At 39.7% G+C, this 286,623-nt stretch overlaps 3 protein-coding genes and 1 long non-coding RNA gene across 8 annotated transcripts; 1 reads left to right on the forward strand and 3 right to left on the reverse strand.

Annotated features, from left to right (window-relative positions):
* The first annotated feature begins 12,381 nt into the window (after positions 1 to 12,381).
* ROCK2 (Rho associated coiled-coil containing protein kinase 2) lies at positions 12,382 to 115,737 on the forward strand. 3 transcript variants are annotated; one of them, XM_064411939.1, is made up of 33 exons: positions 12,382 to 13,028; positions 52,776 to 52,857; positions 63,317 to 63,417; positions 69,644 to 69,781; positions 72,350 to 72,610; positions 77,405 to 77,549; positions 79,893 to 80,031; positions 81,687 to 81,778; positions 82,412 to 82,571; positions 83,157 to 83,220; positions 84,605 to 84,670; positions 84,972 to 85,051; positions 85,450 to 85,498; positions 86,234 to 86,369; positions 86,498 to 86,589; positions 86,841 to 87,087; positions 87,407 to 87,513; positions 88,213 to 88,372; positions 89,047 to 89,207; positions 89,604 to 89,788; positions 90,983 to 91,052; positions 92,381 to 92,484; positions 92,601 to 92,787; positions 93,125 to 93,218; positions 93,332 to 93,426; positions 94,089 to 94,268; positions 94,486 to 94,654; positions 97,647 to 97,717; positions 98,693 to 98,781; positions 99,514 to 99,592; positions 99,794 to 100,055; positions 100,688 to 100,901; positions 104,186 to 105,462. In XM_064411939.1, the coding sequence occupies exons 1-33, from the start codon at positions 12,879 to 12,881 to the stop codon at positions 104,277 to 104,279; spliced, it is 4,323 nt and encodes a 1,440-aa protein (XP_064268009.1). In that variant the 5' UTR covers positions 12,382 to 12,878; the 3' UTR covers positions 104,280 to 105,462. The 3 variants fall into 3 exon arrangements, with proteins under 3 accessions (XP_064268009.1, XP_064268007.1, XP_064268008.1); XM_064411937.1 differs by lacking the exon at positions 104,186 to 105,462 and adding an exon at positions 105,489 to 115,737 and having other exon boundaries at positions 12,383 to 13,028; XM_064411938.1 differs by lacking the exons at positions 84,605 to 84,670; positions 104,186 to 105,462 and adding an exon at positions 105,489 to 115,737 and having other exon boundaries at positions 12,383 to 13,028.
* On the reverse strand, positions 114,275 to 124,206 carry SLC66A3 (solute carrier family 66 member 3). Of its 3 annotated transcripts, none has more exons than XM_064411940.1 (7): positions 123,685 to 123,960; positions 121,512 to 121,594; positions 120,996 to 121,065; positions 120,302 to 120,359; positions 119,034 to 119,154; positions 117,871 to 117,912; positions 114,275 to 116,024 (listed from the first exon to the last, which is right to left on the reverse strand). In XM_064411940.1, the coding sequence occupies exons 1-7, from the start codon at positions 123,825 to 123,827 to the stop codon at positions 115,936 to 115,938; spliced, it is 606 nt and encodes a 201-aa protein (XP_064268010.1). In that variant the 5' UTR covers positions 123,828 to 123,960; the 3' UTR covers positions 114,275 to 115,935. The 3 variants fall into 3 exon arrangements, 2 of the variants coding, with proteins under 2 accessions (XP_064268010.1, XP_064268011.1); XM_064411941.1 differs by lacking the exon at positions 123,685 to 123,960 and adding an exon at positions 122,101 to 122,525; XR_010358087.1 differs by lacking the exon at positions 114,275 to 116,024 and having other exon boundaries at positions 117,865 to 117,912; positions 123,685 to 124,206.
* Positions 124,207 to 134,169: 9,963 nt separating this feature from the next.
* Positions 134,170 to 137,739, reverse strand: C3H2orf50 (chromosome 3 C2orf50 homolog). Its single transcript, XM_064415819.1, is given in 7 exon segments — positions 134,170 to 134,356; positions 134,359 to 134,488; position 134,781; positions 135,116 to 135,154; positions 137,445 to 137,483; positions 137,485 to 137,582; positions 137,585 to 137,739. Coding segments are annotated over 7 exon segments (486 nt in total). The 5' UTR covers positions 137,708 to 137,739; the 3' UTR covers positions 134,170 to 134,300.
* Positions 137,740 to 265,320: 127,581 nt separating this feature from the next.
* On the reverse strand, positions 265,321 to 267,027 carry LOC135296036 (uncharacterized). The gene is made up of 3 exons (XR_010358088.1): positions 266,706 to 267,027; positions 265,951 to 266,066; positions 265,321 to 265,823 (listed from the first exon to the last, which is right to left on the reverse strand). It is a non-coding gene; the product is annotated as an uncharacterized LOC135296036 (long non-coding RNA).
* Positions 267,028 to 286,623: the final 19,596 nt, after the last annotated feature.

Genomic DNA, 286,623 nt, shown 5'->3' on the forward strand with positions numbered 1-286,623 from the left:
TCTGAGGGCCTGGAGCTGCGCTCTCCAGACACCCACCATGTGGACGTGGGCTGATGGAAGCTCCTCACCATGTGATCCATGAGTGAGGTGGTGTTTCCAATTGACCCTAGATTACGGGATGGGGTTATAGAAAAAATCCTAGAAGCTGTAACAGCAAATTTAAAGATGCAAGCTCAGCACATCACAACTCTTTTATTGACTTCTCTTAGGCCACTGGGGGTGCATTCCCCCCACCTCAGCCACAGTGTGATCTCAGAAATGCTTATTAGGCCTCAGCCTTGACAAACAGCAGCTGGTTGAGCTTCTCGAGCATACCAGAAACACTTCTCCCAGGAACTTTTGCTGTCGAATTTTGGTGTTTTAATGAACAGCCTTTGAAACTTATTTTTGTTGCCTGGACAACAACCTAAGTGGAATAAAATTTTTGTTATCAAATTTTCAAAGAATGTTACTGACCTGAATTGTGGTAAGGATGGAAAATTACTGTGACTAAAGCCATCTCTCTTGTGACCCTATAAACACCAGCCCATAATGAGACCCTTGTAGCTCTCCTGGACCACAGTGGCCAATACCAGACACTGTGCTGCTAGCTAGGTATTCAAGGATCGAATCTAGCTTCCCAGAAGTTAGTTGTGATCTTTTCACAATCCCTAAAACACCTACAGAAACAGGACAATATCCACACAGTGCCTCCATCCAACACACTAAAGCAGTTGCACAGAATTCAGTCAAGAGCAAGAACTGCGATTTACTTGATAATGCTGCTCCCCACAGATCGTCAAAGAACCTTTTTACCAAGTAACATTCTCACCATCAATGCCAGTAACACTGTGTAAGAAACAACTGCTCATGAAAAAAATCTCCCTGGTTTTCGAAACAACTTCAACTTTAACTGCCCAGCAATGTGTGCGACGTTGTCTTCAGGCTGACAAGCTATTGGAGGTGATTTCTGTATTTTTTCAGCTGAAGAGAAAACAAACACATTTGAAATTATGCAATATTATCCTATCCTGGGAGAATATTAATGAGGGAAATATAGAGATATAAGATTGATTCTTCCTGTGATTGGAGGTTAAAACAAAGCAAAGTAAAAGCAAAATACTGTGAAAACATTAGCATTGCCTTTCTTTTGAGATAAAAAATATTTAATTGAAGTTTTATCTTAAAAAACTGAATAAAGGGATAGAAACAAATGCTAGTCTTTCAAATTGCCAAAATTGACACATTGGCTGTCAGTCTCCATGCAGAGATTAATAGTTTGGACTCAAAAAACATTGACAACCCTCAGCCACTGAGCAGCAGAAGAGGATTAATGTGTATTTATTGATTAATTATGTGTTTCTCCTGGTCTGAAATATTGTAGACTGTATTAAAAATTTACTGCAGGTTGAAGCTCAGGAATCTTACTTTTTTCAAAAAGGCTTAAATTTGTGATGGTTAGACTCTTCAAAACAAGTATCTTCCAATCAAGATATATTTTATTCCCAATCTGTAAAATACTGTTCCTTTATACATGGTGAAAGTGTAAACTGCTTGAAAAGAAGGGATTGGAAGGTTGTCCAGATATTGTTGTCTGTATTCTATGTATGTGTCTCTGAGGATCAGTTGCCTGGAAATGAAAACAAGACAACAGCAATCGTTTACATAGATGTCGCCTAAAAACTTCTCAGGCATTTATGCTCTCTCTGCTGACTTTATGCCAATTGTCCATCTCTTAAATTGACACATGGAGCTATTTTTGGGCCGTAAGGAGGGAGTCTGCAAAGCAGGGTTTATAATTTAGACGTAAAATTATACAGAGTTAAAGGGGAAAAAAAAATCTCCCTAATGCAACTTAAAAAGTTTTTTACCACCTTTGAAATCAAAACCTGATCAGGATGGTGGTGTGTGTTCAGTCAATTGCTTCCAATCAGTTTAACAAAATCGAGGTTAAACTAGAAACAACTCATTCAGCCATGGCTTTATTGACAGCAAATGATGGCTTTGAAATGGGCCTGAGTTCAGCTCTAAGTATAATTTACTTAATTGTTGCACTATGGTATTTTCGTATAGGTAATTCTTATTTAAAATAATGGATTCACAATGGTAATACGGTAGCACAGGTGAATTACTGAGATACAGAATTACCATTATCAGAAGGATGAGATCTGTAGTTTCTGTTTCCATGCAGAGAAACTCTCAGTGTGGGCTGTCCTTTAAGGACAGTTTTACATACGTATAAACCTGTATCTCCTTTCAGCACCACATCCTGCTGCTGTCAGGCAGCTGGCTGCCTCTGGAACAAATCATTCCTCTGTGCCCATTTGCAAAAAGGGGGGACTGTCTTGATCTCTTTACAACCTCTGATCAGTTCTGCTCTTTAGTGACTCCTCAGAGTGTGCCAGCTTCCCCGGGACTCTCCACAGGATGCTTGTCCAGCACCAGCAAGGGCAACCCCCAGACTTGCTGTGCTCCATGAAGTAACCACAGTGAGTGCCCTGGGACAGCATCCTTTCCAAAGGCAGTACTGGAGGCCTCTTCACTATCTTTAAAGATGCTATCCCAGGGCTCTCATTTCTGCTGCACATCCTTTAACAAATTAAAAAGCAAAATGAATTCAATGTTCCAAACACATAAACATAATTAGCATCTTATTGACAATTTCAGTTGAGAAGCCGAAGAGCATAGATGTACAAATCAGTGTTCCTTATGTTTATTTTACATATACTTCAGGGGTTTTTTGTTTGGTTGGGTTTTTTTTCCCTGTGGTATTCTATCAGTCTTGTATTAAAGAGACAAGATTTAATTAATCTTCAAGTACAACTTGCCTTTTTGTTCAATGATGACAGTTTTTCCTCACTCTGGGTTAAATAAACTGACATTTTAAAAAACTTAGAGACAGGATTACCCTTTTCTCATACCACCTCCCAGTACATGTAATTTTTACAGCAGCCAGTGAAATGGGTTCAGCCTTCAAGTATCAAGGCTTGTGTGAAACAAACACTCTAAACACCCTGAACTGGAGCAGAGTTTCCACAGAAACTTTGGTGAAATGGAAAAGGGAAGACATTATCTGCCAGTTCCCCAGCCCCGCAGAGGAGCACATCTGCCCCTGCTGAGCCCGGGGATGCCGGAGCTGCTCCCGGCGCTGCGGGGCCACTAGAGGGATGTCTACAACCATCCTTCCCCGGCCGCTGAAGCAAACCACCACTTCACATTCCCCACCGCCTGCAAATCGCACACGGCTACCAACAGCCCTTAGAGATGCTGCAAAGGATGTCAGCGGGCTGCTCGCCGCGGCCCAGGGAGGGCATTTGGGCACTGCCAGTTGGAATGATGAGATACCATGCTTGGACTGCTACAAGGTGCGAGAGAGCACATCAGAAATCACAGAGTCATGGATTCACAGAATGGTTTAGGTTACAAAGGACCTTGATGATAACCTAATTCCAACCCCTCTGGATCTGGTTGAATACTTTTAACACTATTAAAAACTACACCCAGTTATATCCTTTTATTTGATTTGTTTCCAATAGTTTAGCTTGTATCTAGTGGAATGGCATAATCTATTTAAAGTATCAACAAGTTAGCATGAGGCTCACTGCAAAAAGTGTTTTATTTTTCTGTTAGTTTAAATTACTTGACTAGAAAAGCATGAAAGTGTAATAGAGAAGAGTTCCCTCTCCTACAGTGATCAACTGTTGGAACTGATAGAATGAAAGGGACTGCAAAAAAAGGAAAATATGAGTAAACTGAAGAAATAAGCATTAGTTGTAAGTGCTATAAAACAGCTTGTGTACTCCAGAACAGCATAAGTAAGGAGTCCCAATTTACTACCCTGGCTGGGTAGATGGGTCAAACTGTTACATTTAATTACATATACTAATATAAAAAAAAGTTTCAATTTATGTGGAAAAGAAGCATCATGGATTTTAAAAGAGGCAATAGTTAGAGTTGGGTGATTTATTTATTTATTTTAATAGTTAATTCCCTGGAAAATGTGGTTTCAGTCACGTCTAAACTATTTGCTGAATAGTTTTGGCTGGAAAAAAAAACAAAGGAGGGGATAAATTGTGTTGGAGGAAAGTCCCCAATTACCCAACAGCTCAATGATCAGAGCATTTACTTAGGTAGCAGAGACCCCTTAACAGAGGCTCTGTTGAGGTGGACTAGGCTCAATCTTTCCTGTGACACCACTTTGATTTTGTCCCAGTTGTGAGGGACACACCTCCCAAAGGAGCAGGCTGGTTCCCAGAGTAGGAAGCTGTGATTGTCATGCTCCTCCTCACTGACCCAACAAACTTGGTGCCTTTGTGCAGGTCAACAGCTTCATTGTGAGGAAGAATTTCCCCTTTGTCCTGCTTCATGGATACCAAGTCCTTGGACAGCTTTCTAAGAAGTAGAATTCTGCTTCAAGTTCCCTTGGACAAAAGTAGAATTTCCTCATCATAAGTATATCCATGCTATGACATTCTTTCAAGCATCCAAAACAAATATTCTACATCAGATTAAAACATAACATTTAATGGTTCACACAAAGAAATAACCTTCAAGTTATTTTCTTTCAGCAAAGAAAAGCAGCCAGTTCAGTTATGTCCACACTGTGCTGATTTTTATGACATTCACTGCAATTCCTGAACAAAATGCAACTTCCACCAAGCCTTTAAATGATCATGAAATAGTTTGATAACCTTTATCCAGACTACCCTATGCTTCTTACAAACCCTTATGTCTGCAGCCACATAAAGAACTGAAAATGACATTGAGAGCTCCTCATTCCAGTCCCTTTGGTGCCAGACACCATATCTTATGGCCCTTTCAAAGTGCACTGATACACTGCAGGTAGGTGTTTTCTGGCTGCCTTTACTTGGAGGAAGGTTGTACTAACCCCATATTGTGAATAACTAGAAACAGTCTTATTTCCCATCTGTGCTTATCTGTGGCCAGTTTTCTCACATGTGCTCTTCTGCCAGCATTGTTCTGTAATGTACAGCTCTCAAACTCCTTGGCTGCTGTCTTTCGTGTATCTTTAGTCACCACCATATTCTCATTCACCTCTCTGCTGGATCTAGAAAATTGAATTGTTCAAGCTACCTCACACAAAACAGGCTGCTTTGTTCCCTTATCTCCGCCAAATTCCCATTTTCAGTTCCCCTTCTCCAGTCAGAGGAATGAAACTATTTATGTCCCAGTGTTCTCACTGAATCTTGCCCTACCTATCTCACTTGAGTATCTTTGTTAAATTTTACAATACCATTTATACTTTTTAATTCCACATTTTCATTAGCTAACATAAGCCTGAAGTAATTCTCCTCAGCTATTTCCAAGTGGTAAATTCCCACATTACATCAGAATTTCTTACTAGTCCCCAAGGGCACTCCCTCTATAGACTGTACCATTTAATAATGTCCTGTTTCTATCATTCCCATCTTGAGCTGATCCAGATCTTCTGAGCAATATCCCAACCCTCAATTCTCTACTGATGTTGTCTGATGCAAACAGCATCAGCAGCACAGTCATGGATTTCATGCTGGTAAACAAAAAGGTTCCAATTTCAAAAAGTCAAGCAAGAGGGACCAGGACTGGTCCTTGTAGTTCCTACCAATCCAAATCTTCAAGGATTCAACTAATACCTACCTCCCCATTTCACCCCATAAGGCATTGCTATCCTTATGGATATGCTATGAAGTGAGTTCTTTTTAGTTTGGGAATAGCATATATCCTTCAGAATGTTTTATTCTCCTATAAAGATTGTACATGAAAACATCTCCTAATAATTCCCACTAACTTCATCTTCACCACAGCAAAGTGTTCCAAGTTTTCTTCCAATTTGGTTGCAATTACCTCCTGTAATACCTTAATTTTTCTTATCCATAAACATGGAAAATTAAAGTATTACAAGATATGTTTTTCCTATCCATGTGTAGTGTTTAATTTTAATATTGTCCCCCATCACCAAAGACTGGGGCAAAACTGAGATCATCTCTATGTCAGCCTCTTCACACAGTAATCCCATTTATTATTTGACAGCCAAGTCTAGAAATAACAGTAGTTAAACATACTGTCCATGTTGGACAAAAGGACAGATAGAAAAGTCATATTTTTTCCAAGCAGTAACCTTCCTTCCTTCCTTCCTTCCTTCCTTCCTTCCTTCCTTCCTTCCTTCCTTCCTTCCTTCCTTCCTTCCTTCCTTCCTTCCTTCCTTCCTTCCTTCCTTCCTTCCTTCCTTCCTTCCTTCCTTCCTTCCTTCCTTCCTTCCTTCCTTCCTTCCTTCCTTCCTTCCTTCCTTCCTTCCTTCCTTCCTTCCTTCCTTCCTTCCTTCCTTCCTTCCTTCCTTCCTTCCTTCCTTCCTTCCTTCCTTCCCTCCCTCCCTCCCTCCCTCCCTCCCTCCCTCCCTCCCTCTGATGCTGTTTAACTACAAAGTGATGTCATTTCTTGAAGATGGTAAACCCTTATACGCAAAGCTGTGTTTTCACTTGTGCACTCACAACTGTTCTTACTCATATCTAACAGCTCCTGCAAGTTCCCTGAGAGCAGGCACAGCAGCTGTAGTTGTTTACACCCCTGCTATCAGTGGACTGGCTTGGTTTCCTCACGATTAACAGTAGCTAAGTCTTGATGAAAAGCAGATCACAGGAATGACAGTGCTAATGCAGAGACACATAATGTGGGTATTCAGAGACGCACACAGAACCTCCACACTAATCATCTTTTTTTAGCTTGCTCTCTCCAAGTCATCTTCTACTGGCATTTCCCCTAATTGCAGGGAGCATTCAGTGCCTAGGGTTTTACTGTCATTTTCCAAGCCAGTTCCTGCATACTTACGGCAAACAGCCAGATCAAAAGAAGGATTGATTAGGTGCCTCCAGTGGTTCTTATACCAAAATCCAATATGACAATTAAAAAAAAAACTCAATAGCTGTATAACTGTGAAGGTCACTAAGTTTGCCACCTAGCTCTCTGCCTCCATCCTGCTGAGTGTTCTCATTGAAAGGCTACAAAGCCTTTTCTTCCTGGCATCCCATTTCTTATTAATGCAATTTTCTGCAAAATCACACACCAGCATGCAAGACAGTGTCTAGGAACTTTATTTGGAGGTGTACTGTGCAACATGAATTTCCACAGGATGCAGAAAGGACAATGCGTACATGGGTTCTTGTTCTTCTAAAGAATTCTGGATCAGATCAGGATGAACATGCTGGTTCAGATTATGTCTCGTCTAGGAAAACATGGGACTTTGCTCACATTTCTCATAATTCCTATTCAGTATCTAATGTTTACATGTTTGACCTTATATACAGAATAAACTATCAGAAATGCTTTTGTTCTCACAGGTATGTGTTCACTGGAAGAGACTATTACAGGCATAAAAATGACAGGTCTGAATCAATCTCTAGTCTCCTTGTCAAATTAAAAAGAGGCAGAGACAGCTTTGAGAAGCTGTGGCCAGGACTTCCAAAGAAACAGCAGCATTGTACTCCTGCATATTTCCAATATTTCAACCTTTACAATGTGTCATGTAAAGGAAGTGCTGGAGATTATACTCACAGCAGAAAGAAGAGCGGCAGAAACTATCCTCTGCTCCAAGGTACTGTGAGGTATAAACAGCCTACCTGACAGCATAACAGCAAGGATTTCATAAATCACAGCAGTCTCAAGCTGCTGTGATTTACACCTATGGGCCACAGAGCCCCAAGCTTCACCTAAATGCACAAGGCAGCAAAGGAAAACTCGAGGTCACTTTGTCCTTCCTCTCCAAGCTACACTTAGTGCAAGTTTCCTCCTGAGACTTACAGCAGAGAATCTGGCACATCACCATCACATAAGCATTTCAATTAACCTAGATTCACAGCTTCACTTCTGTCTTCCCAATGCATCCAAGAAACAATGAAACTACCTTATTAACAAAAGCAATGTTATTTAGCTGGGGAGAATTATGTAAGCAATTAAAAGCTAGGCAGAGACCAAGTCCCACGTTATCAGACACACCCAGGCATTACACAGCCACTTTTGATTCACACCTCTTTTCTTGATTCTCTGGTATTTGTGCTTAAGGTACTGACTTTAACACAGCAACAGACAGTACCAGCTAATAATTCTGTGTTTATCAGCTATATATGCTGTTTGAAAAAATGGGAAGCAGCTACCACACACACCTTCAGAGGCAAAGGTACATGCCTTTCCAAGCAGAACAGTAGATATAGGCCTTTACCTACAAAGCTTACCAGATGAAGACATTTTCTTTAGCATTTGCTTCATTACTTTGGTTTGCATTTAATTATACAGATGGCTGAGTGGTTTTGTAATTTCATAGCTAGCCTGTGCTAGTAATTGATGTGGTAGTGGCAGTCTTATGAGGCTGGTTTGTAAATGCATGGGGTTTGAAAAGCTGTTTGCATTTAAAGCCTCTCGTGACAATGCAAGAGATGAATTAAATGAAAGAATGTTAAACAATGTTGTTTTTTTTTTTTTCTGTGGACTTTACATAACTGTACTATTTGTCCCAAGACAACACTGGAATCAGTATATCAACGATGAAGATTGTGGCTGACTTTGCAAGTCCTTCAAAAATGTAACTCCCATAGATACAAGTTGTGTACCTGTCTTCCTGTGTTTTCATTAATCTAAAATGAATAAGTTTATTTTTAATCCAGAAAAAACAATTTATTAACCCTTAGGCTGACTGAACACTAGCATGTGAGAAAGGAAAATTAAAACAAACAAACAAAACTCACAATAAACTTATATTCCTTTTCACTCCTTGTTTGTATTTATAAATATAAAAGTAAAGAAACCCCTGTACTAATGACATAAATCTACATTATTTTCTGGAGGAAGAATGATGATCTTTAGCTACACCCTCCAAAGTCTCAAGACCTCATTATCTAAAATCTGACTTGTCCTATTTCCATCACAACAACACTGATCCACGTCAGTGCAGCATTCTGAGCGAGTGACGATAGTAATGCACCTTTGCCTGTAGCAGTCTGACATGGTTTACTTTTGGCAGCTTTCAAAGACTGTATTTACTGCGACTACTGACAGGTGTTTTGTCCTTTTTACTCTGTTGTCACGATTTGCTTCTCATTTGGGATAGAGCTGATTCATGTCACTGGATAGTCCATGATATCTCTGGCAACTCACTTAGATCCTCTATCTGTTCTCCCACATGCAAAACACAAACATGGACTAGATCCATGAGATGCCAAACCTAAAATTTAGAGAACCTAGCTATTAGGAGAATCAACTCCCCTGTCAGTAGTGCTCTCATGTTCTTCAAATATTTTCTGAGTGGGAGCCTGAAAAGAGGATTTGCAAAAGCCTTACTTAGCCAGCAGCAAGTGCTAAAAGCACAGCCTCTTCTCTTAAATCAGATGCACACATGGGTGTCTCCTTTTGCTTCTTTTGCAATAGTGGTGAAAGCATGCCTGAGGTCCAAAGCCAAATCCCTCTTCTCCCTGAATGGACTTGGGGACTATGGAAGACCCTAAAGGAACAACCTGAAGCTAATGGCTTTTAACCAATAAGCCCCACATACCAACTTCTTACAAATCTGTACCTATAAATGTAGCCAGTTATGAAAATGGTCAACAGTGAATTCCCTACTGCCTTGGGACACCTAAAACATATTTGTACTGTAGATATCTAAAGAGTTCAGCAGCATTTCAGGGAGCAGACAGAGAGATGAAGGATCCAACTGTGGAGTCCCAGGCTTAAACCTACAGCAGACACACTGGAAGGCTTGGACTTTGCCTTACAAAACATAGTAAACAGCATTTGATAATTCACTGCATGGAACTTCAAAACTAGCATACACAGAGTGAGTAGGAAGAGTTCTTCCTTAGATGGTCATTGTAGGAATAGGTGATACCCTGAGAGATTTACACCACTGAAGGCAGAAAAGGTAGAACTGTAAAAAGACCACAGAAGATGGTGTTATTTTTCCTCCAGGGCATGTTAAAACAGTGGTTTTAGCAAACACTGAGAGAAGGATCTGACTTTCTGAGTACTATTTTTGTTACTTAGTCACTTATAACCAGCAATAAATCTTCTGATGATTTTGTTGAGGATTTTGTTGTACAAAGGAATTCAGCTGACTACCGTTGTCAATGTGTCCCTGTAACAAAGTAAAACTTGTTTAGCTAGTAAACAGATATGTCCTGAAGGGTGGAAGAACAGATCTATTGGGCAAGAATTTCAAGAAGGTACTATTTCTACACACTTGCTTTTGAAGTCACAATCACACTTTTTTTCCTATGTAAAAAGGGTTGTTATGCTTATTTAAGATTTTCTTTGTTACCTTTGTTTAGATAGCACCCTGAACAACGCCATTAAATCACATAAGCTAAAGATCAGTTTTTACAAAGCTTATAGATAAGAAAAACTGAAGAAAAAAGAAGCACCTTGCCAAGAGGAAACTAAGAGCTTAGATCATCAGATCACCTGGTGCCCAACTCTGAGTTCATTGAAATCACCCCCAAAGTTGTTGTTCACAGTAACAGAACTTAGCACAAGGTCTTATTGATTACTAAAGACATGCTCATAATGTTTGGTCTGTTGTTCAATCCTATTTTAAATCCTTTAAAAAAGCCAAAACATTTTTGTTGTGCCACTTATAAAAATTATCCAGTGAATAGGCTGTAAGTGAAGAAATCACGTTTATTTTAGGTAATTTGGAGTTTTGAACTGCTCTTTTGCAAGGCTGTGTAACTTCATGATCCAGTTAGTTCCCACATATAATCCTAGTAGCAACCCAACTCATTCTCACACTTCTTTTATCTCCTAGCAAAGTAAACTGTTCAAGGAGACTGTGATTTTTTTTGGTGGTGCTGCAGTTAAGCAGATCCTAATCTGGTTTGAAGATGAAGTAGTTCTAAGATATAAATAACCAGCACCTCTCCCAAACAGATTTCACCAGTTCCTTCAGCAAACTCACAAACTCAATGTGGTTCACTGTAAAGCGAGAGTGATAACGCCCATATTGACTTTTCAAAATGTTCTTGTGTGTGCGTGTTTCTGTGAGGCTTGAGGATTTTGACTCAGTGGACTGTAAAAGCAGAATCCAGTTATAGAGTTTGAGTGGATATTCAGAGCAGACCTTCCCTCACGTTGGGAGTTGTTTAGCACCAGGGCCCTGACTCAGAATATCACTGAGTGTGATCTCGCTCAAAGCCATGCAAGTGACTCACATATTTACTTCTCTGACGCTCTCTCCTCTTCCTTTAAAGTTAAAATATTGAGCCACTTTTCTGACATCAGCTCACTGCCAGCCAGCTATCAGCTGAAAGTCAACACAGTAAAATGTTAACCTTTCCTCCCTGAGGTCCCTCCACCTTAGTGAATGACACTTCCAGAGTCTCTGTTCTTCTGCCCTAGAACATCTGCCCAGCAGCCACATCTCAGGCCTGCTGAAACCATGGTTTGTCCACATCCTCAATGTCATTCCATGGAGCATCCCTACCATCCAATTGCCCACCTCCATCCCTGCGGTCACAGCTCAGGCAGCAATGACACCCTCCTTGCTGTGGCCTCTCTTGCCTGGCTCTGATAAACAGCACCAAAGTGCCCACCGAGTGTGGCAAGGTGGCTGTACCCATCTCCAGCAGTGTGGAGGCTCATCTTCCTCGGGGGGCATGAGGGTGGCCTGCACCTTCCCCAGCACAGCTCCTCTCTGCCTAGTTCTTCATCCTCCCCCTCATACATGTAGGACATACACACAGGAGAGGGATGGAGTACCTCTCCTACGAGAGAATTTGGACTGTTCAGCCTGGAAAAGAGAAGGCTTTGGGGTAACCTTATTGTGGCCTTTCAATACCTGAAGAGAATTATAGAAAAGACAGGGCAAGACTGTTGACAAGACCATGTAGCAACAAAACAAGGGGGAATGGTTTCAGTTCAAGGACTGTAGGCTTAGATTAGGTATGGGGGGAAAAAAATCTTTACCGTGAGGGTGGTGAGGCACTGGAATACGTTGCCCAGGGAAACTATGGATGCACCATCCCTGACATGGTAGGGCCAGGCTGGATGGAGCCCTGAGCAACCTGGCCGAGGGAAAGGTGCCACTGCCCATGGCAGGGGCTTGGAATTCGACAATATTTAAGGTCCTTTCCAACTTAAACCATTCCACGAATCTCTGATTCATGCTGTGAGCACTGGTGCTGTATCGAAAACACTGCTCTCCCACCTTCTCAAATATTTTTCGCTTTTTTTCCTGTGTGCTTGACGCCATGCGGGCAGGCTGAGGTCCATGTGCCAAAACGCACACAGCCCTGTCTCTGATCGGCTGCCTTGCCCCGGCCCGGCCCGGCCCGGCCCCGCCGAGCCAGGGCAGCCGCCGGGAGCCGAGCGAGCGCCGAACAATGCGCCGCTCGCAGCGGGGCCTTGTGGGTAGGGGAGGCGGCCTGCGCGGGCCGGGGAGCGGGAGGCCGCGCCGGGCCGGGCGGAACGCCGAGAGCGGCGAGGGCAAGCGGGGCTGCCGGGGATCGCGGCTCCCGCCCCGGCAACCGGCGAGCGCTGCAGAGGGAGCCGCACTCTGAGCCCGACGCCGCGGCAGCCGCTCCCCCTTCGCTGCCCGCCTCCCCCCGCCCTCGGAGCGATGTCCCGGCGGAGCGGGCAGTGAGGCGGCGGCCGCCAAGGGACGCCCCGAGCGGGGAGAGGCGGGGGCACGGCGGGAAGCGCTCCGTCCCTCCCTTCCAGCTCTCTCCCCTCCCTCTCCCCGCGCCCGGGCGGAGCAGCGGCCGTTTTCCCTCGCCCTTCATGCCCGGGCGGCGGCCACCGGCGGCGCTGCCCTCCGCTCCCGCCTCGCCACCCCCGCCCTTCCCGGGCTCGCCGCCGCGCTAGGCCCGCCGGGCGGCCCCGCGCAGTGCCCTCCGCGGGCCCGGCACTAGGCGGGCCGGAGGATGAGCCAGCAGCCGGCGGGGAAGATGTCGGCGGCTCCCCTGGCGGCCGAGGCGCTGGAGCCGGCGGCGGGGATGCTCGAGGGCCGGCAGAGGAAGCTGGAGTCCATGATCCGCGACCCGCGCTCCCCGGTCAACGTGGAGAGCCTGCTGGTGAGGGGCGGCCGCGCCTGGGGGGAGCGCTCGGCGGGGGAACAAAGGGAGCGCTGCCCTCGCTTCAGGCGGGCGGGAGGGAACGGGAAGGAAGGAAAGGGCTCCCGCGTCCTGAAAGTGCTTTCCTGGGGGAGGACGAGGGATCGTCTCCACGCCCCCGGCCGGGCCACCGGCAGCGGGGAGGTGGCGGGAGCGGCCCTCGCCCCCAGGGCTGTTGAGCGAGGGGACGGGCACGGCGCTGTGAGGGGAAAGCGAGCGCTCCCCGATTAGCTACATCTTATTTGGGGGAAAGCGAGAAACGTCCCTGACGAGGTCTGATCCAGGGAGAGGAAAGCGCCCTGTTTTCCCTCCCAGCATCGTTCGCACCGTTCGCTTTCGCGCCTGGGAATCACAGCGTGTCCGTCCCCAAAGTACCTGCCTTTGTGTGCGCTGCCGGGCACCCATCGCTCACCCCCTGGGGAACGTCCCCTGGTGAAGCCGAGGTTGCTGTGTGATGTGGAAATAATTCAGGAAAGGGGGACACGCCTAAGGGAGAAATGTAACTGGGGGGTCCAGTGACCCTTCACGTTTATTTTTCATTGGGGCAAATTGATTAGTCTGTGTCCTGTTTCAAATAGCATTTTTCCGTATGAGTGTATGAAATACAATTTACTTTAGTGAGAAATCTGTGCCCTTGTGAAGAAGTGTGAAAGGGGTTAGATTTTCTCATTTAACCATCTGAACTCTAGAAAGGCAGCCAAGAGACAGATTATTGTCATGATTGTTATCACTGTTGTTATCAATATTAACATTATTAGTTTTATAATTTTTAGTATTTTAACTGAACTTTAGGGTCTTCAAATCTTATATTTTCAGTCTGCCTCAAGATTTCTAGTGTGTCCCAGTTATGAGGAGCAGAAAAAGGGGGACTAAATCCCAGTCCTTCCAACAGTTGCTCAAGGCACTTACACTGTGGGTTTTTTTGTGCTTTCAAATGACTCAGTTCTGTTTGGCCAAAAATACAGGAACTGACTGAACAGAATGTATGCCTGTGCTGTGTGGAGAATATAGGAATTTCCTATAACATCTGAAAAATGTTCTTCCCGAGGCTGTGGTGCTGTGTTACTCCTCTCATACATGTTCAGAGGCATAATGACAGCCATAGTCAATAGAGGGGGGTGGGAAACATACATATCTGACTGGATTCAGATAAGTTTTTGCCTAGGCCAAAGCAGAGAGAGCTGCCTCTGGGCTTCACTCCCAGCATTTTCACTTTGGTATTTTGCTTGGAAAACTTTGACCTGTGGCCAAAAAAGAGCAGTTAAAAATAGTACAGTCGTTCTGAAAAATGCATCAGGTTAATACTTAACCCCAGTAGACTTTTTCACACTCTGCTTTTATACTTTTATATGTATGATTCTTTTATTCTCTCACCTCCCATGCCTTGAACATAGATTGAATACACTAAAATATGTTTATGTTTCTGAAGAGAAATCCTGGCTAAAAAATTGAGACTGGGCTGCTTAGAATTGGATTTTTTTTTGTTTTATATGCTAACAATGTAGACTGCTTAATGTAATACATTGAGAAAAAAACCATGGGAGAATGTTAGCTGGATTGTAAATGCATTTTTTTTACAGTAAAGGTCATCACTGTTCTCTACACCCTGTCAGTAGTATTATTTAAAAAACTGGCAGCAAGTGAAATATAATGCTAATCAATCAAATTTCCTAGCTTGTGCAGTCTACATATCTGTGTATGAAATAATGGACTATTCATTATTCTTATTTAGGAAATTTGCAACAGATTTCCTGTAAAATCACTTTCTTTTGGTCTCTGGTATTGTTGCTTTATGCAATTTGACATTAACTTTGCATTGGTGTGCTGCTAAATAGTCTGAGTATGAAAGCATATTCATATTGAAAAATATACTTGTTTACTAAACAGCTGCCTTGCAGTGTAAATTATCAAAAGTGGAAATGTGTTTTCAGTTAAAAGTAGCAATACGGCAACATGAACTGAGAGTCAGGGAAAGCATCTTAAAAAGACTGGCTGGAATGCCACTATTCCATCCTCCAAAAATAACATAACCAAAACTAAAAATGTGGAATGGAATTCAAAATGGAATTCATTTCCTTACAGTGTAAAAAGTCATAAACAGCTGCTATTCTGTATTTTGTGTGCATGCTTTATTTGTGGGAAGCCGTAAAAAGCGAAAAAGTAGCTGTTGATCTATAACACATGGTGTAAATTTGAAAGGCGTGAGGAGCTGAGGTAATAAGCCGTCTTTCTCTAGATAGCAATTCCACTGTCATCAAGAGATGTTTTATTCAGTGGCTCTAAATGAAGAGACTTTCTTTGCGTACCTTCCTGACCACAGGATGGCTGACCACATCCATCTGTTTCTTCAGCAGGAGAATCTATGAAGCCAAATGCATTGATTGATTGTGTGCCTCCCATCCCCCCTCAGGGCTCAAGAGAGACTGTTAGATATTCTAATGGGATTTTTGCTATCTTTTGTGCCTTAGCAGTTATTAATGCCTGTGTTGAGCGTAATTATTTGTGTTTGATTAAAGCATGTCTTCAAAAAAGACCTATGCATTCTCAATTCATAGGCATTATGAGATGCAGAACTCTGCATTTAGTTTGTTCTCACAGGCAGTTATGAAGGCAAAATAAAACGTCCCAGGAAACAGCCAACCAGCCAAAATGTGTGGCTTGGTTATTACCACCCTTTTTCTGCTAAATAATAATATAAAAAAAAATGGAGGATTTTCTTCTCATTGGCATAGATGAGATGCATAGCCAGCACTTGGTGGGTTCTTCTGGTTTTGGTCTGATAAAGAGATGGAAAGAGGAATGCTAGAACTGTGTGCTTGGTGCCCTGATAGGTGTCAGCAAGGACATCCACAAAGGGGAGTGGTTATTGCAACTTCACTGAGGCGTTGGCTGAGTGCTTATTCTCTCATTGTGTCTTGTTGAAAGCTTGTTGTTAGGTTGCCTATGCTAAGATAAATAATTTTGATATTGTCACAGCTTTCTATGGTACGGTCTTACTCTTTTTGGGCATGTAACAGTGGTTATGAAAGCCTGTTTTCTGTATTACATTTAGATCATGCAGATTACTTGGTAAAGCTACCATATTTTTATTATTTGTTTTTCTGCCATTTGTGTCACCCACTAATTTAATGAAGTGTCATTTTTATGTGTACTACATGTACACATGGATGATAGCACTTAATGGCATTTGACCTTGGCTGATCCATAAGAAGCCCTTCTATAAATACATTCCTACCGAATAGTTCTGAGTTGACAGCTAAATTTAAGGAGAGCTTAACAGTGCTCAAATACATTTGAGCATTTATGATTTTGCATATAAGCTCTATCTACTCACTATGAACTGAGTTATTTTTGATAGTATTTTGTAGACATTATCTGGGGGTGCGTTGGCAAGCATTATCTTCTCTAGAACAAGAGCAGATAGGTCACTGTAGGCTGTGTAAAACTAATCCAAACCTCCGTTTCCTTGCCATGTGTAATTGTATCACTTCAGCACATACTGAACTCAACTTTGGAGTGTGGTGGTGATGAACAGCTCTGGTAAATCTTACCATGCTCTTTCTGCAGTGCTTTGCCTGGGCTGGAGCTGCTGGAGTGCAGTTGTCCAGAGAAAAGCACTGGTGTTTGCCCTTGGACTCACTCATTCAGTGCAAGCCTCAGGATTTTAGTGTTAAGCTTGAAGTTTGACATTACACTGGAGGTGTAAAATGATGAGTATATTCTTGCTGCTCTGCTATGGTTGTGTCAGCTTTTGAAAGAAGGAGCTCTTAAAGCTCTTAATTAGGCAGTGCAGCAGTGAAATTGTGAGCACAGTGCTGGGCTGTGCTGGAATGCAAGCATGGTGGACTGAGAAATGGAGAGATGATTACCAGGAGAGTGCTCAAGTGTCTCAGAATATACATGCCTTAGAACCCAAACTCACAAACCAAAACTGAACTAATTTATTTCGTTTTTAAATAAAGCTGACAGGTAAACTGTGTGTTTACACTAGTTCAGACATGAATAGATGTTCATCTACATGGATCATTGCCATCAAGACCCTGCAATTTTATTCTTAATGAAAAGTGGATTGGAGCTACAGCTGTGACTCCTGTTCTTTCAATAGGTGCATCTGTCCATAAAGATCTCATCAATTGAGTAGATGCCAACCTTGCACCAAGAGTGTTAATTGAGCAGATCACCAGGCTGAGCTCTGTTAATTCAGGGTCTCCAGGTCACCATGGCTGATAGAACGTATTCTTTTGCAGAATTTTAGCTTTATGAACTTTCTGAGTATTTCATAATTAATATGAAAGTTGTTTCACTTTCCTGAATTTATTGCCATGCATAATTTTGAATCAGCAAGAACAATCTGTTGTGTTAATTTGAGCCAGTAAGTACAGGGAAGAGATGCAAATGTAGCAGTTAGGAGGATCTGATCTAAAATTCATTGCCCACTAAGTAATTTGAAGGCCAGATGATTCTCTGTTCTTGAAGAAATAACCTTTTATTGCTTGTTATATTTCCTGTGCTGTTATTTCTCTCTTAGTTTCTAACTCTTTCTATAAATGTCCTATTTTTGATCTGTAATTTTAGAACATCTATTGCAGAGTTAAAAATTATGATCCTTAAGGAAACTGAATTGTCTTTTGTTCATTGTTCCCCTCTGATAGATTTATATATAGCAGTATAGTTAGCTGGAAAAAGATAGTTCTACTTTTCTGACAGCTTTATATATTTTTATATTCTGACTTACTCTACTTTAGTATTAAAATGTTTCACTTCAGGTTTGAGAAAGCCAAAAGAACATTTTGCTGAGCTTCAGGTCTTTTTACTGCCACACGAGATGCATGCAGATTTTGTGTGTGTGTGTATTCAAAATAGGCATGTTCACTCCCAGTATTTCATCTCTGTTGATCAGATTGCAGTGTGTCATTAGTATCCTTTAATTGTTCAATCTTTACCAACTTAAGAGAAACATAAATACACCTACATTAACAAATTAGCAGAGTTTTCTTCTGCTTTGTATGTGCAGGAATAAAAATTCAGGAACTCTTCACTTTCCCAAATGTTAGTAGTCTCAGTTTCAGTTGAAATGTGTGCAAATGCTCATTAGAACCTGTTTTTTAAAGTACATTTTCAGTTCTAACTAATGGCAGAGCAGTGCCAAAGCATTTGGCTCTTTGTCTAGTAATGCAATCGATAACAAAAGCTGTCTAATTTAAAAAGAAAGGAAAGTGCTACCTCAGTAGCCAGTCTCCACAGCAATCAGCTGATGATTTCTTGCCAGTGTTTGATCTACAAAATATGAGTGGAATTGTATCAGTGTCACAGAGGAGGTGTCTTTGGATTTTAAAGATGAAAGTGATTAAAATTGGGTAGTAGAGTTTTACATAGTGAAAAATATAAAAAAATTAACCCTGTGTATTTTTATAACTCATAATGGGGGGTTTTGGGGGAAAGAATGCTATCTTGTGTCCAAGATTTCTTCGAAACTGTTACGCTGTAGAGCAGCGATTGTATCTGGTAACAAATTCATTTAAAATACATTTTTTCTTGGTGCATCCCATTGCTTAAGAACAAGAATACAGTGTTTATATTGGCAGACCTGGCTAGTAATAAACTAATTTTAATGAGCTGTTCGCAATGTAAACACGAGGTTGCCCGGCCGTGCCTGCCGTGCGCGGGGCTCCTGCAGCAGCGCAGTGTCCGCAGGGCCCGCCTGGCTCCGAGCGCCGCTGGGGCATCGCCCGCATCCCTCATCGGCGACATTGTGTTCGTCACCTGCTGACTGAGTGCTAAGACTGTATGCTTCAATCAGTGATTGGGCCCCTAATGTGCTGACGGCTTCGAATATTTAGAACATTGTGATTTTGTGGATTTTGTCCGGATTCCACTATGGTGGATAGTCGCAGTCTGTAACAGGTGCTTTATGTGGTATGGACTTAGCTTTTTCTCTGTGTTTGTCTGCTACTGTTACAGCTATTGAGAGAGGGGCCCTTTTTTGTCTGTGAAGTATCATGGAGTTTTGTTTTTGGATGGACACAGATTTCTTCATTGTCATGTGAAGCATGCCTCCTGTTCAGTCTCTGCTTCATTTATTGTATAGTGCAGAAGGTGATAGGCATGAGAAGAAAAACAACCTGGGTGTGACATACAGTGGGGTTTTGATTATGCTTGTCTTCCATTCATTTTGTTTCATGTAGAATGACTTACCTAAGTCAAATCTTTTGCAAAAAATAACCAAACACATGCTTTGTGTTTTGTGTGCCCAGATGGAGACTAATGTGTTATGATGTTAGTGTTCAGCATTGTTACTTTTATTCCACAGTCATTTCATCATTCATTTTTTTTAGGATAGTGTTGTTCAGATGGTACAGAGAATAAAAAATGTGTGCAGGAAGGTCTGAATCCTAATCTACTGCTATCACTTTATGGTTTCAGACAAATCCTTCTTCATTTCCAACTATATGAAATGGAGATGATGAAGCTTTATTTTTAAGATGTACTGGAAAATAATTTAATTAGAATAGACTTATGTGATTAAACAAGATGATCACAAGTAAGCTATGCCCAAGTGTTTAATTCCAAACCTTGAGGATTCAGGTAATCAAGTAATTGCTCTGTTGCTTTTTGACTGTTCTAAATCATGGGTACTGATTTTATTAGTCTGTATTTAAAGTACAGAATTACAGGATCCTACATAAAGCAAGATAAAGTTTGGGTGACTCATCCAAACTTTTCTTCAGGAGGAAGTGAAGAGGAGGCCACATACAGGCATGAAAGTAGGCTTTAACAACTGTGAAAGAAGAAAAGTTAAACTTCAGCCAATACTCTTGTTTTTTTTAAATCTCAAAATACATAATATTGACTGTTACTGTCACCAAATAAATAAATAACTAGAAGAAAAATGCCTGAGTTCCACACTTTCTTCCAAATGCTATTTAAAGTTTAACTAAAATCTTGATTGCTATTTAAAGGCTGTAACGCATCATTGTTCTTTGTCCATGTCACTGCTGTTATAGGTAGCCGTCCAAAGTCTATAGCTTAATTGTTGATTAAATATCAAACATAGTTCTGTCAACAGCATAGATTTACCCTAGTATGGAATATATAAAGAGAAGGATCTTTAGCTCCGTTTTATTGAATGAGCTCTGAACTTGGAAATCTTGTGTTTCTTGCTACTGTACAACTTGATTGACCCTCTTTATTTTTCTTTTGTCTTACATTAAGAGTCCTGTATTGATAAATTCACAGTACTGTGTATGTGCATACTTTCAAAGAGCTTATGCTCTAGAAACAGTAATAGCCCAGGTTTTGGTTGAGGCGTATACAAACGTTTGCCTTGCCTGTGCTATAAAAATGTTCTATTTCATACAGAAAATAGCCTTAAACTGGTTTTCCTTGTGGTTTCTGAAACTATTTGTTCTTGTCTCTGTTTTCAGTTTAGTGCTGATTATTTTAAGTACAAGATTAGGGAGACAAGCCTTGTCATTTGTTGCAGGTTTAGGATATAGATTTTTATTTGTAAATAACTTTTAGCACCATCTGCTATATAGGGAAGGCTGTATTATGATAGGCATCTACAATGTGCAGCTAAAGTCATTGGAAACAAGCTGCAGTAAATAGACAGAAGATCTTATGAGGTTACTTAATGTTGGTTGCACCCTTTCTTAGACAATTTTATAGCTATGCTTGACTTCTGAATTATGGGTTTTTTGGTGGGATTTTAAACTTTTGTGATAAAATAACCATGAAGTCTCTCAATTTAGGAATAGAATTATTCCTACCAATAGTTTAGGGAAATGGAGAAGAGCAGGGAATAATACCATGTTGGAAGCTGTTGGTTTAGTGAGTGAGTAATGAAAATCTTTCCAGTGCCAGGGGTATGCATGCATGATCTGTTTCCTTTAGGGAACATCTCTGGACCTCCTCCTCCAACAGTAAAAGTTAGACCACTTAGGCGTTAAGCCATAGTTTTTATTTATTGGCCTGTTCAATTTAATGGCCTCTTTAGGGTGTATAAACCTGGATTATAAAATATCCCCCCTTTTATTTTATGTTCTTTTATATGAAAAGTGACTGAGAACAACTGCTTGAATTACTCATCTGGCAAGGAGGTACTGACAGTTTATTATTGTATTGCAGCTGCTGCTATTAATTTAAACATTATTCTGTGTTAATTTTTCTTCTCTGTGAGTACAAAATAATAATTCTGTTAAACTTAAGACTTGTATCCATGCTGGTATTACAAGCACCTGAACTATAGCTCTGATAGGGAAAGCTGAAAATAGCTGCACTTTCAAAAAAAAAATCCTGTTACTAAATTGTTAAGTTTTATAAAGCTGGTTTTTAAATTGCTTTCAAATTAATTTTTCAGTATTAGTTTAATTATATGTGCTTATTTTTTATTGTATTTTAAGTTATTTTCCTTATTCCCCTCTTGTCATCTTCCCAGAACTGGAGGATTAGTCTTGACTCTGCAAATGTGGCATTATTGACAGTGAGGGTGGGAAGCAGCAGAACTCTGTTGTCCGAATTCTGCTGGTAAAACCTGACTGTAACAGCAAACGAGGCAGCCTGAACATTGTTTTGTATGCATGTAATGTTCTTTGTCAGAAATATTTTAAGCTTGTATTAAAAGATAAAAACTAAATACACTAATATAAGCTGCATCTCCTGAAAAAAAATTATGTTGGCAATTCCTTTAAATCTTAGATATCTAGCTAGTTCTCTGGTTTAGAAATGATTTCTGCTCTGATTATGAAGACAATCTCTAAATGTGGACACTGTGATGAAGAATAGTTTATGTGCGTAGAAGCCTGAAAAAGTAGCACCATGAGGTGTGAATCATTTCATCTATTTTAATGGTTGGCTGCCTCTGAAGAAAGGCAATTTAAGTGTCAAAATAAACTATTTCAGTGCTCTCATTTTTCTAGAAGGAATACCAGTATTTGTTCCCACATGAGTCTTGCAGTGTTTCTCAAGTGCCAGAAGTCCAAAATGTCCCCTCTCTACCTGTGAAAACATCTTTGGCAAATTTTGACAGATAAAAAGTGGAAAATCTAACTTTAAAAATTTTGTAAGATATTAAGTTCTTCCTTATTTAAAAAGCTCCTGGCTTTATTTTATATGACTCTGCTGCAGGACTTTATTGAATCAGAAAATCAGAGACAGCACTGAGGCCAGCTTAGATTTTCTATATGGAATGGACTGTTCTGCTTATGCCATATTACTGAAATAATGTTTGCTATAGGTTGGGTAAAAGTACATATGGTGATATTGTACTTGTGTTTTGAAATCACACTGTCTAAATTTATGAGGGAAGATGTGCAGTATGTCTTACTGACAGATGGGAATTAATGAAATTGCCGTATACTTGTGATACAAATTCTTTTTTATTAAGTCAAAACCAAGTGAATGTACACTGACGTTATTTCTATTTATCAGTGTTTTACCTCAAATGGATGCTGAATGTCACAGGGGAGAGGAATGGCTGTTTTGCCTTTTTGGAGTATGCAGGAAGCATGACTGAAAAAATGTCTTAGACACATTTTATTCCAAGGTAGAACTTTTTAGTTCTATTTTGATTTCAAGCTTATTTTCTAGAGTTTATCAGAAGAGGCTACCATGTAATTGGACTCCTATCTTGGCACATGGGAATTGTTCTTGGGTTTACACACAGACTAAATTTCTGAATTGTGGAATTTGTTTTGGTTTTACTGCCATCATGCCTTGATTTTTTTTTTTCCTTGTGTGAACTCTTAGAGCTTGGGTCAGTTGTCCTCTAAAATGGAAGTGGGGGACAAACAAATGTGCTTGAAGCTGTAGTATCAGTGTCACTGATGCTGAAAGCACATATAATTGTGAGAGACAGTAAGTTTGTATCTAATAACAGCAGCTCAGACTGCATCAGGGTTCTCCCCTGTAGCTGGCGTGGTATTGCCCTGTCCCAGCTGGGAAGTTCCTGGCCCAAGGTTGTCCAGAAGCATCGCTGTGGATACAGCAGGGGACTGGAGGCTTCACACAGAGGTTGAGGTGCTGCTGTTATTTCACAAAAGGATTCACCAGAATACCCTTTCAACTCAGAATATTCTGTATATCCTTCTATGAATCTGTGATTTAAGTCAAAAGCAGCAGAATGATCAGCAATTTAGGCTTAAAATGAACCTTGCTAGTTCTCAGAGTGAATGATGGTTTCCAAGGCCACATCTGTAGCAGCAAGTGAAACGAGAGCAGCACCAATTATCTCATATTATTCCTGAGTTATTTCTGAAAATGCTGGTCTTTGAGTAAGTGAACATATCCAATAATCAATTCTTTTGTATGTCTGAACTCCCTTTGATGATGAGGTGTATGTAGCTAGTCATATGCACATTTCCCATGAAGGGTAGTAAGATTTAGGGATCCAATTATGTCTAGAATGGCCTGAAACACCAGGGTCATGCTCTTACCTACTCAATGTGCAGTGAAGCTGTTAAACTGTTTTTTGTTGATACAAGGGCTTTGTATCCCCAGATTTAAATTCTGCTTTAGTAGAGAGTAGTGATTTCTGCTTGCTGTGGGTAGTGCCAACAGCCCAACTACTGTTGTGGCTGTCCTGTTTCTGGTTAGGTCAAGGTTGTGTGCTCTCCACCTGTGCATATTCATATAGGATGTGTGCAGAAATACTCTTACAAGAGACCTATGTAAGTTTTTTTTTTCTTCCCCACAATCTTAAGCCAAGTGCATACACTTCTTCTGACCTTAATGGTCTTTATGCATGAATTTTTTTTTTCAAATGTAAAAATTGTGATTCCTTGAGAAAGCAGCTGATGCAGATGGCTCTTGTGGGGATTAACCTGCTCAGATCTTAGGCAGATATTTTCTTGACTTTCCATATAAGAACCACTTGTTGCCAAAGTTAAAGGAGAATTTAGCAAGCATTGAGTTATTGTTTGTGGGAAAACTGTTTTCCACTTATAAAACCATGAGGAATATGAAATCTACTTTCTGTTTTGCTTTGATTTCCCAAGTAATCCAGGATATTCACTTAGCCCTGAATTTCTTGCCATATTTTTATTTAACAGTTGTGGGGTTTTTAATTCTTTATACTCCATCTATTTGCGTAAAAAAAGGAAAGTGATTATGGTGGAATAAGCACAAACTAAATAAACTGGAAAATATTATTCTATTTTAAAATTTCTTTTTTGCTACCATAATCTCAACTGATATTTTTCATATCAATTTGTAAACAAATTCTGATAGAGTTTTAATTTAAATGAAATTATGAAATGAAATTAAAGTCTCAATGAAAACAGTCCTGTGTATCTTCTGACAAGGTGAAAAGGCAGGATTTCATTGGCTGCATATATGAAGATAACACCATTACCTTGCAGAGGTTATAATTGGAAAGAATATTTTATATCTGGTTCAAATTTTACAGTGCCCAGGAGCCTTTGGTTTACCTTGAAAAGGCTGTGAAATTGTCCTACCATTCTGAAGATACAGATACAAGGTACTTCATTGTCAGATTGAGACCAAACTTCCTGAGGATGTGGGTTCCTTTGTCAAGATTTCTATCAGCCATAGACAAAGATGTTAGAATGTCCTTGGGGGATGAGGGAAGCCTAAAAATGCTGTAGGATGCTGTCTCTGTTTCTGAATTACTTCTAGAAGCAGAAAGAGATGAGATTTTACAGACACAAACTTAGTAAATAGTTGAGCATTGTGCTTGGGTCAGATAACTCTGTAATGTGGATGTAAATGCAGCATTAATTAAGACAAGCTTAAATATTCTCAAGTAGTCTGCAATGCTCTGAAGGAAGATACAACAGTGGGGGTGGTGATTTTATTTTGGAAAAGGTGGGCACAGCAGAGGACAGATGTGTTCTCAGATACATATGCAATAATTATTATTAATGGCAACAACTTAACTTTTCTGCCTTAGGACTAGCACATTTAGAAGAGGAACAGACATGGTCTATTCTTCTGGTGGTCTTGATAACTGGAATAAGGTTTTCTGGGTTATTCTTTAATAGTCTGGATTTTGATTTTTAAAAATTTTTATTTTTGTGTTTGTTTAAGTGCTTCCATCATTAAGGGTAGTACCAATCAAATTTTATGTATTTAACAAGAATACATCTGTCTTGGAAGAATTTGTAAATGAACCAAAAGATTGTACAGTGTTAGATAAAGATACCAAGCAGCTTTTAAAATAAGAACAAGAAATCTGAAGAACAAAGAAGTTTTTCAGTATGAGAAACTAAGCCTCAGTGATCTCAGAAACTTTTTAACTCCTGTCTTTCTCCTTTATGTGAATCTGTTAAAAAACAAATGGCTAACACAAATAGTTTTCCTATCACTTAAAGCAGTAGCTCCACCTCCTTCCCTGGGGCACCACCTTGGTGGTGACACAATATTTGTGCTGGTGTATTGAGAATTACTTTGAGTACCTAAACTGGATTAAAACTAGCCTGAATAATTTTCTCAGCTAATCCTGGCAGATTTGCAGAATGATCACCAACCATATTAAGTTTAACGAGGACAAATGCTGGATTCTGTGTCTGGGATGGGGAAACCCCAGTGGTGTGCATAGACTGGGGAATGAGATGCTGGAGGGCAGTGCCATGGAAAGGGATTTGGGGTCCTAGTCAGCAGAAAGTTGGACATGAGCCAGCAGTGCCCTGGCAGCCAGGAGGGCCAACCCTGTCCTGGGGGCATCAGGGACAGCGTGGCCAGCTGGACAAGGGAGGGGATTGAGGGGATTGTCCTGCTCTGCTCTGCTCTGGGGCGGCCTTGCCTCCAGTGCTGGGGGCAGCTCTGGGTGCCACAATGTAAGAAGGACATGAAACTATTGCAGAGTGTCCAAAGGAGGGCAACAAAGATGATGAAGGGCCCTGAGGGGAAGCGTGTGAGGAGTGACTGAGGTCACTTGGTCTATTTAGCATGGAGAGGAGGAGATTGAGGGCAGACCTCACTGCAGTTACAGCTTCCTGGTGAGGGGAAGAGGAAGGACAGACGCTGATCTTTTCACTCTTAAGGCCAGTGAAAGGACTTGAGGAAACAGCATGAAGCTGAGTCAGAGAAGGTTTAGGTTGGATATCAGGAAGAAGTTTTTCATCCAGAGGGTGGCTGGGCACTGGAACAGGCTCCCCAGGGAAGTGGTCGCAGCACTGGCCTGACAGAGCTCAAGAAGCATTTGAGCAATCATCTCAGGCACATGGTGGGTTTCTTGGGGCGTCCTGTTCAGGGCCTGAAGTTGGACTCAATGATCCTTTTGGGTCACTTACAACTCAACATATTCTATGAGTCGATGAACTTTCACAATAACATAACCAAACAATCCACAATCCTGAACCTTTCCAAAGCAAACTATAAAATCCACAGCATATCTCCTTTCTCCAAAGAGATAGGTTCCAAGTGAATGGTGTGTTTATTGATTAAAATATGCAGCCTACTTTTTCTGATTGCAGGCCATCATCTGCATGTCCTATCACAGTGTTAGTAATGAAACTTCGAGGAGAGCATGGATGCAAGAAAAGAATTTGTGCACTGCTCTGCAAATACTGTAGCTTCTTTTGGATTACAGAGAACACTTCAGCTAGAATATGCTAATATAAACTTAGGAAAAAAGAGAATGAGAATAAAAGGATGAAATAAATTATGCTATCACATTCAGGGGTAACATCACACTGTCTTACTAGTCTGTGTACAGAGAAAATTGTAGAAACTAGAAAGGATTTCTTTTTAAAAAATAGTAAAAAGTCAATTCCCATTAGTACTTGCCTGTGTTTGAATTTAGGTAATTTAAACAGATTTTTTGTGCTTTATTTTATTGATTTAATCTGTTCTTTTAGGAAAAAGCAGGAATCTGTGAGTAAACATGCTTGTTTTAAAGATAAATACTGGCTCATATTTTCTTCTGGAAGTAGTGGAATCCATCAACATAAGAAATGCCAAATGACTAATTTCAGTTGTTAGCTGCCAGTGATTAGCTAAAAGTTGTGCTTGGTGCCCTGTTATTATTGCTCCATCTCCAGTATGTGGCTTCTGTTAGACGGCACAAAGCGGACTGATACCACTGCAGCCTGCTTTGATACCTGACTGAAATTAATTACATCAATATTAATTTGACCTTACACTTATGCAGTTTTCTGATTTTATATTCTTACATCAGGGCAACATCAACTACATAAGTAGTGTTAGCATTGAAACAAGGTTGCTTAAAGAACAAAGGTTTTACTTCTAGGTTTTTGATGGAGAGGTAGATATATTTATAATAGACAAAATTGTTCTGAAGGTTCCATAGAAAATAAATGTTTAATGTTGTAGTTTATAAAAGAAAGAAGTATTTTTAATGATGGGTGCCATGTACAAATTAAGGAAGTAGCTGATTATTGATGTATCATTTTCAGTACTGATTACAAAATTCTTTCCGAATTACAGAACAGTTTGGCTTGAAAGGGACTTTTAAAATCATGTAGTTCCAACCCCCATGCCATGGGCAGGGACATTGTTCACTAAACTAGATTGATCAAAGCCCCATCCAAACTGAGCTGGAACTTTTCCAGAGTTGGGGCATCCACAACCTCTCTGGACAACCAGTGTCTCAACATCCTCGCTGTAAAGATTTTTCTCCTTATATCCGTTATAAATCTACCATCTTTGAATTTAAAAAGGTTACCCCTGTCTTTTTAAAGACCCTTTAAAAAGGTCTCCTGTCATTACAGGTGCTGCTAAAAGGTCTCTTAACTTTCCAATTAGCACCCTTTAAGTATTAAAAGGTCGAAGTAAGGTCTCCCTGAAGCCTCTTCTCCAGGCTGAGCAAAACCGAGTCTCTCAGTCTTTCCTCACAGAAGTGCTCCAGCCCTCTGAGCATCTTGGTGCCCTTCCTGTGGACTCACTCCAACAGGTCCGTGTTCTTCTTGTGCAGGGACCCCAGGCTGGGTGCAGCACTGCAGGTGGGGTCTCACCAGGGCAGAGCAGAGGGGCAGAATCCCCTCCCTTCCCTGCTGCCCACAATGTTTGGATGCAGGCCAGGACACATTTGGCTTTCTGAGCTGCTATGGCACATGGCTGGGTCATGTCCAGCCTCTCCAGCGCCCCAAAGTTCTTCTGCACTCAATCCCTTCATTCTCCAGCCTATCTGGATTGCCCAAGCCCATGTCCTTGACTTGCCATTTGGCCCTGTTGAACTTCATAAGGTTCACATGAAGAAGCAGGCAGTCGTTTACTGCAGTAACTGGAATTGGTATTCTTGATTTTTTGCCTGAAAATGTTAGAAAACTATGTCAAATACAATTTATGGAGAGAATAGCCACTTGTGGTGTCGCCACAGTTAGTTTTACATTCAGTTTGTTTCTGATTTGTAGCCTGATGCTAAGTAATTCAGAGCTCTGTTTTGTTAACAGAATGAGGAACCATGGCAAGATGAATTTCTGTAGATACTGGATCTCCTGGTCTGATAAGCTAAAGGCAGTTTTCTTTCAGAGAAGTTGAGGTCCCAGGGAATAGTTACTTTCATACAGTTTCCTTTTTTTGACAACACTAATGTCAAGATCTTTAGTGTTTGACAACACTAAAGATCAAATACAGCTAATCAAAAATCTGTATTGTTGCACTTGTTCAGATGTTGTCAAAACATGAATATATCATCCCTTCACAAAAAAAAGGTACAAATTTCTCTGTCATAGTGGGAAGGTTCTTTGGCTGTTTGAATTCTTTCTCCCTAGGTAAAGGGAATAGATAGTCAGACATGGATTTTTAAAATTATTACTTACAAATCATGAAGGTGAAATGGATCCTAGAGGTACAGATTCCTGGAAGTCTTTTGAAAGACACTTTGGGGCAGGGGCAGTGTTTTTCAGAAATATTGTTAGAGTGCAGTTTTGCAAGCCCTTACATGTGTGTTTAGCTTAAAACGTTTTAGTAAATACAATTACATAGGTAGGACTACTTCTAGGCCAGAATTAGGCATAAGGTTGTTTCAGTCCACAGGGCTGTGGATTGGGTGGTTGTTGCCAGGACTGTGTAATTTTTCCTTGTCATCTCTTTGATATGTAAGATACTTGTTGTACCCACTTCATTCTAATCTCTCTTCTCATCTTAGAGCAACATGGAGCCATTTCAGTTGAGGCTAACAGATGAAGTCTATTTCCTAATAAAAATATGCTCTGTTTAAGTGGATTCCTGACATCTAAGAGCTAATGTTTGAATGTGTGTTCTGTTAACATGTAGTTCTGTGAGCTTAGTCATTACTGCTTTGAAGCCAAAGAGTTTACTGTATGTGAAATTTAGTCATGCATTCAGTAACACATTCAACTCATTTCCGTGGAATTTTGCCCCTTCTTTCTCAGGTATTTCATTGTGTTTTTGGAGTGAGTTTTGTATGCTTTACGGAGGAATAATTGGAGGAAGAGGAAAGGGCAGATGTCCTGGCTCCAGTGATGATTTTATGTTATTTTTTTCAGACTCCAGATGTTTTTTTTTCTATTGCTAGAATATCCAGGTGAAACTTGGAGCATAACTGGAATATTTGCAACTGTGCCACTGCGATGAAAATCACAGAATTAAAATTATTGATTCGTCACATCATTAAATATGAACAGGTTGATAGAACCTTTTTATTATTTTTCTAAAAGACAGTGTCTGAAAAACATTGACTTTTTTTCCATGATGCTGTCAGCTTTTCTTTGATATCATTGGTCAGAGTCTACAACATTTCTTGTTGCATGTGTATATACATTTATATATATTTATATATATGTATGTGTGTGTGTGTCTGTAGTTGGGAGACTATTTTTTTACTGAAGTGAGTTTTGGCCAGGAATTTCTTTCATGTGCCTTACTTGAGTAGTTACAAAAATATGTTACTCTTCATTTCTGCTGTGGTTATCTAAGTGTTTATTTTCTGAGCTTTCAACCTTTTTGGCAAACATGACTATGTAACACTATAACACAAAATAATAGTAAGTATTTTTCAATATTTTTAGTGAGGAAATATATATACTACCTGTCTTTTCTCTCCCCTGAATGTTTCAGTAAGTTCAGTCAGGTGATATTGGTTGACAGATGTTTTCTCATGTTTATCTCATTTTGCCAAGTGTTTAGTGACATTTAGTTTGCTTTTATACACACTTTGCTCATTTTGGTACAAACTGCACTATCTTTACTAAGCTAGTCTTTGAAAAGCAGTTTCAACCCAAACTGTCAAAAAATAACCAGCTATCAACTTTTTCTCCCATTTTTCTCTAAATGCACACAGGTCATCTTAAAAAGAATAAATATATCAAAATTTTGGGATAAATTGTAGTATTTCCTAAGCACTAATTTTGTACGTGATTGTGGTAACTGCAAACCTCTTTACTGTTTGTAGGAGAAACTTTCTGCAACAAACTTCAAATGTTCTTGAAAGAACATACTTCACTGTCATGAAATGCATTTAAAAAATGAGTTTGACATAAGTGAAGAAAACTGCAGTCTGTCTCAGACCTGGGGCACTGGCTGCCCCCAGAGCTGCAAGCTCCCTTTGTGTTTGGAGTTTGGGGAATTACATTCACTTTTCCCTGTGTTGTTATGCTGGCTTCCTCAGCTTGTGCTGGAAAAGATGGTGAGCTTTTCTGTGATCCTTTATTCTGTGGAATTTCATTGCCTAATTTTGGACCAGTCTCTCAAAATCTTAGGCTTCCAAATAGAGATGATAAAACTCATCTCTATTTTGCAGATCTTCTTTGCTCAAGAGGAACGTAATTATATACCACAGTTTTCAGGTGAGAGATTTCACTGGTGTAGTGACACTGTAAGGGCTATTGATGAACTCTGTGTTCCTCAAGGAATGCTGAGATCGATTTGCAGAGTCTAAATCTAATACAGGAACCAAAGGCAAAAGCTTTGAGACAGCTGGTCTGGCTCTGGAGTAACACTGCAGTGTTTGGTACAACAGGACTAGGCTCCAGAAATCTTAGCGTCTTTAAAATTGTATGGCAGAACTCCAGCAAGATTTAAGATAAGTTGAATAAGTAAGGCTTATCTGCAGTATGGGATAGGAAGTTGAGGAGGAAAAACGTTCAGATTTTTGTAGGGTGGGTTTTTTTTAAGGTTAGGGAGGAAAGAGATTTTAAATTTGACAGTGTGGATACATGAAACTCAAGATAAACATTCTTTCAAACTACTTGATATAAATCCAAACAACACTTTTATGAGCAAGGTCATGACCATTGTCTTAAATAGAATGAAAAAGGAAAATTACATGAAGAGGTGAAGTGATGTTACTGTTTCTCTGTAGAGGATAATAGTTTACAATTAATCTTTTCCCAAAATATGTCCTTACTAAAACAGCTCTGTGTGTTTACAGCTGAAGGGGACCCTTGTGCAGTATGTCAATATGATTTTTCTTTAAAATTATCTTCCACTTTTTCAGTCTCTCGAAATTTACAGATCTATTTCCTAAGTAAAAGAAAGTACTATTTGCATGTGTGAAGAGTTTTTTTATATAGTTTTATAAATATTCACTGTTTTGACATTTTGACTTTTTATGTTTGGCAGGAAGTGAAAAATGAACTTACTGGATTACTCTAAAATATGTAGGGAGTGTTTTGTTCTGGAGAGGTCTGTCTGTCCATTTGGGTGTGAACTATAATTTAGTGAAATTAGTTTATTCTGTAGATAAACTAATTGCTATTGATAGTATGCTTAGTATATTTTTTCTTATAGAATTATGGAAGTATTTTTTATTCTGATTAGACTGATTAGTATGCCAAGAAATAGTCAGTTCTAAAGATATACAGCTTCATTTTAAGTGAAATTGTATTGGTAGAATAAAAGGAAGAAGTTCTTTACGGCTTTTTGTTGTTTTGTTATTGCTTTCCCCCCGTCTCTGTGTTTCAGGTTTGAATGAAATGACATTTTCCCAGGAGTAATTACCCGTGTGTGGGACTGATCTGCCTTGGTTGCTATATTCTTTCTGCTGCCTTTTCACTGATTATTTTACTTCTTTGACCCTGCAGTGAGCAGGTTGAAGGGGATAAATGGCTAAAAATGAAAACAGCAGAAGACCTGTCCAGTTTAGCTCCCTAAACTGGCTTGCTCAGGGTGAGAAAGACACAACTGCTGAGGCAAAGGAGGGGTGGGGATTTTTGTTTAGGGGATAAGGAGACTGGTTTAGACTGTCCTGGAACTTCATCCTCAGACCTTGAATAGATCACTTCTGTATGCAAACATATGCTGCTTGACTGGTTACTCTGCAGCTCTGAAAATTACTGTGGGTTGCTGTAATTTATTTACTCATTGTTAGGTGCCTGCAACACACAGCTTTGGAAGCAAATGTTAGTGTTAACCTGCTTCCGAAGTTTGTTTTGGGAAGAGTTGGGTGGAGTAAGTTCTTGAGACATCCATCCTGACTGCTGTGGATATCACCAATAGCACAGGCTCGAGCTTCCCATTTCTCTGTGGTTTTTATTAAAATGCTTCTTAATCGGGTGAACAACATAATGGCAGTCTTTTGCAGTCTGGGGCAAATGAAGAGAAACAAGCTTCAAAAGGTTATTTCACACTTGTCCTTGATACAGCATGTATATTTGAATGCCATATATTAGTAATTATTTCATATTAAAATTGTAAGTATTGGTCACTCTTAATGAAAAGTATGAGCTGTTCAGTAATTCCATCTCAAAACCCCTCCCACAGAGCTATTTTTGAGCGCTTTTCTTCAGTGAATTGAAATAGAGCAATTACCAACATGTTTTACAGTTTTAGCATTTCAACACTTGTTATTTGTGGAAGTCGTTCAGGCTTTGTGAGCAAATGTAGCAAAAGATGGAGCAAATAACTACTTCATCATGTATTCCAAGGGTCATTTACTACAACTAGGCTTTTTCTCATTTTACCTTTAAGACAATCCTGTTTAAATGATTTTAATTGACTCTGATATGTTTAGGCATGAGTTTCAGACTTATTATCTTTATTTTTTTTCAAAGTGTCATTATAAAATACCGTTCTGTATAGTTAGTGTTTGCAATACCTATGAAATTTTGTTTCGTGTAAGCCAGATATTTTGAGATGTTGAGACGTGGAGGTAGGTGATGTAGGAGGCAGAGTGTGACAGAGTTTATTTATAAATCTAGTAGGTGCATTATTGTTAATGTCATGGAAGGAATACATTAATGCTCTCATTTACATAACCTTTTTAAGAAGGACTTAATTGTCTGAAAGTTGAATAAATAAATGAAATGACATCACAGAGCTAAAACTAAAAGATTGGACAGATTTCTGTGTTAAGCTCTAAACTGCATTCCAAGAAATTACATAAAATAAATACAATGAATGTAACGCTCCAACTTCACATGGCCACCCAGGCGCTCTGTTGATGAAACCCCAGCGGTTTATGCAGCGGCGTGTGCCTTCTTAGGAGATGGTGCCAGGCTAGATCCTCTTCTGCTCCCCTGTGAAGTTTTTGAAGTGCTGTTAAATAATATTTCTATCAAACATTTGATAATTTACTGACAACATTTTTCAGTTACCTTGGCTACTTCTGTCAAATTCCACTATGCAGTCATCCTCACTAAAAACTTTGCAGCATATGGAAGTTAAATGTTTATAACAGTTACAACTGAAATTGTGCAGTAAATGTAATACTTTCACAGAAGATGCTGAGATAGTATCATTTCATACAACAGATATGCAGAACTTTATTCTAAATAATTATTGGTAGTAGTTATTTGGAATTTTTCTGCTTTTGTGAAGTTGGTGGAGTGCCATTGTTTAGCTGTGAAGTAGAACTGGAGTATTATTTTTTGCCATTGAGTAGACTGAAAACAAACAAACTTTCAGAGAGGAATGTAAAGAAGGCACTAAAGTCAGAGAAAAAATCCTGGTGTCCTCCCAAGGACTGTAGGTGCATCTGGAGGAAAAATGAACAGCTGAACTGTTGTAGTCTAAAGAGAAGGATTCTGAAAAGTATTATTTAAAGCTTGACTTTGCTGGAAAAAGTCCATATATTGAAAAGTTTGTGGTATTTTCAATCTAAAGGTTTGAAAATATTTTTTACTGTGTCATCTGATGAGAAGAACAGCAAGCATTGTTGCAGATCTCTCCACATGTAATGAAGAAAAATATATTAATTGTATGAAAAAATGGCATGGCAAACTGGCCTGTGTAGATAAGACATTGCAACTCTGAAGAAGAGCTACAACTGTGGTCAAATATCTCATATTGAGAGCAGTTAATGACAAATCATAAAAATTTGCAAAATCAGTTTTGAAAAAATGAAATTTTCTCTGGGAATCCAGCTAATAAGGAGCTATAGCAAGGAAAGAAACCCAAAGAAGAAAAGATCAGGAGGTAAGAGGAACACAGGAGCATGGCTTTGTTAGAAATATACTTCTGACATTGTATTACTAGCTCAGCTAAAGCACCACTTTTTAAAAAGCCTTAAAATTAAAATGAGGCGGTTCTGCTGACTTCAGTAGAAACAAAATTGCTCTTGACTGAAGTGCTGTATTGCAGCACAAAGAAGTAAGAAGCTTTTAGCTTTCCTCCTTATTTCTGTAGCATAAAGCGTTGGTGCAGCTTGCTTTGCAAGTGGAAGTTGTGAAAGCACTTACCTCGTTTTCCTGCCTGCTGTACAGAATGGTTTACCTCTGCATTTACAAGGACAGTACTTCATGTTCCTCTGAGCTGCCCAAAAAATCCCAGCATAAATTTCCATTGATATTGGGTCTTCTGTCATGCTTTAAATTATCCATTCAGTCCATATCTGTTCAGGAAGGGACCCAGATCTTTTAGTGAAACATGACATGTCAGCAGGAAGGTTGTGCAGCTGGAAGGCAGCTGTGTCATAGGGCTTTTGGAGGGGTTGATGAAGGTCTCTGAGTGCATCCTCCTTTTTGACTTGGTGAGAAAATTTAAAAGGAGAGAGTTGGTTTACTAAGATTGTGCCTGTGTGGAAGAACATGCATAACTGCAGTGTGCCATAGTTATGCTGTAAGTCAGAAAGTGAGTTTTCATAGAGCATCATGATTTACTTTGTCACAGCTACACTGAGTGTTGCTTTAGTGTTTTCTATTGTAAATGTCAGTTTAGCACGGTATGGTATCACACTTGGAGTTTAAAGTTTGACATATGCATTGTTTGGATAAATTGCAAGTTTTAATGTTGTTAAAAATTCATGCTTTTCGCAGAAGCATTCACATGGTAGCTCATGCAGATGGTTCTGTGTTACGTACCACCTTAAATTTGAGGCTGATCAGGAAATTAAATAACTTCCCATTTAATCATGTACTTACTAGAGGATAGTATTTGAGCAGCTGTTCCTAGGAGTGGGCAGGTGCCCTATTCTGCTTTCGTTCTCCTACTTCCTGTGATGAGTGGAAGATTTTTAAAATGAAGTAAAGTATGATGATAGTTTCTTAAACATTTCAGAGGATGAAAATGTCATACTGTAAACTTTACACATACAATCTTAATTGAGGTACTGAGGGAGTTGAAATCATTATATAGCAAAGCATGGTTGCAGTTTATAGGTGACTTCAGAACTTGGAAGACTTTTGGAAATATCAGCTCAGAATGATTTCTACTTACTTACTAGATTTTTTCCTAGCACATTTTTTAAATGCAAAAAATCTAAAATTGGGCTAGTAAGAGGTTTCATATTTAAAATATTTCTGCTTGACAAAGGGAGTGAGTTAATATTTTCCTCAACATTCTTGTGAATTGAATATCACAACTGTAAATGTAAAATCAATCTGCAAAACAGTACATCCTAGCAAATAACCCTGAATTCTGGTCAACTACATTTTGGTAAAGAAGGGTAATGTTTGTACAGTTAGAATGGAATTCCATGTCTGAGATAAGATAAGGCTCTTGCTCTGAGGGCAGCATTGGCTTTTGTATGGAGCTGAAGAACAATCTCCTGGTTTTGAAAATGTCTGTGGTGCTGTCTTGGGGATGTGGGTTTTTTATTCCCCTTTATAATTTTGAGGCAAGGAGAAGTTGCCATGATGTAGTAGGGAAGAGTCACCAAATACTGGTGGGGAAGCAGCTCTGAAGGTTTCTTGGCGTAGGGAGGGAATTCTGGATCTTACTCCTGAATGTGTAATGAATGTGCTCTGCTGTCAGCAGTGCATCCTGGGCTGCAGGACACAGGGTGCCTAGCAAAGGGATGGTAAAGGCAACATTTTGTGTTAAACTGATCCTATTTCCCAATGCTAGTTGCTTGGCTGAGTGTTGTGTTTGCAGAATGGATGAGATATGAGCTGTGACACTGGTATAGAGTGAAAATTCATAAGCAGGAGGAGGGAGGAATTGCACATTAATCCGGTGTCGTGGTGCACCAGCAGTCTCTGCCTAGAAGTGTCTGCGTTTCGAGTTGCAGTGGGACGTGCAAGTAACAGTTGTTGAGATCATCCACCTTTTGCTTTGCAGTACAGGGTTATAGTTGAGCTGGACTCTGGGCACGGTCTTCACTGCTGGTATTGCTCAGAAACAGCCATAACTATAAAATACAGCTCTGTAGTCTGCATGAGGCTCAGCCACTGCTTTGGGTATCTGCACAGGGAAGACCTCATTGGCTTGTTATAGAATGTCTTTCTCTGGGAACTCAGGGCACCTGTGATTTTGAAATCAGGGCTGTCCTCTTGGCAGAAGACTGTACTCTTAGAGTTGACTTTTTTTTTTCTTTCACCTGGACCCTACTCAGCCTGTGCTGTCTGCCTGAAAGGCTTCCCATTTGTCTGTGCTGTCACATGGGAGGTGCTGGCATCCCCTACTCTTGCTTTGTAAGCCTACTGGATTGCTTTTCATGGAATTATTAAGGCTGGAAAAGACCCTTAAAACCATCAAGTCCAACCAATAACCTAACATTAAAAAACAATAAACTTCCATTTTCAGTTTGTTTCCCCCCACATTATTCACATGGATGTAATGTGGGGAATTCTGGAAACAAATTACAAATAATGAATCATATTCTGTGTTGATGTACATGTACTGGTGAATGACCTGAAAGTCATCTATTTTGCTGGCTCAACAAACAACTTCAAGGCACATGGTTCTTCCACTTGTTGATACTGGGAAGAACTCAGATAAGAGGTTGTCAAATCTGGTTCAGTTTATGATGCTTTATGGACTGTTTTTTCACATATGCATGTAGGAGTACCTGCAAAGAGAACCAACACAGTCCTTTTACTAAAGAAATTTTTGTACAAACATTGTAAAAGTCTAGAACTAGTTCCAGAATTTTGACACTAGTTCTAGAATTCTAGCACTAGTTGGTGTTAGTAGGATTTTAGACTTTCACAGGAAAGATAATTTTTGAAATAAATGGCTTCAGTTTCTCCAACATTATCAATCAATGGTGTAGCTAGGGAGTTACATTTCCATTTGATTAATTTGATTTCTTTTTAAAAGAATTTAGTACCTAATTTACCATGTATTTTAGTAGTTATGGGAATTAAAGTCAGTGCAGAAACATTGGTTTATAATTGAAATTAAGCCATTCAGACTGAAAAAGCCATAATTTTAACTGCTCCTTTCTTCCTTTTGCCCAAGTCTAAGTGATAATATTCAGAACTCCTTTCAAAATGTGTTTGGAATGATATTTGACATTTTCCTCTGTAATCCTTTTCTATAGTTTCATCTTTTTAACTATTGACTACCTTTCTTGTCTGCATTATGTCTGCTAAAACTCTGACCTTTTTTTTCTGGTCATTTGAATACTAACTTTAATACTAACTTGGATTTTCAGTATCATGATTTATTGTAGAAACATGTTTGTGGATTTTCATTCTTCCAAATCCTTTGCATGAGCAAATGTGAGCTTGTTTTCATGCCAAACTTTCATCACTATTTGATGATTAATAATAGGTCTCAAATATCTTCTAATTTGATGACTGCATATTTCTTAGCCTAACACTTCTTTGCCTGTCCTTTGTAGGAGAAGTTTTATGGTGCTGCTATTAGGCAAATACAATCATATGTACTTTGCCAACAGGTTTCCATGACAGGTTTGCTATTCAGATGTATTGAAGTGGGATCAAACAGAATAGTAGGGATTAGCTGCATGGTAATGAATTTGCACAGATAGTTGTTGTTGTGGTAACTGTAATTCAGTGTTTCTGAAAAGTACATGTAAACATGGGCGATTTGAGCACATAATGAAGTTAGGTATATGCTTTCGAAGAACTGAAATTATATTTTCAGATCAATGAGTCAGCATAAAGGATTACTGCTTCTAGGAGTTCTATTTCGGTATGTAACTGAAGTATTTCCACTGAGAGTGATGGCATTCTGAGTGAAGAGATGGGTTAAATATAGAATTGCATACTGTGTAGTGGAGGGTGATACCAAAATTTAGAAATAAGTATTACAAGGTAAGCTGCATGGTGGGTCATTGCACCTCTAAATGATGAAAATTAAAATGGGATTTTCTTATCTTTCACCTGTGTACCTCCATTGTGGTTTGTGTACAGGAAGTTAGGAACCGGGAACTTTCTTGAAGAGTAAAGGTGCATATCAACTTCAAAATGTGGTGGGTTTGGATGAGATTTTTTCTTGAGAGCTTAGAGACTTGTATGTCCATCTGAAAATCACATTACTCATGGATAAAAGGACAAGTGTGCATATGTAGAGCAAAATCTTTGATTTTACTTCATCCATAATGAACAGAAGAGTGAGTTTACAATAGCTCAGGAATAACATCTTTACTGTGAAAAAAGTATATTTGCTCTAATTTCAGAATTTTGCGATAATGCTTCTGTTAGTAGAGATAAGTCTTTTTTTGAATTGGATTTGAAAATAATAATTTCCTAGGTTGGTGTAACTGTGCAAATAACACTAAATTCAGATACTGAGAATTGAGATGTCTGAGAAAAAAAGACACTAGAGTTCTCTTAAAGATAAATCTTATATTTGAAGTAGGGATATAACTTAAAATAATTTTCACTCTTAGCAGTAAGAGTCTAAGGAACTTCATTATGATTTTAAGTCTCTTCTAAAAGGACTACAGTTTTCTTTGCCACTTTGATGTGATTCCTTTTCACAAATGCAAACAAAAAAGATCTTGTATACATACGCACACTGAATTGTTTGATTTGCACCTACAGCTGGAACATTGGAAGAGGAATGTTCTGGGACCTCGTTATGCAAATTCCAGACCAAGTGTCCCACTTTATTTCAGAGTTACTATCTAGAGTATTACCAAAACAAATGGCCTTTTTAAACTAGAATGAGGTTTAACCAGCTGTAAAATTGATAATCAGTCATGGTATTTCAGAAACTGCAGTGCGAGTGGTTTTTACATTGTCTCTGCAGTAATGGAAGTCAAGTTCCTAGAACATTGAATGTACCTGAAAGTAGTTTTTAAGCTACCCAAGAGAAATTTTAAACTTAATTCTATTGGTTTTGTTTTCACTGAGAAAGAGGTGAACTTGTGTCCAAGAAAGAGTGCACAAAGTATTGCACAGCCACCCATTCCATGCTGGATTATCATGTTGAAAGGGAAGTGAGATAAGGTTGGGCAGTCGACCTTTGTTCTATTTTATCCTCTAAGTTTTGATTTTTTTTTTTCTCTTCTAATATGTCTGTATGTGTATGCAGTTGTACTGCCACTCCCAAGATGAAAAAGTCGGCTTAAAATAGATGCAGTATGACTTTGAAACATTGGTTAATAGTCTTTTTGTTGTATAGTTCAAAGATGAGAAAAATTGTTTTATTGCACAGGGCTGATACTAAGTTCTCTCAAATGTTTTCTGCCAGCTCATAGCTGCTTTGTAGCAGTAGCCCTTGATTTGGCTGTTGCTGGAGCTGGCATCTGAATCCAGCCTCTGTTTTCTCACATTTCACAGAATTATTTAGATTGGAAAAGACCTCCAAGATTGTCAGAGTCCAACCTTTGACCAATCACCACCTCATCAACAAATTATTCCTCCAGCCCCAAATTTCAAGGCTTCTCTTGCAGGTTGGAAGGACGACAGGCAAGATACAATGTACTGCTGGTTTCACAATGGTTTATCTTCGTCTCTGTTGTTGAAGCTCTTCTGTTTTTCCATGTGTACTTCTGAGTTTGGCATGATGTTCTCTTTTGTCAAAGCATGTAATATGTAGGCTGAAAGAAACTTTTCTTGCTTCCATGTAATTATTTGTAGGGATTAAAGCAGTTTGTGTGAGCATGAAAAGAGTTTTGATCACTAGATTGAATTAGGAGTTTTTCTAGCCTAACGATGCTGTTCCCAGCAGTAGTCAGTAGCTCAGAAGTGCCTAGGACAAAGTGCAGAAGGACTCTGCCTGTTCAATTCCACTCTCCCAGCTTGGGGAGACCAGGCAACTCAGGGAATCTCTGAGGTGGATGTGGTGGTTTTCTGTCTCACAGCCCTTGCCAGCTTTATCTCCCTTGAATCGAATAGCCTTCAGCCCAATGTAAACTCCTTGGCAGCCGAAACATCCCGTGGCAATAAGTTCTATGATGTGAATAAACCCTTCCCTTCTGTTTTAAGTGTCTTGCATGCTGGCTTCATTTGCCTTCCATCTTCCTGTTAATGGGGATCCAGCTAGCCAGGAAGTCTGAGTCACCACATACGTAGGAGACCAGGTTCCAACTGAATGCCTGTGATACTGTCTGATGTTGTCTCTGCTTATTTCAATTTGTGCTTATCCATCAGGCGTCTCTTATCTTAGATTTGACTGCAATACAAAACAAAACAGAGTCATGATCTTCCACAGACAGGCCTCGGTCCATGATCGATGACACTGTGATAATACAATTCACGATGAAATATTGTTTCACAAAATATCCTGTCAGCTCTTCTAACAGCAATGTCTAGCCAAATAATTTGTGGTATTTCTGGAGATGCACAAGGCACCCTGTCAGTAATTGAGCTCTGGTTGAAGTTATTTCCAGAATTGAATACAAATACCCATCATAGGATCATTTAGCATGCAAGGGACCTGTGGAGGTTTTCTGGCCCATTAGATGATGTTTAAAAATTTTGCTTGGAAAACATCTAAACATGGAGATGCCATATCCTCTCTGGGCAACTTGTTCCAACATCTGACAGTGATGAAGGAAATATCTATCTAAATGTTTCTATATACCAATTTCAGTTTCCATATGGCAACCTGTGTCTGTTGCCTCCTGTCGTACTCTGCCACAGGGCCCACTGCTGACCTCTGACCAGGTTTTTGTTCACCAGGACCCTCAGATCCTTTTCCTCAAAACCAGTCAGCAAGTGCCAGCATCTCCTGGTGTGTGGTGGTATTCCATCCCACACATGGGAGTCTGTGTGTGTCACTGAACAGCAGTGCTGAACTGAACTGCTCCTCTCAGCCCATTTTCCCCAGCCTTTCTGGGTCCCTCTGAATAGCAGTTCTGTCCTCCAGTGTATCAGCCACTGCCCCAGTTGTGTTATCCATCAGGTTGCTGAAGGTACACTGTGTCCTAGCTTTTGGGTCATTAGTAAAAACAAACAGTATTGGTCCCAGTATCACTCCCATTATTAGTCCCTGGGGAATGCCAGTGGTTACCAGGTGCCAAGTTGGACTTGATTCTGCTGATCACAGTGATACTTTGAGCCGGATGGTCCAGCCAGGTTTCCACCCAACTGATTGTTTGCGTACCCAAGTGGCCCATACAATTCCTGCAGGAATCTGTGTTGAATACCTTGCTGAAATCTAGATAAACAAAATAAACAACACTGCTCACTCCTTTGGCACTGAAAAAGTCATCTCCTTAGAGAAGACAAGTTGATTATGTACAATTTACTTCTGATCAATTTATTTAGTTATCTTATTCTGCATTTAAATGATAATCGTGTCCAGGGGCCTAAATTTAATTGGAATTTTGGCCTGTTTTTCTGCAGGTCCTCCTTGTTGAACATGGGTAGAAAACTTGTTCTTTTCTACTTAACAGGAGACTCCCCCAGTTGTTGTGACCTCTCAGAGGTAGAGAGCAGCCTCGTAGTGGTTTTGGCCAACTCCTTCACACCCCTCAGATGGATGCCTGAGGTAGAGCTCTGTATGTCCCAGGGGACAGCAGCAAAAAAGGCATGAAGTGCCCATCTTCTGTCCCCAGGTCTCCTGCTTTACCAAGACAGCGTGCCCCCATTTACTTTCTTCAGTTGCTGATTTTTTTTGTAGAAGCTTTTGTTCTTGTCTTTCATACCCTTTACCCAGGACCTGAGCCTGTCTTTGTGTGTGAGTGTGCATGTATGTGTGTATATTCTGGTTTTCTAGGGACAGACACACTAAATGCTTTTCAGTTTAAGAGAAACAGCTTTAATCATAGTCATTCTGTGTCATGCTCCAAGTCATGCTCTTTTATGCACAGCACAGGATTTTTTACACTATCCAAAGTGAGATAATGTGTTCATTTTATTATGGTCATACATGACATTTGAATATCTCACAGATACAAAAGTGAGGTGCTGTGTACAAGCACAAGTGTTTATTGCTTGTATTTATCTCTTCAAGCTGCAATAGTTTGGAATTTTTTCTTGTGTGTCTTAGTATTATGTAATGTTTATTTTTAAATACAGTTCCTTCTGATATAACTTGTAATTAGCACTAAAAGCTTCTGCAAACTGATTCATAAGGCAGAGGATATAACGACACCCACTGAGTGGAATTTATGGCTAGATAAACAGATCAGAAATCAAGAGCTGTTATTTTTTTGAGTTTGTGATAGAAATTTTAAATTTTGTAATGAATTCACATGCTAGCAGCTTCTACAACAAGCTTCTGCAGTTGCCTTGATGTCTTTTAAACTTTACATTAACTAGATTTTAGTGACTAAAGAAATAAAAGTTCTTCCATGACTGAACTAATTTCTTGTTAAAGTAGTTGAAAAAATCCTTCAGAAAAAATTTTTTGCTCTCTTCTGTGGTCCTTTGCATTACCTCTCTTCAGTGAGAGAAGCCCAAAGATCTTGATAAAGGCTACCCACAGCTTTGGGGAGCAGTTGTTTGCAATGTGAAGGTCTTAACTAATCTTGTGGAAGAAATAGCTACTTGATATAGATTTGTGCACAGGACCAACTTCTCGCTCAGAAACTTGGAAATGAGTAGTTTTAGCAGCAGATTGCAATGGGCATTCATTTCACCAGGCTTACTGAAGTAGTCTTGCAAACTGCAGATAGCAAGTTCCTGTCAACACTTCTTTTCTACTGCTTTACTTCATACTTTTTTGCAGTAAAGAAATTCCTTATTCAAGGACTGTCTTTATCTTTACAAGAACAGAAGTTCTTGGACTCACTGATACAAAAACTGATTTTAATGTTTCTAATCTGCCATATGCTCAGGTTAAAAGTAAAAGCATCATGGAATAACTCAGCTTTGAAGATGTCCAGAGGTCATCTAGGTTCAACCCCTGCTCAAAGTGGCTGCTTGATGTCTGTCCTGAGTGTGAATCCAGTCTGTTTTATACAGGACAGCCAGTTATGTGGCATGACAGGGTTTGTTTTTCTCGATGTTTTTGGGGGGAGTTTTCAAATACTTTTAGTTGGGCTTGTCAAGAGAGACAAACTCTGTTACAGTCCTAGAGGCTCAGGCTATTGACATGTTAAATATTTTTTTTGTTGTTGAAGTTGATGAGAAAACTTCAGGTTTTGATAATACCTCATCATCATGGATTTTACAAATGATGGAACTATTACTTTAGTCAGTCCCTAGAAGAATGTATACAGAGTTCTATCAGAAAACATCCAGAAAAATTCCTGTTCTGCTTTAAAATCTAGAATATTCCATTAGAAGTCCTGACACAGGAATTAAAATGGAAGTGTTATTTATGTTATTTTATATATTTAAACATTTAAAATATTTATGTATTTTAACATATGTGCATGTAGGTTTTTCCATACTGCATCCAAATTCTGTACTCCAGAGTTAGATGTGATTTTGATTACCTCAGTTTTATTAATCACTTTAACTGGAAATCTGGGCTCATGGAAATATGGTGGAGTACAGCACTTACATTTCAGAAATATGTGGTGCAGCTGATAAGAATATGCTGCTGACATCAAATTTGAAGTTAGGCAGGAAGTAACATGATGGGCAGGCCATTTTTTATTTGGTTAGAAGTGTTTTAAAGAGTGATTTTAAAAAGTAGCTGGTATTTTTAGTACAGGGAAATTTTATAATAATTTGTTCTGAATCAGTGACTATAAAAAAAACACAAGTCCTTTTATAATTTCTAATTAATCATGCTTTTAAGGGAGGAGGGTGCTAGGCTTTTTCTTTTTTTTTTTTTCAAACCATGTTGTTTGCAGCTTCTGTTACTGTAATAGAGGTAGTTACAATTTTTGTTGTTTACCCTAATAAGTATTGTTTTTATTGAGTAGATTATGTACTTGCATCTTATTTATCCATGACTGCTAAACAGATTAGTAAAAATAGATTATATAATACAACCATCAGCATTACGTGGAGGAATATATAGGAAATTAATTTATCTGAAAACAAATTCACAGTGCAATTGAAGGGTGAATGATTCTGATGGTATAACCTGCAATGGATAATTGCTGACAGTAGCTTCACAGACTGAACTGTCTGAGGTTACAAAAAGATAAATAGAATAGTTTTCATGATGGACAAGTGGGATTCTTAGTTAATACGGAACAAGGATGACCTTGTGGTCAAAACATGATTTTAAGGATAGGCTGTGTGTACCTGTCTCTGTCCTCAAGCACAGATGAGCCTCCTGACCTTTTGTCTGTGTTCCTGACGTTACCTCTTAGTCCAACAGCTATAGCCTTTGGATGCCCTTTTTGAGAAAAGAGGAATGAATAAAAGGCTGTGTGTTGCATTTGGATTTTCTTGAAACAGTAGGCAATTCAGTTTTTTCAGGATGAGAGAAACAATTCCAGGCATAGGTTTATTTTTTGTGCATTTGTAGATAGTTGTTTTGCCAGTTCTAGTCCGTGTACTGTTTAGCTTGATTGCTTGGGCAAACTCCATCTGAGCTGGTGCATAAATGACTGCAGGAAAGTGACAGTCAAAATTACCAACCCGCTCTTGCTCTCTTGTTAAGGAGCAAAGATTGCTAATAAAGGCCTTGGAGATTTCCAATGAATAGGAAATTATCTCTGATGTCATTTTAACAGGTTTGTTGTTCTGGGCTTTGGTGCACATTAATATTTTGAAAGCAGTGTGAATTCTAAAATCAAAAGTAGCTAAAGAACCTGGAAATGTACAGTGACTTCAGATGAAAGCAGGGTATGCTGAACTACTGAATTTTCCATGGCTACAGTGATAATCAGCAACACATGCAAGACCAGTTTTATTTTATTAAAGCTTAAAGAGAAAACAGCAACCACCAATTTGGAGAAAAAAAAAAGTGCATTTTTGTAATGGTTAAGTTTTTGGGGTTTTTTAAGTGAATAATGTTAAATGAATAATGTTAATCTTCAGAGCTTCTGGTTTCCTCCTGCTTTCAGTCCGTTTTCTTTGGTTTGATTTACTGCTTTTGTGTGTTTCTTACAGTAATTTGTGAAGATATTTTAGGTAGGCTTGGAAGGAATTTTAGAGATCACTACTAAAGGTTCCACAGCTGGACCTAGTGTAATAAATATTTCTCTAGCTTGTGAATCTCTTGTGAAGGCGATTTCTCAACTCCCTTGAGGAGCTGCATTATGTCAGTTTATCACTACTGCTATTTAGAACTTTTTTCCCTAATCTGTGACCTCACCTTTGTGCCTAATTCAGCTAATATTTTATGCTCTTTTGGGGAATGTGGGGAATTGTCTATCATCAGCATCGCTCATAACAGCTTTTTATGTTCTGAGAGAACTTGTCTCCTTAGGCAAACCTTTTTAAAGACTAAAGTCTCTGGTCCTGACAGCCTATTTTAGCACAAATTGCTTATCATTTCCCTGCTCTTGTTAACTTCCCTTCAGTTTTTTCCAGCTTGTCTTTTGTGGTCCTCTGAACAGGGATTCACAGAACTGGACACAGTGTTGTGGCTTGGGCTGTACCAATAGCAGCAAATGATTTCTGATCTTTATTTACAAAAGAATCTTAGTTTTTCATGAGGTCTTATCCAGTGCACCTCCTGTTTATGCACCTTAAACTGGACTTCTAGTCTGCTATAACTACATGTCATTTTCCATTATCTTCCTGCTTGGTCATTATTTCAATTTTTATATTCTGTGCATTTAGCTGCTTTCAAAAACATATGTTAGTGGAGATCCCCCACCCCCCTTTTGTATTTTGAGTTGCATCTGACTGTATTTTTTTCAGGGTTTTTTTTCCTTCTTTTTAAGGTAATTTCAAATGCAGTAAAAAGCCTTGCTTAAAACTCCAAGCTTGGTATCATTTGCTGAATTTATTTATTTTAGTTTTAGTTTTAATAGATCTGTTTCTGATTTTGTTGCTTTATTGTGGTAATGAAAATACTCTGTAGAACTGAAACAGGAAAAACCCAAGGGAATTTCTTTTTGACACACTTTTCCAAGTCCTGACGATTACCAAACTCCTAATAATTATCTTCTGGACCTTTTCTCCATGATTTCCTATACCATATTTTTTTACTTTGCCAGTGTTAATATTGAGTCCTGCATTTTTTTCCTGTGTTAAGATGATTTGCTTTATTGATTACTCCCTATAATCTGCTAGAAATCTTTTCTATGCTACTGTTTTATCTTTGAGAAGAACACAAAAAACCTTAAACTCTGGGTCTCACATATTAGTCTTCTAGGTGTTTACAAGATGATTAATGTCTTGTTCTAACTAGTTTGGAAAACCCTATGCATTTTAATGATAGTGCTTTGATTTACCCTTTTCAGTTCTGCTGACCTCTCCTGTTCTCCTGAGTTTTCAATGTAAATTGATTGGCACAGTCTCATTAAATACTGTGAGTGAATTTCAGTGTATCTTGTCCTCAGCACATTTCTTCATGTATATAATGATTTTCTTTAGGATTTGTTTTCATTCTTATCCCAGAAATCATGGAAAACTTAAACCTTCTGTGCAGTCTTTTTTTTTTTTTTTTTGTAACTCTTAATGGATTTTTTTGATAATTCTTAATATAAAGTATCTTCCATTGTTTTCTCTTGTCTCTTGTAAACTACAACTGATCATACCCCTTTGCCTTCATGATCATGATTTACATGGTTCTACTGTTCCATAGTGGTGTTCCTTAACATCTGTCTTGTTGCATCTTGAACAATTTTGTGACTATACTTTGTAAGTATTTAGAAGGAAGCTGGTTTTGGGCTGTTACCATCCTATTGTTATCATTACACTTTCAAATAGCAGGGGAAAATGTATAAAACTCTTAAAATATGCACATAAGATGCAGCACATCAGAGGACGTGTCTTGAGGAGTATTGCTTGTATGATGAAGAAAAATTTGCCTGTATTCACTAGTAGACAACATTAAAACCATTTCAGTATTTGTTTACCTTCATGTACAGAAATCAGATTGTAAGTAAAGCCTGTTGTTAAGTATTTACATACTCGTTTGTGGACAGTAGCTGCTTTTAGATTTCTAAACTGTACATACTCAATGCTGTTTAAAAAATCTGTTAATTAATGTAAAACTGTTAAAGAACTAGAATAGCAAGACCTCCCAGCAGTAAATGTCAGCTGCATTATCATGGCCCAGATTATTCCTTCACATACTCATTACTAATGCTTAAATAAGAGAAAAGTGAATTGCAACATATCCTAGAGATGACTGAGCAGGGAAAAGGTTGTATTTGCCTTGCATATGACCTTTCGTTTGTTTTTCCTATTGTAGGCTCTTACTGAGCTGTTCACCTTGCATCCAAACGTGGCTTCTCTGTTATGGAAAGAATCAATTGCTCAGGAAAGACAAGAGTTCTTTAAGGGTCCCATTGGCATATGGAAGAACATAGTGGAGGTTTAGTCCTGGGAAGAGTCATTAGATGCTCACTTTCTGTGTTCGTAGATTTGGGTAGTTCTGCCTTTAAAAGCATTTAGGCCCAGTTAGAAAAATGCAATGTGACTTACTTTTTGCTGCAGCATATTTTATTAAATTTTATTTGGTGATTTTGAAAAGGAAAGGAATATTTAAATTTTTTAATAAATAATGGTATAGTGGATTTCTGTAGGATCTCATGGGTGTAGGTTGGATGGGAACCTTGAAAGATCATCTATTCCAGCTCCTTGTCTGTGGGCAGGGACATCTTTCACTAGATCAGGCTTTTTATATTTTCCAGTTATCGCGGGATTATGAATTGTTTTCTGAAGTAACTGATACCTTTTCTGTTCAGTCATGCACTATTTGGCCTTGTGTTTTATGTTTTTTACATCATGAAAGTGAGGGATAAATCAAAATAGCCAAAGCTGCTTTTGACAGCCAGTGGAGTTTACATGCACATCTCAATATTAGACAGGTTCAGACAGTTACTTTAACATCAGAAACTCTTATCAACAGAGAATGGTTTCATTTGGTGAAGGCTTCTGTGGGTTTGCCTGGAGCTAATATTTAACTCATTTCTGAGAAGCTACTAGTATTTTTCCCTGTCACTTACCCTTCTGTCAGAGAAGAGCATAAACATTTAGTTCACATATTTCATGAACTTTTCTTGCCTGTTTTTTTCTTGGTTCATTCAGGTCGGTAGAGAGTGCAAACTGCTTGCTGGGGAAGCCAAGCTCCATGTTGTCCACAGAGGGTGACTGCTGTCAGAGTGGCCAAGAGCTCTGCTCCTCATGTAGTAGGAGGGTGCTGCAAAATTATCAAGTTTGGTCTTTTCTCTTGGAAAACATTTCAGCATGCTTGCCATCGGCAAAAGGCTTTTGATGGGGGCAGATCTATCTTTGCCAGTGATGCCTATGCTTGGGAGCTGCTATTTTTGGCCTGTTAGCTCAGACTCTTTTGTAATAGCAGAAAGCGGAAGTGAGCAGTGAAATCCCTTTAATAGCATATTTCCTGGTTGAAGTGACTTATCTGGGAGGCCTAGACAGAGGAGACGTCATTTCCTGGATTACTTCTCTTCAGAAACTGTCTGTTTTACTGCATAATCTTTTGACCCTGCTTCTTAGTTGTAGTGAATTTTTCTGTTAAGTGATATAAACTAGGTCTTTCAATGAAAATGTAAAGCTTTAAGGAAAACTTTTGACAAAATGCTAGTGTGCAAGACAAGTTTTTCATAAATTACAAGTTCATATGAACTTGAAATCTCTACATTAAAATTTTGTTTTTAAAGCTTAAAATCTTGTCTTTGAAAGAGTATGATAATAAGATTTGTTCACAGGGCTAAAAAAATTTGACGCACTTTCTTTTTCTTGTGATGATTATACTTATCACCTCTCTTTGACACTAGCTGTATCTGGCTTTGTTCAAGAGTTAGGACACTTCCAAAGAACTAAAATAGTCAGTTGTGCTGTTCTCAAATTTCCTTTCTTTAATAACTACTTGTGAAAAGTGTTACCTGGAGTCCATGAAAAAGAGGCAAAAAGAGCTAATTAAAAATTAGCTGCAAATATGGCTCTGAGTTTGTATAGCCCACAAAAAATATTCTCAGTTTGTGTAGCACACAGAAAAGTCATGGAATCAGAATGACTTGGGAAAAAAGTGACATGTGAAATTATAATATACAGTTCAGCTTAAATTGGAAAATGTATGATTGGTTTGGACCTTGTAATCCAACTTCACTAAATTTTTTTTTGGGCTATAACTATTCTTTCCCCTGATGTTTTGCATAAAATAGAAGTCAAGCACATACATAAACCCATATATATGGGTTTCTTGGTCAACCACTAAAATATCTTCACAAGAAAAGCATTAAGACATCAGGTGACCCCACCTCTCTTCTCCGCCAAAATGGCAAGAACAAAAATATGCCTTCCTGATTTTTCTTAGCACAGACTGCTTTTACATCTCCCATAAAGTGTCTACCCAGTTGTTCATGACCGTGAGAGTATTTTCTCAATAGCAGTGAAAGAATAATGTTGGAGTTTGGTGTAGACTGCCATCTAATTGGAATTGATACTTCATTGAGCTAGGTGAAATTCTAAAAGGTGGCCCAGCTGTTCCTGTCAGGGCATTCAGCATGGTCCTTCTCTACATGTTGCAGGGTGAGGATCCATATTTCTGCAGACACACTGTGCTGCAGAATGAGATACCCTTTTTTGAAGGTGGTGTTTGCCAAATCAAGAGTAGTATGGATTCTCTTATGCTATTTTGCAGGAAGTCATCTCAAATTAGTACTTTCTGTTGGATTTGTCCAGATTATTGAGCATTAACTGCATTTCATGTAGTGAGTAATCCATAAGTATATAACAACTTTGTTACTTTGGTTTAGTTTTATTTCTTTATCTTCTTTATCTTTATCTTCTTTGAAAGTGTCATATAAATTAGGAATAGATAGTAAGTCTTCTGTCCCTCTGAAAGATGAGTATGATGTCCTGGTGCATCACTCCTTTCTCCTTAATTTGTCTTGCAGGAACTGTTATGGTCAAGGCTGAAATAATTCCTATATTCCCTGTTATTAAAGCAACTACTGTGCCTTCTTGACCAACTTTCTGTTTGCTTATTTACACTGTCTTTTACTTCTTTCTGGTAGGAAGTTCTAAAACTTGATGTGTAAGACTGTTACAACAGTTAAGGTTACATGGAGTCAAGAGTAAAATTCTGCCTTTTTTCTTTGCAGAAGTGGAAATATTATAGGTGCTACAGAATGTTTGAGATTGGCAAGGACCTCTTGATATTGTCTAGTCCAACACCCTGCTCACTGCAGGGTCTACCAAAGTAGGTTTCTCAGGACCATGCCATGTCAGATTTTGAATATCTCCACTGGTGGAGACTCCACAGCCTCTGTGGGCAATTTGTTCCAGTACTTGAGCACTCTCAGAAGGAAAAAAAGTGTGGTGTTCAAATAGAGTTTTGTATGTTTTACCTTATGTCCATTGTCTCTTGTCCTGTCAATGAGCAGTGCCTTTTCTTCTGTCCTTCCCATCAGCTGCTTACAGACACGAATGAGTTCTCCTGACCTGAGTCTTCTCAGGTTGCAGTCACAGTTCTTTGAATCTTTCCTCCTTGGAGAAATGTGTTAGTGCCTTAATCTTACTGGCCCTTTGCTGGACTCGCTTCAGTAGATCCCTGCCTTTGATGGTTTGGGAGACCAGGAGTGAGCACTGCACTCGAGGTGGGACCTCATCAGTGCAGAGTAGAAAGGAACCTGTTGTTCACCAGAACCTTCTGGTGCTTCTTTGCAAAGCTGCTCTCCTGCTTGTCAGGCCACAGCCTATGCCTGGTACCTGGGGTTTTGCTTCTCCAGCAGCAGGACTTGGCTTTTCCCCTCACTGACCTTTGTGAAAACTTTCTCTGTCCAAGGGAAGTGCCTGTGCAGGGGTGCGCTGCTCGTGACCAGCTCCGACTGGACTTTGTGCCACTGATCAGCCTTCTGGGCCCAGTCTTTCAACCAGCTTTTCATCATTTGTCTAACCCATACTCCATCAGTGTGTCTGTGACACCTCTAAGACACTTTCTTTCGTTAGGAGGCAAAAATAAATAAATAAATAAAATATCTTCATTTAGGAAATTGTCTTAACCGTTAATGTGGTTTGTGGTGTAAACTGATATTGCCACGAATGAGCTGGTCTTATTTTTATATGAGCTTATTTAGGACAAAGTGGCATTCAAAATGTATTTAGTAACCTTAGGTATTGCCTTTGAATCTCCAGATATGTTATAAAAATTAATATTATAATGATTTTAGTAATATTTGCAATAAATTAAACCTTCCCAGATATATTAATAAAAAATATAAAATCAGCAGGTTGTTAGCTATAGCCTCAGTTACGAAGAAGTCCAAAAAGCTGTCTAGTTCTGTTGGTTGCCTATTAATAAACATGATGCAGTCTCTGATTTAAATCTCTGTGATGCCCTGTCAAGGCTCAAAAACCTGAAAAAGCAGTCTCAGGATTTTGTTCTTAGGGCAATGAATAAAGCTGCCAGTTCAGGCTGAGCACTGGAGCTGCTGACAATGAATGGTGTATACTCCTCTTAGTATCTGAAACTAATTTTTAGTTTTATTTGTGCCTGTGTAACTGGAAAGGTCTCTGTGTTTGAAGAGTAATTTTCTAAAGTTTTTCCAGGTTGCAGAAAGATGGAATTGAGTAAAGTCTTGTAACAGGCATTTAAAATACTATTTTTAGTTTAGCTTTGGTGATCTCATCCCTTGCCATTTTAGAAGTCTCAATTGTTTTCTGCTGAGGCATTGATAATGGGTAGCAGAACGGCATGTGGAGTTCTGGCTTATCTTCTGTTGAGTCACTTAGAAAAGGTATTTTAGTGTTGTGAGCCTGAATTACATGGTGAATTGTCTTCTTAGGTTTAGGCCATGTCTTGCTTCCAAGAAAAATGTGTGGTTGGTTTTTGAGTGTCCAGAATGAGAAGATAGAGACTTTGATGAAAGCAATAATATGGATATACAAACATAAAGTCTTTGCAGGAAAAGTGTAACAGAAGTAAGAAAAGTGGATTGACTGAACTCAGTATCTTAAATCAGTGTTTAATGAGTAAGATTACTTACTGATTAAGATTAAAACTACTACTCCAGTTTAAGTCCCAGTGCCACTAATCAGTGGTAATATAGCTGTACTGTTTATAGAACTTGGAGCCAGTCAGTGTGTGTTGGCTCCTCTGCTGGTTTATAAACATACTTGACAGCTTGTTTGATTTGCCTACTAGGAATGTAATGCGTGCTTGAATAATGTATAATCAGTCTCAGTGCAGTAATTTTAAGTAAGTTGTTAATTAAGATTTTAGAATTCAATTAACTTGGTTTTATTTTTTTTTCAGGATGGCTTGAATTCTTTGGTCCTTGATCTGGATTATCCAGCGCTGAGGAAGAACAAGAACATTGATAATTTTTTAAATAGATGTAAGTTGCAAGTGGCTCTTAAACAATGACATTGTTGTGATCTCAGTCATAAGAAGTGGAGTGGTCAGAAATGCATTACTCATGGTTATTCTACTAATTATTATAAATCTGAGCTTCAGAAGGCTTTGGAGGACCATTTATTACACAAAGAAATTTCATTTCAGGGAGTTGTTATATTGTAAAAATATATTGGAAAATACCAGATTTTTCTTTTCCTAAATACAGCTGGAAAAACTCTTTAATGTTATTTTCTTATCTTACATACGTGTAGCTACATAACTTGCTAAGTATATCCTAGTTATTATTCTTCAGGAATTCATTACCATGAATGTCAGCATTGTTTATAAAGTATATATTTAATCTAACAGAGAAGTTTTCTGTGGGTTTTTAAAGATAAATTGTTGTACCTTAAAATCTGTTGGTTCATTTTTGGACCTTTGCATAAATGTTTGTGATTCTCCCCAAATTAACTGTAGACAGGATCTTGGAGTTTATTAAGCATATGATTCTACATCAGAATAGCTGTACTTTGTGGTTTTGAAGTGTTTTCTATTATTGTATATAAGCAGAACATTTTTTCTTGTAAAAATACCAGATTATTTTGTAAATTGCAGTGAGTAAGCCTTCTTGGAATAACTATGCTTTGTAGTGAGTTTATTTTGAGATATATATTTAAAAAAAAAAAAGAGCAAAAAACCCAACCTTTTCTATTGCATATGTTGAGGTTAGGTTTCTGCAGATGCAGTCTTATTAGCAACTCCTTTTAAATTCTTTACTGCTAAGACCTGTATGTGTCTGCTCTCTGTTGCCCTGGTACTCCTTGGAATATCCACTCACGGTCCTCACTTGAATAGTGGCAGGTGCAGTAATTTGTGGTGAGTTCTTTTTTTGGAATTCAATGCTTCTCCATCAGGTTTAGCAGAGCTCCTTAGATGGACATACAACTTTTACCGTTGCCAGTAAAATGTCATTTGGAGAAATCACTTAAAATACAGTAAATAAGAAAGAGCAGATTAGGACATAGAGGCATACCTTAGGATTATTTTCAGTTTGAGTTCAAAGGAATTCAAGCAGATATTTCTGAAAGAAAGCATTCTGAAAATGCTGTCTGTAACAGCATTTTAAGTATTTTTATTATTTGCAGCTGATTTTTGTATGTGTAAAGTGAGGGTAAACCCCTATGAAAATGACATAAATAACATTTATCAGCAAATTCTATAAGCTGGTCATATTTGCTTTTACATTACTGTTTTTGCAGTAGAACAAAGTTAGAAGCCTCTCTCTGATCAGAAGACCAGTGTCTTTTAACTATTAGAAATAGTAACTATGGGAAAACAGTTTAGCCTCAGGAACAGGCTGAGGTTTTGGTTGTTATTTGATTGGTTTTTGTTTGGTTGCTTGTTTGTTTTCTGCAGCCCCTGAACATTTTGGCTGGCTGTCTCCCTTTCTTTGAAGGCTGTTGCTCCTTCTCCTCTAGGTTCTCTGTCATTGTTGTAGTAAATATTTATAAGTATCTTATGTGACGTGGGGGCTACCAGCAATGTCAAACATGAAAATATACTTTTGTTCACAATTTTATTACTGCCTTTTTATTGTTAAATCAGCTGACAGTGTACTGTTGAAATAGCCAGATACTAGTTAAAAGAATTTTGAGATGTGTTACAAAAAAATTCACAGTAGCTAATATTGTTTTTAAGGGTGCACTTCATCCTTACCTGTTGAACTCTAAAATAGCATGCAACACCTGACTGTTTTGGTCAACATATCGTGTGACAGTGCATCTTCCTTAAGAATCACACATGTATCTTCTCTCCTGTTTCTGTACTGACTGGGAGAGAATAAAAATACTGCTGCATATCTTCTGAGATTCACACTTTGGGAAAAAATAAACTGTGAAATGAGAATTTTGTAAACATTTGAGGCTGGTAATGTTTTGATATTGCAAAAGAAAGAATCAGTCCTGCCGTAATGATTAATTTCAAAGTTTTTCCAGCACAGGTGGTTGTACAGTTTGTTATATACCACACAGGGGAACTGAGCATAATTAATGCAGAGAGTCAGGTTTCATTTTTTCTTTTGATTAAAACTAGTCAGGCAAAATAAAAGCAAAGACCAGTTTCTGATTTTCATTTCACTTCACTGGTACTTGTGCTAGCACAAAATGAGCCACTCAGGTACAGGAAAAAACAGGACAACAAATAGGTTCTTATTGACATTGCCATTTTATGCAGTTTAAAATTGGTAAATCAATAGCTCAGTCCTTCTTGGAAACTGTTCTGAGGGTAGCAAGTATCACTGGAAAGAGTGCGGCACGTGCTTGCTGAAGCCTCTTGCCACCTTGGGCTTGGAAGAAAAGTTGGGAACTGTATTGAGAATTTATGGAGCTGTAAGTTGTTGCCTTCTTAGGGTAAGGAACAATGAGTTCTTGTCTCTTGTGATTTTTCTCAGCATCTGAAGAACTGCCACAAATGCCTAGCTGAGAACTGCTGTCAAAAGCTTCTGACAAACTCTGTGAGCAGTCTGTGCCAGGGCCTGGAGCCTGCATCCCTCCCCAGGGCTTCCTGAGGCCAGCACGGAGAGGTGGCAGGGCCTCCTGGGAGTTACACTGTGCTGCACAGTGAGGCAGCTAAGCACAGTCACTGTGACTCTTCTCATCCACATTACACAGGTCTGCAGAAATTGTGGAGAACACTAAATAATCATCACGCTTTCAGTCAGTTTAATCAATTCTTAATTCTTCCACAATAACACTTTGAGAGATGAATTTTCTTTTTCCCACCACAATCCCAAAGGTTTGCATTCACCCTGCTTCCAACCTATGTCAAGTTATTACTATTCAGGTTAATGTTTTTTTAATTTTTTCTTTAATTTAAAAGTGAAATATCTAGCACTTCAGCTGAGACATTAATTTATGTTTGGCTCAACTCATAATTGCAAGCTGAAACTCAAATGTTTTAACTATTTCACAAAGGCAGTTTATTAATTGTCCATACCATAGGAGTTTGGTGTATTCTGTTTCTGTAACCACTTTTCCAAAGCAACCTGTTCACTTGTTTAATATGAAAGAAACTCTTTAATTGCCTGCTTTGCCTTACTATTTCTGATTTCTTACCACTTTCTTTAAGATAGTGAACCAAAGTGTAGCCTGTGTTTGTTATAAGAGGCACATTAAATATCTGACATAATACAACCATTCCTTTTCAGTCTTTTTGTTCCTTTTCTGTTGCTTTAATCAGCTGTTTGGGTTCTGATTTAAATGCTCTGGTTTTTAGCGTATTCATGGAACAGAAAAGTGTAATGCAATATTTAATTCCCAAAACAATGAGGAATCTCATTGCTCCTCTGAGAGCAAAAACTAATTTGCTTATTTTAGAAAAGGAAGATGAGTTTTTCAGCATGGGATTGGTCTAACAAATCTTTCTTGGTCTTTTCCCCTTCTGTGATCCAGGCAAAGACAATAGGTTGAGTAAATTCTTCCAAGTCAATTTTTGCTGCTGTCTAAGATTTGCCAAGTGTTAAATCATGTCTTAGTGGCTTGTGCCTTTTTTGGTGGTCTCCCATTCAGATGCAACTTAGTCTGAAATAGTTAAATAACAGGTTTAAGCAATAGTTGGAAACATTTAATCATTTATCATCTTATCATCATGAATAGAAGGGTAGGAAAAATGGATTTTGAGCAAGTCCAAATAGCAGCATAGAGAGGGGTACCATCAACAGGCCTTGTACAACCCAGAAGTTTTGACTCCCTAAATGGATTGGTAATTTTCTATGCATTATTTAGCATCACTCAACAGCTTGAAACTTGCTGATGTTATGTAGGATGGCAGACTTGCAGAGTGTAGTAGCAGTGGATGTATTTACAGTAGAAGGGACTTCTAGTAGAGATGTGGCACCTGTGCACCAGTTTTTCTAGACTCCCTGAATAAAGTTCCTTTGGCCATTTTCCTCTCCAAGAAGACACTGCTTACTTGGAAGATTAATGTATTGCAAAATCAACAGTTCTGGTTCCTTCTGTTGCGTTTGTTATGTCATTTGAAGTTTCTGAATCCTGCCCATGTGTGTGGTTACCGACAGGAAGCGGTGTTACCCGGTGTGGTGGGAGTGCCTCCCAGGGCTGCAGCTCTGTGTGTGCTCTGGGCTTCCTGTCTGCAGCACTCATGAAATGTCAGATGCCATTTGCTATCTTGGAAATTTAGTGCACTGTAGAACTTCCACTGAGTTAAGGAGCTAATTGCTCCTCTGGTTTTCTCTTGGCTTCTCTAAGGCAGCTCCCTGCCAGGTCTTCACAGTCGCCTTAGCAGGCTGGGCTCCAGTTCTGTTCTTAATGATATTGTTCTGGTAGGAGTAGGGATGGGAGAGGTATCAAATAACCAACTTTCCCAAGCAGAGCATGGAAGCCACAGTGTGTAAGACAGAATGTCTTAGATGTATAAACAAGTTATATGTCAGTGTCATTAACCACATTCCCTTTTGGGTACTTGTTAGATACAAAGCAATTCAGCCCTGCCATCAGGCTTATTTTCATTACATTAGGGATGTGTTCTCTGTAAGCCAGAGTGGGCTGCTGCTTTCTGTTTCCTTATGTTCTGCTCTTTTCCATCTATGCAAGAGAAGATAGTTCTCATGTTCCCCTTTTATTTCTCTGTGGGAGGAAGCATTACCCTTTCTGGAGCTGTGCCTTTTAGTTCCTCCTGATTCTGCAAGGTCTCCAGCACCATCTTCTTCTTCTTCTTCACACACCTTTGACCAGACACTATGGACGCACCCGTAATTATTTCGGTCTTTCTGTTGTGCTTTCTGTTTGGTTTTGTTCAGCTGTGATATTGCAGCACTTCCTGTCTGTACTTCAGTTTAACTTCTGGATGGACTTCTGCCTAGGGCAGCAACTTTTGACTTAACATACTTCAAAGCAGCACTCATTGACTGACTGTGATCTGTGGGGTAAAATTGCACTCCCTTGAAATTTTATTCATCATATATACACTCCCCAGAACTGCTTGATATGCATTTTTTTTAGAAAAAATAGCCTGCATATTAACTTTTTTTTTTACCTTAAAAGGCAGAAAAGTTTGGGTTTCTCCTTCCTTCCCATCCCCCTTTACTGTCCTAGACAGGTATTTTTTCAATTTTCACAAGCATTTGCAACCTTCAGCCACATTCTCGCTGCCAGCTGTCAGTGACTGATCCAAACACTCTGCCCTTTCAGAAAGTGAAACTTAATTTGTTTAAAAGTTATAGTGCCATTTTCAAATAGTAAATCAAAAGTTGTCTTTAAAGACTCTTTGTATCTAACATTCCTGGTCCTTCCTGTGTTAATGAAGTAAACTGAGTCATAGGTGATGGTATTCTCATGTTTTAGGACTTTTACTTAAATGTCACAATATTTCTATAAGATTCCATTGCATCCTGGGGCTGGGGTGTCCATCTAATGCTTTCCTTGAACATAACATTGTCCTGCTGGGCTTTGTGCTGCTGCAAATTCATGAGATGTGCAAACAGATACCAAAACTTTCAAACTCATCTGTGTGAAATCTGAAAGTTCAGACCACTATAAGGCAGCTATTGGAAAGGTCTCCTGCAACCTGACTTAGATCACATTATGTGATATGTGAACTAAATCTTATGATCCAGTATGTTGCAATTATGTTGTGGCTTCAGGCTTAATCAAAGCTTGTCTTTTTGCACCCCAATTTTTTCATTCTATGCATTGATTATCTGTTCCATATCCATAAGATTTTATGCCAAAATAGACAACCCATCTGTGTTACAGATACCTTCACTACATTTGCATCCCTATGTGATATTATTATTAACTGAGATTATTAAATGTTAAAGGAGTTAGGAGTAGTGACCTGATTGCTCTCTAAAGAGGGGAAAAGTGGAGAGGGAGATGCTGAGCTCTGCTTCCGGGGATGCAGTGACAGGACATACGGGAATGGTCCAAAGCTGCACCAGAGGAGGTTCACTGTGAGGGTGGTCAGACACTGGAACAGGCTTCCTTGAGAGACAATCAATGTCCCAAGCTTGTCAGTGTTTAAGAGGCATTTAACAACTTTTAACTGTTCCATTCCATTCCATTCCATTCCATTCCATTCCATTCCATTCATCTTTTAGCAAAGCAAGTAGTATTTTCCATTCTCAGCATTTCCCAGGGATGATAAAACTAGTAACTCCTCAGTTGGTTGTTTCATATATTTTTGGGTTTTTCATTGCTTGTTTGCATTATTTAATGCTTGAAGAGTTTCACTGGAGCTGTAGTAATTTTGTTTATGGTTTCTACCTTATGCAGAAGTATTCCTGTGAGTTTCTTCTCAGATATTGAGCTGCGTAAAACTGCACACTGCTTTTTCACGTTTTTAGATCCCTGCTCATTTCACATATTTGAAAACATTGAAATATGTCAGAAACATTTAAAATAAACTCATGTCATTCCCATGTCTAATGAGATGTAACATTATATTCAAACATGTAACTGCACATTCTCTGTCACTTGAAGTTTGCTGATATTCTCTCTCTACTGCTGCTTCCTGTGAGTTTGTATTTATCTTCCTTGTCTAGTGCCAGGCCTTGTGATCTGCGGTTCCAAACACAGCATTCCCTTTGCAATCTGCAAAATTAATTAACACTATTAACAAAAATAATAAACTTGGTGTGGGTGAAGAACTGTTGCTTTCCTGTGCTCTTGCTCTAGGCTTTCATGATTCTGTATGGAAACAACATCATCATTCTCTCAACTCTTCTTTCTGTTGACATACTGGATAACTTTGGTCTTACAAGTACACTGAATGTAGCAGATTTGTTTACTTTTTGAGATTTTAATTGCCTCTGTCCTTACAACTTTACTAGCAGATCATTCTCTCATTGTAACATTAATCTCTCCCCTTCCATGTCACATCCAGTCTTTTCCTCAGAAGAAACATACAGTTTTGTTTTTGTGTTCCACAGGTTAGGAAGGATCTTTGGAGGTCAGCTGGTCTAACTCTCTGCTTAAAGTCAAGCCACTTCTGATGTTATATCAGATTGTTTAGGTTCTGTGCAGTTGAATTTTGAGAATTTCCAAAGATGGAGTTTTTTAGCTACACTTGACAGTCTGCACCTTTCCCCCATTCTTACTATGCTTTTCCTACAAAATAGGATTTCTGGTATTTCATCTTGTCTGGTGACTCTTGTCCTTTCACTTTGTACCCCTTAGAAGTAAAACCTCATTTCAGCTTCTGTTGAGACCAACCATTTATCCATCCCTAACCTGGACAATTCCAGTTCTCACAGCTTCTCTTGAGCATCATGTGAGTATCTTGGTGGTCTTCCATGAAGCTAGGGAAGGTTTAGTATTTTTTGTGCACTGAGGACCCCAAAGTTAGTCATAATATTCCAAATGCAGTTTCACAAATGACAGATTGGGGAGGAAATCTACTTCCCTCAACCTACTGGCTGTGCATTTACCAGCATGTACTCACTCACACAGTCACTGCAAAGGCTGGCTTCTCATTCCACTTTGTTTGGCTTGTTGTCCACGAGGGCTGTCAGGTCCTCTTTCTCATGGTGCCTTCTAGCTGGTGAGTGCGTCCTGTTCCATTGTGTGGTGCTGTTCCATCCCAGCTACAGGACTCTGTACTTGCTGTTGTTGAACTGTGAGCTTCCTGTCAGCTCGTTACTCATCCTGTCTGGGTCACTCACAGAAGCCACCTTGTCCTCCAGTGTGTCAGCTTTGAACCTGAAACCACTGGCTGTGACTGCAGCAACTTTTCCACTGTCCTGGTAATTCCTCTGTGCAGTCCATGTCAGCCTGGTTTCGCTATAAAGATGCTTTCAGATGTTGGGTTGGAAGTCATGCTATAGTCAAGGAAACGTACTGCTTTCCCTTTGTCCATCAAGACAGACATCTCATCATTGAAGGAAATCAGGTTAGTCAAACACAATTTGTCCTTTCTAGATCCATTCTGGCTGTTCTTATCCTTCCATGTGCATTGTGTGCTTTGAAGTGGATTCCTGAAGAATTTTCTCCATCATCGTTTTGGGCAGTGTGGTCAGGCTGCTGCTCCACCCTGTAGCCTCCTTGTTGTCCCTTTAGAATATGGATGTGACATTTGTGCTTTACCAGTCATCACCTTCCCAAGTTGCCATGACCTTTCAAAGGTGATAGAGAACAGCCTGGTAGTGGTCTTGACTGGTGTTTTCAGCACACTTGGACGTATCCTGGTATATGTCAAGTTTGCTTCACTGGAGCTGGGAGGCCTCTGAGGAGGGCTTGAGAGTGAAGTGAAGCAAAAAAGGCATAGACTGCCTTGATCTTCTCCATGTCCCTGGTACTAGATCATCTCCCTCACTGAGAGCAGTGGGACCATATTTGCCTCAGTCTTTCTTTTATGGCCAATGTATTTATAGAGTCTCTTGTATCCCTTCATAATCCTGGCTAGTTTCAGTTCCAGCTGAGCTTGGTTTTCCCAATTCCATCTTTTCTGGTTTGGGAGGTTGCTGCTGGGTAACCCACCTCAGCTTGTATGTTCCAAACCTTTACCTTTTGTGGTGAGTTGAGGCAGAGGTTGCCCATTTAGGCAGACTGGCTCCTTGCCATTCCTGCTCGATTTCTAACTAGAACAGCTCGATAGCTAACTAGAACAGACTGTTCTTGTGCTATGAACGTATCATCTTTGAAGATCAGCCCACTCCTCTGGCCTTCACAGCAGCTTTTCACAGGATCCTGCCAGTGAGTTTTCCAAACGAGCCATAGTCTGTTCTCCTGAAGTCCAAGGTCTGCTATTTTCCTTCTTCAGGTCTGTTCGAGTCTTAAATTCCACCATCTTACAGTTGCTTCTGCCAAGTCTGCCACAGACTTTGTCTTCCTGAGCCAGTTCATTCTTGTTTGTGAGTAATAAATCAAAGAGTGCCTCCTTGTCCACTTCTGTTGCACTCCTACTTAGACATAAGGGTCCCTGCTACTGAAATCCCTGTGTTGTGTTGTACAACACACACAGATACTGATATGATCCATGACTGAAAAATGAGTATCACTTCTTATGGCTAAGTCTTGTACTTCAACATCTTTTGATTTCAGAGGACTCTGTGCAGAAGGAGAGCTCTTTCTGGTGTGAGTTAGTTGGTTGTTTTGAGGGTTGTTAGAACTCAGTAAAATGGCTTATTGCTTGTTTGGAAGAAAAGAAGTGTTCCTGATGGTCAGGCATCTTGGATTGCTTGTGACCTGCCAAGTTGCTCTTCATGCATATGTAGGAATGGTTAAGCTATTTACTAGATGTTCTTATCATTAACTCCCTTAGACCATGTCATCTTTAATGTCATACTGGATTAACTGTATTTCTCATCCTTTTCTCCTCTGTATTCAGATCTGAGATCCTCCTTAATGCCTTTCTAGGGATAAAATTCCATGGTATTTGACCCTTAACAGGGATCTCACAGTATAAACCTCTACCCCTCTCTGAATACAAGCATCCACAGCTTTTCATACAATTTCATACTCTTCCCTGGTAGAGTTCTTGCACCAGCCATCTGTTTGCTTTGTTTTGTTCTTCCTTTAAGTGTGTGTAGGAGTTTGTCATGCCTCAGATTACCTCCAGTATTATGGATTCCATTCACTGATTACATTATCTTTTGTCCTCATAACAGGAATAGATTTTAAAAAATGCATTTAGCTGGGAATGCATTCATAGCATGCATCATTTACAAGATTAAAGAGTCTCTAGGACCTTGTGTGTTTTTAGAACTCGTCAGAGATCAGAATTTCACTGTTTTCCCTTTTACAGATTCTCACACCTGCTGATAAGACACATACTGACAGGCAGTGCTTATCTGCAGAATGCTGAATAGAGTATTGTAGACATCATTTTAAAAAGTGTAGAACTACACATGCAGTGAACACCAAAAAAGCAGTGTGAGATGGCCAGCAGTTACATACGCATATGTAAACCTGAATCAGTGTTTCATATGGAATGGGTGAGTGGATGTGCCAGATCTTTGTGTGATCTGCAGTTGTCCATGAAGGTTACCATGGCACATTTCTTGCCGTGAGAGTGCTGTTGAACCCTTCAGGTGTGTAGGAGCAGGTTGCACCTGCAGTGCTTTTTGCATACCACATACTCCACCTTGGCATTATCAGTGGAGTGTCAGTGGATCCTGGGAGTGCAGCGGGTAGCAGGGAATGATTGAAAATTCCAGATAGGCATCTCTGGCTCTCTTCCAGAATCTTCCCATAAGCTTGTGAGTGATTATTAGAGGTGTGAAATGAGAGTCAGCAAAATATGAAAGATATTTCATTTGTTAAAGCTAAAGGTAGACAGCTAAAGAATAACGAAAGGGGATATTAATAGTGACTACAGATTTCAAGAATTACCAAGAAGACTCTAAACATTTGAATAAAAATAGCTTATTTTTACTCTAAATGAAGAGCTAAAATTGTATTCTGTTAATTCATGCATTATCGCAACTTCTGTTTGATTTGTTTTAGATGAGAAGATTGTGGAAAAAATCCGAGCTTTACAAATGAAAGCTGAAGACTATGATGTTGTTAAGGTGATTGGAAGAGGGGCTTTTGGAGAAGTGCAGCTGGTAAGAATGTAATGATTTAATATTTAGACAGATTAACAGCTTTAACCAAAACCTTCCTCAATCTTCATGTTTTATATTTAAAAATTCTTTTGAAAAGAACAAGTGTAATTTTCATTGTATTGGGATTGTTTCTGTGCATAGTAAACAGTAAATCTGAGTTTAAAATATGATAGATAAGAAGGGAAGAACTCAGGAATGTTTTCTATCCTTTGATCAAAATTAAAAAGGCAGTTCATGGGAATTCTAAATCTTTTTGGCAAGAAGTATCACTGTATAATAATATGTGAAACCTTCCACAAAAGAGCAGGTGAACACTGCGACAAAAGATTTTTGTTTTGCTTTTGTTATTGTGATGCTGGCAATGTATTTTAAGTGGCATGACTCACAGGATTTTTAAAAGATTCCTTCCATAACATTGTCCACTTGACATTGTATGCAATATAATATCTAAAGTATGAATGAGATTACTTTTAAAATTTCTATTGCAGAGAAATTTTGTTATAAAAAAAAAGCTAATCACACTACAAAAAGTAACTTGATGTATCAGATGTAGTCTTTTCATTTAATTTTGATTTTTCCAGGACTTCCAAGTCCTACTGTCTGATAAGTGGCACAAAAATGTGAACCTATGTATGAGATGGATTGATGTGTCAGTTTTGAAATAAGTATTGGATGTAAGTGCCAGATAGAATCTAGAATGCAAACAGTAGGGACAAATATCATGAGCTAACAGATAACTGTGCACCAGCTGATCCATGGTGATTTTCTGGGTGAGTATTTTTAGAGGACGAGAGGTATGAAGCAACTCAATGGAAAGGGGAGCAACTAATGTACTGCAATTGAAGCTTGTTATCTTGTTACCACAAGGTAACAAAAAATTTTCTCTTGGTTGTACTTGTTGACCTGGAGCTGGCATTTTACTGCTCGGTGGTAATTTTGCACTAGGTAGCTGGGAAAATGATATTGTCTTGTAATGTATAACCATTTTGGAAGATACATTGATATGCTGGAATTTTGTTGAGGAATGTGTTGAGATCTAAGCTGTGAAGGGCTTATAGGAGACACAGTGTATAATGGCAATAAATTGATGATCCATTTATAAAATTCTTTGTTTTCCATATTAGTGTTGAAATTTGTTGGAACTTGGAAAAAAAAACCCCTCTGACTAGCCTAATGTTATTTGCATGACTCATGGGTAATTTGCAAATTTAGATGTGATTAGTATGGCAGATAGCAACATCTAATTAGCAATTTAGTTTTTAAATTTTTATTCATCTATGTCATTTTTTTAAGACAACTTCATCCAAGTCTAGTAGCATGAGAATGTAGCACTCTCTTATCTTTCTTTCTGTCAGGGTCCTTTACACTTTGTTTTTGTCCAGAAGAGTGAATGAATATGGAATGGAGTATTTCCAAAAATCATCATTTTCTAGCAAGGCTTTAAAGAATTATTATGTATATTTATATCCTTGTATGATTTCATATCTTGATAGGCAAGAAATGAAAAACAAAACCAAAACCTGCAGCAGAACCTTACTTTCTTGTGAAGGGGCTGCTGCAAGGTGTTTGTATGAAAGCAGTCGAGTCCATGTCTTTTCGATGAGAGTCACATCAAATGGTTTATTTTAAAGTCTTTTATTAGACATTTGTATCTTTACATTAGTCCATATGGAGCAGTGAATAGAGATGCTCCTTATGCACTGGCATGTGAAGTCAGTGAAAAATCAAGTTGTAAGGAGCAGAGTTCATTGTCCATTTGTTGAGGGGGTAGGAGATGAAAGAGAGCAAGTCCCAATAACAAAAATCATGTGCCATTTTTAGATGTCACACTCATATTTCCTGGAAGCATCCAAGAGAACTATATTTTTCAAAATGTAATTCTCTTGGATGCTTCCAGGAAATATGAGTGTGACATCTAAAAATGAAAAAATGAATTGTTTTCATATGTGTATTTCTTAAGAACAGAAGAGTTTTTCTAAATTATTTTTATTTTCTTTTTAACAATTAATTTCAAATAGAAGGTCCTGATTTGTTCTGGAAACTTTTTCTTAATTCACTATGTCATACACAATTTAAATTTTAGGAAGAGATAATTTTTTGTAGTGTACATACTGCAGTTGGGCACTTTGAGGGATCTGAAGACAAACTTTATTTTTCATTTGCTCGACCATTAAAATGTAATGACAAAATGCCTAGTAACCTGGTCATACAATGATGGGGTTTGGATTGTGTTGTTGTCATGGGGATTTTTAAAAAACCTTTAATAAGCCGTTCAAAAAAAGCAAGAATCCTTGGTATAAAAAAGAACCTTCTGTGTCTTCATATAGAGCTCTTCTGTACTTCATGTCAATTGAAAAGAACACTTTTTCTGCAGAGTAAAAATACAAGTAGAAATCATAATGTTATGTAGTCTTACAGCTGAAAAGCAGTGGGCTAATAAATACAACTGCAGATCTGAACTAATATTAGCTGGTGATGTGGACATACATACCTCAGTTTTTTGCCTCACAAGGTATGGTACAAGTTTAAACTATTGAGCTAAGCTCTGTCTATTTCTAATCCATTCAAAATGTTGACACCACTGTTGCAGATAATGGATTTGCGGTAATGAAAATATTTTGCAACGCTTTCTGTGATCAAAATAGAAATCTGCTTCAGTGGGGATTAAATACAGAAAGAACCATAAATAAAACATGATTGAGTACATGAGTTAAATTAATGAATGTTGTGTTATCAGTATGTGTTATTGTGCACAGGAATTGTAGCACAAATATTTATTATATGTTTCTAATGATTATATTAGTATGCTCGTTTTTTGGCTTGTAATGCTTGCAACTTAAAATAGTCAGCTATGACCTCTTTAATTTAATTTTGTTTTCCATAAGTCTTCTTTGTTTTCCATAAGTCAGCATTTTCTTGCTGAAGAACTGATATGAAGCAATCAGCTTTCCAGATTCTGTCAAGAAAGTGAAATACATTCTCTACTGTTGTGTCTTACAACTAATTTTTTTAAAAAGGCTTGATTTTTCCTCTTCCTTTCCCCTCCAAAAAATTTTAAAAATGGTCCAATAAAGAGAGATCAGATGACTGTGGTCTGAGCATCTGACTGTGGTGGAGAAACAATTTCCTTATAAATCCAGAAGTATTAAACTCCACACTTGTGCTCTGGTCTCATTTTGCTGGGTCTGTAGTGATGGGGAAAACTAAGAAAATGATTGCCAGATGACTTCTTCTCTTACGCAGTGCCGTGAATAAAAGTGACTGGTGTCTAGGGCAGACAGAAAAATTGAATTATGGTACTTAATATGTTACTTCTGGTTTACGCAGAAACAGTTATTTGTGAAAGCACATCCTGAGTTCCTCTTGTTTGTTTTCACTTGTGGAAAATCATCTTGATTTGGAATTGAAACTTGTCCTTAGTTTCTTCTCCCAGGTCTAACCATGAAGGACTCTGATGTTGCAGTGACACAGCAGACTGACCTGCTCATGCACTGGAAGAGAAAACTAAAGCAAAGTTAACACTTCCTTGTGTTTGGGTGCTACAGGATGGTCTGAGTGACAGTCTATACTGTCTGATTGCTTAGTGTTGCAAAGCACTGGTCATCATAGCCTGCAAAAATAAACCATGCTGGTTTATTTTTCTTCATTAAGTGCTTTGTTTATTAGGTTTAATTCCCCATCACTGCTGATGTACAGTTCTGTATTAAAGCAGATAAATCAGTCATGCCTTATTACCTGAAAATTTGTCAGGATTTGAACTTTGATACCCTCTCTGTAGTAATTTCTTACAGCTTTATTAGTTATTTTAGGATACCTGTAATTACTTCAAGCCTTAGAGTTCATTTCAAAACTCCACTCTAGGATTGTCATTTTTTTCAAAATCATAAAAGAGACCGTATCATTGCCAATAATGTGTACTAAATCTGATACCTTCAGATTGATGTGTTATTTTCTTTGCCTACAGATTGTCTTCCCATGTGAATGCTGGGGAAATTATGGAGGCATGTTTTTTACTGAAAATATTAGATTGTTGAAGCAGAGTGAAATTCTTTTTTCTTAATGCATTTTCATGAGTTAAATAAGGCCATGTTACTCAGTGCTAATGGCATGAAGGGATTTTCCTACCTATTTTGAGAGTTACTCTGGTGAGCTGCAGTTTAAATTTGGCAGTTCATTTTAACAGTTGGAAGAAATTGAAACATCATGACAGTTTAATACATGAATAATCTGCTGTATGAGCTAATATCTGTATGTACAAATATAGCTCTGAATAAAGAGCAGAGTGACTAGCAGCTCAAAAGGCTGTCTCCAGGGGCCATGGTGCTGATAGGAGGAGGAGTGTCAGCGGTAGGTCTGCTCACCTGCAAGGGGTGCCAAGACATATTTAGTCTCTGGCTGTGCCAGTATTCTTGTTATTGCTTTGTTTTTTGTACAGAGAAAGAGCCCATCTTGAAATTTTCTCAAGAAATCATTTAGCCAATAACCTGTTGGCCCTATTTAGACAGGTGTACAGACTGATTTTGGGCCCCCCCCACCCCTCTTTACTTTGTTTCTACTGTATATGAGCTTCCTTCAGGCTGTGATGACTTTCAAGAATTTTTTTTCCTCAAGTCATGTGAGACAATTTTTTTTCTAAATGCAGGTAGCTACTCTAACTGCACCTAGGCAAGTGTACACAGTGACTTCAGGAATTCTAAACTACTAAATACATTGGAGAGCTTCCACGTGAAATTTCACAGAAAATGCATCTTCAATTGAACAATATCTTTTTGAGGTTTCTGGTCTTTGTGTTTCTTCTGGTTTTGGGCAGGATTACAAAAGCTCTACTTAGAGGAGTATACTTTGTGGTGTACCACCAAGTCTTTATAAATTATCCCTACTAGTAAGTAGGAAGAAGTTAGACTTCAAAATACTGTTTTAGGACACCTTCACTAGCTGACTAATTAATCCTCCAAAATATACTTATAGAGTTGTTAATGCACATGGATGCTGTGTTTCTGTTCTGGTGTTAGGTTGGAGGTTTTTTGATCTAATTGTAGAGAAGGTTGTTTGTTAGTGTTAAACTATGCAAGATACTGAGAATAAAACCTTTCCACCTGTATCTTGAAGGCAGAAAACCCCAATTTCAAGAACAGCAACTCCGTAAATAATCCTCTTTCTGTTCATGTTCTTGCTTTTCCCAAGGTTACCCCTCCACCTGATGCTACTTCTGTTCCTTCAGCAGTATTAAATTTTGCAGCTCCTCAGGACCCGGAGTCTGATGTTCCCAGATCTGTAGACCAAACAGGTGCCTCTCTGAAGCTTTGCTCTGCAGGTGTCATGGACCAGCATCTACAGCTGTTCAGAAAAGCCTATTAAACCTTCTTTCATGTAACATAATTAAACTCAGATATTGAGTGAAACTAAGACGTTAGAAGATCTGCTTTATTTACTAGACGTGAAAGGTTTTAAATGCACCAGAAAACCATAACTTCAGTTTCTGGTGCATTTCCCGATTTTCATGAATTGATATCAAAAAGTAGTCCATGAATTTTTTATTTTAATAGGAGAAAAATAGGCAGAAACTTAAGGTCCTGATGACTCAAACTTCTTACAGCTGAATATTTCTCACATTGATTTCTTTAAGAAACACTCAAGAATGTTAAAAACCTGTTACTTTAATAGTTTTTAATAAAATATCACATCACATGATTAATTAGCTGAGTAATGACTGCAATGTGCAATTTAAGGATTTGGTTTCATGTCAGAATTCAGATGAAGTTTTCAAAAGAATTTTCATATTTTGTAATAAAAGCTTTAATTCCAGTTTTCCAACAGGATTTATTGCATTCATTTTACACCATTTAAAGTGAATTTAAGAACTGCTTGGGAAAAGAAATAGACGCAGTCATGTTTTGGTGTAAAATAAAAATTGGCAGAGATTGAAGCGGACTGCTTGCCCAGTTTCTAACATGGATGAATTCAATAGCAAGACAGTGTTCAGAATAAGAAAATAAAAGCAGAGTTAGACTTTATTACCTGCTATGGTAGGTTTTTTTGAGCAGCTGTTAAACTTTTCTTTTAAGGTTTGGAAGTTCTCAAATCCTCCCTGTGTAGAAAACTGGATGTATGAAGACCTGAAGGCATCACATCCCAGAAAGCAGAACATAGCAGAAACATACTATGCTGGTACCTAGATTTTAACAAGGCATTTTAAAAAGGTTGATTCTCTTTTCTCAACCAACAGGTTCGCCATAAAATGACACAGAAGGTTTATGCAATGAAGCTCCTTAGTAAATTTGAAATGATCAAGAGATCAGATTCAGCCTTTTTCTGGGAAGAAAGAGATATCATGGCCTTTGCCAACAGCCCTTGGGTGGTTCAGGTAAGGAAGATGTGTAAAAGTAAAATAATAGCAACAACAGCGATAGTAATGATGCTGAGACCATAATACTTCCCAGTCTTGAGCTGGTTTTGAATTTACATTGAAACTCAAATCAAGGTTTAGGTTCAGATTTTCACTTTTAAAAAATAGATTTTTACAGCAATTTCACTAAGTTTTGTATATTTGGCTGTGTTAAAAAGTAGATTAATTTGCATTTTAGTTACTACAAATTCATCATTAAACAGAATTAAATAGATTTTTGAAATGCCTACATAATTATTTGGAATAATAAGTTATTTTTCCAACTGTAAAAAATTCTGTATAGGAATGTAGAAACAAATGTGATTGGTATTTGCAGTCTTTCCTCATGATACAGTCAATTGATCACAGGCAATTGGTATTAAGAGTGCTTTAAATAGCCAGTGTCTTTTCAGCTGCAGTTTGATATATGGATGAGTGTGCAGTCCTGGTCTCCTGCAAAACAGGGGCTGTAACAGTGGTTTCCTTGAAACCATCTTCTCGTAGTGGTCAGTTCTGAGCTCACATCAGCATTCAGCATGTCCAGGAACAGAGAGCTGACTTCTTCCTCTGGTTTTGGACACTGTCACTCGCAGCTGCCTGGTGACATGTGTCATCAAGATGCTGCAATGTGAATTGTGCCTTTGGGAACAATCGGTACTGATCATTGCTATTTGTTGTAACTGGTAAATTGTACTAATTAACAAAAGGAGTAGTGAAAGTGTGTGCTTGGAGAAATTGTTAGTCCTTATAATTAAGGTAAATGGTCTCATATGCATTTCTATGCCTCTGTATATTTGATAAGACTGACTTGAAGCTTTCCATATATTTTTCATAACACTTTACCTCCGGTGTACAAATATGTTTTGCTCTTTAAACACATTTTGTGCTCTTGCCTATATTCAACAGAAATACTTAAACAAATAGATGATTTTTTATTTAGTTCTTTGTTTTAGTAACAGTAATTGTCAGGAACTATTTTTCACATGCAGTTGAAAGTAATGAGAAATGCATGGCATGGATTTTCAAAGGAAACAGTCACAAGCAGGATATAAATATGTGTCTGCATTTGTAAATAGCAAATGAACTAAAATGTAGTTGCAATTGTGCCTTCTATGATTGTGTATTAGTGTGATATACTTAGGTGATGTGGTCCAGTGGGGTAGACACTGAGCTGGTTTGAAGAAAATGTAGGTCCTGTTCTGATCTAGAAACTGGGACAGATCACACTGGTTCTCTCTGTTTAGTCTTGAATGTGAAAAATAAATGAAACATGATCCCTAGATAGTTTCATATTTTTTTTATTAAATCCCTTGAGAGTAATAACAAAAGTGCTGTATAAAGACATAGTGCTGTTATTTATTATTATATTAATATCACTCTGTGTGACAAAATAGAGATTATTTTGAATTTTCATTTGGATTTTAATGACCCACTCAATTATTGTACTATATATTGGATATATTATCCATTTGTGCAAACAAATACAGTGCAGCATATATGTATTAAAATATTTATTTCTAATCTAGGTCTTCTGTCACTACTTATTCTAGTAATTTTAATCTGAAGGTCAAATCTCCATAATAACGTGCCTGCCTGTCGTGGTTCCTCATCCTCCACAGTTTCCCTGATTCTGACTTCATTCTTTCCACACATCCTATTTTTAAATTGCCTTTTAATTTTGTGTGTAATTTAAAGATGTAAATGATTTTAGTTTTTGAGGTAATTTTCCCAAGAAATAAGATGAGACTTTCAGAGACTTTTTCACAACTGTCACTGAACATTTGATAGTAATGTTTTTTGCTGGACTGGGCTATTTTCAGACGTGGTGATAACCAAGTGGAATCTCCAAAACTTCAGCACTCTAGGTCTGAAATACATTTTAAAGAGACTGAATTTACTTTCACTATCATGCCAGTAGGAAATATACTGACTGCCACTTACACCAGACTAGTATTTTATTGTTAAGAACAGTTTCTTTGTATTGTGTTAGTTTTCTTCAGGAATATTTTGTTTTTATTTCTTATTTCAATATGTGTTGATTTAGGACAAAGTCAGCAGTGACTTTGCAAACATGTACAGAGGTAAGGAATTTGAAATATAGAAAATTTGGAAACAGTCTAAGATGCTGTTCACTGTTGATTTATTTTCAAATCAGAACATGATACTCCCTGTTTCAGATTTGTTATTTTGCATTTTGACTCAGTGATACTTCTTAATACCAGGAAACATGGAGATAGAGAGATAGATAGATAGATAGATAGATAGATAGATAGATAGATAGATAGATAGATAGATGCCTATAGTATTAAAATAATCAGGAAATAGTTTTATACTTTCTCAGAAATTATAATGAGGGGTTTCTGAAGTTCAGTAAATTTCAAGATACTCTCATAATTAATAGAAAAATGTATATTTTATGCATATTAAAAGTATTCTTGAAAAAATATTCTCAGGTTCAACGAAACTTCAATATAAAGGGCTTTATTCCTTTCCCTAGCTGTCTGAAAAATAATTGCAATTTTTTCCTTTCTTTTTTTAATGTTGCAGCTATTTTGTGCCTTTCAAGATGACAAATACTTGTACATGGTAATGGAATACATGCCAGGCGGAGATCTTGTAAACCTTATGAGCAATTACGATGTGCCTGAGAAATGGGCCAAGTTCTACACAGCTGAAGTGGTTCTTGCTCTTGATGCAATTCACTCCATGGGCTTGATACACAGAGATGTGAAGCCTGACAATATGCTTTTAGATAAGCATGGGCATCTGAAGCTGGCAGATTTTGGCACTTGCATGAAAATGGATGAAGTAAGTATGCAACTGAATAATTTACCATCTATTATACTGTAATTCCAATTTACATCTATATCTAAGGTTATTTTCTTATGAAGTACAATACCCAAAGGAATATTCATCTAATGATCTACTTGATTAGAAAGCTGATTCTTGTTTCCTATTTTAAATATAAGAGTACTTTAAATAGTGTAACCTTTTCTGTTATAAACTGTTCTCTCACATGGAAGAAGGATGTAAACTTACTCTTTGCCATTTTTGGTAGCATGTGCCTTTATGAATTTCTAAGGTACATTTTTTTGGCCAAATGTGTGAAAAGCTCGCAAGATAACTCTTAGTTTCAACATTAATAATCTTGGAACAGGTCATGAGATGACATTTTTTTGTAAATGAAATTATTTTATAGGCAAGATACATTCCATGGGTGTTTGTCCTTCATCTAATTGTTCTCATAGCATCCTCTAGTGGTCATTCAAATGAGGTCACAGTACGGCAGCAGTAGTATGTGATATATTGATCAAAATCTGTTAGTTATTTGTCAGGATGACAAGATATCAGTTAAAATTATTTAATTGTCCAGATTTAGCCATGTACAGCCAAATACAGTTTTCTAATGAGTTTGTATAAGAATATTTTTAACAGGATACTTTATATTATATAAAAAAACTTGAAAATAAAATGACCTTTTGTAGTTTGCACTCTTAGAATCTTGCCTGACAGAGTGCTGTGCTGTAATTTACAGAATATACTCTTCCTATGAAACACTATAACTGTTCTTCCTTTGAAAAACTGAAAGATAATAACATATACAAAAAACTGTATATGAATGTGTGCTGTGATTTACCTGGTCTTTGAAAGTTTTCTGTAGTAGTGTTGGCAAGGGCGATCCTTTTAAACGTACTTGCTTTTATGTTTTGGGGTTTTTTTTCTTTATTGTTTAGGCAGTGCTTGATATAATTTCTGCTATCTACTTAATTTGCATCTGCATCATTAAGTTAATGTCTCTTCAGGAGTATCCAGAAGTACTGTGTCTGTTCAGGGTGGGTTTTTTCCACATGACATATTAATTTCATCATTGTCCAACTGCAGCTGTTTATTGAAGTTCAGTCTCTTCAGTTTTGGTGATGTTGTAGTTGTTAGTCTAAAGGCAGAGATAATATGTACCTCCATTTTGTTGATTTCCTTTCCTGTATTTTAGAGGACAACATTTACTTTAATTGAAAAAATCAAAAGTAGTACTTGGTATCTTAATTGTAATTAGATTGTAATGTCTTAAAAGAATCTGTTGTTCATTGGAAGCGACAACAAAAAAGCATCAAAAAGCTCACAGTTTAAATCTACCAAAAAAAGGTGATCCTCTGTGGTATTTTAGGACCTATACCTTGTATGATGGTACTGTAAATGTGACAAATGCATCCGTGTTTCTCATAAAGCTACAGTGAGCTCCACTTTAGACCGGGTATCATCAATGGACCAGTGATCTCCTAGAGAAGTTAACTTTTAAAAGGATTAAATTTTAAGTTCTTAGAGTTTCTCACAGTCACTGGAATGGCAAAAATTTTTTGTGCAGGAAGCTTTAGAAGTCTGAGAAGCTTTCTACAGGAAGCTTTTAGAAGTTGAGAGGTTCTGGATTGTCTCCAAATCTCATGCTACTTCTTACAAAACATGAACACATCCCAGCTGTGTAAATATAATATTGGTGTTGGCAGACTGATTCGTAAAAAATATATGCTTACCCAATACTTATTTATTTTTTGGATTTGGATCTCTTTTAGCAGTAGTGAGCATTAGCATCTTCCTTATGCTGTTGAAAACCCAGGAAAATTTTGCTGCCATTTGTTGAGGGATTTTTCTGACCTTTGCTGTGAAATTCTGTTCAGTGTTTGCTTAAGTCAGCCAGGCCAGGCCAGAACAGACACTTGCAGCAGAATTTCTCCTTATCATTTTGTGAAGAGTTGCTAAGTGTTTTAGTGATCTTTCCCAGCATAAAAGGAACTTCTGTTTTTGTAAATAATTTGTGATAATTGGGGGTTTGTGGCATTGTTTTTCATTGTTTGTCTTGGTTTTTCTTAATTAGTTGTTTCATTTAAAATCTGCATCTAAGTGAGTATTTCTGTTGCTGAATAAAGAATGATGTTAGACTCAAACATTTAGTAGGATTTGTGGTTCCCATTTTTGGTATTTAGGTATATTAGGTAGACCAGGGCAGGGTTCACCAGTCTGTCTAATCCTCAGGTGTTGTGCAAGAAACAAAACAGCAGCTGGCTTTGGTAGGTGTCACAGGGCCAGGAGCTCCCAGTGTTGCCATGCTCAGCACTGTCCTGTGCTCGCTGAGCTTTTCATCAGAGCACAGATTCAGAGAATACTTGTTGAAAAAGATGTGACCAAAAGATGGGATGTTTGCCACTTGGGATTATTGCCTCAGCCCAGGCAGTTCAGCTGAAAGAAGCAGCGTTTTCCTCTTTTTGGAACTTGGCTTCTTTCCCATTGAAGCTTGTCCAGTGAAAAGAACTCTTCTGGATCCTTCTTGCCTCGGTACATTGTCTGCTGTTAACACCTGATGTGTGCAGTCCTCGTGTTTCCACACAAACACCCTCCAGATCTTGTTTACTGGAAGGAATTTCCTGAGGGAGTGAAAGCCTGATTGTCAGCCTTGGTTCAAGAGAGCAAGTCCTTCAGGTTTGATGGAGATCCTCCCGAAGATGAAACCTGAATTGCTTTGTCTTCAGCAGTATAATAATGTGGAGTGATGCTGGGAAACATGACAGCCTCACCTCCAAGTTGTCAGGAGCTGCAAGAGCTGTGTCTCCTGGACAACCTATTTTTTAAGATTGTTTGTGCACTACACTGTACATCTCTCACATATCTGCAGGAGAGGAGTTCCAAGGTCCACCATGATCTTTTGAGGTGATGAGAAAAGTTTCAGGTAAAACACTGGCCGGAGACTCCTGACAGGAAGCTTTGCATGACAACTGTTACAGTAAGAATGCTACTCAGGCATAGATAGAGGCTGTGTTTGAAACACATTGCCCAGAGAAAACAGCACCATTTAAGTCTCTTCAGAATGAAGGGAATGCCGAGGTGCTCTGTATTGGACAGAGAGCATGTCCCTGTTTACTCAACTTCGATGCCAGAGACCACAATCTGACTGTGGTATTAAAGGTATCCAGTACTTAAAAATACATACAGAACAACACCAAAAGTTCTTTGAAAGAAGTGTGTAAATGAGCAGAACAGAAATCTGGGAATTTCATAATCAGGTGATAATGGGCCAACCTCCTGAGGGACTTGGTAGAATCCCCATTTTGTAATGCAGTCCCACAGGATGCTAGATAATCTTTTATCAGCTCCTTTTCCTTTGACTGGTTGAGTCAGATGATCTTTCAGGTCCCTTCCAAGTCAGGCTGTTCTGTGATCTGTAAATGCATTTCTAGGTTAGTTCCTGAGACAGAAAGTAGAGAGTTTTATGGGGAATAAATAGAACCAGTTTCATGTGCTTCAGAGAGCTATGGCCCATTGAGCTTGATATTAATATGCAAAGGCTTCTCTTATTGTAGAAGTATTTTTTTTTTTTGTTCTACTGTTCAGTTCTTTGGCCTGCTCTTCATCTCTTCATTCTGGAACTGAGAATTTAAAATTCCTTTAGGTTTCAGTTTTAGCATAGAGTCATAGAAGATAGGCACTTGCCAGGAGGACATTTGAAGTATTCCATAGGTCTTTACAGTATGCAGTCATCCCTTTAGTTTTTGCCTGCTGGTTCATGACTTTCTGGATTCTGTTTTAGTACAGAAATAAAAGCTTTTCAAAGTTCATATTGTATATGAGAAAGAATATTGTCATGTGGTGTCTAAATTTTGTGTATCAGTACAATTCCAAAATCGAATAGTTCTCTTATTTTATTTAACTATGTATTTTGAACTTAGTTGTTGCTACTAATATTTTGTATTACTATTCAAAATTAATATATATTGCCATTCTTGCTGGAAAAGGCACAAAAAACCTTTGTAAAATGGTTTAGATAAAACTTCAGATTAGGAAACAGAATAAAAGATGAGTGTATTTTTGGTACTTCTCTAACTTCATCCAGGATTTCATGTCATTCATCCATGTGGTCTTAGGAGAGAATTCAGTGAATTTCACTAAAGGAAACAAGACTTATAACTTTGAATCAGAATGATGGCAGACCTGATTGATGCTTCTGCATCACTCATTTCCTACATTTTTAGTTTCTCAGTGTGAAGCAGAGTATGAGGAATAATTTCATAGATACAATTGTGGTAATATGTTAATAAAAAAATTAAGCTTTGCTATTCTTTAAAAATAGCTTCTCCTTTTAGTCTTCTTTCTATATATAAACAAAAGCAAAGCATGTATAAAAATTTACCTGTAATTTGATTTATTGGCTGAATTAGACAAAATTGTTATGTATCTGCTTTGTAGGCCTAGAATTCATAACTTGTCAAAATGATTCTAAAATTTGTCCCTGAATTAAATGAGAAAATGAGCAGTCTGATACGCTGTGTACCTTCATATTAAAACCAATGGTAAAAATAATAAAATTGCTGAATTTTGAGAAGATGAAGTCAAGAAAAATACTACGGAGTAGGCAGGGGTAAGGATATTACCAAGAAATGTCATTTCAATCCACATTGCTTCTTGAATTATAATTAGTCTTTAAAACACACTCCTCAAACCAAGTATTTTAGGCTATAATTTTGATGGTTTTCTGTCCTGCTAACAGAGGAATTGGTTGGAGAGGTGCTCAGAGGGCCCTTGAGCTGAGCCTTTTGTGTTGTTGCTGTTGCCCAGACAGGAATGGTGCGCTGCGACACAGCCGTGGGGACTCCCGACTACATCTCGCCAGAAGTCCTGAAATCACAGGGGGGCGATGGCTATTATGGACGGGAGTGTGACTGGTGGTCTGTGGGGGTTTTCCTTTTTGAGATGTTAGTTGGTAAGTAATGATTTCTTCTGCTAATGACATATCATTGAGTCCTCGCTGTGCCTTTAGCTGCACTTTGCTGCGTGGAGGCTGTTCATACCTCTGACAGCTTCTGACTTGCTGTGGCTCACTGCTGTTCTCTTTGCTCTCTGTCACTCTGGTGCTGTGACAGCTGTTTGCGTGCTTGCTCAGTGATTAGTTCCCTGACTTGGTTCAGCTTAAAACTAATTCTTAGAATAGTTTTAACTGGGGTCAGCTACCTCACCACATTTGTGCCACCTCAGGCAGGACTGAGTTTGCAGGGACACAGAGGAAGAGAGGAATGGCAAGGGCAGGCCTGTTCTTTTCTTTCCTCCTCCTTTTCCACAGCACATCAGTGTCTTCTTTTAGGTCAAAGTGTGGAATTATGGCTCAATTCTTTCTTTTGTGCTTGAGTCAGGATTTTCTAATAAAATATACTGGACTGCTATGGCAATGAGCATAGAATATAATCTGTTAAGAAGATGAGTCATCTGCATCTTAAAATATAGTGACAATCAGTATGATAGTCTGGTAGGAAAATACTGATTATGGAAGGATGGAATTGAGCATACAATTATTAAAAATCAGCATTTTCTGGGAATATTGCAGATTTGATGTTTCTGGTATGCTGAGACAGGAAATACACTTAAACATATGATCCTATTACTATTTCCAACTCATTCAGAATTACAGCATTTTGACTTTAAGAATGTGTGGTTTAATAGACTGATGAACAATTTTAGCAGTAAATAAAATTACTCATTTCTTGAAATATTGGGCATAGCTGTCCAGAATGTTTTCTCAGCATTTCAGAGCCTCTTTTTTTTTCCTTCTTGTATCTAGGAGGAAAATATTACTTAATTTCTCCATATCCCACATACTGGTAGAAAGTATCTGTTTTTATCTGTACTTATGTATCAGATTCTGGCTATGGTCTTCTAAAATTTTGCACTTCAAAGAAAGCACAGAAACTGTTTTGGTATTCTGGTTTCGATAAAGCCACAGAACTAATGAAAATGGTAATTTTATTATGAAATGAAAATTTTATTGTGTGCTTGACTAAACTGTAAAATGTTGGTCACAGGATGAATCCTAATTTTAGTTCAGTGACTTAAGATAGTTTTGAGGTGTGGCCAAAATCAAAGCTGTTTCCAAGACAGAAGCAGAAGGTTGGGAAAGAGGGAGGCAGCAGCAAATATCAGTGATTCCCAGCTGCAATGCACTGGCATGGCAACCTAATAAATTTACTGAAAGTCCAGAAGTTAAGTTCAAGCTGGTGTGTACTACTTTCTTAGTTTTCTATAAAACGACAGAACGAGACAAAAGTTGGGATTGTTCTTTCAAAAGCAGAGTGGTTGTTGTCCATTGGTTTGTGTACATTTTTTCATGTTTGTGGCTTTGGAGATGCTCAGTTCCTAGTTGAAGGCTGCAGGGTGATTCCTGCCTGCACGCAGCACACCAGAACCAAGGAGAGAACCCAGCTCACGTTCACCTTGTTCACCTTCTCTGTTAAACCTGTGGATTGGTTGGGAGAAAGGATTCCTGTGAAAGTTGCAGCTTTTTGATTACAGACCCAAACCGTTTGTATGTTAAGAATCTTGCCAGTTAATTTGATTGTCAGCTGCTTCTATCACAAACCATTCTTTTCACTTGCCCCAGTTTTACCTTTCTTAAGTCTAGTTCCTTTGCAAATATCTTTAACTACAGCCTAGGCTGGAAACCTCTGGGTGAGAAAAGTCAATTATTTTAAAAACCACCTTCCATGTTAATATGAGCACTCAAGCTGATGTAATTTGTCAGTCAACAAGATTTATTAATATGGGTTTAACAGTGTGGTAACACACTGGGAAGGCTCCTGCTCAGAGCTGGCATGCCTTAGGGAGGATAGACTGTGTGCCTCTGAAATGATCTTCAGAGAGCTTTGGTGGATTCCTTCCAACAAATGTGCATGAGCAAGTCTTTAATGAGTTTTGGTCCATTTTACCCTTGGAATGTTTAAAGATTGATTCACATGGGTGTCGGCCATTATGTAAATTAGAAAATATATTGAGAGCTTTAAGGCAGAACAAAAGATGTAATTCCCAGGCAAAATTTTGGTAATGATAGACAGGATGGAAAATGGTATAGTTTGTAACACAGACATTTTAGGGAAGGAATATTTTTAGTAGTATACATTATTTGTACAATGTATGTCCAAATTTTTTCTTTTTCTTAATAAAAGACTCTTCTAGGTAAACTGCTTGTAGACTTTTCATTATCTTTTCTGTCTTATTCTATTCACATAACCCTTAAACATGATATAAAATCACAGCCAATTTACTATTTTATTTTCAGGTGATACTCCTTTTTATGCAGACTCACTAGTAGGAACATATAGTAAAATTATGGATCATAAGAACTCATTGCATTTCCCTGATGATGTGGAAATCTCTAAGCATGCAAAGAACCTTATCTGTGCCTTTTTAACTGATAGGTAAGTGCACATACTGTTCTGGCACTTCTTTTTATTTTGGATGGTACATTGTAAAAATTAATTCCTTCTCCTACTTCTCCTGATTTCTGTTCAAATCTCTTCTGCCAAACCTCCTGTTCTCTAGTTTTTCTTCTGAGGTGTTTTTTCCAGGTATTGTATTTTATTTCTATGAGCAGTTCTGACAGCTCTTGTTAACAACACAGTTTGTGCTGAACAAATCCTTCCAATTGCACTAACAAACTTGTAAGGCTGAAAGTAATTCGTAACCTCCAAGGCAGGGACAGAATTGTTTTGCTCAGTGTCTATGTGAGAGTTACTTAAAAAAAGTGGAAGGAAATACTTTTCTGAAAGTAAGCATGTATTTACTGGTTTTTTTTTTCTTTTGCTTTGTTGCATTAATTGGTAAATATGGCTAACAAACCTGCAATGTTGTTGTTTTGGCTCCCAAAAAATATCCTAGAAGTTTCCCTTGATGGAACTAAGCCACTTATTGAAATTAACCTGTGTAATTTTGTTCTTGACCTGAACATTGACATTTTGCTTACTTTCAGAAAGCAGAGATAATCTTCAATTTTACTGATTTAAAAGAACAACAGTGTAGGTCCACAGTTAACTCTGGATCAATGATGCCTTCTTATGCTTTCCTGTGACCACCTGAACTTGGCTGGAGCAGGGCATCCGGCCACTATAGAAGGAGGAATTAGGAAAACAAAGTGCCTTATAATGGGTTTTGCATTCAAAGAGAGATTGTTTGCTCTGCTGAGCAAGCCTGCAGTTGGTCAGGAAGGATGTGCTTTATTTATCAGCATTTTTCACCCTTAGTAGCTGAAGGCTAGAGAGAAAATATGATTAGAATTTAATAGTGTAAATGTAGTAAGGTGGACTTCTACTACGTGTGTCCCTCTTCCTGTTTATGTTTAACACAGGGCTCGAGCAATTTATTTGAAACAGATGCTGCGTGATCACTGCTGAAGCACTTAAAGAAGGACTAAACATTGACCCTGTGATTTATGGCTTCTTTTCCATGCATTGTTTTTATGTCCTGTTCTTGTACGTAGTTTCAAGAGAGACTCCTCTGTTCAAACTAAAAGTTTCTTGCTGCATTTAAGATTTACTTCACGGCAAATATCAGCAAGAGACGTGTCAGGGTTAGTTGTGGGGCAGAGGATGGAATTCTTAGAATATTTATTTTAGTCCAGCTTTGAATAACTGTTCTGTGCAGCAAGTCAGACCTTCTTTCACTTGCGTCTTACGGTCTGTCATGTGGTTTGGCAGACACGTAAGTTCTGCAGTTTTATTTCCCCCAAGGGTGTTGAGTTTTTGTTTGTGTTTTTAGTTTTTTCTTAGTTTTTGCCTCAGTGCTCACTTTCTTGCTTTACTCCCCACGTGGCAGACTCCAGATTCTGGACATTTTAGCAGTCACAGGCAGAGTGCATGCTAAGAATCAGTAAATTTTATATAAGAAACTGCACATTAGTGGTTGGTGGTTTTTCAATTTTGTTTTTGTTTGACCATTAGTGTGGTTAGCACAGACAATCTGTACTGAAAGTTTCATTGCTGCTTATAGACAAGTCAGAATTTTAAAAAAATTTAAAAAAAACAAAAACAAAAGTAGCTATTTTTCCTAATGTGACTCTGGATTAATTGTTGTTTAGAGATGTGCGACTTGGGAGAAATGGGGTTGAAGAAATAAAGCATCACCCTTTCTTCAGAAGTGATCAGTGGAACTGGGACAACATTCGAGAGAGTAAGTAAATCAGTTTAAAAATTCTATTATCATATTTTTGATGTAGAAGTTTCAATTTTAAACAATGGAATTGGAGGGTTCAGAATTTTAACTAAAAGGAATGCATGTTAGGTTCTGTTTCTCTGGTTTTGGTTTTGTTTTTTTTTCTTTTGAGACTTTTTTTGTTTTCTTGCATTTTACTTTTAATCTTCTGGTAATTAAGACAGTAGTTTGACAGTGGTCTTGTCAGTTTTACTGCTTTTCATGTAAGGTATTGAGAACCTGATAGCTTTAGGTAAAAAAGAAAAGTATGTCAGTTCTCATAAGCTTGTCATAACTTCTAAAGTTATATATTTACTAAGAAGTTTAAAAATTGTAGTTGAAGTTATATTCTCAAGTGTGATTACCTGAGCAAATATGTCTTGCATACTAAATGGTCTATGCATTAGGCAATGAATACAAAAATAGATTGCTCTAGAAAAAATTGTTCCTAGTAATATTTCCAGATTGGCTGTCTAGTTAATATGTATTTAACTCCAAGTTATTTAAGGACAACATATAATACAGTCTTTTATAATACAGTAGAGAGATACCTGTATATAGCAAGTGACTGAGTCTTGGAGTGAAATGCATCTTTTTTTCCCCTTTTTATAGCTGCTGCTCCTGTTGTTCCTGAGCTTAGCAGTGATATAGATAGCAGTAATTTTGATGACATTGAGGACGACAAGGGAGATGTGGAGACCTTTCCAATCCCCAAAGCCTTCGTGGGAAACCAGCTGCCTTTCATAGGATTTACCTATTACAGAGACAATTTGTATGTGATACATGAATATGCATTTTAAAAAAAATAACTGCACATTTTTTTCTTATATTCTTTCTTTTTTTCACTCTAAATACATAAATTATTCCTTGCATTATATTAATTTATGTCCAGTTGTGAAGATACAAAATGTCAAGTTTGAGTAAAATGATTTTTTACTCTTTCAATTATTTCAATAACTCTGATTAAACAGTGTATTTTTATATGCACAAAATTACACAATATCTTAAAAAATCAATTAGGGTTAAAATTTGGATAGATTTTTATTTTTTTAGTGTATTTTTATTAGTTATTTTAGAAGAAAGCTTACACAGCATAATAACTTGCTAGAATTCATCTTGAATAATCAGGAAATAATTATATTAATTAAAAAATTTCAAGCTGCTGTAGTTTTGGAAGCATTCTATTAAGGAACAATTCAAATCAGAAAGATGCACTAACACCAAAATAAAACAAGCTTCATTCTGAGAGCAGCATGGGACAAATTGAGATTTGAGAGAATTGATTAAAATGGCAAGGTTGCCAGAGTTGTTGAAAACGTGAGTAAGAGCTGGAGGGATTTGTTTTTGTTTTTGACAGGTTGCTAAGTGACTCCTCTCAGTCTTGCAGAGAAAATGAATCTGTGCAATCTAGTAAAAATGAGGTTAGTGCCTTTTTTCCTTAGTATTAATGGGATGATTAAGTTTATTAAGTCTGTTAAGAAAAGACAAAGTCTGAAATAAGTGTTGAAACAGTTTTGTGATGAGCTCTTTGTCTTTTAATGATCCTCAATAAAAATGATATTTTCTGTTTACAGGACAGCAAAGAGGTAAGTATAGTATCTGAATTATGAAAGCAATAAAAAAATTCCTTCATAATTTTGTGTGGATGTGAAGTATCTTTAATGTTTATTCACCAAATTGTTAGCAGTAAACCAGTTGTATTTTGAAGCAGTTGTAATCAAGTGTTAAGGTACAATAGTTTAAAGATAAATTAATACAGATTTTTCTCAAATTCTTTTTGAATCCAGAATTTGTTTGGAAGGACAGTGTGTGAGGCTCTCTTTCCTACAGACAGCATTACTCTTGTGAAGGTCCCACACTTCTATTAATGATTCATGACTGATTTATTCAGAGTCTGAAAAAGTAAATTGTCACCTGCAGGGATAAAGGAATGTTTAAATCATACTCCAGCTAGAGCATATGGAGCTTGTTTATCCAGCTTTTGAAGATTGGCAAATGAATTTAAATTTGCATGACTGGAAAAGCAATGGTATTTTCATATACTTACTTCATTATGTTACTTAAACATTTGTATTAGTCAAGTGTAGATAGGATGTTGTTAACATTTCTTAAAACTTACAATTTCTTTTCAAAGTTTAAAAAAATACATAACGGAAATGCATTATGTATTGATCAGATAAAAATAAATGCACAACTTCATTAGACTCCACTTCCTTCCAGTCATTGATGAATAGATGAATAGTTTTAGCCTTCACATTTTAAATAGAAATGGTACTGCTGTTTAAAATACATATGGTCACATTCATGATGTTTGCTTTATGTTGTGTTAGTAAATGCAGATGGTAATATTTTGCATTTCACTTTGACAACTTATTTTATTTGTATTTTCTCAAGCAACAAATCTCCGGTTTTGATGTCCTTGTCAATGTTCCTGTTGTGGAAATCTGCTAATTGTAACAGTTATAAAGTGTTTTGGAAAACCATATTTTTATATTTCGTGTTTGGGGGGTAGAGGAGGAGGAGGAAAGGAGGAAAATAAATGCATTTGAAAGCCTGAAGTCATGAGATTAATCCAAAATTCATTATTTATAATTTATTTCATTAATATTTGGGTACTGGGCTCACAATTATTTCTTAAAAATATTTTAGTAAGCAAACCAAAGCATTTCCAAAGTGTTCATTAGCTTCCAAGGTGTGAAAATAAAAAATTCTTTATGTGAGGTCATTCAACATGTTTAGCCATATTATCTAATATTGTCCAATTTGGTCATGTACACCCCTTTTTTATTTTTTCATTTCATTTAGAAAATGCTATCCAAAAACATCTGCTCCAGTGGAAAGTCTCTGGCTACAGAGCACAGCAAAGGGCCGGTAACAATGTTTTTTGCCCATATAAATTTAATGACTCACAATCTGTGGCACTTAATTCTGTGATGGTTCAATTCAATTCAGTACACAGCAAATTTTGTTGCTATAAATCCATATATGTAAAATTATCAGAATTAATACCATGTAAAGATGTAACCTTCTAGTGATGGTTTTAAAATAATATACTGGAAGATTGAATTAATTTTCCTCCCTTTCCCTTATTTTTTATTTAATTGAATTGCTTTTGTTTTCTGTGAAAGTATATTTTTATATGTGGGCCATGCTTTTTTGACATTTTACACAGTTTCAGAAAAAACTAAGCAAGCTAGAAGAACAGCTCAGTAATGAATTACAAGCCAAAGATGAACTAGAACAGAAGTACAGGTGAGAATGTTTCAACATGTTTGGTATGTTTATAAAGATGTTTTATTAGACCTTTTGTTTTGGAATGCTTAAAAGCATTTTAATCCACTTTGGGGATTCCCAGTCCTGTTAGCAGATCTCACTGTAAGTTGCTGGCTTAATTCTTGCTGCTCCTTTGACTACTGGGGTTGATATTTCGGGGTTTGTTGAGGTTTTTTTTGCTTTTAACTCCCTATAAGAATCTTACTGTTTAGTGATTTCACCAGTCCTTTGAGGTTTCATGTTTTTGCTTAAAATAGAGTATCTTGCATAAAAATAAAGAGACAAAAGCACCTTATATAAAATTAGTGAAACAAATCCAAGCATTCTAATTTCTGTATTATCAGTAGGGTTTAAAATTATTTTTCAAATTTGTTCAGGTCTACAAGTGTTCGTTTAGAGAAGATAGCGAAAGAGCTTGATGAAGAGGTAAGGCCATAGATTTCTTACTGGAATTAGAACTTCAACATTTGTGCGTAGATTTTTCCCTTCAATAACAGCACATTGCTTTTGAGTAGCTGTATATTTTATAGCAAATAACACCAGCCGATTTCTTGGTGTTCACAAGCATGAAATTGTTATCACTACTAAAATATTTTTATTATGATTTCTCTACTGTAACTGCTCATTTCTTTCTAGAACTAGATTTTTACCATATTTTTAAGTTGGCAGACAGCATGACACAAATATCCCATACATATTTTAAAAATGGAAGGTGTGAGAGTAGTGTTTCCAGAGAAGGAAGACCATACTTTGGATTATTTGATGTTAGTAAAAGGACCCTATTTCTTGCCCAGCTTTGCACCTTACTGCTTCTACAAATTTAGATGTGGCTGTGTACAACTTAATGTATGGCTCATGTGGGTGCATGTCAAGACCTTACTTTTACATGTATGTTTCTCTGCTCCCAGAGTGACTGCTTAGGCAGGTCTACCAGGTTTGTCAAATCCAGATGATCAAACAGTATTTAAATTGCAAAGCTCCTGGCCATAGACATCCTGGGCTGGATTTGACCACGTGTTCTGATACGTAATATTTGCAGCAGGCAGATGGACTGGCTGCCTCCATTACAGACTAAACTGAGTGCAAGAGTTGTGTTTTTATTGTAAAAGAATACCACTCCTGTGTGTGTAATTAGTGGTGTATTTTTTTAAATCTATCCAGATAACTTCAAGGAAGAATGTAGAGTCTGCAGTCAGGCAGTTAGAGAGAGAGAAGGCTCTTCTTCAGCATAAGAATACAGAATACCAGAGGAAAGCAGAACATGAAGCAGATAAGAAACGCAATTTGGAAAATGAGGGTATGTTGAACCATGCTTGAAGGTTCCATTTTGATGTGGGTTTTTAATACTTAAAATAAATTAATTATAGTTCCAATTCAAGGGTTTTCATTACAGTGATTAACAATGTTGAATTGTTTTTGTTGCAGTTAACAGTTTGAAAGACCAACTCGAAGATTTAAAAAAGAGGAATCAGAACTCTCAAATATCAAATGAAAAAATTAATCAACTACAAAGACAGGTATGTCAGCTTTATATACATAGCTATATTTTAAAGTAATCACTGCTTGAATACAGATTTTGGTAACAGTGGAGGATTTTGAATGTGCAGTTAGGTTTTAAAAGCTGTTTTTTCTTGTTAAGTTTTGGTGTTCAAAAGTAATCTTAAAATACACTCCTTATTTCTTTAATCCATAAAATGTAGTACTCTGTAGTAGAAATAGTGGGAATTATATTTTAATTGTTTCTGAAGTGTGTTTTTATCAATCTTAGTTGGATGAAGCCAATTCTTTGCTGCGGTCAGAGTCTGACACTGCAGCCAGGTTAAGGAAGAACCAGACAGAAAGCACAAAGCAAATCCAGCAGCTGGAAATTAATAACAGAGAATTGCAAGATAAGAATTGCCTGCTAGAGAATGCAAAACTCAAACTGGAGAAGGAGTACCTCAATCTTCAGTCAGCTCTAGAATCAGAAAGGAGAGATCGAAGTCATGGATCAGAGATTATCAGTGATTTACAAGGTATTTCTGCAAATCTTCTGAAGTTAAGATTACTTCTTTTTTCTGGTGTGGGTGGTGTTATTTCAGTTTCAGACTGTGACTAGGTAAGTGTGCTGTTTTATAAAACGTTACGTAATTGTAAATAGCATTTAAGAAAAAATGTGTGGTGATACCTATAGAACATTATTGGAAACTTTTAGAATCACCCCAAAAGGAGACATTCTTAATAGTCAGAATGAGAAGCTGTTATATTTTTTAAAATGTTATCTCTGAATAGATAAAATACAGTCTTGTTTTCACACACTGACCACAGCCCCATTAATATTTTGGTAATTTTAAGGTCGAATATCTAGCCTTGAAGAAGAAGTGAAAAATGGAAAGAGTGCATTAGCCAAACTGGAAATGGAGAAAAGACAATTGCAAGAAAAGCTCACGGATTTAGAAAAGGTAACAGCACTGCTAAATGAACATTATTGGTGTTACATTCTTACAGTATTTTTGAATTTGTACTTATATTATTTGAGACATTGCAACTAAACCTATACAAAAAAATAAGGCTTGGTTTGTTGGGGTTTTTTTTTTGTTTGTTTGGGGTTTTTTGGGGAGGGGAGGTTGGTGTTTTTTTCCGATTTGAGAAGTGGGGGGGAAAAAAAGACATCATTTCCCATACAATTATGATACATTTTACTGCTAAAGTAATTAAGTACTTAATTATGTACTCAGGTGTGTACCTTAATGTACATTAGCTACATTTCATTTAATATGTGGAGGTTTTTTTGAACTCTCATTATTGCGAAAAAGAAAATAACCTGTGCTAATAGGATTTTTAAAATAAATCTGTTACTGAAATAAAAGGCTTGAAAAATCTCTTCAATAAACTTAATCTTTGAGCTGCTCTTACTACAGAATATTGGTTGTTAAGGCAGTAATTGTGTAATTGTTTGCAACTGGGGATGTCTTTGTACATTTTTAGAGCACTTTGGCATTCACAAAAAAACATTTATGGAAATGAGTTCTCCGTTCCTTAGCATGAGCTCTCTGTTCTATCCAAGCATCCTTCCAAGCAGCATGTTACTGTTGTTCAAAATTCTGCCACTAACCTGGTGTATTTAATGTTTTATTTCAATGTTATTTTTTCTTTAACAGGAAAAGAGCAACATGGAAATAGATATGACATATAAATTTAAAGTTATGCAGCAGAACCTTGAACAAGAAGAAGCTGAACATAAAGCCACAAAAGCACGGTTAGCAGACAAAAATAAGATCTATGAGTCTATAGAGGAAGCAAAATCTGAAGCCATGAAAGGTATGTATTTGATGTCATAGTTGGACTTGGGTGTGAATTGTATAAAGTAGATAATATAATCTCTCATTGTGCGTATTCTGGTGCACCTCATGACAACTGAAACATCTTGAAGGCAGGGATAATTGCCAAAAAAATCCATAAAATAGCTCTTACTTTTGAATTAAATGGCTTATGTTTATTGCAGCTAATTTAAAAGCTACCTACAGATCCTGTCCTTCCAATTGCAGAGCATTCACAAAAAATTTGAGCATGCAGATCTTCAAAAGAAGCAAGAATGATTCAGTAATAATGGTTGAGTCACTTGGCATATCAGGTGCCCAAACAGCTTCAGCTCTTTGATTATATATTATCGCAGTCAGAGCACAGTAGATTTAAATGTTTTATTTTTAAAATTCCACCCGTTTTGTTCATCTCAGAGGTGTTGCAGATAAACTGAAAGTTATCTAGAAGCTCAAAAGTAGGAAATAGCTCTGTCAGAAATGCTTGAAAAAGCATCCTCTGGGTGTGTATCTACTGTGAAAATTTTAATGAATCACTTCTTAAGTAGTCTTTCTCTTCAGCTTTAAAAGGAAAAACGTGGCTTATTGTTAGTACAGGGTGGACATCCTCTTCCTTTTGGCTTCCAAAATCTGCTGTTTACACTTCACTGATGTCTTATATCATTTACTTCACAGAAATGGAAAAGAAACTTTTGGAAGAGAGAGCTTTAAAGCAGAAAGTGGAGAATCGGCTGTTGGAAGCTGAGAAGCAGCGCTCCATGTTGGACTGTGATCTCAAACAGTCGCAGCAGAAAATAAATGAGCTCCTTCGGCAAAAGGATATTCTGAGTGAAGATGTAAGGAGCACTGACAGAAGGAGTCTTGAGTCAAACCTTGTTTTCAATGTCTTAGTATTTTTCCTGTTATAGCTGTATTTAGGAATATTTGTGAATGAAAATGTCAAGAAAGTTTTCCTTCTCTACCCTTGAAACTTTTAAAAGTCTACTTCATGGAATGTGGTGACATTTTCTGATAAATTTCAGCATTATTTATGTTAAAAGGTTTGTCCTCTATAGTGGTAAATGTTGTGAGATTGACATGGAAAAACTAGGTAATTTAATGTGTGCTAATGCCTTTATTCAGGAAGCAGCTTTGATTTTCCAAGAGATGTAAAGGAAGTCAATTAGAGACTGTTTAAATGTTGTTTTCCTGTATAGGTCTGTAAAATTCACAGGTTTCTGCTTCTTTTTCAGGTAAAAAACTTGACATTAAAAATAGAACAAGAAACACAAAAGCGCTGTCTCACTCAAAATGACCTCAAGATGCAAACACAGCAGGTCAACACCTTGAGAATGTCGGAGAAGCAGTTAAAACAGGAGAATAATCACCTTCAGGAAATCAAATTAAGTCTGGAAAAACAAAACAATGAACTTCGCAAGTATGCAAGTTGCTCTATATGTTTTAGTCATGTTATTGATTTAAAATATTTTTGGAACAAAAGCTGGGAGCAAAATTAATTTTAAAAAATTGCTGCAAAGAATATGGTATTCTGCAGTGCAAAACTTAATTGTTCTTTAAAATAATTTACAGTGACTCTAAGTGTGACTTGCCTTAGTGATTGTATAGGTTTGTATTGAAAGATGTTTGTTATCCTGAAAATCTTAGAAAACACAGGTTAAATATGAGACTGAAAACTTCAGAGCAACACTTATGTAACTGAAGGTCTAGGTTCTTTTTTTAAATGATTTAGGACTTCAGTGAAGAGGAAAGTTACTGGAATTATTAGTCTAGGAGAGCTTGTCAGAGTTGGAAATGAATACTGCTGCAGAGCTACAAAGCATAACCATTGAAAATATCTAGTACTACAGATCTTTAAACACATCTGTTGGACCTTCAGATAGGAGTGTCAGTAGTTCTTCAAGGTCTTACAAGTAGTATTTGCACCTGATAGGAAGTAAGGAAAGAAACTATTTTATTTTTTACATAAAGAACATTCTTGTGAATGAAAAGACCAGATTACCACATGTATCAGATAAATCTCAATCCTAGCTCCTTTATGACTTTGGATGTTTTGTCTCCCTGTGCTTTGCCTTTCTGTCAGCCAGCTGCAGTTAGTCATATAGAAGGTGGCCATAAAAGTGCAGTTAGTCGTGTAGAAGGTGGCCATAAAAGACTGGCAGAAGTCTTCTCTGCTACATTTCTGTTGTTATGGAACTGACTATTGATTAAATAACAGATGAATTCAAGAAAATATGCGTGCCAAGGAATACTGACATTCACAGACTGCTCTAGCAAACAAGACACCCAAAACAACCAGTCAGATCAGTGACATTTTACATGGAAATAAGATTCTGATGATGGTTGTTTACTTTATCAGTGTCTCTTACGAGTTAAACTTTGTGACACTGTTGTAGTTAGTGTGTTAGCAGTATTAAACTGACTTGTTATTAGTGCAGTATTCTTAGCTGTACAAGTGAAGAAGAGAGCTGGCACCCAGAGGAAGCTTCAGGTTTAATAGTTGATGATATTTAGGTCAAAAAATTGCTGGAGATCTCAAGAGTGTGAATGCTGGCTTTTCTGTTTACTGTTTTGGAATGTCTTTGTATCTCTAAAGCATGTTCTTCCTTTCTAGGGAACGTCAAGATGCAGATGGACAAATGAAAGAGCTTCAAGACCAGCTTGAAGCTGAGCAGTATTTCTCAGTATGTTTTATGCTGCTTTATTTTTATATTAATCTGTTTACTGAGTGTGTTAGCTTTTCTTCTTCCCCCTCAGCCATCAGACATTTCACATGTCTAACCCAAAGCTACTTGTTTTTCTTGTGCCTGTCTCCAGTGTTTTGTGTGCTGCCTTGATCTTGATCACTGAGCAGCACAAAAGAGCTCATGTTGAGAAATGTCTCAGCTTTGTAGGGGAGTTCAGTGGGAGTAGTCAAGCAGCTAATTTTTCCACAGTGTAAATAATCTCATGCATGTTTCAAGCCTTTTCCATGCTGTATGATAGAGAAAAGTTGTATTCTCATGTGATGTGACAATACATATGCATCTACAGCTCAGAAGGAAATTTTACATTACGACCAAACTTGGTAGTGATCTCTCGGCAGTTTTTCATTTATTGTGGCAAGGTGCACCAGAATAAATAGGTAGCATACTTAAAAATCATCATCACTGGCTTGTGGAGGTCAATTTTCATTAACAGTGCACAGCCAGTCACACTGCATAAGATGCCAAAAGGCTTGTTTCAATATTAACAGAAAATTAAGATTTTCTTGTGGATTTAGGTCAGTGAGAAGGCTTACCTAAAGTTTTATAGATGAAAATGTTACACACATTAAAGGAAAGAAAGGGAGAATTGAGGTCAGTTGACTGCTGTAGATGGGTCAGAGAGACAACCTGTCTTGAAATCCCTGCAGTAAGTACACTTCGAGTCATCTGTCACTTGACCTGTAGTCAGTCATTTGAATGGACAGAGCAATATAATGTTTCTTTCATTTTCTTCAGAGTTCTAAATTTATATTGATTCCATGAAATTTTGAATTTAAAATTATTTTCTAGTTGGTTTTTCCCATATTCCTGTATTTCTTTTTGTTCTTTAACTGTCCTATTGGTTTTATGGATTTGTATAATTATAATCTAAACTCCATATGCCTAATTACACGAGACAAGATTTAAAATAGTAGAGAAAAATAAATTAATTATTTTCTCTGCTTCTGATACTTCTGATTTTGTACAAAATAGTGATTTTCACATTTAGAGTATCTTTAGCAATATGTATACATACAAAGGGAATGTAAATCATACATCTACCCATTCACAAATATACAAATTAAAAAAGGAAAAACAACGAAGTAAAATAACCAAAGCACATTTTTGAACGATGATGACATTTAGATAAGTTTCAAGAAGGCATTGCACAATTATACTCTAATTAGTGTGATTAAGGAACTGCATACCATGTCAACTTGTTTAAATTTTGTGGACCTTCAAGAGTATAGAAATCACATAATTTTCTTTCCAACTTTAAATTCTAGACTCTCTATAAGACACAAGTGCGAGAACTTAAAGAAGAATGTGAGGAAAAGACCAAAATTTGTAAAGAAATGCAGCAAAAGATACAAGAGTTACAGGATGAGAGGTAGGTTTTGCTAGTTGGACTACTAATACATAAAAGATCAGGTTGGCTTTTTGCTGTTTTCTTTCCTCCCTAACCTACCCATTTTAAAGTTAAAAGTATGTATCAATAATTTGCAGAGATTCCTTGGCTGCTCAGCTAGAGATTACTTTGACAAAAGCAGATTCAGAACAACTTGCCCGTTCCATTGCTGAAGAACAGTACTCTGATTTGGAAAAAGAGAAGATTATGAAAGAGCTGGAGATTAAAGAGATGATGGCGAGGCATAAACAGGAACTTACTGAGAAAGATGCCACCATAGCCTCAGTGAGTTACGTGATCTGTAATTTTGGTAGAGGTTGTACATGAGCTTTATTTGCAGTTTGAGTTATCCACTGCTCTTTAGCAGATCTAGAGATATTCAAGTATACCTAATGTTTTAAAACTATTTCTTTCTTATGATTGAAATTCAAGAATCTTTTACTGTGTTTTTTCCATGCATTTCTCTGACCATTCTTTCTTCTGTGCCCCTACCCCTCCTTCAGCAAGTCCTCTTATTCTTATCCTGGTCTCACTCTGCAGCACTTCCTTCTGTCTTGTGATGCTGCTTTTTTTGCCAAATGAGTTTTGTTACATGGTCACATGTAATTTTTTTTTGTTTTAGTTGGAGGAAGCAAATAGGACACTAACCAGTGATGTGGCTAACCTTGCTAATGAGAAAGAAGAACTAAACAATAAACTGAAGGAAGCACAAGAACGTACGTAACCTGAATCAAATGTGATTTAAATTGAAATGAGGTTTGTTCTTTAATAATACTATATGCATTTGTCATGAGTTTTCATAGATTTTCTTTTCATTACCTCGCTACAGAAATTACAAAGCTAAAAGAAGAAGAAGCAAATGTAGGAAATATTAAAGCACAATTTGAGAAACAGTTGTTGAATGAAAGAACATTAAAAACCCAGGTAAGCAAATATATTCAAATGCATGTAGACACAGTGTTCATGAATCAAATAGTTTTTAATAGAATACTTTCCATTATAAAATATTGATATATACCAGTATTGCTTTATTTGTTTTTGCTCCAAAAGAAAATATATTGGGGTTTTTTCCCTTCTTCTAAGTAGACTTTCAGTGTAGTGAAACTGGATCCTTATGATTCATAATAGGGGAACTTCTAATCCAGATGTATTCTACCAGCAAAAGCCTTCATTTCTGTCAAATGATTTGATATGTTACTGGTTTCAGTATTGATTTACATACCTCTACAAGTTCTATAAAGACGTACATTTCTGATTTTAATCTAGATTGTTTTTTAGAACAAGTGGCATTTTAATACAAAGACATATTTTAGGTCTATCTAGTGAAAATGGAAGGGATTATTTAAATGAATGAAAGTGCTCACACAGCTAATGCTTGCTTCAAGTCAAAATTACATAATTACCTTCCTTTATATTTTGTGTGATACATTGAATTAAAGCAAGCTTGTAGTACTGGGTTGTAGAGGTCTTAGTTTATAGTTGGAAGTGCCTGGTTATATACAAAGAGAAGACTTTTATTTCTTCACAACATAAGTCTATGTATTTATTAGTGTGGTTTTTGTCACTTTTTTCTTTCCCATGGGAAGGCTGTGAATAAATTGGCTGAAATCATGAATCGGAAGGGTCCAGTCAAACGTGGAGCTGACACTGATGTACGGCGGAAGGAAAAGGAAAATAGGAAGCTGCATATGGAACTGAAGTCTGAACGAGAAAAATTAACCCAGATGATGATCAAATATCAGAAGGAAATAAATGAAATGCAGGCTGTAAGATCCTTTTGTAAATATAAACATTCCAGTATTTTCTGTAAAATTTTACTGTTGATACAGACTTTTAGGTAGCATATCCAGTCTCCATTTCTGAATTTCCCCAACCAGAAGAAATACACAGAATGTATATTGAGATTGGCTACAAATTCTGCATCATTTTCTCTGAGTAACCAAATATTGTGATAATAGGGAATCTTGCAATTTATCCCTGCAGCAAATAGCAGAAGAGAGTCAGATACGGATTGAACTGCAGATGACTCTGGACAGCAAAGACAGTGACATTGAACAGCTTCGTTCCCAGCTGCAGTCACTGCACATTGGGCTGGACAACAGTAGCATAGGGAGTGGACCTGGAGAGGCTGAGGCAGATGATGGATTCCCTGGTATGTTAATTTTATTAATATTTCTGCATTAACTGGGTTCATACCAGTGATTTCCATAGAAACTGGAGTATTAAAATGATGCTCTGATGATTCTGTGATTCTTATCTTTATCTATTTCTACCATCTTACCAATCCTTTGATAGTGATCACTTGCTCACCTGCTAACTAAATCTGTCTGTTGTAGTACTTCACTTTCTATTTATTTATATAGGGTTTTTTTTAATTCTGTTATGGCCCATTAGAACTAAATATTTCTTTCACTTTATTTTGGTGGTTATTTTGCAATTACTGTGCGTATGTGATAAAATGTAAAACTAATACTCTCTTAGAGATTCTATTTTGACTTCTTTTCTACTTTTCCTCCTTTATGCTTTATGTTTAGTCCATATCACTCAATCCCACACTATGGAATCCATGTCCTTTACCTATCAGCACTCCTCTACCTCTGTCAGTATTGCCACTAAGCCTTCCAGTTCTCGCATGCTTCTTGATTCCGATTCTGACTCAGAGGAAGAGCCTTTGTCTTGTTCCCACAGCCCTACAGAAGTTGATAGCACAGGTGACATCCCTGAGAACCTTTGGTTTTGTTCTTATTGTGTTGTTTTCTCTGTTTCAGAACTAACACTATTAATACATAATGAAAGAAACATAAACCAAATCTGGCAGATAACACACTGCTGCAGCAGTAAACACTGCCATCAAAGACATGAGAAAGTTTGCATGAACAAATAACTGCCCTGTTTTCTCTAAATGTTTGCAAATGCTTGCTGACAGTTATAAACCTACCATTTTTATTGAGGCATTGACTAAATGAGCCTTATGGCTGGTTTTCAAGATAGTCTCTACACAGTGTCTGCAGCTCTCTGTATGACCCTAAGGTACTGGACACCAAAAAGTCAAGTCTTTGTGTTTAAGTGAAGTGTGGAAATATCTAACTCCTCACATTTTAATATAGATTATTTTCTTGTAGAAATTCATTGTCCTGAATATTACATTGTTTTGTCTTAAAAAGTATATTATGAATGATAAGGCTCTGTTTTATTAATTCTATATTCATTTTATATGACTACACATACACCCTTTTAACAAAGCTTCTATTTAGTCTTTATGTTAGAGGTGGGCTTTTTATGGCATTCAAATTTCTGTATTTCTCATGAGGTTCCTTTAAAGTGTAAATACCTTTCCACTGAAGGCAGAACCTCTTTTGGTATTTGGACATTTCTTCATCAAACTAGAGTAAAGAATAATGCATTCCCTCTATTTTCCTCATTCTCTGGTTTTTGCTTTGAAGCTTCTAATAAAGAAAACCTACATACATACGTATTTTTTCCTTGTTAGCTGCTGTTGTGGTATGTGCATGGATTTGATTTGCTTTGCTCTAAAGTAAAAATCATAGCTAAGACGGGATTTTTTGCTGACATAATTACAAAATATTTGAGGCAGGATAGTGTCTTCTGTTGTTTCTCCCCTCCTAGTGTTTATAAGCATGTATTTTGAGAAGTTTGGAATATTCTGCCCTTTTTTCTGATCTTTTAGTATTGAATGGACAGGAGAAGTGAAAAAGTATAATGAGAAGCTCTCCATTTTGTCTAATTTAATCTGTATTACAGGTTGCAGAGAAAAATAGGAAAATCATATTTTAGGAAATAGGAGAAACATGCATATTTTTTTGCTCTACTTGTGCTTCCTGGATGTGGGGTAGACTATTTTTTTGCATCAGCCTTATGCTTGCTACACTTTCTGTGAGGTATAGTTGAAAGCAACAATACAAGGTGGCAGGTATGAGGCAAAACAAATGTTACAGAACTGTTTCATGTACTTGATATGTGTCTTAAAATAGGTCACCAACAGCATTGCTTGTAGAGCAATAAATATTGAAGACAGTGTGTATCTGTGTATCTTAAGTCTCTTTAACACAAAAAGAATTCTATGAATGTCTTGTAATTATTTGTTACACTGTGTTAAACATGGGCAGGAACCTGCAAATGCCCTCAGATGAGAAGAAAAATAGTTTTTGTAATTTTGGACTATGTTTCTGCTTGTGGTTTTGTCTTTGTTAATGCTTAACACTTCACTATTTTTGACTTGGAGGTTCCTCAGCAGTAGTAGAGGTTATCTGCTAGGGTAGGAAACTCTTTAGAAAAATATTATTGCAATTAAGTATTAATTGCAATAATTCTTCCCCCTTAATAAAACATAGGAGGAAGAAACACTTGTGCAGCTACAAAAATAGGGTGGAAGGCTATATGATCCTATGAATTACCAGCACTGGGAAAGTGTGATCCTGTTGAGCTTTTGGTGACTACTGAAATGTGCATGTCAAACAACAGCTGAGCTCTCAATACTCTTGATAAATCAAATCTGACGAATGTGGCAGTGTAATATAAAATACTGCAAGTGTGTGAAAGGGCAGTTGAATTCAGGCAAGGCCTAAAGGTTAGCCAAAAATTACTTATTTTGGATTAGAAAGCCTAGGAGGTGCAGGCAGAATTAGAGAAAAGAAAAAATTACAGACCAAAAAGTATGAGTTAGAATGCTAAACTGACATTTTCCATAGCATATAGGGTATATAGGTTATTTGTGGTGGTAATTTGCCTTTTTTTTTGGTCTTGGATTGGGCATTGTGTGGTCTGTACTAATATCTTTAGGTGTTATTGTAAAAGGTAATGGTCAATAGACATAAGGCTTCTAAGACATGAAAAAATTACTAAAGGGAATGTGTGTGCTATAATTGCAAGTTTGTTCTTTCCCTTCCTCCTACTACTTCTTTGTGATTGCATTGCTGGCTATTGGCTGTATTCAGGGGTGCATTATTTAATGCATTCCTGAACGTTTACCACGGTAAACTTCTCAAGATCCCATACTGTTAAATAGTTCATCTTCTCATGTTTGCTCTCTTGCTTTATTATTTGATGTTCAATAACTTCTAAAATGCACAGTAGTCTCAAAAATAATTTTTTATCTGTTCTTTAAATGCATATATATTTTTCAGAATCAAGATTGGAAGGCTGGCTATCAATGCCTGTTAGAAATAACACAAAAAAATTTGGATGGGTTAAAAAGGTAAGAAAACAAGATTTATGATTTTGTTTAATGTTTAGATTCAACTTTGAACTTTACTGTAGGTTTTCAACACTTCAGTTTTTCTTTTATATATGTTCTCTCATTACTTAAATTTATAAAATATGTTAACTGATATAGCTACATCTGAAAGGAGCAGCTTAAGACAACTGCAATAGTTTAAGACACCTCTTTGTGTAGCCAGAGGTGAGAACAGTCATTCATGATCTTCAAATGTTTATACATGCCATAAGCATTCCCAGCAGTATTACACAGCTGGAATTAGGCAGAGTCTGGAAACACATGCTCTTGACAATTTCTTTATTTAGGAGATCAGACTAAAACCTACTCCTCCTGCCTTGTGCAGCCTTCATTTGTTTACTGCTTCTCAGTAACCTCTTTGATGAGTCTTTATCAAAAATGTAACATAAACATTTTCATACAAATTTCCTTACTGCTGCCATACAGTAATTCTGGGCAAAGTTCTGGAAGTAGGACACCTTTTAGATAATTAGCTTTTTAGTGAACATTGCTAGCTATTCTTGTAAGTATAATAGTGGTCTTTTTAAATATGATCTCTATTAGCTGCACACATGAAATACGCAGAAGATGACAGTTACTGTCTCTACCAGTCCAAGTAAAAATTAAATCAATGAAATAGGAAAAGCTTGTATTCTACTCTCTTCCTGACTTTTATTTTTGTTTCTTATATCTAAATATAGATATTTAAATATGTTTAAAAATTAGTTAGTCTGATAATATAACTTGATTTATCAGGCAATCAGAATTTTGTTTGCTATGCAATGAATTCCTTGGCATGGACTTAGTATACAGTACTACTGTTGTCCACTTAGGTACCATTTAATCCTATTGTACAAAAATACTGCTACAACACGTGTGATAGATAATTGCTGTGACATATTTGACATCTGTGATCAGCTGAATTAAAACATGTTTTAACCTTTTGTCTCCTAACAGTATGTAATTGTAAGCAGCAAGAAGATCCTGTTCTATGACAGCGAACAAGATAAAGAACAATCTAATCCCCATATGGTATTGGATATAGAGTAAGTATTGCCATGTGTGGTTCCTTCTTCTCATTTATAGGTGAAGTCTGTTGGAAAGATCTGTGACCAAAGGGCCTTTTGAGGTCCAGTCAGGGACCACAGCATCACATGGGACATAACTTTCTAAATCTGGACTATAGATCTGGACCCACTGTGGTGCAGAGTGGGATTTGCTGTAGGCATTGGTGCAGGAGGAGCAGTGTGGTGCTCAGACTGATCCAGAGAGCTGGACTGAGCCCTGGTGTATCTGAAATGCCCCCACTAGCTCACCTAGACCTTCCTCACACACACTTGGGAGCAAAATATAATGAAAACTGTAGCACAGAGGATATAATTTTCATTGTTGATATATTTTCTCTTACAACATGGCCTTACAGGTGGGTTGTGTAGTTAATTTATTTTCTTAATAAATGCATAATGTGGCTATTCATAGCATGGGGAGAGAATTGTGTTAGAAAGGTGCCAGCAGCCTTTAAAGTCACATGATGATGGTTTCTCAGTGCTTGCACAAATATAGCTGGATGCTTGTGACTTCTTTTTATTTAGGGCTTTTGAGAGTTCATCTGCAGAGTTGAAAGACGGGGCTTTACCAAGTGATTAGAAATCTGTACAAATTTGACAAATCTTCAATGGTTCTAAGCCTTAATGTGTTATGTTGTATCCTAACTTAATCTGTCACATTTTCATTGTGGTAACATTAATTTTTGTCCTTATTGAAACAATTTCCTATAGCAAACTCTTCCATGTCCGACCAGTCACTCAGACTGATGTGTACAGAGCAGATTCCAAGGAAATTCCTAGGATATTCCAGGTATTCATTAATATATTAATGTTTCTAGTGTAACAGACACGGCATTTCAGACATTATCAGAAATATTGTCCAATGAAATATTTACTTAAAAATGTTTGAAAAATCGTTCCTAATGTACTTCTTCAATCTTTGTATTTAGATAATGACTCTGAATTTGTTTTGCCAACTAGGAGTATTGAGATTATTTTGTTTTCATTCTAGATCCTATATGCTAATGAAGGAGAGAGCAAAAAGGAACAGGAATTTCCTGTGGAGCCCATGGGAGAGAAGTCAAATTACATTTGTCACAAAGGACATGAGTTTATACCTACTCTTTACCACTTCCCAACCAATTGTGAAGCTTGCATGAAGCCCCTGTGGCACATGTTTAAACCTCCTCCTGCTCTGGAATGTCGCCGCTGCCATATCAAATGTCACAAAGATCACATGGATAAAAAGGAAGAGATTATAGCGCCTTGCAAAGGTAAATAGCAAGTATTTGAATTTGCAGATAGTGTTGGAGTCACAAGGCATTCTAATAGATCAGAGGATTCTAGTAATGGTCGGACACCAACTGAACTTAAAGGTTGGTGTGTCTTTTGTTAGCACGTGCCATCAGCCCGTTTCTGAGGGTGTCTCCATGAGGGTCACTCTGCTTTGAGTTCATGGCACGTGGCTGTGGTCTGCAGTTACCTGTTGTGCTGTCATCCTCGTGCAGCAGAGCGTGGTGCTTGTCAGGTGCTCACACTGCGTGTTGTGCCCTGCTGTGGGAAACAACAGCACTATGGAAGGGGTTACATTTGGTGAAGGTTGCTCCTTGTGACTCAACATTATATAATTTCCTAGTCTCAGTCACACCTCTTTGTGTTACCCGTGTTTTCTTCCACTTGAATGTGTATCTTCCACAGTACTAAGCTGTTACTTCAAAATATAAGGAGGAGGCACTGTCAGCAGCCAAGCAGCCATGAAACCTACTGGTTCATTTTACTTTTGACCTCTCTGCTGACTTCTCTGCTTCAAGTATGAGAGTATGCTAATCTGACAGCTAATTTTTGATGTGGGGCCATGTTTACCATAATAACAATATTCATTTTTATTTTTAAAATCTTATTACAGTGTACTATGATATTTCTACGGCTAAGAATCTACTACTGTTAGCTAATTCTACGGAAGAACAGCAAAAATGGGTGAGCCGACTGGTGAAGAAAATACCCAAGAAGCCTCCAGCACCAGACCCCTTTGCTCGATCTTCTCCCAGAACTTCCATGAAGGTACAGCCAAACCAGTCCATCAGACGACCAAGTCGACAGCTTCCTCCAAACAAACCAAGGTGACACAAGAGCTGCTATTTAATTTATTGCTCTAAATGTTTTACTGCAATTGGTTTCAGTTTCTTATTTAGGGCAGAAGGGCTCATGCTAATGTCTCATGATTCCTAAAAGAATCAGATTCTTCTGATTGGGTAAAAATTGTCCATACAAAAATTATTAGTTTAATACTGGATCACTTCTCAGGAGCAGAATTCAATGTGCTCTGCTGTGTAAGTTGATAACATTCTGCAGGTAGCATTTATATGATTGCGCAGGGCAGTTTCTGGTTTTTTTCCAGTTTGCTTTTTCATCACCTGCTTTTCATCACTAGTTTATATTTGTTCTGTCAGTTCCCGGTGCTGGCAGGCTGTGAAAGGGCTGTCTCATTTACTCTGTTCATAGCAGTATTCCAGTTTAGCAAAGGCTCAACATTTTTCCCCAGAGAGGTAATTGGGCAGTGCCTAGACTGGACTGCTGTCCTTTTTTCTGTGACCAGGCTGGCACCAGCATCTCAGTGGCTGGGTGAGACCTGGCCTGGGTGAGTGGCCATTACAACAGAGAATGCAGGGAAGCACACTCTTGCTGTGATGCTGCTATTACCACAAAACATCCTGATGCTATGAAGCATAAGGATCTTAAACAGATACTGGTATTCTAATGGGTGGGAGTGCATAGTGGAAGGACTTAGAGTAATTTAATTTCTCTTCCCTCCCAACCTTCATACAGTCTAATTTTTGGTGATTTAATTTACATATTTTAAAGAGAATCAGACCTCATAATTGGATTTTAAAGTAATAGATTTATTAGAATCATGAAGGAAAAAAGCTTTTAAATCACTTTTTAGAGACCAATTATTGAAGAGCTTCTTTGTGCAAAAATAATGAAAATATCAGTGATAGGACTGAAAGCATGAATCAGGAAAACACTCATGACAATTTGAGGGACAAGTAGATCACTTCTGCATATTGTTTACAGTCTAAGTGCTGTTACTCTGTTTCTTGCTGTTAACATATAAAGGTATATGATAAATTCTGATTTTTTTTCAATAGCTATTATTATGTGTTCTGCAAATAATAATTCTCCTTCCATTACTCTTTTTCACTCTTGAACTTTTGTACAAAATGCTTTTTATAGTACAGTATTTTATAGCACATTCAGTACTGGTGGGAAAAGGAGGAGGATGAGTGTATTTGTGTGTAAAGCATATAATTCTTCAGTTTAAGTTTCCAAGTTAGCCTCACAAATGTACCTAACAGATGGAAAGTGTAGTTCTGTGAGGTCATGTCACCTATTACCAGAATAATGCACGTCTGTCAAACCAGTGGAAATTTGTATGGATTTAAACACCTTTAATTAGAAACCACATACTCATAAATAACTGTAATTGCTATGGCAAATTTATATCTCAGTGTTGCTTCTATGAGGCTTTTGTGCAAGGGCTTACCATATGAAATAATTAATTTTCCTTTATGAACTTTATGAATAATGAAGATGTAGTTGCCAGTTCAATCGAGGGACTGAGCAGTGGGCTTTGGCAGCCAGGTGGGCTCTGGGGCTGCACCAAGAGGAGCACAGCTGGATGGCTCAGGGAAGAGATTATACCCCTCTGTTCACTCCATAGTCTGCAGAACAACACTGCCTCCCCCTCTGAGCCCCCAAATTCCAGCCAGACATCAACACACTGGGGAAGGACCAAGCAGAGGCCACCAGGATGGTCAGTGCAGATGCCTGAGGGAGCTGGGCTTGTTCAGCCTGGAGGATGGACATGTCCAGGGGCTCCTCTAGCAGGGAGGGTATCCAGGAGACAGCCAGGCTCATCAGTGCTGCTTGGTGAGAAACAAGGGGCTCCCTGAACCAGGAGACACTCCAGCTGGATAGAAGGAAAAGCCAATGCAGAGAGGGAGGCCAGTGGGGCTGGACAGGCTCCACCCCTGGAGGCTCTCAGGACAGGACAAAGCCTTGAGTATCCTGGGCTGGCTTTGTATCTGACGTGCTTTGAGCAGGAGGTTGAGCTAGAAACCTCCTGAGGTCCCTTCCAAGCTGTCTGGTCCTAAAAATGCTGTCCCTGCTAGGAACTTCACACAATGATGGTTTCTTCAAGGTTTTCATGGCTGTTTTTCTTTGTGAGGATTTAAGAAAGGGCAAACCAGTTTTTCATACAGACCATATAATTTCTGCTTAGCCATTTGGTTGGATCATGCTAAATGGATCATTCAAAATTGAAAAAAGCCCAACTTTAGTGTATTTTAATTCCTAATAAATTGTTTAAGTGTAATAGCCATAGTTCCTGTAACAAATTTGAGCCTTTTTAGGGCTGTATCACATTTAAAGGTTGAAATAGTTTAAAGCCTGAAATTCCCCTGAAACCCACTTTGTTTAAAACATATGATTAACTTTATTAAACAATGTAACATGTTTATATTGATGTTCTCCTAGGGTAAGGTTTCCATGCCTGCATCCTATGCTTGGCATACAGCCCTACTTAAGATCCTTCCAGCTCACTGGAGAGATGACTAGGCTGTGTTTCATTTGATGTAGCTATAGCAGTTGAAAAGTTGGTACTTAAGATATTAGAACAGAAAGAGATGAGTGCTTCTGGACAATGATTCACTCCATCCCAAAATAAATGCCTCAGATAAGTAAAATGAGTCATTTGCTGACAGGGTTTGCCTTGCTTGCCTTCTTTGTTCTGTAGTGACCATACAAGGAGCACAGTCAGGGAGGCCTAGACAACAAGTTGATATATCCTCTTTTTTGGCATTGCTTAACTTTAAATAATGAGCTACAAAATAACTTCACAGTGTAATCACCCTGCATTTGGGATACAGTAAAATCCTGCTATATTTGTTTGTACTTTCAGATGAAGTGCTATCTTATTCAATGTTCTTTGCAGCACTCAAAATCACTTGACTTTATTGGAAAAATTGTTAAGTTTGCATTATTGTCTGGAAGGGGATGGCAGGAGAGCATAAAACCACCTTAGCAAAAACAGCAACAAAACAGAAAGCAGATAATTTTATAAAAGGTGCATGTTGGTCTTTCCAACTGAAATTCTAGGGGAAAAAATCAATATGGTAAGACTTCTATATTGAATGGAATTATTTTTGAGATGAATTTGCAAGGAATGCAATATTCTTAACTTACATGAAGACTGACTGAATCTTCATACTCGTGATAGGCAAAGGAACAAACCCACCTACCTTAAACAGTCTTTCAGTTAAAAAGGTTTAGTGATAGCAAAAGGAATTCTCAAGTCTTTTACAGAAGTGTGACACTCATTAAACATCAAACCCTCCTGTTGCAGATTACTTGATCTGGCATTTAAGGACTGGGATTGGTCCTTTGATGATGTTGATGATATTGATGGTGATGATGATGACGATGTTTTTGATTTCTGAAGAAGTATAAGGGGTAAATCTAAATAGAGAGGAATGGATTTGTTTGCCTTTGAATACAGCATGCTATGTTGGATTTTGTTTCTCAAAGCAGAGAAAATACAAGATCTCATTTTAAAATTTTAAATAGAAAAATGAGATTCTGTTCATCATATTGAACTTCTAGAGGAGTCATTTTCATTAAAAGAAAGTTGTTGCCTTTGCCAGTGTTTTTATTTTTCTAATTTTAGATTTTTTTTCGAAATTCATGTCTGCCTGCCTGAAAAAAAACCCCAAAACTGCTGTTTTCAGGGTCGTTGCTCATCTGTAATGCTAATACTGAGAACCTCAGCACTGAATATTTGAAGGATAAAAGGGAGATGGTAGCAGTTGCATGTTTAGCTGAAATAGACTTGGTATTTACAAACACTTTTCATTTCTAAGCTTTGAATATAAACTGGTCTATGGCTAGCAGACATGAAATCACTGGAGTTCTGCATTTTGCTTTTCTACCTCTGTTCTGAAGTGAATTTGACTTGGCTTTCCTTTGCAGTGCTGTGCTTTCTGGGTACCTAACCACGCATTTGAAAACTATGTAAACAAATGGGTTTGCAGCTGCCGTGGTGTGGTTTCCTTGACTGCTTTAGAAAGATCCCGCAGTTGCAGTTATTGATTTGTCCCATGGCTTAATTCTGGATGTATTGCAAAAAGCTTTACCTTTTTCTAGACCTCAGGATCTGATCATTTCACACATTGATGCAATCTTATATTTACACAGAAAAAACCATAAATGTAAAATGCCTAAGAATTGTTTCAAACAATCTGTGAGATGTGTCTCAGCTGTATAACTGCTCTGCTGTGTGCTCAGGGAACTGAGGAACCAGTTCCTGCAGAACTTAACTGGCTTAGTGTTCACAGTAATGAGCATTATGTTAATTAAATATACTGCATCTTTGTGTATTAAAAGCTTACTGATCACTAATCCTTTAGAAGTAACCATTACACTGTGCATATTGTACTTTACCCATATGTATTGCAAGGGGATTTAATCTACTTGGATTACAGTGTGTAAGGATCGCTATACTGAAGTAATGTTGCTGTTGGATGCACAGGAAAGGCTCTTCTCACAAGTACAATGATAAACCCATCTTAAAGGAAGACTTTAAAGAAGTATATTTTTGTCAGATTTACATTTGTTGCATTTACTGACCAAACTTCCTGCTTCTTTTTCAGCTAACTGCTTTCCGTGAATGCAGACACAGTCAAGGTGATAATTTTCTTCCCATTACAGCAAGACTGAAACATATCCCAAAATATATTAAAAATATATATTTTCCTGAGAGATTGTGCTATATATATCAGAGGTTTACATTTTTGCTGCAATATAAATTACTAATCTCTGAGGGTTTTCCTGTATTCTCCCAAGTGACTGATCAGTTGAGGAATGGTTGGTAAATAGTCAGAGGATATGTTAGGTAACCTTTTAAACTCTGTTCCACAAAAGCTTTCTTGGCAAGACATATACACTACATTTCATAAAAGGATCAAGAGGAATGAGTATTGAAATGGAAGAAACTGACTTTTCAGCTTTGTTAAAGATGCCACCAGCACGTCTGCACGTAGAACCGGAGGAAGATCCACCATAGTGATACAGACTGCATCTGTGAGAAGTGACCATTAAACTGTGTAAATATATTGTACTGTAATACTGCAAGAGGGGTTTAAAAATCTTTCCACTTTATTTTTTTATGCTTATTAATCAGATACCGTTACTTATTGCAGTTGCAACTATGCACTTGTATAAAGCCATAATGTTGAAGTTTATATCATTCATACACATTTATCAGAAGCTGCATGTCAGTGTTCAGCAGCTAGTATAGGTTTGAAGTATATACTAGTTTCAGCTACATCATCATGGGCAGTCCCTTTGTACCTGTCTAATTGCCTTAATTTAAATTTTTTCAAGTTTTTTTGCCCATTCCTTCTATTTAAGGAAAAAGAAAGTTTACCAGCTCTTAGGATGCAGTTTTGCTTTGTGGCAGAAAAAATAGTGCACTATTTTTACACCTATTAAGTATATCAGTGTCAACCTATTTTGAATGTATATCGACTGGTTTTAAGGGTGGAGAAGTGTTGGTTACAGAAACAACATCTGAGAGCATGGGATTTACCAGACCATTTGCTTGTACATGTAACTGCTCATCCAGCCCTTTTTACAAACCTCAATGCTAGTTATTGACTTATATTAACCCTCATTAAGTGCTATGAAACTTCATTTTGCCTTGTTTTTGCATACTTTCCTAGATGTGTTGTTTTTTTGGGTTTTTTTTTTTATTTCTGGAAAATAAAAGCATCTGTGACTATTTTTACATTTCACAACACAATATCTGAGGACTGTCACAAACCTTAAGAAAAGTGAAACATACTGTAGATGTATTTTAAAGTTTTAATCTGGTTCTCTAGCACATAGCTGTCGGCATAGATAAATAATTCAGTAGTGTGTTTTGAGAACTGATAGCTGGGAAGAAAGGGCCTCAGAGGCACTTATTCTGACTTTTTTTTTTAACTTGGAGTTGTACAAAAAATATAATATATATGGGCTCATTCATGATGTGTTCATAATTATCCCAGAAAATGCATGTTTTATACAACTACAGTATGTGATGTTAAACATATTGACAGTAAAAAATGTAGTCACCTATTTGGTCTCTTTATATATATATAAATATATATATATATTTAGAATATATATATATATAAAATATTGTGTGGGAGTGCAGTAATTTAAAATATGATCTAACACTTCAATGAAGGAGGACATTTCACTTTAAAATTTTGTTTGTTTGTTTTTGTTTTTTAAAGAGTGTTGAAATGCTTGGAAGGATAGGACCATGTTTTATTTAACACTATCATGAAAGGTGGACTTGGAAACACTGAAATACTGAAAATTAATAAATATATTTACATTTTGTAACCTCTACTACAGTTCAGCTTAACAAAGCAAGAATGTATTCAGTCTTCTATTTATGTGCTCACAAAGTAAAATGTTGTTTGTGAGTTCTTAAATTCAAAACTAAAATTTCATATCATTTCTGTTAGGTATTATAACCCAGAGCACAGCTACAGTGGTTTTTCCCTGCTTGTTTTGATTTACAGAAGTACGGTATATTTTTAGATAATGCAGATTTGCATAGAGTACAACATTAAAAATGTATACAGTAAAACTGTTTCCATTCACTGAATGCATAAATATTTTATATATATATATAAAAAAATGTTACATTGTGGGAAGTTCTATCCTTTTCTGAATTGGAGAATATTATATATATATATATTTTTAAATAAACTATTTGAGTAAGGTAAAATAGTTCCTGAACTTGAGAAGCTGGTAATTAATTGAAATATTTAAATATAAAATAACTACTGCAGCAGATATGGGAAAGGCAAGGGCTGCTCCAAGGCAGCCCAGCAAAGGCTGTGTATGGAGAAGGAGCAGACTCCGAGGGAGCTGTTTGGCAGCTCCTCCACTGCTGGGGCTGATCCTTTGCACTTTCTCTCCTGGCTTGCCCTCATTTCTGTGGATGCACGGGGTCCTGCTAAGCCTGACACTTTAGGAAATGCACGGTGTGATGGTATTTGCCAGGCACAGTGTATGAATGCCATGCTTGTACAAATGGTGCTTAGCTGTCCTGGATGGAGTCGGGGAGCAGAACGGGCCTTGGGGGAGCAGGGGGCTCTGTGCTCTGACCTCTGCTCAGGGCAGAGCTGGCTTGGCACAGCTTCCTCAAGGCCACTGCGCTGAGGTGCACCAACCTCGCTTTGTACCCAGGACACAAAAGGCAGAGCTGCTCTTCTGTTCTCTCTTATCCTGCTGTGAAATGCAAACACCTCTTTAATGCTAGATCCTGGACTTTGTGTTGTTTCCTTACTGTCTAGTGGTGACCTTTTAATGTTTTTGAGAGAAGGACATATTCATGAACTAAGGAGTATTTGTCTTGAAAGTCACTGATGTTTTAACATTTTCTTTTTGTTACAGCCTTGTCCTAATCAAACAGGACATTTTTATGGCCTGAATGACTTACCTATAGACAATTCTCTCATTGCAAGTCCTTTTGTCTCACAAGGGTAAACAAGTTGTATTGCCAAGCTGCAGATTAATCTTCTGGAAAAACAAGGGGTCAGACTTGGAGCCAGAAGCTCGAGGCACTTGTATAGAAATTGCTCCTTTGTTCCCAGTCCAGGAGCTCACCAGTACAGAAGGACAGGCAGACCCCATTGGAATTACCTTGTCAGGTGTCAGGAAGACTTTTCTGCAACGTGATTTCCACTGCTGTCCTAGTTGTGTGCTGCAATTCCCTACCTCTTGTAGTCCCTGCCAAAGTACAGCCCCTCCCAGCAACCCAGCACCAAGTCTGCTTTTAACTGGAGGAACACTATGGTGGTTCTTGTGCTTCTGAGCATGGCTGATGCTGTAACCAAAAACATGACATGGAATCACAGTAGGACTTGGAAACATGCAAGAGGCTCAAGGATCTTAGCAGTGACAGGGGCCAAATTTAAAACATCAATGAAATTTCATTTACTTTCTCTTACTGCCTCTTGAAAACACTGAACCTCCTACATTTTGAGAGGCATTCAGTCGCTCTCTGAAGGCACCAAGGCCAGGAAAGCTGCCACTGAAATTATGTGCTTTTTCTCTTTATTTTTTTTTAGTTTCTAATGTCAAGTCAGATCATGGGAAATTTGAGCCTTTCTGTTTGTAATCTTACAATGTATTAGTTTCCCATCTAGCTTTGAGAGAATCATCCTTAGAAGAGAATTATATCTTTTGGTCCCAAGTGCCTTTACCCATCCTGTGCTTGTGAGGTTGTGTGTGGGATGCTGCTGTGAAAAGGGGAAACTTATGAAAGCAAACTTCTTACTGCATTGCTCGTACAAACCCTTAATCACTTCCTTATTCTGTTTTTGAGGCAGAAGAACAAACAGTACAAGGTCCAGTCCAGTGAACTGGAGTATTTCAGTCTCTTCCACATTCCTGGATAGTTTGCTTTGACATTCATGTTAAAATAATGATTAATTTGTTTTTTCATGTAATCATAGATTATATCAAGTTGGAAGAGACCTATAAGGATCATCGAATCCAACTCTCTGCTCCTCACAGAACTACCTAAAATGAAACCATATGACTAAAAGCATGATCTAGACACTCCTTGACCTCTGGACAGGCTTGGTGCCTTTTTCAGTGCATTACAGTTTTTTACAAATTATCATCTCTGCACATAGTGCACTTTAAATTGAAAACATTGTTTCTTATTTTTTAAGATAATCTTCTGAATTATTTAGTTTCTATCAGAATCCCAAGGATCATAGGGTTTGCTTGCTGCTTTAAAGTGTCCCTCATGAGGGTAGGAATGATTTTTCTTTCTAATCTCTCTAAAAGATGTTGATGGAGTGGTTCTGAAAATACAATTTGTGTTCGATGTCGAAGTTGCTTAAAAATTGGATAGGTGTATATATTCAGACATTCTCATCTGAGAAATTAGACAAGTCTACTGCAATGTGTGTGGCAGAGAAGAACACTCAGAACACATCCAGCTTAGCTCTCCCCAGAAACTACCGCAATGGATGGAAAAGCTGTTGCTATAGAAACATAGCTCTTAAGAAGTGGGGATGTAGAGAAAATAATGTATTGGCACAGGATGCTAATTATCAGGTCTTATTATTGAAAATTGGGGCTTGGAATCTTTGCCTCTTTGTAGGCAGGAAGCAGTGTTTTGTAAAGGTAAGAAAGCCACATCTTGATATTGCAATAGTGAAGCCTTGGATTTGACTGCAGCTGCTTTTGCTCCAATAATCTTGTAGCAGCTGCAAGATTAAAGTGATCTTTCAAAATGAAAGTCATGGTGAAAGGTCACGAAATTTCAATTATAAGTGTATGTAGTCCTGATACCTTAATGAACTCTGGAAAGACATCATCACCATGAAAAGAAAGGGCAGAGAGTCCAATAATGTCATGTCTCTGCAGCCCTTACTTGTTGGAGGAGCTGCACAGAAATGCTTCCACAACCAAGACAACTGCATAGGATGCTTCAGTCCTACCACTTCATTTTAAGGTCGAGGCCTTCAGTGTTTTTCAGAGATGTGGGCCTGCTTCTATGCCTAGTCTTATATTGTCCCTGTGGGCCTCATGTCATGTAGTTCTTGTCATTTTTCATTACTGTTTGGGGTGTTTTTTGTCCAGGATGCTCTTGCACCACTTGATAAGCATGGCTATCCAGCAATAAGTACACCAGGCTTGTGAGATCACAGCCAGTCCTCTTGTCCTTTGGATCACCAACTGCTTAGACTTTGGGCACTGAATTGAGTTCAATATGTGTTACTTTTTATTAACAAGTTAACTGGTAGATACTTTTTTTGGAGTTACCTGAGATATTAAATCCCTTAATTTTTTTAAGACTGAAGGAGCTGGGTACCCCACCTGACCTCTGAGCCCTGTTTCATATTGGCTCACCTTGCACCGTCTCTGACCTCGACTGTTTCATTTTCTGGTGGGCTCTTGGAGCAGGTGCAGCTGGGTGCAGGTCTGGCTGCAGCTTCAGGACTTGAATCTGCTTGCTGGAACCCCTGGTCTCATGTGTCTGTGTGATGTTTTCCAGCATATTACAATCCCCGTGTCCTGGGGGCCACTGAGACTCAGTAGGATGTGTGTAGCCTTTAGTCCAATCCAGAGCCATGGGGGAGGCTCCCCTGCCAGCAGCTCTGTTCTGACCTACAGCAATGGGAGTTGTATTACTGGAAGGTGGGCATTTGTGCAAACTAAAAAAAAACCAAAAAAACAAGGATGAGAGAGGAAAGTACCCACAAGCTGAGAGTACTGAGCTTGTTGTAAGTTGTGCTGACAGTGCAATTCACGGGGCGGGGGGGAAATCTCAAGTCAGACTCTTGAAAGACCACTCTACAGGACCTGTATATAGCCAGCTGTTCAAAGGTGAAAGAATTTCTCTCCAGTAATTATTTAAAATATGTTTTACAGAACTCAATTCGTGCTACATTAGGATTTACCTGACAGAGGCAACCCTGAGGCATAGGATGTGTGTTATTCCATTTATGATTTTCATATACTATGAGTCTTGGTACTGCTGGCCAAAGCCTTCCCATTCCAAAGCAGAAATGTTGTACATTCCGGAGCAGGCATATGCACAGATGACTTGCAAGTATAATAAGGTAGTAAATAGAATTGATTTTCAGCATGGAGCCATGTTAGTACAGAGTTTGAATCAGAATTATCATTAGCCAACTTAACTTGTCATGTTTTAGGCTGGTGCAGGTTCTGTCCTTTACACCATTTTCCAGAATACTTGACAGATAAAACAAGGTCTCTGCCCTCTTAAAGCTCCCTCCCTGTGAGTCAGTGATACTAGATAACGCACAGGGGTACCTGTTTAGGCTTCTGGCAATTTAAGAAATTTCTAAAATGAAATAATGAAACAAAATTGTGACAATTATTTAAACTGTTCTTCAGGTATCCCAAATTAAATGTCATCAAAACTATGATGTAAAAATATCTTATTTTACCCAAAGATTGAATTTTTTTCCAAGATGGAGATGGTTGCCCCAAACTGCTGCCAATGTAGAATGGAATACCTGACACCTTTAACTTGAAAATGTCTGTATGTCTCTCTTGCCATTAGGCAGGAAACACCTGAGGTCCATCAGGACTCAGGTCTGTGAGGCTGGCAAAGTCTTGTAATTGGATCCATCACAAGTGATGCTTTGTCAGATTCTTACAGTGATCACTGTGGCTCCCAGGCACCTGTTTGACATCAACAGTTGTCATCACCAAGAACTCTGAAGTGTCCTGGAGAACCCTGGCTCAAAATCCAGCAAATTAAATTTAGTACAAACCAAGAACTTTAGAACATCCTATTTTAAGACTTTTTTTCAGCTTCCTCGCCTTCAAAAGTGAGACATCCTTAGACCATTATTGTGAAGGTGACATTTCATGTTCTGCTTCATACATAAATACGAATGTCAAGTATGGAAGAATTTGGAAGAGAGTGGAAAAACCAGCCTGAAGACAATTTGGAGGAAAGTCATTATTATTTATCATCAGGGAAAATACATGGCTGGGAAACTACCTCATTTTAGTTATCTCCACATATGTGGAGTTTTTAATTCATAATAGTTCCTTGTGTGGACTCCGCTGTTATTTCCTTTTTTTATTTCCCCCCTATTACATATGTCACTAAATGGATGATTGTTTGGTGGAGGAAGAGTAATTTTACCTCATTGAAAGAAGTGAGTGAAGGTGTTCTGCAAGACTGGGGCCATTCAGCTAATTCTGAATTTCTCCAGAGTCAAACTGCACTAAAACCCAGCTCTCGATCTGCAGCGGCTGGGGGCTGTCACTGCCTCCCCACCCCACTGCGTTCTCTCGTGTTTCAGTAGATCAGGTGAGCAGAGCCAGCATTGGAAGCTGACATGTGCACAGTGTACAGGCTCAGGGGTCAGGCAGGGACAGGGAGCCCTAAGCAGTCCCAGGAATTGCATCCCGTGCTGGACTGGAGCAGCACAAGGAAAGACATCTGTGTCTGTTTTGCACAGAATGCCCAGTGCAGAGGGAGGCCCATAGGGTGGGGAGAGGATGGTGCTGCATTTGTGCTCATGCTGTGTTCACTGAGGACAGTGCAGAAAAAATAAACTATACACATCTTCCACTGCCCATATCCATGTCCAGACCTGCAGCTTGCTGTCCCTGGACTCATCCTCACCTTTCGATAGTGAATCTCATGGTAAACGTTTTCTCTCTCATACAGCTGAAGTGAGCTCCTAGCTTACCTGCTGCCAAATCCAGTCACAGTTCCTCATAGCCACTGCTGGAGGTACTTCGGGTTATTTAGTGGACTGTACTGGTACTCAGAGCTTCTCTTCTCACACACAAGAAGACTCAAAGTTTTTGAAAGCTGCAGCAAGACACACACTTCATCAGCCAGGGCAGGACAGGGTGTGTTACCTTGTGAGCATGTTGTGAACTGATACAATTGGACACCAAGTGTGTAATTCCACACCTATACAGCATCTGTGAATGGAGTTGGATTAGTTCCAGCCCTGTGGACAAGAGCTGCTTACTTGCTTACACCTTGTGCCACAAATCCAAGATGCTTTCCCTGCTTGCTTTTGCCCTGCTGCTGCATTACACAGCAAATGACCTCCCTGTTTCCACCCCAATACTGGTGAATGAGAGTTTAACAAGATTTATCCTGCCTAGGTATTTGTCTAAAGCTGTTGCCTTTAATCCAGCCACTGAGAAGATTATTCTTTACCTACTGGAAAACACAGTGTCTGTGCTTTCATGAGGCTTGCCTGGAATTTGAATGTGCCTCTGTTTATGAAAGTGAAAGAAGTTACTCTCTGAGAGAGGAAGAAGTGTGTAAAACTATTTACTGCTAGTTTCTGATTTGTTCCGTATCTCTTGCAGCTTGAATGAGAACTCATGGTCCAGCTTTCCAAGTCCACAAAATTACTTTACCTTAAGTTCATTAATTACCCAGCTTTATTTGTTTTCCTGAGTCTTTTTTTTCCCACAGGTTTCTAAGGTGATTTATTCAAAATGCATTAAGTAACCTATTAAGAACTGTTCTTAAATGCATTTTCAGTATTTTATGATAAAAAACCATCTTGAGGTGCTGATTCTCAAACCAAAAATGGAGCAGCTTCATCTTGCTACAGCATCATTCAGGAGTGTGAAAGATATCAATAAGAGAGAGGGTTTGGATTCAATACAAATCTTTCTCTATCAAGAAAAGGCTTTAATTAATTAAAAAGCAAGTGTGTTTTTTTCATTTTAAGATGCTGGAGCTCTTCAGCATTTGGCAGGTCAATATTCAGCCTGATGCTTCAAGTGTTAAGGTGAAAGCTGCCCATTTATGACCTGTAATGAATATTTCATTTTCTCTCCATATATGAAAACAATAAAAACTCAAATGCAATGTAAATTAATGTAACAATGACACTATCAATCTTGAAGAATAACATTTATTCGTATCACCTGGAAAATGTATCACATGCCACCTACCACTATTTAGACCACTTCAGATACTTTACACAGCTTTAATAAAATCAGAATGTTTACAATTAATCTTTCAACCAGCATAGAAAGATTTAGACTTTTTATTGGAGCAGTAAAAAAAATCTCATCTTTGACTTGCTCTCGATAACATGGGATACATGAAATCAATTCCCACAGACACATCTTTTCCCAGCCCTTCCCCCTAAAATTTAGAGTATGAAGCAGCTGTTTTCTGATGGTGAATGTTCCAATTGCTGCGTGCTCACTGGCAGAAACATCTGCTTTCCAGATCCCTTTGCTCCAGAGCAGTCACACAATTTAGAATGTTGCAAAGAAAACCTGCCTCAGATGAAGTCAGTGCAGTCTTCCCATAGTTTTCAAGGGTGTTGGGATCAAGGGTGCCTAGGTTTTTACACGCCAATCACAGAATACTGTAAGAACTCTTGGAATGTTGTATCTTTTAATTTTGGGGAATGTAATGATAAATGAAGGCAAGCTATATGATTACTAATGTAACTTTTGGTTGTGAAGGCAGTACTTCCAAAACCAAAATCCTCTGCTAATAGTTGTCAAGAATATCCTTTCCCCCTTTTTACTCTTAAGTTCTACAAATTGATTAGAATTTCTGAAGTAAATGTTTAAGTGAAGTCTATGTTCTTCAACACACTTAGCACTGACAGGCCAAAAATGCATGAACCACAGAGCACTATCACAACCTGACAACCACAGGAGATCAGTCTGCTGAGATGCATCAAGATGCACGTCACTGTCAGTATGGATGGTGTTTGGAAATTCTGGGTGTCATTCCAGGAACTTCTGCCTGAACAGCATTTTTAACTGTTGGCCACAATTTCATTAATTCCCATACATTCTAGTCCCTGCTGTTCACAAAATAGTATGTTGAGTGAATGAGAGCTCAGGTTACGGAAAATAATTCATAGTGGAATTTTTGCTCTCTTATCCAATAAAAACTGGGTATACTGAGGAAAGTGACTATGGGTATCCTGTATCAGCTGTATAAATTGTACTATTTAAGTGTTGCATGTAAGTGCTACAATCCCAACTGGATTTGTGACTTAGTAATTAGAACCTTATTCTGGATTGGGCCTTGACTGAGATTTTCTTCATCCTAAAATACAGACAGTTAATGTTGAACTGATTTAGTTGCTTGCAAGAAGACAAACTTCTGTTGTGATTTTTTAGTCTTGCAACAGGACAAGTCAGTATGTTGGTGCAAAATTGATCATGTATAATTGAAGAAAATTGCTTATATGTAACCAGAAAGTACTGAAGTGATACCAGAATATATATACATCTAACTATGAAATACCTTGTAGTAAAAAAATCCAGAGAAAATGTGATATCAGTGAAACTTGTCTGAAATGACCAATAAAAATATGCTGCTTAAATTAAGTATCTTATCAGAATTATTTCTAAGAGAAAGTAAGCATGAATGTACTATACTGTAAGTCTGTAAGTACTGTAAATACTATAAGTATGCTAAAGGTAAATATTAGAGAAAGAGAGCTTCCTCCATCTTTGAAGAATTCTTAAATTCTTTAAGCTTAATGATATTTTTATGGTAATGATATGTGTGCTGATGAGTGTTGTCTAATCAGTCTTTTTAGTCTTCCTGTAGTGCAGGATTGTGGCTGTGACCCAAATATTGAGAATGAGCATGACTATGAAACGGGTGAGAACTAAAAGAGAAAAAAAATATTGTAAGCATGAATCAAAAAAAAAATCAGCTGCTGTTACAACACTGGTTTGTTACACTTTTGCTTGTGTACACACAGGCTGGTTCATATTTGGAAACTATTTTCAGCCAATTAATTTCAATTACCATGTTCAGGAACCCACACATTCTGAGCATGAATGAAAGAGAAAACAGCATTTAGCACTTGATCGTTTTCAGAGAGCTCAAAATTATACACTCCAGTACCTTTAATTCTTTTGTAACCTGGAGAATAGTACAAGCATGAGAAGCCTCATATAAATTTATATGTACACCAAAAGTTTAATTCAGAGTCACAGCTCACGTGTCTTTTCTAGTTGCATGTGTTATTTATAATAAAGGAACTACTCTCTCTACTGCTATCTCTTAAATTTAGACTTTGAGAAGACAGGAGATACTTGTATCTGTCAGACTTTAATGACAGAAAATCTGACAACTGACAAAAAAGCAGTTTTTCAGTACCTGGGTTAACTCAGCTTTAAAAATCATAACAGCATAGTACCTCTACCTGTGAGGAGATATTTAAAGTATAGGTATGTCTGATGTCCATTTGGTAGGTGGAATATTCACAGAAATGTACACAAAACTTCGTTTCAGAACTATGTGTTATCTGACTGTGTCAATGTGTTCAGTGTTGCAACTGAATTGGAAACATTTTCCATTAGAGCAGCACAGCATCAGTGTTTGCTGGCCCTGCCATGTGCCACAGTGGGTGGTGCTGTGTTTCAAACAGCAGCTTTACCCAGCGCCAGCTTTGCTTTCCTGGTGTTTCCTCCCTCCCCAGTGAACCCCCGCCTCCCCCTTGGGGTAAATGTGTGGCTGTGGGTGATGTGGACTCAGTACCTGACCAAATCCCTGCATGAGCATTTTGCCAAATCTTTGGTGACCAGTTAACTGCACAGCCCCACGGACCCCTTACCTTGGCAAAGAAAAAGCAGCAAGCATGGGGGTGGAAATGTGGGCCAGAAATGGGACTTCCTTTTCCAGTGAAAGACCCACTTGAAATGCCTGCAAAGCTACAGCTTTATTGGGCTGCAGAGGCTGCTTAAAAATTACAAAATCCATTCAAGTGATGTTTCTGATGAAATAGTTTTGAACGAGAACAAGGAACCACCAGATGAAGTACAAAGGGATTGTTACTTGTTCTTGCATCCACCAAGCCTTGATTTTGAACAATTTACTGAAAAATCTGTGACACTCCCTAGCTCTTGTGATTTTCTCAGGACAGTAAGAAGCTGTTACATAAATCTGCTTTATAATTTGCTGGAAATTATATATTTTAAGTCAATTTTTAAAAATTTCTTACCAGCCTACCATCTCGTTTTCAGCCTGTCATAAATTTTCTGAATGTTGGACCTGAAACTGGTCACATACTAAGCTGAACTTTAGTTTTCTAGAAGAATTTTTTAATTAAAAGACTATCAATAAGTGAAATACTTATTACTTGAAAATCTCATTCAATTACTACAGGTTTTTTAAAGTTGTATTTTACTACATTTATTTATTTATTAAAATAGTAAGTATTTTAATACTTTGTTCTGCTGTTTTCAGAATTAATTTTGTGGTGCTTTTGCCATTTGGAAAAAAAAAAAATCTTTTGGACCAGTTGCACCACACGACAAGCATAAGCAGTTTTCTGGCTTTTTTTTTTTCTTGATGTCTTTGCCTGATTTGTAATCCTGTGTAACCCCTGCCCTCACCATGCTAACCTGTCACGTTCATGGTTTGTTCTTGTGAGACTTTCTAACCAACTGAAAACTACTGTGGCAGCTGCTCCCTTGGAAAGGCAGAGAATTCCATAGTTCACTCACCTGCGCGATCATTTGTAGTCATTAAAGTTGTAATGATTCTTGCTGTAAATGGAATGAATTCTGATTAGTGGAACACATAGCACACATACTTTAGAAAAATTATGAAATACCTGTTTTTCAACAGAAGATAATCTTGCACGAAAATATATACTGTACATATTCCCACTGTTAGTCCACTCTTCACTATTTTGGCTTCAGAGATCAAGCTCTCAAAGCTGACTGACAATGTATTAAGGGTCTTTTTAAATGAGAAAATCACAGATATAATTAGAATTTTTACATCCATCATGCTAGATTGGATGTGGTCAGTTTATTGCTTTTCTTTCTGTTCAGCCCCTCCTTCAGGAGCTGACAGTGAGCTACTCTCACAGTTAAGTCAGCATGAATTAACCACTGGGAATGTTCACGTGTGCGCCCTCAGGTTTTGCAAATACAAGGGATTCAGCTTCCCTTCACACAAGGAACCTAAATGTTAATTATTTCACACTTGCAGCAGAGTAAAAGCATTTACAAAGTTTACTGTCACTGTTCACCACAACTTCTAATTACTAACTTTTTTTTCACGTAGAAATAGATCCAGCATCACTTGATGATGAATTTTATAGTGAGAATATTTTAAATGAGTTTTGTGAAGATGCAAAAGGCACTTCTGACAAACAGCTGTTCATGCAGACCACTGGGGAATTGCCACAGGAACTCCACAAATGACTGTTCATAAATTCTGTCAAGAAGTATAATTACAAGTACCCATAGAGTTAAAGGTATTTATCATTAAGTGTGTATTCATTTGTAGACAGCTTTTCAAAATTAGCATTGTCAGGTTTACATTAGCACTGTATACCTGAAATTTTAGCACCTTTTCATGCTGGACCACTAGTAACTTTGTTAAATCATGGAACATGGAAACATTTTCCTCATAAAAACAGCCTTTCAGTTATTTCAATTCCAGTTCCCTTGCTCATATTCACACTTTAAGTCATTGGTTTTTATCATGGTTGTCAAAGATAAAACTTGTTTTCAAGAGACTGTGTGTTATCTGAGTCCCAGGCGTCAGCACTGAGGGAAACTAAGGCAAGACCTTTACCTCCTATGATTGAGTAAAGACCTATGAGAAAAGGAATTAGGAGCACTCAGTAGTTCACACCCAGTTATCCGCAGCTTACCTGCAGAGGCGTACACAGACATGCCCCAGGTCAGGGCGCTCGCTTGTCCGGAATCTTTTGTCTCCCAGAGATGCTGCAGCTGAACCAGCTTACTGGCTGCACTGATGAGCGTGCAGAGATTCTGAAAAACAGGTGAAAAAGAGAGAGAACCTCTGCCATGGTATTAGCTGAATAGAAGTAGTTTTTCATTTAGAATTAAAAAATTGGCACTTTTCCAGTACTTGGCAACCCAAGTGCTTTGGCTTCTTAGTAAGGAGCAGTGAAGCCAAAACTGGAAGTTGCCAGAAACAAGGACTCATTTCTGAGGTGCTGCCCAGCAAGAAGCTCAAAGAGCACAGTTGCTACTGTTGTTGACAAATGTTTGATAGAGGCAAATGCAGTAAGAAGCAAAGAAACACAAAAAGCTTCTCAACCTGCTCCATAAAACTGTTTATAAAAGTCAGCTAAAATGAGACTGACCTAGTCTAAACAGCAAGGTTGATTCAGACCATCTGTTACCATTATGTCTGGCAAACCAAACCATAATGGAATGAGAAAACTGACAAGAATGTGTGGAAAATTAGTCCAATTGGAGGGAAAAAAATAGTAACAGGAATGCACTATTCACTCAGTCCCCCTTTTAAATGGGATTTTGCAAAGGCAGCAGGTAGAGAGGACTCCACACAGGACATGCTTGGATTTCTGCTGCAAGCAAGGATCAGTGTAGGGCTTGGAAGCTTTTCTCCCCATCTGTATCATCTTTTGCATTAGCAGATCCTGTTCATCTCAATTACTTTTTTACTTTCTCTCTCCTGCTAAGAAAAGACCATCTTTAATCTTTGTAGGCATTATCAGATTGTATTTTTCTTGCAAAATTGTATGACAAGGGGAAAAAAGAAGTATGTCACAATCCCTGTTTCAAATGTTTTGAGGCTCTATTCTCTTCCTCTTGTGTTAAAGGTTTATTGGTTGGATTATGACATTAGGACTAAAGTGGCAGTAGAATTTCAACATTTTAAGTATTTGCTAGTAACAAGTAACCAAGTAACAACTTATCTCAGAACATGCCTTTTCTCCCCCCATAGAGTCTCTATTTTCAGTGCTGTTTTCCAGCTACTCGCAAAAGAAAGAACCTGTATCTGAGAACTGGTTGGTTATTCTGAAAGCCAACCAAAATGATGAATTCTTCCAAGGACATATATGTAGGAGAAAGTCCTCTAATAAATACTTCCAGAAAAGAAAGTCACTTCATGTGAAGATCTAATTTCAGATAGTCATGTAGCACTTACCATGGCCAGGTCTATTATACGCTTCTGCAGTGTTAGCATGTACCAGCCCACCCAAAATCTTATATTACATTAAGTTTCATAGCACTTAAATTGTAGGATACAAAGTTCTCAAAACTGCCTGAGGAATAAGACTTTTTTTAAACATCTGGAAATAATCTTATTGAAACTTTTAAACAGACTATACAATTGAGATAAAACATATTAAGAACTGGTTGAAACACTAAGTGTTCCTATTTTTCACACTGGTTTTGGTCAAATAGTGTCTGGAGTTTCTCAAAATCTACCCCAAAACACAAGATTTGAGATTTTAACCCAAGTCCTATTTAGAAAAAAAACCCAAACAGTGCTGTCTTTTTTTGCAGTAAGTACAACCTCCGTGGGCAGGAATTAAAAAAAATAATTTAAAAAATGTTGTCATTTCTACTCTGCATCCCTGTAAAAAAGATGTAAATTAAGAATTTAGTTTACTCTTTATCAGTTGGGAGCCTTCTAAAGCAGAGCAAACATATAAAGCTTACTTCCTGCAGAGGTTTTACTGTCATCCCAGAAATCAGCATGTGAATGTTGAATACAAGTTGAGGAGTGCCTGAGAATGATTTACAGTAGTGGCACACAAGAAACAATGACATAGCTGCTATGCAAAGAACTACCAAACAAGCCACATAAAGCAAACCTCCCAGATTTCAAAGGATACATGACTGCATAGAAAAAAGCTCGTCTCACTTTTCCACTGAAATGCATAATACAGCCCAGGAGAATGGCGTCTGCAATAAACAAAAGATGGCTCATCACAGAAAGGACTGAAAGGGCCCAAACACAACCCTAGAGAGTTCCACTGGGCACAAGGACTCTGGAAACTCCTTTTTTACAGCTTTTGTCTCTCAAATGTGATTGATGACCAAAATACTGCAAGCTCCAAAACTAAGCTTTTCTTAGAATCTGGAGTGTTTAGTATGTTTCTCTCCCATGTGGAGAAAACAGACAAAAGGATGAGTTTACATCTGTGACTCTGTGTAACAATTAGGTTTTTCTCCTCCACCTGACCATCTCTTTCAATGGCATTTAAAATAATTCAGTTTTATATGAGATGTCAATTTTCTCTTCTCCCCAACTCCAGCATCACTGCAATGGAGCACTGTACCTACATGCAGAGACTTGGAGTGCTGAATGAGTCCCATTTCATTTCCAAAACATGGTTTACAAAAATTACCTTGTGCAATGACGACAGGAAACTCCAGGTATGTCTCCAGGGGGTAACCATAATAGATCTGGTACCTCAGAAACACAAGGAGGCTGAACAGAGAGATACAAAACATGACTGCACAGAGGGACACAAATGCCTTCACAACTTTTATACTGTTTTGGTGCTGCCAAAAGGCTCCAGATAGGTGTAGCCCTTGCTGTCAAACCAACCAAACAAAACACAGGCACATACTGCAAGCCTGATCATTCTCTAATCTGTTTCTGTTACCCTCACTGCCCACACTTCTCGCCGAGGTCTTTATGTCACAGTCTGTAGGGCATAATTTCATTTATTATAATTGCTGAGAAAGAAATAAAGGCTTCCAGATCTAGGACACAACTTCTCTCTGCAAGAGCCTTGGCATCTCCAGGATAACTCTGATTTCTTTATTTATGTCTGCAGTTCAATTTGTACATTAAAGAAAATGTCTTCCAAGCTGTCTAGACTATACTGTTATGAGGTTACTCAGAGTAGCTCTACTGGTCAGACTAAGAGTCTGTTTCTAAGTGCACCAAACAATGGCAATTTTCCTTCTTGCCATTCCACAATACAGTACCTAAAAGGAACTGAACTTTTATGTTTTCTGTACTTCCAACTCTCCTGCAAGTCCATGGGGTTACACAGAAAATTCAAAGCTGCACAGAAAACAGAAAGACTCAGAGCAGTTTTACATAAGAAAAAATATTATGGTTTCTGGTGTAGAAAAATGGCAGAAGGAACAGCCTGCCTTGTAAGAAACTGGCTTTTACAGTATTCAGAATTTAAATATCTGAACTTCCTAGGAGTGCTGTTTGATGTAGAATCAAATCAGACTCCTAGCCACCAGCACCATGTTTCTGTGTCACCCCTCATCCTGGTCACTCTATGTTGATTTCACAAAACCAGCCCAGCTTGTAGTGGTAGTCACACAGCTCCCTGCAACTGGATTCAAAGACTTTAAAGATAGAAGGATAAACAGTCTACTGGATACAATAAATGTTTCAAAGAAGACCAGAACCTGTAGTTGTGTGGGTACCGTGGTTCTCACGCAGGTGCTGAAGAAACACATTTCCAGCTTCTCCATGCTCATCTCAAACATTACTTACAAACCCTTTTTAATGCACACCAACGCACACAAATGATTGAAGTGCTGTCACCGCTTTTCGGCTGAGGTCAGTAATCTCAGCTGGAACTCCCGTTTGCTTCATTGACTCTGAGGTGTGTCCAGGGTAAACAGCAGCAACACGGGCTCAGTGCTGCAGGGAGAGGCGGGCGGGGAGCGGCCCCGGCGGGACCTGAGGGGTTCTGCCCCGCTCCACTGAGAGGTGTATAAACCTGAGCTGTGTCCCTGCCTGGAGACGCGGCACAGGCAACTTCAGAAACACCACGGCGTTTTTGTGAGGGGATTTTCTGGATGAAAGCCCCTGTCCTGGCTTGGCGCAGGGAGGTGGCAGCCGCCCGGCTGGATGTTCTGCCCACCTCCACCCCCGGTTCGGACAACGCAGGGCTCTTCAAGGTGCTTTCTCCCACTTGTACCCACACCTGAACGTGCACACACCGAGTTTATTTATTTGTCGTTTCATACAATCCTCTTTAAGCAAGACTTAATAAGCCTAGCCCATGTAAGCGCATTACAGGCTCACAAGTCTTTGGAGTTTGACGCGGCTTGTAATTTTCTTAAGGAATTATTTAAGTCTTACTGATTCGGGTGAGGGAAGCCTGTCTGACGAGTACCGCTACCTGCACCACACGGTACAGAGCCACTGAACAACCTAAAAACAGGCTTACACCCTCTGCAGCTGCTGTACGCAAGGACATGCGTGGTCTGGGATGGTTTGGGGCGAGTTAAAAAGGACGAGTTTCCCTTTAAATGACAAAGCGGAATCACTAAAACAGGAAGTTCCTTCCCGAAAGGCTCTGTGGGCTCAGCTGGTGGGGCTGGTCCCGGGCTCCGAGCGGGGCGATGTGGCACCGCGGGAGCGGGGCGGGCTCGCCGCCCCCAGGCCGCCCCTCAGCGCACCCTCACGCCTGGCCTGAGCCGGGAGGAGGGAATGAATCCCCGGCTGCCGCGGCAGCCCCAGGGCCCCGCACTCCCGCCCGAGGGACCCGCGGCTCCAGCCGCTGCTCCCGCCGCTGTCCCCGAGTGCCCGCGCCGCCTTACCCGGCCAGCTCCAGGAGGAGGCTGCTCACGCTGAGTCCCCACGCCGAGCCGGCCCTCAGCACCGCCACCAGCTGCGGCAGCTTGATCACGGCACACACGGCCCAGGTTGTCAAGTGCACCAGGTCCAGCAGCCCCGGCGCCATCCCGCTGCGGCGGCCCGGGACGGGGAATCCGCGGGGTGTGGTGGGACGGTGGCGGCGGCGCTGCCCTCACGGAGCGCCCGGGGCGCCCGCACTGCCCGGGGCACGAGGAGGGGAGAGCCGGGCCCGGCGGAGCATCCGCGGCCCCGTCCGCAGGGGCAGCGGCACGGTCACCCCCGGCCCGTGGTGCTGAGCACCGAGGGGACACCCGCGCCGGCCCCGGGCCGCTGGTTGAGCCCTCACTAGCTCTGATTCCCTCGGTGACCGAGCCGAGAACCGCTCCGCTCCAGGTTCGGAGTGTTGGTCCTGGAATGAGTCTGTTCCCATAAACAGCATCCCCGGAACAGGGATGATGTGATGCTGTGCCGGCCATGGGCCGTGTTCTCCCTAAGTGGAGTCCCCACTGCTCCAGCGCCCGTGGCTTTCGGGTCACTCTCTCCGGACTGCTGTGGAACTAATTCCTGCAGCAGGGATCGCACGGCTCTGACAGCAGCACTTCAGTTTTACAAGAAAAATGTGCAGCAAAATTAAAAGTTGCTAAATGCTGGACTTGTCAGATGATACTGAAACTGGCTGGAATAAACTTTGTAATGCAATTTGAAGTATTAGAAATCAGGCATTCTTTACTTGTGCAGGACACAGTGGATTTATTCTGTGTCTGGAGTGAGACTTTACAGCAAGGGTTTTTATTCATTATAACAATACACATTATTCATTAAAACGTGCTTCTTATTTAATATATAAATATAATTTTCCTAGAACTAGTGTGCATGCATTCACCTCTTAGTGGAAGTTTATGGTTCTGGAGGTTTATTGAGAGGGGTCTTTGGTGATTGTATTCACTGAATGCTTCGATATTAAAGGTGACTTTCCTTTGAAATTTTTCTTTGTGTGTGCACTGTTGTTTTTTGTTTTATAAAATTTGCTAAAAACCCACTGTAGGCCTCTTTATCTGTTTCTCCACAGGTTCCAGCTGTGTTTATCATCCTGTGTGCATATCTTTGCTTTTTTTTTTTTTTTTTTTTTTTTGCCAATTAGTCTTTCAGGAACTTCAGGGGAGCTGAAAATTGTTATTCTTTAAGTTATTTATCCCAAGTTATTGGAGATGGAGTAGCTTCTCCAGAAGATAAACCTACCTACCATACACAGTTGCTTACAAAACCAGTAAAGTTTTTGTACTTCTCAGTTTGTCAGAACTAAATAAAGGTTATCCTAGGAACATACATTTGTGCTGATTACTCATGGACAGAATCTTGGCTCTTTTGTGCCTGCATATGGCCAGGACTGCTCAGACTGTCAAATCCACACCATTAATTCAGAGTTTCACCTAGAACGTAATTTTAACACGAGTGGTTATTCACAGGCATAACGTTTCTTCTTTTTGATTTTAATTTTAATGAAAGTTGTGTTGTACTATGGTCAATAGTTCTTAAAATGGCTTCAGACAGGTATATTGCATTAATTCTACATACCCTTGGTGGTATTTTAAAACAGTATTTCTAATTCTGAATTTGTAAACCATGTTGCCCTTCAGTAATTCAGTCATAAAAGGAAGCAGGTATGTAGAAGTACATAAAATCTCAAAACTCAGAAATAAATAGCCCCCAATACAAAATTCTTATGTAGAAACTGTGTTTCTGTTAATACAATTCAAAGTAATCAAGCTTTTCAAAGACAATAAGCTAAAAGAAGAAAAGAGCATTTGGATTTATCTTAAATAATAACTGTTCCAAGATTTTCTTGATAAACTGAGTTGTTGACTTTGTGGGAGCATTATGTACTAGAAAAAAGTTGAGAAATTGTCATACACACTTCTTAAAGTTAGGTCTGAGGTGTAGATGTGTCTGTCATTTCAGATAATCTGAAAATAACAGAAATATCTAAGGTAGAAGTTGCACATTAGCACTACTGTGTGGGTGTTGATCCAAAGAACCTATAAAATTGTCAGTAATGTGTACTGCCTTGTATCTTTCTAGAGTAATCAAGAAGCTGAACTAACTTCAAACTATTAAGCAGGTCCATGAGCCCATTTTATTCAACTGTTCTTATATTTAGTAAGATATTAAGTATTTAGCTTTAGTCAGCATTTTACCTGTTTAAAAACACATCCTGCTGTGCATTGCAGGCAGTCAGATAACCAGGATGATTGAGCATCTCCCCTGCCCTGTCTGTGTAACAGCCCTGCTCTGCATCTGTTCACTGCCCTTGTGAGCAGCAGCTTAGGGAAGGAACAGATGCTGGGCAGCCCCATGCAGGGTCATGAAGAAAAATTTAATCTGCGAGCAGTATGAGAAGTTCTTCCTAGTCTGTCTAAATTATTTAGTTCTACATCCACTTTCAGTTTTGGTGAGTTGCAGCAGAATGCAGGACCCATTTGAATTACAGTTCAGGAAATGAATTCATAGCATCCGAGTCTCCAGTGCAGATTGCCAGTTCTGCAGCAGATGGGCAGTGGTTTAACACTGCTGCTCCTCAAATGGGAATGCACATGTTGATTCCTATTGAAAATAGCACAGAGAAGGAAAATAATCTTCCTGTAGTAATTAAGGACAAAAAGACAAAACATTTTTTCCCCATAATGATATTGGCTTATCACAATTGAGTTTTTGAACAGAATAATGCCTTAAATTTTGTGGGTTTGCAAGGAATGCAGAGAGTGCCTCTTGCTGGTTATTTCCACCGCCTGACATGCTAATGGGGAATAGTTCATTTTATAGATAATTGATGATTTAAGCTCTAGGTTGCAGTAAAGGAGATTCCACCATTGAGGGACCTATGTGGATGGAGACAGTCCTGAGAGACACATAAAGGAAAGTTGGGGATGCACAAAGTTGCCAAGGACAACAGGTTACAAGAGGCTGGTTTGTTTGCTCAGGGAAGGGAGCATGAACACAGTGTGTCAAGCCACAGAGCTTGGGAAAGAAACCAGAGGAATTAGACATACCAGCACAGTTGCAGGGCTGTGACCTCTTAGGGACCACAGGGACAGCATGGCACATCACATTGTGAGAGCGAGGATTCAAAGCTTTTCTGGAAAAGCAGGCAGGGAAATGAGTGGAAGTTGTGTTCTACACAAACACTTTCTATTTGCTTGGAGCTTTCCCCTGCTTATTGTAATAAGCACTGAGTCAGCTGATGGGTCAAAATTGGTGGGGACATTGGCATGGGGAGCACTGTGCAGGCACCTTCTATAAATTGTCTGATCAGGAAGAGGAAGCAGATGAAGTTTTAAATAACTACAAGGAGCTCACAGATGTAGGTACTGCCTGCTTTGGAATACAAAATTGCTATCTGGAGGAGCACCCAGTGGGGTAAAAGCAGTCCAACCAATTTTTGGGGGTCATCAAAAACATTCTTTTTGACCCTGATGCTGGATTTGTTACTCAAAAACAGAAGGAAGGAAGAAAAAACCAGGAAATGTTCAGGTAAAGGACAGCCTTGGCATTAGTGACTCCAGGACCTTAGAACTAAGACCCCAAGAGAAATAAGGAAGACAAACAGTAGAATAAAGATTCTGGGCTTCAGAAGAACATAATTTGTCTTGTTTGGGAAATTGGTTTGTCAGGACCTCTCAGGAACATGTGATAGGGGCAATGGAGATCAGGAGGGTGCATTGGAACTGAAAGAGAACATGCTCACAGAACAAAAACTGGCTCATCTGGTGAGCTGGAACTGGAGCAGACAGAGGAGCAGCTTGGCTGATCCAGCAGTGCTTCTCTGAACTCTAACACCAAAAAGGGAGGGCTGGCAGGATGGAAAGAGTTAGAGCTACCCAGGCATGAGGGAATGGAGTTGAACACTGGAACAGTGGCCCAGAGAGGCTCTGACATCTCCATCTGTAGAGATTTTCACAACTGAGCAGGACAAGGTCCTGAGCAACCTGGTTTAACATCAGCCTTGGTCTTGCTTTGAGCAGGGGCTTGGCCTAGAGGCCTCTAGAGGTCCCTTCTGGCCATGACTGTGATTTTCTGTACTTTAGTCCTTATACAAGCTGCATATTTGAGAATCCAGTCTGCCATCAGACACATTAAGATTAAGACAAGGTAAAAATTATCAAGACTTTAAAACAAAATTGAAAAAGGATGGCTATGATTTCAGGTACTCTTCGCATTTGGTTGTCTTTGCTGAACACTTGTGCCCAAGGACTGTGAGCTTTACTGTTGAGTAGGAGACTGATGCAGAGTGGTCATAAAAGCTCACCTTGAGGAAGGGGTTATCTCTGTGCTGAGGCTCCTTGGTGGCACAATGACACTGCTTCAACTCTTATTAGAAGATCCTACTCTTACTAAAGAATTTCAGTGGATCCCTGTGTGCTTTCTGTTTGCAGTTACGTTGTAGAAATGTGCATGACACGAGTTGAAAAGAAATAGTTGTTTGTAGTTTGTTGGTTCTGTCTGCAGTGTCTTGTATATATTTGTGGGAACTGAAAACATGACCTTATTTATATAAGGTTTACTTGAGGTTAGGCTGAACAGAAGCGTAACAAATGGAATGAATGTACTATAAGCAAAAAAACCCCCAAACCCTCTTGATTCAGTGTTTGGTCTGTGGAATGTTTTTCTGAGTTAACAGAAGGCCTTAAGGCCATTCTGGGTAATGACATTTATCTAAAATAATATTGCTATCTAAAAAGTAGTACTGAAAGAGCCTAGAATGCCAAACACAGATTTTAAAACCTAACCCAAAAACCTAACAAAGCTAGGATCTGGAAGGAGCAGAAGAGAAAGAAGATACCCTAACTAGTGTCCCTATTAGAAAATCTGTGTTGAGCTTGTAGCCCAGAGAGGAGGTTGAGCTGCAGCTTTTGGATCTGGAACTGATATTGTTCTAGATCCATACTTACATCTGATTTATCCAAAGAGGAGGCTCCAGCAAGAGTTGAAAGTGTGAGTATATAAGGGCAGCAGCCCTTGCTAACGTCCTGGTGAATGATGCCTCCTGCATGCTTGCTAAATGTCTTAAGATTCTCCCAGAAGGTGCAAATGGATCTGCCAGCACTGAGGAGCAGCTACAGTTTTATAATCATGCTTATTCCAGCAAAGATCATCATCTCACCGGGTCTGAAACACTGCCAGGTGTGGGTTTCACTCCGGCTTTGTAGGGTTTTTTATGTATCTCTATGGTAACACAGTGCTAGCAACGTGTCAGCATTCCATTAAGTTTTGTGGTAGAGAGTTGATGTAAACACTGTTTTCAGTCTATCTGGCTTTAAAGGGACATAACAGTGAAACTGCTAAATAAGCATTGTGATAGCTGCAGGTGGATCTAGGCTACATCTTTGGTTTGTTTCTCACTCTCAGCAACACCTGCAGTTGACATAAGAGTTACTGCATGAATAAATTAATTAATTCACAGGTCATAAAAAATATATGCAGTTATGGTATTTGGTTATTAGTAACTGGACAAAGTGAACCCACAGTTTTAAGTCATATAGTGATCAGGTCATAGAGTGAACCCAAATGTCATAGTTTTTATATTTATTGTGCCAGTTTATTTGGACATTACTTCTTAATGCAATTTATCAATCATTATATGCCAACTGAGACTTTCCTCTGGGTTAAGAAACAGTTAATAGAAATTTGTAGTGGTTTTGCTCCATCAGCCTGGCGTAAAGGCCTTGTGCTGACATGAGGCTGTAACCCCAGACACTTGGAAATTCCATTTTTAAGTGCTGGCAGTTTTGCAGATAGGTAGGTTCACACAGCTTCTCAGAGAGGCTTTGGAAAGGTCACAAGCTGAAGTCAGGCAGTCTATGCCCTGTGACAGAAGAGGGCTGTGGGCAGGCCTGTGCCAGCATCTCTTCAGCTTTCAGTGGAATTCCTGAGTTACATGGCGACACATCTGTCTTTCAGGGAATTCACTGACACAAACATGAAGGTTTCTGAAGAAGGAAAACATATCTGACAAGGATTCAGACTAGCAAGTAGAGTTTTTAAGAGAGGCATTCCGATTTAGGAAAGCTTTAGTGATTTGTATCTGTGCAGGATTTAGGAAACGCAACTTGAGGCCCTGGCAGATTATTTTTGGTTTCTAAAACCAGCAAAACAAAAAATACCCCACTTTAGAAAACTGTCATCTGATTTAATTTCTAAAAAGAAATTAATTTATTTAGAAGCTGAGCAATGTGAATATGTATGCACATAATGCATACAAACAGATGATGCCTTGTCAGCATCATCATATGTCTCGCAGCATGAGACCTTCTTTGTAGGAACAGTTGAGGTTGTTTTGGTGGTTTTTTTTAGTTTTTTTTCTTTACTTTAGAGTAATCTAAAGGTCAAGAAACAGTTTTAAATACAGTTTCTAAGAAACAACCAGATTTACAGTCATAAAAAAACCTTGTTAAATGAAACTTTATAGTTAAGGTGCCATCTGGGAACTATATACAAAGACTGTTCTAAAAGCACAAGAAACACATATTTATATGAACTTACGTATGTTATGTTTTTTTAAAATATATATTTCACACTTTTAAATTTAAATGGAACTCAAAATGAGAACACACAAAATCCAGATGTACTGGAAACATGTTCACATTATAAATATTGTAACTACACTCAAAAATATAGAAGAGAAAGCAGTATATAACTAAGGGAAGAACTAAATGAATATAGCTACCCACTTGTGCCAACTGAAAGAAATAAAGAAAATTAATTCTCTGAACATGGATAATCCCTCGTTTGAGATCTAGCAACAAAAGGGAAAAAAGCTTATAAAACTGAAGCCTAAGTGATACACCATAAGAATGCTTTGCAAGTAACTTACCACACATTTGAATATCTACACAATCTCTTTGATAAATGTAATTTCCACTGATTATTTACAGATTTCACTACTACCATAATCTCAGCCAATCTTTCTAAGACACTCTGCTTATATAAATAAGGATTAGTTGGCAAAGTTAATTACTGTAAAAGAAAAATGACTGCTAAACTTGGGATGAAATTGGAGTCTAGAGATTGTCTGTTTTCTGCCTTCTACTTGGCGGTGCCAAGGCAGTTTTGATTAGGACCCTGGATATTTCTAAAAGGTCTTTTCTGGAGGTTGCTGTACTTGGTGGAGAGACCCAAACTAATTTTGGAATTGCAATCCTGGAGAGCTAATTGCAGTGACATAAAATAATTGATGTGTAATTATTAGGGAAATTGTAATAATTTAACAAGCTCAGATGTCCAGTTCTACGCAGTGTTCCTATATCACACATTATCTGATCTATTCCACAAAAGAAACTTTGATTCTCAAGACATTCCTTCTTAATCATTAAAATTCAAAATACTAAAGAGTTGCAATTGATTTCAGCAGGAAATAGGAATGAATTGGAGTTCTGTGGTGAACAGAGCTCGTTCTATCCAGCTGTTGCCCACTAGTATTTTAAAGTAATTTCAATTAGCTTGAACTCTGACTCAGAAAGTCAGAGCTAATCAGGATATTAACTTAATTGAACATAAAAAGAGTGAGCACAGTTGTGGCTTGGTGTGATCTCACAACAAGACACAGAGCTACATTTTCCGAGGCTGGACTCTTCAACAATTAAGCCAAAAATTATTGCATACTTTGGCCCCTTTTCAGGTATTCCTACAGAGTTTCCAGTTGAGATATGTTGTCCTGAGGTGACCATGCAGAGGGAGTACACAGCAGAGGGGAGTACACATCACCACTGCAGTCCCCACTCCAAGAAATTCCTGGCACCTTCATGGCTGCTTCATCTGATTAAGGACACAGGACTACATGTTTTTACTAAAGACTTCATCAATTAAAAAAATAAAATTGGTTGTTGCCATTCAAAGACATGACATAATATGTTCTTTGAGAAGTGTCCTTACGTGGCTGTCAGGAGGGCACTAAACAAGCCTCTCAGATGAGTGTGATTAAAAGAGACACATCTTGACTTCATGAAAAGGACCCTATATGAGTAGTTAGAAAAACTAGAAATATATTTCAATCAAAATAAGTGATTAATCTGTATTTTAGAGGTGAAATCTATTTAAACCTGATATAATTAAAATAGGAATTAAAAAAAATTCCTTGTGAATGCTTTTGAAAAGTCATTTTTGCAAAATATGTTCTGATCCCAACAGCTCTGGTTAGTCATACAATTGGTGAAAAGCTCTTCAGACAGTCCTTCAATTTATACAATAAAAGACAAACCCTATTAAATACATCTTTCTTGATGGATGTGTGTGTTTAGCCTTCAAAGGTGGAGATTCCTCAGGGAATCCATTTCATGCTGTATTATCCTTACTAGCTTCCCAAAAAATTAATGTGATTCTTCCATGCTAAAACTTGAGCTTGTTATTTTTGCTGTTGCCTGACGCTCCCTTGAACTGCAAATTACTTGTTTTCTCATTCCAGAGATGCACACATATCTAAGGACAACTATCTTCCAAGACTGCTTTTCTCCCCTTCAGGTTAAATTTTTAAGTCTTTTTAACTTTTCCTTATATGACATGTCTTCCCATACTCCAGTTGCCATCACTGCTCCTCTGATTAAAATAGCCCACATCTTTAGGGTAAGACGTGGAAGGTCTTGTCAAAAACCAGAAGTGCTTCAGTTGAAACAATGCTGGCTCTAAGTGAAGTGGGAGGATTAAATCGTGCACTGCTTAGACCATCCTCTTACCCTCCAGTTTGCAGAAACTCTCTGGGAGAAGGATTCTCTGGATTCACACACAGTAAACAGAGTCAAGAATCTGGAATTATTCAATGTCATTAAAAAGGCACTAAGCACTGCCTTAGAGTTCCTTTCTGGTGGATTACTTGATGTAGAGTGAGTGCCATCTGGAGGTTAGGAAACATGGAGCTCTGTATGCTTTCATGCTGAAAACCAAAATCCCCTAGGTTTACAAATGAAATGTTCTTACATGAGTAGGAGCTTGAGCCTGACAGATACTGGGCATCCACCACTCAGTGTAAAGTTTGTGACCCAGAGTAAGGCATGCAAGGGCAATATCTCTTGCTGTTATGCAATCACCAGAAAATGTCTAACCTCTGAGTGGCCTGTGCAGTTTTCAGAAAAAGCTCTGGACAGCACAGGGACAAGAAAAGTCTTGATCTGCTCTTTCCTCTCCTGCTTTCAGGACACAAATAAGTTCCTGGTGCAGTTTTCTGCTCACAGGAGAGAGCAGAAAGTGTTTCAGCTGAACAAGAAGTGTTAAAAGGATGGTTCGCATTTCGTGTGTCTGAACTCAGTTATCCATTGTCATTCATGTCTGCACAGAGTGGAATCAGCCTCCCTTACCTGGGCTGGTTGCACGATGTGGTCTTCCTTCTTTAGGTAACTTACTTGTCATTTTGAAAGCCCTGATCCTTCAGTTCTCACTGTGTTGAGGAAGCCAAGAAGAGAACCACTTGGGAGTTGTGATTTTGGGGGGCAAGAATGGGGTCTTCTTGCCACAGTGCCTTTTTTTTGCCTGAGACCACTTGGATCAATGATCACTGGTCATGGTGGTCACCTTGTTTGCTGAGCTGCCTTCTGCCACTGAAGTCTAATCCTAAAAACAAATAGCTTTAATTGCAAAGGGTGAGTGCACCCATCTCCATCTCAGTCTGGTGAGAGACTGCAGCCTGTTGTGTCCAGGCAATGCTAATGGATTCTGTGTTGAGCTCCACTTAGGCCTGAGCATGATCCTGCAGAAGTTACATACAGCTTAAAGGACAGGTATTGTGTGTACCCTCCCCATGCTCTGCTCCTTGCAGATATTTTCCTACAGAATAACAGGCCATAAAGTTTCAACCTATGTAATAAAGATGCACTAGCTGAACAGGTTTTTGGTATTGTTGTGTTGATTTAGCTTGAGGATAATTTCCCTGGGCAACCACAGATTTTAGGGACTGAACCTGTTAAATTCAAGGTTGACAATCCTGAAGGTGTAAGACAGGTTGCTGAGCCAACACGCCTTCAGAGCCAAATGTGAAAGCCTGTTTCCTTGTCAATGAGTTTCCATCAGCTAAACCAGAAAAAAAAAGCATAAGAGAAAGGAATTGAAGAGCAGCAAATCCACATAAATAAAAATGAAAACGAGTGTGAAAAATATTTGGTCTCCCTCCCTCAGCAGGGAGTGGTGAAAAGCACAAAGCATGTCTCACGTGCCCAAGTATTATTCTTTAGAGCATGTTTAAACATGCAAGTGGCAGAAGCTGATGAATCCTTTTCTAACTACATAAAATGCAACAAGCTGCTGAACTGAAAGTGTGTTTTTTATGTTGTGACCCATCTGAGCAGACCTCTATTGTTTGTTTTCAGGAGATAAAATTCAGGAAGAAATGGTCTTTTGTCTGTAACCTCGTTCCTTCAGATGTTAGTGGCATCCTTACTGTAGATTTGCATGGGAGGAGGGATGGGGTCTGTAGTGCTGCCTGTATATGGCACAGTCACCAGAAATACGAAGAGGATCATCTATTATGGCTTTGTTGGACCAGATCTGTTTTTACCCTTGAAAGAACTTGCTTTGTTGCTGTTATATTGTTACTGAAGCACTAGGAAAGCTGGAGCTCACCCTCAAGTTTCCTCTTTTGTGCACCACTGCTGAAGAATTCATATTTACCAGAACCCTGCCAAGCTCAGTATTCATTTGGCTGCCGGTAGTTTGGTTGGTTGAGTTGGGAACTTTGCTTGAGAACACAGATATACAGTTTGGCAGTGGCTTCTGCTCCTTTCTCTTACCCTGGATGAAACAAAGACCAATAATAAGTTTTCAAAATTGAATTGCTTCTTACAAAATTACAACTTACTGAAATTATTTGTAATATCAGCACTTATAATATCAGCATTTCTGCTTTTGAAATTAGAATTTAAATGTGCTTAAATATGTCATACTGAATGTACATGAAAGTGTTGTAGAAATAAAGCAAAACAATTGGGGTTTTTTCCCCCCTGTTGTCTTAAGATAGGAGAACAGAGGGAAATGAATAATTTTAAAATGTCTTGCATAAAATGTTATCTGGGATGAAAGTTACCCTGCTCTAGAATGGTTGTGATGTGGGAGGTTTTTTCTTTTATTTTTAGTAAGTGGCTTGGGTTTCAGCAAGATGATTATGTTACAAATTTGCTCCTAGGAAGTTGATTCTTCCAGTGCCTGCCTTTTTTGCCAAGTTGTTAACATTAAAACAGATTGAACATACATAGGTAGCAGAGGAAAACATTTCAGCTCTGTTATTTTTCCTAAAGATTTTAGTAGTAAAGAATTTGCCAATAATGCCTAGGTATGCTTCAATTTGAAATATTAGCCTAGCTCAAATTGACGAAAACTAAATGAGCATGGGTACAGTTAAATGTCTGTTCAAAACTCAACATTTGGTCATGCTCCTTTAGGAAACTCCAGTTCTGATAGCTTGGAATAGAAGCAAAAATACAGTGTCAATTTTTTTGTCTTTATATAAATTGGTTAATGTTGATCATAATTGAATGCCTGTTCAACTGCTCAGTTTGACACATACAGTCCAGCTCTTACACTTGCAGATTCCTTGTACTAAAACCTGTCTTTTTGGTAATGGAGCCCACGGTTTTCTTTATTCCCATACTATATGAGGGGGTGTTATTTTTGCTAATGGAAGGTGAGAATACCATGTCCACAATGTGTTGTGCAAATGCAAATAAATTATTCATGTCCTGAGTTGCTCTAGAAAACATTTGTCCAGTACCTTGGGCAAGACACAGCATCTTATTTTTGAAATGACCAATGCTTTGCTAGCAGAAGTCCCTGGTAGGAGTTCCCAGAGCCGTACTGCTGCAGGCAAATATCCATAGGAGTATGCTGTGCAGATGGGCAGCTGTGCTAGGAGCACATGGAGTCAGAAGACCTGAGTTTTACACTTCAGCTGTGTTCTATACCTGGTGTGGAACTGCAGGGCAAGTCCTTTGATTTTCTGTCCTTTGCTTTCCTTGGCCTGAAATGGAGAAAACATCAGTTCACCCACTATTGTAAGAGGAGTGTGAGTCAAGAGAGGAAAGAGTTCTGTACAGCTGTATCTGCAGCAGGGCTCAAGGGACACCTGGGTTGACTCTGTGCTTCTTACCTGTGCTGCATCTAAGCTCAGCAAACTTGTGCTGAAGCTGTACATCCTTCCAAGCAGAGCTTGTCTGTACAGCACAGCCATGTACCATGTGAGCTAGGAGCAATGGATTTCTGTGCTGCACTCCCCTGTCCAGTGCAGATATGCCCCAGGTGCAAATAAAATCTAATTTATGACTGTTCTGTCTATCACTGTGTCTTGGTATACCAGCACAGCACTGAGGTCCTAGAATTTTTTATCTTGATATGCAGCCATCATTTGAGCATTATCAGGTTTGGGTCCTATTGGATGGTGCTAATTAGTGAGAAATGTCATGGTCTCAGGCATCGCCCTACATCTACTTCAAGTCAGACCATTTAATGATACCAGCCTTTCTTCTCCGTTGTTTTTGGGACAGGAATGTGGAACTGAAGGACAGTCCCCTGCAGGCTGTAAGGTGTGTAGTTTGATGAATCCATCTTTAGGCATCTTGTTCTTCACAAGCCTCTCCTACCCTTTTGCAAATGTTTCTGTCTTCATAGCTAAAACTAGAAAGCAGAATGTGCATCAGCTGTATGATGTATTACATTACACTTGAAAGTGATTTTGCACCAATATTCATGACTGTCAACCCCAGGGACAGGCACAGAGTCCTTCCTGCTGCCTTAGCTAGGGAATGAGTATGGAACAGGCTGAGCCTGTTGAGCAAGAGTCTGAGTGTCCCAGCACAGCTGGGAGAGAGTAACATTGCCCTGGCTTTGCATGCGTCACAGTCCTGGCATCAGCCTGTCCCTCAAGTAAACAGAGCCAAGCAAGACTGCAAACACATCTCTGGGGAAATCAGGGCTGGGATCTGTATCTCCTCTGGAAGGCTGAAGGTGGTGAAGTTTTTGCGTGGTTTCGTTTCCCATTTTAGAAAATCCTGAGAGTGATACTCTTTTTCTTCCCTTTCCTTTAGCTTGGGCAGTGTGCAGCTGGAAATGGAGCTGATTTTAATTTTACCAAGAATATTCTTCTAATAGACATACTGATGATGTATACTGAAGTATAAACATAAACACTTCCTCAAGATATGTGGCAGAGACAGGATCTTAATTTCGGGTTCCTTTGGGTCACTGGTGTGTGCACAGCCAAAGCTTAGGTTGTACGTGTGCAGCAGTCTGCTGAAATACCATAACAATGGGGCAAGTTCAGTAGATTTACAGACTGGGAATACAAAATTGTATTTTGGCAGAACACTCTGTTCAGCTTCCATTTCAGCCATTTCCAAGAGTATGAGAAGAGGTGATAATATCAGTGTGTCTGCAATAAATTATAAAGCTTGGCACTTTTATGTCTTCTTTGTGGAAATCTCTAAAAGCTAAAAGATACTTAGCATGCAGTTCTTTGCATTGATTTTCAGCTTAAGCCCAGCATGCTGGGAGATATTAGGACAGATTTTGTCCAGTGAAGGAGAGCAGAGATAATGTAACCCTAGAAAGGAAGGTATTAGGATCTGATCCAAAGTCCCTGCAGCAGCAAATTTTGTTTGATAGTGGTGGCTTTGGATCAAGCCCTAATGCTGTCAGGGACTATCAGGACCATTGTCAAGACAAGCCAAAGAGGCATGAACTGGATCAAGTGACTTACCAGATTCTCCTTCCTCTCTCTTCAGCCTCCACAGACTCTCCAGATCTTATTCTGTTGGACCTGGTCCACCTGCTTGTCTGCCCAGGCCCAAGTAGCCATTTGTGCAGTGGTTGCCAGTTCTGCTCAGCTGGGTGCTGCTAGGACACAGAAGGAGCTGGGGCTGGTTGCGCCAGAGGTGTGGTTCCTGTTTGCTGAGACCTAACCAAGGTATTTCTCCTGATTCCAGAGCCCCTTTCCAGCTTGTCCAGTGTGACACTCACCATATACCCAGCCTTTTAAGCCATATTGTGACTTCTCAGAAAGTGGAAGCTATTCTTGTTTGCACTTTCAAAGTTCTTTTTTTCCTAACATTTTTTTTTTCAGCTGCTATTTTGGAGTGCTTTCAGAAAAGAACATGCACAGCAGCACTGACAGGCAGTGCTCAGCACTGGTTTACTTCCCTCTTATTTAATGACCCTTTCCTACTGCTTTATTTTACTGCATCATTGCTTGAGTGCTGTTGGGGTCTTCATGGTAACAGCAATTTCATAAGTGACTGTAATTGGAAGCAATGGGATCTCCAGATGTAAGCAGCAAACTCTTAGCTTACAAGGTGATTACAGTGACTGCAGCTGAGATCAGCCTCTATTCAAAATCCTCAGAACAATAAAGTCTGGTTTAATAGGAAAGGGAGCTGTGGAGATTGCTGAGTAGTCAGGAGGACTTTTGTTGTGGTTATGTAGCAGAAGCAAAAGCTCCTGAAAGCTGCTGGTTTCCTGTGTGTTTACTGTCTCTATTGGAAACGTCTGACTTGTGAATATATACCAGAAGAGGAGCAGAGACCCAGTGTGACAGCTGCTGGGGCCTTGAACTCTGTTTGGGGCAGAGATGTTTGGTTAAAATTAAGTGTTTCAAGGAATCTGTTCTGAAAGCTTATTTTCAAATTTTACAAAGTCTTTTCTAGGCACTTGGAGAGTTCTGCAGAAGGTATTAAGCAACTATGAGAAGTTTTTAAGTAACTTTAAAGGGTCATTAGTATAAAAAGTGAGAATTTTCAAAACCGTGTCCAAAATGTCCATGTTTGTCTTTGCAGTTGGCCTGTTAGGCTTCTGTGGGATGAACTCACTTCCTCAAGTATTTGTGACCTTGCAGGAAAACAGAGTATTTAAAGCATAAATTTCCTCTGAAATTCTTGACTGACTTGTTTTTGAGTGGTGTGGATTAGTTCCAGACGAATTCTATCCTCTTGTTTCATCTTTCTGGTAAATGCTAATGAACTTTGAATCTACTTCTTCAGGGGGATTTTGGCAAAGTTTTTGCTTGCAGTATTGGGAAACACATACTGCATTTGGCAGATAATTTCTTTAACAATAATTAGAACTATACAGCAATCCAAAGACTTTATTTAGACAAGTTGAGCAAGAAATACTTCTAAAATTCTACAATAATTTTTGAAAAATTATTCTGAATTTGAAGACTGTGAACTTAAGAAAAGGTAAATTCCACCTCAAACCCCTATGTTTACTTTGTGTTTGAATTAAATTTTAGTAGGCTTTTTGTTTATTTGATATTTTTTTCTGAGATAATTGAAACACGAATAGTGCTTTTCATCTCTTTCAGCCAAAAAGAGAAAGAAGTTATGTAGCCACATAGCATTATCATGAAGTGGAGAAATTTAGTGTTTTTTCAGCCTGGACTAATAGCTGTCCCCGTTCCTCTGCTTATCCTGTTGCATTTGGTCCATGGTCCTCTCCAAGTTGGATTGTGTGCAGCTGGTTGGAGAACAGTGTTTTAGCAGCATCTGATTGCTTTAAAAATAATCTGAGGCACATTTGGAAGAACTAATGCATTAATCAGTGCATGGGATTTTAGCTCCTGATCTGTTCAGAAAAGGATGCTGATGGAAAGTAATTTAATTTAATTTATGTGTATTAAATTTAATACATTTAAATTCTTGTGTATTAAATTCCTGTATCAGATCGAATTTTAATTCTGATCATTCTTTCAAGTCAGTTTCTGCAAATTAAACAATAATAAGCTAAAACTGGTTGTTGTACTGAAGACAGCCTCCAAATGACTACTTGCAGCCACCAAATAAACTGGACAGAAAGATTACAAGCATGTGTTTTAAGTCTATGCCATTAAGTGATCTCAGCAGACCTGGCACAGATAAAATAGCAATAATTTTTCCCATTTGCCAGTTTAGCATTTTATTTGCTCACTTGAATTGGTACAACAGATTTACTATGTACCTCTTTTCATCCTGTAGGCTGATGTTTATTTATGTGGCTTCATGCCACATGCATCGATGTAAACTGACTAGAACATCTTGATTTTTTCTGGCTGGGGACATGAAACTTGAAAAATAATTATGAGCATCACTGTCAAAGATGGCCTTTGCTTAGAAATTTGTTTTGTGATTAATGAATTTGACAAGCAAATGTCAGGGCCTATCATTTTGAAGAAGAACTTGGCTGAGGTTAGTCTTTAGGTTTTACAAGAAAAGTGATAATATACACTACAAATTAATCTGGCAGAAATATGGCAGTTGTTTACTTTGAGTCAAAGGAAAAGATGCCTAGAGAGGCTTTTTATAGAGGAAAAATTTCAGACAAAACCTTTTTATTTGGCCACAAGAGGGTATTGCAGTATCAGTTATGCAAGACTTTAACTAATGTTTGTCTTTATGTTCTCTTATTTTTAAAATACATATTTCTCAAAACTGTTCATTTAAATTAGGTAGTAGTTAAGAAAACCAGGCTTTGTATGCTGGAATTTGATGTCCTTGTCCAAGGGCAATTTCTGAGTTGGTTTTTCCTAAAATTTATACTAAAAGTTTCTTAACACCTTAGAGGTTCCCTTCACTGGATAACAGAGACTTAGACAGTTACTCTGAAACAATGAAAAACTTTATAGAAATGGCTTGCAAGGATACATCAGTCACATTAGAGAAATAGTAACAGGAGATGAATGTGTTGCTGCTTTTTCTGGAAGTGCCCATTGGTCCAGGATGGCAGCTGGCACAGTCAGTGAGACTCTGATTTGATTTTTCCATGTGGTTTTATTTGAAGAAATAAGTTCTGAAATATTTTTTAGATCATTTGTGTTTCCCAATTTTCTCATTTATACCCAGCTCTTCTACAGTATACATCCAATGTTGATTTGCACTTTTAAAATAACTCAATACTGTGTTGCAATGCTTCCCGACAAAAGTTGTGTATGCTGAACTTTAAGGTCTGTGTTGCCAAATGTTTGTGCCAGGGGAGAGTGACTTAGAAAGATTTTTGGATTGACCCACTCCTAGATGTACTGCTGAATTTAGGAGAAGGTGTGTGGGATGCCTGCATGTCTCTCAACAAGCTCACCTTGTAAAAGAAGTAGAAGAGCAGCCATATTGCATTATCTGTGAGGATCCAGTTTCTGAGGGTTCTGATAGTGACTGATGGACAACAAAGCAATTTTCACACAAGAAAGTTTGTGAGATATTGTGGAGATTTAAGTAGCACACAGATTTAAAAACCCAGGTTTTTAAAGCTGCACTGCACAAGGTGCAGTGCATATGTTGTATGCAAATAATAGGCAGGAGCAAAAGCTGGAGGAGAGGGCAGCCCTCTGGAGGCCAGCTTCTTGGAGCAGGTCACAATTCAGAAGATCTCTGTCACTTCATGACGAGTGAAGAGATCCCCATGGAAATCTTTCAGCACAAGCAGTGTTTCCTGCCTGCCTCAAATAGTGGCATTTGACTTGTCATCATCATCTCCCTCGAATGAGTGAAGATCAGTCCGGCCAGTCAGGGTTGCAGGCTGGACGGTGGGCCGTGGCGATGGCTGGCACAGCAGGCTGTGAGGTGGTCGGCCAGAGGAACTGAGCACCCAGCAGAGAAGTGGCATTTGGCAGGGCATTAACACACTGCTTTTTCATCAGCCCTGGGCATTAGGCACTGAGGGAAAGCTGGAGATGGCAGGTCTTGCTGGTGAGCCACAACTTGGTCTGGCAGGAGCAGAATGCCTTGTGTCTCTGTGTGCAGGCAAAATGAAAACAAATCCAGCCAGATACTGCCTTGGAGTCAAATTCCTTTTAAGCAATTTATGTAGCTGATTGGTTAAAGGCATAATGCATTAGGTTTTTCTGTGGGTTTCTTAAAAATATACTTATTTCATGTTTTTATGGAGTTCTGCTGATAGACCCTGGCAAGTGGAGTGTCTGTTGCGTCGGCAGTGTACAAATACCACGGGGGAATGTCTGCTTCCAGTGACACAGAGTCTGACACTTCAAAATACAACCAGAGCTGTAGTACAGACTGCAAGAAATCTGTTGTGATTTTTTTTTATCCCCTTATAAGGGTTGTAAAATATGTTAACTACTAATGTGCAGGTTTCCCTGTTTGAAGCAAAAATTATTTATTTGGGCTGGTGTGTGAGTAGGGATTTGAAGGTATCTGGTTTTAGAAGAACTTTAAATATATTAAGTGTTCTTCACTGGCTGAGGAATCTTTTCAGTTGTTATTACACATAATTTAAGTCTTAGAAGCCAGATCCTGTCAAGAAGTGCAACATTGTATAGGGACAAAGTTATCTTTGTTAGTCAGAGCTCAGTTAAAGTCACATCCTCACCACAGCAGGGAGCTCTGGTAACTGCACAGTGGAGCTTGGTGTTACTCTGTTCATCCTCACTGTTGGCTTGCACAGTTTGTGAACAGGTCTAGGAGAATTGCAGGCTATAAAGTTGGTCAGTGCTCTGCAGAGGCCGTGCTTTGTGCTGCCTAAGCACCTGTGGCAGTGTTTTGGCCTCTGAGTCTGGCGTGGCTCTGATTCCTGCACTCCTGGGCTCTGCAGCTGCTCACAGAGTTGGCTCACAGGGCAGGGAAACTGCTTCACAAATACTACAGAGGCTCAGTTTCCCCTCCCTGCTACCTGTAGCACTGTGGTACTTACAGAAGTATTTTGTCCTGTGAATTACAACATTCCAGCTGTGTATTATTACATATTTCACTGTTCAAGATGCTTTTCTGCTTTTGGGGTTTTTTGCATTATTCTCTGGTTTTTCACCTGTCTCTTCTGGCAGCTAGGGGTACAATTTGTTGATCTGCATTTTGTTACACTGAATGTTACCTTTGCTGTCTGCTCACCATATTCATAAAAGACATTAACTTTCTGTTTTTATGGGAGAAACTACACATCCTCTGCTGCAAGTTAGGCAAAGTTTTCAAAGCACAATACCTAAAATTTATTTAAGATGGTGTCTCACTATTAAATGAAAGGTGTCACCTGGCTTTTAAAATATTCTTCACCTTCGTTAGTTTTGTTGGCTGAGAATTGAGCTACTTCCTCTTAATTTTTTTTCAAGGTAACTGTCAGAGTATTCTCTGAATATGTCAATCACAAGCTTTGTCTATTTTTCAGCAAAGCTTTTAGCATCTTCATTGCAGCTATTAGTGTCTGTTTCCTTTTTAATGGTAGAAGCTAGTGTCAAATCACACTTCAGGCTGATGTTTGTCCATCTCTGACTGCTGGGGATTGCAAAGTTCTCCCTGAAGGCAGGATGTTCCTGTAATGGGGGTTTTTTTATTACCTTTTCTTTGATACACTAGAATCTGGAGGCAGATTTCCAGAGATTATGAGAATTCAGGTCTGAAGGGACCTCAGTAGGTCTCTAGCACAACCTGCTCCTCAGAGGATGAGCTATGAAATCAGACCAGCTGGTCATTGCTTTCTGCTGTTGATCTTGAAAGCCTCCAAGGATGGAGACTGCAGAATCATTTTGGGTAATGCGTCGCACCTCAGGGTTGCCACTGTAGTGAAAATGTTTTGGCTTATATACACTCAGAACCTCTCCTGTTTCAACTTGTGCCCATTTTATTTCATTCCTCCACTGAGCCATGCTCTAAGCAGCCTGACTGTGTCTTTCCAATAGTCTGACTGCAGTTACTGGGACTCTGCTCTTTGGTGTCCAGGCAGGGCAGAGTTTGATTGCCAGTTGCGTTGTCTGTGTTGCACAGAGGTGTCAGACCTTTACCTGACCCACTCTGTTCTCTGTCCCTGCCTGATTTGACCATTTACACTGCTCATGCCCAGCAGGGCGGATGGTCCATGAGATCTAGAAAGGAAAATATCAGTGTACTTGGAGTGCACAGTCCATTTTGGCATTCTTTTCTTAGATCCCCTGCACTGTTCTGTAGCCCACTTCAGCCTTTTTCCTTCTATGGTTGTACCAAGCTTGACTGTTTTGCTGTAGAGTTGGAAAATTTTGCTCCCTGGAGAAATGGACATCCAGAACAATGTGAAATCTTCCTGGATGTTTTTGGAGCTTTTTCTTTTTAGCTCAGTTGTGCAACCATTCACATGTGAATACTCAAGCAGGCAAAACTGAAAGGAAAACAGCTGCATCCTCAGACCTTTAGGCCAGAGTAGCCAAACAGAGTTGGAAAAAATTTCAGACTGGATTTTCACTGTAGCAGGTGCTTCAATAATGATCTTGTTATGTGATGAAGAAAATGGGAGTCTGCCTCTTAGAATGGGCTGTATTCCAGTTTTCAAGACAGGTCCCAATTTCTAGGAAAACTTTTTCTTAGGTCATTACTTAAATTTAAAATTCTCCCAAAATAGTATACAAAAATATAACTAAGATTGCAGTTGCAGAATTAGGTTTAAATCCTGCCTTCTTGCATTTGGTCACATAATGAGAAAAAGGGCAAGACTTTATCCTAATTTTTGTGTGAACTACCCACATAATCTACACATGTACAGTAGGAGCATCATATATCTGTCTTTAAAAATCCAGCTCTGATCACAGTGCTGATAGAAGTGCACCCAGCAGCATTTTCCATGTAGACATCAGGAAAAAACTTCAGCCAAACTGAGATTATGGAAAATTGCTGCCCGGTTTCACATGAAGCATTTAATCTTGAAATATAGTGAATCAGTGAATCTTTAATGAGAAACAAGGGTTTCCAAAATGCTTCTAGGTTCTGGAGTCCCAGGACAGAAAACTGGGCAAAGCCTGACAGCCTGAAGAGCCCCATGTCAGTTGAGGTCTCCTGTAGCTATGATATTTTATGAAAAATCCTCTGCTAAGATTTTTCCCTCCTGAGGAGCTGAGGGCCTCAGGAGGGAAATGCAAACAATAACTATCTGCTGCTGCGGAATGCAGCAGGTGCAGCTGTGATGGGTGCATGTTGGTTGTTTCTAATTAAGAGCCAATCACAGATGCAGCTGCATCGGACTCTGAGAGCCACAAGATTTTGTTATTCATTCCATTCTTGTTTTTTCAAACCTTCTGATCAATCTTTTCTCTCTATTCTTTTAATATAGTTTTAAAGCAGTATTTTAATATAATATGTATCACAAGATAATAAACCAGCCTTCTGAAAACATGGAGTCCAGACTCGCATCTCCACACATGGGGCACCAAACGCAACAGTCTCCAGCTTCCAGTGCTCCTGGCACTTAATAACAGGCATCTCAAAGTTCTGAGATAATGTGCTACCTGGATTCTTGGTTTCTGGGCAGACTACTCAAGGCTTTCATATATTTTAAAAAGAATGGGAAAAATAGCAAACAAATTAGGGATATTCAGATGGGCTTTTTAATTCTTTGTCTACTTCAGCATTCCAAGTCCTTGGTAGGATGAAACCATGACAAAAAAACATTTTGCAAATCTTTGTTCTTGTCTGCTGACCATGCTAAAGATCCTTTAAAAGTATTCCAAATTGTTTAAGACTGACTAATCTGTGCAAAATTAATTGGGTCAGTGAGATAATCACACATAGAAGCATCTACTGCCATTTAGAAAGCCCTAGGATAGCTGAGAAGTCCATGATGGGCCACCAGATCCATAGCTAAGCTGCAAGAGACCTACATCTTTCTACAAAAGCAGGAGGGACAGGCAACAACATCTGGCTGTCGTGTTGCACTGGATGACCATGAGTGTGTCAATACTTCACATCTTGACACCCAGCTAAGGGTGTTATTCAACCAGTCTCCCAGTCAGCTGCACTCACTGCACTGTGGATTGTGCTGTGGAGAGGTCCTGAACAGCCTGTGGGGACTCTCAGGGTGCTGCTGGGGAAGGTGAAGTGCACCAGCTGTCAGCTCTGAGCACCAGGGAAGGGCAGGCACGCTGACCTGCAGGCTGGCTTAAACATCTCCGTGGCTCCTCAACCACAGCCAGTTTCACTCCAAAGATCTACACTTCCCGCTGCTGCACTCGCGTTCCCTACACCTCCATTACCTGTGGGGTGGCAGAGATATCCTTAAAGGAGTCCTGCAGCAGCTGTTGAACATGAGATTTACTGTGAGGGAAAGGTATAACTACACCTCTGCTAGGAAAAGAGTGCCAGGGCCCACTCTCTGGATGGGAATCATAAACATTTCCCACATTAATTAAGAAGTTTGTACTAAGTGATTACATTATATTGCATGGTCTGTTCTGTTACTTAATTCCTGTTTAAAAAGGGACTTAGCCAGGAGGAAAGGAAGAGGTTGGGTGAGGGACTTTGTAGAAAAAATAGCTTAACTTTCCAGTCTTTTTCTCTGTTTGATAAGCTTAATATTCCTAATTCCAGCCATTTTTTCCCTCATAAAATTTTGTTTGTACTTGAACCTGACAATTGGAAGATTGAGTATGTGTTTGGACTGCCTTTTTTTGCAAGTCTGATGATGAAAACAACTTATGCCATTAGCGTAAAATAAAAAGCCCAAACTATTTTACAGTTTACAGAAGCTAAAAGTTTTGTTGATGAATGGGAATATCCATATTGGAAATAGCCTGCACCGGCTCTGTAGTTGAAATGGTACCATACTCTTGTAAAAGGCCAGATAGAGATAGAGATTTTGAATAAAGTATCTCTGTGCTGTATCCATTTGCTCTTTGCCCTTTGGCTGTTTCCATTCCTCCATGGTGTCATTAACTTGCTATAATGTGAATATTCTCGCAGGCTGCATACCTTAGCTTGCACAAACCAACCATTTTGCAGGAGGACTAGAAAACAGCAACAGTCAAAGCAGATTTTTCAAACTGCTTCTTTTTAAAAAAACTTTATCCCCAGATACAGATTAAAAATACAACTTAAAATTAAAATTGATTAGATTAAAAAAAATCAGATTAAAATACAACTTTTAACCAAAAAAAAGTTTATCTTACTTTTCTATATGTCATTGTTTGTGGTGAGTGTTCAGATTCATCAGCACCTCTGTCTGTGGTGGCTGCTTTACTTTGTACATTCTGTTTTATGGCCTCTGCTGTTGGGATTGTTGTTAGCCGGGACAAGTAAATAGACTTTGAGAAAGAGATCACACCATAGCAACCTTCATCTTCTGTTTACAGTTCAAGTAAATGTCTGTGCTGTAAAAATTTATGCCCTGAAAAATTTTCTAAACTAGAAAGTTAATTGGTTTAATAACAAAATTATTAATGCGGATAAGTTGAAGATGAATCTACATTCAATGTTTAAATGGCGAATAATTTTGTTTTTTTAAAGCTGCCATTGACCCTGAGATTATCTCAGCTGGTCAGAGCATGGTGCTAATACCACCAAGTTTGTGAGGTCAATCCCCATATGGGCCATTTACTTAAGAGTTGAACTCTATGATCCTTGTGAGTTCAGAAGATTCTGTGAATCTGTAAATTATACACCACAGGCACTCAGTAGTATTTTTCTCTTATTTACAATACCAGAAAGTACATTATTGTTTTGAGGGAGAGGTTCCTGTAAGCATCCAGCAGAATATGACTTCTCCCATTAAAATCAAGGTTTAATGGCAGCAACTCCATGTGTGTTTTGAAAACCCAAACCTGTCAGTTTGTAATTTCCTCACCTTTTGGTTAAAGATGTAGATTTTACTCCAGCAAAACATCTATTGGCTGAACTGGATGTTTTGCTTCCCTCTGAACATCCTGGCTGGAGGGAGATCTTCGACCTTTAAAGGGTATGCCAGGAAAGTACATTTTTTCCTTCCTGCAACTGATGCTAAGACACTGTTGCTGGCAGTACTTTGGGTTTGTTCTTTTCTTAATATGCAAATTGGCAAGATTTTATTCCTAAGTGTAAGCATTCCTTATTCCTTAGAGATTTGAGCTGTATGTGTTTGTCCTTCAGCTGGCTTGCCTTTATTACTGGTGCAGAAAGCATGGTCAGGGGAAGAGTCAGTGTGGGATGGAGTCACCATTTGGGAGGATCTTCTGTCTGGTGGGACCCTCGTGTGTTTTGGCACAGAGAGTGGCTGGAGAAGCCAATTAGGAAGCAGAGTAGGGTTAGGTATGGTTTTAATATCAGGGTATTTCCCCCCGATAGAAATTATCATAGAAATCAATAACTAGAGGACATCAGTGGAATATTAGTTTTGAAATCCAGGGGAAGGTGATCCCCAGAGAGCCCCCTGCACTGTGCTTGCTCAGTGCCCACCTGCAGCACACACACCTGCAGGTTTGTGCCTCTTCTCTCCCTTCCATCCTGTGCAGCTTAGCTGGGTGAGGGGAAAGCCAAGCTTTTTATGTAGTGCTGGCTGCTATAGAAACCACGAGCTCTGTGACAGCGAGCTCGGCTGCGTGGGCACAGCCAGCAGCAGCTCCCGACCAGGGGATGCTGTAACTGCACACTCAGTTTTCAGTGCTCTCGACCAAAACCCAGCTGCCTTTGAACTGTTCTGTGCCTGTTGCTCTGCAACGTGCAGGTCTCTAACACGGGAAATAAGATACCAAATGTCTGACGTTGTTCATGCTGTAGAAGAATTCCACAGCTCCCGGCTCTAAAGGTTTATCTGCCATTTCAAGTCTGTTGCAACGTGGGGATGACATCAAGCCTCTAGTGATTGGAATTATGGATGTCACTTTCCCCAAAATGTCACTTTCAGCCATCTCTGTGTCTGCCCAAATGTAAAGAGCCAGCATTAAAAGAGGTGATATATGAAAAGTATTGTGCCTGCTATGCTTTTCATGACAGTGTTAAGATAAAAAGTCTATAAAATGATTGATAGATATTTCTGAAGTCAGAGGAGGATGGAGCTGTTGGCTGTGAAAGAAGAAAAGTAATCTGGCATTGATCCTTGGTCAACAGGACAATGCTGCTTATTCGGGTAAGTCTGGCTTTAGGAGAAAAAAAAAAGAGAACAAGAAGAGAGAAAACAAATGTAGAACATCCCAAAGATATCTGACGTGCACTCTGCTAAAAGTAAAAAGGAAATTATATTAATGAAATATTTTAAAGCAGTAGTTATGATTGCTTCTGTCTGGGTTACAAGATTTCGAGAGGAAGAAAGAGTGGCCTGCTTTTTTAAAACCCAAGTTCTGGATGGTATGGCTGAGGCAGTATCTCAAAAACATTTACCTGAGAGACAAATCTGAAAAAAAAAGTACCCTGATGAGTACAAAAAAACCAACATGGAAGATACAGTACAAACTAAAAAAATTAGAAGCTGAACTTGCTTTGGGTTCCAAAACATTCTTCTCAGAGGAACTTGTGTCCTACATGCAAAGTATTGAGTGGGGTGGAGGTGAGGGAGAGACTGTGGAGCTGCTGTGGATGGGAAGGATGAGAGCTTTGAATGCTGATACTTCTGCAAGTTATAAGCTAATTTTGCAAGCTTTTGTCCTGCTTTATCCAGCTCCTCTCCTTTCAAACACTAGCACAGGCTATGCTGTATGCACAGCAGCCTCCCCTTTCAGGAATAAATGTCACAGCAAGTGATGCTTCTCCAGGTCCCATTAAGTACCTTCTGCAAATCCAGGGTGTCCTTGAATTTTGAGACAAATAGAACTCAAAGAAGTCTGTTCTCAGACAGCAGGGGTTGTCATGGGTTTGACAAACTGCACACACCAGCTATTGGAAAGTGCATGCTGAAAGAAAGGGGATGGCTCACCCCCTCTGCTTTGAAATCAGTAGCCAGTCAGGTTCTGTCAGAACTAAAGATGCTCTGGAAGTATTGGAGTTGATCCCATAGTGGGGCAAGGATTCTGACAAACTGCAAAACCAAGTCTTTCCAGAAATACTGCCTGATTTACACGCCCACTTCTTAGTTTTGAATAATCTAGGATTATTGCCGCCAGACAAACTAAATTGGTGCTGTCATAAGCTCTCAAAGGCAGGCAATAGCAAAATCAATTCAAGGGGTTTTGTTTTCTTCTTTGATTTTTTTAGGGCTTTGCTAGCTGTGAAAATGATGAAACACCTAAAACAGTGTGAGAGAAAAGACTGTTTGGGATTATACTAAGTAATCTTTCTGGTGGGAAGCACACAATTATGTACTGTCAGCACATGGAGCGTGATGGGACTGTAATTTTGGTGATGTTATTTCCCAGGGTTGCCAAAGAAACCATAATAAGAAAAGTCAAAGTGCTCCTGTTCTTATTGATCTTCTTAACAAATTCTCACAAGCAGAATTGACTGTTATAATTATTTTCTTTTCTCTAAGCTGATATCTGATGTCACACATACCACTGTCAAAATCAGCTGGTTACCAGTGCTGAAATCTAGCATAAAACTCTGTAAAAAAGGCTAAACTGAAGGAAATGGAACGAGCACATGAATGCTTTCTTTTGCTATTTCTTTAAAAGCTTTATTGATGTTGTCAGAAATAAGGAAAAAAAAGTCTGCCAAGTCCAAGAAAATTAATCCTTGTCAATTTTAAGGTGGGTGAGATGACAATGAAGGTCTCCTTTATGGCTGGCAGCATCTGTGGTGTGTTCAGTGAAGAGCAGGAACTCTTTGTAAACATTTCTTTCCAACCATAGGCCAAGGCAGGTTTGCTTGGCAGCCTTGGGAAATAATAGTGGTATACCTTGGAGGGACTTTGGGAGGCAGAAGACAGGGAGGGCAGTGTCAGGACAAACAGCTGGAGGACAAACAGCTCTGGGGCAGTAGTAGCAATAGGGAAGAAGGAAGCCAGAAGGGCTTTTCATCCCCAGTCCCTGTGGAAGCAGTAGTTAGGCAGGTGGTTGAAGGCTTCCCCCTCACCCTTGTCCTCATTCTCCTCCTCATTTTTCTCCTCATCCTCATCATCCTCCTCTTCCTCCCTGGCAGAGGGAGTGGGGTCTTTGGGGCTCTGTGGAGAAGTGAGGTAATGAGGCCACACCAGGAGACTGAGGGAAAGCTGACCAACTGGCACATCCTGGGGTTAAAATTTTGATATTATTTTTTTCCCTTTTCCTTCTCTGTCCTTTGAAAAGGGGTGCTCTGGTCCTGAAGTATCTCCATGATATGTGCAATCATATTTTTTTATCCAAAAAACTGAGTTTACAGATAGAGAGTGATGGCAAAAATAGCCTATAAACTGGAGTGTCTGCAAACACATCCCATGCTATTTCTGCAGCCTCTTGTAGCAGCTGCCTGTAGCTCCTGTAGTTGAAAAGTTCTGCTGAGTAGTAGATGCAGAGAAAAGAGACTTATTGCTGTATAAATAAAAGCCCAAGCAGGACAGAAAGATTCCTTAGAGGAAGCTGATCTAAAAAATGTGGGCTTTAGCTGTGGGACTAGAGAGATTTTTTGTCATTTGGAGTATGAAAAGCAAGGGTGTTCCTTTAGCCAGATTTTTGTGTTCACTTGCAAAATCTCTGTCCCCTGTTGCTCTCAGATGATGAGCAGTGACATATGGATGCTGTGGGAGGCTGGGACTGGGAAGGCAGTTCTCTCAGGTCAGGAGAGTGCATGGCATTGACAAGTGCAATGCACCTATGGCTGGTCTGCAAGTCTGGCTGGGAAGATAAAAAATTCAGATTTATTCAGGGTGCAATGCAAGCTTGGAAGAGGCTCTTGGAAGCTCTTGGTGAAAGCTGAGAGGTGGACATGCAAGCAGAAATGTTAAAGTTGAGTTTTTGTCCATGTGGTTGTGAACCTTTTCCTAAAACTAATGGAAAGCACAGGTTTTCCCTCGTTTTTGAAAGAATTTTCTCAAGTAAGTTTAATAGCATGCAAAGAAGATATGACAACACCTTCCTGCCTAATTGGCAGCCTGCAGCTAACATATGAGCCTTTCTCAATAACATTTCAATTATTCTCCTTCATACTGAGTGTGAGTGCAAGATATAATTTCAGTAAAATTTTTACAGCCCTATTTTTCATCTCCCTGTGCAGAGTAACAGTTGGGGTGTTGAGTAGCTCTGGTGTTTGGAAATTATGTCTGACAGCCCCAGGAATGTGTGTAAGAGAGCTGCCCTCTCAAAGTCAGTAAATAGTCATCCCAGTAACTACTGTGTCTGAGAGATGTTTAGGGTCCTTTGTCTGAATAGGGATTTGATGAAACTGAAAAAAAATTGTATGTAGGTGCTTGGAAGAACAGAAAACATTTTTCTTACTGTATAGTTAATAGAAGAAACAAGATTGACCCCACTGGTCAACCTTCCCTCTGTAAATCCTTTCCATCAGAGCTTCAAAAACATCTTGAGAAATTTTTCAACACTGAAAGAAAGTCTCTGAAGACTAAAGATAATCAATTGGTTTTTGCATTACCACAGTGGCTTCGAATCCTGAGAGCCACTTAAGGAGTGGAAGTGGTTTTCAAATTATTTCTGCCTGCCCTCCTCCCATGCTGGCTTAAGTCTCTTCCCAAGCATCCATACCCACCACTGCGTGGGCAAGGCAGGATGGAATTACACATTTACTGCAAACAGACCTCTGTGTCGTGTAACACATCAAACAAATCATCAGCCACAAGACTGTGGTCAGTGGCTCCTGAAATTGGAGCTGAAATTACGTCAGGATGTATCATTAGAGGCAGTTATTATGGAATATAAGCTATCTTCTGCATACACTATTTTCCCATTTTAGTCTATCTGCTATGTAAAGTGTCACTCTGTTGAACCATGGCATCTTCCCAATCAACAGCCCCATCCATTACAGCTCTGCTGTGCAGTTTGTGCCTGTAAATTGCAAAAGGATTGTAACTGTGTGACTTGTGACAGCTTGTGACAGCAAGCAGTGTGGCCAGCCTTTTATCATTGCATTTCTGTGGGATTTTATGTTGGTGTTTGATTGGTAGCTTAGCTGTGAATTTGCATAAACCTGATCATTTTCATGAAAATTTGATTCAAACAACCAACTTACTGTACTATTTTTCCTTTCTTTCCTTGTTTCCTAGTAAATAGTGGTTCTATTTGGTGTTTAGGTAAGCGGTGAAATTAAAGCTCTCTGCAATTTCATTACAGTAAATATCTCTACATTAATGATTTAAGAAAATTTTACTTACTCAGTATATATAAAGAAACACATACATGTTCTGTGTTATGAGTACATCACAATATGTGCAGTGTGCATGAATGCTCCCATAGTAATATGGAGCACAGGGTTTAAACAAGCCAAGTTTTCACCAAAATCCAATAAGATCCCAGGGCCAAGGCAGCCTTTATTCTCTTTTCCCCTGGGGTGTATGAGAAGCCCTAAGTTTTGTGCCCGTTTCTGTTGCAGATCTGGGCTCCCATGGAGAAGCTGCTAATTGAACACAGGGGGTACCTTGCCTGCAGACCACAGCAGCTAGTTCAGGTGCAGGAAGAAGAAAACCACACAGAAAATCAGCCCAGGTGTGTTCCTGGGCTGCAAAGTTCCATCAAAGGGGTGGCATCTGGTCCCCCAGATAGAAATCTGCTCTGAGAGATGCTGTTCCTGGAACACAGGATACCTCTTTGGCTGTTCCTGTTCTCCAAAGTGATGTGTTATGATGAACAAACAAACTTATATCTCAGGACTCTGTGCCTCCAGAAGATACCTTGTATCTCCATGCCTCCAGAAGACACCTTTATCCCCCTTGTTTAAAATTTTTAACAGTCTATTATTCGGGGCATACATAATTTAATGCAAATAATAATAAAATGAGTAATGGTAAGCAGCTTTCTTTCTTGGCATTGAGCCAAGTAAGTGAGACTTTTTTTTTTTTTTTGTGATATTGGGAATGATTCAAGCCAGACCTCCTGTACTTAGAAAAAATCCCCCTCATATATATATGGACTTTAAGCACTTGCCTTACTAAAAGGGCATGAGGCCCTGCTCTCATGAAGTCAGTAGTGAAATCCTCATGGTCAGAAAAAACCCCCAAATCCCTAACTAGGTACTGTAAAAGAAAAGCACGCTTCAGTATATGTGTTGCTTAATGGTACAGTCAAGCTTTGAAGCTGCAGCTCTGTTTTCAGGATGCAATTGGACAGCAACCCTGGCTCCTTATCCAGGTGGTTCCCTGCCAAAAGCCCTGGGAGCTGGGCTGGGTGGGAGGGCTGCTGCCACGTGTTCTCCCAGCAGCAGGTCTGTCGAGTTGCTGCTGTCAGTAGGAAAGGTGTTATTTGCTCCTTCAGGACAGTGTTTTGACAAGATGCTGGATGTACAGTCTCACAGGAGGATTAAGAGGTTTGCTGCCAGACTCCCAGATCTCTTGCTGCTCATGGGCAGAGAGGCATTTTTTGATTCTGAACTCTATGGCTAGGGGACATACATTCTAGCTGCTGGTATAAAGCAGTTCCTGAACATGCACTGTCAAATTTGAAGTTACATTGAAATAGTAACAAAAGATATTGTTAAAAATATTGCAGGCAAAAAAAAAAAAAAAGAAAAGAAAAAGTAATTATCAAATTATATGGGGGGGGGGGGGGGGGGGAAGTATGTTCCCTATATTAATTTACAGGAGTTACTGAGCTGTTTTGGTAGAAACTTGAAAAGTATGTCTGAGGCAGTGGTTGGACAGGGAAATGTGAAATGTTCAGGCATGATGATTAAGGTTTATAATCACAGAATTTACACTCACAGAAATTTATAATTTCAGAAAACCTGTTTTTTACAATGGGAAACTCAAGACATCCTCACCCCAGGCAGCATCTCCAGTCTCCCTACCACAAATTACCATTCTCTGCATAAAGAATTTGTGAAAATTGCTGTCACCATTGCTGTCAGCTTCCCCTTGCCCGAAGCCATTCAGGGGCTGATCAGCTGCCGGGGAAGCCATCCTTTTGCGCTCACCGGGCGGTTCTGGCTGTCACCGGGACCGGAGGTGCCGGCAGAGGGGAGCCGCCAGCCGCGCATCCCTCCCGCCCGGAGCGTGAATGAAAGGATGGCTGAATGAACGAGCGAGCCAATGAATGAGTGTCTTTGCATTTCCAGCTGCTCTGGTTTTTCGTTTTCTGCTGTGTGGTAGAGGTGCTGGAAGTGGGCTTTCTTGTGAGTTAGGAGATTTAAAAGTGATGTGTTGATGACATAAATATACATCAATACAAAATCCTCCACACATCAATTCCCAAAACAGTGAACAGTACATTTTTTTTTCCCTGAAGATTTTGTACTAGATGACATGAAGCCTGTCTCTGAGCCTCTAAATGAGTCTGTAATACATCAGCAGGTTAATGAACCAACATTATAGACAAGATCTTGAGACAGAGCTGCATATCTGATAATCACATCCCCAGTAATTTTGTTTTCCTGGAATATTCCAACTGTCTCTTTTCTTCACAAAGTATAAAGGGACAAAAGTAAATGGACTGGAAAACATCATTTAACAGTGTTTCTCTCCCTTGCTTATGCAATGACTCTTGCCTTCTCTTCAGTTGTTTGAGGGAGGTTCTTGGGTTTTTTTGCTGGCAGATTCAGCCTGCACAGAGCCACAAATAACTCACTAGATTTGAAGGGTGACCCTGCTCTGCTCACAAATGCTGCTCCTTTTCCCAGCAGGAGCAGAAGACAGGAAGCCAGCAGCAGGAAAAGCTCCAGCAGTGTGGGTGGGATAGATGAATTGAAGAGCACTGATTAAAGATGAAGAGGGTGCAGGGTCAGTGGTTACTGTGCAGTGTCAAAGGAAGAAGGGAGGATGCACCTTTTGCAAAGAATTAAAAGCACTTATTAAGGTGAGAGAGATAATGTAGGAGGAGGGGTGACACTTAGAAGTATTTGTGAGAACAGAGGCTCTGGCAAAAGTGGAGAATATCAATTAACAAGGTTAAAAGCAGAAGGCTGGAAGTAGGCAGATCAAAAATCAAGAGGGAAGGGGATGGACATCTATCATATCTGTGAAACAGGAGAAAGGTGAGCACCGACCCATGTGGGTTCCTGGTGATGTCCCAATGCAGGCAGTGAGTGTTCTCAGCTCTCACCGTTCCTCATTTGGCTTCTGTAAGATGATGGTGGCTTGGCTTTGTGGGTTCACAGAACTAATCAGGTTATTCATGGAAGGGGCCTCATGAGATCATCTAATCTTTGGCCTCATCTTCCCTTCTCCCTCTCTGCCGCATCTGCTTAAAGCTTTTCTGTCTCTTATGTGTAGTGCTACCACAATGGTTTTGAGTAGATCTGCTATCTACTTTGTTTTATTTACAAATAATAAAACCCCTGTTACCCAGAGAGCTCCAGCATGTGGGTGCACAAGATCTCAGCACCTATGCAAGGGAAGAGGAAAGGCAAACACAAGCAAAGAGGATGTACATTTCTTCTGACTTTAATGTGGTAGCATCCATGCTTGTGATGCCTAAATTCCCTGTGTAGCTGCAAACTTCTGAGTTGCCTGCTCGAGGCCCCTTTCCTGGTCATTCTGTACAAGCAGCCAGCTTCCCAAAATTACCCACCAGCTTCAGGAGAGGTGTGTTCCCCTTGTGTTTTGTATCATTATTCTCTTATTTTCATGCTAACCTTTGCTTTCTGAGATTTGATAGGATGTTCCTGTAAAACACCACAACTATTGCTTTAAAAACATGATACCCTGCCATAGTCAGCTGGGCAGGTGGGTTTGGAAGAAACCAGCTGTGCCTAGAAGGTGGAAAAACTACTTCCCAGGAGGAAGGAGGGAAGTGTTTCAGAAGGAATAGGGTGTGCTTCATCCTGAAATACCAGGCACATGGAGAGCAATGTGGAGCAGTGATTCTCCTCTCAGCAGGGCTGGAGCAGCAGCAGTGACTGCTCAGCCCTTCCCCTGTCCCTCCCCAGTCCCATGGGAGGTTGGCAGGAGCCCAGGAGACACCATTTGAGAGAGCTTTGCTGAAGGACCAGGGCAGTCCCTCTCAGGGCTGCTCATTGTGCCTGTTGGAGAGGCTTTATTGCTGCAAAAAAGCTTTTTTAACTCTTCTCCTATTCTGGGGAATTATGCTCTGGAAAAGTAAAGTGTATATATTGTATGGAGAAGAAGGACACTGATCTTCTGCTTTCTGACATTTATTAATTTATTAAATTCCCCTTTTCTCCTCAAAGTGAGCTTTGTTTAAGGGTGCCCAGGAATGAGACAGGTAAACACATGCACATACATATATGGAAGTAGTACCAGTGGTCATACTCATCATTCTTTCTGAAAATTTTAATTCCCTTCTTCATCCACTGTGGATGACTTTTAAAGAGAAAACATAATTTGCTCTAGGCAGGATAAAAGGCCTTTCTCTGTGAGCTGACTAAGTCTTTCAAGTGCCTTTGGTGGGCCACAGTTAATGAAGCACAAAAGAATAATCATAGGTTGTTATGAGCCAAAGTGCTATGATTTTCTCAATCTCCACTTGATCTGAAAAAAAAAATCTTGCTGGAAGAAAAAGCTTACACTTGAATGTTAGTTACCATGACTGCTTTAACCTGGATGCAACATGCACACAATTTTTCATGTTAGAAATACATATTTCCCTTCCACCTCCTTTTCCTCTGTTTTCTGCAAAATGAAGAGGGGATGACGTTAGCATAAATTCAAATTTTGAAGATTATTAAAATTTTGAAGGATCAGTTCATCTACCCTGAGCATTTTTGGCTCAGATGCAGGGACCACTGAAATTATTGGGGCAGAAATAAAAGACCCCCAACAAAAAATCCCAAAACCAATGCAATGAACCAAAACTAACAAAACCCAACCAACCAACCAAAATCAACAAAAGCCAACCAACAAAAAAAAAAAAAAAAAAACAAAAAAAACCACCCAAAAAAACCCACCCAAAACCAAACCAAACAAACAAACAAACAAAAAAAAACAACCAAAAAAACCAAACCAAAAACTCAAGCAAAATCTTAAGGAATTTCTGGCTGATATTTCATCTCTAACTGTGAACAAGCCCCTAGATGTGTTTTTAGAAATACAGCACTCTGTGGGCTACTCTTCACTACTCAGAGAGGTTTTTCCAGGAAACTTCATTACCTCAGGCAGGCAAATGGCTGAGCAATGGCTGAGTGATTTACTGTAAAATAAAAATCTTTCAAAAGGAGAAAAATTTTGTTTGCATGAGCCTTCACTGAGAGGCTTGAGCATTCATAGTCCTTGCCTGAGAGCCAGGCTCCAGCTGAGGGGCAGAGGAAGTCATTGCACTGCTATAATCTTAATTATAATTTTATCATTCAGGTCACAATAACATGAGTGACTGAGAATTTTTGTTCAGTGCAGATTCACAGCCACACAAACAAAATATTTTTAAGAAATTTTGTGTCAGCATTCCCTAAGGTGCTAACTCCGTCTTTTACATTTCATAGATATATTTTTCACAGGCAGCAGAAATGGAGTGTGGCCTTTCCTGAGAAGAAATACTGGTACCTCTTGCCTTGCCCTTGACCCTCCTGTGTGATATATTCATCAGTTTACAGAGGTATACTGAGATGTCTCTCTGCTTCTCCCTCCTAGCTCATCCAGTTCTGCACCAGTACCGCTGTAAAATGCCTCTCCTGAGCCTGACCTTCCTCATCCAGAGACTTTCTTTCTCATGCTCACACGTCTTCATGTGTGGTGTTTTTTGTATTGTAGCTTTAATAAACTCTCACAGGAATCTACCTGTCACTTTGAACACATCTCTGCTGCCAGCCATCTAACAATAATCTCCAATGGTATTCTGGCATCTGGAATGACTACTTCAGGAATATTTGGATTTCTCCCAATCCTATCACTCTAGGCCAGCTATAAGGGAATGAGTTACGTTTCCCAAAATATCAAGTTAAAAGATATCAAGTATATTGATTCTGTGTCTTGACTTGGGGCTGTGAGTTCAAATATTTACAGACTTCTACTTTGTAAGATTCTTTCCATTATGGAAATAAGATGTGCCAATTTAAAGTAAGTGCAAATTAATGAGATTAAGATCTCAGAATGTTTCTCCAAATAAAGGAAGCACTAAAATTTTATTAGGCATGTAGGTGCAGTTAAGGTTAACAAACCAACACAATTTTGATCCAGCTTGGTGTATCCTTATATCCAACCTCAGAGCACAGAGCAGTCTGGCATACAATGGCACTAGTCCCATTTTACCTGAGCTACAATTCCTCTTGCACATCTTTCAAGCAATCATCTCTCCAACAGATACTGAGGATTATGCAAATGTAGTTTTGCTTGAGTGGAAATCCAGAGGTCCCAGCACATTGTTGCATTTTGGAGCTGACAGATGATCCAGAGATAATAACACGATAGAGAGACAGAGATAATTATGCGAACAAATACAAATAGAGAGAATAAAACAAACTTTTTCCCTGCATAATTAATTTGGTAATGTTCAGTTGGGGTTTTTTTTTGTCATGTCAGGTTTAATTTTTCACTTTGGACATAGTGTGTCTTGTGAGTCCACCAAGCTTTTATCTGAGCTCCACTCATCTTCAGCCCTTGCTTTATACCCCACATAAATTTCTGTGATAGTCTCTCTAAATGGACTTGCAGGTAATTGACTGAACAATAGGTAAATTAAGCTATTTTTTAGCTAAGTCCCTATATACCAAACCAGAATAGATCTTTGCTAATATGTCCTTACAGCTTTGGAAGAGTGTAGATGGATTAATTTTCTAATGATTGGACATTCCCAACCTCATGCCACTGGCCACCATCTTACACAGGAATCTCCTGAAACAGTTTGCACTTCCCATTTTGAATACTGCTCTGTGGGAAACTCTTAGAATCTGCAGAAAGAGAGGGAAGTTTTACTAGAAATACTTGTCTGCAATTCCCAAATTGAGGCACTGAAACTGGTTGCCCGGGGAAGCTGTAGTGTCCCATCCCTGGGAATGTTCAAAGTCAGGTTGGGTGGGGCTCTGAGCAACCTGGTCTAGTGGAATGTGTCCCTGCCTGTGGCAGGTGGGCTGAGAACTGGATGATCTTTAAGGTCCTTTCCTACCCAAACCATTCTATGAAATGCTCCCAGGAACAACAGCAGCAGTTGGATGGAAGTCCCAGATGTTATTTCCCTGATTTGTTCTGATTCAACCTCATACAATTTGAGACCTTGTTAGATCTCACCTTAGTTGTTTGAGTTTCCAAGGAAAGATATATCAAAATTCAAATCCCCACTTTCATACCAACTGTGAATTTAGCAGGGAAAACAAAAACAATGGGAACAAATCCTATCACCCCACAGCTGGATGAGCAAACATCTTGCTTCCCAAGATTTAGCCTGCTAGAATAACAATAGTTTTTATTTCCTGCAGCCTCTTCTCCAGGGAAGACCTTACTTGCAGTAATCCTGACAGCAAGCTGAGAGGAAGATCAGGCTGACTGTGTTTATCCTGTTATTTTTCTTCCGTTATCCTTTATATTGTATTGCCCAGGAAAGGGAATTGGGATATTATCAGTTCACAGCCTACCAGAAACATGCTGAAACAGGTTTGGCCATTCTGAAACATGAACAAAATATTCCTGACTCCTGTTATTTTTTCTGTTTTGTGGCCCACAGAAGGCCAAATCTAAATGTGAAATATTAAATTAATGTGGAAACATTAAAAATAAAAAAGGTTCAGTGTGCCCTTGCCATGCAAATAATGACAAGAAATGATCCTGTAAGCATCTGGGTCATTCAGGGTTGTTTCTAACATGTTTCTTTAGCACTACAGAGGCATACATTTATATCAACATCCTTAGTGTCAGTCCAATCTAATCTGGCAAATAATCTAATATTTTTCATTTCCTAAATTTCAAAACTCTCTTCTGACCTTCCAGATTCATTCCAATATGACAAATTAACACATCTCAGTACTTTTTTCTTTTACTGAGTTAATAAATGCTGAGGTCTGTTTTTTGTGACAAATGAAAATCATTCTTCTTTCCACTGTGATAATTAATAATGTCCTCCACCAGTACAGGCTCACAGCAGTCCTGTCACTTTCTATGACTGGTACAATTATGATCAGCATTAGAGAGAACATTCCTGCTTTTCTGCTGGGACTGCTGAGGATGAATGGATGTTATTAAAAGCAGTAATTGATGTGTACAGTACTATTCATTGGCATCTGTTAAATGCTTAGTCTTATATGTTGGATAGTTGGTGATGTTTTAAATTCTGCCTTAAACCTTTCAATGTAATGTCACTGTCTTTGTGAAAGTCTGAAGAGGCACATTAGCCAGAAACTGCAGAAAGTCACACTTTAGTCAAACTCTTTGATAGGTATTTTGGGATTTCACTGGTGTAGTCCCACTGGGTCCTGTGGAATCAGGCTTGCTTTGCAATGTCCCTCATAATTCACTGAAATATGACTTATCATGTTTCAAAACATCTGTAGGCTGTTAAAATCTGCTGCTGTTATTTCAAGCCTACAATCTCAGATCCTGGAGACCTTTCTACATGGTCTGTAACTGCCCTCCTGGCATGGCCTGCCTGGAAGGAACAACTCCAGGGGCTGCCTCCTGCTTTAGCAGCCTTGAAGTTATGATTTTGGAGGTATTATGCCCTCCTTAGAGTGTCTCTAAGGCCTTCACTTCTATACTGAATGCTCTGTAGTTTGCAGCCATGGCAGAAGAAAACAGTTGTGTCTCTGGATGAAGTTACCGATATTAGGGCAGGGATTCCTTGTGCTACTAAACCATGTAAATTAACACTTTTCTGTGGAAGCATCTATAAATGTACTAAAGCTTCTAAGCTCCAAGCTCCCAATAAGCTCCTAGTAGAAGCTGGTAGCTGGAGACTGTAGCAAACTTTTCATTTCTTAGCTGCCCACAAGGGCTGGGGCAGCATCTCCCATTTCTCTTTGGATGTTTCCTGAGGCAGCATCTGACTGCAGAGCTGGAGCAGCCTGTGCCCAGCTTCTTCCTTGAATTCCAGGGCAAGGTGTGGGTCTGGTGTGGGAGAAGGGTCCTTCTCCAAGTGCGGCTAATGCCAGTGAGGAAGGAGGTGTAGCTGAGGTAGCAGAGAGCAGAGAAGGAAAATGCTCAGCCAAGAGTTAGGGAAGACCAGTATAGACACTGCTGATGGGTGTGCAGGACCAGAAAAGGATTCATGGGGATTTATAATTTCTGTGGAGTGTCAGCACAGATTTATTTTCTGAAGCTGTGATTAGAGGGAGACTCCTCTGCATTGGCTGATGGTCCCTTGGGTCTGCAATGATTCCCAAGGTCTGAAAGAGCAAAGAGGAGATTACAGAGAGAGAGCCCCAGTGGAAACCTTGACAAATTGTTCAGCATGTGGTCTCTGAGTCCCTGGAAAAACTGAAGACTTGGAACAAGCACTGGCTGAGGAAACAACAGCAAGAGGACACACACCAACCCACCCCCAGCTTGTTGCAGTAAGAACCATCATAGAAACAGAGCCACGTTGCTGAGAGCTACACATCACTCAGTCTGCACCCTCAGACACAACAAAACTCTACCTTATCCCATGGCTCTGAGGTGATTGAATAGATACAGCACTACAGCATTAAATCTGCCTGTACCTAGGTGGAGGTTTACAATTACTATTTAAACCTGTCTTTTATTTTTTTTTTTTTTTTGTTAGAGGAAATGATTTCATAGGGAAGAGGTTGAACAGAGCTCACATTTTTTGAGAAACTGTCTTGACAGCCATCCCAAATATATTTTTGGTTAGGTTTATTTCAAGTAGCAGATATGATCTAAGGTCTCATTCAAGTCAGAAAAAATGGCCCAGGAGAAGAACTGATAAAACACATCTGAAGGCATGCACAGAAGTTGCAGGGATGTGATGATCCTGAGAAGGCTCTTGAGATGTACCTGTTTCTGTAGGTGGTGGTAATGAGGTATATTGCTGTCCCACCCATATCACTGATTCCATGTGGGTTATTTCCAGTCTTTCTACTGGAAAAATAACTTGATGTGGCACAACTGAGTGCTTTCAGTCCATAAAGAGAACATTGCATGATCCCCAAGGATAGCATGCATGACACCCAGACTCTCTATTAACCTCTGCTTCCAGCTCACCACATGTCTGTGGCTGAATCCCTCATCCTGTTGTGCTTCTGTGTATTTCTTTGGGGCTTTTTATTTTTCTGGGTTAGTCATAAGCTTGTTAGGATCCACAGCCTTAGATTTGCAAACATTGTGTCTCTACAGCACCCAAAGTACCCTGGACCCATCCACCATCCTCAGGGTGATGATGATGCCATAGTAATGCCAAGGGGATCTGGAAAGAGAGGGGCCACTGCTGCTTTCTGGAGCTGAAATTAGTGTGTTGGAGTCTCCTGCATCTCCATTATTTTAAATGGAATGCTTTCCTGAATGTTGTGCTCAAAAATACATCAAGTAAATGGGAAAGGGAATTATTTTAAAGCATCCCTAACTTGTCACTTCTTTATCTTGAACTGGATCACCTTGAGGGTACCAAACACTTGATTTATGTAAATTAAGGTCATACTGAAAGTGAGATTTCCTAGTCTGGAAGTAGAAAAGATGTTGGGTGACTTAGGTGCTTACTCACTGAATTCACAAATCCACTTCTAACCCTGAGCAACCACTCAGTCAGTCAAAAGGGAAATCCAATAATTTTAAAATGCTAAAACAATGCAAAGAGCTAACTTTAAAAAATATAGCTAGATGATTCACAAATAGAAATAAATAAATACACAACATAAATTATGCATTGCAGTAATTTGTTCAGCTACAGTAATAATGGTTTTGCGGGTAGGGATAGCTACTCTTATAACCTGTACAAAAGAAAAGAAGTTGTACCCTAATAAAAACATCCCCAGGAAATTAATGTTTATTTAGATTTGATATTACAAACCATTTTACAGAAACTGGAAAATTTTAAAAAATATATTCAATAACTTATTTCTTTTAGGAACTAATGATGCAATTTTATTTCCCTCAGAAGGTATGTGGGATCTTTTTAAATGCAGCCACAACATTACATTCCCCTTTCCCAGCCCCAAACAGGGAATCCTGGAGGCAGTCCATTAATAATGTAAAAATGCCTTGTGTGAAAGTCATAAGTTTTTCTGAATCTGTGAGATCAATCAGATGTCAGAGCTTTAGATAAAAGTGTGAATTTCCAGATTCTGTATTGCCATGTTGTTGCTGCCTCTGAATTTTTTACTAATTTTACTTACAATTGTGACTCTAGGTCTCTGACACCACCAAGTTTTGCTTCCTGTCGTGCCCAGTTACCACTGCCAGTGTTGTGCTGGGTGGGAGGGGTTTTAACACGAGCAAGCCTAAGTCAGGCTCCAAAGATGAAAAGAAATGGAATTGTTCAAAACAAGAAGTCTGAAAATGTACCATCCTTGTGAATGTGGCTTGGCAGAGCCCCAGTGTGTACAAACTGGGTTCTTCACAAGCTGCCTGGGACCATCAATCCTCCCAACCCCGCAGTGTTTTACAGGAGAATTGCCCTTGCCCTTACATGATGGCCCATCTGGGCTGCACAGGAGAGGTTTCAACTTCAAAAAGCAAGATTAAACCTTGTGCAAACCTCTCACAGGGCTGTGCACACATAGCTCTCCTGCATCCCATAGTGGCCCACTAAACCACAGCCCTTTGCTACTATAGCAGTCTTTTTTTTTTCCCCTGTAACAATATGTTTTGTTTTGTTCCAGGAAAATCAGGATAAAAACAACATTTGTTAAAGAGAACATACAGGAGAAAATTTCAGAAACTGTTTCTGATCAATATTTTTTCTGGATCTTGTTTTGAAAGAAAAATTGAAAAAGTCAAAGGAAATATTTGAAAATAATGAGAAAATATTTCCTCCACCATTCTTTCTGTAGGAAAACCCCGGTAATTTCCCTCAGGTGTTGCCCACAATATGTGCTGTGCTGGATCTGGGTGACAGGAGAGCTGCCCACGTCCACTGGAGAGCTCCTGCTGGTGTGGTGCCAGTTGTTCCCATCAGCACAGCTGTGGCCTTGCAGGACATGGAGTGGGACCTGCTCTGGCACAGTGCTGGGCTGACCAAATGCTGAAGCTGCTTCTTCCCCAACAGCTCACCACCCTCAGCAACACCAGTCTCACAATTCAGGGGTCACAAATTCAGCCTGCTCATCCCTTGTGCCCACAGCATTCCCAGTGTTCACAAGAAAACATTTCCGTTCTATTGTAATGGAATAGAGAGCTTTTATCACTGAGTCCAAACAGTGAATAAGCACATTAAGGGAATAGATTGGCAATAACTGAGCCCCTAAAGTTTTGCAGCAAGAATTAAACACCCCAACTACTATTACACTGAGATCCCATTTGCTTTAGCTGCTTATTAGCTCGTATCTGAGACACTCACTGGTGCCAGGAGCAGCTCGCTGTGCCACCCTGGCACAGACCAGCCCTGTGTCTGGAGAGGAGGAGAGCCAGTCTTGGAGCAGGAGAGTGCAATAGCACAGCATGGCCTGGCCATGTCAGTCACGTCATGCTCTCTTCTGCTTCAAAACAGGCACTGCACTGAAACAGAAGCTGCACTGAAATCACCTGCTGAAAGTAACACCAGAAGGTCCTTCTGTGCCAGCCCATGAACTCTTCATGGGAATTGCTTGGGATGATGGACAGAACTGCAGCTGTGACTCTCCTACCAGAGTGACCTTCCTACCATTGCTCAGTTTACTAAGGTGAATGTGGCTGGTTTTGGCAGAAGAAAAGCAGAGAAGAATCACTGGCAAAGGACACAGTCTATGGCTAAAAATGCTTGAGAGAGTGGCAGCGAAGGAGAGGTGGAGACTGCAGAAACCCTAGGTGAAAGGAACACAGTAAAAGGGTTTGCAAAGGGATTTAGAGGAGTAGAGGCTGCTGTTGATAAATGTAACAGATATTGAGGAAAACAGGAGATTTTTCATTTAAATGTTCTTGGGATCCAGAGGCAAATTTTTTTGAGTGGGGATCACCCAGCAGTCTCTCCCTTTCACTTCCATCACTGCCTCTTCCAGTCACACCAGTGATTCAGATCAACTGCAACTAGTGCCTGATGGATTAGCTCTGAACATCAGTGTAACAGCAAAAGCTTTCTGTTAACCTTCAGATGAGCAGCTGCTGGGAGAAACTAAGCTGCCTTTCAGCCATAAAAGCTATTTCCCTCCCAGTAAACTAAACAAGATGAGGAGCTGGGCAGTGCTGGCACATGTTTGTCCATTCTATGCATTGCTGTAGGGCAGGACTGCTGCCAGAGGGTGGCTGAGCAGGATCTCTCCCTCTACACAGTGTGGGTGCTGGGGATAGCAGAGTCAGCTGTACAGGTGCAAGCCAAGTCATGCCAGTCACCCTCTAAACCAAACAATGTTCTGAGGGGGAATGAGTTGTTCACTAATGTGCACAGAGGATATTTAGGAAAAAAGCTTTAATTCACATTTGCACGTATCAGGACAGCAGCAGAATGCTAACTCTTCTTTACAGAGTGGTTCTCTGCTGCCTACAAAAGCCATGCTACAGAAAGCTAGTCGAACCAAAGCATCAAAAAGAGACTTGATTACTTCCATCATTTTGTATGGCCTTCACCTGGGTAAAAACAGTTATTAAAACCTTTTTTCCCCCCTACCTTAGTTGCTGGTAATGAATAAAAGTCCCCATAGAAATGCCATCCACTAAAGTTGGCATCTCAGTCAAATATTGCGCTTGCAGAAAAAAATCCACAACTACAAAAACTCACAAACAGAAACAATTTACAGTATTACATAACACAGATTATTATGTTCTACTTTGCACAGCTATTTTTCTCCAAGAGGTGAGCCTGTATTCTGTGTATGGTTACCTCTTTAAAGGAGGCTATTCACCCATCTTCCAATTACTATGAAAAAGCATAGTAAAGTGTTTTTCTTTTACCCAGCAGCTCAGTGTTCACAATTTTCACAATGCTTATGATATTATGTTACAAAAGCTTTTTTTATTACTCCCAGTACTTTGATTAGAAAAGCTGCTTCTTCATACATAAAGATGCAAGAACTTTATGTGTTTCTGGTGTTATGTTATCAATGGAACACATATGATTTTGTATTATATGATTTTACAACAGAAATGCAGTGAAATTCACTGTACTTAGAGGAACATTAATATAAAACAAAAGCTGATACAATAATCAAATTTAATATCCATTTGATGAAGGGTAATTTCATGACCAGTAATCAATTATAAGCAGGAGTTGAGAACATGCAAATAAACTTAGATGTGACTGGGATACAATACTTGTGGCCTCTGTTCACCTGGACATGACATTTGAAATTTGTATCCAAGTCCTGATCTCCTGCACTTAAACTTGTAAAATAAGCATTAGATAGGGCAAGAGAACTTGAAATAAGGGATATTTTCCAATTGGGAATAAAAGGTATGTTTTTGTACCTGTGTGGTAGTTACTGTTTTCCAGACAATAGTAATGGGTTCATCAAGATAATTTCAACAGACTCACTGGGGATGAAATGGGAATACTGTCCAAAATTGAGATACTGACAACATGAGGATACTATCCAAAATGGGGATACTGACCTGCTGCTCACTGGCACTCAGTGACTTGTATAAAATTTCACAGAGGAAGCACAAACATATCCATGTCAATAGGTAATTCACAGATTCTCAGCAATACATCAAGCCCCTTTTTAGGTCAGAATGCAAACTGCTCCAGCTGACTTCAGTTAGCAGCTAAGGCAAGCACTGAAACCTGCTGCTTCACAGGGAGAAGTATTGATCCACTTCAGCTGGTGACCTGTCATTTGATTTGTGCTGATTCCTGACTGAGAACTCAGGCCCTCTGCCTTCACTTGGGCCAAAGCACACTGTGTACTGTGCCTTTCTCCACAATTCCCTTTGGAAAAGGCCCAGGGAGCAGAGCAGGGTGTTCTGAAAGTGTCATGGGCTTATGCAGAGATTGCTGAGTGTGGACCTGTGTTTCTCTGCCACTGTCCCTCTCAGCACAGGGCAGAGCCCACCCCAGCAGCAGACCAGCCCTTCCTCACCTGCCTGCTGGAATGCTGGGCAGGCTGAGCTGCTGGTGGATGGAGAAGGCTGTGTTCATCTGCAGCCAGTCTACCAGACTCCACTTCTGTTGCTATGGATACAAGGATGAAGCAATAACTTCATTCAGGATTAGCTATTTTTATTGTAATTACACAACAGGAAATTATTTGACTATTTTTCCCTTCATCTCACCCATAATTTATTTATGTTATGATGCTTCAAGTGCCTGTACTGAGCCCCCACACATTGCTTGCTGTTGGTGGGGGCTGCTCCCTGCTGTGGGTATGGGTGCTGACAGTGCTGGGCAGGAGCTCACAGTCAGGAATTAATGCTGATACATTTTTTGCTGTGGAATGAAGTGCAGTTGTGTAGCTGGTGGGTGCAGCAGCTTGTGTTCATCTGTTTCTGTAGCACAGAATCACTGTCAGGTCTGTGTGAAAACAGGTTCAGGAAAGCAGAGTGGAGGGAAGAACCTCCTAGGCAGCCAGCATTAGGCACCTACTGCTGCTACAGTTCAGAAGTGGTGAGTTTTTCACTTTCTGCAACACCAATCCTTTTGACCATCTTTTGGTCATTAGCTAGATAGATCTAACAGAGAGGGGATGCTGAGACAGGATTTGAGAGCCATGGATTAAGCTCCTGAGTTTGCCCTGGCCTCTGAGGGGCTGTGCCTCACTCAGTTTCTGCTTTTCTGCACCAGTCTACCTCCCTGCACCAGCCACACTTGGCTGCACAAAGGGGATCTGTCTGGACCTCCCAAAATTCCTGTTCCTTTCACCACTGTGGTGTGTTTGGTCATGGTTCAGGGAGAAGATTGCACACTCAGGAAGTGAGGTGGATGCTTTCCTTGATCAATAAAAATAATTATTTTCAAACTGCCCCCCAGAGAGTGTAATAAAAGGACATTTGAACTGACGAAAACTTTGGAGAATTGGGTGCTTTATTTGATGCTTTTTACTAATGAAATTTCTGATCTCAATATAATTGTTGTAATTTTTCAAAAGGTCATTTTTTTGAATGAGAGTCCTGCTCTAGCACTGTTGCTAACACATAGGAAAAAAAATTGAAGAATTTGTAATTACTCACTAGTATTATAGAGAAATGACACTAAAATACAAAAGGTGTTGCATTAAAAATATGTTTTATATTGGTATGTGGAAGAACCAATGAAAGAAATGGGAAGGTAACTTAAGAAATAATAGAGGAAAACTGCTAAATTATTCCCTTTACTCACTGAGATGTGTGTGAGGCCTTTAGCTTTCATTTGATCAGAACTGTTTCACAGGATGTGCTGTCTCTTTCTCTACTAAGGCACATGCCAGCATTCACTTTACTTCCATTCACCCTCACTCAAAGCTGGTGGTAATTTCTCTCTGCATCCTGTCAACCTGACAGTCATTAATCTCTTCACAGGAGGACACTTCTGTCCCACTTAGTGCGCCACATATTTTTGCCTGGATGCCTTGAGACCCTAGTGGGACACATCCTTGCTTTCCATCTGCTTGCTGAAATCTGCAGGACCACAGTCCATTTGAAGCCCTCCACAAGACCAAACACTGGCCAGAGTCTTACCTTTAGGAAAAACAGATTTTCATGGCATTAGCAGTAGGCTTAAGAAGACAAAACAAGAGGTTATGAGAAGCCAAGCTTGACAGTGCCCTTAAACCAATTAAAGCTATGTCTGAAAAGTTGTTCTCATTTTGGCCTAAGTGATTGAGCAGTGTGTTTCTCTTGTGCTAGGACAATCAAGAAGTATATTGTGATTAGGATGTGACAGAAATATCTTAGGTTTATAATCAGACAAGGCCTCAATCGATTAAGATTTAATTATCTCCAAGACCAGAATTCTTCATTTTCAAAAGACGAGTCCTGTGATTTAAGCTTGTTATCACTTTGTAGCAGTGGATGTTAGCTGAGTGATATGAAGATTTTAATTAGAGCCAGAAGCTTTTACATGAAGATATTAAAGAAGAAAAAATGGGCTTTTGAATATGTTTTATCATTCTTAAGGGTTTGCTTAAAGCACTCTTATCTCTCTTTCCTCAGATTACTGTTGTAGATTTTTCAAAACTGCATCTTCATTTCTCATTTTGGGAGCCAATTAATTTTTTTTTCAAGGATACTCTTTTGATTTATATTTGCCAATGTACAAAGCCACAGACCTACTGCTGACAACATTTTCCCAACTTGCAAGTACATTTTAATAACTGAACTCTACATACCCAATGGCAAGGAAATTTGTGCAAATTCAATTTTACTTGACAAGTACAATAAGATTATAACTGTGTGGAAATTAATGGTCACAGATTTGTTGTGTCTAGACAGAAAGCTAATCTGCAGCAAACCTTTGTGGAGTTCATTGGTGATAAAAAATATATTGTGAACCACAAGAGGATATGTTTGGGGTTCCACATGTGAATTTAGCTCTTTAACATTTTGGATGTCAAAGGACATTATGGAATCAAAGTACATTCCCATTGTCAGGTCTCTGTGATAGTGCAATGTATCTGGTTGTGGAAGAGCCATTGCAGGGGAAACCATTGGCTGTGTTGGGGTGCAGTTCCCCTGGTCTAGAGAAGTTGTGAGATCTATATGATCCAAAATTAGATAGGCCTGGTATTATTCCTTCTGGCAGCATGGATTTTGGTCATATTTGTCCATACAAATGGCAACCACCACTGTTTGCCAGTGCCAGTTATTGCTAAAAAAATGTAAAATCTTGTGCAGAAGACCGCAGATGGGAATGTAAGGTGTGGGAGGAAGATATGGAAAATATGAGATAAGGAAGAGTTTGGAAGGGCAAGAGGGTGTCAGGTCAGTGAGCAGTTGGGAAATACTGCATGATGTAAGGCCAGGGAAGGCAATGATGGGGAACTGAAGGGATCCTTAGCAGGAGCAGAGAAGACCAGAAAGTCTCATGGATGCAATCAGAAGCAGATGAGATTTCCTTTTCATGGAGGAAAATGTGTACATGTGACCCACTGAAGGCAGGTAAATGTGGCTCAGATCTGCAGTCTAGTGAGTTAATCTTCCCCAAACTGAAGATCTGCCAGCATCCAACCATCTCTGTCTGTGTCTCCAAAGCTTTTGAAAGGCATTGCTGGGGCTGTCTGCATTTACCTGCACTGCATCAGGCCAGTGACACGCAGTGCCCCAGATCTCTGTGCGGCCCCAGGCCCTCCCTGCAGTCACATCCTGGGGGCTCTTGGGTGGATCCCCACGCTGGGTGCCCACAGCCTGATCAGGGATTTGTTCTGCAGCAGGTGGGATTCACAACAAACTGGTTCTGGCTCAGATTGGATGTTTTGGCTCAGTTTGGATGTGCAGGTCAGCGGCAGGCCTCACACCTCTCCCATGGCTGGCCAGGTCACATACAGCACAGACCAGGAGCCTTCCTTTCCCTTTGCAGACCAGGTAGAGACGTGACATCACCAATTGCTTCTTCTGAATTTCAACCATTTTTTGCATTCTTTTGTTACAGAGCTTTCTTCAGGGAGTTTTCATACAAACCTCACCACGAAATTAAAAGTAAAGTTAACTCACATCTTTCTACTGGGGTAATTAAAATATATTTGGCCTAGGATTCATCTGAAATCACTGTATTTAGAGGCACCTTCTGGCACCTTCTTATATCTTTTGTTATGGATAGCGAGGGCATGTGGGGTGCTCCCAGGCTGGATTTTGAGGATAACCTACATGTGCTGAGGTAATCTGCAGAGAAATGAGAAAGACAAACCTCAAACTGGCTGCCTAATGCAGATTATATATCCAACTATATGGTTACAGTCTGGTGAGATAAAGCTCAGTTTATAATAGGCATACACATATATTTATTCATTAATTTCAGTTTGTGATAGTAAGTGTATTAGGAAAAGATGTGGTTTTGTTCCCTATCCTGGCATCAGAAACAGATAGTTGAACATTTTAATGGAAATTGCTGTTACATTCAAATTTGTGGAAGATTAGATTGGATCTTTTCCAGAATTATGGCAATTTCTTAATATAATACTTGGTATGAGTCCACTCTTGCTTTAAAGATTTGCTTTATATTTGTGCTATCTATGCTATATGTGTGTATATATACACGCAGACATCATATATATGTATGTTGTCGCTTTGAAGGTGTGCTTGAATTTTGAAGTCTTATAACTCATGAAGCATTGCTTCCTTTTTCTATGCAACACTCTGTGTATGAGGATGAAATCCTTTCTTGTCTTGGTGAGAAGAGCTCGAATTTCATACATCTTTATGCAGAACCAGAAATCATCCCTGCCTCAGAGCAGGGAGAAAGAAGAACAAGGAAGCTGCACAGCTTCAAAGATGTGACCAACACTGACTGGTAGGAGAGCTTTATTTGAGGTAGATGAGAGGGAAAAGCCCACAGGATCAGGAAACTAACAGCTGAATTGAACAATCTGAATGCAGATTTAGAAAGGAATTCCATTGGAAAGCTACTTTTATGCTTTTGAGCTGCTATGTCCTACCAAGGGCAAAAGTGCAAGCCTTGAAGTGAGCTTTGAAATCAATGATCAGTTTTGTCTTCTATCCTCAGCTTCTTAGGCAAGACTCAAAGCATTATAGGCTAATGCTACCTTTTTCTGGATTGATTTCAGACTCTTATGACTGCGATTGGAAGTGGGATTTTTCACATTTTACAAGTCAACAAATATGTGGGACATCTACTGTTCAAATTTCTCTTGGCATTTATATTGTACCTATGGAAAAAGGGGGTGTCAGGGGACACAGCATCTCTCGTCCTTCTCTGGCTAGTTCATTCATAAGGAGAAGGGAAACCAGACTAGGTATTTTATTTATTTATAGAGTTCTGTTACATAGACAATTAAATAAAATGCCTTGGCAGGCTAAAGAGTCCCTTTCCACCTCTATCTTTTTAAGATACCTCTATCTTTTTAAGATACCTCTATCTTTTTAAGATACCCCTATTCTTCCTCTTTTTCCCACATGTCCAGATGATAATTAGTTGCTTCTGTCTTCTCTGCTGAGGTTCATTAGCCATTGCTGGGCCAAAAACAGATTCAATACCATGGTTCTCTAAAGTCAGAGCAGGCTGAGTCATTAAGAAATGACTGTGCACACAACGTGGTGGGACTTAACTTTCTGATCCTGTCACAGCCAGAGTCCTTTACAGCACTTATTAGTGACTCATGCAGTATCTTTTGATGTGTGGAGTGTTTGTGGCCATTTTGGTAACTGTTCTAAATATATCAGTTGGGAGTGCTTGCTTTCTTAATGTTTAGCATCTTGAATGAAATATTAAAACATATTAATTTCTTGAATGAAATATGAAACATAATATTTTTTCTGGAAAAGAGCCTGGAGGACTAGAATCTCTTCTCAGTTTCTAAAAGAAGCTAATCCAAAAAGCCTCTGGGAGTCTCCTTTCATTGCATCAGGAGCAGACACCCTGCAATGAGTTCAATCTTTCCAGTCAAGCACGAAGCCAGAACGGTCTGATTCTTACCCCTAGAAGCTCTTGCAGCACCCAAGCAGTCACTGGCTGGTGCTGTCTGTTCCTGGAGGGCAATTAATGCTTGTTCCTCAGCAATGAATTTGCAGATCCACCAAGTTTCATATATCACACCTGGGACTAAGTTGCCTGTCCCTCCTTACTGACCCCCTCTGCCATTTCTCCGTCTCACTGTACTCTCAGTGATGTCTCACAGCCTCTCACTCTGCAGTCCCATTTGCCTCGTGCACCCAGGCAGCATCTGTGTGATCTCTCATCACCTGCATCCAGCAGGTTACATCTCAGAAATGCAATGATGCAGCAACACCTGGAAGAAGCCTGTCTGGAAAAGCATCCTGAATTTACACTGGTAGCCTCATTTCTATAAATCAGGTTCTTCAGTGAAGGCAATTGCTATCTAAAACAGCTTTTTTTTTTTTTTTTACACTAGATTCTACATTCCTTACACCTGTGTTTCTCTACCCAAACTCTTGTTTACCTTCTCTTTGCCTATAAGCAGGCAGGAGAGCAAAAATATATACTGAAACCACAAAGAAATTGAAACTGTCTAGATGATAGAAAACTGTGAGTTAGATAAGGGAGCTGAAGAGACCAGAGAAGAGAAAAACTGGAGATAGTGTTCTTCTATATCCACTTATCAAATCCTTGAATCCTTAGTTCCCTATCTTTTGGGGAAAATATGTAAGATACGTGGCCTCATACAACCCACTGACAGCAAGAATTAACAGGGACAAGAAGCACCACCCTGGGTCTATTTAAGGCTGTAGGGTGAAATAAAACAGAAAAAACAGGATGAAAAAAACTGTAAATATTAAAAAAATCCCTCCATCCCAGTAACTCTCAAGCCTCTCAGGTAACAGGAATAAGAGAAGGGACCTGAAAGAGAATAGAATCTGCTTCTGAAAAAAACATAATGAGGATGAAGATGATCAGTGGCTCCTCAGATACCACTTCAGAATATCAGCTACTTCTTCCAACAGCACCACAGCCATCCCAACTCCAGCCCAAACCCAGTCATATTTTATGCCTTTTGTAGGCCTCCTTTTTCCTTGGGTGTTTCAAGGCTTTGTGTAATTACATGCCAAGAAGGCAGAAACCCTCTGCACAGAAGCTTGAAGAAAATAGAAACTTTGGGTCAAGGAGATGGTTTGAAGGGAAAATTTGGAGGAGTGACAGGAAGCAAAGTTTTTGGGGAAAAAAAATCCTTCTTGGAAGTGCTCCGTGAGCTATGAGATAGACAAGAGAGCATCCTCCAAACCCATGGGCTCATGCTTGCTTATGCAGCTGTTTTTGCTCGTCCCTGCACTGAGCATGAGACAGAAACTCAGGTTCTCCTGCACTCACAGCTCCTTCAAGCTTCAGGGGATTGGGAGAAAAGAAACTGATTCAGCCTGTGCTGTAAAATGAGTCAGTGCTGGTTTCAGCTGGGACAGAGTTCATTTTCCTCCGGGTACAGTACTGTGGCTAATGATGATACATATTCATGTTTTAGTTGTTGAGTGCTAACACTAAGTCAAGGACTTCTCTGTGTAATGCTCTGCCAGTGAGGAGGTGCACAGGAAGCCACAGAAGTATGGCTAGGATCCCACTGACCAAAGTGGCCAAAGGGGTGTTCCATGCCACAGAGCATCGTGTTCAGTGGACAAACAGGGGAAGGTGGCTGGAGTTGGGGGAATCGCCGTTCAGGGATGGGCTGGGCACCACTCACTGGGTAGTGAGCAATTGCAGCATGTGCCACTTGCCTCTTGGGCCATTTATTCCTTTCTATTTTCTTTTCATTACAACTATTATTATTATTATTATTATTTCTATTGTTGTTGTTGTTATTGTTATTACTAGTAATAGTATATTTTATTTTGTTTCAATTATTGAACTATTCTTATGTCAACCCGTGAGGTTTACCTTTTTTTTGATTATCCTCCCCACCAGGGTGAGGGGACTGAGTGGCTGTGTGGTACTCAGCTCCAGGCTGGGGTTAAACCATAGCAGAGATTCACAGCAAAGCAGCTTCTTTCAAGGTGCTTTTCTGATGTCACTCAAATCCTCTCATGAAGTCACTGCTTCATGCTGGTTGCTATAACAACCTGTTAGTCTTTTTCACTATTACTCATGCAGCACAAATACCTACAGGTATGTCACTGTTGTGAAATTCAACTTTAAAGTGTTCATTTAAAAATATTTCTCCTGTCTCACTGGCACAAAACACGCATCTTTACAGATTTTTTTTTTAAAGAAAAGCCGTCTACAACTCATCCTGTGGTGTCTGAAGGAAAAAAGGAATCAACCTGAGGAAAGAGCATCCTTTCAGTGAACTAGCATTTCAGCTGAATACTTCCTTCTTTTATGTTCAGTATTTCTAAAATCTTTTTCAAAAGCTTATATTAACCTCTTAGATTCTGTTTTTAAAACTTGCATTCTGTGTAGAGGAAGCACCTACAAGTATTGTAGTCAAACCTGTAGCTTTCTGTACATGTATTTTTATTAAGAGTGGTAATGAACCGAGAAAATGCTCTAAGAAAGTGTTTATCTTTTTTTTTCGGAGCATTATTAAGCTCGTGTGAAATACTATCTCTTTGGTTATAGTAAAGACCACAAGGGAAGATGTCAATACAAGAGGTCATACTGTGGATGAGAAATCCCTTTTGGTGGTGTTTGAATTGGTGGCTGGTTCTGGACTAACAATTAGCTCCATGGAAGAAATAAAAGACATTAAGCCAGACAGACTTAACCATCTTGGAAATATCTTCAAACATTCTGGGGTGTGAACAAGCTCAGTGAAATTTTTACAGTGCTGCATTGTCTCTCTCTGCAGTGGAGTGACAGCTGAGGGGCCCCATGGCCATGACCAACCTCAGCACCTGGCACTCTCCTCCTGCTCCTCTCCCAGTCACACTCTCCAGCAGCAAACACTCTGCAGACTGGTAGCAAAAATGTAAAACAAATGCTGCCAGCAAGCAGGAGTCAGTCCCTCAAAGGTGCCTCTCCCTCTCTGTTGACTATAGGAGAATCCTACAGTGACCCCTAGTGAAAAGTCTGATTTTGGGGCCAGACGAAAATGTGCTGAGCTAGATGGGAATGTCCTGGCCTTGGTGGCTTCTACCTGTGGCATGGAAGCAGCTATGACTGTGCTGCTTTTTGGGGCACTATTCTTCCATAGGTGCGGTGAAATCTTGCATCCTTGGGGTTGCAGGTCACTGCTCTGGTAACACTCAGACCTGGCAGGGCATGACTGACCCACAGGCAGCCCTTTGTCCCAGCACACAGCAGAGGGGTCAGCCTGGAGCTTTTTATGGGGTGATATTCAGATGAATATCACCCTGCTTCCAGCATCCTTCACTCTTACATCTCCAGCAATAGATTTATGTTTTGCCAAATACAAGTGGGCTAAACCCTCCAGAGGGGATTCTAGAAAGCATCATAAACATGGAAGTCAAATGGAAGTTAAAGCCTAATTCTTTTGTCTCAAAAAAAATTTCTTTCCCCATTTCTCCAGAATTCATGGAAGCACTATGAAGCAGTACCCAAGTTTCTACTGTTTGAGGTCCATGCTCGCGAAATAATTCAAAATAAGGATAACACACACTTAAAGACAAGTCCTATTTCAGAAGGGTAAAGCTAACATTGTGTAATTCTTCCAGCTTTCAGTCAGATAGATTTACTTTAAAGTTTAAAGATGGTGCTCCAGTCAGGGATGTATAAACTATGAATCCTTTCTTCTACTGTTATAGACAGATATTTTAGAAAAAAATGCCATGGAATCAGTCCAAAGGAACATACTAAATATATGAAAATATCAAACAAGTGTACAAAAATTTCTTATGCTTTGGTAAAAATATAGAGCTCAGCTTGCATCCCCATACAGTCATATTCATATAACACCAGTTTAGCTACAGGATTCATGAGTCAGTGTTTCTACTCTCAGGTTGCTGAAATGTGGGCTGCCAGAACTGAGCTTGGCCAGTACAGCATCACAACATCCAGAGTAAATGACTGATGACATTTTTTTCACTCCTAGTTTAAGAACAGGAAGAGGAGCTGCAGTAGAGCTGCTATTTCCTGATTGCCTCACCTGAGATTAGGGCTTTTAAAATTCTTGTCTCCTGTGTCACTATAGCTTGAAGACACTGTTCTTGCTCCCTCTGTTTTTCTTAAGTAACATGATCTGACCTCAGAATGTTGTGGTTAACAGTGTTAATGCTGTACCTTGCCTGGGAACTGGTGAGGATGAGGTTTGAATGGCAAGGAAAGAGAAGCAAAGTACTGGAGGATCCACATATTGATGATCTGAGCTCAAAACTAATGGTTGTCTGAGCTGGGCACATTTTAGCCAAATTCTTCACAGGGTTTTACACCCCACTCCAAAATGATCTCTGGCTTTGATTAACTGACAGAATTGCCAGGAATTTGCAGCACTTCTTTGCTTGGAGGCAGCAGGAGGATGTGAAAGGCTGCAGTGGCCCCATTGCATCTGTGAAGTACTTTCCATCAGTTCTTGAGACCTCACAGAGATATTAGGAGACTTCATGAACAGGGTTTTTATTGAGTTAGGGGAGAGGAGGAAGGAGAATGGTGCCCAGGCAATGACACAGCCTTGGCCATGTTTATCCTTTGGGTTGGGCAGGAGGAGGGGCACTGACAAATTGGAAGCCTTGCTTCACTGCCACAGGGCTGTTTAACAGGGAGGGAAAGAACTGGTAAATGGGGGTGCTGGGCAACTTCAAGCATGATGCCAGTCTCTTTTGTGGAGCTGAGACAAAGCTATTCCATTTTCAGTACACTTCAGCTCGAAAAATGAAGCAGATCTCTCTGGCACAATATTGGAGTGTTAAAAAGGGTGATGATCAATCTCTTTGATGGTCCAAAGAGTACTCCCTACTTGGAGGCACGAGAAACCTGTGAGCAGAGACCTTATTTTGCAGGTGAATATTAAAAGCTGTATTTAGAAAAAGAGTATTTGGGGAAGTGTCCTTGGGTGATAGCTCTGCATGCTCCCTACACTGTACAATGGAAAATAGTAGTTCTTTACGTCCTTTATTTTTTTTTTAGTAAGTGTTCTAATATTTATTCTCCTGCTTAAGAATGTAATATAACAGAAAATCTGCAACCTGGGATTCTATACATTTTTTCAAAAGGTAACATTTCTTTCCCAGGTGCTGCAATTGTTCATCCTTCTGCAGTCTACATGGTTTCTTTCACTTCTCTAAGGAAAGGTAATTCCTGTTTTCAACCTGCACAGCAAGGTTCATCTTCCACAATATGGGATTACCCCATCAGTTGAATTCTTGCTGCATGTTAGATATATTAACCACCAGTATTAACCTCTCTGTGCTGGTGGGCTAGCAATGTTACCAGCCTCTAAGATAATCCTTGCTCATTGATGAAAAATGCCCTCTTCCTCTGAATTTTGAAGGGAATTACAGACATAAGAGAATGTGTCTGCCAAGGACATAACATGCTGCTTGTGTGGTCTGTCAAGTTAGCAAATTCCCCTAAGAAGAATCAACTGTCTTTATTAGACAAATAAAATCTTATTGTGTTAGCAGAAAGGTTTACATTCCCAATTACTGAACAAAATCACTAAATAAAAATAACTAAATATAGTTTGGGGTGGGATTTTGTTCTTGCTGTTGTTTCTTGTGTTGGGTTTTTTGGGTTTGTTTTTTTGTTTTGTTTTGGTTTGTGTTTGTTTTTTAATGTTTCCCATGGTTGGGAAGAACAAAAAGCCTTCTCACTTTTGGGCTTGATGTCCCTGGTGAGTTTTTTAGTTACCTGGTTGTGCTTTTGTTTAGCTGGAATTGCCTGCTTTGCTAAGATCTCTTCTGGACTTCCTCCAGTGGAAATCAGTGTTATGAAGCGAGACAGGAGAATTGCTTTCAACTTGTCATGTTGTACATTTGTCTGTGCCTGAAAGCTTCAGATTTCTTCTTTCTCTTTTGTTCTTTGCACTGGAGTTTTCTCATCTTCTTTTTTAAAGCTTTTTAATGATCCCAGGCAGGAGCCCATTGGGTGCTATGAATTAAGCATTCTGGGTTTTTCTGGAGGTGGAGATATCACAACAGATGCAAGACTTCTTTCAAACTATCTAAATTATGCACTGAAAGCAGTGTTCACTGTATAAAATATTCATTATACATGGATCTTGCCAAACTCATATTTTCTAGATTATTACATCCTGTTCTCAGAGATAGCATGTGACATAGCAACAATTTAAAATTTGACACTTAGACCACTTTCTAAGCTACTGTCTCCCTCTCCATTTCTTCCCTTTATATCCAAAGGAAGACACAAGAAACCTTGAAATAGGTAGCCTAAGATAACCACTTTCTAGGGAAGATTCAAGTAGAGACTGACTTAGAGGGTTCAGACAAGGCTGAATCACAGAAAGGTAAAAGCAGTTCATGACCCATAGTTCAAAAAGTCCTTCAATCCTTTCATTCTAAGAATACATGAGGTTCATCTCTCAAGCAATACAAGTTCATTTGCCTAACTTGTAGCATCTTTGTCTCTTTCTTAAAAGCATAAACGTACTAAAGAATTCCCCAGATGTCAAAAATACTGGGTTATTTGGGCAGTGAGGAGTCTTTAGGTGTTATGGAGAGTGACAAAAATATTACTTAGCTTCTTTTAATATTTCTTTCTTTCTCTTTTCTTTCTGCTCTTCCTTTGTATTCTGTACAACTGTCATCTGGATTGCTTCAAGAATGTGAAAATTAGTAAATAAATGACCAAGTTTAACAGTGACAAAATGTTTCACACAAGGTTTGGATTTTTAGGAGATGCAATGGTTGCCTCCAAAAGTAAGACCCATTAAGGATCTGCCTTGCACAGTGCTTTCTTTTGGATTTAGGAGAGATTTACTTTCACCACAGGATCACTCGGTCAGAATGGACCCTGGGAACTCTCTAGTCCAAGCCCCTGCTTGAAGCAAGACCAGATACAAAATCAGACCAGATTTCTGTATTCATTTAGTACTTCCTGAGGGTTATTTGTTCATGGTAGAGGGTGGTGGTGTTCTAAAATATTGTAGTCTAACTGTTTTTAATAGAGTAATTTGGGATTTCTTATAGACCCTCATTACAACATGTATGTAATCTTTCACAAATGCCCTGGACATTATTGGCTGTCAGGTGTGGCAGCTTGAAAGTTTAAACAGAACATCTCAATTAATGCTAAGTGATAATATAATTATCACTGTGATGGCCAAAGGATGCAGGGTAGCAATGCCTGTAGATACAGGTAACATCTACTTTTAATGTCTTATTAGGCAAATTGTGAAAAGCAAATTAAAGGGATCAAACTCTCTGGTTAAGTCCCTTTGTCATCTTCACTTGAAGAGCTCAGAAAAAAAGAACTTTTAAACCAGCCTTAGTATTTGGTGAATGGAACAATGTAAACTAAAGGAGGAAGGGAAGTATCATTCCCAAAGGAAAATTGCTTTGAAATCCTACACAGAAGATACTGGAAACTAGATTTCTTGCAGGATTTCTCAGTCATCTTTGACCTTTTAAATTCCTTTAAGTAGCCCTATTGATTCTTATATAGAAAGATGAATACTAGAGCACAGTAAATTCAACAAGACTGGGAAACTGAGAACCTTAGGGGTCTGGAAACAGCAAAGTGGCCAGAGGAGAAATAAAGTTGTTTTTCTATTTTATATTTACAGATCTTAATAAATGGAAGCTGTGTCAAGTATGCACAGTCAGATCAAGCAAATGTAAATATAAGAAGCTTTGAGTTGCAGTAACCCTACCTACCTTTTTGCAGATTATGCAGAGATCTACTGCCTTAAAGTTGAAAGCAAATGTAAAACTGTGAGAACAACTAGCAGTTTTAGCATTGAAGGTGGCTATTGCAAGCTACTAGAAAAGAACAAGAAATTTGTCACACTCTTCAGTCTTTGAGATTGAAGAACATCCCTCTTCCTTATATGTTATATAGCAACCACAACTTTGAATGCAAGAGGAGATTACTGGACAAAGTTCTTTTTCCATTTAGGACCATTCTAGCATAGGAACTATCACAGAGGGACATGACAATAATAATTCTCCTATCAAACACTCATTCAACTGCAACATCCACCCAAACAACACAAGCAGCCCTGTTGTGAAAATGCCTGTATTACCCATTACCACTGACTGTACTGACAGGGTGGTCTCACCTCAGGGACAGCAAGGGCCAGCTGCTCCAGGGAGACAGCCAAGCCAGGAGCTGAGCATGAGTCAGTGCAAACCTTGCCCTCACCCACAGTCCCAGTCCCACAGGAGCAGATAATGGGGGTCTGATAACCCTGACTTGGCAAGAAATGGACCAGGATCCATCCAAGTGCTCAGCCAGAAGCAGAAGGAAACTAGTCCAGAAACAGGGCTGGGAAGAAGCTGTGACATGGCTCTGAAGTCCTTCCATGTGGGTACACCCACACTAAGACAGGGGCTGACAGCTGAAATGGGGCTAATCACGTGTAAGTGTACAGTTGAGCCAGGAGGGACAAGTAGTTCTTTATACCACAATAATTAAATGTTCATTTTGTTATTGTGGTACCAAACAGCTTTCATGAATAACCCTCTGATACTGAGCTTTCATCATAAGGTCACTTGCTTAGTCCCACCTAGGCAGCAACAAACGGCAAGCTGTGTCTGACTCAACCACTTCTCTCACACCCTCTCATTATATGCATTTGAATAAAACTGCTCTGTACCCTGCTGAGTAACCTTCCCAAACCACACTGCTGGCTGGGGAGGGCTCAAGGAAAGACAGAGCAATTCACTCTTGGCACGAACAGAAGCCAACTTTTAACTAGATTGAATTTTCACAGTAAGGCTAATAATTTTGGTGCTGAAATGCAAATAATCACTGTTGTAATTGCTTTCTGGCATCCACAGGCATGTTGACTGCCTCTCAGGCTGAATAAAAGGACAAGGACTCCTTGTTTTAAAAGCTCACAGTATTCCTGCCTTCTGCAAAGTTCACTGAAAACCAGTGGGAATAATTTTCCTAGGTGCATGAGTCTCCTTATGAAAGGTCACAAACTTTATGTTCACCCAGATGTCTGGGAAAATTTATTCAAGGTTAAGATTAAGTAACCAGGCAAGGAACTTGGTCTCTGTGAATGAGCTGGAATTTAATGCAGCCCTCCTGTGTCCCATAAAAACATGAAAAAGGTCTTGCTGGTTCTGAGCAAATATCCACCTAGCCCAAAATTGTCCGTAAGTGAGGAATTGCAATAGCAGGAGAAATCTGTGACATTTCTTCCCCCTGCCTCAGCCTACATCCACCAATGGATATCTGTTGTTTCAGAGAAGTGGATTTCGTCTGCCTGCCTCAATTTGTCTGTTCAGTAACAGGGATCTCTCTTATGGAATTTTTAACCTGATATATAATTTCATTTTCCTTGCTCTTTTGGCTTCCACCAAACACTGAGCTTATGAGGAAACAGGTGCTGTTTTTCAAGGCCTCTGTCCTGAGGGCTTCTGCTTTGCTCAGAAGCAGAACTTTATGTGTGAATAGTTTGCCATCTTGTGCATCTTTTTACATTAATCTCTATCACAATTCATCTGGTATCTTATGGCCTGGCAATCATTTTCCTAAGGCCCTTCCTGGTGCCACTTATTTCTCTTTGTACCACTCTGAGCAGCTCTGGATCATCAGCCAGTCTTTTCCATGCTCTGACCTCCCTGACCTCATGAATATGTGATGGAGTTGGTCTGGAGGGCTTTGGGGCTGGGAAATTCTTAGGTGCTTCTTTTGCACTCATTCACATTCTCTCTGCATGCAGGACTATCTTTTCTTTCAAGCACACTCCTTGCAGAAAGCACATTCAGACTCTAAACCCAGAAATTTCTTTTAAATATTTATTGGCTTTTCTTTTTCCCAGATGGTTGGGCATCTTGCTTTCTCCATCTTTATTTATATATATGGCATCCACTTTGCCCAGAATTCAAATGGTATTACCTTGAAAAACAGGGAGGATTTTGTGTCTTCAGCATGTGTACATTTCTACACATTTTCAAATAAGTGTGTAAGGAAATACTGAAATTAATATTTAATGTGAATACATTTGACTCCAGTTGCAGAAGGCAGCAGTCTTTCAACAATTGTTATTCTATCAGATGTGGCTAATGTCAGAAATATAAGAGAAGAACTGAACTACCAATTAAGCATTTTGCCTGTCCCATGATATTTTGTTTCTTTTCACTTCACAGACAAAAGAGTGACCACAGGGACTAAACACACAGGCTTTCCCTTTATGAAGCTGCAACATAATGGACAAAAAAGTACAAAATTGCCTCCCTTGTATTAACTACATTTATAATTTTTAGGAAAGTGAGCAGATCAAGGGTCAAATTAACTTATAATTTACCAGTGCAGGATTAGAATCAAAACAAATTCCATTGTGCTGTATATTCCCCTTTGTGACCACTGCTGAGTTGCATAAAGAACAAAATTTTTCTCCAGGCAGACAAAACCAATACAAATTAGCTTTCTTAAAAGTTCAATAGATCCTAGAGCTGGGCAAGAATTACTGATCTCCTTATGCTCAGCAGTGCTACTTAAACAGAGAGATACCATTGTAATCTATTTTTTCAAAGAAAGATTGGTGTTAGTTCAACAAAGATAAAACAGCTTGGGATTAATTAGCTGCAGTCACGCAAATAAATATTAAATAATGAGCCATTATAAATTATGTCTTATACAGTTAATATTCATACAACTATTATTATACATATATACATGATTATACAAATTCTTATAATATTAAATTAATTTTTACTCATTACCTCACAAAGTTGAAAATATTCCTTTTTTAGACCGTCTGCATTAAGATTTGAATTACACTAGCAGCTGCCATGTCCAGCTTGCAAATGCTCTCCAAATGTCTCCAACTTCTGAAGTCAGAAACTTCTACCATGTTTTGGCTAATCCTAATTTAGTAATTTTAAAGCACATATAAGATAAAACATTGGAAGCTGTCACACTTCATCAGACAGCAAGGAAAAGCTGTTCCCAGTGAAGAGGGCAGTGGTCCAGCCCAAAGACTGGACACAGATAAGCTGAAGACCAAGATTTCAATGTGATCAGTTCCTTGAATGGGGACAGAGTTGCAAAGCTTTCACAAGAATGGTCTCCCACAGTGTATGGTAATGCTTTTATTTAGGAATGACATTGAACATTATCTCTACTGAAATATGAGACCCTGTCTCAGAAATATCACAGTGAATCTTTGAAGAAAGAAACTAGATGTGTTATATTTAAATTATATAATGGGTAAATTTTATTCTCTCAAGACATAAATTTTAAGGGTAAATTTTATTCTTTCAAGGTTTCACTGCTAGTGCCTTTATTTTAGTTAACTACAAAAACACATATTTTATCCCAAGGATATACTTTGCATTTAGTTAGGTGATGATGAAATATAATTCATGTGTATGTAATTCCATACATTTTATTGAGCCTTAAATTTTTATCCCCTCAAGCATCCTCAGATGCTCATGCCTACTCATAAGATAATCTGTGTTCAACCATTGCTGGTTCTTGGCTTCTTTTTCCTGCCTCTGTCAAGGTCAGGATTGAAGGCACTTGAGATGGCATTTCACGTTCAGGCTTAGATGTGTATCATTTCTCATCTACATTACAAGTTGTGAGTTCTACACCATTCTACTAACAAGCTACAAAATGGCTCACTGTCTTTCATTACAAGGTCTTTAAAGGCTAAACCATCCAATTAAGAAGTGACACCTAAATTATTTTCACTTTTAACCCAATAACTAATCACTTGAAGTCTGCAATGCGGACTTTTCTGTCCAATTACAAAATACCACTCAAACCCATGAAGAAGAAGGAAAAAGAAGGTAAAGAAGGTAAAGAACAATAACCAGCCACTGACCTAAAACCTCCATCTTGCTGCATATACATCACTATATTCTAAAACCTTAAACTCTTAAGTTTTCCACCCTGTGATATTACACACTTCTAATCAACTACACACCCGTAATCCCAGTGCTAACCATCAATTTTGGAAGCCTTCTCCACGGCCTCAGGTTAAATATAGTATTTTGTTGTGGGTCTGTGCCCTTCAGCACAGAAAGTTAAAATTCTCAGCATCCAGGATTCCAAAAAAACCATTACACCTTTATTGCCCCTGTTAAACAGGCTGAGGGCTCCTGCCTTTGGGGAGAGCACCTCCTGAGTAACCAGGGGAGTGGGCTTGGGGACACCCAGTGTGTCCCTCCACATCTGCTGGGTCACCTGATGCCAGAACATTTGGGATACCATATCAGCATTGCCAATAACAAGGAATTGGTGTGAGTTTATTTCACATGAATTGTGTTAAATATGGAGATGACATGATCAGTAAATATTTCTGGTCAGGTTCAGGTGAATTGGTCCTGTAGAGTTGTGGCTTAAAAAGTCATTCTGAGATCAAGCAGGCACTGAAAAAAAAGACAATAACCCCTCAGTCATGGCACTAAGCTTTCCCTGCAGAAATGCAAGACCCAGGTGCTGTTTGGGGTGGCAGATCTCTCACACAAATTGTTCTTTGTTCCCAAAATTTCATTCCCTGGTGGGCCAAGGTGAGGGGGGTTTGACAGGCTGATGGGTGGCTCAGCAGTGCTGCTCAGGTGGAACCTCTGTCCCCACCCTCATTTCCTGCAGCTCTGAGGCAGCAGATGGAGGGTGGGCATCCTGCTGGGCTGAGGGACTGGCTCCTCACTGCTTGAGCAGTCTCTGGGGCTTAGCAGGGAGGTTGGAAATATCAGTCACATTTGCACATTGAAGTGAGTGCAGAGTACCTCCAGACTGTTCTGCCTCCTGTGCAAAACTGCAGTTTGCTCTGATTCCCTTGCCTTTATGGCTGCATTTAATAATTTCCTCATGCCCCCCATATGGTGCCACTGTCTAATATAATCCAGAAAATAATTAAGTGCATCAGAAGTCACTCAGTTTCCTCTTGTGTTAGCTTATCCTTCCATAACGTGGCTGTTAAAAACTCCCCTTTTGTGTATTTCCTTGGTAAATATTAGAACAAAACCCTCCATTGTGCCATAGCAGTTTTTTCCTGCCAGCACTGTAGTTCTGCAAGGAGGAACATTGGAAATGGACTGAAATCAAGAAAATGATCTAAAGGTAATTATCAACGTATATAGCAAACTGATAACTTCCTTGGAAGTTATTTTATCCACAAATGATGTCAGTATCTTCTGTCTAATACAAGTGAAAAGTAAACTTTCTTTTGGCTGTGTCATTTTACAAATTTGTACATGGTCACAACAATGCTATGATCAGTTTTTCCCATTCTATCCTTTAAAATATTTCTAGGTATGCATGCATGGGAAGGGGAATAAATCAAGATACCTCTGCACAAGAACATAGGACAGGAGATGTTTTAAAAGATTCAAAAGCCCTAGAGGGTTTGCGGACTTTGGGGACAAACATTCCTGAGTAAAGCTATTCTATTTGAAATATTTTTGTTTTTTTTAAAATGTACTGGCTAAATTGATACTTTAGGGCCTGGATGTTAAAATCCAGTACACTACAAGTGAGTTATTGCTGCTTATCATCACTTGCTTTATTAATGTTTACAAAGCCCTCTAGAACCCCCAGAGGCCTGCTGGGGAATAAACAAGCAGACATGGTTCTTTACTGCAAAAAGCTGCAGAAACCAAGATGTGTTTGCTACAGAGCTGCATGTGAACCTGAGACAAACGTACTTGAGGCATCCAACACCTCTCAGAGTGGATCTTTCAGCCTGACAGACCATAATTTCAATTTATTGTGACCTATTTTCTCCTTTTTAAAAATTTCTATTTAAATTGTCTCAGTCTTATGTCTGGGATTGCAGGGTTCAGGGAGAGAAGTCACCTGTACTTGCCTCAACTATATTTGAAAGAAAACTTCTCCAGCTCTAAAGAAAGACTGTAAGGAGTCTGCCTTTGAGACCATTGGATTAATGGATTTCAAATTAATGTCTAGGGGAAACTGAAAAAAAAAAGGTGGGATAACATCCAGAAAATAGGTTTGATAAACAAATTCCTGGAGGTGAAAGTTTTCCCTGTTTCAGGCTGTCTTGGAGCAGTAAGGGCAGGCTGCTCCTCAGGGCAGGGGAGCTGCGGGTCCAGGATGATGCAGGGCTGGGCAGGGATTTGCCAAGGGTCAGCAGAAGTGCCCATGGAAGCCTCATCTCCCTTATACTAAAGCTTGTGGTAAACCCAAGAACAATAATTAGGTAACAGGGAGGCAGATGACATTGTCCTCACAAGTTCCTACAGCTTCTTATTGCTTTAATCACATAATTAAAATGCACAACTCAATTGTATAAAATATACACATCCTAAGTCTATTGACCAAATTTTTTATTTGTGTGAAATATTATTACTCTCTATGTTCATTGGAACCACCACAGGTTATGGAAATCTGGGGTTTATTTACTGATTTCAGGCTCTATTGCAACTGCAAACAGCTGTACGTATAAAGGCTGATGTTTAAAAAAAGGAAGAAATATAATCCCAGTAAAAAACCTCAGCACTTCTAGAAAACAAGTTTAAGTAAAACTTTATTCATCTATTTCTATCCAAAAAATAGATTACTAAATAAAATGAGATGTCAGCAAAGCCAACAAAAGGTTTTATCCCAAGTGATTTGAGGGAATTTTGTATTGGCTGAATGCTGCCCTCTGGGGCTCTCATTCTAAAATATGATATAGACACTCTCTGAAGTAAGACAGTTTTAGAAATCTGGATGGAGAGAAAATGTGGAACTCTCTAGATTACAGAACAGCATCTCCCCAGTCAGCCCAGTGCCACTGATCCTGTCATTTACTATATTGCTTTTATCTGAAAGAAACAGCATCTTGCAGCAGTGGAAATAGGTCCAGGGTAATGCAGAAGATAACACTTCCAAGGTGCACAGTTAGTGCTTTAATATGCATTTTGTAAGCATTATTTTGGGCAGACATCTTTCAGACTGGGAGTCCAGGTGTCTCTCTTGATTATGCCAATCCTCTGTTCTGAGGCTCTTCCTAGGCAGCTCTACAGACTATTTACAGAGTGCATACATTACTTGGGACCTCATCAACAGTAAAGAATCCACCTATGTGAGCTGAAAAATGCCTGGGTTTTTTCCATTTTATATGCAATGAGACTGAGACAGTGCTGGACTGTAAAGGGCATCAGTGAAGCCTGACCATTGCTAAAGGAATTAAATCCCAATTTGAGGGAGAGCTGTGGCTGCTCTGCCTCAGGACCTCATCACAATGCAGCAGAAAGGTAGAGGGCTGGCAGGCACAGAGCACCAGGCTGGGGTGTGCAGACCCAGAGTACAAAACCATGGCTTTTCCCCCAGTACTTCCAGTTTCACCACAGCTCCCTGATGTGGGAAGTGACAAGCCTGAAAACGAGACTCTGGGTTGTACATACACCTTTTCTCCTCACACATACACTTGCAGAAGGCAGTGAAATAAATTTTGTTGTTACAAATGGAAACTGGAAATAGCTTACTGGAGTCAGAGAAGGGAGCAGCCCTCCCAGGACCTGTGGAGAAGCTGTCTGTGGGAGAGGAAAGGCCCAGCAGGGATGGATGCCCTGGCAGGTGAAATGGAGCTGTGCCCAGGGCTCGCTGCTGGGCCAGCACTGTTGGACACCCTTGTGAGCACACAGGGGGATGGAGAGCACACTGAGCAAGTCTGCAACAGCACCGGGCTGGGAGGAGCAGTCACACGCTGGACAGAAGGGATGCCATGCAGAGGCACCTGGAAAGGCCTCACATGTGGCCCTGTGCAAATCTTATGAAGTCAAAAAAAGCCCCGGTGCAAGGAGCTGCACCTGGGCTGGGGCAATGCCAAGCGCAAGTACAAGCTGTGGGTACATGTCACCTATACCTGGAAGGTTCATATTTTTAGCTCCACCTATTCTTCATGCCAAATTTCCACATCCTCTCTAATTTTATGTCCCTAATGGGGCAAGCAACTTGGCCTATTTTTACTATGATATTTTTATGAAAATCCTTTCAATAGGATTTTCTCCTGAGAAGCTGAGGAGCCTCAGGAAAGAAACGTAAACAATAATTATCTGCTGCTGTGGAATGCAACAGGTGCAGATTTGATTTGTCCATGTGGGTTGTTTTCACTTGATGACCAATCACAGCCACCTGTGTTGAGGCTGTGAGCAATCACAAGGTTTTGTTATTCATTCCATTTTTTTCTATTCCTTTCCATCTTTCTGAAAGATCCTTTCTCTCTGTTGTTTTTCATACAGTTTTAGTATAGCATTTTAATATAATATAATATCATAATATAATAAATAAGCCTTCTGAAACATGAAGTCAAGATTCTCCTCTCTTCCCTCGTCCTGGCACCCTCGAACACAACCATAGCCTATGCCTTACCTGTGACACCAAATCCCATGTTTTTGAGGAGCTTCTCTGAATGGTACAGGTCTTTTTCTGCTGCACAGGGATACACAACTGTCACAGTTGTGTTAGCAATATATAGAATTTTAACAAATATTTTTTCCTTCTACTTTCTTTCTGTCCACTTTTCCTTTTTCATTTCCTTTGGGAGTGAGTGTGGTTCCTATTGTGTACTTTCCAGTTGTAGAAATGAAATAATTAGTTGGTGAAGAGGTGATGAAACCCTTAGACATTATTATTATTATCTTTTGTGGAACTCTGATAAAACTATATAAGCCTTATTATCTGGTATTGTATTCACAGACTATACAAGTGAACTATGCTTATTTCATGGAAAGGTTTCAGTGGAAATATTAATGGATTGAACAGTGTATTCGGAAAAGAAGGATGGAAATGTCATAGCATTAAAAATTAATTTTAATTTTTTTTTTCTGAGAGGAACTCATCTCTCTGAGCATGGTTCTGGAAACATTTTAATTAAGTCTATCAGGTTTTAATCCCTGCCCTTTATTTCACCTCTTTCAGACAACACAAGGAGAATTGTAATTGCTGACAACTTCTAAGTCTAAAAGATCAAAAGTGCCACATTTCTTATGGCAAAGAAAGCAAAGGAAAATCATTTGGAGGCGTATCTATATATTCCTCTAACATGAATTCTAAGAATTCTGTTATTTTCTTTTAGTTAAATTTCCTTTGGGGGATGAATGGCATGACTCTTGGGGAATGCATTGTATGTAAAAATATTTGATTGTACATTGTGCCTGTATTGAACTTATTTTAACCAATCAGCAGAGAGGAACCTTAAAATATTCCAGTGAATGATTTGATGAAAAAACATTTTTCAATTTTCTTTTTTTCCCCCTATCTCATGCCCCTTCTCTTCTTTTAAAGACAAATATTTATTATTATATTTTAAAATGAAATTTGTAAGCTTAGAAAAATGATTATCAAAAAAAATTCTGCTTCTTGTTTCCCCTTCCTCAAATGTCGCTGTTTATCTACACAGGTGGGTGACTTTATTTGATCAGTTGTGTCCAGAGAATCATGTCATGACCCTTTCAGTTGCATGCAGTCATCAAAGATCTCTTGCAGAGGTAATTTGGGTCTCTTCATTCTTCCTGTTGGAATATATATATATGATCTCTCTTCTAGACATGTGAACTCATCCTAGCCCTGGCTATTCCCCAGGTGAACCTCCAGACAAGTGGCTGTAAATTACAATGGCTGTTTTCACATGTGTGGTGGGTTACCACTGCAAAACTGTGGTGATTTGTGTAGGAACTCTTAAATACTTCACTTTCTAGCAGAACCCTCTTTCCAGTTACAGTTACTATGCTTCTGTCTGGTATTTACTGGTCTTAGAGATGTTAAAATAATTGCGCCACATCTATAGATTTTGTATTACATCTGCAAAGGGATGTGCAGGCCCACCTACAGCTGCATTGCAATGTTACTAATTTTTCCCTTGCAGTGTTTTCTTCCTGAGATGCAATTACCTATGAAAAGACATTATGGCGTTTTTTAATGCATACGTTACAAACTGGTATTATATCTGTGCCATCAGTGTCACCAATGCAATAGAAGCTGTGTTTGGAATTCAGTGGTGACTCAGAGCATGCCAGCGATTTTCAATTTCCCAGCAAATTACTTGCTCAGTTACAAAATATTATCTGAAATTTGTCTTCTGTGTTGGAGACACTTCTGTGCTTCCTGGATGAAATGAAAGTACTTAATGGTGCTTTTCAGTTGTAAGACAATAAATATCTGTTACCAGCAGTGTAGGTATAGTGAAGTGCCACTGTGTTACCCACAGCCCGTGGCTGGGTTTGGCTTTACAGACAGTGCCTGGGGCAGCCTCTGTCCCTTGTGCTCACACACGGTCTGTGAGTAGCAAGGGCAGAGGGACTCCCAGGGACTCTGTTGAACTCAAAATTGCACTCACCAGTGAAGGAGTAAGAAGCAAGGTCAGAGAAAGAACTAGCACCGAGACTGAGAGGAGCATAGACCAAAAAAAAAAAGTGACTTTTACCTTCTCCTAAGAATGATTGGGGATGATAACCTAATTTTGTGTGATAGCAAATACCTACTCTCATTTTCTCTCTGAGACTTGATTATAGTCATGAATGAGAAGATTTATTTTAAGGGCTTTTGATTGATTGGGCTGGGGGTGGGAGGAGGTGCAACCTGTTTTAGAGAGTGAGATGTAAAACTGATACAGTTATTAATAAGCATTGTGTTGCATAAGCTTGAAGCTGTGGCTGCTGGCCTAAAGACCACTCTGTTTAAGGGGCCATGCAAATGTACAATCCTGACAGCCCCTGCTTTGAAGAACTGACCTCAGAAATGAGGTGTTCACTAATTTTTTTTCTCTACCTTGAGCTGAAGTTGCCCAGTTGGACAGCCTTCCCTGTGATTGTGTCCTTCAGCCTTACTGTAGCCAGATGACAGGAGTGACATGTTGGAGCTGTAAGGTCTCTTGGTATTTCACAGAATGACAGAACATGCCTACACCAAGTGTGGGAGCCCTGCCAGGGCAGGGATTGTGCTTGTGTGGCTGCTGGCTCTAAAGCAGTTTCAGAGCAGCCCATTGTGTTGTCTTGGCTTTGGGTGCAGAGGTTGATTTGTGCAAGACAGGGTTTGTGCAAGACCAGTGCACAGGTCCTCCCAGCACGGGGGGACCAGCAGCCCCTGGCAGCCCCTGCACAGCCCCTTTGGCAGAAGAGAGGGAGCTGTGCTCCCTCAGGAAGGGGATGTGCAGAGCAGAGGAATTCTGCTCCCTCCCTGGTCATCACAGCTCCTGCAGCCTGGCTGTGATTAGGATGCATCAACAGCTGAGAATTATTTTTTTTTTAAGGCTGGGCAGTAGAATTGCTGGGAAAAAGATGAGCTGGTTAACCTTTGCACACACTCTTTGGTAGCCTTGTATCTGTATAAATAAATCCCAGGGACACAAGTACATTGTGACATACAAACTCACCTTCATAGCTCAGTAAGTCTATTCTTTCACTGCAATGCAGCCCTGTGAAATCAGGATTTATTTCTCATTCTCAAAGCAATGATCTTTGTTGAAGCACCTTTTTACTGAAACCCCTGCTCACTCTTCTCTCGTGTTTTCTTTTAATTGACTGTCTATTGACAGTCAGTAACAAATTAATGTCATTTAAGTTCAAACAAACAATCAAACCCACCCCTTACACCAATAGGCATGAGGTGAATTGCTTGCCACCTATAAAGAGCAGTTTCTATTTTTCCAATGTGATCAAACACTCCAAATTTGTGGTCCAGGTATTTTAATTTTTTTTTTAGCATAATCTGTCTTGAGGAGATTAAACAGAAGAGTATCTGAAAGTCAAAATCCAATGTCAGTCACAGGCAGAAGGGCTTGATTTGTCTGAAATTAATCCCCTTGATCTTTGACAGGTATATTCCTACAGGTAACTTTTTCTCACTTGCATTTATGATGCTGACACATAAGGTGATACTGTATTAGCACACAATCCACATGAAGATATCTCCCTTTATCTCAGCCACAGTACACTTATAAGTTAAAGATGAGAAAATGTGGAAGACAATGCATGAGAAATGGTGAGCTGCTGTCCCTGGAAGTAATTGGAAGGGTTCACACTGGACTTTGGGCAGGACTGAGGTGCTCTGTGGCTCACCCTGAGCCTGGTTGAGCCCCTGGTTGTGCCAGGATGGCAGGGAGGCAGAGCAGTGTGTGCCTGGCTGTAGGTGCTAGGGGCAAAGGCTGACATCTGACCTCAGAGAGGAGGAGGAGGGCTTGAAGAGGAAGTTTTCTTTATGCCATTCTGCAGGTAATGGTGGTGTTTCATTTTCTCATTTCAATCTCACTTTTTGAAATCACTTTTATATTTTTCTGATCTCTCTTTCAATACCATTTCCTTATTTGGTAGCATTAATTTCTTCTTTTTTATTTTGTGTCCTCTCGTCCATCTCCAGAGTTCTTCTACTTCCCTCTGTCTCTCCCTTTTCCTCTTCCAGTTTAGTTTTTGTTCTCTCTCCCAAGGCTGTGGATGATGCTTCTTGCATGCAGGATATTGCTGTGGCAGCTTTGGGAAGCCTCCTCCTCCCTTTGCTGTCTTCCCAGTTTCTCCAGTTACTGGCAGGTCAGAGAGAGGAAGCACTGTATAATCTATCACACAAGTTACCTCTTTAAACTAAGCTCAGACTATAAAAGGCAAGGAAAAAAGAAACATGTTGAGCTGCAAAATGGAAGTTTTGTAACTTCCCTGAATTAAATGCTTGTCTCTTCGATATCCAAAATCAGATTTGTAGGGAAAAAATAGGAATGAAGAAGTACATGTTATATTTCCTCTGAGAATTTCTGGCCTCCATACTTCATTGTTAGAAACCTTTTCAGTCTGAATTTCCTTTATGTGTTTCTCCTCAATGCACAGAATATTCTGTAAGGCTGAGGAGGAAATGTTATGACCTCTGCACAGCTTAGCTCAGGCTTTGTGTCTCCCCATATCTTTCTACAGCTCACAGAGAGTGTCAAGGGCAAAACTCTCAGCCATTTCCCTGAAACATGTTTGAATCACTTCCATGATGCTTCTATTTCCATAAAATTAATGTGAAATTTTCAGAGATAAACATGGCAGGTAAATTGTTGCTCCTTCTAATCTGATATTGCTTAGGTTGCCACTGCAAAAATGGGATAACGGTTTTTTTTAACTGCCTAGTTGTGGATGCTTAGCCAGTTCCCACCTTTCAATATCACAGCATGGCAGTGTGCCAGAATGCAGAAATTAGGCACTCAGTCCCTAACGCCTCTCATTTCCTCTCTGGCATCAACTTAGATTCAGCCTTTGCTGGCACTTTACCAATGGTAGAAGAAAAATGTTAGAATCTAGGTTTTGAGTAGTTCTTTCTAAACTCCTGTGTTATGTGGGGTTTTTTCCACAAACTTTTTATTTGCTAAGAAGAAATACCTCATAACTATGTGTGAATCTAAATATTTGTTTTGTTTGGAAAAACATTTTTGTTATTACTGTTGGGGCCTTTGCTTCTGACCTTAGTTATGTCCATGTATTTTCCCCTGTACTCACTAGACACAGAATGATTAGTTACCCAAAATGTACCAGGTGTGGGTTAATTTTTTCTTTGTTTCAGTTATCCTTTCTTCATCTCTTTGAACACACAACTAGAATATTATATGGTATTCAGGATACGGTACAGTTTTATGGCAGGAATAAGTTTGTGTTTTTTGACTTTAGTATTTATTTCACTTTGAAAACATTTTAGCTGACTTTTTAATTGTTTTTAATAGGACAGGTCTCTCCAGAAGCTGCTTTTAAGTCCCTTGTTTTGGCACTTAAATTGATAAAGTACTTATTGTCCTGCTAGGTGCTTTCAGATGTTGTTTGTTCAAACAGTGCATTTACAAGTACTTTTACAATCTTGAAATGCTTCTGCTTTCTGCTGATCTAACCTTCCCAGGGTGCTAAAATGCCAATTAGGCCAGAATCCATAACCTATCAATCTAAATGGGAGAGACACCTCGAAACCCATGAGGACCTGGGCCCTGATGACACCAGTTTTACAAACTCCTTGCAGGGTGTGTACGTGCAGTCAACCCTACAAACCCTTCTGATTTGGGGTTGGCAGATGTGCTGGCAGATGCCATTTAAAGTCTCAATCCTCAAATGGTTCAACTGCAGCTTTTGAAGGCAGAAATGGGGAGGAAGAACTGTCTTGCTGTGCACTGGATTCGAGAGCTCTTTGGCTTTCATGCATCAGCAGCTGTTGCAGCTGTCAAAGCCGCAGTTCCAAGAGCTATCTCCACTACTGTAGGGGATAATTAGGGATCATTCAGCTGATCAGAATACTCCAAGAGGAAGAGAGATCTTCAGACACATTCTTTTTAAACTCCAGCATACATTAAAATTTTGGTCACATTATGTATGACATTGCAGGTGCTTGCAGACTCATATACCAAAATGCTTTCCCTTTCATGTCTTCTCTCTCTCTGTGAGTGCCAGTAATGTGAATACAATCATTTTCATGGACACTGAAAAACGGGCAATTATGGAATAAAAATACTTCTGCTTCTGCTGGCAGTGGGTGAAGTGACAGGAACATTAATTATGCTTGAATGCACAATAATACAATATTCAGGAAGTGAGAAAATCATCTGGGCATGAAAAAATGGCTTTTTTTCTTCTTTATGATACTGTGAAATTGTGGGTATGGACCAAATCCACTTCTCAGTCATGGTGCTGATGCAAATGAACAGAAATGATGTTTACTTGCAGTGAAGCATTAATTTGCATCAGTGTAACAGGAAGCTGGGTTTGCCACTGACCCCAGTGGGAAGGTGATTTTGACCAGCTGTCTAATTGCATGTAAAGCAATTGGACAAACTATCTTTGAAATTTTAATTCAGGGCCAGAGCTGAACTGTGGTCTTGTCTTACTGCTGAGAGAGGCTGCACCAGGCTAGAAAGAGATGCAGGCTCCAAATATCTTTGAACTGCAGGGCTTGAAGTCTACAACCAAATGCCATGGTTTGAGTCTCCCTCAGTGGGAGGGGGAAGAAACTCTGCAATCCAGCTAGAAAAACAGCATGAAACTCAAATACAGCCCAGCAGCCAATAACTATATCAAAGTGAGTTAGAGAGATGCTGACCAGAGAGTTCCATCTAAAAAGCATACTTCAAACAGGTATTCGTTTTTGTCTGATCTACAGAGCTGTAGTAATTTTCTAAACCACCGTAGTTCATTAAAAACTTTGGACACTTGACAGTTTTTGAAGTGTGAATTGAAATGTACAAGGCAACTTTTATACCAAGTGGTCTACAAAGATTGCAACTGTATATGCCACCATGTTTTTACTGGGTGGCTTTCAAAAGTGCAGGTAGTTGACCTCTGAATTGAAAAAGAAAAAAGCAAAAGTGAAATGTGGTGGGATGGTCAGAGGTGGGCTCTTTTCTTGAGTGACATAAACCAATCACTTCAATCTGGTGGAGGTATACTGGACTTCTTGTAGGTCTTATGAACATGAGATCATTTAATAAGAAATTATATATTATTATAAAGCATAAGTGTTTTTGTGAAGTGGAATGGCCTATGGAAGACTACCCTGTATAAAATGTTCCTTACAGTATTATTTAATTAGAGTTTTACAGTGCATTCCTGACCTTGACAGCTGAATGTCTAATTGAATCACTTTGGAATTACTAAAATGCCCATTGTTTCAGCAGTCGGCCGATGCTGGAAAAATGTAAATTTTCAATATATAAAATGCTGGTTTTCAATAGGCATATTTTTAATCAGAACTGCACCTAATTTCCAAGCTCAAAAACTGTGATCCTGAAGCCAGCTGAAAAAAAAAGTGAGTTGGCTTATAAGGAAAAGATTAGATGAAAAGAAAAACTGTGAAAATTCTTGTCTCATTCATTTAAAGCATGCCTTTTCTACTCCATTTTGTCCTGGTCCTATCTTTTTTTGCTTTTATTGACATTATAATTGGACTGAAAATGAAACAAATTGGAACTGTTTGTGCAGGTTGCTGGGAGTGCCTAGCTGACTGATCCATCCATTTATTTATAAATGAAAAGATATTTTTCACTTTAAAAAGTTAACAGTCTTCAAAAGTTAAATGTTTTCTCTATGTAATGACACAGTCTCTGTTTTCAAATCGTTTTCTGTAAAAGCCCTTTCAAATGCTCTGTATTCTCTTAGACCAAGATAATGCAAGCCTTTAATAACAAAGTTGCTGATTCTGGCTAAACAAAACAATGCTTTAAAAAGATTTCTAAAACCCATTTTGTCACATGACATTTGAAGAAGAGACAAAGATAAGACAGATTATTTAAATGACAAAGGAGAAACTAAGATGATAAAACAAGCAAAAAGAAATATCACTTGTCCAACTTGTTTTGGTGTCTTTGCTTAAAATCTTAAATGACCTGCCAATAAGAAAATTCTATTTAAATCTTACTCCCGCTGAGATTTATATTTGAGTAAAAAAACCTCAAAAATACTGAATGGTGTAGTTCTGAGATTGTGCTTGTTATCAGGTGAGATTAAATGACCCCACTCTTTATGTTTTCTAATTGCCTTTTCATTTTCACACTTTATTATGTGGAATAACCTCCTAAAACCTTGAATGAAGCAGTGTTTCAATCACAGACCAGCTTGCCTATTGAAAGGTCAGTCTATCTAAATGCCAGCCAGCTCTTCCTTTCATACCTATATTAAATTCAGTGATTTATCTGGTGTGTTTTCCAGCAGATCTTTTGTTAGACAACCAGGTTTACAAAAAAGGCAATGAGCTGAAGAGGTGCTTAATAAATGGTAGATGGGGATAGAGGATGATTTGGAAAAACAGTGCAATTTTCTTAACTCTTAACAGGTTGAAATTGCATATTTTAGATACTTCATTTTTCCAGTTTTTCTGTGCCTCGGGTCACTAAGCCCCAAAAGCACCGTGTCAAACAAGGAGGTGCTGCTTCTTCAGCTGGGTAATGAAGCACAAGGAAAGAGACCCCCAAACCCACTGAAATCAGAGCAAGTCTGAAGGAGTTGTTTCCTTGGGACAAGTTTGCCTTTAGGAGACATCTCCAACTGGGACTGTCACCCACGGTTCCCTTTGTGCTCACTTTTGAGGCATAGGTCCTTCTGTCTGTGGAAGTACCTGCCTTAAGGTGAGAGCAGCTCGATCTCAGATGTGTACTGTTCCTCTGGAAACAACCAAGTCCCACTCACACCCTGCCTGAGGCCTTCCCTTCCCAACAAACAAACAAACAAAAAGCCCCCAAAGAAGGGTAGGAATTTGTGCTTTTTGGATCAATGCAGTATCATGGTTTTGAAACACAACTGGAATTCCAAGTGTCCAGCACACAGAGATCTGGCATTTGCCAGCTGCTCTGCCATGCTGAAGATGCAATGAGAACTAGATTTCAAAAATCCATCACCCACACCTGGCACATGACTAAGGATCACTCTTCTTAGAAATAGTAAGATCTCATACAGTATTTAACTGCATAAATTAAGATCCTGTATATTTAGGTACATGAGTTGTGCTCAGTTGTTGGCACCTAATGCACCATTCTTCCAAAAGTATGTGCCAAAAATCACGTAATATCTAACAGGGAAAAGTAGTGCCTTTTAGGACCTCCAGAGGGAAATCCAGTCCTCTGAAATTAAGACATCTGAATTGGATATCTGGTTCCCAACCTGCATAAATAGCTGCCATATCCCTTCATTGTGCCAATCTAACCAGCAGATAGTAAACAGTAATGACTCTGCCTCAACTAAGTTGTCTTTACAGATGCCTCAGGTTTTAGCTTTTATATTTTTCAGATTCTGTTCTGCTTTACTATGTACTTCTGAGCTTCATATTAGGGGATGGTGAGCTCTCTTCACACAGTAGGTAGACAAAACAATTCCTTCTCTAGTTACAGGCCAAGGACAAATGATCCAAATTTCAGGCCCAAGAGCATAAACAACATGGACTGAAGAGAGAAAAACAAGAAGGAGGGACTTCATGGGCTAAAGCTGTAATTGGACAACTAACTCCAATATGCTAATGGACCAGAATTTGTAAAAGTGTGAGATCCTGTGACCGGCCGTCCATTTGTGGGACCATTTTGGGTTCATCTTGGGTGTAGCCCTGGCTGGGCCCTTGTGCTGCCCAAGGTGGATCCACTGAGGCCTTCTAATAAATACCTACTTTATTCTTTAGCTCTGTCTAGCCTCTGTTCTAGGTCAGCCTTCACAACATTTACAGACAGAACAACTGTACTACAGACTCTGTGGGGTGTCCTGTCCAGTGTTCAGTTGCTTCTGGAGAAGAACATGGATTTCCAGTAGATCCAATATCTTATGTGCACTATCACATGGACATCTTCTGTCCCCTCTTCAATGGCACAGATACCTGTGTGTGGGCAGTGGAAGCACTCCGCCAGAGTGGTTCATCTTGACTAAACTGAGGTTTCTGCACAGTGGAGATTTACATCAGTTATGGTCACCTGTCTTTACAGCCTCCGAGAGAAGCTGGCAATAAAGGAGTGTAATTCATCCACCCATTTCAGAGACCTACATAAATGTGCAATAAATCGTACTCTATAAATGTCCTTTCTGTCCATTGAGTATAAAGGGAGTGTAAAGTTAACAGCTGGAATGTATACAATTAAGTAAATGAGTCCTATGCTAAGCTACTTATTCAGAAGCAAATCAATAATATAAAACCAATGGGATAATGTTAATTTTTATCATTAATATCCTGGGTCAATCTGTCTTGACATTTTTCTCTGTAAGGAAATTGTGTATTGAAAAATCAACAAAGTATAAGTTGCTTAAATATGTGGTTTAAATAATTCCATGCATTTCTGGAGTAATTTTGTCGCACTTAGCAATAAGGAAACAGCTACAAATATGTTCCCATACTCCCACTTATTCCTTTTATGTACAATTGAAGTTTATTATTCTATTTTTTCTCTCTTTCATCTTCAGCATATATTTTCTTTATAAGTATTGGAAATCCTAGGGTGGTAGGAAAGAATGAATTTAAATAGTTGGTCTGGAAGTTTTACCCAATTTCTCTGTGTTTGCCATTCTAAAGAACCTTTTTTCTTTGGTTTAAATAATTTTTACTAAAAGACTTTAATCTCTTTTGAATTTAATTTGTGAGAGATATTGTGTTGAGTATTTATCCTTCCCACAAAACAGAATATTGTAGGCATGTTTTGTTCTCACTCCCAAACAAGTTAACCCTAGAGCTTTTAAGATAAAATATAAAGGATGAATGAAATTACATTTAAACTGCAAAAGAAATATCATGTTGCAGGTAAATTTAACATCAAAGCCACAGATTTGGTCAAAGGAGAGTTCCCATTTGACTCCTTTGACACAGAACACAAGAGTTCTTGTGCAGTACTTCACTGTAGAATTTATCAAAGAGCTGAGCTTGCTCTGGGTCTGTATCTCTCTTGTGGATACCACTACCCACATGGAACAATTCTTCCACAGTTTTACTGCTTTGAGGGATAGGAAGTCTCTTCCCTGTCCACTTTCAGTTTATTAAAAGAGGACTTAACCCAGATGTGCAATGTTCTGGTACCACAGAGTGAAATGAGTATCCTGCCAATTATGGTTTTGCTGTATTACCTGTGCTAATCTCAGCCAGCAGCTGTTGGTGCCCCAAGACCTTTTCACGTCTGACACTTAATGTCAGTGCTTCTCCAAACTAAACCAAAACCATCATGATTTGCAAGAACTTTAATTTATAAATGCATTTGTTACATTTGAAATGAAATACCATTTCTTTGAAAGTGGAAGTTCCAAGCTATGTTCAGCACTGTTCCACAGCTCAATACCAATTATAATCCATGCTAAAACAGAGCCAGTGAATTTGCTTTGACCAAGCCTGTGTTGTATGTAAACATAGGTCTTTATATGCCCTGAGTTAGCAAACTAGCAGTTTTCATGCATGCTAAAGAAAGAGTTGCTTAAAGAGATAATGTTACAGAATAATGAGTTGTTCCCACAAACCATCTGTTCTTCTCCTACACTAAAAATAAAAATCTGAATCCAATTCCTTTGTTTTGATTAAAGGTTTCTTTGCAAATTATTGTTTCTGAACTTCAAAAACAGAAACTGTTTTAATTAAACCCTGGATTGGAAGAAAAATTTAATTCTTCCCTGTATACTGTTAATAAATGAATGTAAGTTATCTGTGGGTTGTTAACAGTTTTAGAACCCAAACCTCCATATTTTTTGCTGTAAAACAGTGGAGCTATTATATTCATCCTGACAGAGAGTTCAAGAGAAAGGGAGTAAGAAAATCCCAGGGCACAAGATCTGCCATTTGTGAGAAGCACTGCTTATAAAAAGATGCTTTTCTGATTTAGGCAAGGAACATGTTTTTAGAAGACACTTTATTTTTGTGCCATACTTCACAAGCTATTTCAAAAATCCTACCCAATTTTATCATCTGGGAAATGCTCCATGCAAGGACTAAAGTTCATAAAATGCAGGAGCTAATCCTCCCTTGCTCTTCCAGCTGGTTGGTCTCTCTGCTCCTTCCTCAGTAAAACCCCTCTGGTGCCAAAAGGCCCTTCTGTGTGTCATCAAAATGTGCCTGGTGATCAGGGGGTGTAAGGAAAAGAATATTCCCAGAGTGACCCCAGCCATGCCAAAACAAATCTGTCTATCACAAAATAGACACAGCACAGGTCTCTCTGATGCCTGGGGTTTGATTTTCAAGACAAAGCCTGAGCCAGAGAACAAATCTGGGAACCCCATTTCCTTAATGCCCACCTTCCATAACTCCACAATTAATAACTTTATACCCAAGAGTATTAGCATATATAACAGAGAGAATATGCCTTGATTTTCCGTTGAGTTGGTCCCTAGAAGCAATATGCCTCAAGGGACTAAGAGAGCTAACAAGAAGAACCACTAAGCCAACAGAGTCCTTCCTAAGTCAGGTGAATCTCTGCACCTTTTACAGACTTATCTTTCCTCCCTGCTCACTCTTCACATCTTCCATAAGTTGAGACATAGGTGGGAAGGACAGTTTGCCTCCTCTGCAGCATCTTTGTTCTTGCTGATGGTATTATTTCTTTATCATGTGCATGGTAGAAACTAGGCATACCTCAGGAGAATTGTGCAAGAGAAATATCACAAGCTCCTGGGTCTCTTGCATCTTAGCCTGTCTGAAAAGACCTACACAGTGAAAGATTGCACAACCTGCTCATTAGGTAGCAGGAACTGTGAAGGAAAGGCACACTTTAAATTTATAAATGGTTATGACTGTTTCTGTTATAAATATCAGCTGGAACAGCTGATGACCTTTGAGCCCATTATGTGAAAATTTTGTTCATCCGTTAGTTTGTAGATGAGTACATTAAATGACTGTTAATGCTTGAGTTGATCTGAATTAGGGCAGAGGGTTTCAGAATAATCACAATAAGATTCTGAATGAAGGAAGAAGAGATGATAGTTACTATTTCCCTACAGTTACGAGCTGGATGCATTCAGTGCAGTAGACTCTATTTTCCATCTCTGTAATGATGAGAATATTTGCCTGGATGCCCTTTCCAGGAATTGCCTGGGATTCCCAGTGGCCCAAAACACAAGGGAAGACAACCCTGTTGAGAGCAAGGAAGGTTTACACTTATCAAATGCATGAGGTTTTTCTTACATCTCTAGATTCTGTGACTGCTTATCACACTCTGGGGGCCTTCCTTAGGATCACAAAAGCAGCAAGGTTTTCTGTAGGAAATGCCTGTCTGCCCAGGACCATCAGCATTCTCAGAGGATTACAGGATTTTTCAAGTACAGACAAGCCATCAGTGGCAAATGCATGACAGAATCTCCTTCCATGTCCTGTTTCCTTTCAAGTTTTCTCCTCTGGCTTGCGTGTTTTTCAGGAAATGTGAACTCCAGCGTGTCTTTGAAGCGTTAACAAGTATGTTGCTACTCCTTTCCTAGTGTCTGCTGTGGAAGAACTTCATAACACTGTCTTTCAGTTTCTCTTTGAGAAAGCCTTCTTCTCTGGCTCATGGATCTATCTTGAAATGTCTATTAATCTGGAATTATTTATAATCATGGGAAATGTAATGCTAGTAGAGCTTCTTACCCTTTTTGCCATCATACAGCCCTAATGAAATCCCCTAAAGGTCACCTCAGCAAGCCCCATCTTGGAAGCCATGACCTCATGGTTCTTTCCTGGGTTGGTCTTCAAAATCAAAAGAAAAAAATCAAAGGTTATTCAAGAAGAAGCATCCAGTTCTTAGGAGGTTTTTTTAATTCTATGCCACAGATATCTCTCTCGCAACACAGATAAAATCCTATTATGGATCTGTTCTGAAATCTTCCAGCTCAAGTAGTTCCATTCTTGGGAAAGAGGAAATCTGACCGACTTCATCAACATCTCTACCATGGACAGCAGATTAAGCTGCAGCATACTTGCCTCAGCAAGACTTTCTTTCCCCATGAAACCAACGGGAACATTTAGTCCACATGTGCAATGTAGAGCTCCTGTCCATGCTCTTAGTTACCATGGACACCTCTACTCCAGAAAACATCTGAGCACATCTGGGCCACTGATAGCATGGGGCTCAGAATCACCTATTGGTAAACAAAGTCTGTCTAGTGTCCTAATCAGCCCAGGGTTCTCCTCAACCCAAGGGTTTCACAGCAACACTGCAGTCTGATTCTTCATGCACTGAATAGAAGAAGCATTAGTGTTGGGTGAGAAATTGCACAGTGCAAATTCCCTGAGAGGCACAAATTTTAAAAACTGACCACAAAAATTAAACAGAGACAGGAAAACATCCACCTTTCTTGTAAAGTTAACAACCTTCTTTCAAGCTTCCAAAAATATACTACTGGTTATGTACTTTGCCATTGCCTGATTCTGGACATTTTTGTTTCCATGCTAGATCATAAAGCTGCACATCCTTAGCTCTTTCTACATCATTCACATCCTTTTCTCTTGCTACCTCACCCAATGTATTTAAAGAAAACAACATACCAGGTTTTCCCCTTAACAAAGCTGTCTTCTGAGTCCTGGAGAATGTAAACCAGGATAATCCCCACTGAAGCCAGCAGTGATATAGCAGTGATATATCAGTGAAACCAGTGTTGTATAGATAAGGTCAGGGGAGAGACAAACAATAGGGCCTGAACCAAAACAGACTCTGAGCATTGCTGAGAGCTGAATACCAACATTTCATAAATGTCTTTTTGTTAAATGCTTGATTGCACTGCTGGGGGAAGTAGGGTTGGAACAAAACCTCTGGTAGTGCCTGTGCTAATAAAACATTGAAGACTGTGCTAATAAGGCAGACAAGGAGTCTGTTCCCCAGTCATGACAGGCAGTGGCACAAAACACCTTCAGGTAACTCCTCCCCCAAGTGTGACCTCATCCATACTGCCAAGAGTCACACATACATTTTACATATATATATATATATTTATATATGTGGAAGTGTTAATTAGTAGTGTGCTCTGGACACCAGAATAAACTGTTCTAGCAGGGGAGATGTCAAATAAACAATAAATAAACACTATGACAATCTTTCAAGTGTTGACTTGAAAGTGTTCTTAGTCCATTATTCCAGCACTATTTAGTTTACAAGCTCAGCTGCAACTCAGAAAGCCTCTCAGTCAGTCCCCTACTCCAGGAAAGGAGCAGCTCTACAACCTAAGATATTCTGCCAAAAACTGCTGTTTAACCTCTTGTTTGCAAAAAAAGGTTGTGTTGGAAATGCTACAACTGCTCTCAGCAACCAAATCCAATTCTCTGTCCACACATCCATAGATTTTTTTTCTTGTGGTCCCACTGGAGTCTCCCACTCCCTCATTTTATGCTCGTTATTACTCATCCTGTCCACTGAAAGTGCAGATCCAAATATAGACAATTTAGAGCACATATATGTCAGGATTCTGGCCCATCACTTACTTACATTTAAGTGTGGAAATGTCATGAAGTAATTCAAATACATCGTGAACGCACATTCTCTTACTTGCCAAAGGGAAGGAGCAAGTACTCTGTCATTTAATAAAATCTAGCTCAAAATAGCATCATTTAAACAAATCATCCTAAGATAAATAAACTGTGAATTAAGGCTGTCCACTGTTCCACCTAGAAAAAAAGATCCAGCACTAGAGTGCAGGAATGGTCTTTACTTCAGTGAAGCTCAAATAAAACTGGGAATGTTTGTTTTTGTGACTTTGCTCATTTATAAAGTGCCTGTTGCTATAGCAGCTAAATGCTTGTAGCAAACTTGCACAAACATAAATTCTTATAAAAAATATGTTGTAGTAGTTAATGACTGTGTCTCCACTAAATTCACATGGCATGATCTGACATGTGAGAACACTGGCCATTGGGATTGCAAAGGCCATATATAGGGGCATTTCCATTTTGTTCTTGCAATTAGTCTGAATTGATATATATATCTTATCCTGTGGAAGTTTCCACTGTCATTTGCACTTTAATAGTATAAATATCTTTAAGATTGTTTTGGAAATTTGTTATCTGGATGTATAAAGCACTCAGCTCTTGGGATGAAGAACTACGTACACTATCAGTACAGAATGGCTATAGTCTTGGCCTAATTTGGAAGTGGTGTGTTAAGGGATATAAAACATATACCAATGATCTAGAAGGTCTTCAGGCCAGCATGAGCTAAGGCAAGCAAAATGTCACAGAAATATGTCCCCTTTCAAAAGCCCTATGACGTCAGTCCTCTGAAACTACCCAAACAGCAGAGTGGGCAGAAGCTGTTGGAGGCAGGGTGACTTTCACTCTTCACTCCTGTGTGCATCAAGAACCCTCCTGAACCCCTTTCCAAGACCATCTCTTTCTGCCAGACCCAGACGTGCCCTACTGCAGTGATAGAAGCACAACCTTTCACAGAAATAACCTCCCTAAGCTGCTGATCAGCACAGACAATTCTGGAAAGAAAAGGAAACAAGAAATAACAATGAATATGTCATTAAGGCATTCAGAGAGCTGTTCATTGGACTGATTTCTTTGTTTGAGCATTTTTTTTTTCCATCAAAATGTCATATGGGGTATATTTGTTGAATATAAAAGCCTTGCAGATTTCCTATGGCAGTTTTTTCAGGAGGCTTCTGACAAAACCACAATGGAGAAAATGTCCCATCTATTCAGATACTGGATGCACAGCTGGAATTGAGCAGAGGGCTGAAAGGCAATGCAGGCAAGCAGAGGAGTACAGCAAGGCAGCAGAGGTGAAGAGGGGCCACCAGTATCTGACAGCATTGCAAAACAGGTGGTAAAAAGATTTCTGTCTTTTTCTGTCTGTGATGAAAACATAACATTCAGAGCAGCCTGGTTTGGCCATGGTGCTTACACAGCTGTAGGGTACCAATTTGTGACAGTCAGTCACTTCTCACCTTCCACCAACATTCCAAGTCTGTACTCTCAGCTGTATTTCACAGCCCAGAAGAGCATCTTGTGAAGGCTCTTGCTGCTGGGGTTAAAAGCCCATCTGTGAGTGACAACGGGCTCACAGCTGGGCACGGAGCAGGTCTGAAATGAGAACATCACTATTTGCTCAACAGAGGGATTGCAAGGCAGCCAGTGGTCTCCTGCTGAGCCTGGTGGCACAGCTGTGCCCAAGAGGGATTCAGCTGCTCAGCAGTGTAGCTGCAACCTTCGTAGGGGACTCTGCTGAGGAAACATTCCTGGAAAAGTGAGGTTTTCCCCATGGACCCTAGCACCACTTCTCTGGCTGATACTTTCTATGCCACCAACTTGTTCAAGGCATGTCAAATGGGAGAGTAAGCAGGTGTTGATTTTTACACTATTTTGCATTATTTTGCATTATGTGGCCCAAGCAAACTGTACAGCAGGGACGTGAATCCTCAGTTATCCTGGAACTGCTTTAAAAATCCAGTAGAACATATAGCCATGAATTTTTTGATCCTAGCTTAACATATATATCCTTATAGACTACAGCGTGTTGATCCTGGCTCATAGCTGAGCCCCCACTCAGCTGCTCACTCACTCCCCACTGTCAGGAAGGGAGAGAGAATTTGAAGAACAAAAGCCAAAAACTCCTGTGTTGAAATGCTGGGCAAGTGTTAATAGTTTAATAGCTGGAACCAAGCTGCTTGCAGAAGCAGGGTGTAAAGCACTTTTAAGTGCAAGTACTGGTCAGCAATAACTAAAACATCCTCATGTTATCAACACAGTTTCAGTCAAAACTCCCAAACATGGCACCATATGAGCTGCTGTGAAGAATGTTCACTGCATCCTAGCCAGACCCAGCACATATCCTCATTTATGTTTCTAGCTTAGGTCGCTTTACTTAGTCTCTCTTACTGCTTCTTAGGGATATTTTTTAACACTAGGATGCTAGCAATGTTAGTTATGTCCTGTTAATTCAGGAGTTAGTATAGAATAGCTAATGCTTTTCCATCAAAAATGCAGAGCTTTTTTGTTGCATAGAGCTAATCAGGTAGGGGCTGTCATTCTTTGAAATAACCCAGCTGAAGATTTGTCCACTTCTGGCATTTTCCTTTAGTAGCCACAATTACAACCTATAGAAACATATGGATAGGAGGGGTTTTGGTTAGGAAGGGCGAGATCTGCAATAGCATCATGTATCAGCTCGGATATCTGGAGTAGAGATGCATATCATAATTTTTAGTGATTCCACATAATTTGATGAGATGCACATTGTTTATTTCATGTGTAAGTGCAAATGCATTAGGTTTGAATCATTCTGGCAGTAGTTTGGCAGAGGAAAGTTTGCTTGATTTGTTGAACAGCAATGATTTATTCACTCTGAAGCATTCATAAATACACATAAGTAATGTATTCCAAGAAGAAGCAGTTTAAGATCACTTAATGCAGAATCCAGTCTTAGAAGCAGACAGTGACGGGTAAGGCTGATGGGATTTTAATCCTTGTAAATAGAAAAATGAGAACTCCATTTTTTTTTTTTTGTTGTTTTTTTGCCATCCTTATAGTTACTACAAATTCCTTCAGCAAGGCTTTAGTGTATGCACAGCTGTTTTTAACTCCCACAGGAAGATTATAGAGCAGATCCTCCTGGGAGCTATTCCCAAGCAATGCAATGAAAGGCAAGAAAGTTTTAGGGAGGAGCAAGTATGGAAGTCCCAAAGCCAAGCCAAACCAGATCTACTTCTGGCATGGGCTGGATGTTCAGCAGGTGAGGAACATCAGCATATGTTTTAGCAAGGCCTTTGACACACACCCACAGTATCCAGTCATCATGACTGGGGGCATAGGGGCTGGGTTAATGGATGATAGCGTTGGTGGAAAACTGTCTGGAATTCCAGGTGTTGTGATCAGTAGAATAAAATCTACCTGAAGAATTCCTCAGGGACTGATGGTGGGAGACCATCCAATGCCCTTATTAATGATCTGGACTATGGGATGGAGTTCTCACTGCCAAAGCTGGGACCAGTAGTCCTCTTCCATGCAATGGTCTTGTAAACATATCATGTCTTTGAGGGAAACCTAGGGAAATACCCATGTTCTTAAATAAACTGAAACCTGATGATTTGACCAAATTTTCATTGGGCACCTGTGACAATCATAATATTTTTATGTCACTCTTTTAGAACTGCTGGCTGTGGTATATGTCTTACATCATCTGATGTAACTGTGGCTGTGTGGCTATAGAAGATCCTTTGAATTATTTACCATTGTTCCTGAAAAAATTTAAACAGAGGTATCTGGACTCAAAGTAGGGTAGAATTCTAAATCAGGTCAGATTATTTGCTGCTACAGTTGTATGAGACTACCTTGATTTCCTTTTTGAACCATTTTCTGCACTTTGTTGTTTTCATTGCTGATGTAGCACTGTCACACTGACCCTAAGGTCTTGAAAGAAAATGTATACAAGAAATAAACTAGTAAAGCTTTTTCAATGTCCTGTCCTTCCAGGTGTCTGACGGGCTGCAACCCTTTAAAGCTGTAGTTCCCAGCTAGACTCAGGATCAGAGGATGTTTGCCCTTACTAACTCCAATTATGCTGCCAAGAATTTCATGTGACTCTTGCTGTGACAGTGCAGAGCTCTTTGGTGCACCTCTACAAGTCACTGGCAGGGACAATGCTCATGGCTGATGAGCAATCCTAGAGGCAGTGAGTAGTGAAGAAAAATGGAGAACTCATGTTTCTCTCAGGGTATCACACGGAGCTGAGCAAATGCTGGGCTGTGCTGGTAACCTCCAAAGTGCAGCGGGGTCAGCTCAGTCCCTTGGCTCAGCCTGTTTGCACAAACACTGCTCCCACTTCTGGACCTTTGGGATCTTCCTGACCCTGATGTAGACATGGCCAAACCAGCCTAACGACATATCAAGTACTTTTAATTTCTCTCTAAAAGGAATAAAGTTCACTACACAGACCCTTAGGGTAGCTAGGCTCACATACAACCATTGCATGGTTTGAGAAGATGTTAAGGTGCTCTGAAATGCATTTCTTTGAGCACATCACACTGGTGTCAGGAGTATCTGTTGGCTGCTCCCTGGCTAGCTGTGGAGCTGGCAGGAGCTGGTTAGTGAGCTAAAGGTTCTGCAGGTGTTGGACCCACACACCCAGGGCAGATTTCTGTATTCTGACTCAAACAGTGTCATTGCTGTCAGCCTGAGACATCACTGCAGAGCCGTCACAGATACCATGGAGGGTGTCCAGCTGATGTGGGACAAATGGCAGCTCCCAGACCGTGTCAGGGTGTGACAACAATAAAGTATAGCAGAAAGAGGCATTAGTGTACCTTGCCTTACCTGGATGTATTTGAATTACACCAAAAACCCCTCCTAAGCCTCCCCACAGGGTACTCAGCACCCTACACACCCAGCCAAGACTAGAAAAGACAGTGTTGCATTTATTTTCTCATGCAGGAACTTCTATCCCACTACATTTCAGCACTAGCACTGACAAGGCTGCTGAAACAAGAGAACAACTACAAAAAATTAGCTTTTATAGGGCTTTCCCAGTCAATTTCTGGTCCACCCCATTTATGTGGGTCACCTCAGATTATTTTGTCACATTCAGGCTGAGCACACTGTAACTGGCCATTGCATAATGCCAGGTCTCACTTGCAGCTGGTGATTATTGCATTTCTCACTGGTTTGAGTATCTGTGCTTATGATCAACTCTTCCTGTCACTTCTGGGTGGATGACAGACTCCAGCCTACCCCTGGGAGTAAGATAAGCCATTGCTTCATGACGTGGATAATAAATCTTAGCTGGATGGCAGCAAAACCAGAATGAGGCATGAAGTGTGCAGCACTTTGGCACTTCTAAGTAGTGCAGAATACATTTCCTCAGCTGTGCAGCCGCCAGGACACCACCAAACCTTTCCTCTCTCATCTGAATTCGCTTCTTACAGAAGGCTGAGGCAAGCTCATGTTTCCAGCCCTTAGTGCTAAAGCACTTTATGGCTTGAGGCTAAGGATATGCAGAAAGCTTCTCACAGGCTCCTGCAGGCATGCAGATGGCTTTGCCTGTCTTTCTCTTCTGGTACAGGCATTTTTATGATAAGGAGGAAGCTTGCCTGAGCAGAATCCACAAAAGAAATCACTCTGAAACCCTTGAAGAAATTCCCTAAGGGCCAGAGGTACATCATAGACATTGTTGCCTTCAACTGTAACAGAAGTTCCATTTTTCAGCTGTCTTTTCTGCCTCAGAGACAACAATTTGCTATGTTGATTAGTGCACTCTGGGAAAATCTTTAGGTAACGTGAATGATGAATATGACAGAAACTTTGTTATATAACTAAATATATCCCTCTTGTAATCAAATATTTCATGTGCATTAAAAAATATTGTATGTAATGGGCTGGGGGTTTTTTGAATATTCAGGTAATTTCATAAACAGAAGTTCATAAAACCTACATTTTTTCTCTTACAGAAACTTCCTTACCTATTTATTAATTTACATATAACTACACATGGGTATGTTATATGTATATTTATTTTGATATCCAAAAAGCCTCACAAAGCAGATACTTTGTAAGTACATAAATATTTTCCTGAATGTTTCGATGCATTTCTTACCAAGAATCTTATGATTCCTTCTGAATTCTCCTCGAGCAGAAAGCTGCATCTTCCTCTCGCTGCTTTGCTCCCTTTCATAAAAGCAAAGAAATCAAATGCTGTCACATGAAAGTAGACCCACTGTCTTTTGGAAAAAAATCTGAGCAGTATAGACGTGCAGACATGCAGCTCTTACAGATTTGACTAATTAACCAGCTCACAGCAAAACTTATTTTTCAATTATCTTGCTCCCAGCCATGCAGGGAAGTGGAAGGCACTGTAAGTTACTGTGAGAAGAGTTATCTTCACCCTGTATTTGTATTCACTTCTGTGTTTGCTTTATGTTATTATGTATTTGTGAGTCCTACAAGTGTTTTTGCAGAGCTTCAGAAGAGGGTGGGACAGTGTTTTAACAATTTTGTATCCTGAGCACCAGCCCTGAGCTATAACAAATTATAGAATGCTGACAAGTGGTTTGGAGTACTGAGCTGGAAGGGCTCCAGCCAGCAGTGCAGAGAGAGGCCTCTGATCTTCACCAGGGGAGATTCATGGAGAAGATGGCTTTTCTCAGCTGTTCTCTCGCTCCTTTCTTCTACTCCTGTCTGCTCACAGATCTTGAGACTAAGGCAGTTCTACCATCTAAATGCATTAGTTGAAAAGCACCATTTGTCCAGGAGGAGTAAAATACCATATTTCCTCTTGTGACTTCTAACTTTCTTTGTAAGTGGGTTAAAAATTTCACACAGAAGATCCCTCAGAGAGGACAGTCAACAAAGTGGTTGTTTTACCCCAACAGACTATCTTGGGTTACTCCAAGTTTTCTTCTGAGTGGTGCAAAGCACATATAGGTGAAACTGAAACTACAGGATCTTCATTTTAATGCTCATCTTTTTATTTATGAGCAATCTGGTCCCCCATACCTGCCTGGTTTTGCTGAGGATGGGGAGCTGTGCTGGGGCATCTGCAGGGACACCCTTCCCCTGGAGGCAGGAGGGAAGGAGAGAAAGGTGCTCCTCACTGCCTCCTGCTCAGAGCTGCTGTCTGTGGAGGGGCCAGGAACAGCTCGGGCAGGTGATGGCATTGCTGTGCTCCACTGCCTTTAAGGCTGGAGAGAATTTGGAACCGGCTGAGTGAATGCCTCTGACAAATGCTCTAAGTAACAGTGTATTAAAAAAATAAAAAAAGAAAATATTTTAGAGTTAATTCCTGTCTGGGTGCTGTAACCATGGATATTCCTCTCTTATTTTACTCTTTAATAAAGCGTAGAAGCCAACAGTGACCCCAGCCTTGGTGGATGTACAGCTGAGATAGGATTCCCTCCAGCCCCTCTGAAACTGCCAAGGAGGTGAAACAAGACTCATGTTAAAGCAATACGAGACTGATGTAATCTCTCTCTTGGGACTTAGAGAACACCAAATCCTGGTCCTTGCCCCCTCAAATTGCTTCTCTGTATGCTTACTGCATAATGCCTTCTAGCAGGCTGAGCTGTGAGTGTAAAACCAGGCTGTGTCTGAGCAGCTGGCTTTGTGATACCAGCACCTGTGATGGGAGAGGCTCAGGGCTGCTCTCCCTCCTCCAGCCTGTCCACTGTGCAAAGAGATCAGCATATGTGACATTCCCTGTCTAAGAAATCTGAATCCCAAGTGCTCCTCATCCCTGCTCCTTGCTGAAAAACACGTGCTATTCCCAGCTGCTCCAGTGCTGGAGTTTGAGTAAAGCACGTGTGGCGTGTGGAGGCTCATCTGCAGCACATGAAACACCCCACAGCCTAAGAGTGCCTGTGACACTGGCCACCAGGGAGTGTGGGGCTGAAACCCTTCATTTGTGAGGGCCAGAGGGAAGTGGGTGCTGAGCTGGTGGGATCTGCTCTGGCAGCCTGCAAGGCCCCGCCACCCCACATTGTGTGGGAAGTTGCTTTGGGTGCTAAGGGCTCGGGAATGGGTCAGGGGATGTCAACAGCCATATGGCATCTCTTTGGCTGTTGCAAGAAGAAAAGTCTTGTAGTATCTGAAGTACTTTGCTGTTTTTGAGTCAGTGTCCTTCAGTACTAACACAAGGAATCATAAACTCTGGTTAGGTTGGAACAGATCTTTCAGATCTTCAGATCCAACCATTAATCCAATATTAAGTCCACCATTAAACCATGTTCCTGAGTGCTGCATTTGCACACCTTTTAAATAGCTCCAGGGATAGTGACTCTACCACTTCCCTGGGGAGCCTGTTTTAATGCTTGACAACCCTTTCACTGAAGAATATTTTCCATATATCCAATCTGAACCTCCTCTAGCTCAGTTTGAGGCCATTTCCTCTTGTCCTGTTTCTTATGCCAAGGGTGAAGCTGTATCTCTGTGTGCTGTAAATGTGATGCCTTTCCCTCATGGTACAGGCATTGCTGGTTCTCCAGCTGTATCCTGCCTTGCACCACCTATCAGACCCTTGCTCTGGCCCACTGTGTTTCTTGGACATAAATATCATCCTCAAGGTTTTTCAGAAGCTGGAGATTCAAACAGCTGATAGATTAAAAATGCTGCAGACATCCACTTTTTTTTTTCCTTATCTTCTAGTTGAGTTAGCAGAGCAAAATCCACTGCTGCTATGAGTTGTTTGCTTTTGCAGCCTGGAGTACATTCCTCTGCAAAATGTCAAAGTGTTTATTGAGGAAATCTCAAGAAAACAGCTATATTCAATAGTTATGTATTAGTTCTTCAAAATAAGAAAAAGTGGTTTATTTGATTTGATTAACGTTAAATAAATTGTGAAAGCAAACAAATTGTGCATAGATTGCTCTTGGCTGATTTACCAGTGAGAGTGTTTCTAAGTGTACAATTAATGTAACAATATAAATTCAAATTAATGTAACTGTACAATGTAAATCCAAAAATAACTAGACAGTCTAGCCCCAGACTGGGAGCTGGTTTATAGGCCCTTTTGAGATTTAGTGGCTGTTGCTATTGCAACATTTAAACCATTTATGAGATAAATGGCTGAGATAAAATCTAGGTATCATTGCTTTTTAGAGCTGTGGAGATACTTTTATGCCTAGAGAGCAGCTTCTTACAGATAGTTTGTGAGGAGAGTTTGCTTTTGAAAAATCAGGGCATCAGTCCCTCTGTCTCTAATCCCATTCACCCCAAAAGAAGCAATAAAAGTTTGGTGCTCTGAAAAAAACTTTATTCTTAATTCATACCCTCTCTGTCATGCAAGCTGACTTCTGAAAGAGTTGGTTTTGAGAATACTGTGAAATACACAATTCATCAAACTTTTCCTCCCACCGTACCCCCCATAATAAAGGGAAAATGCCGCAATGGAAACTTTTTGTGGTATTTCTTCTGGAATAAATGGTATAACAAGATAACAGGAGATTTTGCCTCTTGCAGTCACTTCCTAAGGTCAGAGCAACCTTTGAAGCCTGGCTTGGAGGCCAGCATTATCACAGCACTGGAACAGACAACTGCTGTACTGCTGTCTGCTTTCAAATATGTGAGATTCAAACAGGGGAAAAATACTTTATCACTTTTATCAATGAAATTCCTACAGGAGAAAACCTGAGTCCAAGGTCTATGAATCTCATAGGATTTTGCATGATGGAATTTGCCTAGGAGTTATATCTGAGACATGAAGGACAATAACTGAGACTAAGGGCTAAGTGCTGATCTGTGCTTTTTATTTAAACTCTGCTCTGCTCCCTGTCCTGGGTCTTAGTTGCTGATTCTACTCACTTGTAAGAGTGTTGGTCAATGCCATTGATTCAGCCACACCAGGTAATTTCCTCCCAAAACTTTCTCATTCATGGTCTTCAGAATAAAAAAAAAAATATTATCCATGTGCCAAATAGAGAGAATGAGAAGACTTGGACTATGAAAGTTGTCATTTAGATTTACTCCTGGTGCTAAGGGGGAGGAATGACTAAGTGGTCACCTTCCCTGTGGGATGTTTTATATCAAAAACACATTAATATCTGTCATAGTGATTTCTACTTCTGGCTGTCCAGCTGGGCATCGTAGAAAAGACAAAATACTTTCTAAGGAACTATTTCAGAGAGACAGCTCTGTTTGAGGAAAACAAAATGACAGTAACAGTCGTGTCTGAGAATCACCCTGATGCAGGACTAGTTAGTGAGGCAGATGTAGGCTGAAAGAGGAGGTGTAGAGCAGCCACAAAGAAGATGCTCTAAAAGCCCTGAGGTACTTCTCTCCTAAGCATACAGCAGCAGAACATGGTTATATTAAGGAGTGATAGCACTTTTTGCATGGTGGACAAGCTGTTCCTAGCAATAATGTGCTCTTAATGGGCAAATATCTTCCATCAACCTGAAAGATGGATAGGTGGTTTTGAAGAAGAAAGAAAGAAGATGATTAATGCTGATACAACAAAACCACAAAAGGTTATTGAGTGGAGCAAAGTTATGATCTTTGATCTGTTTCACTGAAAACCACTCTGTAGGCTGCTTCCTCAAGCAATTCACAGCAACCTCAATGCACATGACCATAACTGAGAGCAGAGAAAGGTTGCTTTCAACAGTACCTGTCTTACTCCAAGGAGACAGACACCTTTAAGTGGCTTGGACTCTTCTGAAAATAGTGTCTGTTCCAATGCAGGCATGCTAACACACAGTATTGGGGATGAGCTGCTCCCTGCAGTGTTTAAAATGGGGTTCAGCCCAGCAGCTGAATCCATCACTCGAGAGGGCATCCTCTTCCTCACAGCATTCTGCAGTGTGCCCAAAAGGTCAGCAGCTTGGGACAGGTTTATAGTAGGGATGGTAGAGGTGTTTGTGGCTTTCTAATTGTTTTTTTTTTTTCCTGTATTATTCCACAATAGTCTGCTAGAAGCCCCATCTAGCTCAGACAACATGAGCAGAGTTTCTGCAGTAGCTGCCACTGCACCAGGATTATCTCTCCTATGCTGCACTGTACTGAAGAGCTGCTGGTTAAAAATGGAAATCACTCATGTGCTTTGGCTCTCAAATTGCATTTGATAAAGATCAAGACACTTTGGTGATTAACTAAATAGGCTGGTTATTCAAAGGTAGCATTCCTGATATAAAGCATTCCAGCATTTTCATGTATAACTGGTACATTTTAAGTGCCACTCATGAAGGGAGGGAGCGTTGGTGTTGGACACACATTCTTGCCAAGAGAATCATGGGGGACAAGGCTCCTTATGGAGGTTTTGTGCAGTGGGATGGATGGGGTTCAAAACTCTTGTAAGTTCTTTTATTTATTTTGCTGGCCTTTGAAAAAGATTTCCTTTAGTGAATAGGCAAGCAATAAGAGCTAATACAGTTTCTGGATACAAGAAATTATCTGCTTCTGGCAGTTATGAGCACTGAAAATTACTCATGGAAATTCACACTGGGAATAAAATTAGTGAGTATGCTGTGACTGTTTCTGAAACTGTTCCAAATGACCAGCATTCCTGTGTAGTTTCTTTCAGCCCAGGTGTTAAAGCATTTTGCAGACATTAATTACTTACACCTACCATGTGGCAGGACAAGAGAAGAGATGATGATTCAAGGAAAAGTAAGAATAGGATGAAACAAGTCTGCATGACTGTTAGAAGGCACCCCATCTAGGCTGAGCCTGTCCCTAATGCTTTGTGGCCTTCTGTAAAATGATGCCAACTTCCAATTATTTTCAACTGGATTCCTGAAATGATACCCACTTCAATGGCACTATATACATGAGTGAGACAAGTACAGAAAGTAGAGGGGTCAAAAGGCATGTAATTAAGAACAATTTTCTCTTGAAGAATGTATCAACTCAGTAATTCATCTATATGAGAACTACAGGTCTGAGAACCCCTAATAGCTCTTCATTACCCCTGACCCAATTATATAATTACCTTTAAAGAGTCAATTATCTACTAAAGTGTCTTCTCACTTTTAAAAACCCCCATACATTTGTGAGTGAAGGGAATATCCTCTTTATGAAGTAACTATGGCCAAAGTCTCTGTACTGGACCTCTGGGAGTCAAAAATTATGTCAAATAAGACCATCAAACACTGGGGGAACTGCTTTATCCTCCTGCCCAAAGGCAGAATAATGCCATGTGCCTGGGGCATCATCTTTGTCCAGTTTTCTCCTGACCTCTAGTAACACAGACTGTACAAACTCCTCGTGCCACCTGCTCCTATCCTTCATTAATTTCTCACTCTAGAAAGCTTTTAGCTATTGAAAACCCACTTGCTGTAGCTAAAGCCCATTAAATTAAGTTTTCTACACTGAGAACAGTGAGGAATGTGCTCCCATCTGTGAGTGCTGATATCTGTCCCTGGGGCCACAGAGCAGTAGTGGCTTTCCTTTGATGGCAAAACTGGCTGAGAGCAGTTCTGCTCTTCTTCCTGTGGGGTATTCCCTTCTTCCCTTGCTCCTGCCAGCCCCTGCCTGCCTGAGGCTCTGCAGAGAGTTCAGCCCAGTGCCTGAGAGCTTCTTCTCCTCTTCTCTTACAGGGCCTTACCTAAAGATGACCTGGAGCCCAGTCGAGCCCTTGAGGTATTGGTACCAAAGTGCTGTGGAGAGGCATGGGGCTTCCCACTTGAGGAGAACACCACAGTACTGATACTCTGCCTTACTCCAGCTCTGTCAGTCTAGCTGTGAACTCTTTGCAGCTGCATACTCCTTGAATCACAGAGCCCCAAGCTCAAGTATATGACTTGTCAGGTCCCATAACTCCTCAGTGAAGTTTTGATTTTTCCATGTGTTGAAAGATAGCACATCTCTTTATATTTCCTAGCATGGCCATAGATGTATCCTTCCTTCCACAGAAGTGGTATAGAGTGATTTGCATTCACTTTGTTCTACTGTGTCTGAATATGTGTGTCTTGACTACATCCCTGTGTTCACCCTAAGTGCTCTTGAGCGTACAAAATGTGATTGTTCTTCTCAAAACCTCTGTGCAATAGGTTTATTTCTTCCTGAAATGAAACCTGTACTCAATATTGCACTATGGGGAAAAAACTGCCTTGAGGAAAGCCTGTTTGCTTTTTAACTAAGTCTCTTAAACACTGAGATCTGTGTAAATACTGGAAACTCTGAATCAATGTGGCATTTTTTCTGGGGTAGGTTTTTTTGTTGTTTTATTTAATTTTGAGGGTTGAGTTTGGGGATCTTTTAGGTTTGTTTGTTCATTTGTTTTTAACATGGGGACAGAATTTGACTTGGCTTGTTAAAATGCTTAATTGTAAGGTACCTAATCCATCATCATCATTCTCTGAAGTATGCTCCTGTTGAGCTCACTTCTGGAGCTGTGAGGAGATTTGTGGAGATATGCTCAAAGCCTCTAGCACAGATGTCCCCCTGGCCTGCCCCCCAGAGTGGGGACAATGATGAGATGTCACTGGCAGGATATATTACTGCCCAGGGTGGACAGCAATGGACAAAAATAATAACAGCATTTTCTAATCCAATGTCAAGGTGCATATTTGGATGCTGTGGTCTAGCTTATTATTCTAATTTTAGTATCAGAGATATGAGCAGAAGAATTCTTTCACCCTGATCAATTCACATTGCAGAAGAACCCAAGTATTTAAATAGATCTACTATTCTTTGTACTCTTGTGTAAAGATCTCTCCTCAGTTCTTGGAAGATTAGAAATTAAACAAAGGACCTAATTTCACAGCAGTTATTCCTGAAGAATAGCTTCTTCAGCTATTCCTGATCTTTCACAACTGGCCTACAGTGGTCTTCCTCCTGTGAGTCTATTAACAATTTCTGATATATGTTTTTGTGAAACCTGAACTGTGCTAGGCACATTTTGCATTTGGTTAAACAACTGAAAACAAGCAAGACTTCAAGAGAGAAGGTGACATCATTCATTAGGGGAAAAGAGTCTCAATGATTCTGAGATCTTAAATAATTACATTTGTGAACCTCTTCAGTGAGACATTGCATATTTTGGCAGCTAATAACATTAAAATACAGGCTCATAAACGATTGTTGCCTATAAAACTGGCAAGCTAAGATTTAAGGATGCATGTAGAGCAATGCAGAGAAAATGTGTCTTTTCCTCTTTGAGGAGTAACAAGCTGATGGAAAATGTGGCATAAACTTAATGTTTTGGGGTCAGGACAGAATACTTATATCAAACATAATATTTAACTGTATTCACTCAGGGAAGGTCTTAAAAGTGTCACTTAGTAGACTATGACCATCTAAATTAAAAAAATATGGAGAAAGTAATAAATCACATCTCTTATCCATTCACAGGCATAAACCAATGAAGATCATGTTGAGACCTGTGGGAAGGATCGGTGCTTATAATAATAAGCACTAATCACTAATAACAGGGCAAAGTAATGCTCTCTTGACTTGAATCAGTCATTTAAGATAGATTTTATGGAGTGCTTGTTAGTGTTTTTGCTGAGGCTGGCAGAAGATGAGTACAACCACTATGATGCTGCAGGAATTCACTCCTGTGTCCAGATTTCCCAGTTCTGTGTGTGAGGGCCCTTGGTTGCTCAATTAGATGAGGTCAGTGGTTGAAGTAGTCACTTTGATAGCAGATAATGGCAAAGGGTGGGCTTACACCTATAACATTCTTGCCCTAACCCACCCCCTATGAAAGACCTTTTTCCAAGAACTCATAGTTTGAGTCATTATTTCAATTTATTTTTCTTAGCTACATCAATTAGGTAAACTAAACTCAAAGTTTGTATGAATAAGAGCTGAGATATCCATCTAAGCATCCCTTGTCACTGGAATCCTTGGTACCTCTGAGGAAGGGCAATTATTAGGATCAAGTCTGAGTTTTTAATTAGCCATAGGGTCCCAAACTACTCCCTGTGCTGGCAACCCAGCTACTCAGCACCCCAGCCACCAGTCACCCCAACTCTGGGTAGAATAGACCACCTTGAACCCCACTGAAGCAGGACAGCAAAATCCATGTCTGATGTGAGAACTGAATCCATGTCTGATGTGCAACTGGCCAAGTTGCTCCAGCATGTTACTCATCCCTCAACTGCTCTTACAGCAGTGCCATGTGTGGCAAATCCCTTTCTACTTCTCACACTGAGCAATCAAGTGGGTTTTTATGAGGCTGAGTTACCCAAGACTCTCAAGTCCTGTAGATGTTACATAAAATGGGCTAAGAAATAAGCCTACCTCTCCCTTTTGAGAAGAGTTGGAGTGCTGTTGACTTGTGAGTGGGATCAGGAGTGGTAGGTGCTTAGTATCTGACAGAATTCAGCCCATCAGTGGAATCTGATTGAAAGAAGGAGGAAAAAGTGTTTGAGATTTGATCAAACATGCAGTGAAGGGCCTTTACATCTTGCCTGGTCTTCTCTGTTTCTCCTGCATTTCTCTGAGAGCCTTGAACAATGTGCAACAGGGGAGTAGGGTTGACTTTTGGAGACTATCCAGAAAATTTCTAGGTATTTACAAAACTGAAGTTTAATTCTTAAGTGTAGTACTTGGTATTCTTTTCCACACCTACTGAATTTCTATGAAACAGTCACACTGAAAGGTTTTAGACCAGAAAGTAATACTGGTACAGATTATAATATGGAAAACAATTCCTAGAGTTTCTGTAATGCTGTTGCATGTGGAGTACCAGGAAAGCTTATGTTTTTGGGGAAAAAGAATGAAGCATCTCTTCTCTTGAGTTGAGCAGTACAGTTTGCTGTAATAACTACATAATTACTTACATAATTACTTACATTTAAACTGTAGAAAGAAGAACTTTGTAAAAATATTTGTGGGAAAACCTTTCCAATAGGAAATTTTACTTTCTTAGCAGTTGATTTTGGACTTGACTTCAGACAAGGGTCAGTAGCTTGAATGCAGCCAAATTTCAAACTCTTGTATGTCTCCTGTGTCAAAACAGAACATATATATATATATATATATATATATATATATATATATATTTTATTTTTTTTCCTTGCAGAACCCCAAAGAGACTGTTGCATTGTTCTGGTTATGAGTAAAGCCATGCTTCTGTGAACTTGTACATTGTAGCAGTGTGGGAACATATTTGTTTTGTTAATCTTGGATTAATGGGGTGGGAATGATCTGAATGCCTGTTTGCAACTAAGTGTCTTAAGGGGGAACAAGATAATGGTTTAGTGCAATGCTGTGGTAAAATGATTGCATTTAGTGAAATTACAGTGCTGGCCTTCAGCCCTTTCTGTAAGCCCTGGTGCAAGGAGACTTCCAGATACTACTTCTTGCCAAGTAGTAATGAAATTAGTTCATAATGTGGTGCTCTAAGGCAGTTGGCTCCATAAAGCCATTCGTCTGATCGTGCTAATGTAATAAAACCCATGAAAACTGGTCTACATTTAAAAGTGAATTTGGAAATCAGTTATCATTGAGGTAATTCATACAATCATAGAATGGTTTGGGTTGGAAAGGGCCTTAAAGATCGTCTGCTTTAACCCCTCCTGCCATGGGCAGGGACACCTTTCAGTAGACCGAGCTGCCCAAAGGCCCATCCAGCCTGGCCTTGAGCACTTCCAGGAGTGGGGCAGCCACAGCCCTGCTGTTGAGCAAGTAACTCTTTTTGCCATCTCCAAAATTTGAATAAGATCAACATATCACTTCCTTCTGGTCTACTGAAACTTGTCAAGATGCCCAGAGCAGCTAGAGGGGCAATGTTGACAGAGCTCTAAAGGAGCTTGGAAAAGGGGAAAGGGACAAAACCAGGCTGACCAGTGAAGAGCAATGGATTTGTGTGCCGAATCTTGAGGAAATGAACACCAATGGGATCCCTTGGTCTGCTTCACAAGGTGCTGGCTACAATATACCACACCTGAAATGTGCCCTGAACTGGAGGACCATGGCTGCAAACATGATTAAATCCCAGCAGACCCTGAAATTTTGCAGGATCTACTGCTCTGCGTGGATCCCTACAAATCTCTAGGGCCTGATTTGAATCATGCAAGAATCCTCAAAGAGCTAACTGACATTATCACAAATCCTCTCTTGATGATTTTTGAGCAGTGTTGATAATCTGGAGAGGTCCCAGCTGATTGGGTGCTGGAACACATTGTCCTTTTCAAGAAGGGCAAGAAGGGTAGAAAGGATGACCCCAGAAAACACAGACCTGCCAGTTTCACTTCAGTGCATGGGAAAGCTATGGAGATTATTCCTAGAGGTATTGAAAAACACCTAAAATGTAATGCAAACATTGATCACCAGCATGGCTTCCTGAGAGGACAGTCCTATTTATCAAATTTGATTTCCTTTAACGACAAGGTAACCCACCTAGCTGTTCAAGGGAAGCCAGTTAATATAATCTTTTTGTAATCCAGTAAAACTTTCAATACTGGATCCTCCAATACTTTATTCCAATAAAGCTTTCACAGGATCCTCCTGGACAAAATGTCCAGCACACATCTGGATAAATACATCATGGCACGGGTGAGCAACTGGCTCCTGGGTCAGGCACAAAGTGTTTCAGTACATGGGGAGACATCAGACTGGGGACCTGTCACTAAATGTGGTTCCACAAGGCTCCATCCTCAGCCCTTCAACAATGTGCTCTTCAACATCTCCATAAATGACCTGGATGAAGGACTGGAAGGGATACTGAGCAAGGTCACAGATGATACAAAATCAGGAGAACCTGTTGACACCCTCAAAGTCCTGTAGAGAGACCTTGACAAATTAGATGACTGGGCAAACATCAACCATATGAAGTTCAACACGGGAAAGTACTGGATTCTGCACCTGGAATGGGGCAATCCTGGATGGACAGACAGACTGGGGAATGAGATGCTGGAAAGCAGACCCATGGAAAGCAGCCTGAGAATCCTGGTCAATGGCAAGTTGAACATGAGCCAGCAGTGCCCTGGCAGCCAGGAGGGCCAACCCTGCCCTGGGGGCATCAGGGACAGCATGGCCAGCCAGGCAAGGGAGGGGATTGTCCTGCTCTGCTGGAGTTTTGTCAGAGGAGGTTTAGGTTGGAGATTAGAAAAAGATTATTCAACCAGAGGGTGGTTGGGCACTGGAACAGGCTCCCCTAGGGAAGCGGTCACAGCACCAGCCTGACAGTTCAAGAAACTCCCGAACAATTCTCTCAGGCACATGGTGTGACTCTTGGAAATGGTGCAGTGCAGGGCCAGGAGTTGGACTCAATGGTCCTTGTTGGTCCCTCTGAACTCAGCACATTCTGTGATTCTGTGATGAAGTGTCTAATCTCCCACTACCACTAATGAAGATCTAATAAGAGTAATCAATGAATGATTCAGCTGAACAGACACTACGTACCTGCTTTATGGTGAGCTGAATTGCTCTTCAGGCTCCAGTGACTCTAATGGGAGTATAGGAATCAAGTAACCCAAAAGTATCTAAATTTAAGTCATTGTTTCACACTGATACTTGATGTTCCCTAGCCAACAAAGAGCATCAGACAATTTAAAAGAGCATTTTGTTTGACCCATTTTAGAAATCTTCCTTAGGGGATGCATTAATTTCCATTTATCTAACATGAAATTAGGTCTATGGCTTTGAGATAACTATAAAGTTTAGGAATCCTAAAACCAGTTAGATTCAGTCTTCAGCTGATTCAGCCCCATATGGTTATGACCAGAACCTAAACAAGATAACAGTTTGAATATATGTTATATACTGCTTAAAAAAAAAATTGATAAAACCATCATATATATGTATAACTTCAGGCTCAATTAAGGGCAGAAAAAGTTTTTTGCTTTTCTCCCATATCAATATTTAAAATTAATTCTGGTTTTCATAAAATACATAATCAGTGCTATGCTCATTCCTCTAAGGTGTTGTCCAAGATAACGGGTTAGCAGAACACAAATGGTTGGCTTTCTATTTGTCCTGTACATACAGAGTTTAAATGTATGTCTCACCTGGGTGTTAGAAGATGAAGGACTAACAGGTTCTGTGGCTCTAGTCCAAGAAGTCACTGTAAGATGCCAGGATACTGGCCTGTTCTGGAACTCTAAAAAAAGTCTTCATTATTCTGCAATCATGAGTAATTGAGCAAAAGGTGTGTGATCAGTAGGAGTTTTGTATGGCAGTCAATATAATCAAAAATGTTTTTCATTTAATATAAAACATATCTATATCAAATGATGCAATGGAAATCAAGCAACCTAGAGAAGTAAAACTCTTCACAGTCTATCACTGATGTTCACTCACAAGACATCAATCACTATTGAAATGATGATAAAGATCCTTTTATGCTCCAATTAATGACATTCACCTGACATTACTATCCAGTAGATGCACAATTAATTTTACTGCTAGGCCTTATAGTTTAATGGTTTCTTCTAGAATTCACATCAGAAAATGTCAATCAGTGCTGGGAATTATTGAGCTTTACAGGAGCTTGGATTTAACAGAGCAGAAGGTGGATTCACTGGTAGCTGTTTCTCACTGAGGGTGCAAAACTTTGCGTGAACTGAGTGAAGTAGATGACTGAGCTAGAGATGCTCATTTATGTACAGAAATTTCCCTAGCCTGACAGAGCTCTCAAAACTGATCAGCTGCAGAACTGATCAGCTGCTAATTTCTACTGAAACTGCCTAAGGAAAGAACCAAGCTCCTCAAGAAGGAATGCAAGTATTGGTTACCTTCCAAAAACATTGTGTTTTACGTTATGGTCCTCTCTAGATCATGTCTCTGGTCAACTTTTTGACTAGTGATACAAAGAGGATGCCTAAATCTTGAAGGTCTCACCAAGAGCTGCAGTGGTCTCACTTGCTCTGTCCTAATCTTCATTTTCTATAATACCCTCCTGAATATAAAATCTGAAATTTAAAATTCTTTTTTATCTCACACCTGACTATTTTATCTTTTAGGACCTCTTAAAAATAATTATTTTGGCTATATGTCAGGAATGGCGGACTGTTCTTAGAGAAATACTTCAACAACCTCACTGTTCATTTTTTTTTTTCTCCAAATAAATGGAAAGTGTTGACAAGAAAGTGCACTTTGGTGCTTGGGTTTTTGTTCAGATTTTTTTCTGTATTAATTCAATTCAAACAGGCTTGCACATTTGTATGTTATGCATGTGCACACACACACACACACACACAAATCTATATTGGTATTAAAGCAGGTCCCTGCTAAACATTTTTAAATGTTTCTTTTTAGCTTAGATTCTATTTATATAGCAATGACAATTTAAAGAAAAGCCTCAAAGACAAAATGAGACTTCCAGCAGAATAAATAGTTTCCTTGGAACAGCAGGCAAACCACTCAGTAAGAGGGTGTAAAAGGGTTGTAAACTGCAGGCCTGCAAAGTAAAACAAAATCTTCTCCTGCTGGCTAAACTGGTGAGCCACCACTCTTCAGTTCTGCTTGTAATTTGGATGACTCACCAGGACTTTGCACTACCACTTATTTGTCTACAATTACTTCATAACTCTTCAATTATGTAGGACTTCTTGGATTCCAAAATCTGCTTTAGGAGAGCTGTGATAGCAGGATCTTTTTATAGACCTGGGTTTGCAGTGAGCAATCTGTGATATCAGATGGGGATGTTCTCAGTGGCTGTGCTCCCCAGGTGGGCAGTGTCACCAGCACTGAGCTGTGCTGTGGCTGGGCTGTGCTTTCAGAAGGGAGAATTCCACTAAAGACAAGGCTCCAACGATCTGAGCTTGGCAGAGTCTGGGGAGCTCTGTGAGCATGTGCAAGTGTGTGCACAGAAATTTGGTTGAACACAGAACTGATGGATATGAGAATAGTCAGCCTTTGAATAAGCTTGGGTGACATAACACTGTCTGATGCCTACATTAATTCCACTGGCTCATTGTGATTTTAAATTTGAGGCTAAGACTAGAAAACAGTAAAGAACTCAGCTCTGTGCTTTGGCATCACTGCCTGGATGCTCCTGTCAGTGATTACCCAGATAATTGTTCAAGTGCAGCAAAATATTTTAAAATAACTCTGCTCTAATTGTTAATAATGATATTTTGTCTCAGCAAATGTGCCAAAGATCAGTGCCAAGATTTAGATGTTAATTTACAGTCAATGAACAAGCACTGATTAAAGAAATCCGCTTATTAAAAGAATGCATAGATTTATATAATGTGGAAAGGCTAATATTTTATTTCTCTGATTATAATAACATCTACCTTAAATTCTGGTTTTATAGGTTGTATTTAACAAATCACTTTTGCTCATGAATAAAATTAGCTTCTCACAAAAGGCCAGCTGCTTCAGAATGGGATGTGATGCCTGGTCTCTTTCGTACCTCACCTTGACAGTCACACACAAAGCAGGAGAGCTGATGCTTGTGTTTCATTATACCTGACAGGAGACGTGAGTCTGCCTGGAGTCACAGTGCTTCACACACAGAGTGGCTGCAAGTAATTCTTATTAATAAAACTGCTGAGAGCTCTGCAGCTAAAACTTGCTATGAGCATCAGTTCAGCAGCTTCATTTTGGAAATAAAAGGACACTTCTTTTGCAGAATGACCTTTTCTTTCTCCAAGAAGCTCTATATCTAGTAATTATTCAGTCTTTTAATTTCTGAGGTGTGTTACCATGTGCACACGAAATATTTGTGTTTTGAAGCCTAAGCTCAAGCCAGTAATGCATATGTATAACTAGGAACAATCCAGTGTGGAAAAAACAACCTGCAGCTCCTATTCACACCAATAATGAAATTGAATTCAAAAACACCAGCCTGCTGAGCTTAGGGAGAACAGAAAGCTAAACACCAACCAGCTGTAACTTCACCCAGCTGCAACTCTTGCCAGATTATCACCCAGGGACCCAGGAAGGAGTGGGGCAGCCCACCCCATCTGCCACCTCCAAAGCTCCATGTGGCTGCGCAGTGAACAGGGGTGGGAGGTGGCCCTGTCCCCCTGTCCCCCTGTTCCCATATCACTCTTCATCACCTTTTTTTGTGTGTTACCCAGCCAGCAAACCTCTGCCAGCTCTGGGCACTGGGCAGATCTGGGCTCAGGGGCCCAGGGAGAGGGGACCTCAGCAGCTGCTTTAGGGAATTAGGGATGAGGGCAGTTCCTCCAGCACCTGGGAGCAGGAACAGATGGGACAAGAGCCCCATGTGCTGGTGCTGCTGCAGGAAAGAATGAAATGTGGAGATTAACCTGATAAAGCTTTGGAAATTCATTCCCATGGGCTGTGTTTCCAGCTGAATGGGAACTTCCTGTGGGCAAGAAGACACAACTTTTGGCAACTTCCCATGGCTCTGGTGGCGTGATAGGTTCAGGGAGGTGGCACCTTGCTGAACCCTGCTCAAAGAGCAGCACCTTCCTCGTGAGCCCTGGGCTTCTGCAGTCTTCCTGCCTATTCTTCCTATCCAGTCTAGCCTGTGCCACTTGCCATAGGATCACCCTGCTGACCAGGGAGGCTGAACCAGGTGACCTATGTGGTTACTGTGGTGCCTTCCAACCAGTCCAATTCCATGGGATTCTGTGAATCCTGCAGGAAAGCTGTGCACCCAAAGCATGGAACAACTTGGCTGGGACTTTGGGACCCCCTGGGAGAGCACAGTGGAGAAAGGTTGTATCCCTGACAACTTCTGGGGCTGGCCTTTGCTTTGATGGGGTTTTTTCTATCCCTCTGAGACCATCCTGAGCCACAAACATGGCACTACCCCTGGCTGGTGCTGCTGGTGCTGCCTCGGCCCCAAGTGTGGAGCTGCTGCAGGCAGTGCACACTGTGCTGGGTGATGTTCTCTTGTCACAAGGCAGAGGCAAGAGCCTGTGAATTATAGTGAGCAACACATCACTGCAGCCTGTTTGGAATCAATCCAAAGCCCATTAAAGGCAATGGAAAGACTCCACGTTTCCACTCTGCTTTAAAAACTATTATCCTTTATTTCTGTCAGGAGTCTTGTTTCACAGTAGATGGCATGCACTGTCACAAATCACTCAGAAGAAGCAGCAAGCACTTACTTAATACAGGGTGTCTAAAGGTGTATATTCAAATGTTTCTTATCTGGCCAAAGCACATGAAACTATTTCGGGACAAATTTTTCTGCAGAATACTGCCTCTGTGTTTCTCCTGTCAGTTTACAGCCTCTCCTTCTGAAGTCAAAATCTCAGACTTGGGGTTTATTGGCACTCTGAAAAATGTCTGTTATGCTATTGATACATATCTTCTAATAAAATAATGACCAGCATGCTGGAAAATAACATTAATGTGAAGGTATTTCACCTAGGTCTCTAGTTAATCACGGCAGTTTTGACTATCAGGTTTATGGATGGTTGCTGGTACATACCTCTCAGCTAACAAAATCACAGCTGTGTGGATTTTTAGTTGAATAAAGCAGCCTCTTGCAATATGTCTAAATCCCAAATACAAGGATAAGTCCAACCCTGTGCATACTAACCAGATCCTTTCTAGTTATGCATTAAAATGGTCTCTACCATAAAGGTGCAAATACTACCTTACCCATAAAGGTGTTTGTCTTTTTGGGTCTCTTCAGGTCACATTTTATAGGTTATAGGAAAGTCCAGCTACCTTCAGTACCAACTATTTTTGAACAGAAATCTAAGACTAATCAACCCATCAGATGATACTTTTATCTAGAAGAGAATATAAAAAGCAGGAGCACTAAGGGATGAAGCTGTCCCTGCTGCACTGAGCTGTGGGATCTCCAGCAGGCCTGTACCTTGTATAAACCCCCAAAATTGTCTACTTCCACCTGAGTGTTAACATTCTCTTTTGCCAACTGCTCAGTTGAAAATCAACAAGACAGATGTCCTTCCTCAAGCAGGTCCTGCGACCAGTGCTCATTCAGGATTATCTCTCCCTCAGAAAAGAAACTTCTCTTGGTTTAGTAATAATCCTGCTGGCTTTGTTATTAGAGCAGGAAGGACAGCTCTTCTCTGCACCACAGACATTTTCCTCCTGGTCAGGACAAAAATTAATCCTGAGGGATAAGCATTAATGTCACAGCTGAGGATGCCGTGCCAATAGCAGAGGAAAAAATGTACCTTCCATTTCAGCCAGTGAGACCAAGTTCCAAGCTGGAATGCCTTTAAGCCCCAAATTAATGCTGTTTGGTCTCCAGGGTACCCAATGCTGAATACCCACGTGCCCCCCAGAGCAGCAGTTTTTCCTCACCTCTGACAAGGCAAAAAAATATTGGCACAAAATTGGGCACAGAATTGGAGAAGAAAGAACACAAAAGCTACTAGGAAAGGAAGGACTACCAGGGGTTGACCAAAATCTTGTGAGAGCAGTGCCCTTCCTGTTGCTCTTTGTGGGCATGAGAGAGGGGTAGAGACCCAGCTTGCTCCTCACATCCGTGCTGGTCCCCTGCATGTGGGAAGATGTTGCTCTCCAAGTGTATGTCAGACTCAGGATCAGGCCTGAAATGAGCAAGCAGTGCTGGCCACTGAGGCTGTTGGGAGTGAATGGGATTTCCTGAGCATCTTTCTCTGAGCCTGTAAACTCTACGTGGTGTGGTTCTGCCTGTTGAGCACAGCAGAGGAGACACAAAGACACAACAAATTCATATAATCCAGAAAGATGGTTTTGTATAGCTTACTTTTGTGTCTTAGGCTAATAATTTTATTTTTGGGTTTCCACAACACAAATGCAAAGAAGAGAGAAGACCCTTGTAACACTTATTGCCATAAATGCAGTTTTTACTTTTCTCATGAAAACAATAGGCTTTGCAATTCAGTTTTCTTCACAGCCCCTCTGACTTTCCTACATGCACTGAGAACCCCTCTTCCTTGCCACTCAGACATGAAAACAGAAGGTCTGCATAAGGTCAAATAGATTAGCTGAATAAATCAAATTAGGAAATGAAGAATCATCGCTTTTCAAAGCTGGTTCGTGACAGAAGAAATGCATTTTTCTTCATTATTTGATTTTCATAATCAAATACACAAAATTATATTCTTGAAAAAAATAATCAATGACCAAAGTCAAGCTAAGTTTCTGCTGCTATTTTGCTGAAAGCACTAGCATAGGCAGGATCCATGTGGCTTTGAGCATTTCCCTAACTGCATCAGCTGTAGGGGCAACTGCAGAGACCTGCAGAGATGACAGGTGGGTCCCTAGGGCATGGAGAGCTGACACAGGTACTGGAGATACCTTCTGAAGGAGCAGTGTGCTGGCATAGAGCTCTCCATTTTAACTGGAGGCTGTCCATGTCCCCCATTCCTCTGAGAGACAGAGCATTTCACAACCCCTGGACACAAAACATAAATAAGTGGCTGGCTCTGGGATTTGTGCTGCCTGCCATGCAGAGGTGGGAGGAGAGGCAGCAGCTCCCAGCCACCCCAACACAGGAGCCACAGGGTCTGGATTTTGCCTTTCTCTGTAAACTGCATCTGGACACCTGTCTTGAATCAAATAACTCCAGTTTTAAATTGACACAGTAAAATTGTCAGGAAGCAGAATGCAATATATTAGAAAATGCATTTTTGTTCATACCCTGGGCAAAGGTTTGGTTTCACCCTTCTTAGATACGTGACTGGTTATACAACTTGATTTATATGATATATCAGAGACAGTTCCTGTAGCAAGAAGCTTCCAATTTAAATTGACAGAACAGAAAATAATTAGAAACAAAGGAACACAGAGATTCCCTTGTAAAGATCTGCAGCTTTTTACTTACCTGAAACCTGATGTCAAAAAGCTCTGTTCACTGCTATGGATACAGTTCCTGGGTGCAGAAAGCAGATTTGAGGAGCCTAGGAGAAAGAGAACTGAGCATTTTCTTGCACAGGTATTAAATGTAGAGATGTTTTGCAGGTGTAAGGAAAATGTATCTGCTGTCAGGGTTTCAGTACTTATAAAATTTCCTCTGCTAAAATGCTTGGAGTTGGAAGCTAATACTATTTGCAGTTGTGAGCTGTATCGTCATGCTGCCACGAAGTAAAACTGCTTTTATCCTGCGAAATGCAGAAAACATAGAGAAAAAATATGTTTACTTGAAACAATTTATTTGAATTTCATAAAATTATTCACAAAGTGTTGATTCTTAAGGATGGTATAGAGCTTTTTCAAATCTAAAAAGAAGAAATTGGAACAAGTGGCTTCAAAAAGAGCTGGTCATTTCCCCTTTTCTCACCAGAAAACCTGAACAGAATGGGAAGCATTCCCCCAAAAATCAAGGCCAAAAAGTGAAGATTAGCAGGGTAAATTTTCAAAGCTTTTGGCAGGAGATAAAGGAAATTTAAGGTGCCCAAGAGGTGAATTTGAAAGAACAAGCTATATGTTCAGCCTTTACCTCCTGACATATAAATTTTCAGTCCAGAAAAATTCCACAGTGCAAGAGATGTCAGCTCAGTTGCTCTGTACAGCTCATCTGTATGTAAGTCAGGGCTGTTCCTGGTGCTCACAGCCAGGTGCTGAAGTTGGCTAATGAGGAAACCTATTGATCTGTAGCATTTTCTTTCAAAAGTTTAAAAACAAAGGAGAATTGTGAGAATGAAGTGATCACTCACCTCTAACACGACAGCTTTCTCATCTGCTCTCCCTTTTGCCATTGTTGTAGTGCTCCTGGTACATTGACTGCACAAGAAGTGGGAGAAGTTTGACTTTTATTCACCCCAGGTGCAAATATTGGCTTTCACCTTTCTTAGCATGTAACCAGTTATACAACATTAATTAGCTGATAGGTTTTTAATTTCTGCTTTTCTTCTGAAACTAAAACTTGATTTCTGTATTCTAATAGAAAGTTGAAAAATCTTGCCTATGGGAACTACTTACAGAAGGATCCTTCTCTACCCAGCAGCAATTCTCACTGCATGGTTATATTAATCATTCAGTTGGATCTCTTGCTAATCTTGGGAAGACTACAGAGAGGAGGCCTGACTGCCTGCTTTTGCAACAGCATGGGAAGGGTGTAGTCTTACTGCTCCTGTGCTGCTCTAGATATTTTCTGAAGGAATCTTTTCTAGCCTTTTTTGAAGGAATGAGTGGTACCAATGAGAAGAGCTGCTACTATCCAGCAATTGAAATATATACTCTTTATATTGGGGATTTCGACTGAAAAATTATTCATAACAATAAGACAATCGTGAGAAATATTTACTTCATTAACTACTGTGTCAATAATGCTGATTTTTTATTAGAGTTACAGAACAGGTATTGAGATGTAAAACCCATTACTTCCATATGACCATTTTGTATTTTTACATTTACAAAACACTCATGTGTCTGGAAGCCATGAAAACATGAGTGTTTAAGTGATGAGTTTGATTCATGCTTTTTGTTTATGGCATGAAGATAAAGCATATTGATCTGCACAGGAAAGCAAGAATTGACTAATTGGTCTAGTTCTTCTCTTTCACTGTGAAGTGGGACAAGCAGCTCAGAATTTCCTACTTATTTCTTTTACTGCAGTGCTTGCATAAAAGTGGCAGGACACAACAGACTGATTGAAACCCACCAGATCATATCTGCTGTTTCGTGGGTTTTTTTTTGTTTGTTTTTTGGTTTTTTTTGTTTTTTTTTTTTTTTAGTTATACTCAGATGTCTCAAAACTGTCATCCACAATCTAGAATAAGGATGACTTTCCCCCTCCCCAAAGCATCAGCACTTTGGAAACACTCTCCAGGTGCTGTTTCCAGAGCATCAATCCTGTTTTCAGTGTGCTTTTTTTTGGAAATAAGTCCTGGTGACTTCAGGACAGAGCTTGGCAAAAATAATTTAATCCAAATTCCCTCTTCCCTGGCACTGACAACCCCTCTGTTAGGACCCCAGGACCCTGTCTCCCAGAAACAGTCTTTGGACCCTCAAGATTTTGTGTGCTGTGGACTAGAAGTGCTTGCCCTTGAGTGTCCTTGGCAAGCAGTGGCTCCTAAAGAGCACTGCACAACAAAATGCAGTGTGTTGGTATGGTACAGCCCATCCTGTTCAATGCATTATTAGGTACTATTAAACATCCTTCATTGTGCCAATTGTGCTTACAGTAATTTTACTACCTGTCCTCCTAGTTTCCATTTGATTTGTTGCTAAATGATGGAAGTTGGGGCATTTCATAGGCCTCGGCTCTTTTTTATTATCAAATTAATGATCTGTTCAAGTTTAACTGTGCAACTTCTTATTATGTGAGTCTATTAGCAAAAAGGACTCTGAGTACCCCACTTTGTATCCATCACTATTCTGGCATGTTCTCTTTCTCCAGGGAACAGTAATGTCCATTCTTACTGGGTGGCTGGAAAATGAAGTCACCCAGCAATACACGAGCTCACCTAAAGGGATAATAATTTTTTTTCAATGTTAGATACTAATTTAAAATTTTCCCTAGACTGCACTAAAGACAAAAATTTTCTTTTTTTTACAGCACACTTCTGTCAGAAACTGGATTCTGACTCCTGAACTTGTACACTGTGGGATGCACGAATCAATGCCTAGGCTGGGTGACCACTTCATTTTCCAGGTTACACTGGAAAGGGCACCCAATTTCTCTCTAAAATGTTATGCCATCAGAAAAACCCTCTGCACTATGTATGTACAAACACTATGGGTTTTCTGAATGTTGCCTGGAAGTAAATTTTTTAGTGTACTTTTTTTTTTTTAGTGAACTTTTTCTACAAATGTAGAAATAATTTTGCACAGAGAAGCTCAAACAGGACATTAAATATCAGCAAAGCAGAGAACCCTGGAACTCACTGAACCTTGTTTTTATCCTGTGCAGGTCTCTGACTACTTCTAACATTAATATCTTTGCAATAAAACGTTGGGTGTTATTATGATTTTGTTTTAAACTTTGGTTTCAGAAAGACTTATTTGCAGCTATTTCTACTCCATATTGTTGACATTTTGAAATAAAGGAATGTATTATTAATTTGTGTAAATTTTATTAGTTCAGCAGCTTGCCTATGAAAGACATTACTGAGACTATGAAGCTAAGCTACACAAAAGGCATCTGGGAATTGAGCTACTAAACTAAAAGAGATCCTACCAAAACAAATTGAAAAGTACAGAAGTATTTGTCAAAGCCAAAAGTCAGGAATTAGTTATACATGCTGACAAAATTATTGTGCATGTTTATGTAGTTGATTCATTGAGAAATACTGGGGAAGAGTTGAAAAGGCAATCACAAAAAACATATTTTGAAATTTTTTATTGAATCATAGAATTATTTAGGTTGGAAAAGACCTCTAACATCATTGAGTCCAACCATTAACCCAGCACTGCCAAGTTTTGCACTAAATCATGTTCCCAAGTGCCACATCTAGGCATCTTTTAGATGGCAACCCTATCATTTCCCTGGGCAGCCTGTCCCAGTGTCTGACAACCCTTTCTGTGACAAGATTTTCCCTACTATCCAAAATCTCTCCCAGCTCAACTTGAGGCCATTTCCTCTTGTCCTATCACTTATTACATGAAGGAGAGGAGAGGAGAGGAGAGGAGAGGAGAGGAGAGGAGAGGAGAGGAGAGGAGAGGAGAGGAGAGGAGAGGAGAGGAGAGGAGAGGAGAGGAGAGGAGAGGAGAGGAGAGGAGAGGAGAGGAGAGGGGAGGGGAGGGGAGGGGAGGGGAGGGGAGGGGAGGGGAGGGGAGGGGAGGGGAGGGGAGGGGAGGGGAGGGGAGGGGAGGGGAGGGGAGGGGAGGGGAGGGGAGGGAAGGGAAGGGAAGGGAAGGGAAGGGAAGGGAAGGGAAGGGAAGGGAAGGGAAGGGAAGGGAAGGGAAGGGAAGGGAAGGGAAGGGAAGGGAAGGGAAGGGAAGGGAAGGGAAGGGAAGGGAAGGGAAGGGAAGGGAAGGGAAGGGAAGGGAAGGGAAGGGAAGGGAAGGGAAAGAGCTCCCACATGGTTACAACTTCCTTTCAGGTAGTTATAGTGAATGGTAAGGTCTCCCTGAGCATCCTTTTCCCTAAGCTAAAGAACCCCAGGTCCCTCAGCTGTTCCTCATGAGACTTGTACTCCAGACCCTTCACCAGCTCTGTTTCTCTTCTCTGGTCTCACTCCAGCCCTTCAATGTCTTTGAGGGGCCCAGAATTGGACACAGCACTCGAGGTGTGGCCTCATGAGTACTGAATACAGGGGAATGGTCACTGCTGTGGTCCTGCTGGCCACACCACTGCTGATAGAGGCCAGAATGCCTTTGTTCTTCTTGGCCATCTGGCACATGCTGGCTCAAATTCAACCAGCTGCCAACCAGCACCTCCAGGTGGGCAGGTTCCAGGCACTCTTGGAGGAGCTGTTGACTCCCTCAAAGGCTGGAGGCCCTGCAGAGAGACCTTGAAGAATTAAAAGACTGGGCAATCACCAACCATATGAAGTTTAACAGAAACATGAGCCAGACTGCACCTGGGATGGGGCAGCCCTGGATGTGTGGACAGACTGGGGAATGAGAGCCTGGAGAGCAGTGCCATGGAAAGGGATTTGGGGTCCTGGTCAGCAGAAAGTTGGACATGAGCCAGCAGTGCCCTGGCAGCCAGGAGGGCCAACCCTGTCCTGGGGGCATCAGGGACAGCATGGCCAGCTGGACAAGGGAGGGGATTGAGGGGATTGACCTGCTCTGCTCTGCTCTGGGGCGGCCTTGCCTCCAGTGCTGGGGGCAGCTCTGGGTGCCACAATGTAAGAAGGACATGAAACTATTGCAGAGTGTCCAAAGGAGGGCAACAAAGATGATGAAGGGTCCTGAGGGGAAGCGTGTGAGGAGTGACTGAGGTCATTTGGAGGAAACTGAGGGCAGACCTCACTGCAGTTACAATTTCTTCCCAAGGGGAAGAGGAAGAGCAGGCACTGATCTCTGCTCTGTGGTGACAGTGACAGCACAGAAGGGAGTGGCCTGAAGTTGTGCCAGAGGCGTTTCAGGCTGGATATTAGGAAAGGTTCTTCACCGAGAGTGCAATGGGCTCCTCAGGAAGTTGTCACAGCAGTTTACTGGATATCAATGAAATTTTCATTAGTTTGGTGAACACATAGTTTACTTGCAATATTAATTGCAAAATTACAGCATAAATATAAAAATTACTTCAATTAATTGAATTCTCAAACAGCTAATGTGTCATCTGGGAAATGATGAAAAATAGACAATGCCCTCATGGGAAACAAAAAGAACTTCACCATGCACTGGGTACAGGAAATAATACAGGAGTAAAAAGGGTATTTGCAGGCTACTAGGATTAACAGCAAACTGTAGATGCTGTTGCAGTGGATTGCTGGTTTACAACCAGCTGGGATGGACCTTAAGATATGTTTTGAAGACTTTTTGTGGGCTGAAAGAACAAGAAGGTAATGGCTTTGTGCCAGTCCTACTGAAAATGTTGCCACAATGAGGGGTCAGGTGGAAAAGATCTGTGCCACCATGGACTTTGTAGCAAGCCCAGCACCATTGCTGATGATACCTTGGCCACCAGAAAACCCCTCTACACTATGTGGACATAGTGAGTTAGGGCTTGCCCCGTGCAGGTATTTGTCCTTGTATTAGTCCTTTTATCAATCCATTTTACATTTTAGTGCTCTAGACCTAAGGGACCAATTTGCAACACATACTATACAAAGAATTACTGCAATCCTTTTGAGAACAGAGCAATAAGTCATGAGGATGGAGGGCAGCGCTACAGTTGGAAAATCACCTAGCAATGTTGTACTTGGAAAATGCAAGTAAACATGTGGAGTAAATATCTGTATTAAACACAAGAACAAAACCTAGAAACTGTAAATATTTAAACATAATTTTCAAGCAAAATCTGGGAATGTGCTGATAGTATCTATGACAAAATCAGTCTTGAATTTGCAATGTGGCAATGCTGCAAATGGAAAGCTCTCTCGGGATGCATTGCCCTGGCAGGTCAGGAGCAAAAACACCAGAGACCAGAGGCTGGGGGTGCACCTGCTGTGTCCTGTGCTGTATGACAGCATGAGAGACTCACTTCTCACTTCATTCTGGATCCAGGCCCAGGACAGGGCACTGATGTGGCTGAGATCAGCTGTAATCCATGGGGCTGTAGTCTTTCAGGAGTTTAGCTGCTATATCTGCTCTAAGAAGTGCACCCAGAGCAAATCTTGTGGCACTGTTTTCCACTAGTGTGATGGTATGTTACAGTTCTAGTCTACAGAGACTCCAGCCCAGAGTACTTGTGTCTGTGTAGTGCTAGGATGTGGGTGGTAATTAAAATGAATTTAAATTATAGAAGAGTAACAGAAAGAAAAGAAAATTATTACTGGCTGAAAACTGGGTATGTAGTGTGGGGAAGATTAATCAGATTTATGGGACAGTGGAGACAACATGATGGCAAACATTTGGGAAATGTCAGCAGTGGAAAGTCCTTGTTTGTATAGGATGACATTAGGATAGGGAAAGTTTTGAGGAACGTTCCCCAGCAGAGTTGGTGAGAATCTCATTATCTGAGTTCGAAAAACTAGAGAGAACAAATATTTAAAAATATTTCTGAGGGGCAAATTTTGTCCATATGGAAAGCTGTACCTGGAGACATGACATTTTTCTTCCATTTCTAGATATAATAAGTATAACCTTCACAGCTGTAGACAAATGCGTGGCATGTCAGGTTCTTGTCTTTTGGAATAAAGGGACGTAGGATGTAATGAAAGGATATCAAGGATACCTTTGACAAGGATATGTTTATGGCTTGATTAAATAGCTGATACACAAAACCCAGTGAGGACTGATTAGAAAGGAAGCTGTAATCATGCAACAGATTAAAAACAGTTTTTCAATCCACATGTGATAATTTACTGCAAATTTAACCATAAGTGTGATTAGGAGTGGTGGCCTATATGGTGTTTTTTTTCAGATTGCTAAAGCAATTGATTACAACAGAAATAGAAAGAAAACTTCAAACAAAGTGTAAGACATTGCTTGGGTAATACACTTAAGGGAATTTATTGAGCTCTACAGAGGTATGTCATTCCAATTGCACAGACATCCAGTCTGAATTAATTTAAAATTAGAGAAAACAGTAGAAAATTAGTATTTGCAGCAATATGCTACATATTAAAAAACTGCTAATTTTAAAGATCCATGAAAAAAGATGAGGTGCCTAGAAAATGTTGTATCTGTAGCTTTTTATGAGTGCCTGCAGGATCAGGGCAACCTGCTGGATCAGGAAGTCCTGCCTGTTTAATCTTCCCCTTTTTGTAGCTATCCCTGACCACTGGCTGGGATTTGGAAAGCTTTGCATCAGTTCCAGGGTATGCCTATGATTTTGTGTCAATCATTTCTGTGATTTCTAAGAGAGTTACTTAACAACTCAGGATCATGGTTTCCATCTATACCCTACACAACACATCCCAGCCAGGCTCAGTTCCAGAGTGAGCCCTCATTCAGTGTCCTTGTGTGAGCACCTGCAGACACCTGCCTCTCACTTTCAGTGACCAAAGGAGATGCCTGGGGCCTTTTGAGACACTCTAACACCCATGTGAGCTTCATGGGTATGGCCCAGAAAATGTAGAGGGCCTGTGGGGTGTCTTAGGGTGTCTCAGATGGCTCAACACTTACATTTCAGGACCTGAATCACAGCCTGGATCTGTCCTGTCTGTAACGCAAATAAACACACTCAGACACCTACATGCTGACACCTCTCATTAGATGTCTTGAACCATAGCCCACCCATCCACTGTGCTGCTTCTCCTGTGCCTGTCACCATGGAAATGACCTCCTTGCTGGGACACTCTCCTTTGAGCTATCCCCAAAGTGTTGGGACAGTCTGGAGCACTTTGCCACTTCTGTCAGAAGTGCTAAGTAACCCTCCATGGGTGAGCCCACACACCATAACCTGATAGAGAAAATTCCCTTCTTCAGAGAGACAAAAGCAGTTGCACATAGAGGAAGCAAATATTTGAAATGTTGATGGGCTGTATCCAGACCTGGATAGAGTTTGGACCATTTCCTAGCATGGACAGCCTGGTTTACACAGTGCCTGTTACTTGGCTCAGAGAAGCAAATATTATATTCCTGCTAAAAGAGGGCACCTTAAATTTATTTCAGCTACTACTACTAGTAGCATATGTGGTCTTTATCTAAGATAAGATAGAAGTGGGAAGAGGTAAGTACAGAGGACAATATATGTCTTAGCCATCATATTACTGTAGAATTCTAAATGGCAGAAATTAATAGTTCTTCTACTGTGCTTTCTCTGACAAGAGAGGTACAAAATCAGTTTATATAAAGAAGTATACAGGGTGAACAAGAAATTATGTTCAAGGCAAGTCCCAGGAGATACCTAATTACGCCTGGAATTAGAAATTCATATTGCAGGCTGCATGGCAAACTTCTGAGACACAATGTGATGAGATCTCCCAAAAATTTCTTTCTTATGCTGGAAAAAAAATTTAAAATCAGCAGGTTAACATGTCTGGTGGATATTAGGAGATCTTATTTCATTTTCCATGACAAACACATGTAGCCAGTAAAACTGTATTCCTAAAGACTCTCATGTTAAAAACTCAGCCCTGCTCCCTTCCAAGGCATGAGGGAAGTCTTTGGTACTCTGTTCCATTTTCATGGCACTCTGGAAAGAGTACAGAGACAAACATCACATTCAAAAGCTCTGAAAAGATAGGCTTTTTAGTCTTTACTCTAATTATCCCTCATTAATTTGAATAAGGGTTATGAAAACACTGGACAAAAGAAACAGATGTGTGGGATGAATTCACATAATAAAATTTACCAAGGTATATACTTTAACTCCTTGGTTTCCTGTGCTCTTAAACACATATGAAACTTGGAAAAGAATGGAATATGCAGTATGGAAAAAAAAAATTAGTCATCATTCTGTAGAAACATATGAGTGATAGTAAAAAGGAGCTGTTCCCTGCACAAGTGATTTACATAATTTGTTTTCTTATCCACTTAGCCTTCTGAGTTTCACTTAGCAAAAATGTTTAAAAAACTGAGCATCTTTCTGTGTTTTGCATGTGCATGGGAAAAATACCCCAGAGGGGAAAAAAAGACAAATTGTCAAAATCTTATCAAGTAAAAGTGAAAGCAGACTGAAGACAGGGTTTTGGATCACAGTTATAGCAATGCTTTCCAGCCATTGTACTCACTTTGGAATTGCTTGCAACCTATTGATTTTAAATACAAAACTTTCTAAAATAGCTTGAGCTGCAGGTGATGCAATAGCTCTCCCTCTGATGAAAGCCAAACTAACTGCTCAAAGATAATTTGTGGTGAAGGAGAATTGGCTTTTCCATCTCAGTTACTTTACACTGGAGAGCTTTTTGGGGTGTGTGATGTCTGTTTTTTTAGTGAAGGTTCCTGAAGCACTCTGTCCTCCTTCTAGCCCATAACATTTCTCTTTTAGAACAGGTTTCATTTTTGTGTTTGTACATGAATCCATCACATGGGTGAATCCTCGCCTCCCTCCTATAGGTCTCTTGGTTAATATTTCTGTCCTACATGGTGACTAACACATCTGAATTTGGGCAGCTTGTTCTTTTTTCAGCCACCGGAAAGCACAGTGGTACTAATTCTAGACCTAATATATTGAGAACAAGTGTAATAAATGATTATATCATATTCAATTTGTCACAAAAATTGAAATAATTTCACATAACATATTAAAACAAATAGATAATGAGACTGTAAGAGTTGTGGAAACCCCATTAATCTTGTAAAACTCAGGAGAACTCAATAGCAGTAAATCACAGCTTGTTCTACACGCAAGGAAGGAAGATACTCTGAAAATTGTGGGCCAGCAATAAAATTCCTTGGGTAGTGCAGTTAAAATGTGTAATCTATCATGAAACAGTATATAGAGCCACAGTCCGATGTTTGGAAAATATTATTTTTTTTAAAATTACTTTTGTACTATGCTATCAGAGAAAGCCTGTTTTGCCCTCTTCTCCGTGGAGCAGGTCCCACATTCAAGCCAGATATGCAAAAGATATCCTGTACTCACAGGGATATATGGAACACAATAATGACAGTGAGCACATTTTTTTTTTTCCCATCTCCACATTTTCATTTCTTACAGTAACTTTCAGTGTATTTGCCCTCTGCTGGGACCCATTTCATTAATGATGCAGTGCCATGACAATGAGCCTCATCTGAGCAGATCATGGGACCTGTCATTAACCTTGTCTTGTTGGTAACATTTTCTCACGTCAGCCTTCTGACTGTAACTTACTCTTTAACCTGAAAACATTTCTGAGAGAGCAAGCACAGCACACAGGTCTGCCAAACCCAACACTCACTGAGGCACATTGCTGCTCTCCATGGCCAACACTGTCAAATGCCTGGGCTGAGCAGCAGCAAGGGCATTGTCCATTGGAAGGACAAATGACTCTGTTTGGTGTTCTACTTTAATAATGGCAGACATTTGAAAGGCTTGTGTCATTTTGTCTGAGTGTTTGTGGGATTTCTCCTTTTTTTCCTGAGATTCTCCACTAAAACTTCTGCATCTGAAATTGCAGCACACAGGTGGTTTTCAGCATGAACCCTTGTTCATAAGCAGGAGTTGGGGATTGCAGGAGGTGATTTACAGTTACAGGGTATGAAAATTATTCCAAGGTAAGTAGAAAGAGACATAGAAAAAAGAAGTAGTGTGGCTGCGTGATCTGATAGGGCAGGCTCGAGGTACAGCAATAGATGTGCACATACAAGGGAACTTGGTTCCTGTGTGAGACCAGACATGCAAAAAATTATGTGGTCTGTAAAAAGCTCTGAAAATATGATTGAAGAGTTTGGCTGGAGAAAGAGAGCAAAAAAACTTTGTTTTATCAATGGCAAAAGTTAACATGGATTTGTTGTGGCAGTTTAGCAACTGCAAAGTGTCAATGACTGTTTAGAAAATTATTTTGACAAAATCTTCATTTGCATTCTCGAGATGATTCAAAACCGGGAAATACTATCCCTGTCTTGAAGTCTGCAGGATCTTTTTTCACCTTTGTCAAGTCCTTCTCTTACTTAACATCAGGGGACATTTTGGAGAGTGACAGCAAGAAGAATAATAAGGAAAGGAAAAGTCAGATAAAATGAGTTTCTATTTTTCACTCCGTTGTTACATTGAAACTTTTGACAGTTCCTTTAATCTGTCTTTTCTGCTTCATGCATAGGTGGAACTGGAAAACTAGAGCTTTTTTCAGGAGTACTTTCCATGTGAAATTATAAAGTTTTCCATGAGAAAAGGATGAAAATATGAAAAAGGGATTTTTCTTTTGCCACACTCAAAAACTTTCACTCTCTTCAGCTTCTGTAGAGCTAAGAAATAGTAAGAGAATGTGAAGAAGAGGAAGAAAATACATTTCATTTATTTTTCCTTTTACACACTTGACAATGATTTTTGAACACAACACTTTCTCTTAAAATGTAGCACTTCTTTCCTACTGTTGCACAGCTGGTGAGGCTATGGGTGAAATCTGTGTGCACATAGTTCTCAATTCTGCAACAGAAAACTTTGGCAAAAATCTTCTTGACACTTTTATTTTTTTTCTTTCCATTTTTATAAGCTATGTCTCTGCCTGCTTCTCCTTTAAAAGAGGTTTTTGGTTCAGTTATACTTGCAGATGAAGAGTATGTTGGAAAAATGTTAGCTGTCTCTTATTGTGAGTGTGATAATGTTCCCTGAGGGCTCATTGCTTATAAAAAATGTCTTCATCCTGCAACAAAAGAATTAACCTCAGAAGCCCAATAGCCACAGGATAAGGAAGTCAACTCATTGAACATAAAGCTCTGAAGAGCAAAAGATGACATTAGGAGTGAGATATATTTTATAGAACACACCTGGACCCCCACTGCACCATAGACACAATTTAGGTGCCAGAGTTCAGGACAGCAGCCCAGCTCCAAGTCCTAAGTCTGATTAGATCCCAAGAGGCTATTTAAAAACAAGCAAAGCAAACAAAAACCCAAACAAAATACCTCCTTTAAGCACCTTAAGTTCTTCAGCGCATGGTCCCCAGCCAGACTTTTCCCATGGCTGCCTTGCCAGGAGATCCAGCGTGCTGGGCTGTGCATGGTGTCTCTTCTGCTCTGAAGCTGGCAGGAGGCACCAACCAGCTGATTTTGATCGTACCACCTTGCTGAGTGGATGAGAAGCAGGACAAACCCTCTGCTTTGGGGTGCCAGTGCCTGGCCATCCTGCCTCCAGCTGGAGCAGGGCTCTCCAAACAACAAAGAAACAAAGAGCACACCCCCGTGAAGCTGGGACTGGGCATGGCACTGTGGCTGTGACAGCAAGTGCTGTCACACCAGGGCACACCAGGGCTGCCCACGGCCTTCCTGAATCCTGCAGCTCTCTCCAAATCAGGGCTATAATCTGCCTATCTAATCTAAGTTTCCTTATTGAATCTAACACATCAAATGTGTGAAGATATCACCCACAAATGCTGTTTTAAACATCCTACACCATATGTTGACAGAGCCTTTTGGCTGTGACCAAGTGGCTTGGCTAAATAAATGTTAGAAAATATGTTAGGAGAATGACTCCTTTTGCCTATCCAAATAAAACTGAGCCGGCAAGTGAATATCTTTCATCTACCCTGGGTTTTACATAATTGTTTCAATATTCCATTTTAATATGCCTGTGTATCTGTGGATGAATCTGGTTTGTTCTCAAGTGAAATATTGTGAATCAAATCATGATGACAGAATCTTGACTATTTAATTAATGTGTTAGCATGTAACTGTAATGCTTGATTCCTGCAAAGGACTAAATTAACAACTTCCCTTAACTATGCTGTTCTCAGTGGAAAAGAGCACACTTAAGTGCTCCGTGGTGCTATTTACACCTGCTTAATTACTTTCACTTACTAATTGTCTAAATTACCTTGCCATAGAGGAGGCTTGGGAACACAATCCATGAATAAAATTAGAACTTCAGACTTCTAATGCCAGTTTGGTACACTACCTTTTCAGAGGTGATTCAGAAGCTATTCATATCAGGAATAATCCATGGCTATTCATACATCTCTCTGTCTTGAACACACAGACACTTCAGTTTAAATAAAAAAAATTATTTTATGTCATGTCAGTAGAGAAAGAGGGAATGTTTTTGTTGTTTTTGAGGTTTTTTGTTTGTTTTTTGTGAGCAAGTGGCATTGGAAATGTTGATCCTCTGTCATGTTTGGACTTTGTACGTGTCCCACGCTAAAACCATTCCTGCCATCCAGATCCAAACCCAGTGCTGAAACATGCAACCTGTTCTACTTGTCAGTGCTCATATTTCAATAAGGACTTAAGCTGAATATATTTTGGACTTGGATTTCAAGTTCCTGAGTGACTCCTGTCCATACAGTGGCCAAACCAAACTGTAGTCTACACTTTTGAATACCATGCTGGGATTCAAACTTCATGGCTAAATTCTGTGAGCCGGTGGCTCTGCTGGTCAGCCCTGATCCCTTTTCTGTGCTGAGTACCAGGATGTTCCTATTCATTGCCCATGGAAACCAGGGCTCACAGACTCAGAGTCTTTGAAAGCCGGTAAGTTTCTCTATGTTTTAGAGAGAGACACAGTTTTAAAATGAGGTGTTTTGAAGAATTCACTTCGAAGTTCTTGGCATGTTTTGTCAGAAGCTGAATTCCCCAGTGGCATTGGGAGGAAAAACTGGGAATTAATTATTTCAGTGGGAAAAATGAAAAGCATACATCAGTAATGCATGGATGTTTTCGTGTGATGTATTAATTTTTAATTTGGGCTAGAGTGATATAAGGGATGGACCAAATATGACACAAAAATAAAACGTTGGTGTGTATACATAGAAAGTAAGTTTATTAGTAAGTCTCTAAACAATTTATTATTAATTGTTCTAGTAAGTATCCCAAATAATTAGATTCCTTCTTGTTTCCTTCGGTGATTCTCAACTGTTTCCCAATACCCAATTTGTAAAACTGTGAAGAACATTGAACAGACATGTTTCAATGATCTTCATAACAACCAGAGAGTTCTCTAAAGTCAGAAGAATAGCTATCCTTTTATGACTTCTCCCTAGAAACTATATATTAAAAAGTACAGCTCCTCTTCATGGTACATTAAGAGCAATTATATTCTGTAAATGTATTCCAAGACAAAATTGAAGTTCATATATATTTTAAAGATTTTACTGAGTCCTCAGTGAGAATACCATTTTATTGACTGAAATCCTCACAGACATGGAAATAAATTTATTAGTCTCATTAAAAGAGCAAATTACTTTCTAACTGTTTTCTATTTATCAAAACAGAATGTATATTAATATAATAAAATCACATAAGAAATTAAATGTAGAAATCACAAAAAAAATCTTGTACTCTCATAGATATTTCTTTACATGAGGAGACGTTTGATGTAGGCTGCATAGCTTTCCCTTTTTTCCCACTCTGGTGAACAATCAAAACCATAAAATCTCCTGTGCAAATGGAAAAAAATTAATAGAACAACCATCTCTGAGATGAATAAGTGACATTTCTTCAGATGAAAGGAACACGAAGAGCATAACTTTATTTTCTAAAAATAGATAACCAGCAGAAGTTTATGAAGTGGTATAGATTACTAAACCTGGTGTGTTAGCCTGCAATCCCCACTGCTGGAGGCAGCTCCTCCTGCTCTGCTCTCCACCATCCAGGACTGTTAGGAGTGCAAGTTGCTGAGTGCATACTGAACACATGACAACAGCATTACTGATTTAGAGCTCATGTAAGATGATGAAGCGAAAAGTATCTTTATTTTCTATCTTTATTTTCCAGCCAAGAAATTGAGGGAGGAGGGTTCTGAAGTGCAAGTGCAGGCCACACCTGGGGAGAGAGGAAGTGCCATCCCAAGGAGACAGTTCTGTCTGCAAGAGTGGTGTCCAGCAGTGCCCAGCAGCACCTCAGGCATCTTGTTTGTCCTTGTTTTGCCCTGGAGTCACAGAATCATAGAATGGTTTGGGTTGGAAAGGCTCTGAAAATCAGCCAGTTCTAACCTCCCTGCCATGGGCATGGACACCTTTCACTAGACCAGGTTTTTGAGAGCCTCATCCAACCTGGCCTTGAACACTTCCAGGGATGAGACATACATCCACAGCTTCTCTGGGCGGCCTGTTTTAATGCCTCATCACCCTCACAGTACAGAATTTCTTCCTAATATCTAATCTATACCTAGTCTAAAATTGAAGTCACTATCCTCTGTTCTATCGCCACATGCCCTTGTAAAAAGTCCCTCTACAGCTTTCTTGTAGACCACTTCAGGAAGAAAAAAATTTGTAAGACTTTCTCCTTTTGCAATTCTTTAAAGTGAACCCTGACTACCTCTGTCCCATGTCCAGATCTTAGATAACTAAGCAGATTTTGAAGACCTGAGCAAGTTTTACAGTGAAGATATTTAGAAGATAAATTAGGTAAAGTGAATGGGGAAAGGAAGGGAAGGGAAAATGGAAAGGGAAGGAAAGGGAGGAGAAGGGAATGGGGAGATAACTATCTCAAGTGCTTGTACAAAAGGTCTGAACAATAAAAAGGCTCCACATATATATACATATGACTCTTCTATTTAGTTTTGGGGAGCTGTGAGGGTCCACGTCCTGTCCCTGTGCCCACTGAGCCTGACCTAGCCACTGGTTTTGTACTAATCACTCAATTTACTGGAACATGACACTGCATGTTGTAAATGATAAATGCGCCCACTCCTGCACAGAGCTTGGGCTCTCACAAGGTACAACAGGTGAAAAAATACAGGGTCCCTAATTTTGCTTTTTGAAGGCAGTCAGGAAGTTAGAGGACATCTTCCACTTTTGTTAAAATAAATTACCACTCATTTTGCTTCCTTGTGTGTACCTAAACACCCAAATTCTATTCCTTTTCTTTTATTAAGAAAAGATTTTTCCCTGTGGAAGAAGGTATGAAGCAATAATTAGCTTTCAAGGTTCGTTAAGTGCTGAGCTTCTGTCAAAAATAATCACATGTAATTTCTTAAAAACAGTTTAATAATGAAACTACTTTAGTCCAGCTATTAACTACATTTTGAACAGGTTTTTAAAAGTTATAAATAACTTCAAGCCATCCAAGTGACTGCAGAAAATGGGAGCAGAAATCAGAATAAGGCCATTGTCTTTCACATATCACTGTGGAAGAGTCAAGCTACTGTTAAACAGCTGTTAAAATTCACATCCTAAATTCAAGCATGACAGGCTTCTTCAGTTTCACTGGTTTCTAGTAACTTTAAAAAGGATTAGCTTTTCTCACTAAGTTAGATTTAAAACAACCATCTAATTTCACTTTTTTCTGAATCATATTTTGTTACAATACCAAAAAAAGGCGGGGGGGGGGGAGACCCAGCTGATAAATACTAATTGACAGTACCAATACTAATTGGCAGTACCAATTTTAAAACTTTTGTTACCAATTCCTGTTCAACAGCAAGATGATTTTAGCTCCATTCAGGTGACATTTACCTGTCCTCACGAAGAATTAAAAACTGATACAGGTGTTACTACCTTTACAGCATTGCTTTTGTACCGATGACTGCTCCTACACAGCAAACACCCAGGCTGTGTACACTGTGACACAGAAACAGCAGGAGAGAGCACTGGCTCCAGATCAGCTCTGCAACCCTTTGGCAAACCTAGAGTAAGTGTTTTTCAGTATCAGTCTTTAACTTACCTTTTTGTTTCTGGACCCTTAACATTAATGAGACATTAACCTTCAGGTACTATTTAATTAGTCAGTACTATAATTAGCTGCAACTGGAATAAACTGAAGACAGGGCAAGCCTTGCACCTGAGACAGCCTGAGATACAATCACAGAGTCTTAGAATAGTTTGGGTTACAAGGGACATTTAAAGGTCACCTAGTCCCACTCCTTTGCACTGAGCAGGGACATTTTCAACTAGATCTGGTGACTCAGAGCCTGGTCTAACTTGACCTTGAATGGTTCTAGGGATGTGAATTGTCGAGATTTCTGCTGGGCTGTTGGGGTCCACTCTGGCTAGCTATGGACCCTTGCCCACATGATAATTCACAGATGAAAGTAAAAGATTGACAAGGGCTCTTCTCCATGTGGGAAATGCTCTCCTTTATCCCAAGAGACACACCAGGTGGACAAACCCATGGGAGAAAGAGGGGGCTCCCTGCTGGCAGGGGACTTTTGTACCCCTGGATGGGGACAGAGGGAGAGGTCCACAGGCAATGGGATACCAGTGAGGAGTGGCGAGGGGAGGGTCTCTTCACCCAGGAAGAGACCACCAGGGGGTACTGGGGTAGGTGAGGGAAAGACCATGAGATGGGGGAAAGGGATAACAAAGCGTGTGATATAAGATAAGCTATACAGTGCAATATAAAGACTACTCTGTGCAAATTCCCAATCACCCAGTGCAAAAGAACAACTAAATAAACTAGTGCAACAAAACACGGATGGGGCACCCACAATTTCTCTTCTGCCAGTGTTCTACCAACCTTATTGTAATAAAAAATCTTCTTATAGCTTGTCTAAATACTCTCTTTTAATTTAAAACCATTGTACCTTATGCTATTGCAACAGACTCTGCTAAAAAGTTTGACCCCATCTTTCTTATAAGTCTCTTTCAGGTAAGTGCTGAAAATCCACAATTAGGTCTCCCTAGAGTCTTTTCCAGGCTGAACAAACCCAGTTCTCTCAGCCTTTCCCCACGGGATATGTGCTCCATCCCTCTGATCATCTTCGTGGCCTCCTCCGGACTTGCTCCAACAGTTCCATGTCCTTCCTGTGCAGGGACCCCAGGGCTGGGTGCAGCACTGCAGGGGGGGTCTCACCAGAGCTGGGCAGAGGCGCAGAATCCCCTCCCTCACCTGCTGCCCACACTGCTTTGGATGCAGCCCAGGACACATTTGTCTTTCTGGGCTGTGAGGGCACATGGCTGGGTCATGTCCAGCTTTTCACCCACAGCACCCCCAAGTCCTTCTCTTTAGGGTTGTTCTCAGTGAGTTCTCCCAGTATTCAAGGAATATTATGATTTACTTCATCCTTTTTCTAAGTAATTCTATCGATAGATTTTTATATGCCGCTTGATTTGCTGTGTTGTTAAATTTCCTATTTACAAAACTAATGGATTTCCTTGGTTACTGCTCAATAAAACAAATAAGATGATGTTTTTCCTCCTATACATGCTATTATAATAATTATTTTTCTCTCAGGGAAGCTTCCAGTGCTTCCTTCTGCATTGTAATTATTGTAACTATAGAGTGGTGACATTTGCATGAAGGAGCAATTCAATCAGGAATATGTAACTACTCACCCCAGTGACTGAAAAGGTGAAATGAAACAAAACTTAGTTGTTCTTTTGATTTGAAGTCATGACACTATTAAAATGACCAGCAATTGTTATGGTGGAATTGAGAATAAGAGTGCAAAAGTGCAGGGCTCCTGTGCAAAAAGCACTGGAAGTATTCTCCCATTCCCTAGATCCAAGGTAAATCGCTGGGATGCAGCACAGATGGATTGGCATGCAGGCTGCTGGAGGGACCTCCACCTTACACATGCTGCAATCCTGAAGGGAAGCAACACAGACTTTCTAAATGCAGCACACAGTGTGTGTGTCCCCAGATCTCCCAGGTGTGTGTCCCCAGATGCTCCCAGGCCATCCATGTTCTGGTGCTGAAGTTTCAACACTTGGTCTCAGATGTGGTAAGGACCAATTTCCCAGTCAGCTCACAGTTTATCCTGATCAGGCACCAGTACAAAGGCATGCAAACGTTGCACTAACAACTCTGTTAAGAGCACTTTTACAGAAATGCACTTCTATTAAAAATGTCATTGACCTAATAACAGCTGCAGATCTTTCCGTAAACATTGGAGGAAGCCATCAACAATTCACTTTATTTATTTTATTCTTTCTCCTTGAATTATTTTTTCCAGGATTGATGGGCTGTTTACAACTTGCTGAACACAAGTATTTTTCACTAAGCTTAAAAACCCACCATGCTTTGAATTTTTCTGGTTTTCCATAAGGTCTTCAGACTACCAAGTTAAAAGAGAAAATCCTGCCTTGACACCTCACCTGGACATCACCAGATGGCTCTGGGACATCACCTGATGGTTTTACAAAAATGAGTTTTCCCTAGAGAAAAAGGATAGGAATAATTCAGTTGTGCAGCCAACTGACATCCTGGCATATTATTAAATAATCTATTGCCACGAGTAAATGCAAGTAGCAGGAAGAGAAATTGTAATGTAGCTGTAGGAAGAGAGACTATTTTGGCAGAGGAGGGGGAATATTTTTCATTCATGCCCTGGACATGGATTATTGAAAAAATGTTCAAAATCAGACTCATTCGAGAAGCATCAGTTTCCAAATTCTACAATTCCAGCTCAGCTCTGACCATTGGTGGTGCTGAGCTCTGCCCCAGCTGTGTTCTGCTCCCCTTTAAGATGTGTGATACCTCCTCACTCTTTGCAAAGGCTGTGGGCAAGAGGCTGAGCACCAGCAATGGTTGGTGGTTGGACTGGGAAGACTTTGGCACCCTGGAAGAGACTCAGGATCTGAATTTGCATCACACAACAAGGCTTGGTCTCCTTCAAACTTCCAGGCTTTTCAGCCTTTCACTTGGGATTACAGCTGCAGGCAAGATCAATCCTCAGGCAGGAACAGGCAGAGGAAAATTCCCTCTAAATTCACAGGAAAGTAATCTTTTGTCTTCTGTGTTTAGCATCGTAGAAGCTGCAGATGTGAACAGTTTTACAAAAGACATTTTCCAGCACTGTGATTTTGACTTCAGAGTTCACTTGGCACTTGATGTCTGCATGTGATTTGCAGCTTCAGATGCACTTAAAAAAGAATGAGATTTATAATAATTGGCAAAGAGGCATTTTTGTCTTTACTGAGATGTTCTTGCTTGGCAGCTGAGCTGGTCACCTGGAGCACACCTAACTGCTGCTACATCACCTTTATGAAGATTATGGGCAGCAATGTGGCCATTCCCAGCCAAGTAAGTTCTTCCTTTTTCCATATTCATATGATACATCCTAAATTCAGAAAATATTTTGTTCATAGTCCATTATGAATATCCTAGACGGTAAAATCGTGAAATATTTGTGTGTGTCTTGAAGGTGCTGATGTACTGCATGGATTTTAACTGGTCCAACTCTACTGAAGTCTTGAGAAAGAAGCTAATTTTTGTCATTGGGGCTTCATCTTGTCACCATGGCATTCCTTTTCTGCTTTGTTATCAGCCAGCTAAGGAAAGAAAAATATTGTGCACATAGTCCCTGCCAAATGACTCCTCAGCTCACTGCCAGATCCTGTCCCCCTGTTCTCCACACCATGAGACTGAGAATTTGGTCCAGGGCTCTCCTTTTGAGAGAGTTTCTACGTTCCCTAATACCACATGAAACAGTCAGGGATGATTTGTGTTTACAGTGACTGAGCCCACACATTATCTTCCCATATTGTCCTGGCAGGTCTCAGAAATTCACACACCCCAAATCTCGATCAGGTTGTGCCTTATTCATTGCACCAAATACCCTCAGAGTCACAGCATGAACCACTCCACTTTCCCATGCTATGGCAACATCTTCACCTTTTTATCAAGTTATTGAAATTAAAAAATCCCAGAAAATCACAGTAATGTTTTAAGTGTCTCTGCCCAGAGAAGACCCAGGATGGATGCTCTGCTCTGTGGATAGGGCCATTTGCTGGACAAGGGGCTGGTACGTAATGTAAATAGTTGTTGACTGATGATGCTTCTTCCTTAGCTTTTTTAAGCATTATATAATTACCCAGGACATACTCATAAATGGAGACCCAGTTTACTCTGCAACTGCTTAAAGTGGGATTTTTTAAAAAGAACAAACATATTGTGTTCCTTGGTGACAACAAGAAGTCAGAGGCTCAGTGGCATAGAATTTCAAATGACCTGCAAGAACTCTAACATTAAATGGGCAATTCTGTAAAGCACAGCTTTAAAGCTCATTCTCAATTTATTTGATTCATAAGCATAATAAGGGGAAAGAAACCCAAGAGGGCAAAATAGCAGAAGCTTGGACTGGGAGTACAGTATAATGCAAACCAAAAATACTTGATTTTTACTTATAATGAAGGGATGTACTTTAAAACTATATTACACACAGTACTGCTCTTTATAAAAAAATTTTAAAAAATAGAAGCTGGAAAGAAGTGGTTGCTGAATCATGCTGGCTTTGTTGGCTGCTTAGAAATCCTGTTGGCTGCTGAACGCTACCAGGAGTTTTCCAGGCACCTCGGAAGTGTGAAGGAGGAATTATTGTTGTAATTGCACAGCACAGGCAGAACACAGCTCCGGAGAGACTTTGGGCCTCTTGAGACTTTATCATCATCATCTGCAATTCCAGAACCTGGATTCAGAGGTTGAATGAGGTGATTAATCCTGAGCCTGGAAAAAGTTGGGCTATATCACATGTGCTTGCTCAGTTCTTATCCTTCTCTATTTATTTTTTGTATGCATAGTACTCTGTGCAGAGCTCTGTGCTAAACATTAATCAAGGGATGCTTTTGTGTCAGATTGCATTTTATATAGAAAATATGTTTCTAAACTCCACTGTCGCATAGAATAAATAGTGAAGCAGTGGTCTGCACTTCTAAATCCCAGGTGAACCCAGAGAGAATTTAATTTCCTTTTAAATCCTACAAATAAGTCAGTCTCATGAAGTTTTGAAGAGAGATATAGGTATTTAGGCAATTTGGGTAATATAGGTTTGAGGCAATCAGTTCTTGATATCTTAGGCCTGTTTCAAGCAATTTAGATTTTTAACTTATTTTTCAAGATATATTGCTCTGGAAATTGCATTGACTGTGTGGTCTGTGTGTCACCATTCCATTTATGAAGTGAGACTTGGCAGACCTTAAGACCTACTCTACAAAGAGAGTTACCCCATGCTGTGGTGATGCTTTCAGCTTTAATTTGGTAAAAAAATAAGGCACATAAATAATAAAAACCAATTTCTATTTGCACATGAAATGTTTGTGCTCTTGGACCCATTGCACACCGTTGGCTAATATTCTGAAGAGTGTAGCAAATCAGTAGCTCCTAACATTGGAGAAGTCATCAAGAAGTTCATTCCCCAATAACATCTCCTTGTATTTAGGTATCTCAAACATTTGGGACAGTGATTAGGGGTGTACCTAACAAGCAGGACACCAAGCAGTTCACACTGGTGTATACAGTTATGACCCTGGATCTTCTCAGTGCTACTAATTTCTGGAAGTAATCATTCATTTCCTATGGATTTTTGTGCTCAAAAATGCCACAAATCAAACCTGGCTTTTCTACTCTATACAAAGCACATTGTGCTGTACAGCGGTTGTATATTCTGAAGAGAGATTTAATGGGCACAAGTAAAGCTATTGATACAAATACCTGATCCCACAGCCATTTTAATCACTTTTTGTGAAACATAACCGGGATCAATTAAATTTCACATATCCTGAATTTTTGTCCTGTTCCTACCTATAACTTCCCAAGTTTGGCCTTACCATTTGAGAGCTGTGTCAGTGTTCAGGTCTGCACACAAGAGCTATCGAGTCACCTGCACAGATCCCTTCTTCCCAGGAGTTTAGCTGATACATCCATCTACTGTTCAAAGTATGGCAATCCAAGCATATCTCTGTAATTCATTGTGTCAAATCCCCCACATGCCCTGACACTCCTGACCCAAAGGTGAAAGAGGCAGAGATCACTAGGTTGGTACCAAAGCCTTTTTTTCCAATCCCCTCAAAAAAATCTCTGCATCCTTTTGTCTCTGCATAACAAACAGTAAGATTTATGGCTGTTTCTTAAAGTAATTTAAGAGCATTTTATTGATTTTAATGTGTATTCACCAGTGATTACTTCACCTGTTAGCAGAGCATACCCATTTCTAGGAAAATACAGGAGCTCACATTATGTACAGAAAAGCAATTTGAAATAGGAAATAGACTGTACCCAATTGAAATTATAAAGATATTTAGTCAGGAAGAATGTAATTACCTAAGATGAAATTTGGCCAGGAGATGAAAGCTAATCTTATTCTATCCAGTGTCTACTTAACCTCATATCTTTATAGAGATATATATAGAGATATGAAACTTTGATGAAAAATAGCTTATTATTCCCATCTCTCCCAGTATACCCACACACACACACACACACACACACACACACACACAAAATTTACTCTTTGATATCAGGATTTGCTCTTATTTACTTGGCAGAGTTGCTTTGTAATGTAGGATCAGGAAAGTTGCAAATGTAAAATATATGGCAGATACACCATCAAAGACTGCAGAGGCTGTAGAAGGAGCAAAATGCAGGAGATAATGCAGTGGAGCTGCCAGTCACTGAATCCTCTGCTAGAAAAAAGGTATCACCTCTTTACCCTCTCCTCATTTCCACAAGTATCTTTCTGCACCTCCTGAACCCTTGAATTTTCACACTCTTCCAAAGCAGTGGGGTTTACCAGCTTACAGCCACTCTCGTATGTACAAGTTACCACTTGGCAGGAAAATGTGCTCTTCTCACCATGGGCAGGGACATCCTTCCGTCAAGGCAGCTAAGGCTCACACCAAACCTTCTTCTATTTCGTTTGCAACTCAGCATTGCTTCCCATTCCACTTTCCCAAATGATTTAGGACTTTTCTGGATTTAGTTCCTCTCTACAGCAATGGGGCCCTCAGTTTCCCTTCAGCATGGGGTAACAATATGTACCTTGTTGTTAAAATGTGGTTCTAGCAACTACCCTTTCATTTTTGAAATTTGCTACAGTACTAGTCCTACTGAGTTTTTAGAAAAGAATATTCTTCTGTAATTATTAAATAAATTTGTACAGGAATTTGTACATATGTGAGCAATTGTATTCATTCCATATTTCTGACTTCACAGCAGCCAGAATTAGGATGAAGAAAACTACTAGACATCACATAAAACAATTTCCAGCCACAGCTAATATCACCTGCCTTCTATCATCGCATGGAAAAGTGGAAGTAGAAACATACAAAGAGAATACAAAATTTGAATAACAAATTGATTTTTCCTCAGACCTAATGGTTACAACAAGGAATAGTGAGAGAATATGCAAGTGTTATACAGCGTTACCTACAGCAACTGAGTGACTAAGATGCTTATTGTTATGTTAAGTAATCAAAAGTAGCTGCAGTCTTAAAAGACGGCAGATCAACCCTATTTAGGCATACTTTTTAAAATGGGTGTTCATCAGCTGTTTTCTTGTAGGAGGAATCAATTAGTAGAACTAAATTGTAGCACTGAGTAGTACATCAGCAAAAATAGATGAAGCGATCACAGCATCAGCAACTGTCATCTTCTCCCTGGAGAAACAAAGGCAGGTTTTAGCATCTTCATGGGCTGCAAGGGACAGCATGGAAAGGAGTGATAAGTGTATTTTTCTGTCTTTTAGACTTTTGTAACACAGGGGAATAACACAGGGGAACTGAAATCTGATAGTAAATTGTATAAGCACCACTGGTTTTCTCACTGATTACTGAGTTAAAATTTTCTGCAGTGCAATCAGACAATTGCCAAAGAAGTTTTGATTACACAGTGAACTATGTACTTAGCACGTCAGTAATAAAACCCTGGTTAATCAAGCTCATGCTTCTTCCCCTCTTGACCTCACACCAACAGCTCTCTAAAGCCCTCACGGGTTTGAGTGGAGCACTGCCATGAGGCCTTCCTTGTCTTGTTGTCCTACTGCAGCTGCGTGGTGCAGGAACTTTCACCAAGGGGAAAGAGAACGGCACCCCAGGAGCCATCTCACACACCCAAACTCCAACACACCCCAGGCAGAGGAGCACACAGCTATGCCAAAAATTGTTCTTGACCTCCGAGAGGCTTTGTGAGGGGACCACCCCTGACATGACAGTCACTGGACACAGAGAAAGGACTATAGATGTGTAAGGTGATCATATGCCCTCATATCTGTTATTTACTTGCACCTAGTGATCTGTTCTGTGTTACATTCAGCCAGAGGGGAGGAGTAGAGCACTGACAGGACAGACCATGTTCTCCAGGCATCTCACTGAGCATGGCAAAGGTAGGCAAGGGAAAGGTTTTTCTTATGTGTCACTCAATGATATTGAAGGTCTTCTTAGCACAGGTGAATGTGAAATGAAGGTTTTACTTTGGTAATTAATAAAGTACCAGCTCATTTTTTTCAATGCCACATGTTAAGTTATTAGTTAGTTATTAGTTTGATACACAGAGGTGCTGTTGAACCCATTGTTAAGTAGACTTAGGCAGGCTTAAGTCTTGTTGGTAAATAAGAATTATAACATGAACCTGGCTTTTTTGTGAGAAGATTTTGGCGCTAGGAGTTCACATGGTCTGTAAGTTCCTTAGACAGCTTTTGCAGCATGCAGTTTGGAAATCATTTGTTATACAGCTACATGTGTTTTCACAGGGGAGTGGCAGGTTTTTTACTAGCTCTTGCTGGATACCTAGTCATGGTGGTAATGAGACAGACTGGAGCGCATCAGTGCCTCTGATAGAATCATGCTCTCCTCACAGGTCTCTGGATTCAGGGAAGAACTCCATGGAGAATTATGAGGTGAGCTGCTGGGATGGACACAGCAGAAAGTTACCAGAGGCTGAGTTTGATGCAAGTGTACCCCAACTTACCCATTCAGCAATGCTTATCTGTATGAGCTCTTCCCCATGGTAATGTAAACTACATTATCAATGTTTTACAGAAGGACAAATAATCTCATATTTATTGTGGGACAAGGACAGCTACTGCTAAAAAATTACTTGCCTGATTGTGTAGGTCCATCTTATTTCCACTGGCCAATCTGTTTTATTAAAAGTTCATGATAAAAGGTTCATGCAAAGATCCACCTTTATAAATGTTTATCTTGTTATCTGAAAATGCTGCAATGCTAGTACAGGCAGCAAAAGATAATGGAATATTTGTAATGTGTTTGTTTAGCTAGCACAAATGAAATTGATAAAGCAAACTTGTGCCAGGAAGATGGCTTTGTTTTGATAAATTATCCACAGAAGCCTTGTTCTCCAAAGGTTGGCTGATCAGTCAAGGTTCTCTGTGTTTTGTACAGTATCTGCTGTGCACAGATATCTGCACAGTCACATAAGAGCTACCTCAATAACCACAGCATGCTTGCTCTTTGATGTTACTACTTCTCACAGACTCTTTCCCCAAATCCTCCATAACAATTTAGAGCAACAATTGCTCTAACAGCATTCTTCTTTATTACCAGCTTTGCATTTTGTAATTTGTAATTAATTTGTAATTAATTTGCTGTTGGTCCGCATCAACACAGACGACAGCCAGCTCTGCTCCCTGAGCTCTGCTCAAAGAAGGAGGCTGCAGTTCAGAGCCTCCTCACGTCCCTGGCAGGGGAGCTCCAGGCACAGGGACCTCCACGGGCTCTGCAGAGGCCTGGGATGTGTAACCACTTGAGAGATGAAGTCAGAGCTGGCAGGGGAATGTAAAGGGGTGTATTTGTAGCACCTTATAAGTACCTAAGTTAAGTGGTATGTCTTCCATGGCATCTGAGTCCAAGAGAATACAAGAAATTGAGAAGATTTGTTCTGAGGGTTCAGCTCCCCATGGCTCCCAGCAGATGCCATGGGAAGAAAGTGTTGTGATTCCTAAATCTGAGTGTTGCCAGCCCTGTGGCAGACTGAGCTGTCCACGCTCCCTTGAGCCCAGGCACTGAAGTGGTCACAGCCTCAGAGAGCTGTCTGCAGATGGAAAGGTGTCTGTGTTTAGGCCAAGAGCTCTTTTTTCTGTTTGCTTAAAGCCTTTTTGTGAACTAGGAGCCTGAACTTTCTGGTGTGGATGTGATGTATTTATAACTCATAAGACAAAATTTGAGGAAGCATGGGAGCTTGCATGAAGGAAATCCCCCAAACTCTTGGAAGGTGATAGATAAATAGCAACAAAAATAGCTTTTATTCTTTAAACAGAAGACAGCTGCTAGGAGGAAAAGCTGATATCTTGGGGACTGCAAATCACAAGCAGATGCAGTGCTTCACTAATTGTCAACTGATTCAACCTCTTCTGCTAATCTCTTAAGTGCCAGTAGTTCTTTTGTAACTCGGACACCACAAGAAATACATTTCTGCATAGCAAACAACTGGGAAAATGTATCCAAGTTAATTATAAGTCTCCGGCTGAGCTTTTGTTTTTTGACTACTGCTTTATCCCACACAGCACATTGGATTTATAAAAATGATGTGGTGAGACAGTATATTCATCTAGGGCCTGCACCATTCAGGTCTGAGTAGTTTATCCTACTGAATAGACTCGGTGCTGTGATTTGTATTGGCAAGACTGGACTAGAATTATGTGTCATAGTATGTAAAGCATAGTCTGCTTTAGAGTTACTGTAAGGTTGCATTTCTTAGGAGACTCTCCTAGGGAAGAAATTAGAAGGATGGTCTTATTAGCATTCATAACTGTACTTACAAAATTTGGAAATATAAATCTATGTACAGTACAGGTGAGGTAAAAACAGGCTGAAAAAAACTATAGATTGTGTAAATCCTGTTGTGGATTCCCAACTCCTTTGAATTATCTCCCCAGCCATTTATAGCCATCTGTCATGGTTTGACACTGGCCAAACACCAGGAACCCACGAGAGTCACTCACTCACCCTCCCCTGCCACAGCTGGGCAGAGGAGAGGAAAAATTAACAAAGGGTTCATGAGCTGAGCTAAGGACCAGAAGAAAACATTTCAAGGGCAAAACAGGCTCAACATAAAGGTACAAAGTGAGTTTATTGCTAACAGAATCAGAGGAGGATAATAAGAAGTAAAATATGCCCTTAAAACACTGTTTCTTCCCCCAGCCCCTCCCTCCTTCCCACTGACAGTGCAGGGAGAGAGGGCATGGGGGTTTGCTCAGTTCATCACTGAGATTTTCTTCTCTGGGAGAGGAGTCCTTCCCCTGTGAGGCCGTGGGGTCCCTCCCACAGGAGACAGTTCTCTGTGAACTTCTCCAGCATGGCTCCAGTATCACGAGCAGCAGTCCTACCATACCTGCTGCAAGGTGAACAACCCCCCACGGGCACACAGTCCTCCCAAAACTGCTGCAACATGGGTCACTCCTCCATGGGGTGCAGTCCTCCAAGGACAGGCTGCTCCAGCCTGGGAGCAGGGACCCTTCTCTCCACTGGGTCTCCCACTAGATCACAGCTTCCTCCAGGCATCCTGCTCTGGCATGGGAAACTCCCCCACGGGCTGAGGATGGATTTCTGCATCCCCCTGGATCCCCATGGGCTGCAGGGGCACAGCTGCTTCACCATGGTCTCACCACGGCCTGCAGAGGAATCTCAGCTCCAGTACCTGCAGCAGCTCCTCTCCCTGCTTCTCCCCTGACCTTGGTGTCACCATGCTGTTTCCCTCACATGTTCTCACCTCCTCCTCTTCTCACTAAAATAAAAAACTGTGTGTGCTCTTTGTTTTGATTTTCTTCTCAAATATGTCATCACAAAGGTGTTAACAGCATCTCTAATTGGCCCAGCCTTGGCCAGCAGCATGTCCATCTTCAGGGCCATCAGGGGTTGGCTCTGCTGGATGTGGTGGAAGCTTCCAGCACCTTCTCACAGAAACCACTATGGTCCCCTTACCACCAAAAACCAGGCCATGCAAAACCATTGTCCTTGCACTTTCTGCTTCTATAATCAGCCTCTTTGTAGCAAGAAAAGGGTACAAATCTCAGAGAATAAGGCAATAACCTTGTGACTTCAGTTATTTGAAAAATATTACAACAAATTAATTCTGTGTGTATGCTATCAATGTTGTGCTCTGGACATTATGCTTATCCTGTAGTAAATGTTCTGCAGGATTGAGAAGGATTTTTCAAGAGTAGAAACTAGCTTTTTGGTTAGGTGAGAGATTTTCAGAGGGCTAAAGTTTCATTAAAGCAGGTAGATGATATGCTGTTTCTCCTGAACTGAAGTGGAAAGCACACAGCATGGATGGCATGATAATTTTCTATCTCACTGGGCAATGCTTTGTGCATTTACTGTACAGAATCCCTCTACAGGATGCTGCACAGTCAGCCAGTGCCCCATTCTCATCCAAGTCCTGACAATCAGAGCTATTTGTGTGTGTCAAGTGAACTTGTTAATCTTAGAAATAACATTATATTTTTGACTTAGTAAGTACTAAAATTATTAAAAGTACAAAATTTTTTTTTCCCTTTCACGAAGATAATATCTAATTAGATGCTTTATTGCATCTTCTGCTGCAGGAAGAACTAGTGGGCAAAAAAGCCTACAAATTCTTACATGGAAACACCCTCATTATTGTCTTTAAGGAAGAGTAATGGCAAACAGACTGTGACTTCTAATTTCTAAAATCTAGATATTTCTTGATTACAAGTAGGGAATTAAGACTTGAGGTTTAGACTTGAGAAATTACTATTTGCAACCAGTGCATCCCTCAGTTACCCCTAAGGAGACGCTGAAATGCGCTTATGTGGGAACTATCTGTGCTTTGTTAGTTTGTGAATTTTGTACAAGAAGGTGCTGGAATTAATAATGCCCATGTAAGCTAAAGTTACACACATCCTGCAATTTGCACTATTGGGTCCCTTAACTGCATTCTTTTCCATACTTGTCATGTAGACAGAAACAGTGGTAGAAAGAACATGAGATTTTTCTGAGGATTTTAGGTCAAGTTTAGGGAAGAGAAAGATATGAAAGTAAGTATCTCTATGCTATAACCAAATTTTCTTTTTTTTTTTCAAAACCAAATATTTATTTGTTATAAATCTGCAACAAGGAAAATTTAAGTTTATTAGCATTCAGGGAAAAGAAAGGACTAGGGATGTTCACTACTTTTTTTTGACTACAGAGAACTGGAACCTATTTATCAAACTCATCCTTCCTGGATGTCTGTACTCTCTGACATCTGTGGCAGAGACCTAAAGTGATTCTGTTCCATCCAGTGCACCCCTCAACTTGTTCCTTGTTATCTTCACCAGATTTCCTAAAGTTTTTTTGGCATTGGTTCACTACTCTCATGATGCTCTCATCATGAAATTTCCAGGTAAAAATTGGCTCTTGGGTGCAATTTCAAATAAAAAGCACGAAGGACAGATGAAATTCTAACATAAAAGCAAATTATTGAGAAAGAACTACTGGCACTGAGGATTATTTTAAACCATACATTTTGTCAGATTCATTAGTCAGGATTAGTTTCTACTGCAAATTTATGCAGTGGCTTGATCATTGAACTTCACTGATAATTACTTACTTGCATCCTCATAAAAAAGAGGAGATAAATGGTAGTTGATGAAAGGCTCTAATTTATTGTCCCTGCAGAAATAAAAACAAACTTTGCTTTTATACAGAATGGTCACACAGAGAATATCTATTTTCTTGCTTTGAAAGTGGGATTGTTATTAACTGAAAGGAATTATTTAACATAAAATAAAAGATAAAATGTTCTCTCACACTGGGATCAAACTGCTCATTATTGCTTTGATATATTTTTTTTAATAAAATGAAAAGAACTCATCCTCTTTTGGTTGACTTTACAGAATATATAGAAGAAAAATCCTGATAATTTCCTTCCTTCCTTCCTTCCTTCCTTCCTTCCTTCCTTCCTTCCTTCCTTCCTTCCTTCCTTCCTTCCTTCCTTCCTTCCTTCCTTCCTTCCTTCCTTCCTTCCTTCCTTCCTTCCTTCCTTCCTTCCTTCCTTCCTTCCTTCCTTCCTTCCTTCCTTCCTTCCTTCCTTCCTTCCTTCCTTCCTTCCTTCCTTCCTTCCTTCCTTCCTTCCTTCCTTCCTTCCTTCCTTCCTTCCTTCCTTCCTTCCTTCCATTACATTCAATATGAATATTTTATTGAATTCCCCATATTTAGGACTTCTAAAATAGTTGAAGGAAATGAGAGGAATCTCAATTTTACTGCATATTTCTCAGATGCCCCCCATTTGCAAACCCTGCTGGATTTTGATTATGAATCTCTAGGAAATCATAAACTCAATGCACAATTTAGGGAACAGGAAAATATTTCTGCTTGTTTCTTTGGAAACTAATACACCATTTGCAATGCAGGAGAGCCCAGGAGCTCTGCCTGGCTGTGTTTGTGACACAAGGCATTTACATGGTAAAAAAAAAAAAATGAACTTCTAGTCTTTTCTCCAGAGAATTACATTTCATGTTCAACATCACCAGTGGAACAGAACAAACAAAGCAGGGTTGAAAGAGGCAGCTCCTCCATGTATGTTTGCATAGCATATTGTATAAAAATATAATGAACAGATTAGAAGTGGTAACAGATTTTCTTCAGTTTACTTGTTAATTTTTGCTATAGCCTTCTGTAGGACAAGCTAATCTTTAAGGCTTGGTCATGAGCCATTTATTTAGTCAAGTTTTCTTTTGTTTTCCTTTTTCATTCGTGCATTTCTGGTTTTGGACTCTTTGAGCATAAAATCACAGTGATTCTTTTTCCTCATGTTTCAGATGAAAGAAAGAGTCCATTTTGAAATCTTTTCAATGGCTGAATTGAGCACAACACATTTTCAGCAAACAGTTCTTCTCCTCAAATCTCCTGGTTTAAATTTTCAGTCACAAAGTACTGCTGTTGTATGCCAAACCGCTAATTATGCTGCTCCAAATAATCACCTCCAAATGGAGAGGGTGACACAAAAAATGCCCTTTTGCCAAGGATTTTACAAATCTTGAATCCTCTTGGAAGGGAGATAGACAGAATATGGAGTCAAGGAAGAAAATGTCTTCAAGTAATTTTTGGTAATAGGTTTTGTCATTTTCAGGTTTTTTTTCATGATAATCCTTTGACTATAGTGGAGAAATGGAACATCATGTTTGTCAATTAATGTAGAGTGCTTTACAAAAGATGTTTTGACATTTCCTCACCCTGTCTACATCAGTACAACAGTCTCATTAATAGTTCACTGGGGGTTTTTTTCCCTCATGTTTTTACCGTGATGACAAGAATGGAGTCACCACTCTTTCTGTGGTGTGTGTTTACCTTCTCCCCATGCAGTATCTGTCTAGCCTCCCACGACTTAGTTCAAAACACGACTTTGGATTTCTGTTTGCTGCAGAGAGTCATAAATATGGATTTATGTAACCTAGTGTTTATTTAATGAATCCGGTGCTCATTACACTGGAAGTGAATTGTTAACTGCCTTTTCTGCAAATACCTTTAAAATAAGGGCCTTAGTTAACAACAGGCTTCAAATGTCTCATTTTGGGTTAGCTGAAAATGAATTACTAAGAGATGGGTACTACCCAATGTGCTCTGCACATCCTACCAGCAAATATGAATATTCAATATCACTATAATTTTTTTGGTAGCAAGGAGCACAAAATTCACCCTTTATATGACCTTCCCTGTTGCACAGGCACTTTCACAGAAGAGTCAGCCAGAAGAACTGAGATTTCTCTTCCTGTGAAGGGCTGTGTGAGACAAGTGCCTCAAACAGCAGGAGATACCTGTGTGTCTATCAGTCCTTGTGGAGATTGGCAATGCCATGCATTGCAGAGGAGACTGAGTACTCTGCTTAGGAATTTTGGAAAAGAAATCACTGGGATGATTTGATATAGATAAATATGATAGGAATTACCACTATTTAAAAATAACAAAAATAGTAAAATGTGTATATGCCTAGGGAAAATGTTTGTATGCTGTTATATTTAGTTTTTAATTGTTTATATATCCTACCAAATGAACCTCGTCTCCTATTTAATGCAAAATAACTTAAGCAATAATTCTGCAAAATAGTTAACTGGCAGAGATAGGTGGATTTTAGTCCATATTTACTGTTCTGTAGTAGAATGGAAAACACTTAACTTTATTAGCACAAGAATAATGTGATTTGAGATAAACCTAAGACAAGATGCCAAGAAAACTGTGCAAGACATATTTCAGTAATGAAATGACAGTGCTAGAATCAGTACACACAAAATCTCTTTCCTGAATATTTTCTTTAACTACAAGATTTGCATTTGACAGTTAAATGCTGTGATTTTGTGGGACTCACTAGACTGCTTTATTTTCCTCTTTTTGTAGAAATCCCTGCTCTCTGATCCCATTCCTGAGGAATTCTAGGTCTATTACAGTGCTGCAATGTCCCTTGCTAACTGGGCTTTCGAATGCTCTGTCCCTGATATGAACTTGGCAGTGAAAGGAGGCAGTCCCAGATTCTTCTGCTGATAAAATTTGGTCTGACAAAGACTTTCCTCTCTATCTGACCTGTCTGGGACCAGACCTGTGAATTGAAAAAGTGCATGAAAATATGTGAGCTCAAAGTACCCTGAGTTTCTCCTCACCACTGCATAAGGGGAATTTTGGGAGCTCCAGATGTACCAGGGGGACTAAAAAGGCTGCTACAGGGTGCAGCCCTTGCCAGTTTGTTTTGTGGTTTTATTTGTTTGGTTGGAGGTTTTTGGGGTTGTGTTTGTTTGTTTGGGTTGGTATTTTGTTGTCATTGTTGTTGGGGTGGTGTTTGGGGTTTTTTTTCCGTATCCTCTCTGTCTATGCATAGAAGTTAAACCAATAGCCTCAAGCACTGCCCAGGAGAGAAGCAAGAACAGGTTTCTGTGATTCCACTGGGCAGTTTCTGTCTATGTTTACTTGAGTTTGGGAAAAATCATTCACAAAGAGATTGATTGGTGCCCACTAATGATGTAAGAGAAATGCAGATAAAGACATACATATTTTGGGCAAGGAAGTGGTGGATGTTTTTAAACAAAATCCACTCCCCTGTGAAATAACCTGGCATTGCTTGATAGCTGATCTGTGCGTGAGCTTTGAATCTGATGCTTCCAATCTCCCATTGAAGTTCAGTTCAAACTGAACTCTGGCTCATCTGACCCATGGAGACACTCGATGTTTGCCTGATTGAGAATGGAGCCATATCAAAGCACTGGCATTTATATAATTAACTATATGTAGCAAGCAGAGGTATGAATTCACAATTCACTAACCCAGAACTTGTAAAAAGCTGCTGGCCCTAAGGCTGGCCTGAAGGCTGGTGACTTCAAGCTGTCTTTGAAAGGCAGAAGCTCCCCATGGCGCTTGTTTCCTGATCCACTGAGGTCTCCATGGATGGTTTACCATTTCACCCCTGACAGGAGATAACACCCTGCTGTTTCTTGGGACAGCCCTGAAAACCACAGCCCTAGGTTCTCGTACCTGACTCAACCACAGCTCCAGAAGCATTGCCATAATCAGTTGCATTGCTCAAAGATTGAAATTGTTCCAGCCTGTTTGTTGTTTTTGTTTTTGTTTTTTTTTTCCCAACTAAAAGCCTATTTAAATTAATGTTGTTTGGCACAAACAGTAGTTGAACTAATTTCTTGCTCTCTCACAGCCTTGTTTGTGGTGCAGCATAGCACTCTGTGCTGTCTGCTGTGGCCGCTTCCTCAACAGACCGCTCAGTGGAAAGGAAAATGCTACAATCAAAGTCATCATAGTGAAAATAGCAGTTTTCTTGAGTTTTCATCTACAAGGAGACACCAAACTTTTCAAGTATTTGTGCATTGTTTTTTCACATGCAGCCTTTAACTGTAAGGGTTATAAAGGAGAAAATGAATTTTTCCTTCCACAGCATGAGGTTTAAGTAGGATACAACTATGCAATACTGAAATTACCTCAGGAAAAAAATCTGTTATTTTTATAGAAAACATTAAATAATAATTAAAGGCTAATGAACTTTCTTATTAGAAGGGACTATTCAGCCTGACTTCTCTGGCGGAGGACTAGTAGAGTCAGCTCAAAATAACTCTTGCAAAAAACCAAAATCTCTTGACGTCAATACCACCCCTCTTTTTCTTCAATACTTAGGAGGTCTCCTGAACTACCTCTTAAGTGCAAGTTTTTAAACTTGAATTTTAATGTACCTCATATTTCTGGGTCAGATATCCATTTCAGAAGGACAGTACAATCACGTGTGTGTGTTTGTGTGTGTATATATGTACACCCCAAAATGATGGCAGGTTCATTCCATATGTTAGGCACAAATAAGACTGTGAAATCGTTCTCCGTATCTCAGTAAAAATAAAATCCCAGAAAAGACTTGTGCTGATTCTGTGGATGTTATAATTGTGAATTGTTTTACTGAATGTGAGGTTATGTTTGAGGGGGTCTCAGCTTTGTTTGAATCTTTAGGTTACCTGTAAAGGCCGGCATTTGTAACTAAAATCTTCACTATATCCAGCCCCAGATGGGTTTCTTGGTTGATGTATGTGATAGGAGTCATCTTTTATCCCTAAGCGTCCGTAGACTACACAAGCATGAGTTTCTGTTTTCTGTCTCAAAACATCCCTACCAAAGATTCAGCAAGCCTGGCTTGTTTCCAAAAAGCGTCCTTTGTGAGAATTAAAAGAGAATGTTTGGAACACTATATAATAAAAGCAAACAAAATACAGCAGAAATAATTTTTTATCTCAGCAAGGGCTGAAAATGAAAATAAATAAAGACTAAGTGCTGCTTACTGAAATTTCTCTGCAGTGTGCACAGAGCAGAAAATAAAATAATTTTGTTGGTTCTGTTATCATTCTTGAAAGCATGACACAAAGCAATGCTGATATGGTACAGGTCCATCTGCCAGCTGGGGAAGAAGAAAAGAAAAAGCAATTAAGAACATTATAAATTTGGTTTGTTGCTCTGGGCTGGAAAGATCCAGTTAAGCATGCAGTGATTCTGAACAGAGAAGTACAGGAGACAAGCCAAGAGAGAATTCCTCTTGATATTATCACTTGACCTGTTTCCATTGCCTTGCACAGCTCTCCCAGCCAAGGATATATCTGTAGCCAAATCACCCCTGGCTCTCAAAGCTAAAATCTGACAGTCTGTGTATAAATCCACACTCCTGAGGATGTGTGGGCTAAATACCAGCCTGGACAACTTACACAGTCTGACCCTGTGAAAGAGCACCATTCTGCACACCTCACTGAAGACACACAGCCCTGATTTCTAGAGCATGGAACTAGGTAACCATTTTGACTTGTCCTATTCCTTATACCATCACCTTCTTGAGGCAAATTTTGCTTGATGTGTGAAACCAAGGAGTAAAAGTAGCTCCTGCTCTGTACAGGCAGTGAGAATCCATATCACTTCCAGGAAGAAGGCTCAGAATTAATTGTCTTGCAAATGGTCTTGTATGTTTTGTCTGTTTGCAAAATGCCAATTAACCAGCACTGACTTTTCCGGGGGAGACAACACAGGCAAAGAACTGCTTTCATTGCACCTTTTGCACTTTGGTTTTGGTAGTCTCAGTGTCCTTGGTGATTCTGCACAGGACTCCAGTGGTATGCACATAAAACGGCAGTGGGAAATGAGCCTCTGAGAAATGAATCTAGACCACATTACTCTTAAGTAAGTGCATTGGGCAGCTGGTGCAGGTCCAGCCAGACACAGCTCCCTTGAAACCAAACCTTATCTTTATGTGTCACTGTAATCTGGAGGAAATGAACACAAGAGAGCTCTAAAGTTATATCTGCTTTACAGCATCTGTCCTTGCAAACTGATGATGTAGAATAACCCATTTATCTGGGACTGTCTCTGGTTCCACCGTTCCAGAGCTACTGTGATGCGGTGCCCTAAGTGCAGGTGTGAAGCACAGCCCATAAATCTGCTACCACTGCCTTAAAATCATTGTTTTGCCATGTGTAGGTCACCCTGAGCCTGCACTAATTGTACTGAACTGCAGTTATTTTTGTAGGCAGCTTGGATCATTTTTCCATCCCTTTCTCATCTCACACCTGCTTGGTGCACAGCCAGAGGCTCACCCATGGACAGCTGCCCTGTGCCAGGGAGCAGATCTGCCACATCTGCCAAGGCACCAGCAGGCACAGTTGTACCATTGGTGAGTCACAGCTTTGGGCAGGAGCGAAGCTGTCACCTGTTTGTATTTATAAATACAAAAGGAATAGTGTCAGGCCACTGTAGGCTTGGTGGTGCTTTGCAGTCTGACTCTGGGATATGCCTGGGCTGGCTTAGTCATTCTTGTTTCCATGTTCATCTGCAGCACAGAGGAGCCAACGACAAGGTCACACTGGCCAGCAATGGTGGCCACAGCACAGCAACCTGGAAACAGCCTCCCCTGGCCATCAGGTACCCAAATCAGCAATGGCTTGGAGAATGCCATGTGCTGAGTACTGAGAATCAACCTGCCAGCACTCAGCTGAGCAGCTGCAGGCTGGGCATAGTCTTCAAGATGGATATTGCTGCAAGCTGATGTGAAATTTGTGCCAGATTATCTCCATTCATTAAGTGAGAGAATAGAAAAATTGGCCATTTTAATAAGGATGGAATTAAACTTGAATACGAAAAAATGAAACTAGTTGTCTAGATAGAATAAATCTTTTATAGTGTTTTATAAATCATTACCAGCTAGTTCATGTTTGTGTGGAAGATTTTTGTGAAAAGCTGATCTTCTCTTGCTGCAAGCATTTCGCTCCCATTCTGTGGGGGAAAAAATGCTTGGTTCCATTTGTAGAAGGTGGAAAAGGGTTATTAGTTCACCAATAGAGGATCATTTGGCTCTGGAAATGTTGATTTGCTCTCTTTTTTTTTTTTTTTTTTGTCTGGCACTGGAGAAACCAGAATTGGTTTTTAAATCTAATGATACAAATTGGAAATAAATTTCAAAGGTAAAACTAGAGGTAGATATGTAAAGAGCAATGTTGTACCTTTGAACCGGTAAGTTAAACTAAAAGACAGGTGTATCATAAGGGTTGTAAAAGAGCAAAGCCTGGATAAGCACTCATAGTGCCTCTCCAGTTTGGTTTATTCCTGTTATTAGAAATGGGTGAGCCTTAAGAGGCTTGTTACTTTCTCCTTTACTGGGCTGCCTGTTTTCTGAGAGCTTGGGAAAATCTTCGTCCACTGTCTAGGCACTTTGAATGGTGCAAACGGAATTTTGGAAGGATTTTATTTCATTGTCTCTTCTGTAATTTTGCCTATTCATTTAACTTGCAATTTTAAACCTGTTTAAATGTATCATTAAACATCTTAGTTTACTTTCAGGATAGGTGCCACTATTTGTCATTTAGCAAATTAATGAACTGAGGCACAAAGTGTGTAGCTGAGACGGGTGATGCATGCACTAAGCACAGAGTACTTGTAGTACTTGTAGTCACTGGTTCCTGTAGTGCCTGTAGTACTTGTTGCTGAGTGAGAAAGGATCTGATCTATGGCTGACAGGGACTGAGAATCACACGAAAAATGGGTCACTAGAGGAGGTGGGAATGACCTCAGGATCTTAGCAGCTGAAGAGAATGCAAATATTCTACTGGCCTGAGTGGATTGCTTGAGGTCCCCACAATTTCACCTGTTTCAGCAGAATGTAATTTAATAGTTTCTAGTGGATGTATCTGAATGGAAATAAAAGGCATCTCTTACAGCACAAACCTCTAAAATAATAAGTTTTATAAATTAGTGCTTCAGCCAGTTCAGCATCCACTCTTGAATAGTATTTCACTCATAAACAAGCAAGATAGTATTTCTGAAATATTATTGGTGTGGAAAAAAGATTGACTATAAAGAACAATATAAGAAAATTGTGCTAACTGATGCAAAGATGAAATTTTATCCTGACATTGTGAAAATGCTTCTCCTTATATTGTTTTATTAATTCCCAGTAGATGTAGGTTTAAAATGGAGTGCTGATTTGTCTCATGGAATTTAGCAGAATAAAGAAGCACAAAAACAATTTTAGTTTTATTGTCTTCTATTTCAATGTACCATTGGTTATTTGGAAGTTTATTGTTTGAACAGGTTGTTACAGTGCATTTCTTCAGTTACCTTAATGCTTTGATTTTGTAGTAAATTATATTCCAAGAATGCTTCTATTTTTCCTAAATTTGCTAATCTTAGAATTCATTAAATTCAAAATGGTCTCTCCATTGAGCAAGAGATCAGTAATTTTATAGCAAATGAAAATCAGTTATTGAACATGAGACATAAAAATTCTAAGAATGTATTTATTGTATTTGTATGTAACCAAGTAAACTGCTTTAAAATAAATATGAATATTATAGATAGCTTTTTTGTTGTTCCTGTTTTTCATCTCAAATGATTATTTTAAACACCAGATACTTGTCTCCTTAATTATTTTCCAAAATCCAATAACTGAAATAAATTTATGTTCCAAAATGGTAGAATGAGTGGATTCTCATTGACACAGATAGTACCATTTGCATGTTGCCATGGTGCTGACATGTCAGTTGTAGGCATTGAGGAGGTGGTTTGGGACACTTGAGCAGACTCTAGAGTGACTGTAGATTCATGAGGTCATTTATGACCTATAACTTCAGCTCTGCTGTTTAGTGTATATTCCTACAATGCACAAAATCCCATCCCCAATCATTATTTGAAAATGATCCTTTGTACTCATGGACTGTGTGGGCTTCATTAGGGGTTTCTGAGGACTTAAGGGAACACAAAATCCAGTGTCTTGTTTTCTAGACATTCAATGTTTCTGAAGGAAGAAGAAATGTAATTTGAAATTCTGTTGTTCTATTTATAGGTGACCTAATATCACAGGTTAGGTGCAGACAAAATTTTATTAAGTTCTGACTGATGAGTTCCATGTCTGGTAAATCTCTCTTGGTCAGATCCAGGTGTATTAAAGTGCTTGGTTGCTTTAGGATGTGAATGTAAATGGCAAAACTCATTTTATGAGCTTCATTATTTCTGGAGTGAGGCTTCTCATACAGCTTATTAATGTACCTGATTTTTATTATCTTTTCCTCAATAAAAGCCTCTTTCTTAATAGGTATTTTGACACTGAAGTTTAATGGCATTTAAAAAGATGACAGAGCGAGGCACAGAAATTGCAAGTCATATGTATTAAATTGTTCAGTCATGAAAAGATCATTCCGTCCTAAAAATGGAATCACTGCTGTTCTTTTTCCATTTAGGTTTTCATTTTTGCTCTGGTCGTTTGAACATATTACTCTGGATAAAATAATTTTATTTTGCTTTTAGGAATGATTTTTTTTCTACTTATCCACAAACTAGAAGAGTGAGAGAGACAGCAGCTAGAGAATCCCAAGAACATTTATGTTTTTTTAGCATTTATGAAATCTGTATCAATCAATTTGATAAAACAAAGTCTTCCAGCATGAAAGCCCCTAATAGTACATTACTCTATGGATAGCTATTCCTTTATTTGTACAAGCCACTCTGCCTTTGAAAATACACTGGATCACCATACTAGTATAATATTTGACTAGGTGACCTCCCGGTTCTGAAGGAAAACCAGGTCAAACTTCTTATTGTCAAGATTCTACTGGCTTCTATTCTTCTCTGCCTCATTGACTTGAGTCAGTAATTCAGATAAGACTTCTTCTGTGCATTTATAACAGAATATTTTATCCTTACATTTTTTTCAATATATTTTTCATTTGCAAAAAAGTTCTCTGCATTTTAAATGGATGCATGTATTTAAACTGACATTAATTTTCATAACGAACATGAAAATGTAATATACATAACCAGCTCAAGCTCATTACTGTGCTATTTAAAAACTTTCATAGCCATATTTGTGCTTAAATAAATATTCTCTTTTTCTTAACAACCTGCATTACTTACAGACAGCGATATACTCTTGCTGTAGGCAGAGGGAGCACCAATTTTCTGATGGCCTGAGGCTTTTTCATCCTGTAGACGTGGCTGCAAAAGGATTGGGGATGTAGCCTTGTGGAGAACATGGGTTTTTCCACCATGTATAGAGCAGTACAAACTTCATGCATGTGTTCTCTTCTTGGAAATGTCTGTCTGGGTAACACATGTTTTCTGGCTCTGAAATGCCACACTTCTGCAATATGTTCTCAGCATAACTCTGGATGAGTGCCTGTGTGAATGGAGGCGCTTGCAGTGAAGGAGTAATGTGATCTTCTGAATAGATTAATATGAATGGGAGCACTTTGGAAGCACAGATCGGACAGACTCATGAAGGATTTTCATTCCATTTGCAGGAATTATTTGTAGTCATTACTCATTTTCCAGGGTGTTGCACCACATAATGTAAGAGCCTATCTTTCTGCTTGAAGACGGGTTTGTGAGAGGATTTAGTCTTGTACAATAAGCAGCATGACTTGCTTTTCTCTCTGGTCATTTTATGGTGGTCTCTACGTTCTTATCACCTGGATATATGAATATGGACTGGCCAATCAGCTTGTTTTATTGTAAGGACAGATGCAGTTAAAGTAATGAAGACCATTTCATTTGTGTTTAGACTCTAAATATTCTTTAGAAGTCCTGGCAAACTGCTGTGAAAAGGGAAGCAGAATCACAGAATCAACTGCTTTGGGGTAGACTTCAGGGACCCTCTGTCCAACCCCTTGCTGCAAGCAGGGTCATCTCTGAGTTCAGCCCAGCCTGCTCAGAGCTTTACCCATGTGGTCTTGAACTCTCCAAGGCCAGAGTGGGACTGCCTGTCCAGGAAGTCTGGTTTCCTGACTGCCCTCAGTGAAATTTCTTTTCCTATATCCAGCTGGAATCTATTTCAATTTATGTCTCCTGCCTCTCATTCTCCTACTGTGCATTATTGTGAGGAGCCCATCTCAGCTCCTTGATAACCCTCCAGGCGGGTAGGGCCAGGCTGCTGTGAGACCCTCCTGAAGCTGTCCTTCACCCAGGCTGAACAAGCCCAGCTTCCTTCAGCTCTGCTCGCAGGACAAGTCCTCCAGCCCTGACCAACTTGGTGGCCTCCACTAGACTTTTCCAAGTTTGTCAGTGACTTTAGATGCCAGGCCAGAAACACTGCAGACATAATTGCAGAAACAAGATCTTGAACTTGTGTTTGTCACTTGAACATTTTTATACCAATTCTTTCTTTTGCTGTTCATTGAGCAAGAACCTGTCACCACTTAAAAGAAAGCAAAATCTATTATCACTCCATAAGATGCATTGCTCATAACAGCTATCCTCTTGGAATTTCATTAAAGACATTATAATCATTTTTCCTACAGTGTCTTCTTTTCATCTTCTTTGCCAAACTCCATGGATGGCAGACACTTTTCAGGATTAATGAATAGTGATAACATCATTAGTCACTATCTCAAGATCCAATAATCCTTTAAAGGAGTGATGTGAAAGTCAATAGGTAAATGAGAAAAGGCTTTTAAATTGCTTCCTGTCTCTAACAAGTCAATAAAGCCGTCAGTGGGAGGGTGAGCATCTCTGTGTCTCAGTCTAACAGCAGCAGAGGCTTCTTAGGAAGCAGGTTGTACAAGGACACACGAGAGACAGCAATGTTTGAAGCTACTTCCAGGCTGACCTGTGGAAGAGGTCTTTTTTTCCACTCAGACTGGCAAGCTGCATGGAAAGGATAGTGCCTTCTCTGTCTTTATTTCTAATTGACATCTGAAAAATTATGTCTGAGCTCTACTTTACCGTCACCATTGAAGGAGGAATTGCAGGTGATACCAAACTGGGAGGAACAGTTGCTACCCTGGAGTGCAGGTCTGCTGGTCATAAAGACCTTGAACCACTTTTTCTCCTTCAAAATGGGGTAAATGGGATTAAAGAAGTGGACAATGATGTGGAAGTTGAAGAGCTGGGCTGGCATAAGCAAAATACTCATGTCCTATTCCAGCCATTTGCATCCCCACACCTTAGGCTGTGCAGCTGCAAATTCTACACCAAGTAGGATTAAAACATTAAAGAAAAGTAAACTACCATGCTAGCATAAAGAAATATTTCTGCTTGTTTAGAAGCAAGGCAGGTCCTTCACATGTGTCCCTTTCTCCAGTGCTTTTCCTTGATAGTTTGAAGCAAAGCTGCATTATTCCATGCAGCTTAAAGTAGCCCTGTATCACACCCAGGGCTGTCTCCTTGCAGGAAAACCTGCCTTTTAATTTCTGATTGTATCTAACATAAAGGAAGTTCATTCTTGACAGTCTTTTTTATTTTTTTCACAGAAGACTAAATTATCAGGTCAGCTTCTTAGGACATTTTCCCTCCCTTCTTCTCCCTTAGGCAATTTGGTTTTACATTTAGCTTTGTTGGAATTGTCCAAGAGTAACTACAGTTTGGGAAAGCTGGGACATCCCTGCAGTCCAGCCTGAAAGGTGATTTGTGTCAATGCTTTAGGAACAAGAGCTGAATGGGGGACTAATCCCCTGTATAGAGCAGTGCTATCCTGCTGCCAGTCAACAAGCTGGATTTAGCTAGGATGAGTCTGCTGGGCATGTGATTTTGCTTAGAGAGCAGAGATAAAAGGTTTTTATAGCAGTTTGTGCAGCCACCTGCCACCTCCTTTGCTTGTGTGTGTGCAGGCACCAGCATTAGACACCAGCACATCCATGTGCATCTCAGGGCAGGGAGTGGAGAACTTGGATCCCCCTTCCACCACCAGGACAGTCAGAAACCAAAGCACTTTCAACACTCATCTGTGAAAATCCAGACATGCTGTCTCTTAGTATCCACTTTTCTTCAAGGGAAAGCAATAATGCATATATATACCTCTTATTTAGCATTACATCCATGAACTTCAGAGCACTTGGCATCAGATATTTTTATAACCAATTAAATAAATGTACAGGTGTTCCTCTCTGTGTGTTTCACAAATCTTTAAAAACAATTACCTCTTTTCTCGTTTGCTTAACTTACGATCAGAAACCAGAAATCAGTTGTTATCTCACAGAGGTTTTAAATAATAGGCATTCACTGCAGTGATTTATAATGCCATCCCTGACCTTGGATTACTTGTCAGTAATTAAACCATGTGTTTAAGTTCCTGAACTATTGGAGAAGAAGAAATATGTTAGAATGGAAGAATGCTTTTTCATCATGTCCTGTACAAAAATATTCTTTTAATTCATAAGCCACAACCTTACTGCAATCTCCTTGGTTTTCTTGCAGGTACCCATCAGAAGTAACCACAGAAAAGCAGTATATCAATGAGAATAACACAGTGGGTTTATTTCTTTGCAATTATTGGTGTCTTCTGTTTCATTGAGACTTTTTCTGTAGGACTCATTAACAAGAATTACTAACTGGAAATTAAAGGGACAGGATATATAGCCATAAATTTTCATGAACATGTGCTGCATCCTTCTGTGCTGCATTTTTTTCCAATTAAGTGAGTCAAGTTTTTGCAGATTAGGGAAGAAATAATAGAATAGCAATTTCATTCTGAGGTAAATGGGTAAATAGGGATATGTGAATAGATTGAAGCTCATTAAGGACTTGGCTTCATGGCTTCATAGTTGTCAATCTCTGGATTGCAACTGGGTGACACTCTGCCAATAAACATTTTCAGCACCATACAGAAAGTAACTAGTAAGAGAAAAATATTTTGGACATAAATTCAAAGGAGGAACATCTTAATATAAGTTAGTTATAGATATACCCAATGGTAAATGAAACTATTGAAAGATTCTTCAGTTACAACTGTAACAAACTTTTCTGAAAGTACTTAAAAATATTTGTCACCAATCCTGCAAGACTGACTGTGTTCGTACATATATATGTGACTGCAAACATACACACATACATGTATGCACCATCACTACTCAGGCTCACTTTGTTGTTAGCAAATGACTGGCAGTGCTAAAAGTAACAAAAGGACTTTCATCATATTGAATTAAAGTCACACAAAGGAAATTGGAAAACGGAGCTTTGTGAGGAGACAGAATGGAATAAAAAATACAAAAGGTCTCTCACCCCCTTCCCTTTTGCCTCTCCATTCTGTAGTGTCTTTCTCTGTACTGCTTTTTATTCTTCTGCTCTCTATTGCCCTTCTAAATCCTGTGCTACTCCCACCTATTCTCCTCCTCTGCTTTCATACTAACTGGCAGTACATCCTTTCATGTTCCCATCAAGCCTGGACAAGTGGCAAATGCTCTCTCTCTCATGCACACTGACTTTTCTCATTGTTCTCAGCTGAAAAGGTGCAACTGTGCTGGCTTTTCAAGACATTTCAGATGGGATTTTTCAGGGTGATGAATCAGACTCATTTTGTTCTCCAGTCACTGCACTGCAGCTTTGATGTTTCTGTTCTTCCCAGTAACATGTCAATGACAATATCTTTTCTGCAATATAACACCATACCCGGCAGTCTGATGGAGGGATAAGTTCACAACATGACTGCTACCAAGTGTTAATGCTATTTTGACAGTAGTAAAATCTGTGTCTGTCACTCCATCTGTAATAAACAGGAGATGATGTCACACCATTTCTATGCAGGGCCACAGCGTGGACTAAAGAACATGATGCTAAGCTGATGTGTGGCACTAAACATCATGGAGCTACAGCACTACTTGAGCTTCAGCTGATTCATCTTATGATAAAAGAAATGAGCATGCAGCAACTGAGTAAATGTTTGCAAATATTTTGCCACTGAATTTAAATCACAGATTTATTGCAATAATAAACATGAGAGTGCATCTTGATAGTTTGTTAATTGAGTTATGTGGGTGGTTAGCCTTTTATTTTTATTCAGATGATTCTGTATGTGAAATCACATGATTTAGTTATTTAGTCCGTAGTAAGAATACTGACTGTGGTCATCAGCTGTCCCAAGTGATCTTCACTCCTTTTGAAATCCCAGGACAATAACATCAGAGTTATTACACAGAGTTTTGTTTGTTCAAATTGAATATGCATGAGAAGCTGTCTAGAAAAAGCTAGGCAAGACAACACTTCTGTTAAAATGCTGTGAAATTCGTGGGGTTAGAAGCAATCTTTAAGTATTAAAACAGAGCAAAATTTTGTACTGACAGGGTTTATGAAAATGTCACTCTAACATTCCACTATCAATATTAAAACCTGGAAGGTAAATCTCCTTGCAAACTAAGAAAAAAGTTAATTGGCTTGATCTAGCCTCATCAGCTGGAACACATTAACCACACTGTTCCCAGCCATTGTTGAAAGACTCCTGAATTTACATTTCCAGAATAGGAGATGACAGCACGGTTTATAATGCTGTCTCCATTTACATGAGGGATCAGGGACTTGGAGAGGAAGGCTTTTCAGGCAGGGAGAACAGAAAGGGAGCTGTGCAGAGCAGTGGCTGCCCTGTCAGGGTTATGGGCTGCAGAAGTCAAGGCTGCAGGAGCTGCTGGAGTGTCTCTTGCATTTTGGAAAACAGTCACCATTCTGCTCCCATGGCAGTTTCTGATCCAGTGCCAGAGCACATGGCCCACTGCTGATTTTTATCTCGTTTTCTACTGACACAACTGGCACAAGTCCTCTTTTGATCTGTGAGATCAGAAACAGATGTTGGGTAATTTAGCTTGATGATTTGAGGACAGGATTTGGTAATGCTAGGTGTATAGTTGAACTCAGTGTTGAAGGCCTTTTCCAGTCTGAATGATTCTATGATTTAAAGGTAGGGGTCCAGCAGTCAGATCCAGGCACCTCCTGATCTAACAGGAAGCCTGAAATTCATACCACCATGCTTGTGCCACAGCCTGTGGGACCATCCTTAATACCATATGATTAAGGTACCTTTATTCATATCTGATAGTTGTTCTTTTTTCTAACCAAGCAGCAAGGGAGAAACTCATTCTGTGATTCTTTTGTAGAAGAAAACTCTTCAGTTGTAGGGGTTTTTTCTGTAAAACAATACCATTCTCTTTGCTTTTCCTCAGCAAAGTGCTCTGTACCTCACCATGTGATTACAAACTCAGGAAGCAGACAGGAAAAGTGAAGGTCCAGGTCAGCATTAAGACACTGTGCACTCTCAGATCCCTCTGGAGTCAGTTGAGATCAACTCAAAGCTGATGGTGGAGCCCAGCAGGCAGCTGAAGTTCCAGGAACCATGTTCAAGCAGACACGAGGGCTGGGATTCATTTGCCCAAACACAGACATCTATTATCAGTTCAGGTGCTGAAGCACCTTTCTTGGCATCTTGAAGGCACTCCAGAAAGGCTCATGTGCTCCCTAGAGTGTATTTGCCATCCCTTGCAGATGTCTCAGATAGCTCATCCTATCTGGACGTGCTCCTGGACAACCTGCTTCAACTGGCTGTTCTTGAGCAGAGGGATTGAACTGGGGGATTTCAAAAGGTTTCTTCCAACCTATTCTGAGACCAATTCTGTGGTCTCAGCTGGAAAGAAATTCCAGTGCATTGGGCACCTGAAAGTTTTGCTTTGCCAAAATCCCAACAGAGATTCAGCTTGACTCATTTGAGTATGTTTAGGAGTTTCATACCCCATGAAATGCTCTTCACCTCTCTGGGGCAGAACAGCACTTATGGAAAATATGCATAATTTTGTGCCAGGCCAGGAGGGACACCCTCACCATCTCAAGTACACTGGGTACTAACATTTGAGTGACTGACTCTCAGTAGTCACCTCTTTTGAAATATTATGTGTCCAAGAGTCCAGATGGCAAAATCCAACCATCCAAAATTAATTCTTTCCATGGTAAGATAATTCCTTGCTATGATATTGTGCATCTCCTTAGAGTATGCTACCCTTAGCACTTTATGCTTTTTTCTGTTACGTTAAAAAGCCCTCAGCTACCTGGAACTTCTATTCTGTGCTGGTACTTGATCAAGTCATCTCTAAAACTAGGGCAAACTAGGAAACAAAACAAAACAAAACAAAAAAAATTATCTTTTTTTAATTATTTAAGGCAGATCTTTCAGATTGCAGCCTTTCATTCCTGCAGCCTTTACCATGAAAGTTTTTTGAGTCATTAAATACCAAAATATTGGAAGATCTCCTGAATGCCAGAGGACATGGCTTACTGTGATAGTGTGTGTCTTTTTGTCACTTGATCAGAATTAGGCAGAGGAGCCAGCAATTGAATTCTGGTGATATTTAACTGGAGCAAGCATTGTTTCCTGTTAAATTGTAGCAATGGTACAGTCTGAATAGGAGAGAAAGCAGTGGAATCAAATTAACTATGAAAAAAGCTGTTTTCACTTTAGTCTCTGTTTATAAATGAAGAAATTCCTAGAGACATCCCGAATGCCCATCATCCTCCCTTACTGACTGTTCATTGGGGAGAAATCTCTTTTTTTTGTACAAAACATTTTCTGACACAGTGATAGTGCAGCACAGGGAAACGCCCCATGCATTCCCTGAGCAGAAGAGGAGCTGCAGCACCAGGTTGCAGATTAGGGTCCTTGGGTAAGGCACATTTCTGATCCTTCAGCCCACTGGCATGATCCTTGCCTTCCTACTGAAGCTGGAAGTGGCTTCTCCTCATTACAGAACTGATGTAAAGAAGATCCTGTGTGTTTTGTTGCATCCTATGACTTGGATTGATGTAGCAGTGAATTAGGTTGAAATCTGGGATTTTAGATTAGTTTGTTGTACTCCACTTCTAATTGTAGGCTGCCCAAGAATCAGTGGTGTTGGACTGCATCATAATATTTTTGCCTTGCTGATCAAAATTAAATTTTTCAGTGTACAAAATGTACAAATTTGGATGAGAAAGCTCTGCCCAGAAGGGAGTGTACCAGCAAATTATCTCACTCTCCCCCCACAACTATGTCATCACTATTATCTCATTTACCCTGGAACGGTAAGAAATGTAGAGGAATCCAGTTATCTCACTTTATTTCCCTTGGTGGATGTCACAGAACATCTCGTGACCTATCAAGTGTCTCAAAGCAATGTGGGGATTTCAGCAAACAGCCAGTTTACTTACAAGTGGTTGCAACTTCTTTAGTCACATTGAACAAGGCTTTTTATTTTCCCCTCCAAAATTCCTGACAATAGAGAGCCATGAGCTTCTCAGGGTGGCACAGGTCATCATATGACAGCTTAGGCAGCAAAGCCAAGTGTCACTGTCACATGCTCTGACACCTGTGAGTCCCAGTCATGGACTCGAATGTCATCACACTGGGGCTATCTACAGCCCTGTGATTAAAAAAGTGTTCCCCTCCAAAAAAATAAACTTTGGCATCCCTAAGGTTTAGCTGAGGGAACAATCTTGAATCTCCAAGTCTGCTCTACTTACCTCCTATGATATTTCTTGTACTTCAAATCTCATGGAATTTTGGGCAATAGTGGTTTCTGTATGGGGAGTAGGAAGGGACAGATCTCTTTTGGGGCAATATCAGACACAACCATCCTTTGCCACCCACCTGCTCACTGCCAACCAATGCTTAAGGGGCAGTCAGATGAGTGGAGGGAAGAGGCCTTGGATGCCTCTCCTGATGGCTCTTGGGTGGCTGAACCAAGCTCTGCTCTGAGCCAAGCCTGCATACACCCTCTCCACTCAGCCCCCGGATGGTCATTGAAGACCTTTATAGCTTCTTTACACCTCTTTTCCAACTCAGAAACATTTCTGCAGATGAGTTGCATCAGACATGGGAGGTCTCACTTTGATGCATCTTCGAGACACTCAGGTCTCATGTGAGCAGCTGTGACAGTAAGAGCCCCGACACAAGGACTACAACAGCTACAGTGGGCAAGGATGAAGTCCAGCTGGCAGCTGAGGTTCACTCCTCCAGCCAAGGCAGTACAAATGTGCCCTATGTGAGTCACAGCAGGGATGATGTTGTACGGCAGCAATTAATTTGTTTCTAAGGCAAACGAGTCCAAATGGTAAAGGCTTGTGCGAATGGAATTTACTGTTCCAATGTAAATAAGGAACTGGCAAACAATAACCACTCCAGCCTGAAAGCCCAGCCAGCAATTGGTTGACATTTGGGCTGCAGAGAGTTTGCAGATTCCCCACGAGTTGGAGAGGAGCTGTGTTTTGCAGCAACAATTGATTTATTACTGTGACAACGAGTAGAAATAGAAGGACCTGCTGGCAGACAAGGGTGTGATTTGTTCCTTTGCAAACAAGCAAGCAGTGTCCAGCTGGCCAGTGGCCATTGCCAAGCAAAAGCCCAGGGGAGGATGCTGGTTTTATCTCCTCTCTGCTTGAGTTTTGCCCACTAAACAGTGATGGAATTAGGGTGGGGTTTTTGCCTTTTTTTTTTTTTTTGGGGGGGGTTTATTGTACAAAACCAGACTTGTAATTAGTAATGTTTCTACAAAATGAGTAAGTAAGGGGGAGGCAAAGGTCAGGCTGTCTTCTCGATATTTCACTTCTCAAGCAGTAGGATGACACTTTATCTGTTATTCATGAGCAGAAAATAATTCTCGTTTGTATTGCAGCAGCCCCTGTAAGGACCAATCAAGGTCCCATTGTGCTGATGCCTGATTGGTGGCTGTGAGCAGAAAATTGCTGGTGCCTGCTTGGATGCAGTTCAGAAACTTCCATTTTTTTGCCATGTAAGGTTTAACATGAGCACATTCTGATCAGTAAAGCATGTAAGTGCACGTTTAAAGCAATCTCTTTCCAGCCAAATGCCTCAGTGTTTCAATTCTCTCAAAGAGAGGGGAATTTAAATGTGCACAAAAATGTTCATCTAGGGCTGAGCATTCAGACAGGACTGCTGCATATGGGCCTCACATCTTCTCTGTGTTCCATGTATGAGAGACAATTTTCTTCTGATGCAGCGTTTGGGGGATGAGGGGACAACATGTCCAAGTGAAGTTTTAAGCCAGTTTGTTTTCTCTCCTGGGCATGTTCTGAGCCTGCACCACTGAAGTGACACCGTTCAGAGAGCTGCACTCAGTGGGATCACACGAGTCATTTGACAAATGTGTCAGGGGTGTGAGCATCGAGACAGATGAATCATTTCCACTTCAAAACATTGAAGTGTAATAGACTGACATTAAGGTATGAGAAATGAGGGTGAATGAAAATAAAAACATGCCAGTGAAAAGAGATGTCTGATTTTGGAGTAATCTTGATGGAACAAGGGAAGAAACCAAAATGGCATGTAGCATTTCATGGTGATTAATCTGATATTGACTAAGTCAGAAGAGATAATTCTTTTCTGGTTGACAGTGGACAAGCAGAGATTTCAGGGATATGAGTAGTTAAAATCAATAAGACAATGAATACATCATCTATGTGAATACAGAGAAGAACATTTGTGCTGCATCATTTTTGCTGCAAAAGTAATAATAAGGAAAAAAGTTGTAGTAGCTACAACTACTTCATATTCTGGATGTTGTGTAAAATAGCCATTATTTACTATGCTAGTAAGCCTGGAAAACATTGACTTTGTAAAGCTGATAACAGTAATGCAGTGGAAGCATTGTCTGGGATCAGTGGAGTGCATCGTACTGATAAAGAATTTCCCTGTAATGCTCTTCTAGTAATTGAAGTTGCAGTTTGTTCCTTGCACAGTAAAACAGTCTGGGGCTGGCAGAAGGTTTACTAAAACTTCCCTGAGCAGTGCCGAGCAATTTGCTGCCTCCTTCCAGTGACTGCTCACCTGAGTTTCCACAGCTTTGAGAGCCCTAACACAGAACCTGGGAGCTCTAGCACAGACTCTAATGAATGTAGATAATTTCCATTTTTAAGATATTTCACTGCTGTGGAGTGTACAGGTTATTTGCTTATACAATAGGGAATCAGAGAATGTTGTACTTAAAGCCCAAAGCACTGGGGTCAGCAATTGTGTGCATCATTATCAATGAAATCAGCAAAGGGATTCACTGAAAATAAGAGGCTTTTTGTGGGGATATACAGCATAAGTCAGTCTTTCTTTCCATTTTGAGATTTAAAAAAAAAAAAAAAAAAAATCTTGTCTACTTAGACTCCTCTAAAGTTTTCCCTTCCTTTCTGCTTTTATTATATGTCTTTAACTGACCAGCATGATTTAGCAGTATTTCACTGTCAGCATGTTAAAAAGATATTCAAGGTTACCTTCACATGGGAAGAAAGAAAAGCAAATTTAAAACACTGGCAGCTTTCTCACCTACATATGAAAGCAACATGAAACAATTAAATGGCACAGCTTCTCCTGGAGCACTCAGACCTTTCCATCATTTTTATTTTCCTCTTAGCAATTTATACAAGCTTGCCTTGTACATTAGCCTGGCTTGCTTGGTTCCATCATCCCTATAAAATTCCTAAGGCAGGCAAAGCTCCCACTGAATTCAAACCTAATACAGTTCATTGCAGGAAGAGAAACCAATTTTGGTTTTAGTGACTATCTACAGCTGAAGCAAGTGTATTTAATATACACTGTCCTGAGCTGACTTTCACATTAATGTTATGTTCCTGCAACTCCCAGTGAAGTTTGGTTTACACCAGGCAGTGCAGAACTTATTACCCACATCAGTAAGAACCCTCTGTCTTAAAGGGAAAATGCCTTGTGCAAGTTGGTGTGGAAGGAAACACTGATATTCCTAAATGGACAGTCTAGGTAAAATAGTTGAATGAGAGCAAGTCAGTTCCTCAGAAACCTGGGTGGGTAACAAGTGCATTCTCTTGTGCATGTGCCCAGTAACTGTGTAAGGAATTGTAAGTTTTTTTTGGCGGATATAGGACTCAGGGCTGCATTGAAAGGGAGGAGGAGGAAGTAATTCTGCCAGGTATAATTCACAGGGGACTCTGTTCTATCTTTTTGAGCATATCTGGCAATGCAAATGGCTGGAAGAGGGTTTTGGGGTTTTGTCACAGAATATTCTGACTTGGAAGGGGCCCACAAGGATCAACAAGCCCAGCTACTAAATGAAATGGGGATCAAACCCACAACCCTGGCATTATTAGCACCCTGCTCTAACCAGCTGAGTTAATCTCAGTGGATTTGTGTCTTCTAGTATAGTAAATTGTTAATTTCTATTCCTTAACCTCTACTTTTTATGCATATTTGAATGTTCTGTTTCAACAAACACCTGTTTGTGACTATTTTATCCAGTCTCAGGTGAGCATTTTGGGTAGTTATTTGAAAAATCCATATATAGACACTGAAAACAGTCTTGGTTTCTCCTCTTTAGCATTTTTATTAGCTACATTCAAATAGTACATTAGGCAAAAAGAAATCTGCCCAAAGGGTTACTGAAACAGCATCACTGTCAGCTTCACCTGCCAAAAGTGATGAGTGCCCTTAGCACAGCAAGGAGCAGATGGGCCATGATGCCTGGTCCTCAGCCCTCCTTGTCTTTGACAGGAGCTGGCTCTGCCTCCACATGTTCACCTCAACCCATGCACAGTCCAGAGAGGCCAGTGCAATTAACCTGGTGTGGCACTGCCACACCTGCAGGACTTAGAGGCTCTCCCACATGCACAACAGCAGAAAACAGTGGTGTTCTACTACTTCCCATCATTTTGCTGGGTTTTTTTATAAAGTCTCTTCAAATAATACATACATGTCAATCCAGCAATGAAACCCCAGCTGCTGATGGCTGTTTCTGCCTGCACCTGAGCCTGTCTCCAAAGTGGAGGTGGCTGTGACACGCCAGCCAGAGTGTGGTGTGGGCTGACCTGTTAAACACCTATCACTTCCATAAGACTAATGCTGTGTGTCACTAAATATTCCAGCCATCTCCCATGCTTCTACCAGCAATTTCCACTCTATTAAATTCTACAGTTTATGGTGTCTTGGAAGCTGGAAACAGGCTTCATTTTACCTACAGTTTAGCAATCTTCATCAATCTACCATTGGCTGGGTTATTAAATAGAGGCGATTGAATCAGATTCTACTAGCAGCTATTTGATGTCAAACCTGGATTTAACCTGCATTTACAGCTGTGGTTGATGTTATTTGGGAACTAAATTTTTTTTTTCTTCAAGTTTTAACTCTATATTATAGACAGTTTTAAGGATTTTAAGTTTTTTAGAAGCAGCCAGGGCTGGCTGCTAGGACAGATGTCCCACAGGATAACTTCTAGACAGGACAGTTTGATCTGCTCACTGTGCTCTGAAATTGCTTGAATGGTGAACTGAGGAACTTCTGTATGAGAAGGGATGTCAGCTAAAATTACAGTAGCTCTGTTTTGTTCTCCATAATTCTGGTCAGTGAGGTTTCCATAGAAGAGTACTACTTTTTTTTCCCCAGACTCCCAATTTCTTGTGGAAACAGTGACCCCTTTCCTTCATACACCTCTGAGTCCAAAGTAGAGTCCTTGTGCAGCAAGAGTAAGGAGAGATCCAGGTGGTTTATTTGGATTTTCTATGCTTGGATGTATTCTGGCTATCCCAGTCCTGATTCCCAGGTGAAGGGTATTAAGCACTAGGGCTCCCCTGAGAGACAGTCATGCTACAGAGTTTCCCATATGTGTCTGGAGATGGTCTCACTTGGAATGCCTTGCATTCATTAATTTAGTTGTGTAGACTCAGCCAAAGGGCCCACAAAGTGCTTGGGAAGAGCTGCATGTGGGGAAGGCACTACTGGGTTGAGTGGTGCAGCCTGTGCCCACCTCACCCAGAGCACAGAAATTAAACCTGCAAGAAGCAGTTTGTGCAGGTGCAGTTAATGGGGCAGGTTCCCCTTTGGAAAGACTTCAGAGCTTGTCCTAAATTGGGACTTGAGAAAGTCCTGTGTCAAAGAGTGAGGATGCCAGAGCCTTTGGACTGCGTTGCCTACTCTGTGAGAAAGAGCTTCTCTAATCCTCCCCTTCCACCCTGAAGATTTCCAGATTTTTTAATCCTTTTCTTTCTTAGACTGTCTTGTAATATATAAGGAAATGAAAATCAGCTCTGCTGGGTTGTGTAGAATATTAAAACAATAGAAAACAAACAACTCCTAGATCACTCCATTCTTTAAGGAGCAGAGCCTTCTGTCCAGCCCTGATTTCAAAGCCAGTGGTTTATGGTAGTTTCCTGATTTGCAAGAGATGTCTCTCCAGGGACCCAGAAAGCCTCTTGTTCTGCACCATCAGAATTACATGTTCAAGACCCCCTGCTCCTCTTCAGTCTCACCACGTGCTGCCAGCCTGCCCTCTCCTTCCACCACTGCCCATGTCTCCCCCTGCTCCTGCAGGGTTTCCACACCATGAGCAAGGCAAATAGACAGGAATCCATCCTGCCCATACACACATACACAGCCTCTTAAGAAAACATCACTTATAGTAACAAATCCAACAATTAGGTCCCTAGTGCAGCAAGACACACTGAGACCTGTCTGGGCTACAGCAGCACCAAGGTTGTCTCAAAACTTTCCACACTGACAGAGCATAGGCAGAGCCCGGTGCTCAAAGGCATAACTCCTTGGAGAAATTAGCCCATAAAATTATTTCCAATAAAAGAGGGGATTTTTTAAAATTTAATGTGAGGTTAAATAAATCACAAAGCACAGCAGTGAGGATTTAGTACTTGCAGTGCTAAACCATATTGCTTAGCATTAACACAGTGCTTTCCTCATTCAAGAAAATGCTTTTGCTAACTTAATTCACTCTCAGCTACCCTTTGCATGTCACGAGCAAAGTCAGGAGTGTGTAGTATTCCTGCTGATAGATAAGGCTGGACTCACACAGCTTTGTTAGTTTCCCTCCTCTCCCATCCTCAGCACCCCATCCGAGTCAGTTTTTGCTGGTTTGCAGACCACACCTGTAACCTGGAAGTCTTAAGCTGTGCAAGGGACAGGATCCTGTCCTTTAGATGGGAGCCAGCTGTGGTCCTGGCCAGGCAGCCGGGGACAGGAGCTGAGGCTGTTGGGCAGCAAGGAGCACGTCTCAGCAGGTGAGACAGGGCGAGAGAGCAGCTCTAGAGGCTAAGAGCAGGGATGTGGAGGGGAGGATGGATGTGAAGGGGTGCTTGGGCTGAGGAGGTGCTCATAGTGGCTGTTTGTCTTAGGCAGGAGAGAATTTGGCATAAGTGCTGGTGGCAGGATTCAGGTACAGAAATGTTTAGACATTGTTTGAAGTATCTTACCTGATGGAGGTAAGTAAGGAAGGACAGGGCAACAGACTGGGGGAAAGGACATTAGGTCAGGCACAGGGCTGGGGCATGGGGATACCACATAGGTGTCCCTGGAGATCAGCAATTTGAGGTGTGAGGGGTAATGCTGGGAAAGGCCTTCAACCTAGGGAAGCAGGGGCTGGTTTCCATGCTAGGAGAGATACGGGTGGTTGGTGTTCCTGAGGAGCAGCTGTCCTTCCCTGCACACCTGCCCAGCCCTACATGCCTCCAGTGCCCTCTGCTCCCAGCAGGACAGGGAGCTCCCCACCAGCAGACACACCACTCTGCCAGGGAACAGGGACAAACAAGGTGCCAGAAAGGAGCACAGAGCCCATCCCTCAGCTCTGTGCCCCTCCAGTCACTGCTCCTGTGGGGTGGATGCCACAGGCCCACTGCTTGCCCACATCCCAGGAAAAAGGTCCCAAAGACCTGTAGGGGGATCTTGGGCATGAGGTGCCCAGGGATAGGTCATGGCTCATGTTGCTGCATTTCACCTGGGCCAG

This window comes from Passer domesticus, chromosome 3, assembly GCF_036417665.1.
Source record: "Passer domesticus isolate bPasDom1 chromosome 3, bPasDom1.hap1, whole genome shotgun sequence".
Taxonomy (NCBI): Eukaryota; Metazoa; Chordata; class Aves; order Passeriformes; family Passeridae; genus Passer; species Passer domesticus.

Bases quoted from the DNA above. Each gene is read 5' to 3' on its own strand.
- ROCK2 (XM_064411939.1), top strand. From the start codon at position 12,879: ATGAGCCAGCAGCCGGCGGGGAAGATGTCGGCGGCTCCCCTGGCGGCC. The intron at 86,370-86,497 runs GTATGTTGAACC...TTTTTGTTGCAG, and splicing joins ACGCAATTTGGAAAATGAGG to TTAACAGTTTGAAAGACCAA. The intron at 89,208-89,603 runs GTAAGGAGCACT...CTTCTTTTTCAG, and splicing joins AGGATATTCTGAGTGAAGAT to GTAAAAAACTTGACATTAAA.
- SLC66A3 (XM_064411940.1), bottom strand. From the start codon at position 123,827: ATGGCGCCGGGGCTGCTGGACCTGGTGCACTTGACAACCTGGGCCGTG. The intron at 121,595-123,684 runs GTAAGGCGGCGC...CTCTCTGTTCAG, and splicing joins CTCCTCCTGGAGCTGGCCGG to CCTCCTTGTGTTTCTGAGGT. The intron at 119,155-120,301 runs GTAAGTGCTACA...CCTGTTTTTCAG, and splicing joins GTATAATAGACCTGGCCATG to AATCTCTGCACGCTCATCAG.